Source organism: Symphodus melops (genome assembly GCF_947650265.1).
Source record: "Symphodus melops genome assembly, chromosome: 12".
In the NCBI taxonomy this organism is placed as follows: Eukaryota; Metazoa; Chordata; class Actinopteri; order Labriformes; family Labridae; genus Symphodus; species Symphodus melops.
The window spans coordinates 17,768,756-17,977,509 of NC_136702.1; the positions used below are offsets into that span (position 1 = coordinate 17,768,756).

Genomic DNA, 208,754 nt, shown 5'->3' on the forward strand with positions numbered 1-208,754 from the left:
GAAACTCACCAACTATAGAAGCAAAATCATTTTTATTAGATGGAGGATCTGGCACATAAGATAAAAGGGTTTTGAAGCTTTTGATGATTGCATTGGACTCCTGGTCCATTGCTCAAGCTCACTCAAGCTGCATTGTAAATATGGACATTGAGAGGGTTATTGTATGGAAACATTACATATTTCAAACTTCTGATAAAGGACAGTCCTTGGAGTAACAAGAAAGGACTCCTGTTTCACATTTACAGATTGAGAAAGTTAAGGTTTTGGATCTGAAGAAGTAAACTGTTAATAAATTCAGTATGTCAAATCTTGCAACCACTAAATTGTCATCAGTATGGCGTTGCTTTATTGAAAGCTTGTGCGTGAAATTGTGCGTTTTGTGTGAAATTGTCTGTTTTGCAAGACACTGGTGACAGCTTGACTATGTACTTTTTTGCATCAAAAGATAACCTAATTTTTCCCTTAAAATATAGGAGATATAACCACAATATCAGAACAGACATTGAGTTAACACTGATGTTGAAGAATTGTGAAAACACCAGTGCAACAGTATCAAATGAAACTATGGAATAGCATCTCTCAAATTACTATGCTATGACTTCCAGCAATTCTTCTCTAGATGCTTCTGTTACTAAATAATAGTAACACAAGCAAGAACAAGCATGAAGTTGTTATTTACGTGAACAGTACAAAATTGCGAAACAGACTAAAATGTGACAGAACACACACTAAATGTCACAGGGATTTTCTGCCAACCACCGATTAGTTTGGCAAGGGATAAAGGTGATACAGTAGACAATGCCAATGACAGCCTAAAGAATGATTTGCAGTTGAAGTAGTTGAGATTAAAATCAGTAATCATGCTTCAGGACCATAGACAAATAAAAGATCAAATGATGCTTTGTTTCAGTGCATATGTCATTGTTGTGGTGTATTATTTCTTCTTTAATGAACACATGTACCAAAACATGAAGGGCTTCTTTAAAATCACTTTAAAATCTAACTATTATTCACAGATAAAGCAGTCACATAGACCCATTTCCTCAACGGCAAGGGTTTTATTAGAACAAATTTGAGTTATTCAAGATGTGCTTTGCATTAGATTTTAATTTTACATGACTTTGATGTAGTACAGTAAAAAAAAATCTCTGTCTTTAAGACTACTGACAATTTGATCAATCCACCGTCTACTATAAACTATAAATTTGCTTTTACATTTGGCCATTACCATATATTTAATTACATAGATGTAATCATTTCTGAATAAATTGGACTCTTTTGGGGTTTTATACCTTTCCTTTGTTCAGTTTCTTGACATCATATCCATGCGCCGAAAGTGTGTTACTGATGTCATTCTTAATATGTTCCTCAGCATCTCTACCGCCATGTTCTATTAAGGTCACTGAGCCTTGTTTTAAGAGTGTAGCCCTCGTCTTTGTGTTCATGAGTTCTGTCTATATCAGTCATCATCATTTAAGGCATTGAATACTTGTCAGGGCTTATATTAGTGGTTTTCTGAGATCCCCTTAATGAGAAACTAGAGACTGCCTCAGCCATTGTTGGGAGATATTCATGCAGTGGGCTACAGTATCCATACTCACGGACCTTCTCAAACAGGATGGAGTCACACCAGGCATTCAGTGCTGTTCATTTCAAAGCAAAACATGCAGCAGTTATCTAAAACTGATTGAAGTATTTTTAAAGATACAATTCCACAGGTGCTTGAACCTGCTCCTCACCAAATTATTCATTGTTAGCCTTTTATCTTTTAATAAATAAAATTAAATGATCATTCTGGAGCCTACCTTTTTCTGAATTGTTGTTCTATCTTGTTTTTAGACACATAGAAGGAACCTTTTTTTCTCTGACCTTAAATTAAACTGATTTAAGTTCCTGATAAGTATACCTGAATATCTGCAACTGTGATCTTATAATCCATCCCTTCTTCTTCAAGATAGCTGTGTATCATCACTGTGATATTAAAGATTTTTGATGTGTGGCTGCAGTTTCAAAATGTGACATTTTGCTGCTGTGTTTACAATACATTTACCAATCCCAACCTGGTTTACAGGCCTTTTGGTTTTTGTTGCGACTAAACAGTTTAAAAATTCACAGACTTTACTGTAATTCGTTTATTAATGTAGACTTGCTGGTTCCAAGAAGCCTATTATCCTTTAATCTGCAGAACAGTGTCCATCCAGCAGCAAATAAATGATTTATCCAGCTTAAAATGAGCCATTGTGGAGTATTGTTTGAGAGAATTGTGTACCCTAGCTGCTTTGTGACAGAGTTTGATCTGTCTTGTTACATCAAAACACTGAAGATAGACAACTATGGCCCTATGGACTACGCCCTTGCATGAAATGTAAATAGTCATGTGACAATTAAGCTATCAGTGCTCCATATTGAAATCAGCTCTTTTCCACAAAAAACAAGATCAATTTTTATACAATCATGTGTCTGCTCAAATGGTCAGAAACAGACTCCATGAGGGTGGTATGAGGGCCCGACGTCCAGGTGGGGGTTGGGCTTCCAGCCCAACACCGTGCAAAATGTTTGCCATTTGCCGGAGAACACCAAGATTGGCAAAATGGCCACAGGTGCCCTGTTCTCTTCACAGATGAAAGCAAGTTCACTGAGCACATGTGACAGACATGACAGAGTCTGGAGATGCCGTGGAGAACATTCTGCTGCCTGCAACATCCTCCAGAATGACCGCTGTGGCGGTGGGTCAGTAATGGTGTGGGGTGGCATTTCTTTGGGAGAGATGAGATCCTTAGACCCCTTGTGAGACCATATGTTAGTGTGGTTGGCCCTGGGTTCCTCCTAATGTAAGACAATGCTAGACCTTATGCAGCTGGAGTGTGTCAGCAGTTCCTGCAAGATGAAGGCATTGATGCTATGGACTGGCCCACCCGTTCCCCAGACCTGAATCCAATTGAGCACATCTGGGACATCATGTCTCGCTCCATCCACCAACGCCACAATGCACCACAGACTGTCCAGGAGTTGGCAGATGCTTTAGTTCAGGTCTGGGAGGAGGTCCCTCAGGAGACCATCCACCACATCATCAGGAGCATGCCCAGACGTTGTAGGGAGGTCATACAGGCACGTGGAGGTCACACACACTACTGAGCCTCATTTTGACTTATTTGCAGGACAATACATCAAAGTTGGATATGCCTGTAGTGTGTTTTTCCACTTTTATTTTGAGTGTTACTCCAAATCTATACCTCCATTGGTTAATAAATTGTGTGATTTTGTTGTCAGCACATTCAACTATGTAAAGAACAAAGTATTTAATAAGAATACTTCACTCGTTCAGATCTAGGATGTGTTGTTTTAGCGTTCCCTTTATTTTTTTGAGCAGTGTATCTTTCTATTTCCTTTTTCTTCCTCAACTCTGCTTATCTGGTAAAATCCGTGAGGAGCAGCATATGTCAACAGATCTATCAATCATAAAATTGAATCTGCTCTTTTATGCATCAACTCCCTGGAAACGTGAAACATTTGACATACAGTGTAGTTCAAATTTTCACAAACAGCCACCCGAGGTGCAAATGTTTTTTCAGTGGTGGGTCATCAAGGCCAGCAAGGGTTTCTCTGTTGGCCATATTTTTAGAAATTTAACCATTTTTATTTTCAGTATAATATGTTTTATCACAAATGTTAACAATAGTTTATCTTTGTTTCATAACTGCTCTCTCCCTTAGTTTGCTGCGTCCAATGTAGCTTGTTTGTGTCACTCTGAACCATGAACAAGGAACCCAAATGCACAACTTTAACACTCGGAAGCAGCTGGTAAGTCCATTCATTCCAAAAAACAGGTCGGTACACAGTAATCCAAAAAGACAGGCAAAGGTATCCAAAAAAGGGTCAGGCAAAAGGCAGGTCAAAAAACAGAAACTGGTCAGATAATTTTAACAAGAAGAATATAGTGCTGGAATGAAAGTCAAAGGCAATACCAATTGGCAAAGAATGAGGGAAACACAGACACTATATACTGAAAGGGGGGTGGAGTTAACAAGACACGTGAGACACATCAGGTAATCAGCAGAGTGGGAAACACTGGGGTAAGGGCATGCAGCCAACAGACCTGAAACGAGACACAGGGTAAGTATCAAAGTAAAACACAAACATGAGACATGAAACATGAAGGTAAACAGATATAAAACAGAACACTTAACCCTGGGATGTGACAGTTTGAACTACTAGGAGATCAGATTTCACCCTTTCTGTCTCCAGGTAAAAAAAACAAAAAACAATTTGCCTTTAGAATTTCAAGTCAATTCCCTCTGCATTTTAAGTAAGTGAGGACAATATTGTTTTCATATTCTTTGATACATCATATTTACGCAACAGTTTGGCTGAAATGTTAAAATCTGTTTCTTGGGTTTTATAGAATGTTTCCCTGACTGTATTGTGACTTTATTCTTGTTACTATGGTAATGCCATTGATTTTGGCTGAAAGTGTTGTCTGTTTTTGACGCAGCATTATGTTGTGTTCACAGGTGATTAGCATGTTATTTCACTTTTCATCGATACAGTGTCATTATGGCCATTCTACTGTTAGCCAGAATGATATGAAATACCTGTGATGACATAAATATTGTCTGAGAAAAGTTAGTTTTGAAGTTTTCCCCTTGCTCCATCTGTTAAGATGAAGGAGCTGGGGTTTATGGCCTACGGCAGTCAGTCAGCAGAGAAAGCTCTAAATATTTTGGCTTCACTCACCGTCTTGGAACTTTGTTAAAATAATAATGGATGGTAATGGATGTAAGGTTCAACATATAAGAAATCATAACACTAGCTAATTTTATCTTCAGACATTAAGGAAACATGCTGTTAAAGTGTTGATTTCTATGTCAACAATTCAGTGGCCAATGTGTCCTCCTAAGTTTCGATTTCAATGCAGAATGGTTTGTTTTCATTTAGACAAAACTATTATTTTTCTATAAAGCTCCATGAACAGAGACGTGGTAAAAATGCAATAAATATTGAGGATTCTTTTAAAAAATGGAGATGGATTGGAATGCAAATAGGCTTTAAGATGCAGAGCTGACTAAACATGGAACCTTCCGTTTCTGTGACATACGGGGGTCAGGGGGGGCATGGGCCCCCCTTAAAATCTGATTTGCCACTGTTGTGTTCTGAAAGAATGTGTTGAGAGGAATGTGCGCCAACAGTAAAGAAAGATACAATGTAATCCTCTGTCCAGTAATTCTTCAGGTGTTTTACCACAAATACATAACAGCCAAGGCAGGTGCCAAAGACTGTGAACATTAATGGCCGAACCCTGAGTGACGTCAGCCATCTGTTACGGCAGAGGGTTCTGGAGGCTCATCTGCAGCAGCTGCCATGATGGACATGCTGTTTCACCATAACTTCAAGTCAACCTAACGACAGGCCAGGTGGAGCTGAGGTGGATATAGCGCCACATCTGTCAGTCATGTCATCTCCATGCCTAATTGGGGGAGCTGTTGGTAGAGTTGTCCTCTCTCAATGGGAAGGTGGAGGGTTCGATCCCCAGCTCCGGCGGACATGTCCTTGGGCAAGACACTTAACACCCCCACCCCCCCACCCCCCCAACCAGCTCAGGAGCACTTCCTCACTCTGAGTGTAAACACCTAATTTTCCTTCGGGAATAAACAAAGTAAATCTTCTTTTTCTTGTAATTATGAATAACATGGATCATTTCCAAATTCAAAATAGAGTCGTTTAAAAAAATTCATCCCTGTATAGTGTGTACCAGTGATGACATTAATCAGAACTGTAGTGTGTTTGGGACTTTTTGCTGGAGCCTAGCATAGCCCCGGAGTTTCTCCGGGGCTATGCCCCACTGTCTATTGTCCACAAAAACGACTTCATAACATTTTACAAAAAACAAATAAACTTTCAGAATCAGCTCTGGTTTATCGTGGCTTTGGCTGTCCGGCTACCAGCACTGTTGCCTGGCTTGAGTAGGCTACGGGACTGCCCCTGCCTCTGGATTTGTTAGGCCTGATGCAGCAGGCTCTCTATGGGTGAAGTGTCATTGTTTGATTGTGTTAAAGTGACTGACATCAAAATCCTGGTTGGAACACTTCAATCTCCAAGTTTATTGATGTTATGTCTTTTAACGCACTAACTTCATCTAAAATAAACGTTCTGTACCTAGCTCTCTCTTACTTTCTCCCATAAATAAACATCCACATTGCGCCCCTACAGGCCTGGAGCACTTCCATTTTTGGTGAACCTGCAGCCTGTTGTTGCTTCTTTGCTGTTGTTTTCTATATATGTGTTTTTGACTTAAGTTTTGTTTCTTTTGATGTAGTGTGTTTGATGTTTATGCAATTGTTTTGCCTGTTTGCAGCAAGTCTGTTCAGGGCGTTTTTGTTTTTGCATTTGTGTTGGGAGTTTGCATTTGCTTTTGAATGTGCAGTGTTTCTGAATATTCTGTGCGTCTCACCGAATTTTTGCAGTTATGCCGAGCGTTTGCCCCTACCGGCCACTGTAGATATGCACTCTCCAATGTTTTGAATATAGACTGCAGTAGCCATATTAAACACAAGAATGTCAGAGATCCTTTATGATTTAAGTACATCATGGAAAAACTGCTTTGTGTCCAATAAAGCAAACCACCACATATATTGCAAGTCATTGTGGATATCTATGCCTAAAAAAGCAATTCTTCAGTGAATATAGGCGTGGGACCAATAATTATGTGAAAGGTATATTTAGGTAGGCTAATGTTTGAATACAAATAATTCAAATAAATAAAAGTACCATCCACAAGTCAAACCACAAGCCACTTGAATTACGCAGTTTATTAAATATAAGGGTACTTTTTAAGATTATTATAATTAAGTATAACTCGTAGCTGTTGCAGCACGATTTTATTTGATATATTTTATTTGAAATGAGGCGAAGCTGGATGTTGTCCAAATTTCACGCATGCGCATTTGATATATTTTTTAGCCTGTTAAGCTACCAGCTTGCTAGACAGATGTAAGCTAGCAGCGATAAATATTAAACAAAGAAACCTGGGAAAGAGATTGTGTGGAAACGAGTTCAGAGTAACAGAGGGTGACAGGAGCGACTTTGGCACAAAGCTTTATGCGTTATTCGATATATATGGAAGAATGAAATTGAAAGGTACGCCGTCACCATATCTTTTCAAACTTTTTGTGAGCTGTCAGTGTTGAGATTAGCCTTAGTAGATGCTAGTTAGCCGCTGTTGTCTTCCCACTAGCTGAACGTACCAAACGTGAGCATTATTGCTAGCTTTGTTAGCATCTTGTCACAGGGAACAGCGAAGGCCCTTTGTTTTACACTGGGTAATGCAGGTTTGATACACCACGTTATATCTTTAACGTTTAATATCCTTAGGTAGTTTGGACGAGGAACGTAAATCTTTCAAATAAACGTGTTTACGTATCATGTAAACTGATTTGGCACCATGTAAATGCTAGCTGATATGTGTTAGCTTCATTTGCGGTCTAAGCCCTGAAGTTGTCATTATTGTGGCTCGTGAGAACAAATGTTAGCTTGAGTAAGCTAAATACGTATTGAAATTAAAATGGAAAGATTAGCGCAATCTAGTTGATCTTGTTTTAAATATCTGTCCTTGGTTCAAATATCTTGCATTTCAAATAACGAAGAGTACTTTTGAAGTAAAGTCGCACTGCGAGATTGTTGATAGTTTTGAAATTAAAAGTACATCACATTAGCTCGTTTCAACTAACGCTAACATTAAGCAGTTGATTGTTGGTGATTTGGTGTTTTTATCAGCGTGAAAGGAAGCTGAATCACACGCTCAAACCTAGAATAGCATACAGGCTAAATGAAGCTAAAGTTGTTTCACTTTTAACTTTCGTCTACTTCAAACCAGCAGTAAGCCGACATATAATGCATAATTCCTGATGAATATGTGGCAAGCTAACATGTCTCATCTAATGTGTTAGCCAGACAAAGTTGCTGGTGAAATCATTAATAGGCCGACCAATACGTTACAGATTCTACGACATGCATAATAAGATGAGTTTGTTTAATATGACTCCGGATTATAGGCCTACACCACCAGTGTTAGCTAACACTGAAATTACTTTTCTTACCTTTCTAGAGAAAAATGTTACTGATTAAGTTTATTGCGAGAATTGTAATGTTTTACTTTCAGATTTGATCAGAAAAATGTTCAATCCTTATGTCTTTCTTTTTTTTCTGTAGGATGGGACATGAAGATGGGGTCATGCTGTGATAACTTAGAAAACTGCATCATTGTTCTGTCAAACATTCAAGAGGTAATGAAAGTATTTTCTTGCTTGTGATTCAGGTTTAGCATTGATCTTTTAGAGCTCCAGGTGTCAGTTTTTTAAAAGGGCTAAAAACTCAAGCCCTTTCTGGTCCTGGTCCACTGCATTCAGGCCTGAGTGAGCCAAGCAAAGTGTGCAATTCCTATTCAAATCCGACACAGCACTGTTTGATATGTGCGCTCTTTGATGGGTATCAGGATTGAAAACAAACTGTTCAAATCAAATGTGAGCACTTGGAAACAAATACCTCTGCAAATCAGAAAGCAAAATACTTTATTAATCCTCAGGGGGAAATTCAGCATTGAAAAAAATAACCTTTTTATGAAGTTAAAAGCCTGCCATGTATTTGCTCCTGCACTACTTTTATATACAATGATATAGCAAAAAATACGAAATGCTGAGATTTAAATGAAAAATTGTAGGATGTCTAAGGGGCTCTTCTTGACCGATAATCAGGTTTATGAACATTCAATCATCAGTCCTAGCAAAACAATGTTTGGAGATGGCTTGTTGAAACAGAAGACGGGCTCAGAGGCGACAATGTAAATTTCCATTTAGAAATAAAGTAAGTTTTATATTGCTAAAAACTTTCAAAAAAGATGCGTACCCTGATTGTGAAGTGAGGAGGGAATAAATAGCACCTTCAAATACTGCTATATTCAGCAACATGCTCATTATGAGTTCCATATGAATATTTGCCTACAGTCTTAAGCACTTTATCTGCTTGGTGAAATGCAATGAGAATGTTTGTACTGGAATAGTTTAGTGCTGTTAAGACTGCATGAAGAGGTGTCTCAGTGCTGTTAAAGAACTTCCAAATTCACCTCCCTATTGTATTTTTATTGCCCTTATCGGATATCAATCAATGTACACTGCTTAATGTTAAAACTACAGAAACGTTTCACCTCATGTATTTTACCTCTTAACTACATAATTACATATTCTCTTGTTGTGTTTATTTCAGCATTTTGCCCCACTACTCTCTCCAACACTATTGTCTCATTTAGTGTGGTACATATTGTTCTTTGCTTCGTTTGTGTTTTCCGGTGAAGTTTAGTGTTATACTCTTGTAAATAGAGAGCACAGGTCACCAAATTGAAATTCTTTGTGTGTGTATTAAGCTTACCTGGCCAATACCGCTGATTGTGAATCTGATTGTAGTTGCTCAATAGTGTTACATGGTGACACATAAGCATGTTGGCCTATTGTGGGGACTTTCTTAAGCCTGGTTTACACTTTTGCATTAAATCTATACCGCTGTGGGCTACACCCTGAGCGATTTATGCTTACTCTGCCTACAAAGTCTAGTTGGATTTCTGTGTTTTATAAATAGTTGGTTTCCAGTTCCACCAAATTCTCTCCTTGTATATGGATAAGAAAAAGCACATTATTTAGGAGTTTGAGCTTACACACATGGAGCAGTAGTTGATTATACTGGCTTGAAGAGTTGCTCCTTCTGCACAGTTTTGAGATGCACATCAGGCCACGCATGTAGGCTTCTCCAAAGGGCTTTGCGAAGCTGTCCTCTGTGTGTGTAAGCTTGTTGACACAGAAGGATAAATTAGGCTTAACTGTCAACATGGCTATCACTTTGTACCCATTTTCCTACTTTATTTTCAATGTGTCATCAAGTCTTAAGAGAATCATTACTGAACCCCCTTTTTATTGTTTAGATGCCATTAACTCTAACGTCATAATAAACTTGACATACAATACTTAACTACTGTAAATTGCATGCAATATTGTATAAAGCTAATGTTAGCTAGATAGATTTAAAGTATAGTATAATGCTAAAAGGAATGTGTTTTACAATTATTGTGATGTACATTTTTATTCTATAACTATTTAACTTTTCACGATGAGCTGTATGTATAAACGTAGTCAAGTTTTTCTCATGCCAACCCCCTCGTATTTTTTTCACATGAACCCTGAATGAGCTGATGTGAGAATACAGCGAGGATATTTTCATTGGGAATTCACCTCGAGGGAAGGGGTTCGTGACATGTATTCCTTTGGATTAGTGCCCAACCATTGATTGTATGCGTGCAGTTTGTATGATCTCTGTGCACATAATTAAACTGCTGCATTATATTTTCTGTTGACCAGTACGTTCTTTTCTGCTCTTTGTTGTTTTGATTCAGCCAAAGTACAACAAGTGTTGATATGAGGCAGATATGCTGTTTATAACCTCATACAGTTGCACACTGCCATTTCTGCTGTATTCTTTTTTACGTCATGTCTTTTCTCAGGGGACCCCCTGCCCTCTCTTCCTTTAAATCAGGATAGTCTCCTGCATTGAGATGCATGTGTGAACAATCAGATCAGGAGGAACCTCCTAAAGTTCTGTAGAAACTTCATATGAGTGCATACACATGAGGACGAAATTATTAGCCCCCCTATGAAAATGTCATTATTTTTAAAGTATTTCCCAAGTGCTAATAAATAGAGCAAAGAATTTTTAACACAGGTTTTTCAAACATCCAAGTTTTAATTTGGACGCTTACATTATTTTACTTTGCACACAGAAATGAAATTATTTCAGAGAAACCAAAAACTACCAGGGTCAAAATTATTAGCCCCCCTGATGCTAATAGTCAATTGTGTATCCTTTTTGCTGGATAACAGCCTGCAGTCGTTTGCTGTAGTTTTCAACAAGTCTCTGACACGTCTCCTGAGCAATCCCAGCCCATTCTTCTTTGGCAAATCTCTCAAGCTCCTCCAGATTTGATGGCCTTCTGGCATGGACCTTGGTCTTCAGTTCACCCCACAGATTTTCAATGGGATTCAAGTCAGGGCTTTGTGCAGGCCAGTCAATAATGTTCACTTTGGTCTTCTGGAGGAAGTTCTTCACCAGGAGCGACATATGCTTTGGGTCGTCGTCGTGTTGGAAGACAAAGCGACGACCCAGACCCAGTTTTGCTGCTGACTGCTTGAGGTTTTCTTTCAAAATCTTCGCATATCCTTCTTTCTTCATGATTCCTTCCACTTTGACGAGATTCCCAGTTCCAGACGCACTGAAACATCCCAACAGCATAATACTCCCACCACCGTGTTTCACTGTGGGGATGGTGTTCTTTGGGTTATACGCCTCTCCCTTCTTTCTCCAAACATAGGCAATGTCTCTATGGCCAAAGAGCTCTAGATTGGTCTCCTCTGACCAAAGGACATGCTTCCAGTATGCATAATCTTTCTCCAGGTTGTCCTTAGCATACTTCAGTCTGGCTTGAAGGTGTCTCTTCTGCAGAAGTGGAGTTTTTCTTGGTCTGCAACCTCGCAGTCCATTCCTGTGCAGAGCTCTAGTGACTGTCTTCTTCGAGACTACAATTCCTGACCTGGCTAAGTCGTTCACTAGTGTCTTGGCAGTTGTTCTGGGGTCTTTAGACACATCTCTCACTAGTTTCCTCTCCAGAGTCTTTGAAATCTTTTGCTTCCTACCTCTGCCAGGCTTGTTCTGTACTGTGTTGCTCTCTTTGAATTTCTTGAGGATACCTCTCACCATAGATTTAGGTAGCCTGCCGCGAAACCGCTTTTTGCACGGCCTATTTAAAAAAAACACGGCCTTGAAATTATTGCACGGCTTGACCTAGGCCATGCAAATATCTACGTTTAATTGACGTGCTTACTACAAGGGTTTCTATACGGTGCGCTAAATATCTGATTAGGCTACATTCTAATTCTGGCAAAGAATATGTTTGCCGAATATCGGTACTGAAAAGCTTAAACCCGATCCCGTTTACGTTTCTACAGCCACCCGTGCCCTATTTGGTAGACGGCGTGTCAGCCGGATGACGGTAGCCGCTATGTAAATAGCGTCATATGATAGCATCTAACTGCTAACAGCTAACCGCTAACTAATAAATTCAACAAAGGAGAAAAACGTTACATAAACAAAACCAACGCTGGAAGACATCCAGCAGTTCATCCACTTTGTCATTGGCATGTGACTGTTTATTACAAGAACTCAATCAAGCTTTGTTTCAGAGAAGGCTGTGAGCGGCGAGGACAAATTCACGCGTAAACAATCAGCTGTGTATTACAGTCAATGCTTTAAACACGGCAGAGTTTTGTTTACCGACGTAACACGGGAAGTGACGATTTTTTCAACCAATCAACGGACTGCAGGGTTTAGCTCCACCTTTTCGGGTCAGCGCCACATTCGAATATGCTGACAGATGATTGACTTATCAAGGTCTAGGGATCTATTATTACTGGATGACACATGTAATATTCTGAATTTATTTGTTTGTTGTTGGTTTTTTAAAGAAAGTGCAGATAGAAGTAGTGGGCCAACAAAGGGGTTAGACAACATGAACCAAGTGAGTCAAATGATGAAGGGGTGTGTCAGGGCAGGGGCTGTACAGTAACTCAACATTATGAGAAAAAAAAAAGTGAAACTAAAAAGTGAAAACTAAAATGTATAACAATGCATCTTATTGAACAGAATGCACCATTTAGAGACTTATTCAGTTTTCTTCAAAACCAGTGTGTTAGGGAGCACATAACCTCCGCTCCGCCGTGCCGCGCTTTCGTGAGTGACACTGAAAAAAATTTGCACCCCCTGTATTTTTTTTTTTGCACCCCCTGTTTTCCCATTTCTGCCTAAATCACTGCCTCTCACTCCAGTTCTTGACACTTGGAATCGCTGTGATGACTTTGAATATCCTTCTTCTGCTTTGTGTGCATCAACAATTCTTTTTCTCAGGTCCAAACTGATTTCTTTTGTTTTTGCCATGATGCTTTCTCAAGTGACAGCTCAAACCCAACTTACCTTTTTATACTGTGTGTAAATTGGGAGATAATACTCAATTTTAACTTGATTTTACAAGTTTTGAGCATTACAAAGCTAATGCACATCATTGCACAACAGTGTTTTGTTCTATGGCTCATTTAAAAGGTCAGTTCTTAAGGGGGCCCAGGTAGTTTTTGGTTTTTGTGACATAATTTCATTTCTGTGTGCAAAGTGAAATAATGTAAGCATCCAAAATAAAACTAGGATGTTTAAAAAGGCTGTGTTAAAAATTCTTTGCTCTATTTAATAGAGCTGAAACGATTCCTCGAATAACTCGAATAACTCGATTACAAAAATTCATCGAGGAATTTTCGCTGCCTCGAGGCTTCGTTAAGTTTTTTTTTTTTTTTTGCGTCATCAAAACTTTGGTATGAGTATAAAACACGTTTAATGTAGCTGCAGCTACCTGCTCCTCTCTGACACACAGACACTTCAACACGCACACGCGCGCGCACATGCGAGCGAGGCGCGCCCCTTTTAACTTTTAGCCAGCACACAGTTGATCCGTGATCAATACGACCCAGTCGGGAACACGTGATCCGGTCAAACGGTCGGCCTTTCTCCGTTCACTCTCTCCGTGTTTGCAGCTAACATAACGATAGTAACGTCCTCACAGTCTCTGTCATAGACATACTGTATGTCTATGGTCTCTGTAGTCTGTGAGCGTGCTGAATGCACGCGCTGCAGGAGCAGACAGAGATACACTTTTAATAATGAACAGGCTGATTATATTAAATCTCTAATGTCTTCAAAGCTAAATCAAGACAGAACTTGTTTGTGGAATAATAATTTATCAAATATATATTTAAAGTTTCTCAATCTCCTGATCTGACATGATTGATTCTGTGATTGATTCAACAGAACTTAATGCTTTCTCAATTAAATACTGTAACAGATGTGTAGGCTACACAAAACAGTATTTGTTATTTCAGCCATTAAAACATGTTTGGCCTGTATTTTTAATTTACCTGCCGCCTTGACCAGTGAATCAAAAAGTTTATTTGGGACCCTGTCAGTAATATGGTGAGTGTCAGCAGTTGTAGAGCAGAGGTGGTTGGCTGTAACAAGCAGGCGCTACCACGGTAACTGCAAAGAAGCAGGTTTGTAGGGACAACCCAAGACGAGTTAAAACTTAATTAAGCAAAAGTATGATTTATTCGATTACTCGATTAATCGACAGGATATTCGATAGAATACTCGATTACTAAAATATTCGATAGCTGCAGCTCTACTATTTAATAGCATTTGGGAAATACTTAAAAAAAAATGAAATTTTCATGGGGGGGCTAATTTCGTCCTCATGTGTATGTGAAAATTGCTGATTGAATAATGTTACCAATTGTGACTATATATCTTGTAACAAGTTGTGCTTTAACGACAGGAGTAAGTGGTACCCCAAAGCCAATGATGTCCCGGGTACCCACCCCTCCTCCTCCTGGGGAGATGTCTAGTGGACCTGTGGCAGAGAGCTGGTGTTACACACAGGTAAGCTTATCACTGTATCCATTCAATTATCGTATACAGTAAAGTGAAACAGTGTTTTTGCTGCATTCCAAACTTGGCGGCAGCTGCCTCTGCCTGATTTCATACCACCGGCATTTGTCAAAGTCTGACAGCCGTTTACATGGAGGAAAAAAAAGAAACGACCAGTTCACCTGGTGCTGTAATTGAAAAACAATACAGCTATATGCCGATATAATGAAAGAGCTGTATGGTAATCAATCCAGTGTGCCAGAAAACAGCTATGAAATAACAAAAGAAAAGGAAGAATGAAAAAAGGATGAAATCAATGATTTAGTCATTCAATTTTAAACACCGACCTCTGAACGCGCCTTCAGCCTGTGACTATTAGAGACTCCTAAATGAAGCAGATTTCATAAACTTCACTGACTGCAGTTACATGTACAGAATTTCTTCAATCTGATTGAAATTATTCCACTTGGGCATTCCGATTTCACTGTCTACATGGACGCTAAATAACATGATCATATTATGCCGTGCGTGTTCATGCATTGGTATTTAACTAGAATAAAACCCTTGTGACATGCGCAGACTGGTCCTACCTGTCATATCTGCTGGAAACGTCAGAAGAAGTGACATCTCGGCCCGTGTTTGTAAACAATCATCACAAATGAGCCGTAAAAACGTTATACTCTGCTCTGTTTTACACCCTGAAATGGAAGATATATTTCCTCGCAGTTTAAAAATAATGTGAACTTTGTAATATATGCACCTTTCAGACATTTGAACCATTTCCAGCAGCGTTGTTTAACTTTTTAACTTGTTATAATGTAGTTCATGTTCTCAAGGTTGTGACTGTCTAAACATGATCATATTGGTTAGATCATTAAATTAAGTATTCTACTCACATTAATGATCAACTGTAAACATACATTAAATGTGAATGAGTTGCTGCCACTTTTCGACATTAGGCTACTTTAAAATCAAGCTGTATTAGTTCTGAGTTCACTTTTATTCTTCTTCAGTTTTAATGCTAGCGCGACAACGTTGATGTCATATGAATGAGCAGTTTACAATGAATCTGTTGATATCAGAGATGTTACTGTTGCTCGCTGGGAAAGACGCTAACTATCGCTCCAAAGTGGACTCTTTTTAACCGCAATGGATCGGCATAAACCACCCCTCTTGATCGGAATGAAATTTCTTTCGGAATGAGCCTGATCGGCTCAGTCTGTTCTGATTGACATGTTTACAGCGTTTTTATTCGGATCAGGCTTTCATTCCAATTATTTGTGTCCATGTAAACGCAGCCACTGATGGACCTGAGAGTCGCATAAAGTGACGTCATGGGCTGTTTTAGTTTTATGTCTGCACTTCTGTTTGTAAGCATATGCTCTCAGTCTCTATTTCTCTGTCGCCACAGTAAAATGAATATAAATATTGTTTGTTCAGTATTTGACATAGTCCAGTCTTGGGGACAACGTTGTTGTTTGTGATTAAAAAGGTTTGACGTGCTTATGTATTAAAGAAGTGTCATAGAAGGAAAACTGTGATAATAAATAGAATCACACTGACATTCATTTCCCACTCCATGTACCACAGTCCATCAGCACAGTATGTAGCATAGAGTATGATCTTCGTGCAGTCAATTATACTGCTGCATCACATATTCTGTTTGCCAGTATGTGCTTTGAACTGCTCTACGTTTGCTCCCACTCTAGTCAATTGTATTTCCACAGCGGGCTCTGTGGTCCGATTCTCCGTAGCGTGCCAGCAGTGCAAGAGCCGATAGTTCCTGATAGGAAGACACAGTATCCGCTCAATTTCAAAATAAAACACATTCTGCGGGACTCCTGATCATATATTCCCCATATCACTTTATTTATGTCAAAACAGTCACCAAATCAACCACAGTTGAAAAAGTAACATGTCACCTTGTAGTTCTCCTGTGATCTTTAGAACACGCGTTTACAGATGCAAAGCCATGGAATAAGCTAAACATTTTCAAAACTGTTTTCCAATCCTGGGAATGGTTTAAATAATGAAAAAAAGGCAAATGTTTGGAGTGAAGACAAACCCATCTCACTGCAGTAAAAAATATAGAAAGTGAATAGAGTTAAAACCTTGCTGATTTATCATTTTGTAAGGTGAGAATAAAACTTTAAACACCAGACTCCATGGTAATGCTTTAAATCTGCTAGAATGTAATATTTAATATATTTCATTCATGCAGGACAAGAAAAAAAAAATATTTGTAATTACAAATTAGGTTTTAATGAGACGTGTCCCTTCTTCAATAACACAATTAACATACAGTATGCTCATGTACAAAGGCAGGAAAGGTACCACGATTGCCTCATTTTGAGTCAGGATAAAACCTGTGAACAAACATATGTTTGAATAAGCTGTAAAAGTCACACCAAACTCACATTTCTTTTTCTCTCATTGTACACGATGATCCGTGTTTCTCCTACCTGTTATTTGAATTGGCGGCCCGCTTAAATGAAGCTCAGTTATAATTTTTTTCCCTTCCTGTGTCAGATCAAATGAAGTTTTTCTGTATTGTATCAATGTAATGTACATTTTACTGTAATTTAGGGGGGCTGTTTTCTTTACTGTATTTTAACATTGTATTGAAAAAAGCGATCCTCGTGTTTCTTCTTCTTGTTCCCAGGTCAAAGTTGTGAAGTTTTCCTACATGTGGACCATAAACAATTTTAGCTTTTGCCGAGAAGAAATGGGGGAGGTGCTAAAGAGCTCAACTTTCTCCTCTGGCCCAAACGACAAGATGAAATGGTTTGTACACAAGCGAAACCTTCTGTGGATAATCACATTTGAGCAAACTACCATGCATTTGCTTTTTGAATGTATCTTTCTATTCAGTTTCTCTCATAAAGTTCATGCCTTTGATTTTCCCAAAATACAGACATGGTAGCCATTAAAAAATCTTTATTTTATTTTTTATAAATACAGGAATTCTTTACATAAATGATAACTACACAGAGTGGCTCTTAGCAAAAGGGAATCACAAGACTGTAACAATATTTTGTTTACCGTAAATTCCGTACTATTGAGCGCACCTGGATATAAGCCGCACCGGCTAAAAATAAGTAAATAAATGTATTTGTACATATATAAGCCGCACTTGATTATAAGCCGCAGGTGTCCACGCTATAACAAGAGCTATTTACACAGACGTAGGCTACCGGTAACATCCGCAAATACTTTAGCGTCCGTACGGACGTTAAAGGACGACGAGAGCGTTCAAATAATAACTTTTAATAACGCGATCACTGTCGGCCGTGACCACGCCGTTTACAGCAGAGAGCAACACCATAACTTGCCGTAACAATCCAACTCTCTCACCCAGCGTTCTCTCATACAGCCACTCAACACGTTCTCGCTGGTGCATTCACTGACTCTCCACATAATCGGAATTATGAACACATTATCAACTACTGACTTTACAACATGAACCGTTACAATACGAAGCCTAGCCGACGGTGTCTGTAACACGGCTGATGAAAAAGATGACCGTAATATATTTCACAAGAAAAAGTCCATCCATTCACTGCCTCAGAATGACTTCATTACTCACTTCCTCAGTCTCTGTTGTCGCCGTCAGTGTCATCTTAACGTGCAGCAGCTCTGTTAGCTTCTTTGACAGCCAGCTCGATCGCCTTTAACTTGAAAGCTGCATCATATGTATTTCTCCGTGTGTTTTCCATCATGAGGGTGCGTGCATGAAGCGCAAAATGACTGATATTAAGATCCGACGTGACGAAGTCAAATGTTTTTGCGGCAGAAGCTCATTGTCCCCCATAAAAAATCCATGCATTAGCCGCACCGGAGTAGAAGCCGCAGTGCTCGAAGTGTGAGAAAAAAGTAGCGGCTTATAGTCCGGAATTTACGGTACTTTACTTGCTGATGTTCAGTGTTATCTTTTCTCCTGCCAGGTGTCTGCGAGTCAATCCAAAGGGACTTGATGACGAAAGCAAAGATTATTTGTCATTGTATTTACTTCTTGTTAGTTGTCCAAAAAGTGAAGTCAGAGCAAAGTTCAAGTTTTCTTTGTTGAATGCGAAAAGAGAGGAGACGAAAGCAATGGGTGAGTACACGCACAACACTGAGTTATACTTGGGTGTAAATTTGGTGTTCCTTTGACACCTCACCCTATTTTCTTTCTAACTTGCAAAGATATGAAGGAAATGTCAAAACTTCACACTTTTTTGTGTTACAGAAAGCCAAAGAGCATATAGATTTGTCCAAGGCAAAGACTGGGGCTTCAAGAAATTTATAAGGCGAGATTTCCTCCTTGATGAAGCCAATGGACTCTTACCCGATGATAAGCTCACGCTGTTCTGTGAGGTAATATCATTTCTTTCTTCAGCTTAACGTGTCTAAATACAGAGCAACTATGAATAGAATGGAATTAGGAATATCACTTCCATGAAGTTCAAACGCTGAAAGTTGTGAAAATGACATCATGGTGTCTCTTTTCATAACAGTTGGTGAAATACGGTCCTGTAACTTTTTTTTCCTTTCCATCTACAGTATGTATGTTCAATGGTGTTGGAGTATATTGAAGTTTGCATACCAAAAAATATTAGTTTAATATTATATACTTAGTATTATACGTTATATCTTGTGTCTTTATTGTTGACATGATAAGTCCAAGACTGCCACTTTATCTACTAACGTTTGGTTGGCTTTGTTTGAAATGAAATAAATAACTCCAAGGAGGGGATATACTTCCTCTAACAGACATTGTTAACAATGATCAGATTTGTTTGGAACAATTACGTATTTCATGAAGAATAACTGTCCCCAAAATGTTGCTGACCGCGACAAACCAACAAAGTGTTTGGAAAAAACTGGAAAAATAATACCACGAATAGACTGTGGATATTTTGGAAAACAGTCCCTGAAGATTTTTCAATTTCAGGCAAAATACCATTTTGACACAAAAAAACAATTACATTTAATTTTAATCTTTCTTGATATTTATATAGCAGATGAAAATGAAAGTGCTGAACCATGATTGGAAAAAAGACGATGCATAGTAACTGTATGGATTTAGAAATAGAGATTAATGCACATGAACTGCAAAAACATGTATGTAATTAAAACAGTAAAAAGATTTAGTTATAATAATAATAATAATCATCCAAAATAGCAAAAGCTAAATAGTTCAGATATAAAAAGGTCAGGGTAAAGGCACTCAAAATCGTGAGTAAAACAAGTAATTACATAATAAAAGATAAAGAGTTAAAGATGAGTAAAATGTTTAAAGAGCATTGAGATCCAAATACAACTTACCATTGATGAGGTTATAAAAGCCCGACTGAATAGACTGAACATTCTGAGTTTGTGTGTCTGAATTTGTGTGAAGGGTTTAGCCTTGATAAGACTACTTAACATGTCTCTTTCTCTGGTATTTCCAGGTAAGCGTGGTCCAAGACTCTGTAAACATTTCAGGCCAGTCCAACATGAACATGCTGAAGGTACCAGAGTGTCAGCTGTCAGATGACTTGGGGAACTTGTGGGAGTGTTCGCGCTTCACAGACTGCAGCCTCTATGTGGGAGGGCAGGAGTTCAAAGCACACAAATCTATCCTTGCAGGTAAGACTATTGAGGCCCAAAAGCATGTTTATCTAGCAAAAGCCAGGAGAAAAGCAGCAATATGGTTCTAGCAAGACATTTTTATATCTTGTCTTTAACTGAAAGTGAAGCTCCTTGGCTGTAAAGGTTTTGTAATCCTTGACTTGATTTTTAGCTGCTATGTACTGCAGTAGGCACTTACCCACCCTACTGCTTCTCCTTGGCCCTGTTTGACCCAGATGACTTGAGGATCCAAGAGATTGATAGGCTGACTCTCCTCCACAGCTTGTCTCCATTAGACTGTGGCAGCTGCAGGGGTCAGAGGGAAAAAGCTGACACCGTGGCACCTGTACTGTCATAGTTCAGTGATGATGTTTTGTGTCTCTGATGTGCTCACATGCTCATTTTCAATGTGTTTTTTTTTTTTTTTTTAACAGCAAGGTCTCCAGTTTTCAATGCAATGTTTGAACATGAAATGGAAGAGAGTAAAAAGGTAAGGATTGTCTGCTTCTTCTTGTCAGCCATATTGTTTTTTTGTCAATAGGACCATTATTCCATGGCACAGTGCCAAACTCTCTACTCAGTATAAAAAAGGGTTTGGGTTGATCAAATCAAACGGAAATCTCTTTTTTCCTTTCAGAACCGTGTTGACATCAGTGATGTAGACCCCGACGTCTTTAAGGAAATGATGGGCTTTATATATACAGGGAAGGCCCCAAACCTGGAGAAGATGGCAGACAATTTGCTGGCAGCTGCAGATAAAGTAAGTAACAAAATAATTGAAATTTAAATTTCAGTATTGTGTAGTCCTCGTTTATAAAGTTTGCCAATCTCCATTTGAAATTTGAAGCTGTGCATCAATAAGTTCTATAAGCGAAACTGTTTTATCGTTGGTATTATCTAACATGGTGTTATTATTTTCATTATTTTAATTTTAGGCTTTAAGTTAAGCAAGAGATATCATTTCTAGATAACAAGAGGTCCGGTCACTGAAACACTGAAAACTAAATCTTCAGACTGTTCTCTAATCTCATATAGACATGTATAGTTGATATGATGTTACAAAACTTAGGTCTCTAGTTAGTTAATTAGGGGCGGCTGTGGCTCAGTTGGTAGAGTCGTCGTCTGTCAAGCGGAAGTTTGATCCCCGGCTCCTGCAGCCACAGCTCATGTGGCCTTGGGCAAGACTTAACCCCGAGTGTGTATGAATGGGATCGGTTATTTCTGAAGATTTCTTCCCATACAGTAGCAACCACTGCCTTCAGTGTGTGAATGTGTAGATTTGACCTGAGGTGTAAAAGTGCTTTGAGTAGTTAGAAGACTAGAAGAGCGCTATACAACCTCAAGTCCTTTTACCATACATGTCTTGTAGCATTATTTTGCTGCCTGGATAAAGTTACTTTTATAAATGTAAATTTGTGAAGCAATATATATGTAGAGCCTGTGTAGGAAAATCCAACCCCATATTCATTAATATTACATTTAGTGCAGAGCAACGTTTTGGTACAGAGGAGCTTCTGGGTCCTTCAGACCCAGGAAAGCACACAAACTCTGGTCACACTTGTCCGTAAAGTGACGTCGCTGGTGCTACTGGTCCATCGGTTGTCATTAAATGTGACCTTTGTAGGCCCCTTTTTTCTTTTAAAGGAAACAACTGGCTGGCATCATGTAAGATGCATCTCTTATTTTTTTATGATTTCAATGTGAAGCAGTGGAGTGTTGTGCCTTATGCACTGACCTCAAGTCTGCAACAATATGGTTTACTCTCTCTTTTTGTTTAAGTGGTTTCAAATAATAAGATTTAAAATCGTCTCCCCTGATTCAGGAGACTCTACATGGGGACATTGAAAACATAGTTCATCATTAGTCATATAGAAACCTACTACACAACTGACAAATTATTTTAAGTGATGTATTTTATGATTACTCTAATTGTCTTTGGTCCTTAAAAGTAATGCAAACTTATTTTCTAATACCATTAGGTTAATCCTTTTTATTTGGTGTGATATTGGACTGTTCCAATTTTTTAAATATTGCAGGTGCATTAATTTCCCCCCAAAATGAGATGATCATTAAACCTCATATCATCACATCGGAATAGTTTCCACGAAATCTCAAAACCAAATAGACTCCACTTTGCATCAAGGTTGTAACCACAGTATTTTTCTTTGTTTTGTTTTCCACCCCCACCCCAGTACGCTCTGGAGCGTTTAAAGGTCATGTGTGAAGAGGCCCTGTGCAACAGCCTTTCAGTGGAGAATGTGGCAGACACCCTCATCCTAGCAGACTTGCACAGTGCTGAGCAGCTCAAAGCACAAGCCATAGATTTTATCAACAGGCAAGTATCGAGAGAAAAAAAAAAACCTCTGGTGATAAATTCCTGCTGCCATTTCTGTTTACCAGCCCTGAATGCTTACCTTTTTATCTCCTTGCCATAGGTGCAGTGTCCTGAGACAGCTGGGCTGTAAAGATGGAAAGAACTGGAATAGCAAGTATGTAATTAGCTGATATGTGTGACACAAGATTAATAACACACTCTTATCTCTTCCCCCTTCCAGATGCATTAGAATTCATTGTTTTAGCCCAGGCAGACAGAGGGTTATTTGCCTTTGAGTTTGAAGCTTCATATCTTTGTATCCAAGTTATTAATAGACTCATACCTGGATAAACCCTGGAAAAAATCAAAATATTTGTTGAATTTAAAACAAGGAAGGGAGTGGTCACTATTGTAAGATTACCCTCAGATGATTTGGAGTGTTGTTTTGGAGCGACTTTTTATGTCGACAACATTTCAACTTATTTTGTTTACTTCGTTTATTTTCAAAATGTGTAAATGCTTTAATCCTACGATAATTTTAACCTATGGACAGAAATCACTAATGGCCCTTTTCAGATTTATTTTGTAACTGGAAAATCCAGTTTCCCTTCTTTGCTTTGTCATTACAATCTCATTTGTGTTTATAGGTTTTTAATGTGCATATTCTCATGTCCTGACTGTAACCTCATTTTTACTGTGCTTACAGTCATGCTACAGACATAATGGAGACCGCAGGCTGGAAGTCAATGATCCAATCCCATCCTCACTTGGTAGCAGAGGCCTTCCGTGCCCTGGCTTCAGCACAATGCCCACCCTTTGGTCCTCCCAGAAAACGTCTAAAACAGTCCTGACTGTACACCAGAAATGTACTGGAGGTGTGAAGCATGGGTTTACAAAGGAAGGACTAGTGTGGGTACCACTCTTATTTCAACCAAAACTGAACACACTTGAATAAAAAGAGTGGGGCATTCTGGCCAAGTGTGGGGAGGCTGGCAAGTGGACGACTGACATCAGTGGATTGGGAAAAAATTGGTAAAATTGGTGTTGCTTGCTTGCTTTGCTGCCCTGCCCTGAATTCTGGTCAGCCCGGGTAGCAAGTCAAGCTATCTGCTACTGTCTTTTTCCTATATTTTGAAAATGGCCTTAATATATCTGCCATTGCTCTGGAGCTGCTCTAGAGTACTTTGTCTATTTTACTCTGTGCCTACCTTGTCACAAAGACCAGGCCACCTCCAGGTTGCACTAGTTCCCATGAATAGACATTTTGATATGGAGTTCTATAGGAACATAACAAAGGTTTAACTGAATGGGAAATATTATATATTTGTAATGTTTAGCCCATTTTGTGACTAGACATTAAAAGCATGAACACTTTCAGTGCAAGGTCAGTTCTTTACACTTTTTAAAAGATGTGTATGCCCCATATTGATGGCACCATTTCTATGTAAATGACAGTTGAACTATCAGTGGAAGACCAGTGTGCAAGAGAGTCTGTTCTATTGCATATTTGTGGGGAAAATTGTATTCTGCCATTATAAAGACCCAGTTTCAATCCTTATAATACATGTAAGAAGGAAAGTGTCCACACTTTTACCCTAACATATTAAAAAAAAAAACATTGGAAGTATATGGAAGTATTTAGTCTCCCATTTGAATGACATATTCCAGATCATACGTCTGTGAACCGTTATAGATACAATTTTGAGAACCTCTGTCCTTAGTATTGCCAACTTTCTAATAGTATATATTCTCAATATATTGTGGTTAACAAAAAGTGGAGAAGAGACTAATGCATGGTCATGTTATTGTCACTGAAAGTGTCCAAGTACAAATTTTTTGTGTTTAACTTTTTTTTCTGCAATTATCTGACATTTGTGCAGAATTAAATGAATTGAGTATGTGCAAAATTCCTCTAACATGCTTGGATATATTTTTAGGATGCTGAGCATCACTTCCACTGGCAATGTTATTCCGTGTTTGACTGGGGGGTTGTCATGTTATTCAGTCTGTCTCGTATGTAGTGTGGTGTGACCAACACTTCAGAGAATTTTGTAAATTAAAAATGAAGTAGTAATCATTTTTACATGATATTACTTATCATTCAGCGTGTTTGAAGCAAAAAAAATGAAGTTGTTGTCTGCAAGAATGCCTGCATTAACCCATTAAACCATTTTCCAGCTGTCTGAAGCAGCCTATGTTTGTTTTATTGATATTTTCCACACTGTTTCTTCTAAATGGTCATGTGAATTGACATGGATTTCAGTGAAGTGGTTTTCTTTTTTTCTCCAGTTTTTTTCTAAAGATAACGCTATTTAAGACAAAAGCACAACTATGAGCAGAAGAGAACTGCATTAGCATGGTAAAATGTTGAACCTTCTCCAGCTCGTGATATTTTCCCTCGCAGAAAGAGCTCTAACCAAAGTACGCTGGACTGGTCTTTGCAGCTACAAAAATGTCTTCGTCAGAGGCTTGCTGATCACCGTCTGCCTCTTTCAGCATAGATCCAATGAATGTACCTGACACCATCAATGCTTAAGGATGCCTCCGCAAGTCCTTATCTTTGTCTTTCCCTTCTCTCTACTTACTGTCATGCTTGGGGAAAAAAAGATGCCAATAGACGTATTGAGAGCATCAAAATTAGTCTGTCAATAATCATTGAGATTTTAAAAAGTGGAAGTACTCACAGATCTCCATATATACAGCCTTGGCTTTTTAAAACACATTTTCGGCTTTAGATTTTCAAATAACAAATTAAGGCTGTATTTCAATGTTTCCCATAATGCATTTTGACACTGAACTGTGTCAGGAACCTACAGTATATTTTATCTATGTGTATATAAGTTAGATAAAAGGCCTTGTTAGGTAACATATGTAACATGTCTTGTGGTTTGTTTGGATTTAACTAGTATTTCAGTATTTCCAATTTAATTAAAAAAAAAAAAAAAAGTTATTGAAAAAACATGTTTCTATTTGATGTAAAAAAAAAATATATATATATTCTGCTAAACTGAAATGTCACTTAACCTCATGGACGAAGGCCGATGGGTGAAGTGATGTGTTTCAGATCAAAATGTATAAAACACTGAATCATTGTCAATTTTTTGTTTTATAATGGGAAGCCTCTCCATTTAAAATCATGGTAAGTTTCAACATTTCTCACAGTTTGTCAATGATCTGGTGATGTGCAGCAGCAAACCTTAGGGACGTGACGCCTCTAGAGTGGGTACCTCACTCTGATCAGATAAGAGTAATGGAAGCGAAAGAAAAGACCCCTGTCACTGATGGCCACAGTAAATGGATGTGCTCCTTAAGGTGTACCTCTGGTATCCATGCCTGTGGACATAGATTTATTGCCCATTATAAAAGTATCTCTTGAAAAGTTCTTCATCCCATTGAGAAGTCCTTAAATGAAACAAACAAGATCACTGAGAGACTGGATGTGACTCACTGTGACAATATGCTTTGAGCCAGGTTTGAATTAAGTTTAATGCCATAAAAACCTAAACCGATCTTTACAATTTTATCTTAACAAAATAAACCCTAAATGTTGTAAAACATCCCAAAAATTCTTGCACTAAGGACACAGTTGCATTGATCTTTCTTTTTTAACAGGGATAACTTAGTTTATCAAGCAGAAAATCCAAATAAATCAAATCTGCATTGATTACAAATGTGTAAATTAAACATATCACCATAAGCAGTAAGTATGACATGTATTTACATGTTATCGCTTAACAAACACCAAAAATAAGATACAGTATACTTTGATATATAATTCTCTGGAAATTTGTGGATAAATTGACATTGTATACTCTGAAGTCATAAGTAAAAAGGTTAAGATTTAGAGTTACACGTTAACGCACAGCAATTGCACAAATGAGGAGAACTAAAACATCAACCTATATCACTTTGGATTGAATACGTTTCTTATCATACACCTTTTGATCAGTTTAATGTGATGGTCATTTATGATGGGATAAGACATGAGGTACAGTAATAAGGTAACAATGACAGAAGTGATTGGCACATGACACCACATTTGTGTCTTGATGGTTTTCATTTTAAAATATGATAGCCAAGTCAAATCACATTTAATTATTTACTACAAAACTGGATGTTTAACTTTTGCCACATTCAGTTAACTTTACTCTGCTGTGAACTCTTGAAATGTTTGCTACATTCAAAAGAAGTACTGCTTCCAATTAATACTCAAGACCAATTCTTTAGTCTTCTCCTTTTTTTCCTTTTTAATTTATTTGAATTTTTTGTACTTTTGTTTCCTTTACCCTTGCTCTAAGCTATATCATATTTCTGTGGGTTATTGAAGCCGATTTAAGGAAGGTAATGTTATCGCTGGTGGCAGGACCGTTACAAAGTGCTGATAATTGTCTTCCACACTTACTAAATCAAACTATCTTGCAATTATCACTGCCTCTCCTGACATATTAATCCACTCTAGTTCTGTTCAGCTGTCTGATGCCTCAAACTGCATCCTGCAAACACGAATTTGGATTTCCTACTGGTTAAGCATACCTGTCTTGTGATTGCAGCAAAAAAACAACAACAACACACATTTAAAGAGTAAAAAGACAGGAGTCGGGTTTCACATATTTTGTGTAATGATTTATGATCCCTTGCTGTTGGATTAGATGTGCTTTAGCAGTAATTTGTCATGGGCGTATAATCTATCAGCTCACCTCATTGACATCCCTATAAGAGATAGATAAGGAAAATATATTTTACAGCCATTTCTGTTCTGAAATATTTGGGGAGAAAAAAAAACATCAAACAGACTGATCTTCACAAAAACTCTCCTGCCTATATCTGTACAAATGGATGTTATTTCAAAAGTAATTAACATTATTTTTGCTGTATAAGTGGAAATGTAGCACATTTTCACTGGGTTATATATATATAATTTCAACACTATAGTAAACAATTGTAATGCATTTGTATTGAAATAATTGACATGATTTTAAGTCCTTTTTCCTATAAGTGGCTTTTAAATGAAATTGTTTGAAAAAGTAGGCTTCATTGCAACACTTACACAGAAGCCAATTATGTCCTCTTCCAATTGGTAGACAGCTTGCCTATGGTCTAGCCTTGGAGAAAACATCTGGACAACATGCTAATTACACCAGTGGTTTAAGGAGAACATGTGGTGTTGGGATGAGGAGGAGCAATCCTGGGTTGGTAGCAATCTCTGAATACCAAATCAACCCCTAAAACCAAGTCCCTCAACACCTAACTATCTCAAGTGTTAAATCTGTATACATTTATGTGTTGCGGACATGTTCAAAGGTTTGTTACAATGCATACAAATCTCTCCAGAGTATGTCTCACTTATTTAGGTGTTTCGGGACAAAGAAATTAAAGGTTGACAGTTATACTGTATATTTAAATCAAACTAAAAGTTGATGCACACTAACAACCACTAGATCATCCTGTGGAGGAGTAAGGTGTGTCACTATGGTAGTTGTAGTCAGGGCATACCTTCTGCACCAATTTATAGTCTACACTGTAAAAGGCTATATAGATGCATATGACTTTGAAGGGTTTTGAGCACAACCAGGACACATGACTCTGTGTCTGCTCCTGGTAGCACATCTTGGATTGGTCAAAGCTGCACATGGCAGTCTTCTTATTGCGGTCTGTCTTCTCATATTCAATGCGACAGTTGAATGATTTGGTGTCTTTTGTCTCCAGCGTGGACTGCTGGGCAATCTCAAACTCCACAACCTTTGATGGTGGCACCAGGCTGACTGACACATTCCCCAAGCCAGTGGAGTTGTGGCGAAAGTAAACGCTAAAAGTCCCATTTCCATGGTCCACTATCTTTCCTGTAATCAGCAGGTTGAGTTTTACAGTCTTGATGTTTGAGTGGAAGTCTCCCCACCCAAACATCTTTTTGAACTTGCCAGTCTTGACGATGGGCCTGCGTTTAGTTCTAGCCTGTGCACCCTGAACATCTGTCTGGTTAGATAACCAGTCCCAGAAGTCCTCCATGTTCTGTAAATATGTGATTTCCCTCATGTTGCTTTTGAACCCAGGGGAGCCCTTGGCAAACAAACGCAGAGGATTGAGGATTCGTGGACTGGCCCCTGTGGGAGAAATCTTCTGCACATTATCGCTGTCTCCCCACTCAATAAGCTCTGAGGCTCCTCCATGTGCTTTCCTGCATGTGACCTTTGGAGAAGGCAGAGGAAAGAAAACATTCAGTGAAATAAAACATTCCATATACCTTTATTATCCATAACCAAAATATTTTGGCATTATAATTTCTATGATTATAAGTTTTCTTTTAACATTAAGTGTCTGGTGGTTTTTTAGAGGGCAATAATGGACCAGTGAACTGAAAGTAATGCATGTAATACAGTATTTGTATACTTCTTTTATGAAGAAGGTGAAGTGCTATTTGTTTTAGATTAAGTAAAACATTTCAATTTTTTTGTGTATTCACAAAAACTAAACAGACATTCAGATGGAGAGAAACAATCAAACAGCTGAGGGAAACATTTTATGTAAAATGACAGAAAGGATTATCACGTCACTCCTTGACAAAATAGATTTTATTCAAGTAATCAATCCTTAGCTTTGATGTGACAAAAACGAAAAACCCTTTCAATCCTAACTGAAAACGGAGTTGTGAAATTGGGTTTTAAATGAAATATCCGTCACTCAGGCTCCTGACCACCAGTATCCAGAGACATGCAGATGCAGAAAAGTTATTACATGTAGTTAACTCAGTGGTCCCAAAAAACAGCACAACATAGCTATGACCCAAAACTGTAATGCAGTACAGAAATGCATACAGTAAATTAACACATAATCAGTTTCATGAAAAGGGAAAGACTTGGAGTGAAAGGAACATTTTTCCATAAAAAAATTTATATTTCAAATAGAAATGTGTTCTTTTAAGTCCTAATCCGATTTACAAAAATGTCTTTATAGCACACTGAAAACAATATAACTTGTATTCCGTTAAACCATGTTGTTTTAAATGTCAGCTTTTGTCTAGAGCTTCGATTTATTAATATTTTAAAGAATTCTATGTTTAATGACCAAGCGTTATTGCAGGCATGTCCAGTATTGTCTGGGCATAATATAAGAGCATCTAAACATGAGATAACTTGTGTAAGATGGTCAAAAGACACTAAATTAAGACACAACCTTTCGTGTAGTCTTTTATTCTATCATTATACTTTATGATAAGACTTGTGTCTCGACAAAAGTTGTATGTGCAGCTGTGGCCAGGAAACAGCAAACAAATCGTTTTAGATACACTTATCAGCTTAACTTACATTTGCATAAAATGCTTCTAATATTTTGAGAGGACTTGTCAGATTACATGACTATGTAAATCCCCTGTATTTAACATGTGATTTAGTTTCACATCGCAGTTTTATTCTCGAGTGCATCATGCATATGAAACTTAGCTTGAAATGGATCCCAATAATGAAACAGGTTTCTACTTAGAATTGTGCACTAAGTGGTGATCCAGACACAGCAATAAACTGTGATCCGCCCTAGAACCTCAAAGCCTTTAGCTTTAGGAATGATTCCTGGTCCATTTCAGATAAAGCTTTAATAATTCACGGCAATAAGCTAAGCTAGTTTTATTAGTAATTAGTAGTGCCGGCTTTCCTTAGGCCTGGTTACAGGGATCTCTGAGAGAAGCAGATGTTGTAAGCACTAAGCAGCGGCTGTTTGAATTCTCACTGAGCTGCAGTATTTCCAGATTAATTATAATTTCGCTTTAAGCCTAACTGAGGCACATGCGAACAAGACTAACAAACCAGGTCTGGCTGCTCCAATTTGTTTTTTCACAGTCATATTTCAATGAACCTTTCCATTACACATCTAAAAGTGCTGCATGTGTCGTCCCCTGTCAACTGAGAACTTTCAATTAAAGCTTCTCTTTACGACGCTGATTGAGTTCAAGGCAGTAGTTTTACCTAAACGTTTATCAAGATAAGGTCATGGCTTAGTTATATAGATATCATTGTAAATTCCACTGACAGTGCATCTGGCCCATTCATCAGCCATTAAAAAGCCCAACTAAGATTGTCACTCCCTGTTAATGTGGATGACTGAGACCACACTTTAAAAATGTCTTTCCATGTAGTACTTCACATCTACATTTATTTGATCCACCCAGTATTCCCTCAGTGATACTTCCACTTAATAATACCTCTTTGAGCTCAGCTGATTATTTGATTTGACTTTTACATTTCAATAACAGGGATGCTGAACATAAAATCTGTGGGACTGCAGGCTCCCAACAGTAACATTTGTCTCTGCTGTGAACAAAGGAGATGTGGCACTCACCTTCCCTACATCCTAGGTTGTTAAATCATGCTGCACAGCGACAGAGGTAAAACAAAATTTGGTATTTCTGTGTAACTCTCAGGTGAGCGTTGTACGGGATGATTATAATGGAAATGAGAGAGGAGTTTAAGTATGATGAGCAACTGGGGAAATTGCTGTGACAACAAGGGGATCAGCAGAGGGATATCTAATACTTAAATGCCCCAAGAGAGATGAAGCATTGGGAACTTGAAAGCTTGCACTGACACCAGATTTGGGTTTTTTCTCTCTCTCTGTCTCTCTGCGCACACAAGGCAGCAATATACACACACATACACACACTCCTTGTTCATACAGGCAGAAGTGGTGTCTCTTTAAACAGACTTAAGGAAGCTGAGTTTTTGTACACGAAGAAGCTGGAAAAAGAGGCAAGGTCTAATGAAGGAGAATCCACAAAAGCTTAATTAAGATTTCTTAATCTGTGCTGCTATGCTAGAGGCATTGCGGGGCAACTTGAAACAAGACATTATTATGATAATAACTGCAGAATTAACAGAGCGGAAAACACCAGACCTCATTTCCCTGGCATCAGGTAGAGTAGAATAGTACTAGGACAGGCAGTAAACATAAAGGTAGCGACTATAAACGCTGTCAGTAGTCTTAATAGTATAATCCACCACAGTAATAACAAACACAGTGAAGTTGGACAGACGCTAGCTTCTTATTGTTTGTAAAAATATATATGTTTAAGCTGTTTATTGTAAATGTTTTCTGTTAATTAACATGATCTTCAAATGCAATGTTTTAAACACAATTCTTTTTTATTTTTACCACCATTAAAATCTCAGCCATTCATTATAAATTTTCATTAGTTTACAATATATTAACTTTAGTAAATTACTGTTGCTTACACTCTAGAGTTGCACATCTGGGATTTTTACAACTCTTTTAACTTCTAAAGCAAAGGAAATCTAGATGAACCGTTGAATGAAAGAAAACATAGTTCTATGTTGAACAACTAGAAAGACATTAGAGAGACCAAATGTATTTGACTTAATTGTAAAATTCATTTTTTTTCATGAATGAAATATAAGATTAACACTTTGAAAAACAGTATTTGGTCCTGATCTAGTATTTGCATTTTAGATCAGGCCACAAATATTAGGTCTGTATGTGAGTAGTGTTGATGAACTGTCAGTTTTAGTTTGTCACAGATATATCGGTATCAGTGTTAATGTCTGCTATGTTTGAACTTGAAGCTCTAGTAAAGAAATGATTGGTTTCTAAACATTATCAGCTGCTGTATAATTGTACAATTTTTGCTCCTATTGGTTACATCTGTAATGGTTAAAGCAATAAGTTAAAAGAAACAAAAAGCTTTCTCAGCATTAGACTCACACTTAACCTCCTAATTTCAGAGAGAAAAATTCATTTGTTATTTTTGCCTGAGGGATAACTGGGTAAACAACATTCCCAGGCTTTTATCTTACTTAACAAGATGTCATTGCGCTACATTTTATTGTCACATTATTTAACTCTCTCTGTGCACCTTAACTAAAAAATATTGTTACTGCAAAGGTGCTTTCTTTACAAAGAAAGCACAAACTAGCTTGAAGAAAACCTAAAAGCTAAGAAAAAAATCTTACCCAGGCTTTCAAAATGAATTATTTAACTTATTTGATATTATCTTTATGTTTCCCCTTTGATGTACAACAATTTTCCTGTTGTTGTTGTTTTTTACTGAAAACTGTAATTTGTAAACTTTTAAGATTTGAAATTTTATAGTGATGGCATGTAATATTGCTAGTTCCCTTTTTTAAAGGACTATTTTGGCTAAATAAAGAACAAAGAAAAACTTAACAGTTTAATGACTATCTCTAAAGACTCCTTCTTTATGCCATCTATTCTGTAATTTGATTTGATGTGTGTCAATCAATGGTATCCTGAGAATTGAGCAGAAGCATTCCCTACTTTGAGTTAGGATCAGTCTTGACATCTATCTGTAATAAGCGCTACAGAGCTGGTTGGCTGCTTGTCCCGTGGGTAGACATATCTTTTAGAGGCCTGACGTATAGGTAATTGCCTGGGTGACCAGAACTAGCCTCCGGAAAGTTATTAAGAAGCAAGTGGCATCTGGCTTCTAGATCATCTGAAGAGATGCCGTAAAAGTGCATTCGTAGTTAGCAGCCAGAGACATTGTGCTCAGCCATGATGGGCTCCAAGCTTCAGGCAAGGCAAGAGTGTTTTTCTAATAGCAGCGAAGGAGTTTCTATCATCCTTTTCTTGAGAGTCTCTGGTGCCATCCTCATTAACATGTTTCCAGTATCAGTAGCTAAAATAATAGTTTTTTTTAGATTTCCACAGTTGATCCCCCCCCCCATACATAAGGTCAGAATATGGCTCTCCAGTAAATTGGATTCAGACCTTTCCCTCACAATAAACAAAATGGGCAATTAACCTGCTCATTAGTGCAAGCAGAGCAGTTCCAATGATGCACTATACTGTTTTTCATGGATTTATCTGTGCAAATTGACCCCACTTTGGTGGTGCAATTCATTTCTCTGCTAATTTTCTGTAACTGAAGCTTCATTAACTTGATGCGCTTCTGAGTACTAAAAATCTGGACAGCTAATGGAAATTACACAGGCTTGACCACAGCCTACTTTCTAGCATTATTGCAACACAGGACCAGACCATATTAGGGCTACTCAGCTAGTATGATTAGCAGTAAACCACAGAGCTGCTGTCGTGGAGCTTGATTGACTGCAGCCTCTTACTTTCAAGCATTCAACATGACAAGCGGCTTCACTCACATTCTTAGCCCGCAGTCCCTTGCCCCGCATCCTTCCCCAGCCATCTTCCTCCTGATGTTACAGGGCATATCATTTGTAATGATTCACACCCTGAACCGGTTCCAGGACAGAAGGCCCTTGAGGCGTTTAAGCAGCCCAGAGACAGAGTCTACACTCTGCTGAAAAATAGATTGGTGCTCTGATCGCTGGAACAGCCTCACGCTCCGGAGCCATCACTTTTAATCAGAGGCCGTCCAGGGAAACACATGGCAGGTGCTTCACAATGTGGTGGATCGTAACAGAAAATCCACACCAGAGGCCTTTTACCAATCACAGACAGCTACAGCTTATGTGTACGTGTGTGTGAGTGCGTGTGTGTTTGTGTGCATGTAGCATATCTACGCCGCTCCAGTATAATCCTTAAGGCCATTAACACCTGACCTCTGTGAAATGAAACAGCAGCCTCTAATATCTTAACACCCCTGCTTAAAAGAATCTGAGGCTTAATTCATAATACAATATACTGTACATACTTGGTCGAACTTGTGCTGATATTAAATGCAGCCAGTATTTAATGCCTGGTAAACGTGGTGCCCAGTAAAGGTATATACAGTTGGTCATATTAAACTACATGTTAAGATACAAATATCTTGTATATGCCAAAAAAAAGTTTTAAGTAGTCTTTTAATACTCATGTCAACATTAGCACGCTTTAAAACTCAAACGTTACATTTAGACCTGAACTGCCTTAGACTGCCTTGTAGATTTTGTACAGGTGTTGATGGTGAGAGACGAGGGAATGATACGTTTAAAGTGATGCAGATGACTTTAATCACAATTTTATCATCTTGTCTGCATCTTTGCAGGACATCACTTCTAAATGTTGACAGATAATGGAGAAATCTTGCATCACATCACCATAATGAGGTAGAATTTGTAACAAGGAGGCTAACACTATTAAATCACACAATTAGAAAAGTGGGAAGGCACCTATCAAAAATGCAATAATTGCAATGATACTTTAGCCCATTCAGCATAGACTGTCTGTCTGTCATAGATGGAACGGCAACAGGCTCAGCCGCGACGTATCTACCTCACTCTTCCTTTACACAATTCCTGTCTCTCTTCTGCTGTCTTTTCAATAAAGACAAAAAAAAAATTAAAGCAAAAAACACAGTGTTTTTTTTCCTTATAGAACTGCATACATAACTATGCCAATTACATGATATCAAACCATACAATGCCAAACCAAATACAACCTTGTGCTATTGTTCACTATCACAAACAACTTGTTTCATGTAAAAATCAAATGCCAAAAACAGACTTAATTAAGAAAATTTTGAAGCTGTTCTACTTAACTGTTGACATTGAAAGAGTAACTTAGGCTTGTGAATACACTTTAACTCAGAACTGTGTTGCAAATTAGATTTTTGCTATTATTCAATGGATCCATTGTCGTTGCTTTGAATTCTAAATTCTAGTATTTAAGAAAAAAATATGCATTTAAAGTTGCAATAAAATTACAATAATTATGATAGCAAAAACAATCTTAATTCCATACCACAGCTATCAATAAACATTTCCATTTTCGTTTAGTGTGCAAATCAGTTAATGTGCTCTTCTTGACCAGCAGTGACGACAATAAAATAACCAAACTTTATAGTTTTGGAATATTTACAGTGGTTTAAATGAATAGAAGAATTATAGAATATAATAAAAATTAAAATTATGTGATATAGCCATTTTATTAAAAGGCCCGTCTTGTGTATCAACAGCCAGAGATTTAATTTCCACCAACAACATTGTCGAGAGGGTTAAAGTGAGATGTTCGGAACTATGACTCAAATTTCATACAGCTGTAGTGTCAAGTATTCGGTGTTAGAGCCCACTAGGAAAGAAGGAGGAGAGCGAAGGGAGGCTCTGTGGCGAAAGCCTCCAGGTAATCGGCATACTTGTGTTATCTCAGCACCTGCCACAAGTGACAGCAAGCGAAGCCCTGAACACTTCACATTTAGGCAGGCGTTACCTTTCAACGCATCATCAGTTTCATAATCCCCTTACATGGTCAAAGTGCCAACTCCTGTGCCGGCTCCTGACACCTGCAACACACCTCCGTATGTGTGATAGCAGGGATTCAGGCGGATAATACCATGAAGCACATTGGACTGAGTGTAATTATCATTTTATTGACCACTTTTTGACACTTCTACCTTGTGCAACAGTACAAACAGGCTTGTAAAACTCTTTGACTTAAACGTGTTACTCTAAAATGAAATGTACGGGATGTGGTTTTAGTTTTTCCACCTGCGTCTCACAAAGACTTAATCTACTGTACATGTGTTTCTGAGGGAGCTTTTTTAGTGACAACTTCAATTTAGTCTTTTTCTTCGCTTCAAATTCATTCTGCAAGTGATACAGGTGTTTTATTTAAAAATGTTTTTGCTTGATTTTCTCAAAGGTACATCCACCAAATTTGACAGAACAACTGTTTCTATTTTCAAAGCAGATTGTGCTGAGGCTGATTTCACTAAAACAGCTCTCTTTGAAGAAAAAGCAAGAGCAGTAAAGACTTTGCTTCCTTTCTTTCTGAGTACCTCTGAAGACAGGTACTTCACAAGAAATATACAAAGACAGAGGGGCTCTGACAGTGCTTTGTTAGGGCAGGAAATGACAAGCTGAAAAGAAAGGCCTCAAAGCTCACAGGAAAATGAGAAAATGCAAAACTGAGAACAATCAGAAAGAAGATTTGGTGTGCTTGTTCTAAAGCTGTCACACATTGCCTTTAACAGAAAAGGAAGGCAGTTTTAATTAAAGAGGTCCATCATTTACCTAAGCTTTGGCATATTGTGATTGTCTTCTCCAAAGTACGAAGACAGGTGGCAATTAAGAACATCATGTGTCAGTGATCTGGAAATACACGTTCAAAGGAAGAAACTTTGCCAATTTGACAAACAGAATGTTGTTTTATGTTATGAGACATGAGTGTCCTGACATATGGAGAAATCACAGCTGTACAGCAAAAAAGACAACCATTCCAATTGTCTAAAAAGATAAAGACAGAAATCTGTCCTTTCACAAAACCACTCCAACTTTGTATTTTATTATGAAGCAGAACAGCAGCTTTGCTGACAGTATAAAAGACACTAAACAGTGAGGTTGTGCATCAGAGAGCGCTGGATGTTTCTGAACCTGCAGAGTGGTAATGAAAAAGCTATAGTGGAGCCTCCATGTTTAACATCGCCTTGGGCTACACATCACCAATAAAAATTCATAGCTATGGACCAAGATTAGGAAACTTAAAAGTACATCAAACTTAATGTTTCCTGCACCAAAGATGTCAAACTGGGTGCTCCTCAGAATTGTCACCTCATCCAAACATTACTTGTCTTAAATCTTAAAGGGTTCATGGGTAGCCAGGTTACGATTCCTTTCAATGAAAAGGGAATTTTATCCCACATATTACTTATCTTCAAATTATTTTTCCTCATTTAGAAAACTTAGCCCTTTATTAAATGCCTTCACACAGAATTATGATTGGAAAAGGAATAGGTTGCATGGCTTCACACTGTCAATACAACCTGTAGTGCTCCAAAATACATTTTAAGGATTTGACAGCCAGAAATGACAACCTTTTCTTCAGAGGTTCAAGACAACATATAGGCAGAGGACCGCAAATGTCACAGACAGTATTGTTTATGAGGGATTATCTAGTCAAGCCCTCTGGCTAGAAAGATTGCGGCCACTCTATGAGCAGAGATACACATCAGCACCATGTAAGCTCCAAAAAGATTCCTGCAGGCAGCACATATAAGGCCCCTTCACTCTGACAATGCATGTTTAATCAATCCCACATACATTTTTCTATGGCCTTCCTGACATTTTCTCCTATATTTTTCTTATTCTGCAACAAATTTCTGTGGTGGGTTTTTGAAGACTTAAGTTCCACTTTTTTTCTCTCTAATTCTAACATGGCAAATCCTGGAAGAGGTTGATGTGAAGACCAGGCACAGCAGGGATGTGAAGAATATAAACACAATTTTTTTATTGTCCAGAGGGAAAAGAGGGGTACAGGGGGTTGGGCGGTGGGGTCTGTAAAAGAGACGAGGACCTTATCACAGCCCAGCAGCTCTGTAATTCGCCACCATGATAAAGTGGCAGCGCGGAAAACCTTACAAGGCTGGCACAATCCAAAGACGGATTAGGTTTTTCTGACATAAGCTTCCTGAAAAACTAATCAATCAGCCCATGCAGCATTATCAGAAGCGTGAGATTAAAGAGCTGCTCCTAATCCTCCCACTGTACATTTTATTACACTTCCCAATGTTAGCTTCCTTTAAATATACAATAAATAAATAATAAAACCAAACCTAATTGAGCATGGGTAAGGGGAAATGGGTTAAAGAGCCCTTAGAGAGGGAATTTATGTGGAATTTGTGTTTTGTTATGAAGAAAGGGATAAAACTGTTGTCCTTGCCAGGACCCTTTTTGACTTTCATAGAGTTTTACTGTCTCACTCCAGCACTGCGAAGAAGAAATGCAAGCAGGAAAATTGCTCCAACAGATTTTTTAAAGAACACTGTTCTCAAAAACTGTATCACAGCTAATTTAACTCTTACTGTCTTACTCTAGTAATTGCATTCTTTTATCAGCGGATGAAGAGATAATTTACCAAGTGACTAGATGTTAATAAATTAATAAATAACTGTTGAAATGAATGTTAAATCCTTTGAGAAATGACTTGTAATCCCCTAAATCACAGCACATCACAGTTGTAGAGCTGAACTTCAAACATGAAACGGAACCAGAGGACAAGCTTACTGGTAAACAGCTAAGCTTTGTCTCTTTAATGCGTCACACCCATCTATCAACATGCTGGCTCCATCCCTGCTCAGTCCGACCTGTGGCGGCACTTACAGACACTAAAGAGGCAGCTATACATTTAACACAACATCTGACCCTTTTGGCATAGGCCGTTTAGATGACTTAATATACCCACTTAGAAATAGGAAGTAAAACCCTTCATTGACTTTGTCACTGTCTTCTCACGCTTGATTCCAAACAGTATACTGTATAAAAAACACACAAAAAAACACTCACTGCATGCAATCTGTAGAAGAGAAGCAGGACAGGACAAACAGGGAGCACGGCTCACAAGTATGTTTTATCTTCATCTACATTGTTCTGCTGTCATTGCAGAGAGGATAACTGCAGCAGATGTCATGGGTAAGAAATGGATTCTCCCAGGATGGCTTTGACCCTCTTATTTGTCCCTGGGGTATAGCACAGATGCTGGACTGGCGTTACACTGCTTGATTCATGTTCTGGGTAATTTCTATATGAATGTGTATAAAGGCGCAAAGTAAAGAAAAGCATTTCTTTTTAAGTTTGTTGAGTTGGATAATTTGGCTACAAATTAAGACAATAGAGAGAAACTGAAAAAAAAAAGTATGTGTTTCAGAATACAAGTAAATTTGCATGGCTCAGATGTCTAATGTTTTTCTGTAATATCATCTAATACAATCCTTGTAACTTTGCTTCATTTCATATATCCCTATCTTCATCAGACACGTCAACTAAATGTCATTTGTTGGAGCAACTTCTGGTGTGCGGTCTTTTCTCTATGCTGATGTTTTTTTGATCCAGTACCCAGCATTTAACCTTCTTGGATGTGCGTGCCTTTTTAAAAAATGTTGTATGTATCCCTATCTTTACAGTATTTCCCCATAGAAGAGTATTCTATAAAGTAGACACATTAAATAAATTAAAGACTTTGCAGTTCAATAAGTTATTTAGCATATTTCACGCTTTCAGTAATCGTTGTCCTAGTATTTAAGCATTTTTCACACTTGGGGTGTGGGGAGGGGAATATTGATAAGAGCTAATATGTCCCTGGTCAGACAGTGGTGAGTCTGCTTGGAGGGAAGCCACAAAGGCATAGCAAAAGGGCCTCTCTAGGGAGGCAGCCTCTCTCTCCTTCTCTCTCTCTGGAGGCAGAGCTCCCAAAAGGCTTAAGGATGATTACAACAGCAGCTGGAGCAGACAGCTCTTTGCTGCTGCATCTGCATAGTTCAGGGCTGTCTTTAAAGAAGCACCATGTGAGAACGGCACATATAAAGCTTCAATCGAATGGCATTTGCTCTTCATGTCTGATCACAAAAAGAGTTTGTGAAGCGAGAATGATCATGATAAAATATATTCTGTAGTGAACATCAGTAACTATTGAGAAAAGGCAGGAAAAGACCTTTAAATTTCCCTAAAGATTATGTTCTTTTGAGAGCTTATTCCTGCAATGAAAACAGAATTACTTTCAAATAAGATTACGCACAGAAGCTTAAGACAATCGGTAAATACTTGATAATTCCCTTTGTATTCACAGGGACTTGTGATTTCATAAAACTGTAAAAGTTATTAAGAAAGAGCAGCAAAGCCTTTGAATACATTCTGCAGTTTTTTTCCCTATTTTTCTCTATTTTCCTCTTTTTGAATCCTGGCCCATTTTGGGATACCAAAAAGACACTTCCAAGGGTCAAACATTTACAGCAATTTGTATCTACATAACCAAAGAAACATTGAACTAATATGTCAATATTATTATTATTGTGGCATACTGATAGATACTCATTGAGATCTAGTAAAAAATGAACTTCCAATTTAGAATTATATTTAACACACTTCTTAATGATTTAATTTTTTTTACAAGAATTCTAGTAATGTAAGCCTATTGTACATTTTGTCAAACATGTTCTGTATCCAAATCTTTCTGAGAAAAATGTCAATAAAAGGAAGGTTACTGGATGAGAAAACATTTGCATTCATTCATTATGGCAGATGACATATCCACAGTATTTTTTAAATAAATACAATCATTTGCTGATTATTTTCTTAATACACCTTATTTACGCAGAGAATTGAAATGTATCAGGGTAAAAGTTATTAGGCATCCTTTTAAAAAAAAGTTGAACCGCAATATCACATACATGTTGCCTATAATGTAATTTGGTAATTATCACAAAACAAGATTATCCAGACGAAACGAGTTCATGACGGCTAACAAGTGTGTTAATGATGACTGTGGCAAATGAAATTTTATGCACGGAAAATTATCATGATTGACATCATGTGGTGAATGATATGGCTGTATTTCTTGACTTATGGGTGATGTGGAAGTCATTAGTATACACACTAACATAACATATATATCTTTCCAAGATAAAATATATATATAATACAACTAAATGGAATAACAAAAAGAGACTGTCTGGTCATTGGACCAGCGAGATTAGAAACAGATATAAAGGCAGCTACAAACACTGTATCTAAATTTCCTTTGTAGCCTTTTGTATCCCTCTATGTAATCTATTATCTGTTCCCATTTAATAATCTCACACCTACCTGGTGCAGGACGAAAAGAAACAGGAATGTGTGCACAGCTCTCATCTTCAGTGACTTGTCGACTTATTCAAAAAGAGCAACGCTTAAATCCTCTCTGAAAGATTTGGAGAGGGACGGACGAAGATGCCGCTGAACCATTGCTGGGATCACCTGCAAAATAGTTGGTAATACGTATTTTAAGTCACTTGAATCCCCCTTGTTTAACCCGGTAGAACCCAAGTGAGCTACATTCAAATTGTATTTGATGTAGAGAGTGTTTCTTACCGCTTTTCAAATGTAATACCTCAGTTGGTCGGGTAAGGCGGTTGGAATCATCCTTGCTCAACCCACTTTGGAAAATCCTTTAAAAAAGATCCTCTCTAAGATCTTTTGGGATGTTGTGTGAATTCTCCCCGTCTAGATGGGACACTTTGGAGATCTTTGTAAACAATGTGAAACGGCTACATTCAGTGACTCCGTTAAAAAATAAAACAACAACACTTCTCTAAGTTGCAAATCAAACCAAACCGAAATGAAGTGATGACTATGTCCCCCTATTTAAACCTGAGCAGTTGTGTTAAAGCAATGACAATGTTCTCACACAGCGAAAGCAAATGAGCCTGTATCCCAGCGATGGAACCGCGGTCAGTCAGACAGCTTGCTCGCTGTGCGCTCTTTTCAGCTCTTGATTTTCAGTGCGCAAAATCCTCTGCTGCGTGCCTGGAGACTCCTGGGTCCATGCGCATCTTTGCTGAGAATCATACCGAAGATCTGTCTTTGGAGTCTTCCCCTATCTGTCTAGAGGACAAATAAAATGCTTGATGACACTGTTAGCAGTTTTTTTAATAGACTTACACGTCCACGTATTAACCCTTTCGACCTAGTTCCATTTGACCAATAAACAACGTTTCCAGTCTTTTTTTTTGGGGGGGGGGGGGGATTTGTAATAAAGCCCAAAGCCTCTCTTCAGTCACTTCAGACTAAACATTAAAATGGCAAATAAAGCTCTCGAAGGTTTCTTTTACATTATAAAACTTTTGCATTTTTTTTCATTATTTCAATCGACACAAAATTGACCTCCAACTTTGAAACACAACAGTTTGCAGAGGACAGTTTGAATCATGCCGGTTACAAACAAAACATGAGGGATGTTTCTTTATTTGAAGTATCAGTCATGTCCACACAGTGCAGACAGCAAAAGGTCAAACGTTGTGCTCATGACAACAACATTTACTCATGCATGTGACCCTGGCACCACCATGTGGTTACAGTTGCACATCTAATTTAGGAGTGTGCAGATCAAGTGTTTTGTCAGTTTATGCTTAAACCATTGTATCAGATTCTGAGATTATCCCTAGAAAACTTAATTGTATAATCTTTTATGGCTTTATGATACAGTCCAGCGATTTAAGACATTTTTAACATATAACTAGGACATCAAACTGTTTCTGTTTAAAATTAGATTATGCAAAACATGGACATACACATATGCTTTGTGTCCATCATCTTGGAGTTGGCAAAAAAATATGACATTATATTATTATTATTATTATTATTATTATTATTATTATTATTATTATTATTATCATCATCACACACATTAACATAATCACTTAATATTAAAGCTTTCATCCTTTGTTTTCAATGCAATATAGGGTCACTTGTAAGTGTGACCCAGACTCTTTTGTTTTGCAGAGTATATATTTATTTGAAGGCAGAACTACACATTGAAAGATCTGATTGTAACATTTCAGCAGGGGGGGACTCTAGTGGTAATCCAAATGATACTCCAAATAGGATTATCAGCAAAATATCCTTGTAAGCAACTTGCCCACATTTAATCTGATGTGTTCAAGTGTGTGAAAGGGATCTGAGAGAACGCACAGTCATGCTTATCATCACATTTCTACAACGTAGAATGTAGAGACCACACCTTTTGTAACTATACACACTATTCTTTTTCTCTCATCATAATTAGGCAAATATGTTTTATGGTGAAATGGGTCACATGACTAATGACTTACATTAGATTAACAATGAACTCTGATCACTTATATTGTGCTGCTGACAATTTAAGTGCACTTCACCTCTATAAAGATAAATGTGATTCTGTTGCTTGATAGCATTGTGTAACGGATTCATTTTGTTTGTCAATGGAGAACCTTTATACCATCAATCAGGGTTTTTGGTCATCTTAGACTTAATAAAATTACCCAAATAATTGAAATTCATTCAACTGGACTTTCTCTTCAAAATTTGAGATATAAAAAATTGTGGAAATTCCCATGCATGTTTTGGATAACACCATCAAATTGACAGAGAAAGACAATATCCATAATTTAACAGATCATAATATATGCTGGGGTCAGAGCTTAAATATGAAATGGTATACCTTCCTGTACAGAGAGATTAGCCTCAAGTTGGTTTTGGATGGCACAATAAACCAATAGAAAATACCCACATTCGGGGGCTTTTTTCACACATCCAGACTGGACAAACTGATCAGGCGGGCCGGCTCTGTGGTCGGCATAAAGCTGGATTCTCTGGTGACGGTGGCAGAGATGAAGACACTGGACAAACTGCTGGATATTATGGACAATGCCAGCCACCCTCTGCACACCGTCATCAGTAACTAGAGGAGCCGGTTCAGTGAGAGACTGTTCCTTCCCAAACGCAGGACCAACAGACTTAAGAACTCCTTTGTCCATCATGCTATCACGCTCTTCAACTCCTCACTTGGGGGAGGAGGACTAGAGTACATTGGACAGAGGGGTAGGAGTAGGAGCATCTTTCCTTCTACCCTCACTGTGCAATAACACATGGACAGTTTCACTTGTATGTGCAATAATCTCAACCAAGTGCAATAATCGCAATAATAATCATTGTCTATCGCCATTTTTTGTATATTGTTTTTGCTTCTTCCATGCATATTTTTTGTATATGTTTTACATTTTTTTCCAACGGAAGAGTGTTCTATTATTTATTCTATGTTATTCTTTATATTGTTACTTTTTTTGTTACCTGCTACATTTTATTGTATATGCTGCTGGAACCTACATTTCCTTGAGGGAGTCATCCCAAAAGGATCAATAAAGTTCAGTCTAAGTCTAAGTCTCTTTATGACTTTTGCACCACCATCACCATTTTTATAGTTTGCACAACAACAAAACTTCACTAACATTAGATACAGTATTTACATGGAAGGCTCTTTTTGATGTGTGTCTTAAAAGCAAGAAGTCAGATATGCCTCTTGTTTTAAAATTTTATTTGAAAATATGAAAATCTGTCTGAAATGGTGCAAAAATATCTAAATATCAATTTCCATTTACAGTATTTGAAGTTTGTGTTGTTTTTTGGTGGTGCTGATAACTTGGTGTGTTTGATTTGTCTATTTCATGGGATGACTTTGTCCCAGTATTGGAGTTGGTTGTCTCTGAACTGGGAGGTCAGGGGTTCGATCCCCAGCTCTCCAGCAAATAGGTTTGAGTAGACAGAAGACTAGAAAAGCACTATACAAACTACATTTACCAAGTCTATGACTGACTCACCCCATGCAGCTTTACTAAAAACTCACATTATTATGAGTAGCTTAAGTGTCAATATTTAAATATATATATATATATTTTAGTCCAATTATGCAGCACCATTTTCACTGTCCTCTCTAAAAGTAGCAGCCAACAATTCAGTCATTGTAAAGACCTTTCAGATATCATGATTGGGAAGCTCGTGTGGTGGGGGGTGGGGACAACCACAATCAATACTTTAATCATATCATAGTGTCACATGACAATGTGAAAAACTGTGTAAAAGGTCCACTTGTTCTGATGAACCAACAAAGAGTACTTGTAAGGTTCTGCAGACATTAGGAGCTGGATGTGGGTGTAACAGACAGGAGTATTCCGGTAATCAAGGCTCTGCAAGGCCCTGCAGTTTCTTTAGATAGTGGACAGGCATCTGGAATGATTTAGACGTTAAAGCTCAAGTTAAATTCCACAAAAGTGCCTTGTAACTCTGATGCTATCATTTCACAAGAGGAGGACTTGGGTGCCCTATTATGGCTTGCTTTGCATGCCACCAGTTTCCTTACAATTGTAATGTTGGTGTGTTATCAGACAGAGGGAGATAAAGGAGGTCAGAGGGAACACACGCAATAGACCCATTAATCTTGCATGTGACTGCCTTTCAACATCAAAAGTAAACAGGGAAGACGTTGCACCAATAAGTAAGCTACAAACATGAGTAACCAAATTTCAAAAGTCATACTGACCACTAGAGTTCATTGTTACAGATAGGGAATTCAGCTTGTTGCAGAATATAGGATTAACATGATTTTATGAAATGGAAAAAGAAAAACAGTTTTCTCTTTGTTTAATATTTGACTTTTTTATTTTTACAATTAAAATGGATAAACATACTGAATGGATATTGCTGTGACTATGTATGACTCATGAGAGTAAAACTAAACACTTGCATAGCTAATGTTGTCTTTTGTAATATATATGGAATGTAAATGAATACACTTAAATGTGGTAAAAATAAAGAAAAAAAGCTAAACTGAAGACAGTCTAAATTGTAGACTTCTCCACAAATCCCACTGGGAATCTCCACTCACTCCACTCCTGTGGTTACATAGTAGCCGGACAGCAAACGCAGTGACTTCCTAAAGAATTTACAAACACAGTCCCTCCCCCCATGCATACACATAAAGCTGCTCCTCTACAACCACGGCCACAAGCTAGTTTGCAGAACAACAAGGAAGAAATGAGAAGCGGGGTGTGGTTTCCTACTCTGGGTCTGCTGGCCTGGCTCTGCTGCCTCTGTCTGGGGCCTGTTCAGGGGGGAAAGGTGCTGGTTTTGCCTGTTGATGGAAGCCACTGGCTCAGCATGAAGATACTGGTGAAAGAGCTCAACCAGAGGGGGCATGAGGTGTTGGTGCTGGTGCCGGACAGCAGCCTGTTGATCCACAGCTCAGAGAGCTTCAAGACTGAGGTTTATCCAGTGTCCTTTACCAAAGCTGACCTGGATGGACGATTCGACCAGCTGAGGGAGGGACTATTTCTCAAGCCACCACAAATTACAGATATGTTTGTCAATGTACAGCGTTTGGTAAACTTTACAACATTACAGGGGGAGGCTTGTGAGAGTTTGCTGAACAACCAGCCTTTGATGAGCCGGCTAAGAGGAGGAGGCTTTGATGTTGTGCTTACTGACCCCTTTCTTCCCTGCGGCTCCATCCTGGCTCATCTCCTATCCATTCCAGCTGTTTATTTCCTGCGTGGACTTCCCTGTCAACTGGATACAAAGGCAAACCAATGCCCATCTCCTCCCTCCTACGTTCCTGTGTCCTTCTCTGGCAATTCAGACATCATGACGTTCCCACAAAGAGTTAAAAACATGTTCATGTATGGTTTGGAATCCTACATGTGCACAATAATGTACGCCCACTTTGACGATCTAGTCAGCAGGCATTTAGAAGAAAAGATGACCTACAAGGAACTTATAAGTCATGGTGCTATATGGCTTCTCAGATATGACTTTACGTTTGAATGGCCTAAACCTATCATGCCAAACATGGTTTTTATTGGAGGTATCAATTGTGCAAAGAAGGCTCCTCTGCCAGCGGTGAGTACTCTAAGAATGTAAACATCTGTGATCACTTCAGACAAATCACTCATTCTTACTCTGTGTTCAATGAGGATCAGAACATGTTCACACGCGTAGGACTTAGTAAGTTTTAACAGTCCAAAATTCTTTGTAATAGTAAGCAACCACCTTATGACCTGACCACCTGCTTTTTGTAAACATAACAATGAGCATGGTCTTGTTACCTGCCCTTTTGTTAATGTTAACAGACAAACAGTAAGGTCCTTTACCTGCTTTTGTAAAGTGTCTTGAGATAACGCCTGTTATGAATTGACGCTATATAAATAAAGATTGATTGATTGATTGATGACAACATTAGACCTTCTAGCTCATAATATGCTAATTTTTTGAGTTAATTCTCCAAGTTTAGAACCGAGGTAAAAAGAAAGTGAGTGTTCTTCGACAGTTATTTGGGTTTTGTAAATCATTGCCAACAATATGTTTGAAAACAAAATGTGTCAACAGTTTCACGACAGAAAGTGCAGTCATAGGTGAAACTTTAAAATATGCTTTTGTGTATTAGGCCACTCCATATCAAAAGCTGAGTTTTTATTTAAATGTTCTGTTTCCCATTCTCCCTGCAGGAATTAAAAGAGTTTGTGGATGGCTCTGGAGACGACGGGTTCATTGTGTTTACCTTAGGCTCAATGGTGTCCAACATGCCTGAGGCGACAGCTAATCAGTTCTTTGAAGCCTTCCAGCAACTGCCTCAAAGGGTAACAATAAACTAAAGAGACTCCATCACTTTTCATAGATTCAATCAAACAGCTTTAGTCAATGCAAACAGTTTACTACTATTTATGCTCTTCAAATAAAACACTCAAGGCAAACACAGATTGGCCAAAGTTTTTTCACACTCAGCATATCATTTAAAATCCTAATCAGTTTTAACTAAAGGACTTTGTTCCCTGTCCTACCTTGTCTGCAAAATTCCCCTTTCATTACAGTTTCCACATGTTAAAAATATAAAGTTATTATTAATATTATATTACATTATTCTTACAGTGACAGTTGTTGTTTATGTTTCAGGTTTTGTGGAGATACACTGGAGTCCCACCTAAGAATGTACCAAAGAATGTCAAACTTATGAAGTGGTTACCTCAGAATGACCTGCTAGGTATTTATCCAGGCAGCATACATACTGTACATCATACCATTCAGACTAAGTAAAATACATTCTAACACATGTACCTGCAATGCGCTTGTGATTGCATGGAGCTTTAATTGTGTCTACTCCTTTTCAGCCCATCCTAAAGCCAAAGTCTTCATCACTCACGGAGGAACCCATGGCATCTATGAAAGCATCTGTAATGCAGTACCCATGTTGATGTTTCCATTGTTCGGGGACCAGAGTGACAATGTAAACCACATGGTGGCGCACAATATTGCAGAGAGACTTGGTATTTATGACGTTACCACTGAAAAACTATTGGCTGCGCTAAAGAAGATCATTAATGACAAAAGGTAAGATAATAGAATGTTAATACACATAGCGTATTATTTTGTCCTGAGCTTTTCTGAAGCATATTGAGTATATTGAATTTCCATCCCCAGTTATTCAACAAACCATTATCTGTTAACAAGCCAGCAACCTTCCTCTCCCTCTAGTTTCTTATCATCATTTGAATAACAGAATCTGGTGACACAACTGCATGCACATATGCAGCCGGTATATGAAATGACCCCCAGTGTAGAAAAAATAGTTTTATAACAGCAGAAAAACTCAACATTAAACATTTAAGCATGAGAGACATTTATTAAACCCAATGAACCAACATTATTTGGACAAAAAATAACAATCTGATTTTTATATTTGATAGGTACTTTATTCATCTTGAAAATAATAAGACTTATCACGACTCTGTGATTGCAGTTAAACTGTGCTTGATTCACTTCATCAGTTTTATTATTTACACTCTCACAGCTGCCCTGTGAAATTTCAATCAAACAAAAGATGTTTACCTTCAGTGTCTTCCAAGACAATATTTTGTTTATTTTAAAGTTAAATAATGTTGCATCCTTTAGCATTTGCAAAATTGTTTTTATTAACACTGTGGTAATACCCTTGTGTGCTTCATCGGCTCACTTATTTATTCCTGTGTTGTTTTATTATTGCTTTGTTTGCTAACACGCTATAGCAGAGTAGCTTGAAACTATGCACATTTGATTTTCCTGTGAATGTGCACAGACAAAGCAGGGACTATTAACATATAGACCAATCGCACCTTTATTGTTTGAAACTACCCTTTTACTATAATGCACCTTACACCTTTATTAGGCTCAGTGGTTTTTGGAGTCTGGGTAACTCATATAACTTTTTCCCAAACTCTATCTATTGTTGTCTAATGAAATAAGTACACATTGTTTAAAATGGCCAATTTGATGTGCCTTTGTTTAATCTTTTTTTTTTCTTTTCTGAGTTTTTTTTAAGACTTCACTGTTTTAGTATTGTTGTGGTAAAACATGTTTCAGAACAACTTTTAATCAAAATATCCTCCTCTCCAGTTACAAAGAGAACATTGTGAAGATGTCTGAAATCCATCTGGACCGTCCTGTTCAGCCTCTGGAGCTTGCTGTTTTCTGGACTGAATTTGTCATGAGACACAAAGGAGCCTCACATCTAAGAGTTGCTGCACATGATTTGAACTGGATTCAATACCATAGTTTGGATGTTTTCGGCTTTTTAATTATGATTCTCTTCACTGTTCTTTGGGTAACACTCAAATGCTGCTCGTCCTGCTTTCGCAAGTGTTGCAGAAAGGACACTGCAAAGAAGAAGAAAGAGTAGTGGTTTTGTAATTCAACTTCACACTTTTTTTCCCTCATCTTTGAATGAAGCAAACAATGAATGTTAATGTTATGAGAACTTTCCAAACTGGTGTACTGTTTGAAGAGTTTATGTATAGAATAGTTTAAATGTGTCTATATGTGCATTGTACTTCTGCTTTTAAAATCACAGCCACAGTGCTTTTTTTCAGGTTGTCTATTGTACTCAGGGCCAAAAGCCATGAAAGGATGTTCAAACACACTTTTAAACATATACGATCAGAGTTTGAATTGTATTGGTGTGTCAGATTTGATTGAGATTTCTGTATCTTTATTTTCATATCAGTTGATGGTCTATGTATCCTACTTATTGTATTTAATTAGTTGGCTGTGTACAATAATCATTGTATTAATATGATGAATTATATATGATTTGAAAAATGTGGGAAATAAACCCTCAGTTGTTGCAAGCTGTGAAAAAATGCCCTTTTGTTGTTGTAGAGCCATGCAGATAATGTCTCAGATCAAAGTTATAATTGCCATCAAATCAAAGACTCTTTGCAAGATGAGTTATCTTTCCCGAACAGAGTCCAATGGCACATTATTAGGAAAGTGAGAAAACATCTGTTAGAAATGAAAGCAAAAACAGCTCAAGTAGTGCAAGCATGTTTTTTTCGAAGAGCAAAATATAGGAATGGAGCTTTAGCTGAACCCCTCCTGATTAAAAAAAATAAGTCCAAGCCCTGCAAAGGAAGCTGTTATAGCCAAGCATGTTTCAAGAGTCATTCTTTCGAGAAAATGGTAAAAAAGTCCATACAGCAGCTTTAATCGATGCCTTTAGATTTGTCGCCCTTACATTAATAAAGCCAATCATTTGTTTTATATTATAAAGAAGTTAACTAAACCAGGCTCTGCACATTTTAACATATCACAGTATGCCATTTTCTATATAAATCAACATAATTTAATTAACCCCTTACAGTTCTACAACATCTATTTTCTTTTTATTCATTTATTTGAAAGAGGATCCAACTTATTTCATTTTACACCAGTGTGACAGTTATCATAGGGGGCTTCCTAAGGTAAGGCAAGTTAAAACTGAGGGTAAAATTCCAGGGATTACATCATCTGTCTGATGTTATCGCCATCCTTCAAAAAGGGGCGTTGTTTAGGTGTGCCTTTGCACGCTACCTGTCTCTTTACAATGGTTGCTGGTTAACATGTAAGTGCAGAGTGAAAAGAAGGTGGAGAGGGGAAGAGCCAAAGTGTACAAAGAGCACTTTGCACTAATCAGCACGAAAGCAGAGTAAGCATGACTTGCAAGTCTTACCAAGTGTTTTCTGAAGGGGAAATTAGAGCACAAACATTAAAATAGGTGACAATAGGTAAATAAAAATGTAACATGTAAACTTAGTATGGAACAAAGTATGGAATAAAACTCTTAAGTGGAGCGGAATATGTAGTTGTCAAATTCTTTGGAACTCCCCACAAATTCCCCTGAAAATCACCCCAACACTGCCCCCTGCTGGTTACAAAATAGTTACATTACAAACAGCCATTCTCTACTGTTTAAAAACTTGCTATTCAGACAAACACACACTCAAGAGCCCGCTGTAAAAACAGTCACTTACAGCAAGCAGGCTGTCAGAACAATAAGATATAGTCAGCTTGTAGTAAGGAGACATTATGTGAATTGTATCCCTTCTATGGAGGAACAGTAATACTGTTTGCAACAACAACAAAAAAAAACTTGAATTTCCCTCGGGATCAATAAAGTATCTATCTATCTATCCATCCATCTATTAATCACTAGAAAATCAAACACTACAGATATGAGCAATGTGAATTCAAAAAAAAAAAAAAATGCTGATGCACTTTATTTTATCCACGCTAAGCTCAAAGTAAAATAATTCCTTTATATAAAGGAATATGTTTTTTTATCAGACTCTCATCCAAGCCTTACAGATATCTGGCCATTTGGAGCAATTTGAAGCTGAGAATCTTGTCCCACTGTTACGTTTAGAGATTCATCTGGTTTAATTGTTTCATTTTCTAAAATGGACTTTTAGCTCATTTGACCCATCTCATACATTACATCCTTTTCAATCCAATGGTAAATAATAAATGGACTTGAGCTTGAATAGTGCTTCATATATTGTTTTTTTCCTAAGTCTTCAATTTTCTATTCTTTTTTTAAACATTGAGAAACAATGGAACAAGAGATAGTATCATATCATGGGATTGCGTTATATCACTGTAGAAAGTCAAGAAAGTATTGCTCACAAAATCTTTCTCAGTTTGTCTCTTTTCAAAACAGAGAATACCAAATAGGCTTTCCTTTTTGAATGAAGAGACAATCAGCAAAGGTACAGAAAACTTACAAAGACAATTAAAGTGATCCAATGAACATATTACCTAACTCAAATACATGCAAACAGCACCAGTTAAAATGCTATCTGATTTGCAGGACATTTTTTACATTAAGTGTGTTTTACGAATATTAATACCTGCTTTTTGTCTGTCGTACATTTAGATTATTCATCATTGAAAAATGAACACTCACCAAAGGAATAACAAGCATCTCTTACGTGCTACAAAAAAGGTGTGATTTCCCACATTGGTTGATTTATGTTCCTGCCCACCCAGTTTCCTTTTAGCTACAATAGGTTGTAGGTAGAGTATCAAATAGCTCATCTTTTGTTCAGCAATCATGAAAATCACATACTGCTTTTTAAGTTTCTTTCAGCTGCTCTCTCTAACTGGTAAGATGAATTCACATTTATTTGGAAAGCATTGCATTAAAAGACAGGACAATATGTGTGTAGTTTTAAAAGGAGACATGGTTGTTATTATTCTATTTTCAAATAGATTCTGTAATTACTGTCTATGGTTTAGTTTGAAATAAACATCTGCAAATGGGGCTCTTGTCCTGAATAACAGTAATACTTGTTTATTTGTTGATAAATTGGGATTTTGTAATGTTTCAATATTAACCTCGTCTCCTCATGTTAGGGTCCTCTGAAAGTGGAATAGTGGGTGGTAGGGTTGCAAAACCTCATTCTAGACCCTACATGGTATCGCTCCAAATCGATAAACATCATATATGTGGTGGGACACTCATTCGGGAAGACTTTGTTCTAACTGCGGCACACTGCAAAAAGTGAGTTTACCTTGTGTTTACAAAGTATCATACATTTTCATGATTTTTGTGGTACACAAACTTCACATAACTGCTTTCATACCTTTTGTAAAGATCATTTTGGGAATTATTTTAAACAGCTTTTACCTAAACTAAAATATATTCATTCTAACCGGTTGTACATTTGATTTATCATGTTATATGTAAGTTGGTTATAGTCTGGAGATAGGGCGTTTCTTCATATTGTTCTTAATAATTCACATTTTTATAAAGACATTTAAAGGACATAAATTAATTGGATCTTTTTTGTCTGTATACTAGGTCCATTTCAAAGTGCTGAATGAAGTGTTATTCTTGTGTATATCTAAATATGTACATTTGTCTATGTATGTCAGATCGGATGACATGACAGTAGTGCTTGGAGCACATGATATAAGCAAAAGAGAGAGAAGTCAGCAACGGATTCAAGTGGCCGAGTTCTATCCACATCCGAGATTTACTGGAGAGTACGATTATGACATCATGTTACTTAAGGTAAACAAAAACAGTATTTTTTTTTTTAATTAAAACTTAGACAAAAATAACTGTAATTCATTTAATTTACTGTTAGTAGTTGGACAATGTATTTAAGGCTTTTGATTTTGCCCTTTCTGTTTTGTGTTCTGTGTCTTATGTAAAGCTAGAGCTGCAGGATGCAACACCTTTGCACTAAACCTGACCCACATGAGAGTGTGGAGATGAAAGGCTTTTTTTTTCTAAAGCCAATGAAAAGTTTGATGGCTCAGTTAGATCAGGAAATACTCTTTAAAAAAATCTGATGCAAGAATGTTCTGTAATTTCAGAAGGTCTCATTTCTCTTTTGCAGTTAAATAACAATGCCACTCTGAACAAGAACGTAGCAGTCATCAGACTACCCAAGAGAGACAAGGAAATCAGGGCCAACATTAACTGTGATGTTGCAGGATGGGGCATGACAAAAAATAAGGGACCTTCCTCAAACGTCCTAAAGGAGACCACTGAAAAGACGCAATTTAGCTTTGAGTGCAAATACCTTTGGGCTGAATACTTCAATGTTCAACACATGATATGCACTACATTCGACAAAAAGAAGGGAGGAGTTTGCCAGGTAATCAAACAATGTTTGTAAAGATCAGACATTTAGAATCCAACCATTAAATTTGACAAAATTCATCCAAACATTTTCCTCTTTATTCATGTCAAACAAGTTTATTTGCCGTATTTCTGACTAATCCAACAAGTATTTTCCTGTTGCCTTTTTCAGGGGGATTCAGGGGGACCACTTATCTGCAAGAGCAAACTGCAGGGTATAACAGCTTACACCCTGGAAAGTGATTGTAATAATCCCAAGTATCCCCATGTCTTTACCAAACTCTCATTTTTTATTCCCTGGATTGAGAAACGGATGACTGGATAGTTGAACTCTGCAAGAGCTTCTATTCTGAGGCTTAGAATATTGCCCTTTCTCGGTTATTAAAGGAGCAATAGGCAAGTGTGCAGCACGTAGTTTTGCTTTTAAACCTCTTTATTTCTCAGTTTTGCTTTTCTCCTGTCAATATGCTTAATGGATATGATTTAATGTACAACGTTCATTCTTAATATAGAAAGATTAAACATTTTTTAAAACTCTTGCATATACAATACATATCCGTTAGGAAACAATGTGTAGTATAATGGGAATTAGTTATGTCGGTAAATTAGTTCAGGTGTTAAAATGCATGTAGGTTAAAGTTCCAACCACAGACCACAGAGGTTAGTCATAATGCAAACTTTTGAAGTTGAACCGTTTCCTGTCTGTGAAACCCGTCATCTGTGGAGAAAGTGAAAGCAATGTGTTTAAAAGAACTGCTCAAGAGCCGAGTACGTGCAAGTAACAATGTCATGATGTTTTAAGTTAATATATCCATCCATCAAAAGATTGTTTTTGTTTTGTAAGTGAAATAAAGATCAGATGAAATACCCACCTGACTGGGATCTCTTGTGAAATATCTCTTTTCTATCACCTTTTAAGAGACAGGAGGGATTGTTTAAAGTACAACATTCATTTTCCATAAAGAGAAAGCTTTGTAAGATTAAAAAGACAAGCTGTTAAAAATTAAATATCCCCAGGTTATGAAGTAAACAGGAAATTACACAATTGTTTCAGTTCTGTTTGACACATACTGTCTTAATTTATTGTGCCAAAGAATTGCATTTACCATAGTGTCTTTTAATGATAAACATAAAACTTTAATTTTAACAATATGAAAAAGTAACGATCAAACCCCCCCCCCCCAAAAAAACCCCAAACATTTATTTTACCATTCCAATTTACTAAAAATGTCTTGGTAGAAGGAGGCTCATGTTACTAGTCTGCTATTCATTTGCATATTACTGCTTCCCTTAGTGGATTCAAACCAAAGAGTATAAGTAAATTCTAATGTAAAGTGTGTGTGGGGGGGTGATTGTTGCCTAACCAACCAGTCATTGTATATTTCCACAAACAGATTTTACTGAATCCCGTTTTTGTCATACTACAAGGCAACTGATTATGTTCAAACCACATACAGAGCCAGAAGTTATTACCTTGTCAAAGAACCTGCTCAGCTTCACAGCATTCGACGTTCCTGCAGCGAGGTATCTCGGGTTGGTGCAGTCCTGCACAAAGAAAACAGTACTTCAGCAACGTCAGTCAAATAAAGTGAGTCTTTATTCCACTTAAACCAAACAACTCCATGTGTTTATTTTGATTTGAGTTCATATCTGAGTTTTGATGCCGTGATCGGCCATGGTCTTTCTTGAATATCACCACAAGGGGTCATAAAAGAACATTCTGAAAAATACAGGGTTTTTTCTACATTTCTTCAGATTTTTTGTGTGCCAGATTATTAACAGATGTTTGATTGAATTTTAGCAAAACACTTTTTTAATGTATATTTTTTAAGATCAAGCAAATTCACAAGTTAAAAATATGTCCCAAGAATTTCATATACATCAAATTAAAACAACTTGATCCATCTGACATGATAGGAAAACATATCTCATGAGACTCTATTGTGTAAATTAACAAATTAGAAACACTATTTGATTTTGACTATTTTTGTCTGAAACATAAAATTGACGCTACATATTTTCATCTTAAAAATACCGTCGATGCTTTGTCATGCCACTTCTGCATTTATTTACCTCCTGATAACTATTGGACATGAATCCCTAATCAGAATTAGCACTTTACTATTTTTCACTACACCACCTGACTTCCCTTGACCTGGACTGCAGGAGAAGTGTTTATTTGATTTTTCAAAACATTTAAACCATTATGGACAGTGAAGACCTGTCCTTGATCATAGCTCCTCAAGTGTCCCGCTTCTCTGTAGAGACACAGGAACTTTAAGACCATAATAATACTGTGACATGATGTATAATACAAAGGTGCTGTTTCAGGATGGCATTAACTGGAAACCATGTTGCCTGTCTGATTGGAGCTATTGTGAAACAGTTTTGAGTTGACTTTATTGTTCTTGCACTTTTCTAAAAGTCCAACGACCAAAGTGGGTTTAACTAGAATGGACAAAACAGAAACATTATTGCCTGAAGAGAACATGTCCATTCAACCATGAAGATAATTCAATCATGGCAAACAAATCTGGACCATAATATATACACATTTCTAAGTTTGCTCTGTTCTATTATGTAGACAGTAGGTTTAGTACATTTGACCTGTCAAATACCAAAAACAAAAGTTGTCTTGGTTAAGATAAGTTAGAGATTATTTTTGAAAACTTAAGCAATGTTATGTTAACAGACAAATAAATGGATAAATAGATCAATTAAGAATGAGCATGTTGTCTTACAAGATTAATCTCCTCAGCATTGAAGTCTTCAGACAGGAAGGCGGTCCGAGTGAGAACGTCATTGCGTTTGGTCTCGGGGATCTGGTCAAACTTAGTGCCAATCAGCAGCAAAGGAACTGGGTTTTCAGCAAACTGTTCTCTATCATAGTCACTGCTAGGAGTAAAGATTATTACTGGTACTTTACCACTGAGAAGATAAAGATATACATTTCACACCGACAACTTTGTGGATGTACATCTTCTGCCCTTTCAAAACAAATAAAACTAATTTCAATGTATTCTATTTGAAGTGTTTTAACTTAGTTCCAGTACAGAGCATGACACTTATGTAGGGCCTTGTAGCTGTAATAACATACAGTAAGTACAGAAAGTATTCAGAACCCTTTAAATGAGTCACTTTAAATGTTTCATTGCAGCCATTTGCTAAAATCAAAAACATTAATTTGATTTCTCTTTAAATGTACACTCAGCACTCCATCTTGACAGAAAAAAAACTAAATGTAGAAGTTTCTGCAAATTTATTAGAAAAGAAAAACTGAAATATCACATGGTCATAAGTAGTCAAACCCTTTGCTCGGTATAGAGTAGAAGCACTCTTTTGAGCTCATACAGCCACAAGTCTTCTTATGAATGATGCAACAAGCTGATCACGCCTGGATTTGGATTTGGGGATCCTCTGCCAATTCTGTCAGGTTGGATGGCAAACGAGTCCTTCATTTGGTTTTTGGCAAACGCTATGCAGGCTTTCATATGTCTTGCACTGAGGAAAGGTTTCCGTCTGGCCACTCTGCCATAAAGTCCTGCCATAAAGTCCTGACTGTGGAGGGCTGCATTGATAGTTGACCTGTGGAACTTTCTCCCATCTCCCTACTGCATCTCTGGAGCTAAGCCACAAGGTGATCGTTGGGTTCTTCTTTACCTCTCTCATCAAGGCTCTTCTCCCATGATTGCTCAGTTTGGCTGGACGGTCATGTTTAGGAAGAGTTCTGGTCGTCCCAAACTTCTTCCATTTAAGGATTATGGAAGCCACTGTGCTCTTAGGAACCTTCCGTGCTGCAGAAATTCTTTCATAACCTTGGTCAGATCTGTGCCTTGCCACAATTCTGTCTCTGAGCTCCTTGGACAGTTCTTCAACCTCATGATTCTCATTTGCTCTGCCATGCACTGTGAGCTGTAAGGTCTTATAAAGACAGGTGTGTGCCTTTCCTAACCAAGTCCAATCAGTTTAATTAAACACAGCTGGACTCCAATAAAGAAGCAGAACCGTCTCAATGAGGATCAGAAGAAATAGATAGCATGTGAGTTAAATATGAGTGTCAGAGCAAAGGGTCTGAATACTTATGACCATGTGATATTTCAGTTTTTCTTTTTTAATTAATTAGCAAAACAATTCTACATTTCTGTTTTTTTCTGTCAAGATGGGTGCTGAGTGTACATTAATGAGAAATAAAATGAAGTTTTTTGATTTCAGCAAATGGCTGCAATGAAACAAAGAGTGAAAAATGTAAAAGGGTCTGAGTACGTTCCGTACCCACTGTATATTACATTCAGTAACATGATTTAAGATACAAAAAAAATATAAAACCCAAAACTATAAAGTTTACACCAATATACATTCAGAATACATCAAACTAAAAATGTGTGTAGCTCTTGTTTGCTTTATGCCAGGAATTAAACTTTGTTGTGAAGGATTTTATATCTGGAATTAATCATAAAACAACTTACCCATTTGACACAATGACTCCGGTTGGAGACAAATCCTTGTTTAATGCTTCCAGGGACCAACGGTAGAGATTCTGAGAGGATTTCTTATTGGTTAAATCATGTACCAACATTATTCCTGAAAAGAGACATTTTTTTTTACCGTATGTCAAAACTGAATAACAGCGATCTAAGTTTTTTATTTATTTATTTACCATTTACTGAATTGTAAAATACAGCTCTGGTGCTTTTGACACTGCTAGCAATACCAACAGATCCTCCAACATCCCAGAGTTCAATGTAGTAGGTCTTCTCCTCTGGGGTTCCCTCTTTATAGTCTTGAACCTGCAGGCAAAAAACATATTAACAGTTCTAATGATTTTAAAGCTCTAAGCATTTCAAACATGTGAGTGAGGAAGTGATTTATATATTCTAAAGTATGGTATGTATCAGAACAGCATTCATTTCAGAGGTACTTAAAACAACTTTACTTATTATAAGTAAGGTCCTTTACCTGCTTTTTGTAAACATAATGATGAGCATGGTCTTGTTACCTGCTCTTTTGTTAATGTTAACAGACAAACAGTAAGGTCCTTTACCTGCTTTTGTAAAGTGTCTCGAGATAACATCTGTTATGAATTGACGCTATACAAATAAAGATTGATTGATTATTGAAATATAGATTAGGGCAATCAAATGATTCACTGTTTGAATCAGCTTTAATCCCTGAACTTCAATTATTAATTGTGATCAAAATGTTCCTTTTTAAAATGTGTGTTTAGTAACTAATTACTTTAAGAAATACAAATGTTGGTTCTTGATTGAGAGGAAAGTTTCTGGTTACACAATTAATCCGATAACATGATTTACATGACCTTATGTTTATTGGAGGCAATTCTTCAGGATCACATCACATATTGTATCTCGGCTTGAAATAAAAACTAAAACGTATCATTAAAATCTGTAAGAAGGTGATGATACATTCAAACAGAATGCATATTGAGTGTACCCCAATCTATGACAGGCAGAATCATTTATAAAGATTGTATCTCTACTAAAAAATATTTTTTCCCCAGAAAAATGTGCCAATTTGGATCCTAATTGTAAAAAAGAAATAGCTAGACACCATTATCTTAGATTTGGTTTGAGGTAAAATAAAATAAAACAAAACAAAACAAAAACAAAAACCAAAAAAACAGTAATTGTCAAAAAACATGTATTGAGCCCCACAAAGGACGGCGGTCCCAGACCTCCTATTTTAAAAGATGACTATAAGGCGGCTAATGCCAGGTCATTGGCATACAGCAGGCAATGGGGTTCTCCAAGACACAGTAATCACTCAACTCTGCCCCCCTCTGGCTAAAATTGGAGATAACGTCCTTTATGAAACCATACTCCATGCCTCACTGGGTACATCCCAAGTGTCTTATTTGCAGTCTCCTCGGTCCTCGGTCCTCGGCCGAACCGGAAGTAGTTCCAAAGCCGCCATGTTGAGGATCGTCCCAAAGCTCTAATAGCGAACTGAGGAGAGAGGATCGAGGAGAGAGGAGGCTGATCCGAGGAGCGATGACCGAGGAGACACGAGAGCCGACTTCACGGAAGTCTTTTCACTGACAGACACGCCCCCTTCTTGTATATCACTCACTGATTGGACGCTGCACAGGATCAGACTTCAGTGAAACTTCTCAACATGAGCAGAGTTTAATACGGGAGAAAAGACGGACATTAAAAAGAGGCTAAACGGAGCGTCTGACATTTAAACATCTGATGAACGTCAGTGAGTTTGTAAAGAGTCGCTCTGTGATGAGCTGCGATTAAAAAGAGTCTGACGAAGAGGAGTCCGTTTTATATTCTCACTTATTTATCTTCTGAACGTTTCATCATTTAGATTCTAATCAATCATTTTCAGTATCCTGACACATAAATATCTGTTTATAAAATACCGAGTTCGTTGTCTAAATACAGGCTACGTTAAGTCAAAACTGTTTAATAATAATCAATAATTATAGACAATTCAAAATGAAATCTTTTAGTCAGTAGAAACTGTCATTTTGGTTTGAAACAGACTGCAGGTTGTTCTTCAGGTGTTTTATCAGGTAAAGACACTAAACACTGTAACTGTGTGTTTGATTAGAAATAATACAGTGTGTGTGTTTGATGAGAAATAATACAGTGCGTGTTTGTGTGGACATAAACAGCTGTTCGGCAAATTGACAGCTGAACGTGATCAGCTGATGTCGCGTCATGTGACGCTGTCAAGGAAACGACGTCTCATGTGTCTTAAAGCTGATTTCCTCTGTCCTCTCTCCTCGGCTTCGTTTCCTCCGTGCATCTCTGGTGGGCGGGACTAAGACGCAAGAGGAGGAGACAACTCGGAGGACACTCGGTGCAAATAAGGGAAATGAGATTGAGCCACTATCTTCCTTTTTTTTACGGCAACCTTTATTCTGTTATTAAATTAGTTAGTCAAAGTTTGTTTTTTTAATCACTGGCATTTCAATATACACCAGCCTGTCATAACCATGTCTCTACCCCAACGTGGCTCAGCAATACAACTGCTTTTTGATATGCCAAAGGGCTGAACTGCATACATGATTTTATTCAAATAAGATGTTTGCATTCTTTGGTTAATTTAGTTTAAAGTATAATCTACTTTCCTCCAATATTCTCAGAATACGCAACTTAAGCACTTTTTCATAGAAATACTAAACGGAAGAGGTTTCAAACTAGAAAAAAGACACAATATAATACTGATGCATCGTTATGACCTTAACAAGACAGAGAATTTCTGTTCTCATGTCCTCTAATTTGAGTAAAAGATTTGTTGACCCTGGTATTGTTCGTGAATTTCATCCAGAACGAACGTGTATCTTACAGCTGGTTGACTGAAGTGTGCTATTTTAAAGGATAATGGGATCACTTTATGGCTCCTCAAAATAAAATCTCTTTTATCTGCTCACCCGGACATCCACGGAGCAACCAACAGTCCATGAAGGATTTCCCAACACCTGGTTCTGACAGAGCAGGTGGACCAAGGAAGACTTGCCAACCCCTGCAAAAGACAAGACATGGGTCAATGATTGAATATTTGGGGGAAACTAAATTGTCAACAAGATGGTGTTTCACTTTGATATATGACATGAGGCACTAATGCAGTAATCTTAAACGTAAATGCATCACAGAAAGCTGGGTCCCAGTGTCCAATGTAAATGTTAATATCGAATAACAATGCCCTAATGATTTATACATAAGCAACGCTTAAAATTCCGATAAAGCTTTACAAATAAGCAGACATTAATTTCAGTAATTAAACAGTGCACTTAGCTCACCGGAGTCTCCCAAAACTAACACTTTCACCCTGTCAAGAGAAGCCATTTCATGGGCAGGAAGTATACCGGAAGTAAACAAAGAAAAGCCCGTCTTCCTACAATTTGTTTCGATGATGATTGGTTCGTAAAAATACCATTCAATTTAGGAAGCGGAACACAAAATTACAATCCATCAAACTATCTTTACAATTAGTAGCTTCTGAGTCGTGTCCACAGTTCAATTATTTTCTTTTAAAACCTTTGTATCTTAAAAGCCTGTGGGTGGCAGTAATGCAACTACTCAAATCATCATCGTAGAAGAAGAAAAATAACTCAGAAAATGAGAAATGTGGGATTTCATTTCAGTACCTTAGACCATAGATGTGTTTATATATATCTGTGCCTTAGACAAACTAAGTTGATTGAGAAGATTGAATACAGTGTTTAACAAATGTATTAAACCACCACTGACGCCGCAGCTGCCCTAAATTAACAGGACTGGTAACAGCTCTCTTGGTAATGACCAAAATCATTTATGTAATGGTTATACATCAATATGTAGAAGCTCGTAAACTGATGCTTTTTAATGCTAGAATATAATAATAATTATTATTATTATAAAAAATATATTTTTTAAACATACATTCCTAAACAGAAAAACGATGTTTTAGTGGTTCAATGTTATGCTCAATTAATTTCTGGCTTCTCATAGAAGCCCAGCTCAAAACTGTGTGTAAGGAGGGGCAGGGTCAGTTTGAAATTAGGTTCATATAGCAACAAGACAATGCCCACAAACAAACTTTAAAGCTGTGCAGAGACTATTTGACCAAGAAAAAGGAATCTGGAGTTCTGGCACTGATGGACTGGCCAAGTCAAAGTCCCAATTTATGTCCTATTGAACACATTTTGGATTTAGTAGATTCAAAGATTGATCCCACAAACGTTTTATCTAAATCTCTGTGGGAACAGCTGATTGAAGCTCCATAACAAAGGAGACTGTCGAAAAGTTTATTGAAACAATCCCAAGCTGTTATCAAGGCCAAATCAGGCCATTCAAAAGAAAACGTGTATTTGGTTATTATGTGGGCCAAAAGTACTATTGAGTTGTTTCAGGTTTTTATTTTTCCAATGAATAACAATCACATTTTAAGTTTTTGAAAGATGTTTTAAATATTAGTGTTTTATGAGTGGTCCAATACATGTGTTTAGCACTGTATATGTATTTTCTTTATTATTATTTAAAGAAAGTAGCACATATGAGATATTTTATCCACACTCCTCACCAGCAGGTGGCGGAAATGAGCCAATTTGTTATACCTTAGAGAAGAAGAAGGGAGGGGGGGGGGGAAGCAACAGGAAATAGAAGTCGTGAGGTTATGATTTATTTCCGGGGTTATAGTCTTAAAAGCGATGCAGTGTGCTAGTTACAAAGCAGGCAAAAGAAGCAGAAGTTTATAACGTCAAGGTAGATTTAGCTTTGATTCTTTAGGACACTAAAATGACATGAAAAAGCTTATTTTTCGTATCAGTGGAATATAAAGTTTAAAGTATCAGGTAAGTTGACGTTACCATGCTAACGAGTTTTCTGCAAACTTACGGGAACGATGACACTAAGTTTATCTGCTCCGTGAGGCTTCATTACTTCAGATGTGATATGTTAGAGCTGAAGATTACTCCAGACAGCAGCAACACTCACGGTACGGCTGCTGAGTTAAATAATTTAACGAGATGAACACTGCTGTATGATGATGTAGCACCAGGCTAAGAAGCTAATACAGCTACAAAGAGATTATAATGGTTAAACGGGTAACTTTATTTGTAAGTTCATTATATTTGTAGAGCCTAAAAACGGCACATTTTTAATGAGAAGGAGCAACACTTAGTGAACTCTGCCCACAGTTAACAAAACGCATAATTCGAATGATTAAAATGCATAATTCAAGTATTAATACAATACAGCAGCTCGCAGCCCACTCGTAGGTTCTTAGTAACAACACAAAAAACAATAAAAGCCTCATTAACATGTTTCATTATACTAAGTATAAAGGTTGAAAATGTATATTTAAAACCATTGATAACCCTGTAGCGTTAGTCCCTTACAATGTGTCTGGCCATTGTCTTGCTTTTTATGCCTGTGTTGTTTTCCTCTCTCTCCACAGCACACCATGATAGAACCAGAACTTCTGACTGAGGTCCCAGCAGCACTGAAGCGGCTAGCCAAGCAGGTTGTAAGGGGTTTCTATGGAGTTGAACACGCCTTGGCGCTTGATGTGCTTATCAGAAATCCCTGTGTACGAGAAGAAGACATGCTGGAGCTGCTCAAGTTTGATCGTAAACAGCTTCGCTCGGTACTGAATACCCTGAAGTCTGACAAATTTGTAAAGTGTCGGATGAGAGTGGAGACAGCACCAGATGGCAAGACAACAAGACACAACTACTACTTCATCAACTACAGGTCTTTTTCTGTTGAATTTAATGGCATACTCAATATATGTATCTTCACTAGTTTGTACACAACTGTGCTTTACAATGCTGATTTTTTATTTATTTATTTTTATTTTTAGGGTGCTGGTAAATGTGGTCAAGTATAAATTGGATCACATGCGACGGCGCATTGAGACGGATGAGCGGGACTCCACCAATCGTGCCTCCTTCAGATGCCCCTGCTGCCACTCCACCTTCACTGACCTCGAAGCCAACCAGCTGTTTGATCCCATTACTGGTAATTGTTGACCAAAATGATACGTAGCGCACTGGTAATGACTGCCTCTAACATGTCTGAATTTAACAACGAATCCTGGCATGATTGTTCAAATTTCAGCAAAGAATGTGCATTATATTTATCTCAGCAAGCAGACATCTGCGTCAAAATGCAGAATCTGTAGGCAACAGTGAGTTTTAGTATCCACATGGGATGTGCCGCTGGTCTGCGCCATTTATACTAGTCGATGAAACTGTTAATTGATTAAGGCCCACAGTGCATGTTAAATGATGCGTCGCCCAAGTAACACAACCACTTGGCACTAGCCACGGCTGTAGCTCAAAAATCTTGGCTGTAACTCTAAGAAATTGTTGTTGTTGGACTAAAGACAATCTAAACAAGTTACAACATAGTGTGATTTTTTTTATTTATCTAACTTTATTTCACTGACAATTTCACTGATTGAAATGAGATTTTGAATGACTTATTGTCCTCTTTGAAGAATTAGAAACGGCATAACTCCTGCCAATTAGTTAGGAATAGGATAGCAGGTAGGCTTTTAGAAAACAAGGCACCATAAGCTTGCAGCAGCTAGCCAGGACTTGATACAATAGCTAATCAAGTTTGGGTTTCTGTGGTGCTGATTGGCATTTTCAGTTTAATAAGCATTTTCCACAAATGACAAATATTCTCCATTTATTATACAAAATTCTCCCACTTAAATATATAATATGTAGAATTGTATAACAATGTTTACATTAAAATATGTAATTTAATTGAATTTGACTAAATCTGTGATATATTGTTTTTTCTGTTTCGTACTTTCTTTACCTCAAATATATCAAAGCCAGAGAACTCTGTAACAGTATAGTTGTAAGGGGACGTGTCCTGTCTGCCATGATGAGCCGCCATGACAGACACGAAAGCAGAGAGAATCCCTCCCATGATTCCCCACCAGCTTCGACATCATCTTTTGTAATTGTTTTGATTGAAAGCCCGCTGGCTGCAGATTTTATGTTCTGTGCATTTAAGAAAGAATCAACATATCTTTACATCTGACACACCGTGAGAAAGATTGAGGAACCCATGGCAGTGAACTGGTTAGCTATAACACCAGTAACTGTGGGGTTAGTGGAAAAGTTGCTAAAGAGTTGTTAAGAGCTAAAATAAGTTCAATAGAGCTAATGTAATTTGAATGGACAGTAATTTAAAAAAGCTGAACCTCTCTCTAATTGATCAATTCTTCTCTACAACCAACAGGTACATTTTGCTGCACATTCTGCCAGACAGAAGTAGAAGAGGATGAATCTGTTTGTCCTGATGCTAGGACACAAGTGGCACGCTTCAATGAACAGATTGAACCCATCTATGCACTACTACGTGAGACTGAAGACGTAAACTTGTCCCATGACTTGTTGGAGCCTGAGCCTTCTGAGATCCCTGCCCTCAAACAGAGGTGAGCTTCAGCTGACAACACTCCTCCTCCACAGTCAGCATCACATACAGCACAGCTTCCCCCGCTAAGATTGTGACGGAAATTATCTGTAAACAGTAGCAGTAATGGCCTGCGTGATATTGCATAGATATATTGTCTTTCTGTCAACAAAGTTATGTTTTTCTCTTTAGTTACAGGAGGAGTTTAAACTTTTAAGTAGATTATAAACAGTCATAATACTCTTTGAAACTTACACCTGCTGCTGCTGCTGATGATGATGATGATCTTTTGCGGCAAATGGTTTTGTCTTTCCACCAGTCGTGAACGTTCTGCGGCATCAAACTCTGCAAGTGGCCCACACCGCGAAGCCTGGTCAAACAAAGGCTCATCCTATGCTGATATGTACACCCAGAATGTGGTTATCAGCATGGAGGAGCAGGAGGAACTGCAGAAGCAGGCTAATGAGAGCAAGACTCCCAAAGAAAGGCCTGTTTGGTTAACTGAGAGCACTGTGCAGGGTGCTTACAGCGAGCCTGACATCCTCAAGAACCGTAAGTAAATGTTTCTTAAAAAGGTTTGCCAACAACCAAACATATTTTTTACAGCCGAAATAATCATTCTGTTTTTGTTTCAGTTGAATTGAATTAAGATGGTGTTATGTTCAGTTGGATCAGATTGCGGTTTAAAGTCCATGATCATTTATTCCGGGGTGGCTGTAGCTTCGTAGTGGAGTTGTCCTCTCTGAACCAAACGTTTGGGGGTTTCGGCTGCTTTGTCTGCTGCGTATGAATGTTTATGAATAGGATTACTTACTCTTGATGGCCTCACTACATAGCGACTAATGCCGTCAGTGGTCGCTAGTGAGAAAAAAATAAATAAATTGCTTATCCCATGATCACAACAGTGCTCTCAAGTCTGAGGTATTTCAAGCTGTTCACAAGCTCACACAACACTACTTATACTTCTCAGGGAAAGAAATGACCACAGAGCTTAAAGTAATGTGACATACCAGATTTTAGGCGTGAGTAAAAAAATAAAATAAATACACATGGGAATTTGTTGTGCATGTGCTTAATGAAGTTGCAGTTAACCAACCAATGTTCTGCGAGTAACGCAGCTCTCAGCTTCTCAAACGAACAAATGTTACTAGCCAATCAGAAACAGAAAAGTGCAGGTTTTGGCGACGCTCAAGCTGTGGGAGCTAGCGGTGGAGCACGTAATGCTAGTGTTTGAACAATGTACGTAAAACCATTTAACCGATGAGATCACAGCATCTGGACTTTAAAAAAAAACAAAAAAAACAGGAGTTTTGTTGCCTTGCATGGAGCCACGGCGTGTTCAGTAGTTTATTTTATTTATTTGAACAGGGGCAGTGTACAATATACATTAGCCTCAAAAAGGAGAGATGCATTGTACCAGGTTGTAGCACTTGTGCTATTTTCCACCTGCAGTCCCAGTAACCGTTGGCAGTTGTTTCCTTGCAGTGTACTCTATCATCACTCAGTGTGCGTGCAGACAGGTCCGAGTGTGTCTGTCAACTGAAAACTTTTAAAAAAAAAGATTAATCATAACTAAAATAAAACAAATTGGTTCTTAAAAACAGATTCAGAATGCAGTTAGGTGCTCAACCCAACCCAACCCCCACCGCCGCTGCCGAAATCTCACCCTGAACTCGGTTCAAAACTTTAGTGGTCTTTCACAAGCTAATGCTACCTAGCTAGGAAGTAGTCCATCAATTCATTTAAATTTTTGAATATTTATTGATATGTTTTTGTTTTGACAGGTGGAGACATAGTTAACAAATCCATGGATGGAGAGGCTGGTCATGGGATTGGTCAGACAGATGAAAATGAGGAAGTTATGCGTGCTTTGCTCATTCATGAGAAAAGGGGTGTGGCAGCAGCAGTCGGAGGTGGAGCAAGCGTTGCTACCAGGGGACTCACCTCCACCACAGGAAATGCTAGTGACTCTGACAGTGACACAAGCGAATCAGACGATGGCTCTCCCTCTGCTCCTCCCACCGCCACTCTTGCTTATAATCGGGCTGACGAGGAGGACGAAGAGGACGATGGTGAGTTCGAAGAGGTGGGGGATGAGCCGATGGTGACGGTGGGGGGCCGACCGTTCTCATACCGAGAGGTCAGCCAGAGGCCAGAGCTAGTGGAGCAGATGTCTGCGCAAGAGAAGGAGGCCTACATCGAAATGGGACGAAACCTCTTCCAGGATATGTACTTCTGAATACACGGACATACACAACAAAGTATATTTGATGAATTTCCTTTGAATTCACACGAGTGGACTTCTACTTTCCCTCTGTCATTGGTAATATCTGAGGACGTGTTTGTACACAGTACAGTGACAAAACATGCTGCTCAACATGTTTTTACAGTATACATGCTTTTCATTACAAAACCAAGGACATGCTGTGACAGTGTTCAACACCTGATCATACCTTTTTAAATGTTCTATCAGTATTTTTCCTTTTTGTCAACAGACCAAAAGTAGATGACGAGCTTTACTTTGTTGCTAAGTTGCTGCCTTTTTTTTTTTTCCAGCGGGCAGAAAACTGTTGTACTGTATAACTTTTGGCTTACAATGTAAGCGTTGACTTTGGTAATTTCTGAGTCTGTTCGCTGCTTAGTTACTGGATTATGGAGGACTAGTAGTTAAATGATTTTAGGTTAGAGAAACCTACAATTTGAGCGTGAATGTGAGCTGAGTGACTTAAAGATGTTAAAAAAAATACATTGTTCAAACACAGTTTAAAATAAAGATTCAAGATCTTAATAAAAAAAATCATAAATAAAGATGTTTAAAAATGAAAAATGTGTTTGAAATCTTTTATTTTATTTTTTTTTATTGCCAAATACATTTACACTTACAGTACAAGAAATTTGTCTTGGTCTATTGGTACAACGGTTAACAAGAACTTAACCCTTGTGTGGTGTTCGGGTCTGTGGGACTCGTTTTCATTTTTTATGAAAAAGAAAAATTATACAATTAATTTTTTAAACTGAGACTCACTGACTTTGGCTCGTTTTCTGTGAAGAACATATATCAGAATACATATTTAACACACACATTTCTATTACATATGAGATGTCCGGGTCCACTGGACCCGGGGCTAATAGAAGGGTGGAAATTGATGTTCTGTGTACCACACACAGAACATCAGAGGGTCAAATGTGCTAGAAAATGAGAGCAGACAGTGTTGACAAACAATGTTGCAACCTTGTGTGGGAACCGAAGGTGCAGAAACGCAAAACCTCATATGCTTGAAACCTACAAGTCTACACAGAGAAACCTGATGGAGGAGCCCCCGAGAAAAACCAAGGAATGAGAGTTGTCCTCGACATGTCTCAGGGACTCAGTGGACACAACATCACATGCGACAATTTTTTTTACCTCGCATTAAAAGCCACAAAATGCAACGGGTCCATCAGACCCACAAACACTGGCTGAGTAACAACAATATGAACATTACACAAGGGTTAAAATATAAGAAGCAATTATTAATATATTCAGTAGAATTTAGGAATGGGGACATTGCTCATGAGGCTGACAGCAGAGGGGAAGAAACTGTTTTTGCGGTGAGAGGTGTTGGTCCTTGAGGGGAGAGTCTCAAACAGTACATGTGCAGGGTGAGTGGGGTCAGCTACAATCTTACCTGCATGCCTCAGAGTCCTGGAGGTGTACAGGTCGTGGAGAGATGGTAGATATCAGCCTATCACCTTCTCTGCAGAGGGGATGAAACGCTGCAGCCTGCCCTTTTCCTTTGCTGTGGCAGCAGCGTACCAGACTGTAAAGGAGGAGAGGATTGACTCGATGACAGCTGAGTAGAAGTGCACCATCATGGTCTTTGGCAAGTTAAACTTCTTCAGCTGCCAAAGGAAGTACATTCTCTGCTGTCCTTTCTCAATGAGAGAGGTGATGTTCAGCTCCCACTTGAGGTCCTGGGTGATGGGGTTCCCCAGGAGACTGAAAGACATCACAGTAGACACTGTGGAGTCGCCAATGGTGAAGGGTCTGAGGAAAGCTGTGTTTCTTCTGAATTCCACGACCATCTCCACTGTCTTCAGAGCTTTAAGCTCTAGGTTGTTGTTGCTGCACTAGGTCACTAGATGGTCAGCCTCCACCCTGCAGGCAGACGGTCACTACAGATGAGTCCAATGAGGGTGGTGTCGTCTGTGGACTTGAGGAGCTTGACAGACTGGTGACTGGAGGTGCAGCTGTGAGTGCAGAGGAGAAAGAACGCAGCCTTGAGGGGAGCCAGTGATGATGGTCCTGCTGTCCGAGACATTCTTCTCCAGCTTCCTCCAGTTTCCTGTCAGACAGGAAGTCTGTGATCCACCTGCAGGTGGAGTCAGGCACGTTCATCTGAGAGAGCTTGTCCTGGAGCAGGGCTGGGATTATTGTATTGAAAGCAAAGCTGAAATTAACAAACAGGATCCAGGATCCTTCCTGATGTAGGTTCCTGCTCAGTCCAGATGCTTGAGGATGGAGGGCCAGGTTGACAGCATTGTCAACAGACCTGTTGGCTCTGTAGGCGAACTGTAGGGGGTCTGTGATGTTTCTGAGGTGGGAAAGCACAAGACTTCATCACCACAGAGGTCTGTAAAAAAATGTCTGTAAAGACTGGAGACAACTGATCAGCACAGTGCTTCAGGGTGGAGGGAGAGACAGAGTCTGGTTGTGCTGCTTCATGGTTTTTTTTTTCTTGAACATCTTATTTACATCTCTTCCAGTGACTGCGAGGTGTCGGGAAAAAGGGCTGCTGGGTTGAGAAACCTAAATCCTGCAGTGGTTTGATGGGAGAGGGAGCTGTTTTGCCCCCTGCTTTTTCTTCATTTGCCAATCACATCCATGCTAGATATTTGATAATGTGATTGACCATCTCAAATACTTTCTGAAGAATAGCCTTCTGCCTTTTTTTCCCTTATTAGAATACATTACTTCAGCATGTCGTTGTCAGGCTCAGTATTATTTACATCTCCTTGTCTGTAAAGCACACAAGACTACATGAGGAGTTACATGACTCCCTCAGTTATTAAAAAATGATAAAAGAAGTGACGTGCCATTATTTTCATATCCTCTTGTTTGTGCATATTTTATTGATATGAATCTTTTCCTAATGTGCTTTCTGCAACTATTTTAAACATTTCATGCCCAACTATTATTGCCATGTGCAAAATGAGCATCCTCTACCTACAACACTTGCTGTAATCTCAGTTGAAGGAAATGTTATCAAAACAAAGCCCAACAATATTATGGGTAAAAACCATTTATGGTCAAACATACAGTTGATATCTTTTGCAGTGAAAATACAAAAGAATAAAGGACTGAAATGTGCAACAAACTGATTTACCCTCAGATGAGTAATTTAGAGTTTCTGATTTCAGAACAGTTGATTCAATTTGTTCGATCAACTCTGAGTAGGGTTCACTTGGAGTTCAGCGAGTGCACCATGACTATAAAAAACCCTACATTCCTGCATCCCTGATACTACAATTCACCATGGCAACAAAGAGGTGCTCGTATTTTAGCCCTCTCGAACTATAGATCCTCTATATATCTTCATGCAGACATGTGGCGAGGATGAACATGTTTAAAAAAGAAAAAAGGCAAAGGAGAGAGAAGTGGCGTGGGAGAAAATTGCTGCTTGAATCAGCACACTTACAGTAGGCTATTACAGGTTAAAAATGTGGAATGGTGTTGAACATGCAATTTATTTTCATTCAGGTGCAAACCAGTGCATTAGCTTGATCTCAAACTTAATGTTGGTTTCAGTTATATCCTGTTTAGTTTCCTAATTAGACCTAATTAATTGAAGATCTCCTGACATAAATGTAATTCCTAAGTAATAATCCCACCCCTTCAAGGCTCCTCGACTAAAGGACACACCGTGTTGGACAAAAAAGAGTGTTTTATTTAATATGCCTAACAGACTAACACCAACCACATAAAACAACCTGGATTTTTATTCATACAAAAAACTCCACTAAATCGCACATTATACCAACTGAATGAATGAGGAAATGACACTGTGTTTCTGGCTTTGGAAGAGACAGGAGAGAACCACAACGTTCATTGAAGTAAACCTGCTCCTGAAGTTCACAGGTTATGTTCACATAGTTATTGTAGTTACAGACTTAAGTTGCATCTCTTCTGGAACGGGCTACAGCTACCCCTCATTTCAAGGTTTGCGTCTAAACCTGCTTTTTGAAAAGGGCCTCTCTTGAGTCCAGGCTGTGGGCACTTTGCTGCCCTTGTAGACGAGTCTGAAGATTTTCCAATATTCTGATAAAAGATTAAAGGTGCACTATGGAGTTTTGGTATAGAAATTTGAAAGTGGGTGCTATATGCCACAGAAAATGCTGCCAAGAAGTTATGGTTGGGGGCCTGAAACAATGAAACCGTAACTTTCCTTGTAGCTTTTTAGCTCCAAACATTGTCCAGGGACCCATTTTTTTCTTTGAAAAATGTGAGGCTGTGTTTTTAGTTCAGAAAATATAGCATAGAATTGTTTCACTTCTCCAACTTTCAAATGTTACCACCAAATCTACATAGTGCACCTTTAAATTAAATTGAAAATCTGGACACGTTTTATATAAGGGCCAGTTACTCATTGATGATAATATAGAGGGGGATTTTTTTCCCTGATCATGGGAATTTGCATGAGACCTTTATGAATACTTTAGCACAGTCACTACCATCAGCTGCAGACTGTGTCTTTTTCCTCGAACTGTGCATGGCTGTTAGAGCTAGTGTTTGTTTGAATTAGAAGCTTTTTGCAATTAAGACTGGCCAATTTTCCCCAAAATGAGCACAACAGCTGAGCCTCTCAGACACACAGAAGCAGTTTACGCTCTATTGCTGTTAGGCCTTTGTTTGTGTTTTCGACTTAGATGTGTCTATTTGACTGATTTACACAGGTTTAGTGGGTGTAAACACCAAGCAATCTTTAAGTGAATCAGGACCTAGGCTTTTACAAAGCACAATGTTTGGCTGCACTAGAGCTGACAGACACTTTTCAAACATTTATGTGCATCACTTGCGCCTTTTGGCAAATAGCATAAATATTGTATTTAAACCCTGATGTCTCAGGGAATGTCTCTACATCAAAGTGTGACACATTCCTCTGTGATAATATTTGCAGGGAGAGCTTTGATCGCGGAGAACGGAACTTTTTTTTGTCTCGTCGCAGGTGAACTAGATATTTATAGTGTGCTGTAGCAATGCTAACAACTCTATCATGCAGCGCTCTCATTTAATTACAACATGAAAATTCTTAATAAAGACTGACGCTTATATATTGTAGAGTGACAAGATGTTGAATATTAATGAAGTGGAGTAAAAGTGTAACTTCTTAAGATAAAATATCAATTCAAGGAATACCTCATTTAAGGACAAATATGTTTTTGATCAGTTTCCTTCTAATAAATGTACTGAAGTCATCAGTGCATCAACTATTCACTTGAAAAAAGAAATGATTTAAATGGTATCCTTTTAATTCTTCATCATTAAAACAGAAGGGTAGGCGATCTCATTTCTGGGATTTTTTAATTTTATTTTTAGTGTTTTTAAGATGCCAAAAAGCTCATTCAGTTTTGGCATAAAGTGGCGAAGAAATCATACAGGTCTCTTTTTTCCATATCACACAGACTCATGCTTCATCATATTTGAGTTTAATAAATGCACAGTTTTAATTAATTATCTAAGTAATTAACAACACTTTGTTCTTCTTGCAAAAATTGCACTTTACTATACAAACATGGCTGTCAGTTCATTTCCAGCAAGCTATCATTAGCTGTCAAATGAATGTTGGTAGTGCCTTTCAGACTTTGGCGGGAAATATACTGATATCATATTAAACATTTCCTGATAAAAAGAAAATATATCTTGCAGTCAAAGGCAGGACAACCATATCATTTTATGACATCAAACAAAGGGTTTCACACTCAGTAATTACAGTGCTATAGTTTTCCAAGTAAAACATGCTGCTTGCTGGCTATCAATTGCACTGAGTGGCGCTGTCACAAAAATACAAGGATACTTGATCAGCGGGCCCAGGCCCTCTCTGGATCTGCAATCACATGCTTATCAAACACAACCCACCATGATTAAGCACCATTAAGCACAAGCTAAAGATTGCCTAATGCTAGAGCTGCAATTGCATATGGTCTGCATTGTTGACTAATGTTAGCACACTTAAGTTAGCTCATAACTTCACGTTGCATGTAAATTCACTGGAATGTCCATGGTCTAAAAATGCATACTTAACATTCAAATAAGCAGAATATTAAGTCAATATAATAATAATAATAATAATAATAATAATAAGTCAGAATATTCTTCTTCTTCTCTCTAGTTCTTGACTTAAATAGTTTTAAGACACATGGGGAGGAGCAGGCCTCCAACGAAATCATGGCCAGTAGGACTCACACTTTTGACTCATTGTAGATTTTCATGACTTAGGATGCAGTCACACTAGTAATGCTGTATCACACTGGTTCTAGTACTAAATGGGCCTGATCACAGTTAGCTCTTGTATATAACCTCATAATACACCACACAAATAGTTTTACGCAATTATGAAGAGTGCTGAGTTTACAAGACAGGCAAACTGGAAAATAAAAAATTAAATGTGCGTCCGCGCATCAGAAAACAACACAAAGAAGATGAGGGCTCCTTTACTGACTTTGTGGCTTATGTTGAGGCATTACAGCCGTAACACTTAATAACGGGGTTTCTCAATAATGAAGGTGTGGTTTGGATCTTCATAAAGATCTTTTATACATTGGACCACTAAACATTATGCTTATCCTGATAAGAAGATAAAACAGGAATTACAATTTTGTCTTTTATGGCCTAAATAATCTCCTGGTCATGTTATATTCAGGTTAAAATGTCAAGCTCGGCAGAGTAGCTTGGTGTGACTGACAGCTATGGGGTAGCCATATAAGTACATACATTCCTTTTAAGTTAGAGGATGGACACCTGTAGGGCAGAGCCTTAAAGGTCAGAATGAAAACAGGACCTGGCCTCATTAAAACATCCCCCATGCTTCAGGATAGCTCAATTAAAAACCTAACCTCTTGCTGTGCCATTGATCTTCCATGGCAAGCCTGAGTATGGGGAGATAGGCTGGGTCACAGCAAGGGCGAACAGAACTCAGAAGGGACTCCACAAAGCTTTTAAAAAAATCATGGGACCTTAAAAACAGATATAGTGGGTGGAGTGATGTAGGTGGATATTGAAGTCTGAATACATCTGTGATGTCTTTATCACTATTTTTTATCTTCTATGTTTTAATCTCTATTTATTTGAAAAACAAACTATTCTTGCATTGTATTTGTGAAATAAAAAAAAAACATTATAAAAGTAAGAGAATTAAAGTTTACAGGAGCAAGCTGAATTGTACTGGGAAACAAATTAAAATATTTTTGGTATAGCTGTCAGCACATAGCTATGTGTGTGTGTATGTATGTATGTATCTGTGTGTGAGTACATGTGGGTGGAGTGTCAGAGGGGCAGGTTGTAATGACTGATGCCTAGCCTGAGAAGATTACATTATGGATTGATTACTTTGAGGTAGCACTGTCACTCTCTCCTCATTAAAGCCTGAAGATTAACAACTTAATGATTGATCCTGCTTGTCTGTCTGTCGTTCTGTCTGCAATTCTCTTTCATCACCTACTTTAACACGGGGGTGCTCGTTAGAAGCTAAACTGGATTTAATCTATCTCTTTTTTTAAAATGAATTAATGTGTTTTGGGAAAAATAAGACACATGTTGTTTTTTTAATTCCACGACAAAATGTGCCGGGCCCAGGCATATTGTCACTGGGTGGAAATCCCACAAATGTAATGAAGATATCTTGTAATATCAACTATGTTGATTTGATTTCAACATAGTTGATTTACGCTTCAGTCCAGTTTTGAATGTAGTCTGTACTATAGCTTTTGGTGTTGGTTTTTAGAGTCTAAACTATGTCAGGTTTGATTACATAATGTTGGAGGCACATATTATTACATATATAAAATGTTGGAGTTGAAGATGCAAGAAAAGATGGTGAAGTAGGTGAAACACATAAGTGAAATACTCAAGAAAAGAAGACAGGGAACTTAATGTTGTGTATGTTGAAATCAGACGCGAGATGCTACAGCTGTAACAGCTGTGTTGGCCTTTCAAAGTAAACGTGACAGCATTGCACACACTATTTTAAATCAGCAACCTTTATCAGCCTGTTCATGAGTCACCGCTCTTTTACAAAATCCAAGGATGTCATGATTCTCTGAGGAGGTGTTTCTGTGTCTTGCACACATTGCATGCCTTTTACATCTGCTAGTGCCATTTGTGAATATTTTCTATTTCAGCTAAATTTATATGTGATTTTCACTATTTTTACAACCTACCCAAGTAAAACATAACTAACTGCCCGGTTTACACCTGGTATCCACATAACATGTGCGTAGTTTCTATTAAACGTGCCTCTTCCATTTATGTACTTCATGTGTGCATCTCATTTTATTTTATTTGTACCTACATTTTGTCAATATCAATGAGGCACTATGTTTATTTGCAAAAAGGAAAGTGAGCTCCAATCACAGGTGGTGTCTTGAGATGCATTTGGAGTCATGTGACTTGTCCATATGCCAACAGTTGTGTTTAGAGTTGTCCACTTGTGATTGGATCAGCCAGTCCACTTTACTGATGCCATGTCTAACCAGGCTCTAGATGCCCGTATATGCTACATCAAAAACATCAATGAAGTCATTTATGAAATCACTACAATTGTATCGGCAAAGTAAGCCCCTGAGAGTTGATTTGAAAAGACTATTGACACAAAGACCAATAGCATGACCTGCCAGGGCCTTTGTTCATACCCTTTTCCATGGGGAACTATGACAGAGTCAGAAACTCTTACTGATTAGAATTTTTTAGAGCAATTGTCAACCCTTCTCAACTCTCAGGAAACCTTTAAATATTGTTTGTGATCCATTCTGCATTAGGATGTTTATTTGAATCTAATAAAATTACTTTAAAGTGTTGCAAAACAGTGTAGAAAACGTATAATGTAAGGAAAGCAGGGCATCATGTTTCCATAACTGTATTACATGGAACATATGTATTAAACCGATTCACGACTTTAATTAGCTTGGACCGAAAACAAAAAAACAAATTGCTGTTGAATCATATTGCTTATTTGTTTATTCGTTTTCAATGTGTATGCAAGTGACCATTCACATCGATATTGTAACATCGTATCAAATGTTTTGCGGTCTACTTTGGGTGTATTTTCCTCTGTTTTTTTAAAGCTTGTCAGGTGAGCATTTCAATTTAGCAATCAATGCAGTTCTTCATTCATACGGTCAGTAACAGATTAGCTGATATCTCTGAAACATTGAAATCAGTCTACACTCTCTAATCAGCAGGACACAACCTCTCACCTTGCCTGACACTTTCAGAAAGATAAGAGGGGGCACAAATAAAAGGGAAAAAGGGGCAATTTTCTTGTTCCCACAATCTCACACTGTTTTGAAGCAGAAGTAGTCAAAAAATGTTTGGCCATTAGCTGTTCAGTATAGTTTATTTTTTTGCTGACGAGAGCAACGTCAACTGCTTTCATCCTACACCAAGTCACATAGAATAAACCAGCTGTTTAATTAATTCTCTTTTTCTTCTTAATGAAGAAAAAAAGTGATTTCTCTTAGACCACTCTCATGCATATGCATTTGACAAAATCCTTCTGTTTTAGGCCTCCTACACAGTACATGTTTGAGTTAACCGAAACATGTATAGAAATAAATATTCATTGTGGATATATAGTAAAAATATACAAAATACAGTTGGGGGAAAAAGAATTTTCAACAAAAGTGTTTTTTTTTCATCATGAAACAAGAAAGAGAAGAGGATGTGATAGTGACCTTTTTTGTGTCTGCGCTAATATTATCACTTGAGTTGGTGGATACCACAATGAAATGGCTTAATATCCTTGGGCTTAATGTGACTTTCTTTACTCCCACCAAAGGTTTATCTTTGCTTGGGGGTGCTGAATAATAAAATAAGTTGTTATGTAAGAAATCATGTAAAGTGAGCTGGTTGTTAGCAGGGAAAGAAATCCTTCCAGGGTGAACAGGACCCTGATGCGTAGTGGAGGTTTCATTTTTTCTGCCTCGTCAGTGTCTGTTGGCATTTTCTTATCCTTTCACCATCTTTATACAGTGCTGTATCCCATTTAAAGCTTTATTATGTGTTTAATTCATGTGCTATCTCAAGTTTTGTAGGTTTCTCTGTCATAGCCTGCAGATTTTTAATCTTTTAAGCTTTTTCTCCACTGTAATTGTTTCTGTTCTCCTTTTCCTACAGTGAATGGCTAGACAGTCAAATTAACCGGACAGTAAATCCTCAAGAGTCTCTGATAAATCTTCATTCCTGGCAACTGTCAGCTCATTATAGTAGCACTTTGTTTTTCATAACAACAGTCTGCTATGGATGGTGTGGGGGTGCTGTAAAGCTTAGCACACCAAGTGTTTTTGCACTTTTACAAAATTAAGAAAAGAAACATCTTCTGGGATAACATTTGAATCATACTGTGAAAGTTCTAAGTTTTTAAACTTCACTTTCTAAACTGTAAATGACAAAGAAAGCAGATTGAGTTGTTGCTTAATTTTTCAACTGCTTCTGCCAGACTGAAGCAGAGTGCGAGAAAGACCATACACAGACGGTTCAGCAGAGAAGGTGCTGCCTCTTTGTAGCACATTTGAGAATACCCTCAAAATAATTTTTTTCTCAAAAATACTTTTATGTATTTATAATATTCATACAAAATGAGCACATGCATTCTTATTAAATTAAGAAATGTGTCACACATGCAGTGTGGTAGGCCTGTTAGTGGTGGCAACTTGAGTGTCTTGCAGATGGCAAGTACCCTGTCTACTTATTTCTATCCTCAAATACTTGTTTTTATTTTATTTTTTTCTAAAGTTGTATTTTTAGCTATTTATAAATGTTATAAAATCAAAGCCTTTTTTAAACTTAATTTCCATTTTCTCATTTTTGTATTGAATACTTTGAATTGAATACACATCTCCTGTTCTTTTTGAACCTGTGATTCAATTTTCAATGTTTAATGTTTTGATTTGGAGGCATGCCTCCAAATCAAAACACACAAAGTACTATCTTACATTTAATATCACACAGTAATGCGGGTGTTACAATAAACCTCATTTCCTGAAAGGATGCATCGGATCCATACTGCACAAAACCCGGAAGTTAGCATCCATGCTGAAATTTCAGTCTTCTGAGGTGGAACCTAAAGAGGAACACAAGGGTTCAGTCTACTGGAAAAAGGAAATGCCTTCCTGAAAAGTCTGTGCTCCATACTGAACTGTGGCTTTTCAGAAAGGGCCTCTGTATTCTTTTACCTTCTGTGTCACAGTATTGCCAGACGTTGGTTGTCAGTTGAAAGTTGTCCAATCTTGCTCATGCTCCTTTGAGTTTCCTCCTGGCTTACTTTTTTTGTTAGATTTGAATCTAGTATGTTTTTGTTGACCTTTTCATTTAATAAATAACTTTGCTTTTACATTCTAAACCCTGATCTCTGAGATCCCTGGCTCCTCCATTATGCATGTGCTAGTGTGGTATGTTAAACCCCAAATCATGGAGCCTTCCTCTAATTAATATTATTTGTTACATGTTGTGTAGGAAGCAATTAAAAGTCAAAACAACAAACAGGGTTGTATAGGTGGACTTATACCTCAACAGTCTAAATGCAAAATATATATTGTGTTTTTAAATACAATAATTTACTCCATGACCTAAAAGCCAATCACTGTTGAAGTAGTTTGCATTTAGCCACACCAGGATATTTAAACTCACGCATGGAGGTTAAGACATCAATAATTTAAACCCCCAGTCTGTGATCCATACGAAAAACAAAGGTCAACCCTTTGTACCATAACAATTCAAAATACAACACTAACCACTTTTTCACACTCAAAATGATTTACATACATTGTAATACATTATAAATGCTTAGGAACAGCTTAATGTTTGTTTAAATATAACCTAATAACCTATCATAAATCACTGGTGAGTTCTCTTTGGGGATCAACATCATGAAAAAGTACTTTAGTTAATTTTACTGGTGATTAAAGATAACAGATTTCTTAAAAAAAGGTAGGTAAAACACATTTTATTCTTCTACAGACAGCATATGAAAAAAAGTTGTATTTATAACTTGCATTTTATTTTTTACAAATTATCTTCAAAATATGAATGAAGCTCAACACTTCTGGAAGTCAGACTAATTTAACTTGACTCACTCATATAATGACAAATCAGGAAAAAAATATTAAATTGCATTTTCAGTGTGTTACATTTCATAGGGTTGACAACAGAGGAAAGTATGCTGGAGGGCTTTATGTGTGTATAATATGAGATATTGTTCTGTTTTGAATAAAACAAGATTAGATGCTCTTTTCTCAAAGATAGATCTTTTTTTTCACATTCCTCATCTTTTATATTAAACCCTAAGTGAACAATACCGTCATGACCCGGCTCGGGAGGTCACAACAAAATATAGGAGACACTCAGGGTTAAAGTGTAAATAATTTACCAAATTAGTCCAAACTCCTAATTTCCAAATGAAGACTAAAGTCAAACAAAAACCACAGGGTACCTGTGGAGAAGTTCAGATAGAGCAGGTAGAATGGACATTGTGAAAGGGCAGGTTAAGTAACTCAGCACACCAGGCCCAGGTGTGCTGAGTTACTCCAATTAGGGCTGCAACTTGATCACATGGTTAACACACCTCCAAGATAAGCACTACACAAGAAAACATTATACCCATTCACCCTACTGGGGCATCACAATATCATTTTTTGAGAATTGAATTGCTATTATGATGGGCAGACAGTTATTGTTGTTAACTGAATGTTTCTGCACCTACACTTTGGGTGTTATTAACTTACAGTAGATCAGCTTGTTGAAATGAACACACTTCTAAATTGTATCTGTTATCCCCATCTTTTTTTAAATGTCTAAAATGCATTAATGCACTCTTTTCTTCAATTTTATTTTTATAAAGGCATTATGATGATAATTATGATGACATTTTCTTTACTTTCTCTATCTTAATGGTTTTTTAAGCGGTGTATGCATGGATCCCATATCTGTTGATCTATTTGTTCATGACTTGATTTTATTTAAAAACTAATGCATTGTTGTTGCCGAAAATGGTTTTGCCTTAACATTGTTGGTATTATTTAAACAATGTAGCTTGTTTGGTTGTCAGTCAGTCAGTCAGTTGTTTGGTTGGTTTTGAAAGGATCTTCAAAGACTTAACCTCTGATTGTACACTTACAATCACACATTTCAAACCTGAAATGATGATAATGGCTGAGCGATATGGGTAGATTTGAGAGGGGATTTTTTATTATTTATTTTATTTTAAATTAAAGGAATATATCAATACCACACAATGTTACTCTATTAAAAAAAATCTATCCTCTGTAATTTTAAGTTACTTGAATAGCTCACATGTGATATGCAATGATGTGCTTCAACATATTTTCATTGTTCAGGTTACAACTTCTAACAGAGCATTAATAGGAGATCACTCTCTCATGTATCATCTTATGTTGATCTTGTTTGCAAATAATTACATCTGCACAGCAATTCACCTGTGTCTTTTCTTATAATTAAAGAAACAGGAGGAAGCTTTTCAAGCAGGGATTTTCATGATCTTCTCAACTAAATATGATTTTAGAGCTCCCCAACTGTAAAATAGCACTTCAACACTTTTATAAAAGTTTACCTTCTGTGTCACCTTCTGTGTCATCAATCTGCAGGAGCCCTTTTAAAGAAACCCAACGAGCCGAGCGAGCCGCCTTCAGACGAGTATCATCGTTCCATTAGATTTCTGCTTTCCTTTTTTTTCTTGTTTCCTTTATGATTATAAAGCCTGTTTCTCGTTTTGGTGCATATACAAAGGAAAATCTTGTTTAAGTGAATATGTGTATTATTCAGCATTAATAAAGAACCTAAAACAAATAAACGATATGTCTAAGTCATTTTTTTTTAACAGGTGTCATCTCATGAACCTCTCGATCGTGTTTTGTTACAGGAGCCCCATTCACCGCTGATTGATTAATTAATGTTAAAAGAATGTTTATTTTGTTATCGCTCCTGATTCTGTAACTTAAATTTGGAGCTTTCACGCAATTACTGATGAGGGAGGGCGAGAGAGAGAGAGAGAGAGAGAAAGAGAGAGAGAGCGAGAGAGAGCGGTGGGAGGGGGGCGGGACTAGCTGGGTATGGTTTTTCAGCACCGCGGACAGCTCCCGTCGACTGTCTATGGACTGCAGTGAAGCGACGCCACAACCCAGGTGGATGATAAAAAAAACGATTCAGCAAACCGTAGATGAAGTTCCGGCTAGTATTGCCAACGTACAGCTTCTTTTTTATTAATTGAATCACCTGTTTTTCTCGTTCTACGGCCTGACTGTGGAGTCCAACCGGGTTTAACTGCATTGCCTCTGCGTCTTGTGTTTTACTCTCCTTGTCTCCTCTACTGGCAACCATAGTGCTTTGAAAGTGTTTTTTTTTTTTGGGGGGGGGGGGGGCGGGGGGGGGTGTTGAGGGGTGGCTAGGGGTGGAGAAGGGTGGATTGAACTGTAAACATTATTTTTTTCAGACTTCTGCGCTGCAACTTATACCATAAAGCATCGGTGATCGCTTATGTCCGGTTATTTTAAGGCGATATGGATGTTCCGTTATGATGTCTAAGCAAAAAAGGAAGTTGAGTAGTTTCCCTGGGCTTCTTTTCATGTCCTGATACTAAAAAGACGACCTGCATATGCACCACTGGCTGCAATCCTTAGATCAGAGCTCCTAACACGTATTTTTACTTGTTTTGCCTGTTGTGGAAAACGGCAACGAGAAACATGAGATGTCTCTATGACTTTTCCAATCGCACCTGAGCGAGAGACACAGTGAGTGGACCATCTTACCCTGCTTCTACTGAAGGAAACGATTTTTCTTTCCTTCTTCTGAGCTTCATGAACGACTTTGGATCTTGCATTTTAAAGGACAGCGGGAACTCTGGATAAACTGAAAAGGAGAGTGGTCTTAATTCACTTTACCACTCACCAGGAAAAACACATTTAAAGACACGGTAGAAAATGAGGAAGTTTCGTAAAGTGTTGGACGGCTTGACTACCTCCTCCCCAGCATCGACTCTTGGGTCCACATCGTGCGGCAGCGGGGCCGGGACTCCCAACGCGGCGCCAACTCCTAAAGAAATCGATGTCCAAGAGACTCTACTGTCGGACAACTTTCAGCTTTGTAAGGTGGGTGGATAAAGAGCTTTGCTCAGCGTTCTATAGACAACGTCCTGGAATAAGGAGGTCTAGTCTGCAACGCTATTTAACTCTGACTTTCTAACATCATTGGGCTTGTTGACATAATTATTTGATTACGATTGTTAATAAAAATGAGCGGGCGTGTTATCAATGATGTATTCGAAAAAAAGACTGGAAAGTTTAATCTGCAGTGAGTTGAGGTACTGCGCTAGATTCGATGGCCTGCTGTATTCTGTTTGTGTTTAAAGTTCAGCACCATAGACAGCTCATCGTTTCCTCGCTGCTGAACACTGGGGGCTATTGAAGACGCAACAGCAGAGAGCAGCATTTGAAGTATACTGTATGTTGGTATGGTTTATCACGGCAGTGACTGCAATAAATCTTTATTATTAGAAAACCGCTGTTCATCTACATACGATTTACGTGCACGGCGAGAAGGACATGGAATGTATCATTGTCAGGACTATACTCCAGCTCCCACCACTTTATGTAGTGTAGCTGTGTAGGCTAACGCGCCTCGTCATCAGCTTGTTGTATTGGCTACAGTAGCCTAGCTTACACACATGTGATACAAACAACCCTAAGGAAGTCAATGGATAGCAGCCTCCTGGTTGCATCAGCAAGTAGTCGCGATTGGTGTAGGGGCGATGATATAACTGGTGTCCCTCCCATGCATAAAAGAGAGTGCACAATAAGCCAGCAAAGGGACCCTGCAGTAACCACTGTCCTAGCGTATGTGCTTCACGTAGAATGATTGAAGAATGTAGAAATGTGGAACAGGCATTTGGGGAATTTATCCTCCATCATTAAAGACGTGAATTTTGGATGATACTGTAGATGTTTCTTTAAGAATCATTCAGAAAGTAGTTTCCCTACTGTACATTTCTTGGTAGAGTGAAACTGGCGGTGGCGCTTCTGGGGGAGGTGGTAGTTGGGGTGGGGGTATGATTCAGAAGCGCAAAAGAATGCTGCAGAGCACCCTCGGCAGGCTGGCAGTCACGCAGGCAGCCAGGCAGGGAACTAAGGAGGGTGAAGGAAATGCTAGATAAGAACAAAATGCCTTCTACCACAGCCTTTTCTCTTATTGACTTAATGCATGGTTGTTATTGAAAACCCCTGCCACTCTTGCAAAGGCAGTTCCCATTGCTATCCCAATAAACTTCTCTAATCTAGGTCTGTGCAGCTCAGGTTATAGAATAAAGTCTGTATTTGAAGTGATGCAATGAGTATGAAAAAGAGTCTTCCCTGGTATTGTCTCTCATTCAAGTACTCTGTTTTACCTGTAATGTTGAACTGAATGTGAAGTAGACACATACTTGGATTTAAAGAACCTTTTGATATCTACACTGGACCATTTAAATTCTGGGTTTAAATTGTTATAAACTGTATTGTGTTCAGTTTTAGGTCAGGTTCAAAGAAAACATATGTAAATGAAACAAAAACTGGTCAGTTTTTTTTTCCAGAAACAAACATGTAGATATAATAACAGTACAGAGGAAAACATGACCTGTAATTATTTTTAGTGCCCCAAATATTGATTGGTCTTTCAAACGGGGACATAAATCTGATGGCACATGTATATGTGGGAGGCTTTGGCATCTTGGCTTACTTCTTAAAGTTAGTCATGACTTCTTTCCTCATCTTGCAGCGTGGGAGGATGCAACAACTTTGTTTTTATTATACATTATTTTTGTAGTAAAAAGTGCTGTACCATCCAAGAGATTGATGGCAGTTTAAGAAAATTTGTTGTGGATTGTTTGCATATTCTGGATAAGACAGCTAAAGAAAGAGAGGGAATGCTTAAGGAGAGAGTGGGGAATGACATGGAGCAGTGTCGAGGTCAGAGTCAAACCCATGGACACTTTGATGAGGAACATAGCACCTGTAGAAGTGGAGCAAGTTCTAACCACGATTCTTTCAGTGCCCTGGTACCCAAGAGATTCTAGTTTTATAAAAAAGCATGGCAGGGAGCGGTTCCCTCACAATTTTGTTTTAGTGGAAGGCATGGGAATTTTCCCCTTCATGATAGAAAAAGTTTTAGACACACTGTGAATGTAATGGTCTCAAGGCTAGAACAAAAGGCAGGATACTTGATGATGGTTAATATTAAGTATTTCGTATTCCTCTAGATTTATGTTTACAGATTTCAGGCTTTTTAAAAAACTGAGAGCTCTTCTATGTTTTAATACATGTTATAATAATACTAATTTGCCAAAAATTGTAGGGTGTAGTTTTGTCCTGTGAAATCCTAAAACATAAGTGGCCCAGACTCCAAAATCATCTAGATATTATTTCACATATGTTGTAATAATAAAACAGGGACAATTAAAAAAAAAAGAAAAGATAATAAACAACAAAAGCAGCACTTTTCCCTGTGGTTGCTATGTAAAACAACAACAACAACAACAACAACAAACAAATAAAGAGAGTAGAGCCAGAAGTGTCTTGAGATTATCAGTAGTGGGAAACAAATCATTTGAACTCAATATGAGATGAAACCCTGTTCAGTGCTGGTGGAATGGACAGACTTATTTAATCTGACAGAGAGGCCACAAATATTTGGTTTCCTGAGGATTTTGTTGGTAAATTAAGCAATAGCCAGGTTAATATTTATTGTTATTATGCTCAAAAAAGTCACATACAATTCTTATGTGACATGTTTAATAAGGATTTGGCATATTCATTTTAAACAATGAAAATATTCTAACTTGTGAATTGTGGTTGAGCAACCCAACTTTAATTCACCATGAGAAAAACATTAATCAAAATAAAGCAAGTAAGAGGGGAAACTTCATTTTAACCAGCAGACACCTTTAGCTGAACCCGACCTATTTGAAGAGCCACTGCGTTGGAAGAGGGTGATTCAGAAGACAGAGATGGAAAGAGACTAAAGGAACAACATCAACAATAGTTTATACAGATTTAACGATAAATTACCAATAATAATGATTCAAGTATGTGTAATATAAGCAGGGACCACATAGTAATGCTATAGACTGATCCTTAAAAAAATAAACAGCACAGTTTCGAATAGTGGTTGTGAGCATATTACAAAACATCCAGTTAGGAGAGTATTAACATTAAAAAATGATTTAAGGGCAATTATTATAATTTAAGTCACTAATTTGCTGAAAAGATAACTGATTTTGTTGTTTTATGCTTGCTTTTAGAGGTTAGGTGCATAGACTGTAAATATAAATGTACGAATCCTGACTGATGTCACCCATCTATTACTGTATAGAACATTGGAAGTCCCTGGGTGGTGGCCGCAGTGCTAGAAATTGTTTCTCAACCTAAAAGAGGCTAAGAGATGAGCTGAATATTTCTGATGCAAAAACTGACATTTTGAATGGAGTGTGTATGTGACTTTAGGGAATCTTGGAGCCAGCCTCAAGCGGGCACTTTGGGAACCGCAGTTTTGTCACTAACAAATTTGGCTTCCTTTGGAATTTTTCAAGGTTGACGCTTAGTTAAGAGATTGCAGTGTCCCCACCTCTTTTCTCTGGCAGAAGGATGAATGGGCTTTAAAAGATGACCTCATCTCCCTCCCTCAGCAGAGAGCCCACATGCTTTCTTTTGGTATGATGACTCAGTGGGTTTGCTTCCAGTTACTCTCACATTACCATGTGTCAACTGGCTGTCAAAAGCCACAGTGCGGGATCAATTAAGGGGGAGTTGATGTCAGGCTGACAAGCGATGGTGGGGGGAAAGTAATGGGAGATGAGAGTTGTTCAGTAAACTGCATACAAGTGAGGAAACAAAAAACATATTTCTAAGAAGTGGAGAGTGTACTGTGTGTCTGCCTTCATTGTGTAATATCAATTATAGAAAAAAAACACTTCACAAAGTATTACAGTTTGTTTAACAGTTATAATGATATCCAATTTAAGTAGGCTACATAAAGACACTGCATCGACAACAGAATCTATAACCAAATGTGATGTTAGGATGAATGTTTTGACTCTTTATATTAGTTAAATAGCCAACGTGTGTGCTCATGAAAGACAAATTGCCACCCCTTGATTTTGTGTGGGCTTACAAAATTCTTAGTCCATTCTGTCCGTAGGTGACAGCAGCACGCCTGCTCACCTCATGCTGTGGAAATATAATGGAGCAAGCTTAACAAACAGCCTTTCATTTGGCAAAAATGTCCATGACTTCACAGTCATAAAGTCTGTTTCAATCTTAAGATGCTTGTTGAAACACTGCAGTGATTTTCCTTTGTATTTGTGAGTGATAACGTTTTAGTTTTACTTGTAAAATCAACCGCCAAGTCTGTGTATTTTGCAATTTAAATGTTTACCACTCAATGCAAATTTCAAGGCCTTATCTATGATGCATACTTTGTTATTGCTTGTGTTTCCATGGCTACCATTGTTCGAGTCCAAGGAGAAACTAGACAGAAATCCATCATGTCAAATCAAGTGTTGACAGACAACAACAAAAGCATATGCATATGAAAGGAAATGTATGCTTAAAGAAATCTTATCAGCATATCTTATTATTCCAATGTGTAACTTCTGACCATCATATGGAAAGAGTTCAGAAATATCTACACACAGTTCCCAGTCTTTTTTTTCACGAGTACTCTGGTAAACATATGAACACTATAAAATTGCAATAATACAATGCAGTTAAAATGTTCAGTGCATGAATAAGAGTGCTAAATTTAACATGTTCAGGGGGAAAATCCAACAAACAGACACAAAGTTTCTTCTCTCCCTTTATGTGTGTTTCTTGGATCCATTTGCTGTTAAGCAGTGACACAAACCTTCTCTGCCTTATGTCTTTTAACCCTCCTTTGTCATTTGGATCAGTTAGACCTCATCCATTGTAGCCAACGGCTACATCGACACAGACCTTTTTTTATTTTTTGTTTCACATAAAACACTTTTTTTTATTAAATGGATGTTACTGGGTAACATGTTTTTATCTTAGCAACATCCTGTGTAAATCATTTTTGCATAGTATCAAGAAATATCAAGATTTATACTTGTTGGTTTCTGAGGATGATATTTACATATCTCTTATGCAAATAATCAAAAATCTTACCTGTGCTTTGTGCACCAAAAACAAATGATAGTCCATGACTTGAGGGAGGCGAAGGTTGATTTTCACATGCTAGGTTTTTGACCCCACGGCTGCATGAAAGCATATGACCCCCTCATGTATAATCAAAAGAAACAGCTCCTCCACAATCACACACACACAAAAGTAGGCTTTTCACTTACAGTATATGATTAAATTATGCATATGCGACTGTTAAGCCCACGCGTCAATCTGAAGAGACACATGCTTAACATTCTTCAAATTTGACCCCTAGAGGGTCGATAATAAATGCTCCCAAATGAGAAATGACTGTATAATGGACCTACTTGAGTAGTACTATACGTTGAAAAAGACACTGTATGTCTTGTCCAAAAAAACCCCAAACAAAAACAAAGATACAGTAAATATATCAACACAAATGCATAAGCAATCACAGAAACAACAAACAGACCCAGGTCTTGGTCGCTTTATGTGTTTAACTGTTAAGGTGGGGGTTATTTCTGTATTAAATGAAAAATGAGAACATTGTGAAACAGACTGTGGATCATCTTAGATTTATTTTGGTCAAACAACATAATATAATATACATCGCAGACATTTGCTCACACATGCTTTCCCAAGATCTCATAGTCGTTGGCCCATGCTTGACCAGGATCTTAAACTCACTGGCCCATGCTTGACCAGGATCTTATACTCACTGACCCATGCTGACCAGGATCTTACGATCACTGGCCTTTGCCTCTTCACAGTGTTGATTATATTCTACTCGGAAGTACAGCCCACACATTTTTTACTAGTTGTGTACTTCTACAATGGCTACAATGAAGAAATCACCTTGATTCATAAATGTCAGACATACATTTCTTCTTAGCAAATTTCCTCTTACAATAGAAACTTGGCACCAATCCCAATATAACTGTGCTACTGTGAGATATCTCTTACACATGTGTATTTCAGGTTTCCAAACCTAAAAAAGAATTTCTCTTAGAAGGTTGACACAATTAAAGATATATTCACAAAATGTTCACATATGTAAATCCCAGGACATGTTTTCTTGCAAAATTAAAAAATAAAAAAAAGTAATTCATAGCTACTTTATCTAAACATGCAATGCAATCCCCATTTCTCCCCATGCATTGAATTTGTTTAACTAAATAAAAACACACCAAAACAGCTTTTTTGATTCTAGCTGTATGAGAATTTGCCTTGGTTATTCAGTTATTCAGTTCAACATAATAATTTAGTCACAGCTCAGCATTTTTGGTGAAGCTGTGAAAAAACATCTGCAGACTAATGTACATCACCTGCCCAGAATCAAACTGCAGTTAATTTGATATAACAATGGCATATTACATTTGTTAGTGTTCCCGTCAACAAACAGAAGTGACTGTAAGAAACTTTGTAGTTTCTCAGTACAGTCAAATATCTCAAGCAGCCCTTAAAAACTATGTATGTCTTTTTATCATTGAAATTGAAAATGTTGTACTTGTTGTGATAGCAACATTTTACTGAACTGTCTTTGAACCTTGGGTAAAACCATTTGTTACCAAAACAAGAAATGATTAAACCCCTCCCACGCTTGCAGATTCACCTCTTTTTGTATTTTTTGGGCTGCTCCTGACTAGAAAGGAATTTTGGAGCAACCTTAAAATATCTTCCCTCAAACACTGGTGGGGGAGGCCTTCTGTGTCTTTGGCTGTCTGATGGAAAAAATGGAAAAGATGAATACGATGGGAATGTTCCACTTTTCTATACACTTCTAGCTGTCATACTGTTTGCCGGAGAGAAGAAGAACTATGTATGCAACACAGAGCACACATGAAGATAAACTGTCAATAAAATATGTTCAGGGAGTATTCAAAGTGGAAACACATTTCTTCATTCAAATAAACACATCTTAGTTAACCACCAAGCTGAAAGTGGCATTATGTACACATCTTCCACATTTTCGAGTAGTTAAAACATTGTACAGGGGAGGGCCCTTTGAACAGACTACTGGTGAACAAATGAATACTATTAGTGTGAGCAGCTACATTGGTAAAACATTAGTAATGACACTTAGTAGATTAAGCTTTAACAGATGACAGGTACAATTGTACCTTTCTGAAACACTGTCATTGAGTATTAAAATGGACGTCGAAAATGTAACACTGTTAACCATTAATCCTTTCATTACGTTGTTAATGGATTAATGGCTAACAGAGTTAAATGCTTCTTGTAGACCAACCACATCTAATAATGTCAAAACAACATTTTATTTAGATGCAATGTATTTGTTAATTACAATTACATGTTACTCTAATTTACAAGTTATAACACTATAATAATGAAAACAATCATAACATGTCAATTATACTGTAATGAACCAAAATGTATACATAGGAGGACAGCAGGACTTACTTTTTAATGCTGAATATTACTCATAGTTTAATAAATCCATCACATTTCTATCAAGTAGGTTTAAATAACCTAAAAACAAATATTATCTGAACTGAGCTGATATTTTGTGTAGTTAACCCTTTTTTATTTAAAGAAGGAAAGAGTGTCCTCTGTGAGCTATAGTTGTTAATAACATGTGATTTAGGGTGTTGGTAAAAAAATCACATTTAGACACACTTAAAAATGTAGAAACAGAAACATCTACATAGGAGAAGTTGCTGCAACCAGATGTGCTGCCATCTTCTATAGCTCCCACAGTGTTTTCAGTATATTTGACAATTTCCAAACTGCCAATTTGAGCATGGTGCTGCATATATGCACCACCAGTCTGATGTGCTCAGACATGCCTCAACACCATATGACCCAAAGACATTGATTATATAGGAGGAATAATGATGCAACAGCTGACCAGCAAGGCAGCGTGCAGTCTCTCACATCATATATTCTTCCTGTCCAATCATGTCCATGTATCCCCTGCTGCAACAAGTGTCTTGTGTTCTTCCAGCAAGACTTCATCAGGATGCTTCTTTCTTATCTATTCTACTACAGTACTGCTAGGAAGCAAGTAGGACAATTACATACTAGGCCTATAAGACATAATACTTGACAATTCCAGAAATGTTACAATAGCGTTGTCCTATATTCTTGTGAAATGTCTCAAGGATATAAAAATTAGATAAACAATCCAATCTATAATTTATCTAAAAATAGTATAAAAAAAAAAAAAAAAAAAAAAAACCCTTAACCTGACATTTGCAAAAACATTTATTAGATAATGACCACTCCCCTTTTAACATTAAAACCTTTGACACTATATATTAAGATGTGGGCGCTTTTAGCCAACAGGCATTTCCGATATTGTCAATATCTATCCACTGTCTTTCAATTTCAATTTCCTTCTTTTTTTTTGCTGTGTATACACATACTTCTCTAACTATGCATTATTCAACATGTGTGAGCGCTTTCCCCTCACAAATGGACTCTTCATCCATTACCCTATTTATTCTTGCTCTGTGTGAGCACAACCCTTTCCCGTGATATTGTTGTGTAGATAAATGTATCCAAGGACTATCAAGGTCAAACCTTTTTAGTAAGCTCAATGCATTACCATTTCCTCAGCCTAACAGTATCTACCGATCGCCTTTATTGGTGCAACCATGTGCCATATTGAAGGGCCACACCTGTTAAAAGTCTTTTCACAGATTGTTTACAGATAAACACATTTTTGCTGATATTCTCAGAGTCTTTGTTTGTTTGAACAAAAGAAATAATCAGCTGCAATTGTTCTTGGAAGATTTAAAATTTAGGTAAAAGATAAATGAGCTTCATTTACGTACAACAAATTGTCCTTGTATTTCCACCACTAAAATAGCATTTGCACAACTGCATATTACATTGAGAGGCTGCTTTAGCAAGCAGTCTACATACTGATCCAACATCCACACATATTTGTACAATGCTGGTTATGGGTTCAAGAGTAAGAGCTGGGCTTTACACTGCTGACCTTCTGTTTTGGGGACAACTAGTGGTGGGTGATATGACCTAACTAATTGGCATTTTTGTCCTTTTTACGGTAACAATATTATAGCAAGATACTGCAGTATTAAAAAAGGACTGCACATATGCATGCACATTTATGCACTACCCCTTTCTTCCCCGAAAACAAGCCTCCAGTGCAATACTCAACTTGTTTCTGTGAGAAAAAGAGAAAGATGTTTTTATATGTCACTGTCTTCAGATGACTCAATGTAGTTTCTCCCCTGCAGAGTTGTGTTAGGCTGCTGCTGAAAAATCCAACATTTCCTCAACATGGATTTAAGACAAGCGAGATGTCAGTTGAAACACACCTTTAAACAGATAGACCAGTTGTAAATGATAAATAGACTTGAGCTTGTATAGCACTTTTCAAGTGACTCTCAAAGACTGTTGCTTTGTCCTGTACTTCTGCATTTTTTTCCCCGTCACGTTTTACTTCAGGAGACTTACTGGGACAGTCTGCTGGTGTGATGTTATATGTTAAAAGAGTAAGGTCAGGAGAATCTTGAAATTATCTAGATATTTTCAGGTGTGCATATGGTAAAAGGCTTCCCAACTGAGTTTAACTGATCCACAAGTCACTTTTATTATAAACACTTGACACCCGCTCTAACACAAGGAGGAGGCAAACTACATAAGTATCAGCAAGAAAGACAAATCAACAATCATGAATTTAATGCAAAACACCTGTGTTAAATGTTTACTTTTTAGAGAGAGAAAAGGACTAATGTGCTCACATTATAGCAAATTGCATACAGGCGCAGGACGGGAAAAACATTTTAATGCAAAAAAAGAGAAAGGTCTGCATACTGTTCAGCTCCCTGTGAGCAACTTTATTTAATGTAAGCTTTTAAACATGTATGTTTAATTACATTTAACCATTACTTAAATTATCTAAGAAATTATTGAGATTAAATTGTTGAACCGTGTTTGGAGACACAGAAGCTAAATACACAATTTGCTTTTAGTGGTAGACATGGGTACTGCTTGCTATTTTTAGAATGAGGGGTCTACCAACTCTGCAGTTGAATGCTCATTGGAGTGAGAGCCTCCTTTGTGGAAAGAGGTGGTATTTGTCTTTGGGGGTTGGATATGTATGTGTGGCGTTATCTGAATGAACATCAGGCTTGTGTGTAGTTTTGTATTGGAGGAGGCATAACATCTCAACAAAGAAAGAGAGAAAAGAGGAGGATGGAGGATAAAGAGTGAAGTTGATGTCATGCAGCCTCTGGCAGCCATAGCGCAGGTACTTTGCAGCAGGTCACCAGTTGCTACATGGTTGACTGGGTTTCTGAGTGTACATTATGCTGCTTTGACATAATAAATCTACATTCAGTGATTCCTTTTGTGTTTGCTTGCAAGCTGGTTGTGACAGGGAACTAATCACAATACGTTAAAAAGGCTACTTAATCAGACTTAAAGGGACTGAAGGAACGATAACAAAAAGACAGACGGACAGACAGACAGACAGACAGACAAAAACATTGAAGACATACAGTATGGAGGAACCTCCTCACATGTATAAACATAGCCTACTCGGACAGGCATATTGAAAGAGGAAGAAACATTTCTTCTGCCCTCAAATATATATGAGCAGCATATTAAATTCACCAGTAAATGTGTTTCTCATACACTTCATGGATTCCTTGTATCTGTATGTGTGGAGCAGTTCTGCCGTATCCCAGCAACCGTGCACTACAGTTGTGCTACATAAGCTACAGGGTCATTGGTGCAAGTCCTGACCAAGTTCTTTCATATGCGTGTGCTTAACTAGTTCATATGAATGATTTTAAGAATGAACAGTACTTAATGTCAGAATCCTTTGCATTTGGATTAGTGAATTAAATCCCTTTTTTGAGCTGTAGTAGAAGTCAATGAAGTGAATAGGGTTTCAATTCTAAATATTTTTTTCAGTGTTTCAGGCCCTTTATGATACAAAGGTTAAGCATTTATTGCATACAAATTGAATGATAACTTGACCCTCCACTTTTTATTTTTAAGATATATGGGTGATGAGAAATGCAAGAGTTTTTTTTTTTTTAAAGGACATTGTTGTGAATCAGAAAATCTTCGGAACCAAGCGCACGACTCAGAGACAGAAGGACGTTTAACAAATAACAATTTATTAACACGTGACACGGGGTGAATAATTTGTGCAATACAATAATAAATGTGACTCTAGTGCAACCTAACAACCCTAAACCAAAACACGCGTGATGAGGAGCCAGATCGGACACACGAGACGAACAGGGGAAGACGGAGTCGCAGGAAGGACGGGAACGGGGACTACGGAGAAGGAGAAAATACAAGAGGTTAACAAACACGAGTAAATACAAATATCCAAGGAAGTACGAGAAGCAAGACCAAACACTGGAGAACAAACCCATGGAGATGAGACAATAATCTGGTGCTGGCTTCCTGCAAGGAGCCAGCTTAAATAGCCTGATGATGATGATGATTGGTTGACACCTGTGACCGCAGCTGAACCTGATTGAATAATTAGTGAGGGAAAGGGAGACACGAGGGAAAGACAGACAGAGAAACACAACAATACAACACGTGGAAAAACCCCAAACATGACAGACATATTGTCCCCTCTTCCAACTTTTCAAACAGTCCCTTGTGCTCTACTGTAAATGAAACTCCTGCTGTGCTTTGGTCAAAATATATAATGAATCAAGCACCAGAGGAGCTTTGTGACCTAGTAGAAAACCAGCTCTCTCAGAGTCCTCCGTTTTGGTGTGTGTGTCTCTTTAGATGCAATGTGCATCCCCTGAGTTTTCCTGGTAGACATCACTCCTCTGTAGCTAAATAAAAATGGTGGACCTGCGCAAAAGCTTTGCTTTATACAGGTGGTGGAGTCCATGGGTGAAGATACCAGGGGAGGGTATCTTTTTTTTTACCAGAATCCAACTTGTGATTTCACAAGTTCAGCAAATTTCAAACGGAGCGTTTTTCTGTGTTGTATGACTGATGCAGACCACAAACCATAGGACTGGATGGATTTACTTCACAGTTTGTGGGTTGGTAGACACTCAGGTTACCCTAATCAATTTTCAAAAACATTGTAAAAGTATAGAGGATTTTTCCAAATGTATCCTGAAGGATAAAAGTTGGTATTGAAGGATAAAAGTTGCTATTTCATCCTTTTCCTAAATGTTGTTAATATAAATCTGACTCCTCTAAATAATTACCTCAAATCTCTGCGCATTCTTTTGATGGGATGAGAGGAATGACTGGAGGCGTCGCTTTCAGGTTAACAGAGTTTATTAACCCGATGAATCAAGAATAGAAGTTACAGAGTCTCTGGGTTCAACACTACGTGTCCCTGACAACAGACAGACGCTGGATCAGTTCACGAAGTCTGAGCCCCGACTATCTTTCCCTGAACCCTTTTATACACTAGACAGAGAATATCTAACCAAATAATGCATTCAAGAATGTGCGGTTTCCTTCCTCCGATTGGGGCAACTTCCAAATTATGCGTCTTCGGATGAGTGGTTCCCCTTCTCTCATTGGTGCATCTACTCCCGAATCCTTTCACCATCTGTAGGGGAAGACACATCCTGCCTGGCCTGTTTCTTATCACAAGAAAGACATCTAGTCTAGTAACCAATTCCTTTTAAGGAGAAGACAATTTAGGTAATTAAGAATCAAGACTCACTCAACCTATATAAAAGTGGATGAGTAATTAACTGTTCAGGGCCTTAAACTAAACCTATGTTTGAGTTGGTGAGTGATTCAGTTTAAAGGGCCAAAAACACATGTTGGAATGTGCACTCACTTCTGCAAGCCCTCTTCACACAAACACCTTACTGAAAAGTATGGCAATTTTATTAACACACACAAACCTGGAATAAAACATGATAAAATAACTGGTATAATATAAATGTAAGCGAACATCATTCAAACTGTAAATATCAAATCTTTCCTTTGGATCGGGTGATGAAACTTTATTGCAGTAAACACTTTGATTATAAGCAGAAAAAGGCCTAATATTCTATCAATCCCCTTTAAAGACATGCTGAAAGCATTAGCCTCATTTTAATGAGCCTTATTTACCAACCATTTTTAGGACAAAATGTCTTCAATTCTTACATTGAGTTCAGTATTTTTTGATGGAGATTATGACGTTCAAATTTTCTTATCTCAAGTTGGTTATTAAGCTAAGATTTACTAACACTCAAGAGAATACTTGTGCACATTTGAGTGATGATATAAATGATTGGGTATGTTTTCTTCTTTTTGCACCTTGATATTATTAAACTGTATTAAACATAACATGCCTATTCTTTGCTGTCAAAATGTTTCCATGGAATTTTGCAGCAAGCCTCAAATGGAATCTTATGGAATTAAAGTTGCTGCTTCACATTTGATAAAAAAACAAAAAATTTCATTAACAAATAACATAACAATGGTATGTACCTAGTCATAATGACATATAACATTCAATTAACTTTTTTTTCTACATTTAAGATAACTATCTTCAAACTATGATATGTCACAATCTTTTATATGACTTGTATCCATTACTAAGATCTTCCTAACTTTATAGAAGTGAAATTTATCGGGACATTTAATAGAAAAATATTTATGGCCATACCAGTGAATATAAGAAACTCAATATAAGGAGATTTGGCTGGCAGTAGCTGCTCTGCGGCTTATAACTCTGACTCACTCCCTTTCTTTGTGGACATCACGACTGTCTGAGCCGAAACAGTTCAGAGAAGCAGCATTCATGCAAAGGCAAAGGTAGGCAGCATGTCCTTGGCATTAGAAGGCAATGTTTGTGTGTTAACTAGTGCAAGGGGAAACGACCTGAGTGCGATTAGTCCTGACAGAGGCTTTAGGGGATGAGTATGACATCTGTCTTATCCAAGTTATGAAATTGGAGCCAAAGCTGAATTTTGTTGAGAATGTTCTTTGGTCAAACTTTGTTTTGCGTCAACCCCAGGGACGTTGGTCACAGGAATTAAATATGACACAGGGAGTGGGTCAATAGAAGGCACTACAGCACATTAAGCCCAAGCATTCATAGTTTTACTCCCCTATACAGTGCTGCTACTTTTAACAGTTCACACCTTTTTTAGATATTCCTGTTTTATTTCAGATAAAACTTTCCATTGAAGTTTTAACTTGCCATGGTGTTTTACAAGAACACAATAACATCAGATGTGTAATTTTTTTTCATTACACATATTTTATTGTTATAAACATCAAAGCGTAAACTGCAATTGCACTTATTAAGTCTGAAAATTAGGTTTTAGTTCCCATGAAATGTAAAGAAATGAAAAATTTGCACTCAGGGCGTTTTAATATTTTTTTGACCACTTAAAATGCTTTGTTGAAACTAACATTTCAGTCAAATTCATTCTAACGTTTTGTACCACCTTATAGCTACCCTTTCAAACACATCATGAGACAGCAGTGAGATACTCTGGATTGTACTTTTTCTTAGGGGCACAGATGTTCTGTTGCATCTACTTGGAGATTAAGATATGCTGTTGCCAATGGAGATTGTCCCCAGACAATAGGGAGTTAAGGTCTCACTAAGAGTTCTGACTGTAATCATTTCATACATCAAGGAGTTTTCCATAAAATGTCGTACTTTTAAAAGCCACAACACCATCACTAGTTCAGATGTTCGTTTTTTTCCCTTTAGCCTGAATATTGCCAAAGTTACCATAAAGCTACTTTGTGCAGTCTTTTATTCACCCTGTCAATCTGTTTAGAAGTAGAATCAAACTAACAGCCTTTAAAACAATTCAAGAAATGTTCTTATTCTCAATATATGCATTAATGACCAAAGTTGTAAAGGGAACATGGTGGACAAGGATTAAATGAACACAGAGTGGAGAGAGGAGGTAAGGAGGAGATGGACCTGGACAATGTTGAGATGGAATGGAGGTGACTAAGGTGGAGGAGGGTCGCAGAAATCAAACTGAAGGGACAGACTCACTGTGAAAGAGGGAACAACAGCTGCATAATGATTGGTCTATAGAGGTCTTCGTAGAATCTGGTTTGTTCAGTACTTAAAGAGTTAATGCTTTAACTCTGCTGATCACTAGAGCAGGTAGACAACAGGGAGAGGAAGAGAGGGAGTGACATGAATGAATGATGACCAATGAATGTATGTATGAATAAGTATGAAACAACCTTCCTGCTGCTCCATACTCATTCTTGTACTTACACGGAGCATCATTAACCCTTTGATCCTAAAATGTTTTATTAAAATATTGTTATTACTTGTCCTTGCAGACTGTGCGTCATGGTTTCCCCAACCAACCCACAGCTTTGGCCTTTGACCCTGTGCAGAAGCTACTTGCCATTGGCTCCAGATCAGGAGGTGTAAGAATGTATCCTTTTTTATCTTATGTGTTCACTTCCCCCTTCACTTATCACATTTCCAAACATATGCCTTCATAAAAACTGTTGATTATTTGACATTTAAATAACACAAACATTATAAATCAACTTTCAATATATAGTGACATTATATTGTAAAAAAACAAAAAAAACAAAAAACATAATCGACATTTATTGTCATGGCATTAAAAGAATACTCAGGGAATTCCCCTTACACAAATAAAAACAAGTATTACTACTTAAAAATCAGATTTTAAACAATGACTAAAACTAGTATTCAGACTTGTGACAATATTGTTCTCAGGAACAGTGTGTTCCCTACATATCTCCTTCAATACAAACCTGTGAAAATGCTATAGTGTGTCTCCTGGCCAGGGGCTATCCTTTCTCCACCCCTCCCCCCTTAGCCACGAATCATCCCTCATTTTGCCCTGTCAATTTGTGTTGCTCCACTGTCATGTCGCAGACTCAGAACTGTCCATCCAACATCCCATCCCCTGGGTTACCCGGTCACAGGGATGAGAGACGACGTGTGAGTGCAACCAAGGTAGGAGATTACACTGCCATAAAGACCCACTGTTTCCAGTCTGCCTTAAGGGAACCCAGGCCAGAAGTGGCATATAATTATTGATGCTGCATCAGCTACATTGTTTGTCCAGTTGGGGCATTGGAAATCAGGTGTGATTTCTATGTTGAAAGAAAAAAAACAAGAAAGAACAGAGGGAGATGTGACGTTTAAATCTCTGAAAGCAAGGGAAATATAAGGCTAAATGTTGAAGAGGGGTAAACATTAGTGCATGACAGCACATATGTATCTCATAAAAAGAGACCTGATGTGACTTGATATCATAATTAGCAAAGGCAAGTTTGTAATACATTTTCTTCTAATACATTTCTCTAGTTACTTTATATCCTGCATTGTCGACTTTGCTGCAGAGCTCAGATTTCACTTGGATGGAAAACCCTCTAGTGTCTTAAACATTTGTATTGACATGCTTCACATACCTTTCTCTGCAATCTTGCAACCCCCATTGCTTTTCCCTCACTCTCCTCATTTCTGATTTATTGTATTCAATTTACCCTCACTCTGACTTTCGCAACCTTTTCTAATGTTTTTTTTATTTTCTTTGAAGAGCTTTTAAACATCTGGCAGACATCTTTTAAGTTGTCTGTTTTTTTTTTTTGCTTAAAGCTTATTTTTTCTTTATGTTTCCCTTTGTAGCTGTTTTACTTCGGTATTCAATGATAGCCTTTGAAAAAATGTCTGATACCTATTTACAATAGTAACCCCTGCCATTAGGGATCTGTCTGCATCTATACAAGTGTAAGTCCTGCAAACATGACCAATGGAGGCTAATTTACAGACCCAGCAGATTGTTTGTCATCATGAAAAAAATTGTTACTTTCTTGCCTGTGTATATCTAGATATTCTTCTGTCAAGAAATCGTTATCTATTTTCATTTAAAGACCATAAATGATTGCCTGTGTAGGATTGATATGTGATGCCTGTCACTAAAAGGTGCCAAGTGTGGTGTCAGCCTCCATGTCTTTCTGGGTCATAGTACAGTGTGTACATAAAGAACAGTGATCCATATATCCGAGTTTCCATGGAGTCTGGTTGCTTTGCAAGAACACATCTTGTTTGCCTCTGCACATGCATGTTACAGGAAGGCAAGAGTTGTATTTTATCCTCGGGCTGTATTTTTATAAGCATAATAACCTACATACCAGCTACATTTGAGGTACCTAAGGGATAAATACAGTATATATAGAGAGGGTATGCTAGACATAAACACTCGATTGATGTGATTTTCCCATAGAATATCTACAAACTGCATCCTTTCTGCTTTCCAAACTGACAAGTAAATAATCACATTCAAGGATATTTATATGTACTTCAAGGTCCATAAAGTGAGTGGTTGGGAAGTTGTCACAGTTTTGAGGTTCTTTTGTGTGAAAGTAAGACACAAGTATTAAAAGGTCAGTACAACACAAACGTTCATTACTACATGTCAAATCAATTTAAGTCAACTTTATTTATATAGCAAATTTATAACAGCCAAGGTGGACCAACGTTCTCTATATTAAGTTTAACAAAATCCATTTAATCCAATCATCATAAAGAAATGTAAAATCAAATTTTAAAATAAGTTAAAATGCTAAACAATAATAAAAGTCTAGTGGACAACGCTGGTGGGATAGAAAACTCAACTAGAGGTAAATGTCAAGGAAATAAAATGGGTTTTTATAAATTATATAAACTGTTCATTTTTGGGAGCAGATCTTATTTTAAAAGGTTGTTTATTCTAAAGTGTTGGAGCTGCCACAGAAAAGGCTCAATCACCCCAAGTTTTAAGCCTAGTTTTGGGCTAGTCCAGGAGCAGCTGGTTGGAGGACTAGTGCTCTGGATGGAGCATGAACATGAAGAAGTTCACTTAGGTAGTGAGGTGCTGACCCATTTAGAGATTTAAAAGCCAGAAGTAAAATTGTAAAATATATCCTGCAGCAAACAGGAAGCCAGTGTAGAGAACGGAGCAAAGGGGTTATGTGTTCCCTCTTTTTTATGCCTGTTAGCAGGCGAACAGCCACATTTTGGACAAACTGCAGGCTTTGGATGGATGACTGGTCCAAGTCCACATATAGTGAGTTGCAGTAGTCGGCGAGATGTTATGAATGCATGTGCTACTTTTTCTACATCATTTGAAGGGAGGTATGATTTAGGCTATAAGTCTGAGCTGTTAAAAACACAATCTCACAACAGTGGATATCTGTTTGCCAACATTAAAAACATTATCAAAGTACAAGACTCTTAACATTAACAGCAAGAGGAATAAACGTTTCTGCCACACCAGGTTCTCCAAACACTATGACCTCTGTCTTATGTGGATTTAGTTTGAGGAAGTTTAGGGTCATCAAGGTTTTGATAGATAGATAGATAGATAGATAGATAGATAGATAGATAGATAGATAGATAGATAGATAGATAGATAGATAGATAGATAGATAGATAGATAGATAGATAGATAGATAGATAGATAGATAGATAGATAGATAGATAGATAGATAGATAGATAGATAGATAGATAGATAGATAGATAGATAGATAGATAGATAGATAGATAGATAGATACTTTATTGATCCCGAGGGAAATTCAAGGCATCCAGTAGCAGTATACAGACAGGCAGGACACAAGACATTAGTTACAATACACACCCGCTGTCCCCCCTCCCCTCTGTATACAATAATCCCCCAAACAAGATTTAGCAGCCCCTATGTGACCAAGAGTAAACATAATTATATGTTAAACCTGTGCAGTTAGCATTAGCAATTAGACTTAAAACTTATATAGCATAATGTACATAACCTGTGAGGAGAGAAAAACATGTGTTGGTTAAAAGAGACCTGTAAACAGTTAAGGGACCTTAGAAACAAAGTGCTGGCCTTCTAGAAACTAGTTACATGTGCATGTACAGAGGTGTTTGAAATAGTGCCAGAGGTGTGAGTACAGTCGTTAAACAGTCAATGCAGGAATGTAAATTGGCTCACCAACATAAAGGAGCAGTGATTAGGGTGATTATCTTTAAAGTGACCAGTGCTCAGTAAGGTGACTATCAATATGCATTAAAGTGTCCAACTGGGAGCTGACTCTGAGGTCAGCAGTGCAGATGAGGAATGAGAAAAAGTGAAAAAAAGAGTCCAGGGTTCACCGTGTGCTTCTTCCCTGCTGTGACAGTGAAGTGTTGTACAATCTGATGGCCAGGGGGACAAAAGAGTTCTTGAGTCTGTCCGTGGAGCACGACTGTGACAGCAGTCTGTCACTGAACATGCTCCTCTGACCGGTGAAGGTGCTGTGCAGAGGGTGGTGTGTGTTGTCCATGATGGAGAGCATTTTGTCCAGAGACCTCCTCTCTACCACTGTCACCAGTGAGTCCAGCTCTGTGCCCATCACAGAGCCGGCCCTCCTCACCAGTCTGTCCAGGCGTGCTGCGTCCCTCTTCTTGCAGCTTCCTCCCCAGCACACCACTGCGTAGAAGAGGGCGCTGGACACCACAGACTGGTAGAACATCTGCAGCAGCTTTTGGCAGATGTTGAAGGACCCCAGCCTTCTCAGGAAGTACAGACGGCTCTGTCCCTTCCTGCAGGTAGTGTCCATGTTAGGCGACCAGTCCAGCTTGTCAACCAGCTGCAGCCCCAGGTACCCGTAGGTCCTGACCACCTCCACGTCGACCCCCCCGATGGAAACAGGTTCTAGATGTGGTTTGTTCCTTCGGAAGTCCACCACCATCTCCTTGGTCTTGGAGGTGTTTAGCTGCAGATGGTTGTCACTGCACCACGTCACAAAGTCCTCGATCAGGCTCCTGTACTCCTCCTCCTGTCCATCCCTGACACAAGCAACTATCGCAGTGTCGTCCGAGTATTTCTGCATGTGGCAGAGCTCAGAGTTATACTGGAAGTCGGAGGTGTACAGGGTGAACAGGACAGGGGAGAGCACGGTCCCCTGTGGTGCTCCAGTGCTGCTGACCACAGTGTCAGATGTGCAGTCCTTCAGTCTGACGTACTGTGGTCTCTCTGTGAGGTAGTCCGTGATCCACCTCACCAGGTGCGAGTCCACCCTCATCTCGGTCAGCTTGTCTCTCAGTAGGAGGGGATGGATGGTGTCGAAAGCGCTTGAGAAATCAAAAAACATGATTCTCATCACGCTGCTCCCTTTGTCCAGATGAGAGTAAGCCCTGTGTAGAAGATAGAGGATGGCATCGTCCACGCCCACCTTTGCCTGGTATGCAAACTGCAGGGGATCCTGTGCGTGTTGGACCTGGGGTCTGAGGTGTTGGAGCAGCAGCCGTTCGAAGGTCTTCATAACGTGGGATGTCAGAGCGATTGGTCTGAAGTCGCCTGGCTCACTGGGGTTTTTCTTCTTGGGGACAGGGGTGAGGCACGAGGTCTTCCAGAGCACAGGAACCTTCCCGAGCCGCAGGCTCATGTTGAAGATGTGCTGAAGTGGCTCCCCCAGCTCAGCAGAGCAGGCCTTTAGCATCCTGGGACACACCTTGTCCGGGCCTGCTGCCTTCCTGGGGCGGAGTCTCTTCAGCTCCTTGCTCACCTGGTCTCTGGTGATGGTGGGGGGGAGGGGGGATGGATTGTCACTGGAGGTTGTGTCTGTCCTGGTGGAGGTGTTGGGGGGAGTGAGAGGGGGGGAGGGGGTGTGTAGAGGGGTGCTGGGGGGACAGGCACTGGCTGCAGCGACGGGGCTGTCGAACCTGTTAAAAAACAAGTTGAGCTGGTTTGCTCTCTCAGGGTCCCCGTCTTCTGCGTTGTTATTTTTCTTTTTGCAGCCTGTGATGGTCTTCATGCCCTCCCAGACCTCCCTCATGTTGTTCTGCTGCAGCTTCTGTTCTACTTTCCTTCTGTACTCCTCCTTTGCCTCTCGGAGTCTGACCTTGAGTTCCCCCTGCACACGCTTCAGCTCTGCCTGGTCTCCCTCCTTGAATGCCCTTTTCTTCCTGTTAAGGATCTCCTTGACATCGCTGGTGATCCAGGGCTTGTTATTTGGGAAGCAGCGCACAGTTTTAGTGGGAACCACAACGTCCATACAGAAGTTCATGTAGTCAGTTGTGCAGTGTGTGACCCCCTCAATGTCATCACCATGGGTCTCTTGCAGGGCACTCCAGTCAGTGGTCTCAAAACAGTCTCTGAGCGCCTCCTATGCCTCAGGAGACCACTTTCTGAAGGTGCGAGTAGTAATCGGTTGTCTCTGGATCATAGTTTTGTACTGTGGCTTTAGTAGGACCAGGTTGTGGTCGGACTTACCCAGAGGTGGTAACGGGGTGGCAGTGTAGGCGTCCTTCACGTTTGCATACAGGAGGTCTATTGTCCTGTTCTTCCTGGTGGGACAGCTTACAAACTGGTGAAAGTCCAGTAGTGTGGAGTTCAATGTAACATGGTTAAAGTTCCCTGACATGGCGATGAAAGCATCAGGGTGCAGCGTTTGTAATCTTGAGGTGGTCGCATGGATGACGTCACACGCAGTCTCGGCGTGCGCACGGGGTGGAACGTAAACAGCAACCACGATCGCGTGAGAGAACTCCCTGGGCATGTAGTAAGGACGGAGACCCACCGCCAGCAGCTCGATGTCTTTGCTGCACGTTGTCTCCTTCACCGTAATATGTCCATGGTGGCACCATCTGTTGTTAATAAACAGCTCGAGTCCTCCTCCTTTCCGTTTGCCGCTGCGTTTCGTGTCTCTGTCCGCTCGCACTGTAGTAAAGCCCGGTAGAGCCACATTAGCGTCCGGGGTGTTTTGAGTCAGCCAGGTTTCTGTGAGGCACATTAAACTGCACTCTCTAAATGTCCGGTTGTTCCTCACGAGAGCAGCCAGCTCGTCTGTCTTGTTGGTTAGACAGTTTACGTTCCCCATTACTATCACCGGAACCGAGGGCTTGTACCTCCATCGCTTAGCCGCTAGCTTAGCCCTTACCAGAGCCCCGGCTCGACAGCCTCTGTACCGCCGCCTCAGCTCCTCTGGTATCGGGTGAACGATGCCGGCTTGTCCAGCTGACCGGAGCGAGAGCAGCGTTTCCCTTGAATAAGAAAGTTTTCCGCTGCTATTTCCACGAAAGCACGAAAAAGTATCCATAGGATACATAAAGTTATACACTGAAGGTGTACTATAAAAACTATATAGTATAGTACTATAAAAACTATAAAAGTAGAAGTTGGCACAGAGCCACAACAAACGAAAAACATATAAGACGAGTACGACAGGGACGGAGCTACTGAATGTGCGGCCACTCACGTCGGCGCACAGGTGAGAGTTTTAATGTCTTTAAGGCAGTCGAGTAAGGGTTTTGCTGAACCCTTGCATTTCAAAGGCATTTAGATGTACATCATCAACAAAAAAGTCAAAAGGTATATTGTACATTGCAAAAATTTATCCCAGTATAGCATAATAAGGAACAGGACGTGGGTCTGTTTCAGATGTATAGTCCCCTAGGTGGAAAAAGAAGGTCCTGACAGGTATGATTGAAACCACTTGAGTCCTGTGGGTTTTTTTTTATTTCTACAGAATTTTCAAATTGTTTTGAAAGAATTGTTTGATAGCCGAAATGGTTTTAAAAGCAGCTGATAAGTCTAAAAGTACTAAACAGTTTAAGGCTCATGACTTTAATAATATCTTAGGGGGCGGCAGTAGCTCAGTCTGTAGGGACTTGGGTTGGGAACCGGAGGGTCGCCGGTTCAAGTCCCGGCACGGACCAAGTCCGGAAACTGGTCTGGTAGCTGGAGAGGTGCCAGTCCATTTCCTGAGCACTGCCGAGGTGCCCCTGAGCAAGGCACCGAACCCCAAAACTGCTCTGGAGCGCTCGCTGTGGGCAGCCCCCTCACTCTGAGACCTCTCCATTAATGCATGTCACTAGAACCCTGTTTGTGCATGAGTGTGTATCTCGGCCTATGTGTGTGTTAGACAGAGTGTAAAAACCGAATTTCCCCTCGTGGGATTAATAAAGTGTAAATTATTATTATTATTATTATTATTATTCATTACTTGTATTACATTACATCCAATTAACAGAAATACCTAATTTCCATTCAGGGATCAATAAAATACATCTTTAAACATAACCCAGGGTCAGAGCTTTTGGTCTGCCAGTACTTGTGCAAATTATTTGTGTGAGTGCAAGTCATGTTTGTCAAACGGCAGGCCAAAAAGACATGACAAACAAGAAAATGTGAGATGTATTCTAAGCCTCTATCTTTTTTGGGGAGAGGACAGACAACTCCCCATGTTACTTTGTGTTGTGTCTGTTATTTTTGTTAAGAATATCCTCCTCTCACTCTCCTCTCTGTACGTGCATGCATGGCATACAAGTATATTTCCACTACAGGCTGAAGTGTACTAAATATGGGTCATTACACAATAACACCAGAAAATTTAGGTTTTTACCTCTGATTCTTACTGCTGTGGGTAGGTTAAGGAGACCCACTCTTTAATCCCACACATTATAAAAAGTGCTCCCCTTGTTCTTGGCCGGCAATATGGGTTATTGTATTAATTGTTACTTAATTGATATTATAATTGTTTTTATTTTCATTTATTTTAGTACTGGCAATAAATAAATAAAACATTTCGGGATCAAGAAAGAGTATCATTAACATTCTTTCAAGGGTTCAGGAATGTAATATCGATGTGTCTAGAGTGTTTAATATCACATATTTATTATCAAAAGCTGAGGCAACCAAAGGAGGACAGGCCTGCTCTGGTGAGTGGTGCATAGAGACGATGTCATCAGGGTTGGCGCAGTGGGTTGGCAATGAGGCTCTCTGCAGTGGGCCCCTGGGACACTTCTCTCAGTGCTTGAGGCGAGATTATCAGAATATGCTGAGATTTGGTTTATTGAGAGCAAATATAACAGAGAAAGAGCATGACTATTGTGTATATTTTTCTGTGTGCGTGTGTGTGTACACATCTGTTGTTGTTTTCTTTTGTGCCTTTGTCCTTCTTCGTGTGCATCACTGCCGCCTACCTGTGTATCAATATCAATATTTTGTGTGCCTCCAACAAGAAACATATTCACATGCTTGTTGGTTTGTGTGTCCATGAGTGAAGTAGTGGATGATATTTCAATTCAATTTCAAACGTGTTCAAGTAGTTGTACTGCCAAAAGACTGATTAGCAGTCACCTTTAATTATAGGCAATCTGATCAGAGAAAACAAGAACAAAAAAATTAAAAATTTAACATAGATCCAATCATATCTTTATTGCTCCTATACTGATATAAACATTAACATTACACTTGGTGCTGCGTTCAATATTTAAGAACCTAATTTGCATTTACTCTTGATCAGGTATCAACACTCATTCAGTAGACTTGGCAGATGCTGACATAACATGCCTTCCTTTATTGATTAAATGCACTGCTAGGACTTTAAGACTGGCGGCATGAATAGCATTACGAATAGCCAAGCAGTTATGTCACAATTCAATTCAATTCAATTCAAAAAACTTTATTTGTCCCCAGGTGGCAATTCAAAGGCACACATGTACAAAGGCACATGGCCCATGTAGAGGCTTTAGTCCTCATTGCAGTAACTGCGGGTTTAAATCTAACCTCTCTGCTCACAACATTTCCTGTTCGCCAATGTTTTCAATGGCCCTCTTTACCTTCCAGAATAATTCTCTAATCAGCTGTTCAATGACCAGCTGCTAGCTATATATCGTCTTATTCAGCCATTGGAGCCTGAGTGGACAATTGGAGTTGGTCACTCAGTGTTAACACATTACTTCCCATTATTTTTCATGAGTCATAAGGTGGGAATACACTGTGCAATGTTTTCGATCGTTTGAAAAATCTCAGACTCAAACTGCATGAGTAAATCACATGCGATGAAAAGCCAAAGCTCACGATTACTATGCGCTGAAGCATCTGTAAAGGCTGTACCGGCATGGCAGGAAGGCTAGTGGACACACAGACATCAGTGCGCACTTATTGCACGTTGGACCTGTTTGGACAGGGTGTGTTAATAGAGACTACAGTCTTGCGTGTAGATCCCACTATTCTGTGCTACACTGATTGGAAATGATGATGTTTCATATCTCTCCGCCTCTGTGCGTAAAGTTTCACGTCTCTCCACCTCAGTGCGTAATGGCACAATCACACTTATCTGTCAACTAAAATGTTAAAATCTCGGATAATATCTAGTTACTGCTCTGTCTGACAGGATAATACATCTTGCGTTTATTTGAATATGTTGAAAACTTCTCTGCGACACTTCAACGTGTGCGCACCAACATAAAAGCTCTGACCAGCTGGGAGTTGTAGGCCTATCACTCTGCAGAAATTATTAGTTGTAAGTTTACTTTTTTTCTTTTTTTAATAACCTCATTTAAATGTGCCTTGTTTGGGGAGTGCTGCCTACATCCAGTGTCCCTGCACAAACAACAATTTCATCATCAAACTCGCCACTCTTTTCAACAATTATTAATAGACACAGCAGCACAGACAAACAAACAAAACAACCATTTTGTTATAATTTATTATTATCTTTTGATTTGTACACGAGTTAGAACGAGTTAATGAGTTAAAGACAGACTAGTGAATCAATAGCAGCTAGAATCAGATCGCTCTCTTATCTTACAGTTATCATTTACTGTATCTATTTTAAAAACATGACATATAAAAGGGAATAATTGTCTTAGACATTGGCAAAAACGCTGAGCTTTTGTTGTGTACAAAACTTCCGTTTCGTGTGTCTCTATGTGACCTGATAGCATTCTGACCTCTCGCTCTGTCCCTCTTTTTTTTAAAATAGATTTAAAAATGCATACACGCAGAAAAACAAGAGATTTTCAGTTATTTAAATATAAAAAAGGAATGTCAGAACAGATTTTTTATTGTGCCAAATGTAATAAGAGATTTGGGCAATGACTAAGGGGTTGAATCCAAACAGGTGCCAGTCCCAATCTGGTAGGTTCTGGATTTTGTTTTCTGGCAGGATTTGGCACAAATAAAACTGCTCACCATGTCTTCAGTTCAGATCACACGCTGCAGCAGCACCGACATGACTACATGCTTCTTCTTTTTCTGGACGTGTTAATGTTTACATCTTTCATGCATGCGCATTGAGTGGAAAACCCACCGATCTCAGGGGAATCGGCTCATAGCTCTGCCTCAACTGTGCGATCAGCTCACAAGGGGTGACCAAAATATCAAATGGTCCTGCGACCAGATGATTGCTGGTCAAGTGCTGGTCTGGAGGGGTTTATCGGTGCTCGTTGCCCACTGTATACTACATGACTCACAGTTAAATTGAAATTCAGCCCGACTCCAAAAATTTGTGCGCGATTTAGAAATCAGCCTAAAACAAGGAAAATCGTACAGTGTATCCCCACCTAATGTGTTTGTAAAATAATATAATTAGATGGTCATGGATGCATTGTTCTCAAACTGTAGCACTGGCTTTGCAGAAAATGTAAGACCTGCAAAATACTGATTATTTTATTTTTTGCAGCTCAGCTGCAACAGAAGATGGTCGACATCATAATTTGCACAGCTAATTATGCTCTATTTACATCATTCCTGTCACCACAACTCTTGGCAGATGCATGCAACCCAATCAAAAGAAAACACAGACTTCCTGCTAAGCAAACCTGATCATGATTTGATTATGGGATTAGCAGCACAATATTAATCATTTACAATAATCTATTTTTTATTGATGCTGGTTAGGACAAAATCAGGTGTGTGGTCAGGTATGTTCCTATCTTGAGGATTGAGAAAAGGACAACTCCCAAGACTACCTCAAACATGGTTTAAATTTCGAAACCACTATTGTGCTTTATGTACCTGTTATTTAAAGGACACATTACAAAGATGGACATATGGGTTCCTAGGAGACTTCCAGTCTGCCAGTTAGATTAACAGATATGCACAGCAGCACTCTAACTAATTGGGTTGATATAATTTTGCCTTTACTGATACAGTCAAATTGAGCTTATATGTCAAAGATGAAGATGTATGTAAGAGAAAACATTAACTTCTACCTCTTTTATACCTGCTACACCTTGGAGAATCCTGCTCAAGTTGCACAGCACCAAGAACTCCTCCTGACCTTCACCAAGTTGTCCTTTTGTTCTCTCAACTGATGCCAATCTGTCTAATACATGCAGAGAACATACAGACGTACAAACACTTCAGCTACCATGCAACATAAGGTTACTTTTTTAATAATTAGTGACATATAACTTCAGTCCGCTATCAGTTCATGAAGTGTCCTGCGTGTCTTCTGTGGGGACAATAAAGTAACTAGCTAACTAACTTCAGATCAGGGTTGGAATTGTCTGCCTATACCTGCCAATGGGGCTGGTATATGAAAAAAATACCTGCCACTCTGCTAGCTGATAACATATAACCGGCAGCATAATGTAATAATGTTTAAAATTGTAATTAAGGCTGGTAATATTTAACTAATAGGCTATTTTATGAAGGGAAACATTTCAACCATTTCAGAAAATGATGACATGCTCTTTGTCGTATAATTAAAACGTTTTATTTTTGTTATTTTATTTTTTGGGTTTGGATAGAATATCCATTACAACTAGGTCCTCAAAAACGGATTAAATGCAGCTATAGCATCAAGGCATAATCAATGATCAATTTTCCATTTTGAAAATATCAGCTTATATGATGACAGTAATCACAATCATAAAATGTATGGCTGGGAGGTGTTTGTTTATTTTTCTCATCGACCTTAACCCCATGTTCCATGTTAATTCAGTACCCATTAATTCAGCTAGTTTATAGAATCTGTGGCAGGCAAAACACAGGAGAGTGTTGGCTACTCAAACTAAAGAACTGAAGCAAAAATCAGCAATTGAACAGGAGCCAAGATTTTTAGCACAGACTAAACAGACAAGACAATCTGATGACGAGTGAATCTCAGGCCAAAGTCTCTGTGCTACAGGTCTTGATTTGTGATGAGAGACACCTGTCTGTGTCTGCTGCAAGAAGCCACACCCACAACTGATTACACACGCCACTGCACAGAGGGGGAGAGACATGAGGATCAAACAGAAAAACAAACAAGAAACAATAGGAGAGGGTCTTCTATGAAACAAAAACTACGGTTTATTTGCTAATCAGCTAAATCTACTAACCGGCAGCTTTGGTGTTTAAGTGGTGAAATGGTTTTTTGGGTTACTCCCCATTTTAATAAGTCTTCTTCTCATTTCTGAGTTCCATTAACGCTGATATTGCTGTTTGGGCAGAAAGACCACTTATTGTTTACCTTCTACATAAAAAAAATCCCATCTCAAGTTTCATTCAAAAGGGGATGGAAGTACCCGATAACTAATGTTGGTCTGAAATGTGTTGGTCTTAGCCCCAATGGAAAGCTTTATCTGTTAGACCTTCTTTGTGCCAGAGTGTAAAAATGTCAACGTGTAAAAAAAAAAAAGGAAGCAAGTTTTTTTCAATTTAAATTTACCAGACCATCTTAGTACAGTTTCCCCAATGGCCATTTTTTTTTTTCTTAACATGCATGAATGTTGTACAAAGAGTAATTCCTAACCCTCAAATAAAGTTTTTTTTTTAAATTGAACATAAGGAGATTGCTCCGACGAGTTGGTCGCTCAAAGACTACTCTCCCAAATGCTTGAGATATACCAAGTCTGTGCATTGTTTAAAAAGAATTCAAACAGCTCAGATGGGACAGATTTTTTTGGGGGGGGATTTTTTCACATTTGCTACATTTATAATTTACAATGCACAATTTTGTCTTTGTGCATTGTATCTTGCTCTTTATTTTTTCATTGTATGTGTGGTGACTGTGAAAAGTTTAAAGTAAATGGTAAAATAATTAGTGTTGTCCATAGCTTACATCTCTTCATGTATTCACAAAATCTGGGGGGACCATTAATTCCTTGAAACTGTTTTCCTCCCTCTCTAAGATTATCATAAATGGTCAAGCAGGATGTGATCATGCTGAATTGCATCTCTCTCATACCTTACTGCGAAAACATAGAATCATTTCAGGTGACACAATTAGTTCATTAAACAATGGAAGAATAACGCAATGACATATCAGCATATGCTGCAGATGGTACATACAATGATATACCTGATATTAACCACAAGAAACTGGTAAAAGATATTTAACATAACTTTGTATGTCTTGAGGCACAAGTTTGAGGTAAAAGCCCCATAAAACACCATCTGACAAAACATTCAACACAAAGTGAGTCATTGTTTCATAAGTGAGTTGTGAGTCATATGTTTTATTAAATAACGATAAGGAGCATTGCAATGCATATGTGGTTAACTCTAGAGAATATTGCACGTAGGCATGATACCTACCTTTTGTCATCATCTACTTTAAATAAGCTGTTATTTGTGTTTGATATTAGATCTTGCTCTGGAAAATGTGTTCTTGTGAATTTACTGCCCTTTTGCCAAGAGTTAAAAAATTCTGTATCCTCTCACTATACAAATGTTTAAGTGATTGTTTACACGCAGCTCATCGTTGTCTCCATTTCTTCCCCATCCCCCTGGTTAGCAGTCTTTGCTCTTTGGTCCTATGCCCACTCTTGTAGAGATGGTGAGGTAGTTGAGGAAGGAAAGGTCAGCTGCCTATTTATAGCAGCACTGAGAAATGTTCAGGAGATGCCACTGGTATACATTCATACTCCATCAACAGCTCACTACATTACAAAGTGTAGACAATATACTTCAGCAACATTAAAGCCTTATTTTTCTGTGTTTTGAAATGCGATGCAAAGAACACGGGCTTTTAACACAATTTGTGGACATTATTCACAGACCTTTACCAATCATTCATGGAGCACAACTTTGTCAAAAACAAATTGTGTGTTTATTCTGAAGCACTTGAAAATCTATGATGTTCTACTACAAATGTTATTCTGGATATTGAATGATCCCTACTATTTTCAAAGCTCACTGTTCTCTTCAAAAATAGGTTTTATTGTGTTTTTCATTAAATCAAGTGGCCACTGACGTTTTTCAGAAGAAAGAAGAAAATATATAAAAACAGGGAACTGTAACCAATTGCATTATAACTAAAATTATTTATTTTAACAAAAGGAAACATAAAAGTACTTCATCAAATCCAAAAAGTCCAAAAGAAGAAAACAATCCACGAGGAAACTACACAGGAGTTTGATAAGGGGAACAACTGATAAGGGGAAAATGTAACAAAACCCACTAGAACATAGAAACCTCACAAACTTAAAACAGGAAACACTAGACTTCCACAAAACTAAACAAGGAAACATTAAGACAAACACACACAAGGGAAACAAGCAACACAAAGATAGATAGGAGAAATTAAAGCATGGAAATCTAAAATAGACAAAAATAAATAAATAATAAACAAGAGCAAATCATGACGCAAGGGGAAGCTGACCTTTTTTTTCTGATTACCATTTGCTTCTTTTCTTTGGCACACAAAGGTGACTATTAGCTTCTATGATTACTGTGCAGTTGAAATATGACAGTAAAAGGTCAGAAGAAGCACTGTATTTGGCAGAAAGCCAGATAAAGAGATAACTGATAGAATCACTGTCTTGCACTTGCTGTAAAATCCTCATAAAACAGCTAACAGAGATCTATTTGATATCCTACACACTTGTGTATTTTCTGGAAAAAAAAACCCAATACACCAGGGAGATGTGGCTATAACACTTATTTCACAAAGACAGAGTGGATCATGACAGCTGTGGGAGGTCTCACGCCTTCCACAGGCCAAAAACTCCAGCTGTGACTGACACTAAGCTCTCCATCATTTGTCCCTACTTCGCACTACTCCCAGTACAATAGAAAATAAAGCTACACAGTACATGTGCATGACTGCTCCGAGTCAGTTTCAGACACAGCTCACACCAACGAACAAGTCTAAAATCTAGAGATGATGAGGCTGACTTATTTTTATCAATTGGCATGAACAAAACAAAAGTAGAAGGTCTGCCATGAATAGACACAAAACATGATAAGTGAAGCCATGTTAAGCTTGTATAAGCAACAAGTCTACATCTGTAGTATGTTTCACAGGCATTAGAAGAGGCATGGCAACACTTCCAGGGGAGTTTTCAAAGTAAAAAGTGTGATTTCATTGATTAAAATTTACAGTTAAGGAAGGATCTTTCCAGAAATAATCCAACATTATGACATTTAAAAAGTTAAAATTAAATATTGTGATAGTATTTGTTCTGAATTGGAACTATATAGAACAAAAGATTGATTGATTGATTGATTGATTGACTGACATAATATCTTTTTCCAATTGGTGACTTTGTAGCATTTAAAGAAATTGTTTTGGGAATGAAAAAGTAAAACAAAAAGCATAAAAATAATAAACCAATCAGAGTCATCAACCTTTTTATATTTCTTTTCCAGCCAAATAAAAAGTAATTACAGACAAAAACAAACAAACATGTTCTTACATTTTTAAAGAACTATGTTTTGCTATTAATTGTGCTAAAGGATACCTCTTTAGTAATGTGGGCACTTCTAAGTTAATTATTTCTTTTTCATATATGAACGACAGTAAAAGTTATTCTAAAACATATTTAAAAGTCCCCTCAACACAACAACTTTGAGTTGTTTGCTCTTCTGAAACTTCGGGGGTTTTTTGCATTAACAATAGGTAGTTATTTTGCGATGTTTAGGCATGTGGACCTGTGTGAATAACAATGTATTATATTTCTGAGTACTGTATGAGTACAATTGAGTACTGTGTTACTTGACCACCCTCTGGCTGATGAGGCTCTGCGAACGCTCATGTACCCATATATAAACAAAAACAAAAGGAAAGGTTTACTGAAATTATCTTGAGAAATAGCACACTAGTGACTGAAAGTGTTTGAGAGGAACATGAAAAGGGTTATTCATGTCAAATGTGCCATCTTTTATCTTGTGCACCGGTACATAATTATATGTGAGCCTTAACTCTCCTAGTATAACAGGTGGGTGCCATACATAGAAACAGACTTTAACAGCGCTATGATAAAATCTGATGGTCAATGACATATAGCTCTTCCTTTGTCAAGGCAGCCAGTGTAAGACTTAACACAAGGTGTGACACAAATCAATGCTTTGCACCAGCAAGTAGAATTTTCCTCACCACGTTGTATGAATGCCTCCCCTTTCCAGTTGATTAAAACAGGCCTGAGATCCATCTGCAGTGGGTAATTGGAGTGAGGAGCATTGTCAAGATGCAATTATACACGCCAGAGCTACATTTGTGCTATCAGCACCAGACTGTTGCAACACATCAACACATACAGCTGTGCCCTTGTTCACATCCATTGATAGTGTCTTTAGAATTGTATTGAAAGAATTGGTGGGAGAAAGACACTTTGTAGACAATTATTTAATTCAATGAAAAAATGGTTCTACTGCTGCTTTGTACTCTGTCTATAAATGGAAAAAAAGAGAACTGTTGGGACAACAGTCTCTCTTGGTAGTCATTTGAAATGTAGCACTAGTTTGTACATGTTTTTTTAAGCCTCTCTACTTTCTGTCAAACATCTGTAGAGTACCCTGGATGTAATTTCTCTGCAATGGATGCGTCACACTTTTTTCCCCGTCAAATTCCATTCCTTGATTTATAAAATAGATACTGGCACAGTGTGATCAGATTCCTCTGCTGTCCACTCTGATTGTGTTCGATGAACCTTTTTTAATCCATTTAGACTCACACCAACAGTTAACTCTAAGGATTCAAATTCCTCATCAGCCTCAGTTTTAATTACCCAACAAAATATGTATTACATATCACTGTAGACTAAAATCCTGTTTTAGCAAAAATTGATTTTTATTATTTTAATTTGACAGACTTTAAGTTTGGTTTGTCTCTGTTTCACATTATCACTTTTATCACATGTTTAGTGGGAAGAATAAATTCAAAGCCTAGGTTTTACTAGATGGCAGTCATGCCCCAAAGAAATCCTTCAAATGCAATTAGCTCCACTGTTAGTGCAATGGTATATGTCATCTTTTTGTCTTTAATTAAAGCTGATTTGAATAATATGATTTGTCAGGTTGGGACTTGAGTTTTCTCACTGTGACAGTGAGGATGTGTTTGTATGCATGCATACAGATCATTCGCCACTTTGTTGCCAAAGGGAGAAACCTTACATAAAGCGTAGCACGCGTCATTTGAAGCAGGGAAAGCGTAAGGGGAGAACTACTGAAGAAGGAAAGGAATAAAAAGGTGTGGGTGTATTCCCCCAGGATATTACAGGGGGTTTACCACTTCATGTTCTGATTAATCTCATGATTGAAAGACAATAGAAATGTATTTTTTCGGATCAAATATATGTTTATGTCACTGAAAATGTTCTGATTTCTGATATATCAGTATAAACAAAAAAAAGCGATTAACATCAGCACCTTTTCAGTAGCATGAAATGAAACAAAAGATAAAGAGAGAGTAAAACAGAAATACCAGTAGAGACAGAGAGATAAAACACCCGGATTATAGATAACAGTTTTAGTCTCATTGTTGTAGTTGGGTTATTATAACTGAAAATATTTGCAGACTTTGTGAGTGACCAGACAGAAAACCCCATTCAAGTCAAATTATTATATGGCTCAAACCATGTAATAATGTTGCTTACTGCTGTAATGAGGAGAATACAAAATATGTATCCTTGAATGAGCACAGAAAAAGAGTTAAGATCATCATCACTCAAATAAAAGGTAAGATGTTGCTGTGTAGTCCCCCATATCTTATTAATTGAACACGTCTATCACCAAAGCAACAGACCCTAGCTAAAGGGCTTTACCAATGCAAGCTGCCGCCCATGTTAATTTGATTCACCTCATTGCCTGTGCCTTGAGCAGTCAGCTACTGCATATCCAGACATTTTGTCTAGACATCTGCAAGTAACTACAAAATGACTCTTGCTGTTGTTTTTCTGTTTTTTATTTTTTCTCTATTATACTATGTTAGTTGAGTGGGCAGCATTTGCTTGTGCTATCTGCTTCGTCTCAAGGTTTAATGCACAAAGCATAAAGCTCTATTGGTATTCAGGCACTGCAGTTTAAAATTGTTCTTGCTCTATACATTTTGCTTATGTTTTGCATCTGAATGTGGAGAGAAGCGGTTTACACCTTAACTCTACACAGCAGCGCAATCAGGCTGATGGAGGACTTTTGTCCACAAAGTGGACATAGGAGAGGAGGGCTAGACTTAAGTGGAATACAAGTCTACAGTTTGAAACAAAGCTTCCCTCTGACCAAGGAAGGAAATGTAAAAGAAATAAACAACACATTTTGGTCTTGCATAAGGACTCCAGACCTCTCCACACATGTGGATGAAGTGCTGAGTCCCTGACAGCAAAAAAAAAAAAAAGTTCCCCAAATGACAATTGCTCAGCATGCAAACAGCACCAGTGCATAGAGATGCTGTTTGTGCTACAGCACAGTTCAGGGTTCATTTACATTTACTTTGTGAATTAGATATTGGCATTTTGACTCATTTGCACAATTTTTACAACTTACAAAATGTCCCTGTGCAATACCTTTTGTGCATTAGACCCAGCGCTTATAGAAGCATCTTTGTTTAAACACTTTTTATTAGTGCTGTCAGGCGATTAAAAAGTATAATCTAATTCATTTCATTTTAATCTCACATCTGCTTAAGGTCCCCAAATAAAGAATTAACATTTCATGACATTACAAAATTGTAGTGCACAACTAGCTACTTAGCTAATGAATACACTAAGAAGAAAATATTTGAAATCCACATTATAATTAGTGATTGAATAAAAAGTTTATAATATGACATTTCAATTCATATGCCCTTTAATCTTATAATTATGACTCTTTTAATAAAATTGTTAAATTCTTATGAATTCTACGTTTTTAATGCATGATCATGATTCACTATCTCACAGCCTAATTCTGGTGATTTTTTATGATATAAAACGTTTTTTTTGTTGTTTTTTAAATTAATTAACGATGCCTTGTCTCGTTTCTTTCCTCAAATCATTCTTCTAGAACCTGGGTCTTTGCAGACACAGTGAACTGGTTCCCCGGTTTTTGTTTTGGTCCTGGCTGCGCGCTGTCTCCACCCTCTTGACTTTATAAATGAACCGAGCTCCGTCCTCCAGCGGAGTTTGCGCTGCTCGTGAGCTGCGGAATGGACGCAACATTTTCACCTCAGTCCTCTTTTGTTTGGTTTGGATAGCAAGGCATGTTTGAAGTGACGCGCCACTGACAAGTAGGGGTCCTTCAATGGGCCAAGTTTGAAATGGGTTACTTACTATCTTACTTACTATCTATAGTTCCTGGGTAAAACTTACATTGAATTTTTTTATTCAAGTGTGCTATAAATAATCTTGTTTCATTTTATATAACGCGTTAATTTGCGGTGTAATTAATTAATCTAATTAACACGTTAAAGTGACAGCTCTACTTTTTTGTTATTTAGTAGGTTTGACCGTGGTTATGTGTGGTTATGATGTTGGGATGCTCCTGAACCTAGCAAACATTTATTTTTTTTCTCAGTACATTTATCAAGACTATCTTTTATGTGAGGCATACAGTACATCTGTGGAGACTGAAGATAAACGAGATCATGTTGAGATTTGGATAATATATCAAGTGGTGCTCTGTGTAGTAGTTAGCTATTTGATCTGCTCCTCTGGCCGTGAAAGACAAGGAGAACTGATAAAACCAGACTCATGGACAGATAAGAAGATACTGCAGGGTTTGGCTGTGAATGAGGGAGATTTCGATAGAATATCAGAAGAGGTGAAGAGACAAACAGAGTTGCAGTTGGGACAGAATGTGTTGAAAAGCAAAATAATGAAGTTCAGTGGGTAGGTCTGAATTGTGTTATTAGCTGATTAGACGGGAGTCGATATGTGTGTGTTTATAGCTCAGGAGTAAAACAAAAACACACATGCACACATAAATAAGGTTTTCTTTCAGTTTGAAGCAATCATATTCCTGATTCTGGTCAAAGGTTTTTTTTTTTTAAATTTGAGCAGTATTCTGTGAATAAGAATATGGATTTTTGCTGTAAAAGTTAAACATTGAAAATAAATGTGTATTATCACAGAATTATAAACACTATACACAGTATTATATATTACATGTTTGCTTTAGAAATCAAACTGTAAAATGTGTTAGTGTTAGCAGAATATTTTAAGCAGTGGTGTGTTCATTTTATGGTCTAAAAAAACATGTGTCCTTCTTATAACGAGCAATTGTTGTCCTTGCAGCGGTTTTAAGTGTTCTGCTTTGTCTCACTTTGCCTTTTTCTCTTTAGACATTCCTATTCCCTTGTTTCCCTCACTTGAAATAGGATTTGGTCTATGGAAGTTCTAAACATGTAGTTTCTGGGGTAAATGAGTCATACCTCTGTGCAATAGCACTCTAATCTTTTCAGTTATACTGCCTACAGCTTTACAGAGACTGTAACACACAAACTGTTGAAAGCCTGCTGTGTTTATGTTGCTACAAAGCACACATTTCAAACATGCATTGTGCATACACTCTTTTTTTCCCCTGCAAGTGACATGAAAAGTGAGAAAGGGTTTGGAAGAGATGTTGTCGGCTCTTTTAATGCACGCCTCCAAGTGTAAACAGTCGATTGGTGTAGGTGTACGTGTGTGAACTCAAGGGTGAACGCAAAGATGCTGCAAGGAGAGGAGAGGAGAAAGCATGGAAAAGAGATGGTTCTTGGCAGTGTTGCAAAATTGAGCTGTTTGTATGTGACTCATCATTTACCAACCATACAGTTTGCATATCAAAGCAGTGACTCAAAACAAAGAGAAGAGGGGGGCAATAAAAATGCATTGAATAAATGTTCTTGTGTTTATAAAAGAATGTACAAAGTAGGGCATCAACTTTCGACTTTTAGGACTGTTGAAAGCAGAGTTAAAGAAAATATTGCTGAGTGAGCCAAAAACATTTTTTAGATCTGAAAATTATAAAAGTGTTATTTAGACGTTTCAACTCTGATTCTCTAAGCAAAAGTCATGGCATGTATATAAATGGATGTAGTCTCAGTGACATCACCAATTGGTATGTGAAGTAGACTTTTTAAGCCCATTAATTATCATATTGGAAGTGCTGAATAAAACATAATTTCGTCAACCTTGATAAAGACAAAGAGCTGGAGTTTAGGCAGGCCTTAATCCGCCTGACACACCTGAAGATATGCCAGATCAGTCATGCCCATCACTGTGAATAATACTTATCCTTCAAAAAATCTAAACTGATGACTTATATTAAAAAAAATCATCCGCTGTTCAGTGTGTGCTTATGAATAAATTAGCTATTCAGATGACATTCTTATTTTATCTAAGCTGTAAACATCTTTCTACTGTAAAAAGGAGAACTTCTAAATCTGTCTGTATGAGACTTCTGCAAGAGGATGCTGGAGGAACGTTTTTCATCACCGTAGGTCGTTTCTTGGTAGAAGCCAGTTTTTTAGCAAAATATGAAACATGGCGCTTTAATATGACATCTTGAGGTCAATTAATATAAAAGCAATAATAACTATCTTAACCAATTGTTAAATTGTACTTGTTTGGATATAGGTTATATGCTGCTCAAATTATAGTGAATACAGTGTATATACAGTTTGTGTGTGTGTGTGTGTGTGTGTGTGTGTGTGTGTGTGTGTGTGTGTGTGTGTGTGTGTATACTGTATATGGAATTGGCTCAGGAATTAGTTAAGATCTGTGAATGATGATCAATTGACATAATAATCAGTGAGTGAATGGTTAGGTGTGACCTGCAGTGTAAAAGCGCAGACTGGAGAAGCGCAGAACAACCTCAAGTCCGTTTACAATTTATCATATTTCATGATGAAGGATTTGAAATGATGATTGAACACTTAAACATAGTGAGTCTGCTTCTCTGTGTTTTAATATTGAACTGTTCACCCATGCATTTGGTGCTGCTGCTTTATATTTTAACATTAACATTTTAAAAATGGTAATAAGAAGCCCGTTAGCAGTTTTTTGTATGGTATTAAAGACGTGCATTAATTTTCTGCTTTTTGAACACTAAGGCAGAAAAGGGATTATGGATGTGTTACCCAATATTATGCTCAAAAACCTTGCAAAAGCTCTTGTAATACCTCAGCACATCACAAAAGTTTCTGCATGAAATGTTTGCACCATTTTTTTTTTTACACTGCTGTCTCTGCCTAGATGTGGAGGGACACGTGCAGTCAGACAGATAGGCTAAGAGGGGATACGGGGTGTAATAATGTTGCTGACTTCTAAAAAAAGCCTTTAGGCAGCTGAATCGATAAAGCTCTAGCTGTTGTCAAATTGCACCTTAGCTAGTGAGAGAGGAGCACTGTCTCTCAATTGAGTTCAATATGGCTGTTTTGGCTCTGCTGTAAGTGTCTTTCTTATGTGTGATTGCAGGTCTCTTCCAAGAGGCAGAACATTTACAGTAGGGCATTTTCAAATTCAAGTTGAAACTATAGTGTAGCTAATTTTAAGCATGTCTGACATTTTCTAGAAGGTGTTTCCAATGGTAAGAAGCATACATGGAAAAGGCTAACTTTTGATACATGGACACTTTCTGGAGTGATATAAGAAATGTATTAATGTGCTACACATGATGTTTTGATGTTGGTGAGTTCTCTAGCAGCAGCACTCTGGAGTACCTGCTGCTGTCTTATTGATTTTTTCCTAAACCCTGCATGTGTATACATTATTTCTGTGGTCAAGCTGGCTAAAACCCAAGCAAGATTGTTTCCCTTTTTGTTTAGACAAAATCATTGGGAGACTTTAAAAGCTGAGCCAATGTGGGTATATTGTCCATAAAGGAGAGATTATATAAAGGTACTGCCATCTATCTGTTTTCTTTCATTTAATGGTTTGTAAAGAAAACACAGTTTAGGGGCGGTAGTAGCTCAGTCCATCCAAGTCCTGATGTGGACCAAAAATATAGAAGTTGGTCTGGGAGCTGATGAGGTGCCAGATCACTTCTTGAGCACTGCCGAGCACTGTCCTTGAGCACGGCACCGAAACCCCACCAGCTCAGGGGGTGCTTCCAGTGGGGGATGCCACTGCACTCTGACATTATTGCATGTCCACAGGTCCTGCTTGTGCATTTGTGTGATTCAGGCATGTGAGATGTGTGCGAGAAGCATGTCTCTAAAATAAAGAGAAATTGAGTTTTTATAGGAAAGAGGGCTGAGAGAAGTCCTCGTTTATGCACGCTCTGCACATGCACACGCACACTCAAAAGCTCTCATGCAACGGAAAGTTAGATTTTATAATAATTTTTACAACTCTGAGTGCCATTGACATTAAAGCACATATATATTTATATACCCTACCCTAGTCTGCTTTTCATTAGTACAGCATGTTGCTCCATCACTGGTACACAAGTCCATGTTTGTGAATGCTTATATGCACCCTCACTTCCTCTTTTATGTAAACATCGTCATGGCTATAGAAATAATTAACAACAGGATAACCACTGACATCTGAGTACTGATAAACCCCATCCTAAAATGAATCGGCAACCCCTGTGGGGTTCTTAGTTTCAAAAGTAAGAAGGTAACACCACAGAGTAGATTTGCCACAAAATGAGATGACTTTCTAGAATTGTATGTTAATTGAAGAACTGGCTACGTCTTTATCTGCCAGTGCAAGGTCAGCAGGTAAATTTGCTTTATCCCAGACAAACAAGAAAGATTCTACTTGCGACCTTACCCACAGATATATAAAACTAAAAAAAACCTAACAGACACACAAATACAGACGGACAGTGCAGTGTCTCAGGCAGGTCCTGTAGTCTCCAGGGGCAGCAGGTTTTCTATGACGGTGAAAGTGTTGCATAGGCTAACAGTGTATAGACTTGATGGGAGAGTTAGTAGAACAAGATGAAAGAACTTGAAGAAAAATCTAAACTTGTTTGTGTACATTTTTACTCAAATTAGATATTAACATGTAAGCTGAATTTAGTCGAGGAAGTCAAGGAAAAATGTTGAATTAAAAAGAATGAAATTAAAAAAAATCAAGCAAATTGCATTAAATCAATAAAATAATCAAATTAAGTAATTTCAATCAAAACAGTAGTGAAACAAATTATGTAATTAAAATAAATGAAATCAACTGAATCAGTCAGTAAAATCCATGAAATTAATTTAACTAGTTGAACTCATTAAAATAAAAAGGTGAACTCATTGAAATGTATACAATCAATTAAATGAATAACTGATATATAACTTTATAACTTATATCAATGAAGGAAATAAAACAAATCAAATATGAAATTAATACACCGAAATATTCTATTTTATTAATCAAAGATGTATATTTAACAAAAACATGAAATGGAATGAGCATATAAGATCATTTAAACCAATGTAATTAAGTACCATTAAATTGTATCAATTAAATGACATAATCTAAAGAAATCAAATCAATAAATCAAATCAGTGAAATCAACGGAGTCATCAAATGGAGTCAATGAAATCAAGAAAATCAATAAATGAAAGCAATCAATAACATAAATCATAATACATAATCAATTAGATCATTTACGGAAACTACTGCGATCATTGAAATGCAATTCATATAATAAATTAAATTGATCAAACTAATCAATAAAAATCAATAAATGAGATCAGTGAAATCAACAAAATTAATTAAATCAATAAATTGTATAACTGTGATATCACTATGTGATTTCTGCGCCTGTCTGTACTGAGATGTTCATTGTGAAATCTAAATTGCCCAGCTGCAACCCTACTGTTCCACCACCTTTATTGAACATACACAAAACAGTTATTATACACCCACTACAGAAAGAGGGGGAGAGGGAAAGGGGAGAATGTGAGTAATTGTAATTCATACATGAGGTTCATGATTATTGTGGCTGCGGGATACAGAGACAGCACAACTATGATAAAGGGGCAGCAGTAACTCAGTCAGGGGCTTGGGTTTGGAACCAGAGGGTGCTGGTCTAAGTCCCAGTGAGGACCAAAATATGGGAGTTGATCTGGTTGGCGGAGAGGTGCCCTGGAGAGCTCTGGCGCTGTGCCTACATATCAATGTGTCACACCCTCACTCTGACATCTTCATTATCTTCATCTTATCTTCATCTTCATCATCTTCACGTATCTCTATGTAAATAAACAAGGAGTAATGTTCTATATTAATCACTCTTCTAACCTTATGTTGTAAAAGATTGCCAAAATTTTCTTATGTTAAATACAGATTAACAAAAAAGGTACAGCATCCACTGAGTCACATGCACGCACACACAAAGAGCACAAACTTTCACACTTAAACATTATTGATCGCTGCACATGGGAAATGATCATCACATGCTCCATGTGCCATTACACTAATCAAAGTGTCAAATTGGGCTTAAAACACTTTGCAAGCCATAATATCACAACACATCTGATGTTTAAACATGTAAAATAATTTTCTTAATAATTAATTATATATACATTGGTGTGATGTGGCAGGTACTCTTGGAAATAATTAATCTTAGTTGCAATATTACTGCTTTGAGTTATTGTAAATTAGCCTAATGTAAATTTTATAACCTCACGTTAAAACAAATCTTTCATTCACTTTGTTTTTAAATTGAGACATACACATTGTCAACACAGGAAGCACACACCTGGTTATAGTAAAGTCTAGTACAGTTTGTTATTCAACCATCAGAGACTGTGAGTAGACTTGACGACGGAAATTACGCTTGACTGACAACATGATTCAGGCACAATGCTCAAGCATTTTGTTTTTTAATAAAATGTCCTTTTGTTTGTCTGGTTCGTATTGACTCAAGATTATAAGGAAGTTAGTTTTCTGACCTTATCGCCCTAGCGACAGTTTTCTATCCAACTTCTGTCACTTGTGTCAAATGTCACCAGCAAGTCGTTGAGTCATTTTATATGACTCATTCAGTGCAACCACAGTAACTAAATAAGACAAGTAGGTGTTGAAGGGTCATTTTTATCCGCTTAATCATCATTATCAACGTCATCACATTTAGCTTTTGTATCTTGACAAGCATGTGAGCAGAGCTGTGGGCTTGAATATGTTTTTCTATTTTGGGAGGACTTTGTTATACAAGAAGAGAACATATTAATGTATTCACAACTGGGAAGGAATGGTCTAAATAACTTACTTAAAATTGTGGGTAAAAAAGCTAAACTTGATACAAAAATTAAATGAACAAAAGTTACTGCTTATAATGAATAAGAAAGGATTTTAAAGTGTAGCACTGAGTCTTTTTTTTTTTTTTTTTAAACTCTGAATCAACATTTGAAGGTCCCTCAAATGACAGCTGTTTAAGCAGATTAAGAAATGAAGAAACTATAGTTGTTTTGCAGTGCAGAGTTAGTTCTAGTATAGTTTGGTCCGTTTTTTTTCTGAACTTTTAAATATATGGCCCTATACTATTTGTTGTATGGAAATTACAGTGCACATACACTAAACCTGCAACTTATAAGACAGTGGATTTTTTTTGTAATTGAATACTAATTTTACTTTTTACTGAGGGTCCATTGAAAACAAGTATAGCTTTATAAACAGAACCCTAAACCACAAACCAAAGTACTATAGAAGAGAAAATCTCAGCAGAATAAAGAGTTTTGATAGTATAAAATAAATCCTTTTTTCCCCTAACTTCACATGTCCCTAAAATGGCTTTGTTGAACAATCATTACTGTTGAGCTGTCAGAACTGAAAGAGGTTTGATATTTAGCTTAGTGCAAAATAAATAGATAAAACAATGTGAGCTATCATAGCACAAAAGCGAGAAGTATCTGCCTATCTGCCTGTCTATAGGATGACAAAATAACATACAATTTTCACCCTTGGACAGAGCTTTTTCAGCATCATCAGCGACATAGATTCCTCTGGGAAATTAATGAATCAGTGACGCTTTCCAAACCAGCTGGACCAAACAGATCAGCACGCTCTGTTATAACCTTGGAACATGTTTAGAAGCATGTTTTTCCCAATTTTTAAATAATACAAAGATTTTTTGCATGCCTGTCACAGCAATGTTTTCAAGGTTTAAGACCAATTAGGCACTATGTTTGTTTCAAAAATATAGACAAAATCATCGTCCAATAAAAATCCGAACAAACATTGATTTTGATTCATGGGTGCTGTGAAACTCAGAATTCTTTCTATTCGTTTTTGTAATGTTCCATTACAATGTTCCAACTACATTCTGTGTGCAAGCATGTCAGACCTTTTTTTTTTTTTTTTTTTTACAAATATTTTTAAGTTAAAGAACAAGTTTATCATTTCCACTCTCTGCGTGGTAATGATCTACTGCACTCAACGCACACATCCAAGCACACCCACTGTTCATAAATTAGGGCCCACGCTTTTATTGTCAGGTTGATGAGCTGAGTGGAAACAGGTGTCCCTCATCTGCTGCTGTGGGAGAAGCCAGCCATACGACCTGCTGCACACATACCTGCAAGAGAAAGAGAACACAATGGGAAGGGGGAGAAGGAGAAAGAGTGAAAACAAACCTTCAACAAAACCAAAACAGTTTGTTTTTCATACTATGAATAGATAAAATAAAATTAGAACTGAAAAAACATGTATTTTGCTTTATGTTCATGTTTGCTATCTTTTCAAACCAATGTACCATGGGTGTTATCTCCCCTGCTTAAATAAAAACACACTCTAAATTGGAGCCTATTATTTGCAGGCAGCACTTAATAAGCTGGTGATAATTTACTAGATTTGTTGCGGTCATCTTAGCAAGTGAAGTATTCAGGTGTTGATATGAAACAGCTAACGCAAACAGTCCCAAACCTTTATAACATCTCAATAAACAGACGTACTGATCATGTTTTGGTTTGTGAGGAAACAAAGCCTTAGTTTTTTTATTTTTAATTCAAATTTCATTATATTCATTTCCTGTCTCATATTGTTTTTTATGCTAAAATAATCATATACAAAAGGCAGATCCAAACATTTATTTTGGGCATCTTCTCCTGGCAGCAAGACAGTGTTTTTCATGAATGTAAGTAGATGACTTCACCTTCACATCAGCTTTGTGTTTGCAGCATCTTATATGTTTTGATGTCGTTTAGAGTGTGATGTGAATTTCAATAGGATGGATACAAAGACTTGCCTGTCAGGGAAAGACAGATCATCACTGACAGAGAGATGATTTTTGCCTGTCACAGACCATTCTTTTTCACGTCAGCTCCTGAATGACACACATGCACAAACACAGACACACAAGCACATCTGTTTTCCCAGAGTGACTGGACACGAAGACAGTGATTACATTATAATAATTTCACCTCCCAGGTTATCAGTGGCCACAGGGCTGAATAACTAATCTTGGCCTTCCATAAACAATGAGTGTAAGAATTTAAATTATCAGACCTTTGAATACTATGCACAACAATCTCCAGAACAAGAGCTCAAACTAAAAAAACGTACAGAAAAAAAGATTTTTCCTTTAACTTTACTTGGTTATCAGAGGCCATGACATGTTTAATCTTGTCTAAATGGACATGAAAATTCACAAATAGGCTGCCACCTGATGTCCCCTTTAAAAGGAAACTTCCTGTGCCAAATATATTTCAATACAGAATTATCTGAATATTTTACCATCAAAATAACCATATTTTCTCTTCCTGTAACAGTTTCATCCTGCAGTCAGGGGGAATTTACTAATGTTTCAACCATTTTAAAAGCTTTGTGGAAGCTAACAAGCCAATCGAAATTCATCCCAATGCTATGTCCCAACGTGTATATTGGCGTGTATTTTTGCTCTGCTTTGGGTTTAAACAGTTGAATTAGGTTCAATTAATTAAGCGAAATGATGAGGGGAGCTTGTAAATTGTACAAAAATTGCATTGCATTGCAGCAACATGTGACTGTGCATGTGTTGTGTGCATAGGCTTTCAAACAAGCTATATAGCACTGATAATTCACCATATCTAGAACTCTTTCTTTAATAGAATTTATCAACAAGCTGGATTCATTTGAATGCTCAAGCTTCCCAAAGTAAACAATAAAGTGATCTTCATTCATTAAAACAAAACTGGCTGAAATGTTAACAACAGTAGTTTTTTATAACTGTTGTGTTGGCACATGCTGATGTAAGTGGGTGGTTCATTGCAGGCTATTTTTTTTTTTTTTACCCTTTACAGTATGTTTAGAAACAATGGGTGAATCATAATTCATATGTTTACATTCATGTTTTTAATACAAACCCATGATGTCACACAATAAATCCAAATTTTATGTTTTTAAGTTTGTCTTTGTTTTTCTTTCACCACATAGAAAGTATTGTTAAGTTAGCTCCATATTTCTCTATAAGTTTTTAACTTAAACCTTGTTCAAAAGAAACATCAACGATGAAAAAAATACACTTGTTCATTGGTTATTTACAGTATTTTTGAATCTATTTAATTCTTAATATTGTTTGGAATACTAACTTGTACTGGAGTCAGCAGTGTAAAAATATTTGGTGAACTGGTTTATCAATTGACTAAATCAGTTTTTATTTGTATAGTGCCAAGTCTCGGTCTTATCTCAAGACACTTCACAAAAATCAGGTAAAAGACCATACTCTTTGTTATTTAATATGACAAAAGAGCAGGTAAAAAGACCATGCTCATTATTATCAGGAAAGTTCTGTTCAGGCAAGCTGTCCACCAACGATCCCTGGAAACCCAAGAGCTCAGCAGCTCCCAGGAAAATATGTGGTTGCTAACTGAGATTTTTATAAGATAGCAACATGTAGTAATATGATGTGAATGCAGAGAGAGAGAGAGAGAGAGAGAGAGAGAGAGAGAGAGAGAGAGAGAGAGAGAGCTTGAGGTGCTGTTTCCCCCTGTAGTCCAACTGTCCAGCATAATGAGGAGCTGGTCTACGCAATTTTAAGTCTATTCTTAAAAGTACAGAGTGTGTTTGCCTCCTGGACCTGGGAGATGATTCCAGAGGAATTGAGCCTGATAGGCTGTAGGTACCACAAGCATGCCTGCACTCTGGCTTTTAATACAAGCTGAGCTTGACATCTTGACATCTTTTTATTTCATTCTCCTATTTATTGTATTTTTATTGTTTTTACAGTTTTTTATAGTGTGATTTATGCCTGTATAGCACTTTGGTCAACCAAGGTTGTTTTAAATAACCTATAGAAATAAACTTTGACAGATTGATTGATTCTGGGAGTATAATGTCCTTGAAGGACAGTACAATTAACTCTTTAAGATAAGATGGTGCCGAAAACAGTTCGAGCTTTGTAAGCGAGAAAAAGGATTTTACATGCATTTCAAACTCATTTTAAGAATGCTAGTTATCACTTAAAGGCACAGATGGGTTTGCCCCGTGAGTTCAACAATAACTGTTTAATCTAATTTAGGTCGATAGGAGAGTTTTTTTGTTGTTGTTTTTTACTTCTCCTTTGCGTTGTGATCCTGCAGCAGCTTAAACCATCTCTCTAACCTCCCACTCTCCACTATTACTCATTGTGTTGTTTTCCTTAAGCTGAATACACGTTTTGCTCTCTCTGATTCTTTTTCTGCACAAGTACTGCCATTCAGTTCAACACATTTGATTGCTCCGTGTAATGTAACACAATGAATGTGCCCCCAAGTTGTTTGTATGGTGTGGGCAGCATTGATGTTGACTGAGGTGTACAGAAATTCCTTCGGGGAGAAGGTGAAGGTAAAGGAACAACATCATAGGACATGTGTTCCAAAACAATTTAAATGCACAAAATGCAGCTGTAAATCAGAACATAGTCAAATAGTCTAGTAAATGAAATGATGCAAAATAGAAAATATTAGTAGAAGGAAGTAAAGCTTCATTACCCCAGATTGTTGAAGATAACAAAAAAAAATTGTGTGTTGCCAATACGTATTAATACAACTACAACGATAACAGGTCAATTTTTGCTATGAAATGATCAAGGATAATCTACTTAATCTGAGCTGGCTCTGTCACAAGACATGTTTTAAGAAACAGAACACTTTTTTTTTTAAAGATTTATTTTTGGCCTTTTTGCCTTTATTGATAGAGTCAGAGGACAGTGGATAGAGTCGGAAGGGGGGAGAGAGTGGGGAGAGACATGCGGGAAAGAGGCCACAGGCCGGACGCGAACCCGGGCCGCCCGCGCGAGGAGCAAAGCCTCGCAACATGGTACGCGCGCGCACGCTGCCGCTGCGCTATCGGCGCCCCCAGAACACTTTTTTAAGCTTGTGTATGTGGTGATGTGTTTTGTAAAACAAAAATAACACTGCAGGACTTGACATCTTTTTTTATTAAAGCCTACAAATGTCATCATGTTATTATTTTATTTAGCAGATGCTTATTCTCAATTAAGGGATCTACATCTTTTACAATGTTACAATTTCATTTCGCAAACATGTACAGTATGAACTCTACCTCTGACGTTTCTCTCTGAAAAGACTTCAAATGTTGACCTGCTGAAAGGGTTTGTTGGACAGCACTATCAGGGCTTCTGGTTGAAAATCTATCACAAACACAGTATTATCAGTTCTGTGAACAAGAATGCTATTTCTTTTTGTTGTTTCATATTCTGTTGACTTATAAAGCCCTGCATGATCCTTGCTCTGGATAGGTTATGTAAACTTGACTTACAGTAATAATTTGTTCTAAACCATTAGCTGCCAATAGATAGGAGATGACTAACTTAAACCAATGAAGTAATACAACTGTCTAAAAAAATGGCCCAAATTAATGTTAAAATTACAGTTTGAAGAATGGCATCAAAGACCTAGATGTATGAGTATAGCCTTTGCGCGAGTGAAGTAGAAAACAAGACATACACAAGTTGTGCCCCTCACCTGTGCTTGCACGAAGGCTTTCAAAACTTCCTGGAGGTTGGAGGAGTGGCACAGTAAGGGTTATGTCAGCAATCATCAAACATCACAAAGCACCTTTTTTTTTTTTTTTTTAAATCCAGTCATGCTCTATAACCGAATTTGACATTGGACCACCTGCGTGCTTATGTCCAGCCAGTGGCACAAATCACGGTTCTGCAATTTCATCTTTTGTGCCAATGCATTTGTTGCAAGGTACATCCTTCAATCAAGATTTATTCTTTTCAGTTTAATCAATTGAACTTATGACCACGACAAAACTCCAGATGTAGCAATTGTAGTAGGTGAAAGAACAAGCCTACAGTAATACTACACTCATTTGTCTGATAATATTGTTTCTGAAAAGGCTGGTGATAATAATAAGTCATTCTTTATCACAAGATCAATTTTTAATTATTATTACATCATTTTAAGCAGTGGATTTTTTTCTTACCAATTATTTTTATTGCCAATTGATGCTTTGTACCTGTTCTATTTTGTCTATGTTCATTTCTCAACTATACACAACTATACTACACTTCCTTGACTCTGTGATGTCATCAGACTGGGTCGTCCTGGGGTGGATTGCTACTGTCAACATGATAGTGGAGCAGCTGTTCTTCAGCTACAGTTCCTCATCAATGAGGTAAGCTAGATGTTTATACTGCTTATCGAAAGCTTCCTTGTCACAACTCGGCTTTAAATCCAGCGATCAACAACCAGTAACCAGTAATGCGTCCAATCCTGAATGCAATGCACACATTGGGGAGAATTTGTCATTCCTCCTTGCTCGTATCTTGATGAATGTCTTTTAACAACAGCATAAATAATATGCATTAGTGTTATTATGAACTGTTGTGTTGTGGGGAAATAAAGAGGAAACAGCGGTGACAATTACTTTTTTGTCACCGCTAATACATATCTGATAACAAATAACTTTCAAAATTTAAGAACTATCTCTTCTAATGAGTTAGGTCTTATTTTTAGCCTGTAATTGTATTTCCTCTTGTGCCACAGGTAGATAGGACAAAGAGAAGCAGCAGGAGTAGGACAGATGGAATAGCTGTTTCCACATCCAAGCAAGGGCACATCATTACCCTTTGACATGACCACAAATGGCTTGTGGTGGCTTAATTAGCTCACTGTAGCTGATGAACCAGCAGGAGGCTAATTATCTTAACTATGGCTTTGTTCCTTAAAGGAAAATTGCCTGTTTTTTCCAAGTGCTTTTTAAAACTCATTCTTTGAAACACACAGTATGAAATGTTCAGTCAAGATGATACTGCGCAACACAAAATACACTTTTATTAATTCAAAGATTTAAAAAAGGGAGGTTATCCATGCCACAGTATTTAAATAAAACATAAATGTCCCTCCAGACTTTTTCTAAATGTTTTTATGTGCAATTTCCTCAAGGCCCTGTTGACTGTCGTTTTACCCAAGCGGTGTAATGTGATTGCCTCAGGTTCCCTTGCCTTTGTTGCCATCAAGACATCAAGATAATTATACCATAATAGAGGTGTTGACCTGACTCTCACCCTGCCTGTGTCTCACTTTTTTTTCTTTGAGTCTGGTTTGATTTCTTCATTAGCTGCTGCCAGACCGTCTTTCACCCCTTTGGGTGATCGAAAAAAAACTCCAACTGCATAGAAATTAATCTTCAAAACCGTTCTTTGATAATTGTATACGGTGTAACGGATGATAAAAAAGATATGACCAATTATTGTGCAAGAGAGGATATGTAATACCAGTAATTATTTGTTGTATTATAGATATTATAAATATGATGAACTATAAATTAACTTTCTTTATACAGTCGGCTACTTTAGTGTGGAAAATATATCTCTTGCCCCACTGTAGCTGGCTCAGCAAGTCAGACCTCTGTGCATTAACATGAGTTATGAAGGGATTGTGGGGCTATCTCTCAAATGCACATCTGCACTTACTATCCTGAACAAAAGATTAAACAGGCAAAGCTCCAAATTCAATATCAGCTATTTCTCTTTCCTGTTTCACAAGAAGGTCGATCAAATAAGTCAGTGGCAGTGCAGATTCAAATTCTAAAAACTTGAGTGATTTCTTCAGATCAAAATTGCACGTACCTATTTGAACAATCATGCTATGATTGCATGTGCCATTTTGTTTCATTTGAGCAATTTTAGCTTTTACACATGTACTTTACTTGGAACAGTTTGCTTGAATTAATTTCTTTGATGCCTTACAGCGAGAATCTCCTGATAACTTGGGGCTCACAGTCTATTCATCAATGACTGTGGGTTAAATCTAAAAGGCAAGGTGTTCTTTACGTGTGTGAGTTTAGTACTGACAATGATTTAGTACTGACATTTATTTTTCGTCTTTAGGGGGCACTGGTCACCGCCTGCGCAGATGACACACTCCATTTATGGAATCTCCGTCAGAGGCGGCCAGCTATTCTTCATTCACTCAAATTCAACAGAGAGAGGTAAGAATACACGTCAGTAGTTAAAACAGATTCACACTTATCTGCTCTGTGAAAAGTACATTTGACAGCCCCATATATTTTGTTTTGCACATAAGATTTCTGAGGCTTGCCCAATACAAGTAAAATCCTAAAATTCTAAAGTAAAATTCTACTTCACACAATCTTTAGTGCACCAAGTCCCAGACCATCCAGCATTTGGCTGCTGGTCCACCTGTCAACTGCAATGTCAGCAGTAGTCAGAGTTCTCCCACCATGATTTTACAAAATCAATTCAATCTGGCAGAAAGTTAGCTGCCCTGTCCTTCTTCTGCCTTTGACCTTGTTACACACCTTTTAATTAACCCGAAAAGGAGGATCAGTTGCCAGTAAGCTCTCTCTTCTTCATCATCCTATAAACCCTTTTGCCTTGCGTGATACCCTTCAAATTTACCACTGCAGAGACATGAGTTTGCAGTCATTATTCAGCAGCTGACTGTTGAAGAACTGTTTCCATTGATATGTTGCCACCTTAACTTATGTGAGATATAAGGTTTATCATGGTTTCTAAAAAAGTTTTGAAGAGGTTCAACAAGAGTTTGCTAATGCAGCCCGAGATGCCTGGTCAGAAAGGTAAATGGTAAATGGGTTTGAACTTGTTTAGCACTTTGCCAGTCTTCTGACCACTCAAAACACTTTGCTAGTCTTCTGACCACTCAAAACACTTTTAAACCGCAGGTCACGCCATTCACACACTGAGGGCGGAGGTTGTTATGTAAAGTGACCATCAGAATTAACAAGTGCCATTTATACTGCCCATCGACACATCGAATATGTTGCTGCAAGAGCTTGGGATTGAACCCCGGTCTTCCAGTTGAGAGACAAACAAACTGGGCTGAAAAATAATAATAATAATACTTATCATTACAGCTCATATGGTACCAGGAGCCAAGTCATTGTTCACTTTATTGTTGGGTTTTATCAGATTTACCTGAGAGAAAATTAGGTACTTTCTGCCTCTCTGGTCTTCTGACCAATCAAAGCACTCCACATGTCATTTACACTTTGTCAACATACCACCACAATTGATTATGCAGGGTCATCATGTTCTTATTCTCATACACAATAGAAGACAATGATGTAGCCTTTGGTAGATTTTTTTGGGGTTCAATATTTCACCCAATGAGCAGGCTGAAGGAGTTATGGATAAAATACAAAATCTCTGGGTGGTGGATCTCCTGAGACAGCAGTATGTCAGAAAAGTCCTCTCTTGGAGCTCCCCTACTCGCAGCCTCTCCAATGGTTCAATCCTAAATCACTGAAGGGTACTTGAGGTCAAAGAAGAAGTTGTTGCGGCTATGTTGCTTTTTCCCTGATGGCTTCACCTTTGACACCATTTGATGCATTGGTACAATACATAAGGGCTCAATGGGGTGGTAAAAACATGACCACAGCAGGATGCTTATACCCACAAGTTATGTAAGAGGAGTGAGTGGGACTTCAGTTGAGGTTGAAAGGATCCAAAGTTTGTTACATTGTAGTTTTTGTCTAATTTGTTGATACATCTCTCATTTTCCCCATGAAACTGTTCACATTTTAAATCACGCCACCTCTGAATATGCTTGAAAGCAGACTTGAGTTCTTCCAAACTCCTGTTTCATCAGTGTTGATGACAATTGAGATGTGCATAAGTACTTAACAAATGTGGCAAACCTGCATTGCAGTTGCACCAATAATACTGTATGTGGTAACAACACACCCCTTTAACAGCCTCTTGATTAAATGTTCCGTAATAATGGACAAGAGAGCACATACAAAATGTTCTTCATAGCAGCTGAAATTGAAGTAGGTTGATGTTGATAAAAAAAAAGTCAAATATCAAAGTCAGTTACTCTTATGCAAAGTAAACCAGATAAATTATTTGTTTGTTCACTTAGTGGGGGAGTTACTGACAAACAAAACCTGCTGCATTGTAGAAGGTGAAAAATGCTGTAAATTCTGCTGTGTCAGGAGGAGAAACACTTTGAGAACTCAAGAGAAATGCATCTTATATTAAGCTTAGTGTGAGTCAGTGCACTCTGTTAAAATGCGTCCCCTGCACAGCACACAGTTTGCCAAATCTTCGGAGGCAAAATGAAGGTTTTTTGACAGAATGGAAATATATCAAATGCAGTAAGTGACCTGGAAGTGATTGAGTGAGGAGTCATTTTGTTTGTCATGATGGAAAGACTTGGCTGAATTGTCCATTTTTGGTACATTCCTTTTCAGTCAAGAATCTAAAGTTTCATTTCAGTTTCAGTTTCAGTACATTTCTTTGGGGGCTGTTAAAAGTATGTTGCCACTTGTAAATGCATCTCAGCACTTGTAAAAGTGTTTCACATCTTGTAAATTAGTTTTATAAAATTTAAATTCCCTTGGTAAAAGGGTTTTGGTTTTGTGTAACAAAAAATGTAGAAAAAAAAAACTTTTCTTAAAATGTAAATTTGTCTATAAGTATTTCTCGCTTTGTGAATTTGCACCTCCCAGCCACCATACTTTTAGTACAATGAGGTATACAATGTCAGAATTATTGCTATGTGTTTACATAGCTCTTTATTGATTTGACTTATTGGTCAGTGGTTAACATAGCCATGGTTAGAGACCAAATAATAATAAACCAATAATGCTGAACAACTGTAAAGATGAGACGTGCTGTTCCACACGTGTATTTAAGTAAAAGAACAGCCATGCTTGGCAGGGAATTTGTGTACAATGGAGAAGTATATTCAGAGACATTCACAGCAAATCACAAAATACATTACAATACATTTAAAAAGAAAAACAAGGATAATTGACAAATATGACAAACTGTAATGTGTGAGATGGAAAATATTGTGCATTGAATGAGCTTATGGAACATGTTCTCCCACCAAAGTGTTCTTTGAAGAAAAAAATATAACCTTTATAATTCAAGGCCCTTTGGTATACTGAGACAAAAACAGAAAAAGAATGATATACCCTCCATGCATGCTTTGGCAAAACAAAGAAGAAAGGAAAGCCTTTCACCTCAACATGAAAATGAATATATTTTATTGTAATGAGAACTTGGAATTTCTGGACTCTTCTCAATCATTCCAACTGTTTCAAAGGTACAGTATGTGGACTGAAATATTCAGTATTTTTCCATTATGCCAAACTTATAACTTTTGCCCCTGAGGAGTTTTGTGACAATGTATTTACATCGGCAAAATCTACATGTTACTCATTAAGAAAAGGTACATTTGATAAATGGTAGAGTTGATTGCATCTCAACTAGAAAGTCGAGCTGTCGAGCAGCTTCTTGAGCAAGACATTTAACCCCATGTTGCTTAAACGGTGTATGAATGTGAATGGATGGATTAGTTAATGCTGATTGACACTTCCTCTGCTATGTGTGAATGGGTAAGGTGAAACCTGCAGTGTAAAACTGCTTTGAGTATAATAAGAAGTCGAGAAAAAGCACTATACAAGCTCAAATCCATTTACCGTACTTTCTATAAAGGAAACATGGTTATTTGAAGTATTTTGGGTAAATTAATTGGAATAGATAAAAATTAAAAGTAGGAGAAAAAAACGTGTTACAACTGCTTTACTGCTGCCCCAGGTGAAGTTCAAAAGGAGTGAGAAAGGGAGAGCAGTCTTTAGGGATGTGGTGAAAGATAAAAAAAGACAATGATGCTTACTGCAACTTAAAGGGATACTTCACCCATTTACATGAAGCTTTGTATCATTAGAAACATGGTAGTAGTGTTGAATGGTCGTGAAAATGAAGTGATGCAAAAATTGTCATATTGCATCACATGAAGAAAACTTCCAGGCAAAGAAAAACATATTGTTCTCATCTCAGGGCAAAATGAGGGCTGGATTCACGACCATTCAACACTACTACCATGTTTCTAATGATACAAAGCTTCATGCAAATGGGTGAAGTATCCCTTTAATGTATATTGTTGTGAATTTATTGTTGCATGAGACATGTTGTCAAAGAGAGCATTAACAAATTCTGATGGAGTTTTGCAGTTAAGCGCTGCTAAATGTTTGCATAGAATGTGCTGAGCTGATTCAGGTTGCGTTAATATGACCTATATGTGTAGTTTGAATTTTTACTTATACAACAGAATACGGTATCAGCTGCGGCAATAGAACACTTGGCTCTCCTGAATATTGTTTTCTCCCCGAGCCACTTAAATCCTTATTGAATTATCTGTCATCTCATTTGTCTTCTATCTAATCATCCTGCTGCCTACTGTTTGTATGGGGAGAGCCCAATAATCCTGTCAAATCGATGTGGTAATTAGGATAGACAGGACTGACTTATTAGTTCTGATCTTTCCTCCCTGTTTTGGGTGATTATTAAAGTAATGCCAGATCAAATATTGTTTAAGCAGCTTGTATGCCTGGTAATCGACCTTTTCGAGATTTTTTTACACCTTGTCTCTTTCCTTATCTGGTAATAGCCATCGTGCAGCTAAGGGAACAACCCCCGCCTACAAAGCTTGACAAAGATACTGGCAAAATATTTAATTATTTATTCAAATCCAGTGTGCTACTTTTAAGTCAATCTACATTTCACTTTTATTGTCCTTTATGATGTTTTGGATGAAATGCATTCCGCTAAACTTACTATACAGCACTTTGGTGCGTCTTGGCTGTTATAAATGCACTATATAAATAAAGTTGACTTGACCTATGACGACTAGCTGGCCCTTGACGCTTGACCCTCACGGATTGCTGAGGTTGCCTACCTACAGCACCATGTAAATTTGGCAGTGGGCCACAGTTCCCTCTTGAGAAGTGCTTACAGCTTTACTGCACAAGCCAGTTAGTCTGTCTCTGTATGGTTTACTTTGCAATGGGTGAAGCTAAGAGAGGAAAGCCATGCATGGCCTGCTACGACCCAACCTCAGCAGGTCAAAAGTATGTGTGGACAACAGGAATGCAAGGAATACAAAGGAGAAATCCTGCCTGCATATTATCCCTTCTGCTCTTCTGTAATGTGTCTGGAGATAACAGTCGTTATGAACTGATGCTACACAAATAATGATTGATTGTTTGATGGATGTACCCTAGAAGAGAAAATGAAAGACTGATGTGTTCTACGTAGTATTTACAAAATAATACATGATAAATGAACCATACTATTTGGACTATAGAGGTTTCTAGTTTCTGGACATCTTGAAGTGCCCTACAATACATTTTACATTGACCATTCGACATACATACGCACACTGTTGGCAGAGGCTGCTAAAAAAAACTGCCAGGATGCCCTTCCACCCCAATCTAAGCATATCCGCATGCTCAGTGGTGATGCCATCTGGAGCCATGTTGGGTTCAGTGATTTGCCAAGAGCGTAACAACATGTAGACTGTAGGGCTTGAGGATCATACCACCAGTCTACAATTAGAGGATGACCTGCTTTACCACTAAGACTTGACCCTAAATCTCACTCGCTGGCAATTATTTTTTCTAAAGGCTGGCTTCTCTATATGATTTTGGAAAACTTTTTAGGCTGGCCTGCGATCCTCTCCCTCTGCACATTAAGTTGAGCCAATGGTTACTTTTCTCATGGCTACTTTCTTTTCTGGCACCAGCATCTGTAGCAATGCTGCAGCTTTTTTTTTTTTTTAAAAGGGATACACTTTGGAGGATATCTAGCAAGTGAACCTTGCACACGACCCCACCTCAGAAGTTCAAGAGAGTGTGTGGACGTAAAAAATGTTGTTTCAGTTCAGTGTGAAACTGAAAGTCAAATTGATGTACAATTGACTCCTCAAACTACCCAAATAGCAATGGTTTAACCACATTTACCTTGTGTAAGAAATAAAATAGTGTAAGTTTTGGTGCCAAAAGTACTTGGTTGGGTTTTGGAAAAGACTGGGTTAACAGTCACAAGTCCTATGATAAGAAAAGGTTTAAACACAGAACATGGAGAAAAAAAAACTTACAGTATCCAGAACTGTCTGTACTTCATAAACTCTTATTAATATGTTTTTGTTCTACTTTTTAAACATTTTCAAAGAGTAGTAGTGAATGTGTGGGGACTGGTAGACAGTTCTAGCCTTAAGGACATGTGAACAAGCCACTCTTTACTGTTACAGAACACGAAAAATGTTCAGGCTTCCACTGGTAGTTGTTCTGAAGAGCACTATAAAAACGTATTTATACCAGTTAAGAGCAAGCTTTACAGGCTTAGTGCAAAAGTTCTCATGAGAGATGCAGAGGTAGATCATAAAGGGCATAATGGTAAATTGCAGTTACAAAAGGTGCTGCTTTGCTGGGGAAAAAAACGTTTTACTTTCCTGCCCTGTACTTAATTAAACCCTGATTAAGAATGAGTCAGCTGCGATAACGGCAGCTTATCAGTTTCTGACTGCTTTACACACACACACACATACACACAAACACACACACACACACAAACACACACATACACACACACACACACACACACACACACACACACACACACACACACACGGCATGAGACATTTGAGAAAAAGGAAATATTAATGAGCGAAATTCTCTAAATTGTACCTAAATTCTACAAATGGATAATTTAGAAAAGAGTGAAATAGTAGGATGATAATCTGGTTGAACCATTTAAGACTGGAAGCTGAATCGAGGAAACAACTGATGAGGTCCCTCACAATATCACCTTCTGCCATGCAATGATTGTCCCTACTATAACTTTAAAGGTATTCCCTAACAATAAGACCGAGATCACAAATGCCCTGAAAACATCTCTGAATTAGAAGAAATCAGAAAAAATGACAAAATCCAAAATCAGAATAAATGAATTTAACAAACAAATAAAGCTTTTCCATGAAGGCAAATTCAGGAATAATGGAAGGAAGAAAACACTGGCTGGCTGGCCTACCACAACAACAATTCAGCAACAACTAATGTTGGGACAAAAGACTGTCAATTGTGTCAATTTTGCGCTGTTCCATTTAAACCTGCAGCTGCAGAATGAGAGCATACACAAAAAATAATACAACAAAAAAAAGCACCAGGACCTGATCAGATCTGTGGCAGTTTGCTGAATGCCTGCTGCAACCAGCTGACTGGTGTTTCCTTCAATCTCTTCAACCACTCCCTCTGGCAGAACACTCAGTCCCATCACACTAGAAATCAGTAATTGTTAGTCCAGTAGCCAACAAGAGCTATCCCACCTGTAACAATGACAAAAAACATGTGGCATTAACATTGTTGGTTAAGAAAGGCTTTGAGAAGCTTTTTCTTTCACAGCTCCACGAGGTGGTCAGTTAGCATCCCAACTCTCTTAACTTTGCATAAAATGCTACAGGGGTGTGGATAATGCTGTACTAACATTGCTGCACTAAACCAAGACACATCTTGAGAAGCCCAAGCAATTTACAGACTGGTCTTTGAGGACTTCTCTAGTGCATTTGACACAGTGCAAGTGGAAGTCAACTCTCAATCAGAAGGTTGGGGGTTTGATCCCCAGCCTCTGCAGCCACATATCTAATGTGTCCCTGGTGCTAAACACTTAACCCCACATTGCTCCTGCCGCTGTGTTAGCATGGGAATGTGTATGAATGGTATGGGATTAGTTAATACTGATGGACACTTTATATTGCGATGTGTGTACAAGCACTTTGAATAGTCAGACTGCTAGAAAAGCGGGATACAAGCTCAGATCCATTTTTATGTACCATTCCCAAGTATAATTACCAGTACTGTACACCCTGTAAACAAAAATACTGCATAAACACCAGTCGTACCAGTAAATACGCTCAGGCACTGTGAACATGGACACCACAAGCTCAGAGGGAGAGTTGCAGGCTGGTGGACATTTTTGCAGGGTTGTGCAGACACTCTTGACCTTTCCAACCCTACCAGGAGTAAGGAATTGGTTTTTGACTTCCGAAAAAGGACTTCCAGCATCCCCACCCTATTAGAAAACAACAACCAGAGAGTTTACTCACACAGATGCAGTCTCACATTCATAAGAATCGAATACAAGATCATGACAATAAAATAATCTGACTGGAGAAGGAACCACTGATCAACATTAAGAACAGAAGGCAACACTGAAGGAAACTACATACACTTTACAGTCAATATAACCCTCGACCCTAAAGCCACAGATACACATCACTCAACTTAATGACGAAGAGAACCATGTCAAGTTTCGTGCATTAGACTAGCATTCATTAGACTCAAGAATGGCTGATTGTTGAAGTTTTACAAGTTGACTTATGAATGGTTTTTAATTTTTTACCCATATTGGCATTTTTAGCTTTATTTACTACTTAAATGTGTCATGTATTACAAGCTTTACTCACTCAGCACTTTTGATTATGCTGCAATGGATGTTGTATGTGATATGTGTATGCATGTGGTTTGTTTTGTGCTGTTATACATTGACAGACTCAGATCTAGTGAAGAACATTCTTTAAACAAAAAGTAGCTGGGATCTCTTTAAGACTCTTTATAATCAAACTCCTTTTTCCTCCCCTGTGTCTTCTTTCCCCAGGATCACCTTTTGCCACCTGCCCTTTCAGAGTAAATGGCTGTACGTTGGAACAGAGCGTGGAAACACACACATCGTCAACATTGAGTCCTTCATTTTGTCTGGATATGTCATCATGTGGAACAAGGCCATAGAACTGTAAGTTCTCCATGCATACAAAATACTTGATTTGACCAACAAATTGCAAAAAATGATGAGTGATTATTTTTATTGTAACCATGGTGAAGCTAATTGAGTGCATGAGATATTTAACTGCTTGGTATAATTGAGTCCAAATTTACTGATTTCCTTGAATATGATTTGAAAATGAACTCATTGTTATATCATTCTGACGTCAGATTTATTGCTTTATGGCTTACCTATCCACAAAATAACTGAGTTGTTTTTGAGTCCATCTTGTCCAAAAATGTTATGGGGATAGTATAGATAAGGGACTACTATGAGGCATTTATGTTGGGCATATTCTCAACACTAGACAATGGTAAGCAGGGCCCATGTCTAGAGAAGCCTGGATACAGATGTATGGGCTACTAACCAATAAGGATTTTCTGATACCCAGGTGAAACATAAAAAAATATATATTGCATTTACTTAAAAAGATTTTTTTGGTGAAACGTTTTAGAATGGCTTTAGAGACTATGACAACAATTGATAAAATACTCACAATTCTTAGATATCTTATACCACCCACTAAAAAATAATGTTCAAATGTTTCATGTGGACTCACTGGTTATTCTTTGGCCATATATTATTGAACGAATAACAAAGCTATAACCTTACAATCACTTGCAGATAAGAACTCACTTGTTTACCACAAGGTTATCATGAGTATGTTTTTTTTATTCTGTTAATCAAGCAATATATGGTCATGGATTTTTTAAAAAGATTTTTGGGGAGCTTTGTTCCTTTATTTATATGCTGAACTACCGTATTTAAAAGCAATTTGAAAGCTTTTGGCATTAAGCATTCACAATGACATTAAAGGCCTAAAATGGTGATGCTTTACCATTCTGCCAAAAAGCTTTATTTGTTTGTCTAAATGTGCTTTTTGTTATCTCCAAGTGTTTACTCAGTGGCTGACATGCAGCAGATTGACAACTTAAAGTGCCATCAAACACACAAATGGCACTTGGCTGAATTGGAAACCTTGATTCTTTCGGATTCACCCACCCACATGCGCTTCTTCTGGTGTTACCCTGACAAGACCCCCGCTGTTGTGTCAGCCACAAGTCAGCCTCAAACCAGGCCATCTTGTTTCCATGTGTCAGCCAAGAGTATACTGTAGTGATGATCATAACACTGACATGTTTGTGTGGGAGGGCTGTCATTGCCAAAGTCTAAGAGGCTAAGACAGTGGATCAGAATTTAACAGGACTAGTAATTTTCTCATCTGAAAGGTTTCTTTTTGGAACGTACCAATTTTATATCCATATCTATATGAAAAGGTTTTTTTTTTCAACCTTTTAACTAAGATATGAATGACTTTAGGCATACGCCCCTCCATGCTTAAGTGTAAAATTACAGACTGAGCAGCCATATTTGACAATGTAGGTGAAGGAACATATGTGCTTGCATATGCTGTACACATGTACAGCAATGACTTGGAAAAGCCATGCAAAAATCCACTGTTGAGCGTAAGACTTATAAGATTCTGCATCTTTTAATATCAGGTGAGGATAACATGTAAAGTATATATAATAGGTCAATTACAGGTCATTAGATCATGTCAACAAAATACTATACTCTCCAAATTACTCTAGGTCTGGTTTAAGTGTACACTGTGGTATATCAGAATAGTTTCAATGTTTGGCTCCAGAGACTTCCGACTAAACATGAATAGTTATGATGCTTTTCCAGGAGTGGAATAATAAGCTTGGTATTGTGAGTTATACCGTATTCAGTGTGTGTTTGTGTGTGTGTGTGTGTGTGTGAGTGTGTGTGTGTGTGTCTGTGTACGTGTGCATGTGTGGGTGTAAAAGACGCAATCATTTAATACAAATGCTCTGTTGAAATGTGTCTGTTCTAGCTGTGACCCAAACATCCAAAACAGGGAAGGCTGGCCTCTCATTGAAATCTCATGCAAATGTGTTGGCAACATATTTAATGCACTTCATCTTCAGCGGATTCCTTCCAAAATGAGATATAAAAAATGAGATGCGTTTAGAATTGGAAAACACTGCAGCTCAGAATCTAATCTGATCCGCTTCATGGATTCCTGTGATGAACAGAATTGTGTCAACTCCTGGCATCATGTCAGCTGTAATCAACATTGGCATATCTATTTCTGTTACTTACATTTTAAAATAAGCTCTGAGCTGTTGTGGCCATTCTGGTCTAACATTTGTTTTGAGTATGTGCTCTTGAAAATGACAGTCTTGGATTGCTTTAATTTTTTAACATTATTTGATGCAAAGTGTTCCGCAAAGCAATTTCTGAAAAACTAATCCCACTCCTTTCTTTGAAGTCATTTATTTTTAAAACATTTTGACATTTTACTCAACCTAACTATATATGTTTCTGTTGTCACCCTACTGTGGAATAAGAGGTTGGCGATATGTCACTAGATTCATATCAAGGTTTTTTGTTGTTGCTTTCTGCAGCAATGGTATTATATCAGGGTATTACAGCATTATTAGGGATTGTAAATATGAACACTTATTCACACACTAAAACCCCCTTTCTACCCTTCAGAGAAGCCTGTTTGATATATTTCTGCAAGATTTAACAAATTGCAATCACAATGACAGAGTTATTACTGCGATGAGGACTATAGACTCTGTACATGGAGCACTGATGGCTAGCGATTTTATATTTTATTCTCAATTGATTTTATTAATATTTTAGTATTATTGTATGATGTATGTTTTAACTTTTTACTCTGTAAAGCACTTTCTGTCTTTTAGAAATGTTGGAGTTATGTTTTTTTTTTTAAATTCTTCTGTTGAGCCATAGATTTTCAGAATATACTGCTGTAGCCAACATTGTCAAACTCTTTTCATAAGTCTTTCATAATTCAAAACATTCCGATTCACTTTGTGTGGATTGATAAGACTGACGTTGTCAGCTGAAAAGAAAACTTTAACAGGTGTCACTAAGTCAGTCACCAACTTTCCTCTATGTAGGCAAATGTGGGTGTCTTTTTGTGGGTGTGTGTTTGTGTTTTACAGCTTATTTCAAGCAAATGAAATGGCCTTCTAATAACAAGCCTTTATTACTTTTTTTCGTTAATACTTTGTGTGTCTATTTATATTTTTGTGAGTTAGTATGTAGTGTGTTATTGCTAATTTAAAAAAGGTCAGAGAAAAAAAGTGTCACACTGATGTTATATAAGAAACTGTTTTACAGGTTTGTGTAAAACAACTGTGTACCACTTCAGTAATTAGTGTTGTGCATTATGGATTAGTGTATTAATAATTTGGTTTTGTTATTATTTCCTTATTATTTCCTTATAACACTGCTGAGTAAAAAGGGGTTCTGAGCTTTTTTGTTTCTTTTTATTGTGATTATTTCCCTCTGGCAGCAGGAATAAATGGGTTTACATGCAATGACTAACTTTGAGCAATGTTTAGCCTCTAAATATTGTGTGTGGATATGATTTTGGCCTGAATTTGAAACCTTCAACTGATGGCGTGTGTTTACTCTCTGAATCTCTCTTTTTACTCTGAATGCCTTCTTCTTCATCTTACTTTTCATCTTGTCACAGAGCAACTAAAACTCATCCAGGACCTGTGGTTCACTTGAGTGACAGCCCAAAAGATGAAGGCAAGGTGAGTAAACATATAAAAGAATTGGTAACAACTCCAGGTTCTTAGTCCCACTTTCAAAGCCACAACGATCTATAGAAGCCCTATCTTTTTACATTAGTCTTCACCTTCAGTCTTCAAATTATCCTCAAGTATATTTATTATTTCCATCATTTACATCAGAGTATTTACCTGCTTTTTCTCATTTCATACTCCCCAACCTGGCTTTCTTGCCAGCAGACAATAATAACCATTCACTCTACAGTAAACCTCTTCCATTGTTGCTCTCACATTCTGTGTTTTTCTATTGGGTTTTCATCTGAGCACACAGAAGAAAAGGTGTATGAGGGACTTGTAGGTAATATCTGATAAGGAGGGGCTTCAGAGTCCTACCTGCAGTCAAATTGGAAAGAAAAGTGTCAGCTTGAGTATAGCGGTAAAAGAGGAGAGTCAGGCAGTAACAAGGTCATTAAAGAGCATATTGATTTTCCAAATAGATTTGGCTTCCTCTGAAACCAAACTTGACAAGCTGTGAAGACATATAAACTTATGTCACACACTGCCATCACTAACTGCATAAAAAGGCTGAGTTAATGCTGTTTGCATGTTGCTTCCTTAGACAAATAGGAACTTCCCTTTTACGTTTTACTGGCCATTTTCTTTCATCCTATTTTATAATCCATGTTGTATTCATTAGTTAGCTCACAGCTCCAGCTTTCTGATCATGGAGAATCTGAAGACTGTGAATAAACATTATGAATTCATGAATTTCAATTATCATGCTCCCCAAAAAGTACATCAATCATTATCTTTTACGTAGTTAATATAATATAACTGTATAATCAAAATGCTACTCAGCCTTCCTAGATGTCATATCTATCCGTTAGTGCAGTTTATGTAGATAACGTTTTGAGACATGTTACTACATGACCTATGCATAATTTCTATACTAAAAACTGATTGGAGTGACCTTGCCCAAATCAATTATCTTAACACTTTAAACAGATAGAGCTCCACAGATACTTTTCGACATATTTAATATTTATTGGAAACTGAGACTGCAAAATGCTGTTTTGCTGCCAAATGTTCATTTGGCAGCAAAACAGCACACCGTATATGGTGTTCAACCAAGCCTTTATGCATGACATTCCCCTGCAAGATGCATATGTTGGGCAGATGAATGAAAACAGGGGAAATATGCCAGTTTGGGTCAAGACAGGCGTACTGTCTAAGGACTACAGGTTTAACATTGACAATATATCTGTAGGATAATTCACACATGGAAAAGCTAGTAGATGGTTGGTTGGTTTGCTTTTAGAGAGCATTTCCCTTTCACCCATTGATACATACCTTCATAGACTGATCGCGGAGGCTACTATGTAAAGTCTCCATTATCAACTAATTCAATTGGTAGCAATTCATGTGTCGCTGACTACTGTATGCTACCATAAGCAATGTCAGCTCCATTGTCTGAACCAAAGACACTTTGGACGACAAACTTTTGGATTGGGAAACAACTGACTCTACCTCTGCTCCACAGCCCCCTCACAATGTAAAAAAGTAAGATACATTCATCTATTAAATTAGTCAGTGAAAATGTGACCCCTATGCCCCACTCAAGAAGAGGGTGGTTATGAGTAGAAATTGTGATACAGATAAAGTGATCCACATTAGTTTTATAGCTCTACATAAAAGTCAGGAAACATCATGTTGTGTGGGTCTTGTAGAACTCTTGTTCTTAACCCATCTACTTGTTATGAAGTCAGAAAAAAAGCTTGAAATACAAAACACCATAGTTGACAGGGAGCCTGCAGCGACACTTTTTAATCAAAATGACCTTTGCCAGAATAGGAGGTGAGGCAAAATCCCCAATAGAGTTTAACATAAATATCCGATTATTTTTTTAAATCTAGTGTCCTTTATAAATACAAAGAAAGTTAAGCTCTTGTTTGATTGATCAATCAATCTTTATTTGTTTCAATTCATATAGATAGATAGATGCTTTATTGATCCCGAGGGAAATTCAATTTCATAACAGGTGTTATGAATTTGACAAGACACTTTACAAAAAGTAGGTAAAGGACCTTACACTGTCTGTTAATGTTAACAAAAGACCATGCTCATTGTTATGTTTACAAAAAGCAGGTAAAGGACCTTACTTATGGCTATATTACAAGAGCCCAGCTTAATCTGTCACAGCGTGGCAAGAAAAAAAACTTCCCTTTAACTGCCAGAAATCTTCAGCAGACCTGGGCTCATGATGGAACAGCCATCTGCTAAACTGCGCTGGGCATGAAATGGGATTGGGGAGATGGGATAAAATGCACTTCCATCTCCTTGTTGAAAAGTAGCTTTGTGTTTGTACCTGTTACATCTATATGAACAAGATTATCAAAGTGACAGAGTCAGTGAAACCAACCAATATTTGCTCTGCAGTGCAAGGGGAGTGGATGCTTTAGGTATAACTTTAGTGATTGTTAGCTTGCAAGGCAACACTGATTAATGGCTCCATCTGAATGACATTATTCTGAAAAGAGATTAATTTGTTTCAAGGTAACATTTAAATTGTCAAGCTGAACATACATTGTCTTTGGGATGTTTGCAATGTTTCATAGTTCATCTTGATAACAACAACTATTGCATGCTTTTGCTGCTTTATTGTGTGTCTGTGCTTTTCATTTATTATTATTATTTTCATTTCTGACATCCTATTAGTTACCAATTGTGCAGCTATTCCCTTTTAAATCTGTGTATGTGATTTGATAATTACTGATTCAAGTCAATAATAAGTAATAAGTAAGGTCCTTTACCTGCTTTTTGTAAACATAACGATGAGCATGGTCTTGTTACCTGCTCTTTTGTTAATGTTAACAGACAAAGAGTAAGGTCCTTCAACTGCTTTTTGTAAAGTTTCTCGAGATAACGCCTATTATGAATTGACGCTATATAAATAAAGATTGATTGATTGATTGAAGTCATTCAACAGCATAGTTATGTGCTGTTTTGCAACTGTGCTGTTCCTAACAGTACAGTACTAAATTAATAAAATTGGCTTTAAAACATCCTCTCAAGAATATCTGCCACTGTGAAAATGGTATAATTCCAAACTATATTTCATATAAATGCTAATGTCTGACGGCTCATATAAGAGAAACTTCTCTTCTTAAAAGAGTGAAGTTGCATTGTGTAATGTTTCTATTTATTTCGTTGACGCATACATATATGTATACCAATTCATTAGTACTAAGGACATTTTACTTGTATAACATTTTTGTCAACATCCTTGATTTTTAGTGATACTAATGTGACGCTTTGAGGTCGCAAATTTTATGAGGCGTCTTTGTTTTTCTTCCCTTCCATCTACCTCTTATCTTGTAATTCAAGATGTCACACTGTCTCCCCTCTCTGCCTGAGAGCTGTTTCGCACACTCCCTCTAGTCCTCCACAGCATCAAGACTGTGCTCCCCCACACATCACTTCCATCTCCTGTGATGTGTGACCAGATTGTGTACACGTTACTGAAATGTTGATCTGGAAGACGTGTGTGGCTTCTTATCTACAGTGTTTACATGTAAATGTGTCACCGACATTGGTGAGAAGACATGTTCAGGGTGTCTATGTGTATGCATGTGTGGGTGTGTGTGTGTTTGCATGTGTGCGTGTCAAAGAGGAAGGAGAGGTCGTGAAAGTTTTGTTTATGGGTGCCACAAATAAAATGACAACATTACAGCGAAGTGCAATTATGCAAATTACATTTTTACAGTTGTTTATGCTGGGCTCATCATCCCATTAAAATGACTAACAACGGGATTTATTATTTATTTTCCTTTTCACTGTTCTACACAGCTACTTATAGGGTTTGAGAGTGGGACAATCGTACAATGGGACCTCCGGGGCAAGAAGGCCGACTTCAGAATCTACTACGATGAGGTGAGCTCCTTCATGCACTCCTGCAAAAACCTAAAAAAAGAAGAAACTACAAAAACTGCTAGCAATGAAAACCAATAAAAAAAGTTCCCCCTTTGTGCCTGTAAGGGAAATGTTTCTGTGGCTATAGTTTTTCCTCAGGCATAATATTCCAATAAAAAAAGTTGGTTCGTTTGATGTCTGATTTAGGCTTCCTCTGTTGGGATATCCTTGGTATGGCAGCACAAAGTGAAAATACAAAATTCGATGAACACACACTTGTGAAACAAGTTATTTTTGCACAAATGTTGGTGATGTATCTTGAAGCAAGGAAAAACCCATAAACCTTTATAATATGGACAACTTATGAAATTGTTTGTTACCAATTCTAAGAAATTTTTACTGATGGATTTCTTTCAGGGCTGCGTGCCTGAAATGATCATGAATAAATTTTTACAAACTTTGATTGATGCAACAAAATGTAGTCACTTCAATGAGTATCTTCAGGAGATTTATGATTCAGTACAGAAAAGTGCTGATCAGTTCAGACAATAAAAGGACATTCTGCTACTGGAGCCTTAACATCCTCTAAAGGATCTTTTTGTCAATCATTCGCTTATCCATCATGTAGCCTGCATCTGAGATCCAAATGGAGGGCATTTCCTGTCCATGAACAATGTCAAATTTTCTTTTTATCAGCACTGCATATTTTTCATTGAGTGCTGTATCCCTATGCCTACCTGCCAAACCAATACTATTAAACATAATCTGAGTATTCAGGCATTTTTCTTGTAGTCAAAGTCGATCTGACAGCTCACATATCGCCAAAAACATGTTCACATTGTTGCACTTACCATCTGCAACAGGTACTGTACATCTCTCATCTCATCTCCCTTGAAGCGCAACATCCTGCTCACATACACTATGTAGTTTCATGTGCACTGATCCTTGCACAGCATGGTATTTCTGTCTCACACCTCTTCTGCAGGGAACAGTTGCAACAAAAACAACAGTAAAAACAATAGTACTCATCCACAGCATCTCCAACTCTTATTGTTTCAACACCAAGTAACATTTTGATGTGTTTTTGCTCTGTTAGAAAACAATTAAATTTTTCAAAAGCAATGCATCAAGTTGACATGAAAACCATGCCTACGTGAAACAAAGTTAATGTAAAAAAATCCCTTAATATCAATTGTATTAAATATTTTTTATTCTTGAAATTTTTAGCATTATATGTATAATTTTTTGTATCTTTTTTTGTTAATATCATCAAGCACAGTGACAACAAGCAGTCATAGACTTATTCGACCAATACCAGTGCACCAGTATAGGAAACAGGATCATCCGAGTATCATCAGCTGAATCATCAGTGCTGGCCAGCTAAGGCTAGAATGGAGGCAATGTAGTTAGCCAAAAGCATCTCAGGTATTTATTTTTTTTACATTGTAGGCTTACACACAACGGTTCCAGTCAACCACTGCTCATCTGACAAAAACCTCAGAGACAGGCATTAAGGGCCTCTGCCAAACCCTAGTTTCAGCCACAGCTACCCCAGGTAATCTGTCTGAAGGGATGGCCAGTGTAAAGACCATGAGCCAGCAGAGGGATTAGCAGCACAATTACACACCCCATTCACAACAACTGGCTTGACCTTGAAAAAATAGTTGGGACTTTACATCATCATCTGCAAGGTGTGCACAAATATCAACTGCATTGGTCCATCAAACAAACAAGAAACAAAACCAAATTAAATGAAAGGTTGGCGGTCGGATCCTAAGCTCCTGCTGCCACATTTGTCCTTGGGCAAGACACTTATCCCCAAATTGCTCCCTGCTCCTGCTACATCAGCGGCGTGTGCAAGTGGATGAATTGATTATTTAATACTAATTGACACATTATATCAGGCTCTGCCATCAGTATGCAAATGGGTGTGAATGAGCAGGTGTGACTTGTGATGGAAAAATGTGCTTTGAGGAATCATTATTATTACAATTATTATTATTTTTTAAATTGGTGGATCATTCCAGATGTGCATTGATTTAAGGAAGCTAAGTTTCATCATGAATTGAGGCCTAGACCATGCCCAAAAACAATGGTCTGTTGAAGAAAATCAGAGCAAACAGCAGGAGTCATGGTGGAAATACCATTCTACCGCCAGATGTCAAGACCGTCCTGTTATACTGAGAGTGATGTGCAGAGTCCTACAGAGTGTTTACAACTGCAGCTCAGCTAATCTTAGAGATGTGAGGACTTTTAGCATGTCCATCACCTACAGTATTACTGTTCCTTGGATGCATTCATAGTTGGCCTTGGGGATGTCCTGGCCAATGGGGACTATAAATACATGTAAATGTTTATCTCAGCCACAAAGTGCAGCCATGCAAAGGGGAGGTATCCCACTATATCTAAAGAAGGATTTGGCTATAAAGGGGTTTGAAAAAAACCCCAAACAAACTGCTTTCTCGTCTCATGTGGTATCAATCAGTCCACTCTCTTAGTTTCCACATCAAACAATGATTTTCTTTTCAGGCAGCTTCTAATTGGGAACCTCTGGGAGATTAAAGATGATGTGACATTGCTGCCTCATCACTGACTTTGGGCAGCAAACACACATACACATTAATATATTAAAATAGTGTCAAGTGCTTCTTTTAGAGCTGTATTTTGAAACAAGAATTCACCAAAACCATGCCTTTACCATTGTTTACAAATTGAAATGGAGACATCTGAAACATTTGCGACCAAAGAGCATTTTAAGATTTTGTATGTATGACATGTTTTTAAAATCCATTCCCTCCGGCTCATTGGTACAGGCTATCCATTCAGCAAGCTGGCACCATGAAGGAAAGCAGTTCATGTGCAGTCACTCAGATGGCAGCCTGACGTTGTGGAACCTCAGAAACACTACCAAGCCATTCCAGGTCACTTTCCCTCATGGTGAGATGCACACCTACAGTAAACCCTTCAACAATTACTCAACAAAATACATTACATCTCTTGCTATAGGTCCATCAATTCCAACCCTGCTGTGCTTCGATGGCTATAAAAGCCAATAGTACAAACAGGAGACTAGCAGGGAACCTCAATAACACAAACAAGACTTTCAGCTCTAAATGTGTCGGGTAAATCCAGTTGTCACCGTTGACTAAATGTTTCTACAACCTTCAATTTCTTTCTGAGTATTGACTTGCATTCACATGGTAAACAAGAAGTATAAACATCTTGGTGTTATTAAGGTGCCAACACTACCTTTGTGGGTGAAAGAACAGTAGTATAGAACATGGACTGCACAGGACAGCAAGAGCATTCTCCTGAACTCCTGGTTAACAATCTCTTTAAATAAACAAGCCCTTCAAGGTAACATTTAACCACAACTACAAAGCACAATAGCTCAAGGTAATTGCAGCAAACTAAGGTGTAATAGAGCAGAAAACGGAACCCCGACAGCATGAGTAGGACCCCTACGTGAAACAAATGGGTCTTTATTCAGCATAACAATCTGCTTGCTATACATTTTTCACACCACACGGCTACTGAATTAAAAATCAATGATTTGAACCAAATATTGATTTGGAAATGATTTCATTGATATAAAATGTTGGGGGGTTTTTTTCAAACAAAAAGTCAATTGGAATCTTTCTCCATCCATATCACTGTTAAAATAAGCTATCCTGTCTGTTAATGCTCACATTAAGCTTGACAATTGGAATTGGACACCACTGAGTCCCATGCCAAGTTCTATTATGTGTTAACTTTATGTTTATTTCTATGTCATAGCCTACAGGTTTTGTGTCTCTTAATGTCTGTTTACCACTTTTATTTGCCACCTTTCTCTTTCTCATGTAATTACAGACCAACAACAAGTTAACCAGACTTTTTTTCCCCTGTGTATTCATATAATTACAGTCTATAATAAGGATTTTTGATTTAAGTAATAAGAGTCTTTAAAGTCTGTAATTAGAGCTGCGCCCCTTGCAATCAACATTCCAAAGTAACATTTTTTATTCTTAACAACAGTGTAATATGGAGGGAGCCCATATTATTGCTATGTATAACTGTCCAATCAGAATCAAGTACTTAAAATCAATTTAAGAATGTAAAAATGTAAATGTAAAATACACACACCTGAGATTTACTTCAGAGATGTCACAACATTGTTTCATTTAGAGAATCATCCAACTTGTCTTAGACTCTTCTACTCTCCATAATCTCTTCCTCTGACAAGAGTGGGCCTTTGTAATTGCAGAGCATTCTCACCTTGTCAGAACTTTTTGTCAGCTTCCATCTCAGCAAAATTCATAAAGAAGAAACACATGAGGGAAGGACATGAACAATTATTGTTCAAGAGACAGCTGTTGGAATTCAGAAATTGGTTAAAATAGGTGTTAGAGATGGTGTAAGGAAGAGGAGGGAGAGGAGGATAGAAGATAAAACAAGATTTTCCATTGCATCTTTGTAAAGTGATATTTTTTTGCTTTTTTACTATTCTAAAGTTCAACGCAAAATTGCTCCCTTCCTTGTTGCAAATAAATCTTTATTCACAAAGACCAGTAATAATAAATTATATGCAATTATAATTCACATGTAATTCCCCAATGCAATTACCATCTAATTTACAAGGACCAGTGATAATACAATATATGCAATTATGGCCTAAATCATAAAGACCAGTGAACTAAGAACTAAGAACAGAAATTAATAACTAATGTTGTTCATTATGTTTTCTACATCCTCTTATTCAGGAAAGATACAAAAGGATGGGAGGAAGGAATCATGTAAACCTATACTCAAAGTGGAATACAAGACCACAAGGAACAGGTGTGCCATTTTTCACACAAAACATATGGTTAATAATTGTTTTATGATTAAGATTTCATTTATTCATAGATGAATTGTTTGTCTTTGTTTATGTCAGTACTAATAGTAGAGTGCTCATAATTCAATTGAAGTGAAGTTAAAGTTTAAAAAATTACTTACTAAATACTTTTTAGTTGTTTCATTAATTCCTAATTTATTTTATTTGTGGCTGATAAATGTCATTCTCCAGCATTCATACAAACTAAGTATTCCTAAAGTTGTGTTTACCTCCACAACAGCGAGCCCTTTGTTATCTTCTCCGGGGGTCTCTCATATGACAAAGCAGGACGGCGGCCAACATTAACTATCATGCACGGCAAGGCTATCACTGTCCTGGAGATGGATTATCCCATTGTAGAGTTCATGGCACTCTGTGAGACTCCTTACATCAACGGTGAGTACATACAGAGAAAATCAAAACAGGTTTATATCAACCAATCCTTATTTGTATAGTGTCAATTCATATGCGTTATCTCAAGACACTTTACAACCTTACTCTTTGTTTGTTAACATTACAAAAGAGCAGGTAACAAGACCATGCTCATCTTTATGTTTACAAAAAGCAGGTAAAAGACCTTACTTATTGTTATATTACAAGGGCTCAGCTTCATCTTTTATAGCGTGGCAAGAAAAAACTTCGCTTTAACAGGCAGAAATCTTCAGCAGACCCGGACTCATGACGGAACAGCCATCTGCTAAACTGCGCTGGGCTTGAAAATGGGATGGGGGAGATTGGATAAGATGCAGAAAAAAGTATAGGAAAGGAAGGGGGGGGGGGGGGTTGGTTGTTTTGGCAGGCCATCCTCACCAACAGTCCCTAGGAGCTCCCAGAGTAAGAAGTGGAATTTTAAGATGACATGCAGTAATATGATATGAAAGCAGACAGAGAGAGAGAGAGAGAGGTGTTCAAGGTGCCAGTTCCCCCGGTAGTCAAGCCATATAGCAGCATAACTATGAGCTGGTCTATACCTAAGCCAGCCCTAACTATAGGATTTATAAAAAAGAAATGTTTTAAGTCTATTCTTGACACACAGTTTGTCTGCCTCCTGGAGCCCACAAGCAAGCCTGCATTCTGGGAGCACAATTTTCTCAAGGGGTAGTACGGCAAAATTAATGGGGCCTAACCATTTAGAGCTTTGTAAGTGAGAAGAAGGATTTTAAATTCTATTCTAGATTTAATAGGGAGCCAGTGCAGAGAAGCCAATACAGGAGTAATGTGGTCCCTTTTCCTAGTTCTACTCAGTTCACGAGCTGCAACGTTTTGGACTAGCTGAAGGTTCTTTAGCAATTTACTAGAGCATCCCGATAAAAGAGAATTACAGTAATCCAACTAGTTGTTTTGCATCGTTTTGTGACAGGATCTGCCTGATGTTAGAGATATTACAAAGGTAAAAATAAATGGGAATTAAAGGACATATCTTTGTGACAGTGGTACTGGAGGTTACACTCATACCACCGTTATATTGTCAGAAAAAGTCTCTCTAAGTTCTTAGGTCCAAGCACAGACTTCAGTCTGGTCTGAGTTAAGCAATAAAAAGTTTCTAGTCATCCAATTCCTGATGTCCTTGAGGCAGGCTTCTAACTTGCATAACGGATTGGTGTCTTCTTGCTTCATCGATAATATAGCTGAGTATAATCTGCATAACAATCAACGTTTATGGAGTGTTTGCCTAGAGGAAGCATATAAAGAGAATCGGTCTAAGCACTGATCCTTGAGGCACTCCATGGCTAACTTTGGTGTGCATAGAGGACTCATCATTAACATGCACAAAAAAATCAGTCTGATAAACAGGATTTCAACCAACATAATTGCGTGGAAAGCGGCACTAAGATCGAGCAGGACGAGCACAGATAGAATACCCCTGTCTGAGGTTAATTGAATATGATCGTCATTTTATTTGTTTTGGGGATTTTGATTAAAGCCAATGAAGCAATTGGTTTTCTTATATAATCTATGAGTTTTCTTCTGTCATGGCGATTTAATTGTATTTGGTTGCTTTATTTACTGGACTAAAATTCTACAAAAGAATCAGGTCAAGAACATGAAATGTAGAAGGGTGTGAAATCAATCAGTATTTTCTGTGATTAGAGTTATCCCTATACTCTCATGCATCAATTACCAACCAGGTCACACATTTAACCTTGATTACTTGCAAACAAGCTATTTGTTTTAAGGCTCTTATCAAAATGGCGACTGTGGTAGAGTCAATTGTCTCTCAACCGGAAAGCTCATGTCCTTTGACAAGACACTTAGCCATAAATTACTCCCACTGCTTTGTCGGTAGTGTATGAATGGAATTAGTTACTTACTGACTTCTGTCACTTTACATAGCAGCCTCTGCCATCAGTATGTGAATGGTTGTGAAAGGGTAGGTATTTTCTGTGGTGTAAAAGCAAAGAGAAAAGCACTATCATTTAAGATAACAAGTAAAATACAGAAACAATTATTTGCCACTTTTGCTGCATAGTAGTTCAGCAACGCAATGCACAAGTCCATTTAACATTGACCATAAATTAAAAACAAAAACTTTTTTCTGTGGTGCAACAATATTACCTTGTGGTTTATATGTTTGTGTGACACTCAAAAAAAGTACAGTTTAAACCATCTTCAGTTTGGCTTTTTATTTCACAGAGGTCCAGGAGCCTTACGCAGTGGTGGTGCTTTTAGAGAAAGACTTAATCGTGGTGGATCTGACACAGAGCAGGTATGTGGTTTAGGTCAGGGGTTCCCAATCTTTTCAAGCCCACAACCCCCAATATAACAATGCTAGAGATTGGGGCCCACCATTGTCCCTTGGAGGTAGTTAAAATATCTGACATTATATCTGACATTATGCACAGCCACACACTATGGGCCCTCTGGGTGGAGGCCTATTAGGAGACCCCACTTTGGGAACCACTGGTTTAGGTAACTAAACAAACCCTGGCTTAACAACACCTTTACCTTTGTACATGAGCTGATATGATATGTTATTCCATTAAGGGAGAACACTAATTAGGGTGGTTGCCTGAAAGGCAAACCACACTACTACAATTGTTAATATTCTTATTATTATATCCTCAAATTTACGCACGCTACTCCTCCCACAGCGTTTGCGCCACACACACAAAAAAGGTATCAAAATGAGCGGCTCGGTCATGACATGGGTGCTATTACTTTGTGGAAACTTCGGACACACGGTTTGGACACAAATCGAGTTTAAACGACAAAAAATTGACCCATTGAAAATGAATGGCAAAAATTCAAATCCTAGAGTGTAACTGCCAAAAACTTAGGTTTTGGAAACATATTTGTAAATCGCCATCCTGAAGTCACTGTTGCTCGCATATATAAACAAAATACATCAAAAGAAAGCTCTGAGTGTCCTCTCACTCATAAAGCAAAAAATAAAACAATAACATGTTCCAGTCTCCCAGGGGAGACATTTGTTTGACAGTCACGCACCACATACACACACATTGGCCTCTCACTCTAACTCATGTCCAGAATTTCACAGTTTTCACTCATGTTTTAAAATTGCCACTGTAGTCAAAATCTGAATGTTAGATGAAAATAAAATATATCAAAACGTGCACTTATTTATGCTGTCGCTCACAGTCCAAACGGATCGGTGATATCTTGTTCAGTTTTCAAAATATTTGAGGTTTTGCGAGCCGTGGTAAGCCCATTCAAATACATTGATGGAATGTTCTGGCAGATGAAAGCTGAATGTCAACCAATCAGTGAGCAGGTTGTCAGAGTTAGTGTTTAGAGTGGGACAGAGTTCTGTCTTAGCTGTTAGATGGCACCATTCTTACTGCTGTACCACACATGCACGCACACACAGACACTCACGCACACACGGCAACCACCCTCACAATTTCTGCAGGAATTGTCTAGTTATGAAGTATTACCTTAATATGAGCCAAACACAGTCCATAAAACATATTGTTCCCTGTCTGACTGTTTAGCTATAGTGGCTTTAGCCATACATAGTTTATCATGAGCTTCTGTTTTTCAGCTTTCCTGTCTTTGAGAACCCTTACCCCATGGACATCCATGAGTCTCCAGTTACCTGCACAGCCTATTTTGCAGATTGTCCCCCAGATATTATCCCCATTCTCTACTCTATAGGAGCTAAACACAAGAAAACTGGTTACAGCCATAAGGTAGGAAACAAAGAGAAAATCAAAAGATGATTCAACCAAGTTGAAATAAATAATCACTTCTCTGTCTTTTCCTATATTAGGAGTGGCCAATCAGTGGCGGAACATGGACGTTAGGCTCCCACACGTACCCAGAGATCATTATCACGGGGTAAGCTGCATTCAAGGGGTTAAAAAAGAGATTTTAGCCTGGTCTGAATCATGTACATTGGGTGGTGTCTGCTTTTAGCCAACACTGAGATTGCAGCAGCACACTTAAAAGATTTTATATTTTTTGTCACAAGAGAGAATGCTAATGTCCAACTTAGCCACTCAACATGCATACTCCAAATTAAAGATTATCCAACTGACAATCCATCTATCCATCAATCCATTCATCTGTAGCCCAGAAAAAAAACATGGTTTAATTGAGTCAAAGCTTTTATGTTTGTAACAGTTGTCATCTTTTGATTAACATCTGTTACTTCCCTCAATGTCCTGTTCCATTAGTTTTGGCTATAAAGCACACTAAATCCCAGACTCAATTGAGACTTTTTTTTCTCTATGTTCAGTCATGCTGATGGTACAATAAAGTTTTGGGATGCATCGGCAAGTAAGTAACCTTGATGCCTTCTTCTTTTCGATTTTTTGGTTAATTGTGACTAAAACTACCAACTTATGTTACTAGTCACACTACAGATGTTGTATAAGCTGAAGACCTCCAAAGTGTTTGAAAAGCCAAAGCCAGGTGAGGGCCGGGCTGCAGATTTGGTAGAGGAAGACCCTTTTGCTGTTCAGATGGTCAGCTGGTGCCCCCAAAGTCGTATGTTCTGTGTGGTTGGCATCTCAGCCCACATCATCCTGTATCACTTCAGCAAGTATGAGGCCAACACTCAGATTGAGGTGAGTAAAATGACATCTTGGAGTGACATCTTGGTGATTTGATAGAAGGGCAAATATTTGTTGTCATCCATCTATACTTTTTCTACCACCTTTCCAGGGTGGTCATGTGTTGTGTAATTCTTACCACCATCTGCAGCTTTGTTGTGCAGAGAGGTCTTCTTTAAAGGGAGATAGAATGTGAACTCTTCCAATACTTTGTCTGTATCTGCACAACAATTTTACAGTTCAAACAGTTTACTGTATCAGTTACATTGACTCAAAAACAAAATATAGTGAATGTTACAAATTGACTGCTACAAATTATATATTTATCAATATTTAATTACCTGTGTCATCCTCAGTCACTGGAGGTTCGTCTACAATGTGAGTCTGAGGATGTCATCTCTCCATCGGAGAATGAGAACGATCCTTGCTTTTCAGAGTCAAGCTCACATTCACCCCAAGCCCACCACCAACAGTCAGTTAGCCCCATCAGTGGGACACCCGAGGGGAACAAACACAGCATCCCCTGCCTTAAGTAAGATTTTTTATTTAAAGTCTTACTTTGACATATGACAAAACACATGTTTTTTTTTATGAATCCCTTGTTGTGTGCCAGGAATTGCTTATGAACTCAATATTGTGTAGACAATAAATGGCATGTTGGTCAAGTGTTACCTTAGTGTTGTTTGTGACTGAACAGAATATTTGTTTTAATATATCCCTCTATATTAGTTCAGATCTTCCCAAAGACAGTTTGCAACAGCATCTCAAGCTGGCATTTAATTTAAAGTTTAAACGTAATAATTGAGTGCACACAAACATTTTTAGCATATTTTCCACTCAGTTGAAACTTCAACTTTAATTTCCATGTATACCTTGTTTATTACTTTCTGGTCATGTTTCCTTTCATTTTCAAATGGAAGGCAACATGTAAATTAAATTCTTTTAGTATCTATTTCTACTGCGTCTATATTATAAAGTGGTCTGTTTCAGGGTTAAAGACAGGATGGTTCGGGTCCCTCCTGGTTACCAGGCAGAGCTGGTCGTCCAGCTGCAGTGGATAGATGGAGAAAGTCCTCAGCAGATTACCAGCTTGGACATTAACTCCGCATATGGCCTGTAAGTCTCCAGATTCATGGCACTCAACAGTCTGACAGCTTGTCCTTCTTAATATTTGATTACTACTTATTTTTACATCTAGGAATATTGATAAGGCTTTTTGTTTAGCCTGTATCCTTTTTATTATGCTTTCATTGTAGCATTTTTGGAAGTAAAACAGAAAACTGGAGCGAGTTCACACCTGAGTGACCAGAATGTATTTTGGTCTGCAGATTCAGTGTATTTGCTGCTTTACAGCACAAAGTTAACTATAGATCTTCTTGTTAAAGTTGTAATGGAAGAATTATATGTTGGTGGTCTAAATGGTTGCAAGAGGGGACAGTTTGACAGATGTGCAAACCCCCTTAACCCTCCAGAATATCTTAAACAACAACAGTGAAGTGCGCACAACATGATTTCTGTATGCAGGTGGACTGTCTTTCAGTTTATTTTGAGTGCTTGGAGAATCATGGCACTGTGAACTTGAACATGTTTTTGAATAGTAAACTTAATGATCTAACTGTACGTTGATGAAACAAATTAAAACTGAAACTGAAATTACTAAAAACCAGTAAACAAAGAGAAAAAGTTACCACCATGTTCTTCCTGCCTTAAACACACCAGAACCCTTGTAGGCTAATGTCAGAATGGACAACTGATTTTCACTTTATTTCTTTATGAAATATCTATTAATAATATCATTAACACACACAAATGATTGAAAAGCCAGATGTGGTGCTTTATTATTATTTAGTGCATTTATCCTCACATGCACAGTGTAAGCATTGTTACTATGAAAGCTTACACTTAATAAAAAGGGTTACTAAGGGACAGATTTTCAGTGACAATATTTGCCAGCCAATCAAAATAAACCAAAAATTTTACTTAGTTTGTTAGTTGATTGTTTTAGTCAAACATGAAACCTCAGATGATGCCTGTGATGCCACTGCTTGTAATTCTATTGTCTGCATTGACTCCTCTGTTAGCTACATCAATTTTCATATAGGCTGTAAAAGTGATGATATATTTTTGCAGCCCAACCTGGAAGTAGCCTCACCATGGATTCTAACAAGAATTCGCCGATGGGATTGTTGCATTGGATTTTTAATTATTGTAGGAAGTAAGCTCTGTGACAAACACGTTTCTGATAGCCGTTTTGTTCAGCAGGGTTATCTTTACAGATGAACACCATTTAAATGAAGATTGAACAGTTAATGCTGCCGAGAGAAGTTAAAAGCTAATGTAATGGGGGTCTGGTGGTGCAGTGGCAGTGCGTGGGTAACCATTTATTGAGGCCATAGCCCTCACGCAGGCAGCCCGGGTTCACGTCTGGCCTGTGGCTTCCCCCCCCCCTGCACGTTGATCGCCACTCTCCCTCCCCAACCGCCCCCATCCACCGTCCTCCCTCAATAATAAAGGCAAAATGCCCAAAATAAATCTTTAAAAAAAAACAATAACTAATGTTATGCTATGGGTCTGCTACAAACAAACTACACCACGGTCGGTTGATTTTTACATCATGACCGCTATGCTTCATCAATCTATTCACCGTTAGCAAAAGTGTAGCTTAATAAGTTATTTATTAACCTAATATTTGCAAGAGCACTTAAAAATATGACTCGAGGCTATAAGGTGGACTAGTGAGAGAGTTTCTGGTGTGATGACGTTTAATGTTCCCAACAACCACTACAGTCTCATTTAGCCAATTCTTAGCAACAGCCGTTTTTAGTACCCGTAAAAACTTTGAAAATTCACAAGTTGGGTTCTTATCTAAGGTATCTCGTCTCATAAAATGCCAACATCTCTTAAGCCCAGAGCTTATTTCAAGCGTCTAACCACGAACCCATTCAAATTTGCACATTGTCTTTTAGAGTTTGGAACCCATGGCGCTAAAATGCTAGCTCAGTTCCGGGTTTTATGACTCATTCCTTTGGCTCTCTTTTCACTCTTTCAATATGGTGTAAGCAAATTATCTGTTTGTCCTTCAGAGAGGTCAATGCACTCAGGAACTGACAGCATTTGGCTTTGGCAAAAATCACTTGTCTGACATTATTTTGTAATGGTAATCAATGGTACGGTACGTTTTTTAAAAATTATCATTTGTAGAAGCAGGTCATCAATACCGGATAAACCCGTAGTGTTACTTGCATCAGGCTGACTAATTGAGAGAGAGATTCTGCTGGGGAACAAGCAGCTCAGCTCGCTTTCTTATCCGAAATCAAGGCTGTAAAACTAGGATTCATGGAATCTTGCAAACAATTGGCGGAATCAGGCACACACAAAGAAGAAGGGATCAAACGTTAGTTATTTGGCTGGCTATGTTTGAGATTCTGAGTGATCTTTTTTGCAATAGTCACATTTGTGGTATTGCAATTTTTGCAAGTCTAAAGTCAGGGATAAAATGGCCCTTTGGAATGCTTGGTAGAACTTTATAGGCACCGCTGTGGTTGCATTTGCCATCTGACTGTGGCATGTAAACAGAAGAGCAATGATAAGCAGCAACAAGGCTGAGTGCCATACAATATGTTTAACATATTTAATATCTGATTCATTGCTTAGGTGACATTAAAAAGTTTCCTTGATATGAATCTAGTTTCCCTTATTGTCTTTTTTTTTTTTTTTTTTTTTACGAGAGAGAGACATTTATTCAACTAGTTGCTCTTAATCATTTCAGTTAGAGGCTCCAGAGCAATTATATCTCTGCATGGTATTTATATTCTAGACAGCAGCAGTCACAGTGTGAGAAAAGTCAGGGTTTTGGCGACAGTAATTACACAGAAATGTCAAAGTTAATTTAGCTGTGTTTGATAGTGCTACATGTTCCACCTTTAATGTCATTGAGATTAACCTGGAGAAATAAATCTGCCAGTTGTGTCAACTGAAAAACTCTCTTTCTCCTGCAAATGTGTTTGTGTGTGTGTGTGTGTGTGTGTGTGTGTGTGTGTGTGTGTGTGTGTGTGTGTGTGTGTGTGTGTGTATTTGTGTGTCTTTGCATGTGCACATGCCTCTTGCTATCTTTTTGCTTGTCCAGTTTGGCGTTCGGGAACTGTAATGGCCTAGCGGTGGTGGACTACTTGCAGAAAACTGTCCTGTTGTGTATGTCGACACTGGATCTGTACGGAGCAGCCGACCCCTACCAGCGCCTCACCCGCTCCCCGCGCAGACACAGACAGTCCACCTCAGGTAGCACACATACACACACACCTCTTGGATCTTGCCACAGAACACACATGCAATTACACAACTATAGCAAAGCCACACAATAATCTGTCAGTACTGTGACCATTACGTCCAGCCTATCATCTTATTTCTATCTCCTGTCCTCTCAATCTGTAGCTCTCCTGTTCACTTCTTCCTATATTATACCTTTTCATATGTATATATATGAATATATATAGATAGATAGATAGATAGATAGATAGATAGATAGATAGATAGATAGATAGATAGATAGATAGATAGATAGATAGATAGATAGATAGATAGATAGATAGATAGATAGATAGATAGATAGATAGTTGCTTCTAGGAAGTTGTTGAACATGAATTATAATTGTGTTTACATGAAATATAAGTTATTTTCTTGTAATAGCCCTTAAAATGTAGAAACAAGCCTATTGCATATTGAGACAGTTTATGATCATTAAAACTATATTTTACTGTTATTATGCCAGTTGTAGCAATTTGCAGAAAGTTTAGTCCATTAGCAATTAAAATCCAAAACGTAGGTGTTGGACTGTAAAACATGATCAGTCGAACTTCCTTCTCTTCTCTCTTTGCTATTTATATCTTACACAATTACATAACAAAACCCTGTCCAACACCGTATGACTGTCACACATCTACACTTTGACATGACGTGCATGTTCACAGGCTGTATGTCATTCCATGTTTGCATTTTTATGCATGTTGTCACTTAAAATCTGTCCTTATCGATTTTTGGCCCTGCTTGAGCACTCATTTAAGGTCAATATCCACAGAGGTCTCCTATTTCCTGACTCCCTTTCTCAGCAACTGCTGGTGATGGTCTCTGAGAATGACTTTTAGACTTATATGACTTTTAGAAAAAACTTGCTTATTTCTTTCTACCATGATCTCTGGTTTGAATGCATAGTAGCTACAGGGGTTTAAACAATTAGATTAGATTAGAAGCTTTTGTTATTGTCTCTTGCCTAGGTGCTTTTATTGACCGCCACAGTACCTCCTGTACCAAACTTCATCTTTTGTTAAAGTCTTTCTATTCAGGGACTTTAAAATCAATTCAGAGGTGAAAGAATAAACAAAAACATCAGACTGGCCTTTCTCTCTACCCAGGAGGTGGTGTTAAGGACCTCGAGCAAGTTGCTGGAGTTAAAAGTGTAGACAAATCTCAAAAGACACTTTGAACAGAGCGAGCAAAATACAAAAGACCAGCTGCCCCCTGTGTAATATTCCAATATGTTTTAGAACCTATAGTCTTCTGTCCTTCCTTCAACATTTTTAGCTGTTGTCACCACACATATCTATGTGAATACTATATTTATGTCAGTCAAATGCTCACATCACAACATGATACAAAATTATTAGAGATTTTATTTCAGATACAATGTAAGGCTTTATTAATAATAGCCACAACATGCTAGGAAATTGCTAAATATATACAAGAAAAATGCTTTATAAATGAATAATTATATGTAAACTTTATTTGTTATTAATGATGTACGGCAGACTAACAAATCCGTTGACTTGACGGTATAACTTGATGTCCTTTTCTGAAATTAACACAGTTGCTGCTTGCTCTCACTTCTTTTTTTTCACCCTAAGCCTGTGTGTTCTTCTCTCCCCCATCCTCCCCTTCTGCTCCTCTCTCTTCCCCCTTCTTATTGCCTCATCACCCTGTTTCTCCTCTTTCACATTCAACTACTCTCCCTTTAACTTTCAACTGATTCATTTTTTCCTCATCTTATACTTTCTAATTTCTTCTTCTTCTTCTTCTGTGCCATGCCTTTGTACATACCTTTCTGCCACCTTTCTCTCTTTTAAACATTCCTTCCTCTCTCATGTCTCACTGCTCTACATCTGAACATACCCTTCTTTCGCTTTTATTCCTGGCCTCCATCATTTCCACCACTTCTGCTTTCACTCTCCTCCTCCTCTTCCTCCTCCCACCTTTTCGTGACTCTGTGGCTGCTGATGTGGGCATGTGGGCCTGCCTGACAGAGTTTTGCATGCGCGGCCTGTCTAACTTTTATTCAGATTCAAAGAAAAGGATCCGTACATCCTATCAGAGTAAGTCGGGCCCTCCTAAAGAGGTGTGTGGGTGGGGGAGGGGGAGGATGCAGTGTTTTGGTGAAAACACTGGGTTGGAAGAGATGGTTGCCATAGGGACTGGTAATAAATGATGTGGACTGAAAGCAAAGGGACACACCAAGGAGATGCTTTGAATAAAATGGGTGTTTTCATGTCTCTATTTCACGACCTGAACCAAACAACCCTATTCCAGTCATGTCCAATGGTATGTCCTTTGCAGACAGAGAGCCACTCCTTTGAGCCTTTTCGTAAGGGCAGTTATAAATATTATATGATCCATGTGATGTATATTTTAACGGAAGCAAAGTTAGTGGGGCCCTAATCATCTACTGAGCCTAGCAGAATAAAACATACATGCTGTTAATCAAAAATGACTAAGAGATGTTTTATGGTTTATAAAAATAAAATCTATTGTCTTTCATCACTTCGCTGTAATCATAGTAATTAAGGGGACATTTACATAAAATCATTTTGCTTGAATCATTTAGTGAAAATAAATGATTACATTTACAGATGGTTTTTTATGACTTCGAGGATGCAGTTGACCTGTTAATGCTGCCTTATCAACAGGATGACGCATTTTAGAGTTTGTGGTCAATATTAGAAGGGAAAAGGTCTGCTTTCTCGTTCTAGCCTGTGCTTGGTGCATGCAAACATTTGTGTTTTTTCTTATGTTGATTGTATCTGACCTGTCATCATGTGATGTGCACTTCTAAATTATAGTAATCAGGCTGGAATTGAAAAAAATTTCACACAATTCATTTATATATATAACTGACAGAAGTGCAGGCCGCAATAGGGATCAGCCACTCTTGCTCATGAGAGACGAATATATTCAGTGTTGCATTAATTTGGGAAAGTGGGAAAGCTTACTAATAGGGAATTGAATATGTAATTAGGAGACATATCATTGAAACCCAGGATTCTAAACTCTTTGTTGGGGCTTTGCGTGGCTGATGTCAACTGTGTTTATTTATTATCTGTATGACTGACAAGCTTTAAAAGATCTGAATAATCGTGTGTTCCCTTTTTTCCCCCTTCCTCTTTTGCTGCATTTGGCTGCGACAGGCCTTACTGAACTCTCTGACAACCAGCAATCAATTGACATGGAGAGAAGCAAGTCACCCACCTCAGGTAACCTCCTGACACACACAAACACTTACTGCTATGCTGACCTTTCCCAGTATGGAAAAGTATTTCCATATTTCCAGTTATTTGCATTGTGATGCCTTACTGCAATGCTGTTGTTTTTAAAAAAAAAAACTACAGAATTCAGCTCTTGAACACCAGAGCATCTTCACCTGATGGCACTGGCAGCTTTTTAAAATGGTAACTCATATTTAGTGTGGTCATATGGACATGCTACTTTCTTAAATATGTGCTGACTGCTCTTTCAGTGAAGCGACTATGTGATATATAGTTGTCAGAAGATTTGATTGGAGAGTACTGTGACATATCTGATGTCAGGTTTTCAGTTATGACAGTGTTGTTATAAAAAAGATAAACCAGAGAAAAGTCTTCTGTTTCCATGTTTTCTATCTCTTTCTTCATCCCTCCATGACTTGTTTGTTTTTCCAACATGGCTCATGTTTTGAAAGAAACAGAATGAAAGCTAAAGAAAGCATATTGATATAAAGGGAGTGTGCCCAAACACCTGCTTACTCTAAACCAATGTTTATACAACAGTTCGAAGATAATGACAATATGTTAAAATAACCGGTATCATTTGTTAATTTAAAGCTTAAAAAGGACACGTTGAGGGAATAGTTCCTACAGCTGGTGAAAGATTTATTTATGTCATTCATAATATATTATAATAAGCTCCAGTGCACAGCTGTTATTTGAAAATGCACACAAAATTGTGTTTGTGTGTAGCATTGCTTGACTTGTATTAGATGCTATTGAATTTGTAATAGGTAGTTAAAGACGGGTGATGAAGCACATGTGTTTTAAAGGTTATATTATTTTCATAATGTAATATACTGTAGGATTTGACTTTAGAGATACAGTATCATGGTAGATATGATGGAGGAAAGCTCAGTGAAAGAGATATGCTTAAATAAGACAGTACAATGACTCATGATGAATACTATGGATCACAGGATAATGTTAAAGGTGTGAGGGAAATGGGTAAAGGTCAGATATGGCGTACTATGGTTATACGATATTTTCAGTGTGTTGTGATGTATCGTTGAGTACAGGGCAGGCTAAAGAGGGTGAAACTGTGATTGCGAGAATGTGGGAGATTGTGGCCTGTGTGAAAATCACTTCCTCTCTGCAATTTCAGAAAATAAGGGTGAAATTGTTGAAGTTACCAGCTTGTCAATCTACGGAAGAGGTTTAGGGCCACTGAAAAAAAAGTGTTTTGAGTCAGAACCAAATATTTTTTTTCAGTGGCCCTAATCCTCTTCCTTATAGACCTTTTGGGTTTTGAAACTGAGGGAAGAAGAAGAGGTGTGGTCTAGGCTCTGTGTGATTTCCTTTTTTATCCAAATTTGTTTTGAACCAACTACTGATGATATTTCTTAAATATCACAAAAAGGATATAACATCAAATCTAGAATATAAGTCACACTGGTATATATGATGCAGTCTGTTCAGAGAGAAAAAAAAGGCTGAAACTGTTTTACTGTGTTAAGCAATGTCTGCGATCTCGCTATGATTTTGTTTTTATACAAAAAACCTGAAACTGACTTGACTATTAAATATTTCTATGAAATTGGGGTTTTGGCCATGTTGTAAGTCCTTGTTATTGGTAAATTGTAAATGGAATTTGGCTTGCATAGTCCTTTTCTTGTCTTTTGAATACTCAAAGCACTTTTGACATAGCAAGTCACCTACGTGTTCACACCCATTAAAATACTGATGGCAGAGGTTGCTGCGAATGTAAAGGGTCACATTCTATGCCACCAATGAAACAATGTTGGGTCAAGTGTCTTGCCCAAGGACATATCGACATGTGGTTTCAGGATCTGGGGATAGAACCCCCAATCTGATTGAGGGACGACCAACTCTACCACTAACCTCATCTGCTGCTATTGCTCCAGCTTTACTTTTTACTCTTCATGTGAGACATATTTTAATACCGGTTTTAATACCAATAACATGTTTTTTTTAAATAATTTGTCTTATTCATGTTTGTTTGTCTCAGCCCTTGTAAAAAAAAGCATATTTGCCGTCTTTTCAGGGAAGTCTTTCACTCTCAGTCTGTGGATGAGGTCTTGGTCAGGCTGTCCCATAACAAGCACGTCATGATTTGTCAATAGCTAGATGAAAACCAAAGGATACACAGCTCAACAGTGTTGTACACAAATGTCTGATGTACTTGAAGTTGATCATTTACCCAGACATGAGAGGCAGATTTTAGGATCTGTTACTATTATAGAGTGCATTGAGTTAATACTTGCCATTAAGATTTCAGTGTTAATGATTGACAACAGTGTGACCTAACAGAAATCATCTTAAAGGGTCTTCAATGTCTGAATGGTGGAAACTACATTTGAATTAGCTATGGCTAAAGCCAAAAAGAAGCAGCATAAGTGTGCTCTTTTGCTGTAGTTGTTTGTTTCCTCCTGCTAAACATCATCCACCATGACCATGTGGCAATTAGAGGCTGTGGAGCAACTCCTAGCACACCAGGTGCATTGTTCCTAGAAGGCCACATACAGACTGAAGACAGCTTATTAATGACGTCAGCCATCACCCTGATTCATCCTGGGTGTCAATAACTGCAGGTGTCTTTCTCCCCTCTATTTCCTGTGTTTTTCTTTTTTTCTCACAAGACCATTTAATTGGCCCTCTCCTTCATGAAAGCACATCGTTCCCATTGTCCTCTATTTTAAGTCACAGTCCATTATTTTTGGTTCGGGGTTACCTGCAGCATTTCCTCTCTCAGACGTATGCCACATAAACAGCACCAGTCATGACAACAGCATCAGTCACAAGATGGGCTAACAAGCTGTGATGCCAGTGCTTGGTGCCTGACCCAGTGGGTTATATTTAGCAAAGAGCAAGTCAGGAGAGAAAAGGAGGAATGATGGCTGAAACTTGAAACAATGGGCTAAACTAATGCTTCCTACTTAGCTCATGGCTGTTTTTGAAAAGCTGTCAATCCGCCTACCGACAGTATTTCAGTCAAGCCTGCCTCCTAAAAGTATCATGTATCACACAATAAAACCTATAAGCATACTTAATAAACCATTATAGCTAAATGTACTGCACTGGAAGTACTGGTACCTGGCCAGAGGTTCTTGGAATCATTCATGCAAACATTGGGTAAAAAGGAGAATTATTAGATATTTAATGATACATAACATTTGCCATCATATAAGCAATATATACAATTGAAGCCATTGCTAAGAATGATTGTACATATATTGCTATTCAATATTAGTATTCCATCCATCCCCCCATTTCTTATTCTTCTCTATGGATGTCTTACAGTGCCAGTGGACAAATTTAGTCAGTCCAGTATAGCATTTCAGAGCTGCTTGTATTTGTTGGCTGTCACTGCCCAAAGCTCATGAAAAAGGTTTGGTTCAAGGTGATGGATGACTAGCGAAAGCTTTGTTTTTCTCTTTGGCTTTATCTTCACCCTATTACACCGACCACTTGTGTTTGTGCCAACACAGCTTTCACTTTGGTTATACAGGGACCCTAATGGCTGTTTTTGAACAATCTTGTTTATTACCTCCAAACTGTTTCCCTTCATCTAAGTATATCTATTCGCCAGTTCATACACTGTGTTATGTGTCTCTCACCTGTTTACCTAAAAAAATATGTTCTGTTGGATCTCCTGTTCCAGTTCATTACCCAACCTCCTTTCACAATGACCCACGCATCCTGCCAGAGTCTGTGGCCAGTCTGAGAGCCAGCCACTGCAGTCCAGTCTTTTACTTACTGGACAATGGTAAGATGGGGGATGACTCATAAAACTCAGCCTCTTCATGGACATCTGCTTGTGGTTTGTTACTGTATTCCAATAATGCAACAACATAGGTAAATGGGATGACTGTCTTGGACAGGTGATTGGTTCAATGTTGCACCTGCATGCTAAATCTGCTTCTGCTCTGTGGGCAACACTAACAGGAGAACACCATACCTACATTTATACCTTTGCAAAGCAACAGAAATGGAGACCTTTTATTAGAGAATCAAATACATTTTACATACCTGGAGCTGACTATGACAGGCTACTCTTAATCGTTACCTTCCTTGTTTCTCAAAGTGTAATAAAGAGTAAAAAAAACGTGTCCACATAAGATCTTTATTAAAGCTTTTTAAACTTCTCTAATACATTTCCTTTAATTTGGCAGGCTGATTGAAAACCTAAATTAGGTGCAGGATTCATCTATTTGGCTTGATAAAAAAAAATGTAAATCAAAAACTGGCAAACATTGCGATGTGACAAGGGAAATTTAAAAAAGAGAACGTATTTGATTTCCATTCCTACAGTTTGTTAGAATTTAGCAATACACTTTAGTGCAAAGGGACTTAGGCATGCAACATACTGATGAAAGACGTGATAACTGTGATTGTGTTAGAATACAATGAAATGTATTTAACTTTTCTTATCAAAATGTTTATGTGGAGCTCACTACAAAGATAATATCCACCCCAGTCATCTATAATGAGGAAGAACAGAGTGACTCAACGAAGTTGCTTGCAGTGTAAACAAGTTGAGAGGGGCTGTGTTTGGAGGAGCAGTGTCTTTGTTGCGGCTTTGTCAATGTCTTCCATGCTTTTGTATGTGTTACTGCTATAGTGGTGGATTATCTCTCTGCCCCAGCTTCAGGTTGGTTGTCATTGGGGTGTTTGCTGTGTGTGCCAGAAGAGAGTTTTGGACTTGGTCCCCTCATCATTCTGCAATGTTGCAAAGAAGGAGAACTTTGGTTGAGAACATGACTCTAATCTAACCAAACTTCTCCTCCTAAGTGGTCACTGGCTCTAGTGCTTCATTTTACATTAACCGTTGTGTGCTTAAAAGGGCAACATGCTACTTTACTTTACTGTGAACCATGGATACGCGTCTTAGAAGGAGTCAATAAAACTGCGTCTCATTTTGTTTTAAGATAGGCATAATGTTCATTACTGTCTCATCTCTAACTAACTGCATGGTACTCACTGTGTGGTCTGCTGTAGTACTGACTGTATGTGACTTCAGCTTGCTCGGCACCAGTGCTGTGGACAGAAGCAACAGCCCCATTTGTTACCTCAAAACTGTGTTCTATAATTCACACACGGTTTTTAACCAGTAACCAGGGGGAGATTTTAACTTCGATACTTTTCCTACAATAGCTGTGGGTGTTAACATCAAACAGTGGACAACATTAAATTATTAACATACATTTAAAGAAAGCTGCTTACTTTTATTTCATACCTACTTCTATCAACACCATTGAGGTTGACATTTGTGGTTTACCTTTCGATTTAATTGAATTTATTTGATCTTAAAGGGATGGGCCAATTTAACATAGTATCAATATTAAAAAATTCAGCTTCAAATGTGTTTTCAAGAATCCACAGGTATCGATTGTTCACCATGTTTGCCAATGGAGAAACAAATCCATCCATCCATCCATTAATATATCACGTCTGGAGTCGCAAGGTCGTGAGCCCATCCCAGCTGTCAATGACAGAAGAGGACTGGTAGAAACAAACATAAATCCAAAATTATCCAATTAGTAAAGATTTGTTAAATCTTTTTATTTTTCAAAGTCTCCCTTCTTTTAACAAAAAAAACTCCACTCCTACTTGTTATGCTAGGTTGAGCCTTGGAAAACCATAAAAAGAATTGTATACAGAGAACAGTAGAGTGACACATTTCTTAAATGCTTTACAAATACATATGTCACAGTCAATTTCCTCAAGCATATCCAAAGCATGTCCAGCCCTGTCACAATAACTGTTTGAGACAAGAGCTCACTGTATTGTGCTGTCTGTGAATCTCACAACACTAAACTGTGTGTGCGCTGAAGGAATAGTATTCAAAACAAATCATTTACGACATGTGCCGCTCCATTAACAGCCTGGCTCACCTAAGCGCTAGTAACAGGAACACGCACACTGAGAGCCATTCAGGTAAATAAATGTCTATCTTTATAATCCAGCTGACTTGATCTAGTACAAAGAAGCAGCACTGTAAACTTCTTCACAGTGATGTGTCACGCAGACTCTGCTTACGCATCGGCCAGGTCCTATGGTGAGGATCAACACTGTTGTGAATTCTTTTTTTTTTTTTTTTGGATTAAACATAGCTGATAGTAGCAAGTTTTTGTTTAGAAATAATCATTAAAAAAGTGGCAGCATGACAAACTTAAATCCCCCTTAGGTCTGTAAAGGGAAGACGACAACCAAATCACAAAGTGAGATATGGAACACTTAAGGTAACAAATGGGGCTAGTTTGGCAGAAACTGTGGATATACTCGTGGTTCAATAAAGAAACATTTTCTTGGATCAAGAAAATGAAGCAACCACATGAGTTCAAGTAAATCATTTGTACGAAAGGATTAGTGTTGTCAGCTTTAACCCGTTATTGTAATGTAATTGAGGTCTGAAATTGATGCATTCATGTTTTAATTCTCGTCTCCCTGTATTCACAGTGATGAAAGGAACAACGCAGCTGCAAATGAGCAGCTCATTTCACTTAAAAAAAGGCTTTTCAGGCTGTTCAGGAAGTAAATCACAAAAAAGTCAGCGTGCATATTCTAATTAAGAGAAAACATGAAAAACTGCAAATAATGAATTTCAAACATCATATTAAAAATGTGTAAATATATTATTATTGACAGCCTTTATTAAAACCCAAAATTAAGGTGTTGCATAGCTTACAAAAGTTAGCATGTAGTTTAGTAAGCATGCAGATAGACAGGGACCGCAGATGCAAAAGAATGATCCACAGCATTGTTAATAGCATTGTTTGGTTCAATATGAAAATCCCTAATGAACCTCATATTCCCTCAATCTTTTTTTATATTATATGTGTGATAGATGCTGATGAAAAGCAGAGGAACTGAGTAACATCTGTGTGTTACAGGTTTATAATGAGAATATGTTTCTTGGCATTAACACTGCTCATGTTATGTGGTTGTGGCACCATCTGGTCCCCACTTATTACGACAAACATTATGTGTGCAAACACACTCACATGCACACACACAGTTCATAGATAATCTAATCTGCAATTTTTTTCAAATTATATTTTCTTTTATATTCTAGGGCTATTAAACCCTAACTTCTTGTTAAATTGAGTGCAAATGTTTTTTTGTTTTTTTTTCTAATGAAACGTGATGCTAGAATTTTGATAGTGGCACTAAATCTCAGTTTATATTAAACACTCCAGAAGGTCCTGTGTCCTTTGTCTTTAATGACAGTCTATTGGACAAGGATTTGCGCACAGGTCCATTTTTCTGAGAAACCATTTATGATTATTTTGCTGAATTATGAATACACATTGAACAGAGTGAAAATTCATTGTCACACTATTTTCCCTGAATTCAATCAAATCTCATGTAAACACCATCATGTTTCTTCATACAAAACAAAGAAACAATAAAATATTGCCTTCTTTTAAAGGGGAAACCAGAGTCATGACATCTCAAGTTTGACCTTTGCAGTTCTATACTTACTGCAAAATGCTTGCAAAATGTTTAAACACATTATTTTACGTTCTTTATATTCAATGTCCCACTGTGGAGTATATATACCGGCACCCTGTGTTATCTTGTTTGTCTGTGCTTCCATGTCAGCCCAGGCTGAGAAATACCTGATCTTAATGTGATATAATAGCAGAGCAAATCTAGTCCAAATCAGATTTCTTATCTGAATTTAGAAATGTGTGCTGCTGATATCTTGCTGCAACCCGATGACATTAAGCTTTAGTTGAGCGATATTGTATGCTCGCTACCTAGAAAGGCTTATTAATTAAATTGTGTGAATGTTTTTCCACACTGGTTCAGTATAAACTTAATTCAGTACCAACATAATTGAATGTTAAAAAGGGTTCTGGCCTGGGAAAACGATGGAGCATGCATTTTAGAGTGTGCCTGCCATGTGCAATTGCACCAAACTGCATGTTGTTGTTCTTTGTTAATTTAAGTAGCCTAATTTCCCTTTTTATTATTTATTTGCACCTTTTATCTGTGACTAAGACTGTCACATCTGCTAATTTCTCTATGATTTACCTTTTATTTATTTATGTTTTCTTTTGAAGGGATTAACTGGTGCTTTGTGTCCTATTCTTTTGTTTCAGTAAAGGGACCTGGCAGAAAGTTAAGTCTGCCGACAGATCTTAAGACTGATCTTGGTACGGTAGGCGAAAGCCAGCAGTTTTCACTTGATTTCCTTTGAGTCATTTAGTTCCTGCTTTTAAAATGTTTTCCAGGCTTTCAGTTGCTTATAGTAGTTTTACTCTCACTCAGACCTTCTTCGTTTAGTTTTCTTGTCACTCTCTCCTCCTGTTCTGCAAGCCCATGAGACTGTTGATGTAACGTTTTTGTCCATTTTGCCCCTTACTGTACTATTATATGATTTGAATCTTCCGTATTCGTTTCTCTTACATTTTGCAAGTGTTTAAAGGTGATTTCAAACTCATGCCCATATTTGAATTTGAGACTTTTGCTTTGTCTCGATTGGACCATCTTCTGATTTATACTCAACCTTTCCTCCATTGACAGCCTTTCTCTACAGTGATTAGATCACTTGCTCCGTCTCCAGTCTTTCTCCATTCTTTTCATCGACTGGAATTTGCGTTACGTATACTAAACCCTTCCCCATTCTCCACCAACTTACTGTATACATACACATCACAATCTCAGGTTTCCCTCAGCTCTGCTTGCATTGTCACATATTTTTTTCTCTTCAATCAAAAATGTGCTAGTGACCACTGTTTTCCTGACTTGCCTTTTCCATTTTACAGGTTTGAATGAATGCTTTTATTCTGTCAACTCTGCATATGTTCATGAAGGATTAGAAAATGTGAAGAAATGTATTGAAAGAAAAGACACATGATAATAATAATGTTGATGCCTCATCACATTTGTTACAATAATTAACAAATAAGGTTTTCAGTTGTATGGGGTTTAGACATGCCAATGAATACAAGGGGTAGAAGAGTCTTCAATAATATTTTACCTTGATAACTGATGTAAGAACTTCTTAGTTGTTGTTGGTGATGAAAATACCATATATATATAATATAACATCTATCTACTAACACAAGATAAAAACATATTTATCTGCCACCAGTGCGTGTGCATGGGTTTGTGTGTTTGTGTATATTTGTTATGTGAATGTACACCCTCAATGGATAAATGAGGTGATGTGTTCAAAGTCAGTTAAACCGAAGGTCTTTCTGCTTTTATCAGTTCCCTTCTGAATATTCAATTTAATTTAGATTTGCTGCCTCTCACGTTAAAATGAATGCATTTATTAAACAGAAAGATATACTTGGTGTTTTATACTGTGTGGCTCTGGGTTTGACTAGACCAATATCACCCAAGACCGGTCTGCCCAATACTTTGTACTTTAACATGTTTTGCACATGGCCATGGTGGAGGCCCCGAAGTTAATCACAGTCAATTCTAATCATTGTGCATCAACTATATGGAAGATTGACTGAGGTTGACTGAAGCAGTGAAAAATATAAAGAGGACAGGGACGAGGAAAACAAGATAATTCTGTCTGGGGTTACTTAACAGCACAATGTTAAAACACTTGTGAGTTTCTACGTTGGATTTTAAGAATGAACAATATAGGAAGCTTGGTTGAGATCCTAAAAAATCTTTAACTGCCATAGGTTAAAGAAAACCATTTTTTAAAAACTAATTCCATAAGAAAATGGAGAGTTGGAAGCTGTTTATTTTTAATTGACATTGGGACCTTATGTTAACAAGTTAATTAGTTTCTTTGAATGGTAAGCAGAGTGCTTGATCAATTTCTTTCAGTGGAAGGAAAGGATCTTGCATATGAAACAGCAATTAATAGAGCTACATGCTCAAAAAAATATTTTAACAACCCATTGTTTGAATGTTAGCTGTATCGTTGATCCTGTCTGCGAAGGACAAAGCATTTGTTATGAAACATTTTATGAAGAAGTCCTCAAGTGCAGAACCATTGCGAGTTTTGGAAGTTACAAACTATTACAATTTATAAGGAATACCTAAAAACAACTTTTGGCCACTTTTGGTCATGTAGCTAACTCATGTTACTGTCATGTGGTTATTAAGCAGCTCAAGTCATATGTGTAAAAATAAACTTTAACATCTTAATTGAGTTATAAATAAGGTAAGGTAAAAACAATAGGCTTTCAGTTGCAGTCTTTTAAACACAGTGGGAGCTCTAACACCTTACTGTGCCTGACCAATCAGAGCCATTCAGCTCTGCAGGGACTACATGCCCTTTTATCAAAAGTCCCTGGACCTTGAGAAAGTATATAACCCTTACCAGGGTCTTTTTAAGGCGTAAACCTTTAGCCCTGCAGAACTACATTTCTACCCTGGTAGATTTGGTGAAAATGCACGTAGTTCCTTAAAAAGTCCATAGATACTGTAGTTCTTGGGGATAGTTCTTCCGAAATGGGGCTCATCTGTCTCAACAATCTGTAGTTCACTTACTCTCTTGAAGTATGTTGTGATGAAAGAAAAGAAGTTCTCGGATTTGTCATTGTTTTTCTTTGATTGCCACCTTTAGTAATTTACCGTTATGTCATGAGGTCTGTGGTGGTTGACAAATCAAGTTTTGCAATAAGTACAGATGTCTAACTAAAAGGAAAAAAAATATTGAGGTAAGATGAATCCAGCATTTTTTTTTTCTTGGCACTGACTGAATAAAAGGTGTACTCATAAAGTCAGCCTCTGTTTTCTGTTTTCCCAGAATCTCTATCTCCTCCCTGCTGGTTTCTTACTCTGATCCCTCTCCAGACCTTTTTTTTTTTACTCACTCTTGCTTTCCCTTCTTCCTTGCTACCATTTTTCTTGTTGACAATCTAATTTCTAACACCAGCTTCATCTTATTACATATACATCCATCTTCACAGGTCATATAGTGTACTATACAAGAAAAAACACAACATCTGACTGAAGTCTGTATTGAGTCTTTATTTTTAAAGGTTACAATATTTTTGTTTATATCAGTTTGAGAAAAGTCATTATTTTATTGTATAAATTTGTTAAAAAGGACAATTTTCTTGTTTATAACAAGACCATGTGACTTTGGAAGATGGATAATCATATGTTTGAAATATTTTTTTCCCTCTTTCTATTGTTTGCTAATGCTTTGCCATTGTTACAGATCATGTCAATGGACATTGCACTAGCCCCACATCCCAGCCCTGCTCGGCGGGGAAGCCTCGAGCCCAGATGGGTCCCGAGGGGCCACGGCTTACACGCAGAGGCCCCGGCCGACCACCCTTCCGCAAGGCCCAGTCTGCTGCTTGCATGGAGATCTCTTTGCCTGTGTCCCACACTGAAGGTGTGTGCTTGTCTCCCTAACCCCCATTCCTTAACCTCTTTCATAATTAGATACCCTACCTACCAACATGTGCATGTCATCTCCTCATTCTCTGGGGTAAGTGAGCTGATTAAGGCCTTAAATGTGGTTAACAAAAGCAAGCGCATGATTCCACAAACTGACAGCAAATCACCTGCTTGCATGCTTCCGTTATCAGGACTGGCCCACAGAGAATGGTTTAAGAAAAAACAAAACATTATATCTAACTGTTCCATATACCCATTTTTCAAACGCTGCTAGAAAAATTAGAAGTTAGCTGCAAGATTTGGACACTGTCTGTCCGTCAAGCTTTAGATTTTACTTTAAAGCTTGACTTTCACTTAGATCTAACTCAACATAGACGAGGCAACATTTTCCAAGCAATTTTTGACAGTTGAGTAAACCTACTCAAAAGGAAAATGAATTTCAACAAAAGTCAAATCTGACAGCATATTAACAACACTTCACTACACAAAATAAGTAATATTAATAATTGAATGGAGGTACTAAATAAAGGTAATTTGACCAATTTTCCCTTTCTATGTTTTAGGTGTAACCTACTTAAAATAATTAGTTAGCATCCAGATATTAACAAAGAAGGAAAAAAGCATAAATAATACACTGTAGTTAAACCTTTTAGAGTATCTACATTCAAAACAGTTTTACTGTTCAAAAGTTTAAAGATTCAATAAATATTTTCTTAACTTAGCTTAAAAAAGAGAAGCTCACTGACAGACCTTCTGACCTTCACTAAGTATTACGTGCATTTCAATCAGAAATCATTTACAAGGGCATCTCTTCTTGTTCAAACTAAAACAGTTTTCAGCCTGTCCTCCACAAAAACGACTCCACTGGTCGTTTGTGCAAGCGTCAAATTACGACCCATATTTACATTTTAGATTCAAGCGACCTCTAGTGGACGTATAAATAACTTTGTTCCAGTGAATGTGTTTGTCATCGAATTTACATTTGACCCCTAACCCTAACACCACCCTCAAAAGAATACTTAATTACCATTTACCTTGGTAAGCGCATCAAGCAGTGTGACGGTGCAGGTTGATGATTTACTGGCATTTCTCCTCATTCGCCGGTAGGGGCGCTAATTTAGGAAACGCTCCTATGGGTGGTATTACGTGACAGACGACCTCTACGGTCGTATAGGTTGGAGGACTTGTTGACATTTTTACATTTCATAACTAACATACCAGAATGACCTGCAGCTTGACATCAAACCTGATGTTTGAAAGTGCTCCCAAAGTTTGGAAACTTTACAGACAATTCACATTCTCCTAACACCGACCTCCTGAAGAGTAACACTCATCAGGCTCAGAAACATCAAATGGCATTTCAAACAGGCAGCACTCAGGTGTTTGACTGGCCAGGCTTCTTGTTTGTAAGCTCATGAATTTGAAGTTTGTTGTTGCGTTAATGCCTAACGTCTTTAAAATGCCACGCCAAGAGTAGTCAGAATTGTTGAAGAAAGCTAAATTAAATAGGAGTTAAGTGATTTGTTTCAGATAGTGATTCAACATGACAACTTCAGTGAAGATAACACTTAAGAAGTGTCCAAATTCGGGATCACATTTTAAAGATTAAACACTCCTGATTTTGACTAAGTATTTTTTAACATATGTTGGGTAATGTTGAGTCATACAAGTTTTTATGCATGGAATAAAGTTGTGATTTTGGTCATTTTGGTCACTACTGCACACAAAGGATTATCTTATTGAGTACCTGAAAGATGCGTGCAGCTTCGGTCAGGTAGGTATATTGTTTCTTGAGTGAATCTGATGATGTAAACAAGAAGCTACACAAAGGAAAGAAACGTTAAAAGAAATTTTTCATTATTCTCCTAAATAACTTTTTTTTTTCTTTTTTTCCCAAAGTAGATATACATCTGCAGGATATTAGGCACAATGTATGTTTGCAGCAATAAAAAAATAACTGACCTGTGGACATGAGCTTCCCAGATGAGTCGATCATGCGCTACGTGTGGGTAGGCTCTCATGTTTACTTGCGATGAACGCTGTGAAATGGAATTCTTGTAATGTTTAACAAAATAAATTTAATGATAGAAAATTAATGTTCAAAAATGTAACAAAGAAGTTACAATAATAAAACATTTTTTTTGTATTGCAAACTTTAAAAAAAACACAGCGAAACAAAAATTTGTTTATTGGAAGATATCTGCTTTTTAAAATAAAAGTTTATAAATGCTTCATTGAAGGGCTTTTTTAAAAATGTAGATCAAATGACTGGTTGTTTGCAACCAATTATATCTGCCAGCAGCTATTGTTATTTTACCCAAAGTATTGTTATAGAAAATGACAACAAATATAGATAGACTATTAGCACTACTGCAAACAGTTTGCAACAACTACAAGTTATACTTCTTGACCGTTGGTTGCTTAGGCCTACTTCAAGCACATAACAGGGCAGACACTGGAAGAATGCAATATATATATATATATGTTTGAAATCCTAAATGCAGCAGTAAAATGTTTGCTATGAATGTCACAGTATGTTTTCCCAACCAGATAAAGTGCTCTGCACTTTGCAGTGCATACATGAAATGTATTTGGCCTGCTCAGTAATAGATTTAAAATGGATTAGGTATTTTTTTAAATGGGTAACAGAAAGCACAAGTAGCCCCTTGCCCATGTATTCACATTGAGAGAATATATGAATAAGTAATACAAGAAAACCATTCAAGTATGATGTGTCTCTGGCTCTTGGCATCTCCAATCTGACATTTATTTTCTTCCATTTGAACTCCTTCAAATCACACCACGCCATCTGAAATTGTATTAACTCACCAGACTGTGTTCTTGTGTGTACATGCTCCTTTGTGTCTGATAGACATATGTGTCTGTGGGAGCGTGGACAACAAGTGCTTTAGCTTGTGTACGCCTGCATAAAAAAAAAAAAAAAAAAAATAGACCAATGAGAGGAATCCATTAAGTTTCAATAAATAAATCTCTTTCCTTCAGACAAAAACAAGTCATACCACTCTGATTTATTTAACATGACTCCTAATATTCTCTTGTCATGTTAGACATTTTATTTCTTTCCCCCTGCACTTTAAGCAAGAAATGTTCAATCTGGGTGGAAAAGCCTCAGCCAAAACTTTCCAGTCATGTTTGCGAACTTAACTTTTAACTGAAATTCACTTGGCTGGGTGATGTTCTGAGGGAGATGGAAACAATATTAAGGATGGCAGGCGTACAGGCCTTACAGGCAAAAGTAGCTAATTGAATAAAAAGGGGTACAAATGATGATTGGCCCTGGAGGCTGAGAAGCTGATCAGCACTGCAGTGCTCTGATCCAAAATGTGGTGTGTGAAATACTTTGCCACCCCAGGTTGGTCTATTACTTTTTCCATATTCTGTCTGCATGATTATTAAATTACAGACTTCACTGTCAACCGAGCTGACTCACAAAACTACAAGCACTGCAACACCTTCATAAAGTGTGATTTATCATACAAATGTAAATATTTGTGCACAAGTAGAAATAGAACTTCAGAAATCCTTGGCTGTGTAGGTCTACTTCTCCTTGAAAAAATATCTGTACACTTACGATGATGGATTTTATGAACTATCATGGAGTGCTTGTGGGTCGTATTCCTCCTTCCAGGCATTGTCTGGCCCCCTTCCCTCCTCCCTGCAGGAAGGGTGCATTGAAAATGCACTCCACTGTCCCTAACTGAATCAATACCGAACGTTCATTTTTCTTTATTTTTGCACAGCCAAATTATAACATGTCCATAAACTATTCTCTTCATGCTTTGATGTAGTTGAACTATCGCACATGTGTGTAAACAATGCTTTAAAAAAAACAAAAAAAAAACGGGTGCGAACAGGCCTTTGTCAAAACAGGACAGGCAACTGTCTCTGTGGGAGAACTACTCTGGATCTGTTCTCAAAATGTCACAGTAACTGCATCACCCATGCACGCACATGCGACACACAGTTGTTCAGGTCTTTGCTGTCCAGATAAGAACATGTTCTTATATGACTTTCTCTTTGCATCTTAGTGACGCTAGTAAAAGTTAGACGTTATACACGTTTTAGTTTAGTTAACAGACATTTGTTAACGTATTGCCAGCTTATATATTTTTAATAATGCAGATGTGAAAAATTGATGCCAAATAACAAAACAAGGATGGTGCAGCTGTTGTGCTGCAGATGACCTTTTTACACCAATTCTGCAATTAGATTCATGCTGCCATCTCTATTACTCTCATTATACCACAGTGACCTGGAGTGAGAGGAAGGCAGGCTTTCATTAGCATAGACTTAATGTTTTATTAAAGCCGCTGCCTAGGCTACAGCTATACAACCTAACTCTTTTACACGGTTGATTTGATGCATTTATAGCCTCTGAGGTATCAATAAGAAACTGATTGACAGAAATCTTCAGCTATGTTTTTTTTTTTTTTTTTTTTTTGTATTTGGTCTACATGAATAAAAAGTTCAGAAGTATAATCTGATACCATAAGTACACCAGACCATAATAACAAGGACAAGTCAAATACATTTTTTTTAAAGACAAGTCAAAAAAGAGAATGATTGAAAGAAACATTTTTCCATGTTTACAAGGAGCAAAAGTTTAGAGAAAACACCTGTGTGAGAGAAGCATTTCATCATATGTTGAAAGGAGAATCATCTAATGTCTGTGTGTCTTATTGAGAGACAGTGCTTTCTTGCTGTCCAGTCTTGAACATACTGGAGAATTTTGCTCTGGCTGAAATTAAATTCAAAAAACGTTGTTTGTCTCCGGAGGCAATTCAAGTCATGCTGCAAGTTTGTTATCAGTTATGGTGGTGCAGTGGTTAGACGCTGTTGCCTCACAGAGAGGTGAATCCAGGTTTGAATCCCTGTCAGACAGGGCCTTTCTGTATGGAGTTGGCATGTTCTCTCTGTGCATGGGTGGATTCTCTCCGGTTACAATAGCTACCTCATGTAGTCTAAAAACATGCTCGTTAGGTTAATTAAGTTTAGGTTGACTTTAAATTGCCTGTCTCAGTCCTATGTCAACCCTGCCATTGACTGTCAACAAGTCCAGGCTGTACGCCACCTTTTGCCAAATGACAGCTGCGACCCAATGGGGAAGTTCCGTGTAGATAATGGATGGATGTTATCAAATGTTAGACCTTTTAAATCCTGGACATGTTTTTCACAGACATACTGCCATTTAATCCTGAGAGAAGACTGTCTTATCACTCATTTTTTATGTCAGTATCTTTTTGAATCTGGATACACAACACTCTTACCAAAATGCTATTACAAGAAACTTCCTTGAAAGTTCTCTAAGCTCACCAAACATCAGTCTTCTTTCTTCAGCAAACCTTTGCCCGTACTCTATCTGTCACCTTCCTTTTTGTTTATCAGTCGCATTGGGTTACCACAGTGAAAAGCCAGCAGGATCACTGGAATAATTAAAGGTCAACAAGCAGTGCGAGAGACGGGGCAGATGCTAATGAGGTCTGCATGCCAGGAAAAGAGTCAGGGGAGGCCAGACTCAATGCACAGTAAACATTACCATAACGCTCAACAGGATAGTCAGCACATCAATAAATATTAAAGACACAAGGAGGGAGACTGTTTGGTGTGCCTGCACATTTAATCAGAAAATTGGGAGTTTTTAGTCATGGCAAAATCCTCAAAATAGTCTTGGATGGTATGTGTCAGTGTGTTTATTAATTTAGACAGCTTCTATTTATGGAGCCCTTTATTAATTAAAAAAAACACAACATAAAAGAATAAAGTTAAATTGCACATTTCATAATCAAATGAAGCTATAAAAGAATATAATACTTGCAAGTCTGTACTTGCAGCCAAAGCGGAGTTTGCATTAATTTATTGATGAAAGATTTCTTGATTCTAAATCAAGTACACTAACAAACCCTAGAAAAGCATTGTGATACATCAATTTATGGGAAATCATTGTCCTGAAATCTTTTCACAGAGTTATTCGTGGTACATAAATACAGAGTTACATGAAGTTGCAATGTGTACATTAGGTCTATACACAACTCTGTTCGTCGCCTTGATTTGGGTTGCGTGTGTCCCTTATTCCTTTCCTCACACTGCTTCCCCAGCCCCTAGCTCTCTCTCAGGGCCTTCCGGGGGTCCATGTGTCCTGTCAGAGTACCACTGTGCCTGACTTTCATTAGCCAGAATCCCACAGGTTCTCTTACACTGCATAAACAGAACCGTGTCACACGGCAAAGTGATCGGCTGGTACCCAGACTCAAAGCAACACTACTTTGTCAATGTGAAATCCAAAAGCAATGTTTATGTCAGTAGGCTATGTTGTTATTTTTACAAGCAATAAAAAAAGCAGTGTCAAAATTATGACAATTGTCTTTTCGGTCTTGTGTTAGTTGTTGCAGTGCCTCTTTAATGCATTAAGTGAGGCTGTGTCTGGTTATTAATAAAAAGAGTGTAAACCTGCCACTGTTGCAAACAGAGTTTAGTCACATTTATGGTTTAAAAGGTACTTCAGAGAGAAGATGGACACGTGATTAGAGCTTGTGTGACCCCCTGAAACATAGAACAGCTGCCTTTTTTTTCAGTCTCCCTCTCCTTATTTTCTGTCTCTGCTTGTATTTGAAACAATCTCTCCACACTCAGGTGCATAATTCTCTTTTTCCCTCTCCGTCAATCTGTACGTCTCGTCTGTGTTTTGGCCGGGTGGCTGCACTCGTGTGTGTCTCTTTGGGCAATGGTGTGGTGTCTTATATGGGGTTCATGTTGTGGGGCACGAGTAGGGTATGCATCGAGGAGGGCAATGCTTCAGCAGTTACATGGAGTCACTATGTACTCCCATGATGAGCACCACACCACCGCCCCCTACTGCTGGAGTGAGAAAGGTAAGAGTGCTTCGGCCACAGACAAATCAACTGCTGTCCTTCTTGTTTGCGTTAGTCTGCACATCTGTCAGTCAGTATGTTAATCCGTCCTGTGGCCCTATTTCAGCAAGAACATGATTAGAAGTTCCTTCACTTGTCCAGAGGAATGGGATGGGGCGATGCACAGTATTAGCACGTTTCAGTGACAGCAAATGCCTTAAAATGAGGGAATTACATAGGACTTTACATTTATTTGTTTGATAAATGCATTGTAAATTGCATACATTCAACATCAGTCAGTTCATTTTACTCTGAAGTGAGTAAACTGGGCTGTCTACCCATCAGAGTGCACTGCACTCTTTTTTAACATTAGACTTGGAATGCAGCACTGCACATTGCCAGGCTCTAAATAATTAAAAAAGGCAGCAGTAGAGAAATACTTTTATGGTGGGGGTTTTGAGTACACAAAGGGGGACTTGAATGGGTAGCACTTTAACAGCGTTAAAGGAGTTTTATGATTTAATGCAACTGCAGGTGTGTGCATGTGTGTTTTTTGTGTCTACATGAGTGATTGTGTGTGTGCGTGTTTAAGATCACATGGCTAAGTACATGCAGTGTATCTGAGTATATATAACAAGGCCACTGGAAAGACTGTTTTCACTCTGTAAAACAACATGCACTCTCAATAACAAGACAGAAGGATTTTTGTATGTCAGTCCACTTTTCTCTTGTGTTAAGATGGATCATTTTGCATTTCAGAATTTAACATCTTTTCAGTGGAAATTTCCTTCTTGTTCCATGCAAGTTGTAGACCAACCACATCTGTACATGAGATCATTTGATTTCTGCTCTTCTTCCCTCTCCTTATGAGATACCTAATTCTTTTTTATGACTTGTTCTCTCATACACCAATACCTTTTGTCTGTCACATTGATGATGCCTTCCACAACTTCTGCAACTCTACCGTGTCTCTGCTGCTCTCCCTCTGGCTTTATCTTCTCTTTGGAATGCCTCATGTCTTACCTCTTTCAACATTTCTGCTTGTTCCGTGCTTCTGTGTTTGGCGGTGGCAGCTACAGAAAGCCGTGAAAACTCCTTCAGCCGTTCGCGCAGTTCCAGCGTGTCCAGCATAGACAGGGACACCAAAGAAGCTATCACCACACTACAGTTCGGGGAGTCGTACGGCCGAAAGAGTGATGCTATTACCACCCCATGTCTGTGGGTGGGCACCAGTCTTGGTATTGTCCTGGTCATCCCAATATCTATTCCTACCGACCAGGAGGAGAGGATGGAGGAACCTGTGACCTTTGGCCCTAGCGGTAAGCCCCTATGAGACCAGGTTACAGCAAAGACAGTATGAACCTAGCATAGGTTAGAGATCACGATGTTATTACAAAAGAATCTGAGAATATTACAGACGTCTCTGCTGTGTTCACGTTTATTTTTTACCCACCGAAGAAAGTGTTTTAAAGACTCATCTTCTGAGCAGTTTTCTACCAGAGTAATTTTGTCACCATATCTGAATCAGGTTTATTTACACATACAAGGAATTTGTCTCAGTGTACTGGTGCTAAAGGAAATAAAGCAGAACTAGCAAAAACGTAAACGTCCAATATTCTGCTTTTTCTGGTTTTATATGCTCTTTAATGTGTTTTCCAGGTGTCTTTATCATGTATAGGGACATCTATTTGCAAAAATTCAAAGTCCGCGTAAACACAGCTTTTCCTTCGTCCTCCTAGTAGCATTAGCCACATTAATGCTAAAGCGTTGTTCCAACTCAGAATGTGGAATGAAGTGCACTTAAATAACACCTCTGAAGACTAATGCTTATAGCATTAAAGCATTATTCAACCATTCATCAACACATTCATACACGTATGTTAGAGCCTGCTAGTAATTTGCCATGACAAGCTGCACACCCGGTTGTAATCCTACGCCATCTCCATAGCTACAACTGCACCTGTTGAGATGAGTACAAAATAGCTTGACTATGGTTTTAGACCGTTTAGTGTTTAATCCAAATGTCACCACATTTGACACAAAATGACCAACATGTTAACCATTCAAAGGCTACATGGAGGGTTGTGATTAGAGTGAACTGACTACTTGAACAGTTTTTTTCATTGTGACTGAAATCATTCTGATCACAGACTTTATATTCACTTTTTACATGTGTGTTATATGGTCTTGGTATTCAGATTTAATTGGAACAAGATAGAACATCCACTTCAGTAATGAATACATTGTGCATTAATTTTACCCACAGTGACCTTTAAGCGCCAAGCTTTTTTTATTGTCTTAATTTCAGTATTGTCATAAAATCTTTTAAAGGTGATAATAAGAAAACATTACTAATTAACCAATTTAAAGTCATGTGCTTGACTGGAGAAATGCAGAGACAATATTCAAAGGTGTGTCTCCTGTCTCCCTGAGGTACTGTACAGTGGATGTTAGAAGCAGCTGCTGCAGAGATAAACCTTGTTTGTGATAGATATCCTTTTGTAATAATTTACCACCCTGTCTTTCTGTTTTACTTTGATATGATCTCTTCATTTTACAATAATGACTTAGAGTACAGTCACTTTGAAAAGTCATGACACTTATGTGGGTATGTTATTACTCTATTTCTTACTTATATTTTGAAGGGCTCTGAATCTGAATTTTTGAAAATAATCTTTTTCTGTTTGCCCACCTATGAAAACATTGACACTCAAACAAGCAATTAAGAAACCCAGCTGTATGAGGAAAAGATCTCTAATTCAGAGAAAATACATCAATACACCCAGCAGTCTTTTCTGAGGCAGCAGTTTTGATCTTGAAACTGAATGTAAAAGAAGCATGCTTTCTGGAATGTCAGAAATCTCTTTGAAAGAAGATTTGGTGCTCCTAAGAACTTTTGAACTTCAATATCTGATCATGTCCTCTGTCCATTAAATGTTTTTAACAAAAATGTTAGCAAATTCTAGCTTTACTGGATGTACTGATATTTTCACACAATTGAACAAGCATACACAGATTGTCAGTCGTACTAATATATTGTGTTAGATTCTCACTATTGCAGAATCAGAACAAAATAAACCATCATAAATCCCTTCACACAAAGGTGATTGCATGGTGAATATGCTTTGTAGCGTTCGGTTTTTCATTCCTTTCCTTTTCCCTCTGTTAACTTTACCCCAAAAATCCTAGGAGCAGTCTTGATGCTGAAGGGCTCAGTGTTACGCTTGGGCTTCTTAGACTGCTCAGGCACCCTCATTCAGAGCCCCTATGAGGTTTGGCGGGACATCAATGCAGCTGAAGACCCTGACCGACCGCGGAAACGCAAGCTGGTCCACTTTTCCCCTTCATCCTCCCAGGAAAGCTACACAGACGGACACCTGGCAGTGGTTTGCTCGGAGAGGCAGGCCAAAGTATTCTTGATGCCCTCCCAGTCTTGCCTCTTTGTCCACAACATCACAGAGTCATCCTTTGTACTGCGAGCAGATGTGGTATCTGTGTGTAACAGCGTGTGCCTGGCTTGCTTCTGTGCTAACGGTCATGTCATGACCCTCAGGTAAAACTCCAAGCACTCATCTATTTGCAAAGGTTTCTTTATTTATTTGTCAGATGTTTATGTTCAAGTCTTTCACCCTCTTGGTTTCAGGTGTAAATGATCAAACTCCATTGTCATTGTTATCTTTGCTCAGGACAGAAAATCTGAAATTAACTGAAGTTTAAAATTGGTTTTCTATTCCTCTGACAGCCCTTTCATCTAAATTTTACATTTCCCTAGTCACACAAAATGTACATATTTATGGCAGGGAATGCTATGTAAAGTGCCCATCAGTAATGACAAACTCCATTTCAAACACATTTACACACCACTGGCTATGCCAACAGGAGCTATTTGGGGTTCAATGTATTGCAAACCTTTCAGTTGAGCGACAACTGCCTATACTACAGAGCCACAGCCACCCTGAGTTTATGATGCAGTGGGGCTTCACAATCAAAATCATACAGTAATTCTAGCGTGACAATTTTGGCCCAAAAGAAAAAAAGTTTGGACACCACTGAATTAGACCCACTTCAATTGACTGTTTGAATAGTGCTGTTGAATAATTTGTATTGAACACAATAACTAACTGGTCTCTGTTGCTTTAGAACAACTCTGGCAATGGAAAGATTTTTTCGATTCATCCATCTGTATTGAGTATAAATGAGCACCCTTGTTCTTGCTTTGATGCTAAAAGGGGACTTTGTTGGTTCATGTATATGTCTTTACTGTACGTGCACACTTAGATTTTGTGTTATATGTGCATTAGAGGATTTGAGGCACTTGTTTTGGAAAGTTCACAGTAGTGGAAAAACCTCGTCCTGATGTGTGGGGCTTTGGGTACTTTGCACTTTAACAACTGTTGCTGTTGTCTAACTTGTCTTCAATTGTCAATCCTTCTGTCTCTGCTCACAGTTTGCCCAGTCTGAGACCGTTGATGGATGTAAATTACCTGCCACTAACAGACATGCGCATTGCACGAACCTTTTGCTTCACAAACGGGGGGCAGGCACTATATCTAAGCTCCCCAACAGAGATCCAGAGAATAACATACAGCCAGGAGATGTGTGACAATCTTCAGGTTAGTCTATCTATCTACACATTAAGTCCTTTAGAAGAAATGGTTGATGCACTTAATAAGCAGGTGTCAGTATTCACACCCTTGGACTACTGGAGGTGATTGTCACACTTGTCATTTGTGATTTAATCACCACTAAGTCTGCTGAGTGCATATTTTTATAGTGTGTATCCAACTGTATGCAGGTTGTGTGCGTGTGTGCGCATATGTCAATAAGAGCATGTGTTTACAAGCTGTCACTGCACTCTGGTGTGAATTAAAAAAGTCTTCAGTGGAGCTTCTGTTTTGATGCTGCTAACATGCTACTTCCTGGCAACAGTAAATATGTAATTTAGTCAGGTTCTTCCAAGTTTTTGATGGAAACCTGTTAGTGTATTTTAGTATGTCGAACTGCATTAAGACCAACATTATCATACATTTTGCTGTGGTGGTCTTCCCAAATGTAAGAAAAAATTAAGTGAACTCGTCATTCTGACCCCACCCAATCAGTGATGACTGACAAATGATTCAATATCAAATATGCATCTTTGTATAGCAATAACAAAACTGCTGCTAATATTTGTTATCATTTACATTCATTTCAGGAGATGCTGGGAGAGCTATTTACACCTATAGAAACTCCAGAAGTCCAGAACAGAGGCTTTCTGAAGGGATTCTTTGGAGGAAATGCTGCAACCTTCGACAGAGAGGAGCTTTGTGTGTTTCTTTTCTTAATTTTTATTCTCAACATAATAGGTTTCATGTTATACTGTATGTTATAATTAAATGCAAAACATAATGAATGTCTGGGAGGCACTAAAGAAAAAAATATATATGAAAGTCACATAATTAACCCAGTTTTGATTAGTGTAATGTTTTTTTTATATATTTTCTGTCCTTTTTTTTGCGGATGTGGTTTGCAGTTGGTGAGGCAGCAGCTGGAAAAGCTTCTCGCAGTCTGGCCCAACACATCCCTGGTCAGGCAGGGATGGAGGGCATGAAGGTGGCAGCTGGTGGAGTGGTGGGAGAGCTGGCTCGGGCGCGAATTGCTCTGGATGAGAGAGGCCAAAGGCTCGGAGAGCTGGAGGAACGAACTGCCCTAATGATGACCAGTGCAGAATCGTTCTCAAAGCATGCTCACGAGGTAAAGGCAAAATAAGCATTAACGAATCACATTTGTTATAAAAAGGTTAGACCTAATGCTTGCGTAAAACACTATTTATTCAAATAAAAATGCATTAATGATTCCTGGAAATTCAAATATAAAATATGCATGAACTATTTTGCATTTTTACAGATATTACAGATATTTCAATCACTGAAGTTCTTCCAACCATTTCAGATTAAAATAGTGATTTAGTCAATTAAAAATATCAATTTATCTCTCAAGAGTTTAACGTTTATAATACAATAATGTTACTCATGCAAATGTTTTTTTTTACTATTAATATGAAGTGACTTTTTGTCTTAAAGGTGATGCTCAAGTGCAAGGACAAGAAGTGGTACCAGTTCTAATGGCCAGATAGAAGACTGAGGCGTTGCTTGGTCTGCTTTGGAAATATATGCCACAGTTTTCACTCTACAAATGAGAGCACTTGAAAGAGAGACTCAAGAGTGACTTTGTCTTTACGGCTTCTGGACTGACTTTGTGTTGGTACGGTCACCTTGCCATTGGACTTGGTCATGCGAGTTCCCTGTCCTGACATGTTGTGACAAGTAGAGAAACAGAATGGTGGTCGTAATAGGGCTGATGATAAAGGCAGAAATATCTGATTGGTTTGTTGGTTGTGTGTGTGTTTGTGTGTGTGTGTGTGTGTGTGTGTGTGTGTGTGTGTGTGTGTGTGTGTGTGTAGGTGTGTGTGTGTGCGTGTGTGTGTTTTGTTTTCTGGACCTCACTGTGTAGATAATCACAAGTAAAGAAATCAATAAGAAATGCATGAAACAAAGTGGATGACTATTAAAAATATTCAACTGCCATATCAAAAAGCAGCATGCTACTTTAACATGGATACAAACTAAACCCTTTTGTTTAATCTGTAAGCTTACAACAGAGACTATGAAAATATATTTATATTTTTTGAAATTTTGACAAAAAAAACTATATATGAAAAGGGAAATGTATAGCTGCATTGCTATTAAGCCAAAACGTGTTCCTTTGCCTTTTTTTTTAATTCATGCATATGGTTAACTTTTATTTCTTCTCGGTCTCAGTAAATATTCAATCTTACCATAGTATAGAATCAGTACACATATTAAGCTTTCTCTAATCACTTAGAATGATAACACTACTATGTTTTGACTAATGCTACTACATGGTTCTTACTAATTACTCTGGGCTGCACAGTGCAAACACAAATAAGTAGTTTAGAGACTTTTCTACACAGTCTAATCACTCTTATTTAATTTCCCTTATCGGCTGCTGCTACTTACAAAAGCATTAAATAATGAGAAATATCTTCCTTCCCAACAACAGCTGTAGGGAAACACCGTGCAGACTGTTGTCAAATGCATGTAAATGCAGACAGAGCTAAAAGAGTGTCTATATCCATAGAACAAACCTATGTACCATTTATGTGCCATAGAAAGAAGATGAGTCACTGCACTCCCTGCAAACTTACGAAGAGCTCATTTATTTTAATCATAATTTATTTTCCTTTTCATCCAAATGTATGATGCTGTAGGCTACTTGGAGCTGGCAATAGAGGCATTAAGAAAGTCAACGTTTGTCCTCTTAATTAAAAATATATGAGATTTCTTCCCCTGTTGTTTCTGGTTAACCATTTGAGTCAATGGCTACCTGTCACATTTGCAAGTTGATTGAGCTAATGGGTTGTAAATGTGTGCGAGAAAGGAGCGCCACAAATATTTAACCAGGCTATTTCTCTACCAAAGCAATCAAAATGAGCGATACACTCCCATCTCTTCCCACCTCTGTCTCAAAGGACTTCTGTTTTATGTGTTTTCACCTTTTGACCTGAATGGTCGTCTATTCATGATCACAAATAATGTAGTTTTTCACTGTTTGCATGTTGGGGAATACATAAGGGAGATGGAAGCACTTCCATTAAATTGCCAACAACTCCTCCAGTTTGAAGAGGAAAAAAATAAACAGTGTTTTCAGTGATGTTCTGTTAAGAGTCAGTGAAGAAACGATGTACATGTGCAACAATTTCAACTGAAAGCAAATGTGTTCCTTTTTGTTCAATATTGTTCTTGATGACTATGATCTCCTCTTGTCACAGTCCTTAATTGATGGTAACAGCCTCTTAACTGGTGGCTATTGTTTGTTAAAAAGCAAATGTTCCTTGATACATGGTTGTGTATCATATTGTGATTGTGTTTTACATGTCAATGGGTAGCCATGTGGCACTGGCAAACAGTCTTTACTGAGGAAGATATTTTGTACTTGTGCATTTGTCTGTATTAAGAATGAATCGCAGAATATTACTGATACGTATCCCTCAAAATCAGATGTGTACACGCACATTAGCGTGAACATATAGGAAGCAATTTGCCTTGACCATGCTGAAATCAATACCAATAACATATGGTCTGCAACGTGTACACTCAAAACCTTAAAAATGCCAAGTTGATGTTCTACATTGATAGTTATTTCTGCCTACTTCCCACATGGCATTCCTAATGCTTAAAGGTCTACTTAACCTTTTAACTTTCATCAAGATCACATCGTAAATAAAAGTGGTAACAGTTCAAGATTTAATTCAACAAGGTGTCTTAACATTTAAAAAAAAATCAATGCTGTACCGTCAATGACGTTTGTGTTCAGTGCAGTTATTTAAGTAAGAGAAAACAAAAGCAAGAAAATAAAGGAATAAAAAAATATACCAAAAGAAAAAGATAAAAAATCTGACTTCTACTTACAGGGTGTTTTGTTATTAAGTTTCTTGGTTTTAATGTTTTCGGTTTTTCTATTGGATGTACTGTTTAATCATGGGAGAAAGATGAAACAAAAAACGTCAAAAAGATGAAGACATACTTTGGACATTTTTCTCTGTATATGTTGTACCTGTTTCTGCTGGTACTGTATCTGGTATTATGGCTTTGTCTCAATCACTGGAACTCTGTAGTTCTTCACACTGTAGTATCCTGAAAAAAGCATTTTTCTGGTTTTCTCTCTGATGGCAGCAAAGTTTGTCTTATATAAATGGATTCTCTCACGTTCTGTTCTTATATATATTATAACAGTGTAATAGAATTTACTTGACGAAATAACTGAAAATATGTTGATGCAAAACTGAAATAAACATTGATTGATGTATAACAGATGTGAACATTTTTTGTTTGTCTTCTTACCCAAGTTAGTTGCTCATTTTTGGCTTATATGAAGTACAGGATCGTTTGCACATTATATCAACAGTTCTCCATTTCTCTGGCAGGCTTGACATTGTTCTACAGTTTTCATCTTAATAAGAAAATATCATGTTGTTTTTTTTCACACACTTGTTATAAGCAACTCAGACCACACACCATGAATAATAATACATTCTAAGCCTTAAGTTTCTGTGTCTTGGATTTTGCTTCATAAACCAATGATTAATGATTTTTCTTATTAATTTTTCTTCGTGTACTTGTATTTTTTTATTTTCATATTTTTGATATTGCACACCTAGATATTGAATGCTCAAGTTGTTTAGTATTTAAATGGTATCAATAAAGCTAATTTAAAAAAGCAAAAAATGAAACAGTAACATAGCTTTAACTTCCGCATTTCTGTGCAATCAAATTCAGATCAGATGAGGATTCGATCGCGCATTTAGCCAATCTAACCGCGAGTCAAGGAAGGGGTGACCAATCATATCGCTGTATCGCACGGGCTTGTCCCGCCCCCAGATTCATTCAGTGGGCAGTTTACTAAACTGTAGCTGAAGTACTTTAACGACATAACGGAAACTTGCAGATAACTTCAGACGTGACAATAAAACATTATTAGTCCAGAAAGAAGCTATTCACAATGCCGACGCTGAAAAATATTATTCTTACTAGGAACAGTAATAAGCAACGTTAAAACCTTCGTAACGTAAATTACCTCTTCTCATTGTTTTGACATTAGGGCATCTTCAAACCAACGATGAGGCGTTTAGACTGTGGACCTCTGTAAGTCACAGCTAACATTAAGGGACAGTCGGCGCTTGGGAAGGATGTCTCTTCGATTCGTTTTGTGGTTGCTGCTGAACTTCTGTCTGGATCTGCTCAGACATGAAGTCTCGGGGACTAAAGCAGCCTCAGTACCCAGTGCTGCAAAAACAATAGTATGGGGACCTGGACTAGAGACAAACATAGTCCTTCCTGCTCGATTTTTCTTTATACAGGCGGTGGACAGCTCGGGGAGAAAGTAAGTCTATTAGGCCTACTTCGATATTGTTTTAACAAAACTAACACGTTTTTTATCGAGCAAGAATCCGTGCAATGTATTTCGAAAGTAATGCTGCGTTCAAGTGCTCCACGTAGCGCCCTATTTGTGTGTTCCCAGTATGAATACGTTTGTGCAAAATAACTTGTGCAGTTTTTTTGGGGGTGATAAACAAAACATATTTGACAATTCAGTGATTTCGTTATGGCCATAACTTAATAGTTAACCGGTTGATTTAATCACTATTATCCAATTACGAGATGCATGGTCGGTGATGTTTATTTTTCTTTTAAAATGTATCTATTGTATTTGCTTCTTATAAAAATAACTGACAGAAATAGTAAGATTGTGTTGAGCCTGAAAGCCCAGATGTCTGGTTTCTTTGTTATTTTTTCAGGGATGATCTGTGGAAATGTAACAAAATCCCCTTTTAAATGAAATTGGTATAAAATAAATTCCTATTTGAGTCCTCGTGATTCTTCTTTTTTTTTCATTAAGAGTGAAAATTTACACGTTTTATCCTGAGTGTTTTTGAGGCAGGGAAATGTACTATTACCATTTTTTTGTCTTTTAGTACCGGATAGCTGTGTTAGTGCAGAGAAAGAACAATGTAGTGAAATTTTAAACTGGTATGAGCAGACATGAACGTTTGTGCCCCAGGGAGAAGAAGCAGACAACCTGAAATAACCCCTGACATCAAAAAGCTCCCATGGGCCCAATGGAGGCAACCCAGCCTACTCCAATGGGTGTCACTTTCACACGTTCTCAACAAAGATATCAGTTTCCGAACAAGAACATTCCTTATTGTTGTCTGCAAAACTAGTGATTTTTGGTTGGCAATGCACCCATGAATCTATGCTAAAAGTTCCTCTGAAGTCTAATTTCACTTGAGCAAATTAAATATTTCACACTTTTTTTTTGTTTATAAAACTAACAATCTTTTTGTTACTTTAATCAATGCAGTTAACTTGTAATATACCTGCGTTTTTCCAAAGTTGTACTGTTCTACATAAAAGCGTATTTATGTTTTTATTTTTCACAGTTTCACAAGTTCACCTGGTGAAAAGACCTTCGAGGTAAAGATGGTCTCTCCAGCAGAGCCGTTTGTCAGAATATGGATCCAGGTTCTGGATCGTAATGATGGCTCCTTCCTGGTGCGCTACAGAATGTATGCCACCTATTCAGACCTGCAGATCCAAATTCTGCTTAAGAACAAGCATGTTGCCAAGTCACCATTTATTCTAAAAGGTAAATCCCAACTAGAGGTGTTTTTTCTGTCTCTAGGAACTGATAAAAGTGGCACATATATATATATATAAAAAGATTTAAAGTGTGATTTGGGGTTTTTTCTTCACAGGCCGAAGCTACCACGAGGGCTGTGATTGTCCCCAGCCCAGTGGGTCTGCATGGGAAGCCCACATGCACTGCTCCCAGTCCTTTTCTCAGATAGACAGGGACCTGGTCCTCTTTGCAAGTGTCGACCCAGATCGCAATGCACAGGAGATCCCACAACGTTTTGGACAGAGACAAAGCCTCTGTCACTACACTGTCAAAGACAACAAGGTACCTCACACCAATGAAAAAACAAGTTTTCCAAAAACTATAGTACACAAGAAGATTTCAATCACATATGTATACACAAAAATGTAGATTCATGCCTCAACTAATATAACTACAAAGTGTTTTGATAGTAAAACAGTAAGCTATCTCCTCATTGACTGACTAAAGGCTGACACTTTTCGACCAAATTCCAGCACTACCCAAAGCTCACATAGTAATGAAGGGTAGTGTTTCTTGAGTTTGAAGAGTAACACGGGCCATGTGAAAATGTAAAGTGGGTCAGGACAGCCTGGAGCTATGTGACACACCTGTAAGAACAGTCTAGCATCCAGGTGTTCAAGGCTATGATCCTTTCTAAATAGCCCTCCAGACGCCAATCCAGGTTCCTGTAAGACTATATTGTTAAAGTGTTACCGTTCCCACGGCACATCCACGCAATGTATCTGTTCTCAATGATTCACACTTCATTGTAGTTTCCACATCATGTTTTAAGGCAAGTTGAGTGACCATATATCAGTAAGTTAAGTGCCATAATAATGTATCTCATTACAGTGAGCTACTGGTAAAAGTCACTAAGTAGCTTCATACAGCTTTTGACTTTATCACTTGGAGTTCATCAGTGAACTGAATTTGCAGTTAATGCTCATATTTTGATCCCTGAACTTCTGAATCCTGTTTTGACGCAGATCTTTTCTCTCTTCAGGTCTATGTTAAAACTTTTGGAGAGCATGTAGGATTCAGAATCTTCATGGATGCCATCCTCCTGTCGCTCACCAGAAAGGTAAGAGTAGAGAGTCACTGTGTCGAAACAGTTATTATCATTAAGGTAACATCTCAAGAACTTACCGATAGATAGATGTCTTTGTAAATAGTCTTTTCAAGTCTCTTCTAGTTTTCCAAATTACATAAACGTTATAAACAGGGGTTCAGAGCAGAGGCAAAGAGAAGATTGATGACACTGACAGCTGAGTCCGACCTTAACTGTAATTTCAGATATCACCATAGATGTTGACATCAAGGATGAAACCGAGATGTTCAAGAGTGTTACTTCATGATACTGGTAATAGGATGTCTTCCTCACAAAAGACACTGAAGGGCTGAATTATGAACTAGTAAGCAACAGTTGGCAGAAGTGCTACCTGTACCTTTAAATGGACAGCGACTGCATTTTAATACTCAAACTCCCTTGTCCACTGCTGTCCAGGTGAAGCTCCCTGACGTGGAGTTTTTTGTAAACCTGGGTGACTGGCCGCTTGAGAAGAGGAAATCCCCAGAGAATATTCATCCTATCTTTTCCTGGTGTGGCTCCAACAGTACCAAAGATATTGTCATGCCCACTTATGACCTGACTGAGTCAGTCCTTGAGACTATGGGAAGGTAAGGTGGTGAATCTGTAGCATAAACATGTTCGGCAACTTTGGATTAAGGAAAATATTTTCTTTAATTGTGCATGCTAAATGTTTCCAAGTGTGCACAGGCATCAGTAAGAAAATGTAATCTGTACAAGAGCTGACACCACAACCTAAAGCTAATACTCTGATTTTTTCTTAGTATGGACTTCTCACTTCCTGTAAGGTTAGATGACTGAAAAGTGTGTATGTTGTTTATTAGCAGAGGATGGGAGCTATAGTCAGCTTGGACATATGCAGTCCCGTTTTAGCAGGATTTGATTTCAGTGCACCGTGACACTGTCACTGTGCAGACTGAATAATGGGGACCGAAATAAACCTGTGTGAGGACGCTCATTATTTGCTCAGTTACCTCATGCATTTTTGTGCAGCGCAATAGCGATAGCTAATTGTGTGACGACGACAACAACACAAGTTTTGTAAGCAAATGCTTGTAAATGGAGCCAGAAAACATTCCTCGTTTCCACCTATCATTCACTTGTGTTCCCAGTCTTATCTTTAGATTCTGCTGGACAAAATTCAGTTTTATTCACTGCAACAGTGAACAGGTGATAAGACATCATATGTGATTGGGTTTACACTTCAGGAACTAAGACAAAACTAATTGTATTAAGTAAATTAGTTCCTGGACACAATATTTGCTTTCTAGCTGTCTAAATGAATCTTTGTCGGTCGATGATTTTGACAGAATTTGATCCTTCATTTGGATAAGGTTAAGCACAGGTTTAACCTGTAATTATGTTTATTCTTAGTCACATAGGGGCTGCTATATCTTGTTTGGGGGAGTATTGTATACAGAGGGGGGGGGGGGACAGCGGGTGTGTATTGTAACTAATGTCTTGTGTCCTGCCTGTCTGTATACTGCTACTGGATGCCTTGAATTTCCCTCGGGATCAATAAAGTATCTATCTATCTATCTATCTATCTATCTATCTATCTATCTATCTATCTATCTATCTATCTATCTATCTATCTATCTATCTATCTATCTATCTATCTATCTATCTATCTATCTATCTATCTATCTATCTATCTATCTATCTATCTATCTATCTATCTATCTATCTATCTATCTATCTATCTATCTAAATCCTTCAATCCTTTTATCCAATTTGACAACCTATTTCCCATCTAATCAACAGAGTAAGTTTGGACATGATGTCAGTTCAGTCCATTACTGGGCCACTGTGGCCAGAGAAGAATGTCACAGCTTTCTGGAGAGGCCGGGACAGTCGTCAGGAACGTCTGGAGCTGGTCAAGCTTTCCAGAGCTCACCCCGACATGATAGATGCCGCCTTTACCAACTTCTTCTTCTTCAAACATGACGAGAGCCTCTATGGGCCGCTGGTCAAACACGTTTCTTTCTTTGACTTTTTTAAGGTGAGCGTGCTTCAGCATGGCTGCTCTGTTATTGATTCATAAATACTCTGTGCATTGGACTCTGGTAGAGTCTGTTTTGCTAATAACTTTGAGACACGCATTAGCATGTGATTGTAAGTAGACTCCAGTACAACAACAACAACAAGGGAGACTTACAGACAGTACAGACAAGATCAGTGTACCCAACTTCTTTAGAACAAACCAACACACAGTCTTCAGTAGTTGTTTGAAATAAAAGTGACGACAAGGGTAATTTTCTAAGGAAATGATTGGCTCCCACAGTGCCTAATGTTTGTTAAAAGACATCACCAGTGAGGTGCCCCTGCAGCTATGTCTGCAGTGCGTCCGAAATGACAATTCTTTGCTAATCAATGACTCATAACCAGAGTATTTATAACTATTCTATGTCCATCACCAGTACAAGTACCAGATAAACATTGACGGCACAGTGGCGGCGTATCGACTGCCGTACCTTTTGGCTGGAGACAGCGTGGTCTTAAAGCAGGACTCCAGTTATTACGAGCACTTCTACAATGACCTTCGACCGTGGGAGCACTACATCCCAATCAAAGCAGACCTCAGCGACCTGCTGGAAAAGATCCAGTGGGCTCGTGAGCACGATGAAGAGGTGATGATGGTTGATGTTTGGAAACATTTCGTTGGTGTCATTCTGTTTAGTAGTTTATTATTGCTCAGTTACATATTTTACAAGTTCTCGTTGATGTGTCCCTGTGGGAAGAAGGAGGAAAAAAGGTTGCAATGATTCATGTTTTGACCTGCTCAAAATTTTCCTGTCGTTCAGGTGAAGAAAATTGCACTACTGGGTCAGCAGTTTGCGCGCCATCATCTAATGGGGGACAGTATATTTTGCTACTACTACAAACTTTTTAAGGTAATATTTGTACAGTTTTCACTGTATTGAAAAGCTCATTGTTATCTAAAATACTTAACAGTACTTACCCTTCTCCCTCCTTGGACTGGTGCTGGAGTCATGTACATTTGCCTTATTTTTGTCTCTGTATCAAATAGTTGCACATGAAATGTTTTTGTTGATTGAATCATTTGGCTTCAAGATGTCTCTCCCCCTGCCTGTGTTGGCTACTTTTGTAAGTTTAGTGCTCTTCTTTTAGGAGTATTCCAAACTTCAGGTCACAACTCCAAAGGTTCGAGAAGGCATGGAGCTAGTAGAGCAGCCCACTGATGACTTGTTCCCATGTTCCTGCCACAGGACGAGGGTAAGAGGCACCGTTGAGTTCCTGTTGCATCGTTTCACCTCCCCTCAGCTTACGGGCAAACGTCGCCAAAATGGACAACCCAGTTAGCTTTGAATCCTAAGCTGTCCTTTTGTGGGCCAAACATTTATAGCTTTGCTTTTTTGTTCCTAAATCACAAGGTGGCATTGTTTGCAAAGACACTGAACAGGACTTGAATGAATTGCTGCCTCGCCTAACAGCTATCCCTGTACAGTACAACATTTGTCAACCTCGGTCTGGTTAAATGTACAAGTGACAAAACGTTGTCCAGCAAAAGAGTTCATCATGTATCTATTCAAACTTACTGAGGACTTAGAATTTATCAATCTAGAATCTCTGAATGCAGTAAAAACAAACAAAAAAAGAACACATTTGCAGATCTGCACCTTCCATTTTTCTGTAATGATTTTTGACTTAAAAACCCCAGAAAGACCCCAGAGTTTGAGTTCTTAAAGTAGGACTTATTCTTTGCAATTTTCAAGATAGGAATTTAAAAAGTGTTTCATTTTTATTCATACTTCATGAAGGGCAAATTTGTTACGGAATATACCAGAAATCATATGTGTGAAGTACATTGTAGTAAATCTGTTTTTAGTGTTAATAATGTTTGTTTTTTTTTAAACTCAAAATGTTATGTCAATTCTTACTCTGCAGAGTGTGACTCCCTCTGGTGTGTGAATGGTGTCATCACAATTGCCATAATGAATTCAAGTTGAAGTTTACAGTTTCGTATTGTTAGCCTATTAAATTATACACAGGTGTTCATAATTAGTCTGGCTGGCAGTGTGTCTGGTAACAGTAAGGGAAGAAGATGCTCTGCTGGTACATGTTGTCACCAAACACTGTAGTAGTGCAGTATATACAACAGTCACAAAGTTTAACCAGAGGACTAATCAGACAAAATAAGTGAAAAAAAGTGGGAACTTATGTAGTTGGTTTTACCTATGTAATACAGAAATTGAACTGAAATTTACAGCTTGTACACAAGCCTGATTATGTTATTTATTATTTCAGTTTCTGATCGCAAACATTGCTTCCTAAATACTTACAACAAATTCTGCAAATCGTTTTTTCTTTTTTCCACGACTTGACACATTTTCTAGCGACACTTTTCACTTCTTCTGATACTAACATGAATCTTCTGTTTTGTTGTGTTTTCTTTTTCAGTCAAAGGATGAACTTTGATGACCCAACATCCAGTTACAGACGAATCCTTCACATCTCACATACTGCCAAATAATTTAAAAAGTGCTGAAAAAAAAAGTATGAATGTCATCAGTAGTGCATTATCATTTTTTTAAAGACATATTTCTTTATATTTGTGAAGTGTTTTTTTTTTTATATTTTAGAAGTAGCAAATACAAAACACAAAAAAGTTGTTTTGTACATATGCCAAACGGTTGCATCCTGAGAAAACAAATGAAGTCATTCAAGATTAGATTTCTGTTTTCTTGCTGTTTTGTCAACAAGCATCTCATCTGCTATATTCCCTGAAAGAGACAAACCTGCCAAGCTTCCAGGCTGCTGCCGAGCAGAGTCAAAAACATCATTTGTTCCTACAGTGGCCCAGCAATGTCTTTTTTTTTTTTTTTACTTGTTTTCTTCTCTTGGGGTATATTGGGGTAGCTTTTTGCAAAGCTGTAAAGTAGCTTCAAGGAGCTTGAGGTACCTCCTTGAGGATTTCATAAAGGAAAAGTACTTTCATGCACAAGTAAAGTATTCTGTAATAACACTGATAATAATGATGATCATCGATCAAATGAAAAGAGAGATGTTTTGTAAGGATGTCATTTATTGTTTTCATATACTTGTCAAGTGGTACCAGTATTCTGTGAATACCTGGTTCTTGTTGAACTCAAAGCTACTTGGTTAATTTGTTGCTATAGAAACTCAACCTGGCTTGTGAGACGATGTTAATCCAAATACCTGATCTGTAAAGATCTGTTTGATTTCAGAGCTGCTTGTTAAAGTTTCAATTATGTGGCTATCAAATGAACACTTCTTTCACTTTCTTTGTTGAGCACATTGATATAAAGACGAGCAAATTAAACAATAAAAGAGAATGATTGAAAAGAGGACAGAACTAAAACAAGAATTGAATTGTTTGTGTGACATAAGAGCTCTTAACTTTGGGTACTTTGAGTAAATGCAAACCAAATTAGTTGCTTTTCTCTAGAAAAATAGTCTTAGTTTGTCATACTATTTATTTAGTTTGAACCTTTTACTCTGTCTCAACTAAACAAATCTAAAGGTAAACAATTAGTGTTGTGGTTTGGGCAAAATAATATTACAATTGGTTTTGCTGAGGATACACATCTTGTATACCTTTTGCGATAGGCTACCTGAAAAGCAGGAAGTTCCAACGTGTGCCTTTTGGAAAGGACAGGAGCCAAACCTGGGTACAATGTGGTGTTTTGCATCGCAATGTGGTGTAGATATTTAAATAAATACTTTTTTGTGATGAAATTTATCAATGTGACAGGATTATTTAAAATACTATAAAGTAATCAGTAAATAGAGTGTAAAGAAATTAGCTAATAAAATACAGCAGGGGGCGGTAATGCACCAATTACGGACGCCAACCGCCATTAAAGCCCAATGAAGAAGAAGAAGGACTTCCGGTTTTCTATTATTATTGTAGTGTATACAGAACGCATGGCTGCAGAACTCTGGAACTCGGTGAAGGTCCCCTTTCCCAGTGCCGTTTCTAGTGTCCGTATACATTTCCGCTCAACCACAGGTATGTTTCATGCACTGCCGTAAATAAGCTCCATGTTGGCTCGTGATGTTTGGAGAAAATCTGTGTGTGTGTTGCCCACGTGTTAAATTGTATTCTCTAAAAAGTTAAGATTTTGTTTATCGCAAGTTCAGTTTAAGATTTTATCTAAAAGTGTTGCTTTTGTGACTTCAGATAAAAACATCAAAACGTTGTTGGTGGAAAACGAGAAAGTTCTCAAGCTGATTGGGAGTGAGATTCTTCAGACGGAGATACCTTCAGACGGAGATACGAGTCCTCTACGAGCTGCTGTTCGTTCTCAATAACAGTTTTAGAGGCAACAAGACGTACAAGGGCTTACAGCAGGTACGTACTGTGTGCTAGATGAAGAGAACCGGCATTTATTTACGTGTGTAAAAGCATGTAACAGGCTCATGTGTCTCAGGTGGAACAATGCATAAACAGACTGAAGAAGATGAATCTCTATGTTGCTCTTCAGGAGCTGAGAGAACTGTGTCCCAATAGAATTCAAAGGTAAGTGGAAAGGTTGGCATGTGAAATGTATTTTTTTTTTGGCACTTATAAGCCATCAACAAACATGCAAAGGTGACTATGATTAATTGCATGAAGGTAAACCAAACGAAACACTGGTGATTGATCATGCTACTTATAGAGAGCATAGAAAATAACTATAGCATTTCAAATGAACTCAAGCATCCCTGTTCCATATCAGGGATGTGTTCATCTTAGGGTTGTATACTATTTAAGGGTTTTGTATACAACTCAAAGATGAACACACACTTTCTTAAAAGCTCCTTTTATAATAACAAATATAGAAGACGTAGTTTTCATACAGAAAAATGCAGGGGAAAGTATAGTTAGTTATGGATATCGTGTTTGGGACTTAGTAGTAGAAGTGGTTGTCTCTTAAACAGAAGGAGTTTGAGGGTTTCATCCCCAGCTCCTGCAGCCACGTGCCGAAGTGTCATTGGGCAGGACACTAAATCCTGAGTTGCTCCCATTGCTGCATCAGCGATGTGAATGCTATACAACCAAGCCAATTGAACATTTCTCTACTACAGAGGCACTGTTGTGATCTTCATATTTGATATAATGAAATGTGTTTCTGAGTTTAGAAAACTTGGCATCAAAGTTGGTGAGTGTGAAGTTCCCAGTCAACCCATGCTGGAGTGGCTCTGCCTCAAAGTGCTAGGAGCTGCCAAGCTGATGAGTTGCACATTGAACCGCTGCAGCAGAGCTTTCTCGTATCCTTTTTCAGAAACACAAACTGTTAGATGACACAAATTCAACACATTCACTTTAAAACATTGGTGTCCATGTGTGGTCCTTAAGAAATATACCCTCCAGACTCTCAAAACAGCAGATGAAATGGGAGGAGTTTGTGCTCTTGAATGTTGTGATAACCAGCATGCTGAGTCGTCTCTGGTGAGTACTCTTCCATATTGCTACATCAAAACAAGCAAACGTAAACAGGATTAAAACTTCAAATAGTCAAAGTAAACCTCTCGTGCTGATACCCTCAAGTTGCAATATTCACAGAAATCTGCATTTGAAATAGTTTAATTGGTGTTTCTCTCGAAATAGCTTCTGCAGGATAAATCTGTCTGTTTTCTGCCTGAACAGGGTGATTTTCCGAGGGGTCCTGTGTTGCCTGTCTGCTGTCTATCAGCAGCTCCTGGAGCTCCTGAAAGAAGTAGCCAAAGCTCAGCCAATGCCCTTCCTCACTGACTTCTCACTGCCTGTCGATCTGGCTCTGTTCCTGGGTTCTTCGGATGCCTTTTTATTGACTAAGCGGTCGGCACATGATGCCAAAGTCAAAAAGCAGAAGAAGAAGATGCCTTCTGTTTTAGCCAATAGCCAGGGACAGACAAAGAAGGTTAAAGAAGACTTGGGCGTGGCTGTTGAAAGAGGTATGGATCTGTTTAATTGTTTTAGATTTTGTACAAAGCTTGTAACATAAGATAGGTAGTGTGACACACAAATTGAATTCATATTCTAGATTTTAAAAAACAAAACTCTTGTTTAGATTGAATGATCATTCAGTCCATCATTCAGGGGATTTTCCTATATACTAATAAATTCTTCACTGACATCTTGAGCCCCGTTTTGACCGGAGGAACTAACCCCCAGAACTATGGTCTTTTTGAGGAACTATGTGTGTTTCCACCAGATCTGCCAGGGTAGAGGTGTAGCCCTAAGAAAGACCCTGCTAAGGGTTATGTACGTTCAAAAGGTCCAGGGACTTTTGACATCAGGGCCTGCAGTCCCTGCAGTGCTGAATGGCTTTGATTGGTCAGTCACATCCGGGTGTTAGATCATAGACTGTTCTTAAAAGACAGCACCCTACCTTTATTTATAAACAAAGTTTGACTGTTACAATAATAAAAAGGTATAAAACACATCATTACAAATTAAATTTAGTATGACTTTAAGAACAAATTAAACTCAAAAAGCAAACAGAAGAGTCAGGGGTTTAATCTGGATTTAAACCTTTTTCATTTAGTTTAATCTGTTAAACTTGTTTAGTTTTTATTTAATTGTATCAACTCAGTCATGGAGATAAAACGACTTGGTTTAACTAATAGAGAAAGAATCTATATTTATGTTTACATTTTTTCTATAAAATATTGAGGGACTTGTGTACTTTTATTCTCCATTTAAAAAACAAAACACAATAACATCTTTAATCTCGAAAATGTATTCTGGTTTTGGTGACTAAAAATCTTTTTCAAAATGGTCCCTACATAGATCTTGTGCATTCACAATAAAAGTCAGATGTTTGAAATTTGAATTGTCATAATCACCAAAAATACTTGCATGTGTGTTCTAATTGGTAACTTGCCAAACAGCAGTTGTTTAGTTGGTGTAATGCTGGTGCTCAAGGCCAACATCTACTGCATCAATGGATTACTAATTCTTCCTTTAACTGATTTGGAAAAGAACTCTGCATTTTCTCACTAAATCGTTTTGCTGCAATATCATTTTGTGTTTCAGGTGCAGCTCTCGACACTGACATGAAGTCTTTTCTCAAGATTTATAGTAACTACACGAAGGTACGTGAGAACCAAGTAAAATACTCATAGAGTCAGTTACTATTTGTAGATTAAGTGTTGCTGTCAAATCATGGTATCTTTTGATCCAATCACGTTGTTTCTGCAGGGCAAGTCCTCTCGACAAAAAACGCAAAACACTGAAAGCATACAGAAGTTCAAGGAACAGGTGAGAGGAGCGACCACCTTCACAGACATGGAGAAGTGTCTCAAAGAAATGATGCAGTGGTGTAAATCCCAAAGGATGAAGAAGGAAAAATGCCGCTTAAGGTTCCTGAATTTAAAATGCAAAAGGATGAAATGCCTCGAAGCTGCAGGCTACAAGTAAGTACAACGCTACAGCTCATATAGTCAGTGGCTCCTTTGTTAGAAGCAGCTGTGCATTCAGTACAGTAATTCTGAATTTCCTCAGCAACTTTTCATCAGTATACAATGTGTGACGTATGTCACTCATCCAAGCTCGTTGGCTCGTTGTCGCAAGAGCAATCCCCTCTTGGACTGACTGTAGCATTCCTAATATGGTAAAAGGGGCGGGACCTATCTGGACACTTCTTTCGAACATTAGCGATTGTGAAAGTATTTTAGTATGCACATAAAATAGATATGTGAACCACAAAAAGGGTATAATATGGGACCTTTAAACGACCCATTGTATGCTCCTGTTGAAACAAAGCTCCTCAATAAGTGTCTGAAGCTGCTTGCAAAAAACTCAGGCTGTTTCTGTGGCCATAGCTTTTAGACGGATAGATAGATAGATAGATAGATAGATAGATAGATAGATAGATAGATAGATAGATAGATAGATACTTTATTGATCCCGAGGGAAATTCAAGTGCAAGTAATGCAAGTAAGCTGTGTGTGTGACTGGAGTCCATGTTTTCACCAAGCGGCCCGGTATCGATTAGTACAGTTTGGATCGGTAAAGACTGACCTGTTTACGTTTCCACAGCCAACCGTGACCTATTTGGTAGGCGGCAGCTACGTAATAGCGTGACACAGTGCACCCTGCTAATAAATTCAACAAAGAAAAATGTGACAGAGTAAACAAAGATCAACGATGGAAGACATCCAACAAATCCTCTACTGTCAGTGGCATATGGCTCTTTATAATAAAACTCAATCAAACTTTGTTTCAAAGAAGGCTGTGTGCCGTTTGGAGAAATACAGACTAATAAACAATCGACCATGTGGTTAAACACGACGGGGTTGTGTTTGCAGCTGTTTGACTGGAAGTGACGATTCTTTCGACAAATTAACAGACTGCAGTGTTTAGCTCCACCATTTCGGGTCGGATCGATATACTTGGCAACCCAACAGAAGGGTACCAAAAAGTACAACGGTATGGGTGGCTAATTTGGGAATCTGCCAGCTTTTTGTCAAGGGAAACTCCTCAAGATGCATGCTGTACCAAGATAAACCAAACTGAACCGCTTGGTGGAAACGGGGCTAAGCTCCTCTAGAGGGACTTTGGCTTTCTTGCACCTTGCCCAATTATTTACCATGAAAAGGGAGAATCAGAGGACATAACAAACACCGAGCTGTGGAAGTGTCCCCCACCTTGGGGAAGGGTTTCTTCCTATTTCTGATCATTGCGGTGAAAATCCTAAAACGCCATTTTGAGCCCATATTTTACCATTCTGAAAAGTATTGCAGGCGAAAGACAGGATGGACTTAATTCACAGTTTGTCGACAGGCAAGATTGTTGGTTTGTGCAAAATGTGACCGTTAAAGGTCAGCTGAACATCTTAAGGAACACATTTCATTATAACAAACGACAATTTTTACATCCCAGCAGCTGGTTGTGTTTGTTGATGTGGTTGGGCTCAACAGCTCTTTCTGTGTTATTATGTGTATTCTCTAAAGTTTCTATTTGAAAACCTTGATGTGCAATGATCTGCTGTGAATGAAAGTTTCAACCATCCTCATCCCTAGTGTCCAGAAAAGGTTCAAGACCTTCAGAAAGGAAGCTTGCTGGGCCTTCACACCTCAAGCGTCACTACCAAAGTGCCGTCGTTCGTCTGCTGAAATGTGGAGAAGCCCTCGTCTGAGGACTCGCTTTCATTTCCTAAGGAGTCGATTGAAGTTTGCAGCTGTAAGAACATGTATGAAAACAAAATGGACAAAGGGGAAAGAAAAAAGGACTGAGTCTGGACTTTCAGGGGACAATCAAGGGAGCGTGAAAACATATGAGCAGATATCTCATACCAAGGAACTTGAGCAAAATGATGACATAGATGATATATTTGCCTCTGTTGGGTTATGAGACTTTTGAATTTGCCACATTCAAAGAAATAAATCCTTTTAGCTGCTTAAGTCGTTATACTAATCATTTATTTGAAATGCAAATGTTTAGAACAAATATGACCGATGTATTTTTTGGGGGTTAAAAACAAATAAACTGGACAAAGATGGATTAAGGTTTGTAGTTATTTAACAGTTAATGAAGGTTTCATGAGTGTAATCGTGTTAGAAATGATCAACTTGGATAAGTTTAAAGATGAGGATCAGTATAACAACATCATTTCTTACAATGGAACACAAAAATGTTAATATCAAGATCAACCTAAATTAAATGTGCTCAGTGCTACATACTGTATCTTCCAGAAGTTTAGGTAGTTCTAGTTGATGAGAGATTAAGAAACTGAA

At 37.9% G+C, this 208,754-nt stretch overlaps 9 protein-coding genes across 25 annotated transcripts; 7 read left to right on the plus strand and 2 right to left on the minus strand.

Annotated features, from left to right (window-relative positions):
• The first annotated feature begins 6,928 nt into the window (after positions 1-6,928).
• LOC306832468 (speckle-type POZ protein-like A) lies at positions 6,929-24,642 on the plus strand. Of its 3 annotated transcripts, XM_079357172.1 has the most exons (13): positions 6,929-7,134; positions 8,206-8,279; positions 10,541-10,613; positions 14,459-14,565; positions 17,216-17,337; positions 18,498-18,649; positions 18,782-18,909; positions 19,986-20,163; positions 20,580-20,635; positions 20,783-20,905; positions 22,338-22,480; positions 22,581-22,634; positions 23,166-24,642. In XM_079357172.1, exons 4-13 carry the CDS (start codon positions 14,485-14,487, stop codon positions 23,308-23,310), a joined length of 1,182 nt encoding a protein of 393 aa, XP_079213298.1. In that variant the 5' UTR covers positions 6,929-7,134; positions 8,206-8,279; positions 10,541-10,613; positions 14,459-14,484; the 3' UTR covers positions 23,311-24,642. The 3 variants fall into 3 exon arrangements, with proteins under 3 accessions (XP_079213298.1, XP_079213297.1, XP_079213299.1); XM_079357171.1 differs by lacking the exon at positions 10,541-10,613 and having other exon boundaries at positions 14,462-14,565; XM_079357173.1 differs by lacking the exons at positions 6,929-7,134; positions 10,541-10,613 and adding an exon at positions 7,294-7,316 and having other exon boundaries at positions 14,462-14,565.
• Positions 24,643-25,926: 1,284 nt separating this feature from the next.
• LOC306832455 (neurexophilin-2-like) lies at positions 25,927-41,720 on the minus strand. Its single transcript, XM_079357142.1, has 3 exons — positions 41,215-41,720; positions 40,951-41,100; positions 25,927-28,645 (listed from the first exon to the last, which is right to left on the minus strand). Exons 2-3 carry the CDS (start codon positions 40,993-40,995, stop codon positions 27,899-27,901), a joined length of 792 nt encoding a protein of 263 aa, XP_079213268.1. The 5' UTR covers positions 40,996-41,100; positions 41,215-41,720; the 3' UTR covers positions 25,927-27,898.
• A 3,927-nt stretch (positions 41,721-45,647) lies between these two features.
• LOC306832464 (UDP-glucuronosyltransferase-like) lies at positions 45,648-49,808 on the plus strand. Its single transcript, XM_079357166.1, has 5 exons — positions 45,648-46,551; positions 47,157-47,288; positions 47,602-47,689; positions 47,817-48,036; positions 49,078-49,808. The coding sequence occupies exons 1-5, from the start codon at positions 45,691-45,693 to the stop codon at positions 49,358-49,360; spliced, it is 1,584 nt and encodes a 527-aa protein (XP_079213292.1). The 5' UTR covers positions 45,648-45,690; the 3' UTR covers positions 49,361-49,808.
• A 112-nt stretch (positions 49,809-49,920) lies between these two features.
• Positions 49,921-53,913, plus strand: LOC306832471 (granzyme B-like). Its single transcript, XM_079357177.1, has 4 exons — positions 49,921-52,100; positions 52,351-52,498; positions 52,873-53,011; positions 53,343-53,913. The coding sequence occupies exons 1-4, from the start codon at positions 52,049-52,051 to the stop codon at positions 53,622-53,624; spliced, it is 621 nt and encodes a 206-aa protein (XP_079213303.1). The 5' UTR covers positions 49,921-52,048; the 3' UTR covers positions 53,625-53,913.
• An 89-nt stretch (positions 53,914-54,002) lies between these two features.
• On the minus strand, positions 54,003-61,639 carry rabl3 (RAB, member of RAS oncogene family-like 3). Of its 2 annotated transcripts, none has more exons than XM_079357176.1 (8): positions 61,359-61,639; positions 60,990-61,081; positions 58,245-58,374; positions 58,054-58,168; positions 56,329-56,479; positions 55,061-55,132; positions 54,460-54,498; positions 54,003-54,305 (listed from the first exon to the last, which is right to left on the minus strand). In XM_079357176.1, the coding sequence occupies exons 1-8, from the start codon at positions 61,402-61,404 to the stop codon at positions 54,249-54,251; spliced, it is 702 nt and encodes a 233-aa protein (XP_079213302.1). In that variant the 5' UTR covers positions 61,405-61,639; the 3' UTR covers positions 54,003-54,248. The 2 variants fall into 2 exon arrangements, with proteins under 2 accessions (XP_079213302.1, XP_079213301.1); XM_079357175.1 differs by having other exon boundaries at positions 56,329-56,482.
• Positions 61,640-62,675: 1,036 nt separating this feature from the next.
• On the plus strand, positions 62,676-68,325 carry gtf2e1 (general transcription factor IIE, polypeptide 1, alpha). Its single transcript, XM_079358329.1, has 6 exons — positions 62,676-62,891; positions 63,497-63,792; positions 63,902-64,059; positions 65,299-65,494; positions 65,792-66,024; positions 67,257-68,325. Exons 2-6 carry the CDS (start codon positions 63,503-63,505, stop codon positions 67,709-67,711), a joined length of 1,332 nt encoding a protein of 443 aa, XP_079214455.1. The 5' UTR covers positions 62,676-62,891; positions 63,497-63,502; the 3' UTR covers positions 67,712-68,325.
• A 13,777-nt stretch (positions 68,326-82,102) lies between these two features.
• On the plus strand, positions 82,103-193,630 carry stxbp5l (syntaxin binding protein 5L). 12 transcript variants are annotated; one of them, XM_079357151.1, is made up of 30 exons: positions 82,103-82,827; positions 98,122-98,219; positions 131,121-131,202; positions 132,920-133,020; positions 141,515-141,649; positions 145,215-145,278; positions 149,101-149,184; positions 151,977-152,100; positions 153,906-153,981; positions 154,260-154,414; positions 156,653-156,725; positions 158,022-158,169; positions 158,250-158,317; positions 158,718-158,758; positions 158,834-159,048; positions 159,390-159,565; positions 160,024-160,149; positions 163,160-163,311; positions 165,327-165,395; positions 166,485-166,550; positions 170,221-170,325; positions 174,668-174,721; positions 177,706-177,885; positions 184,679-184,780; positions 185,833-186,078; positions 187,949-188,312; positions 189,207-189,372; positions 189,954-190,065; positions 190,272-190,492; positions 190,822-193,630. In XM_079357151.1, the coding sequence occupies exons 1-30, from the start codon at positions 82,660-82,662 to the stop codon at positions 190,861-190,863; spliced, it is 3,813 nt and encodes a 1,270-aa protein (XP_079213277.1). In that variant the 5' UTR covers positions 82,103-82,659; the 3' UTR covers positions 190,864-193,630. The 12 variants fall into 12 exon arrangements, with proteins under 12 accessions (XP_079213277.1, XP_079213283.1, XP_079213281.1 ...); XM_079357157.1 differs by lacking the exon at positions 184,679-184,780; XM_079357155.1 differs by lacking the exon at positions 174,668-174,721.
• Positions 193,631-194,143: 513 nt separating this feature from the next.
• poglut2 (protein O-glucosyltransferase 2) lies at positions 194,144-202,394 on the plus strand. 3 transcript variants are annotated; one of them, XM_079357167.1, is made up of 11 exons: positions 194,144-194,701; positions 195,762-195,967; positions 196,077-196,282; positions 196,983-197,060; positions 197,484-197,656; positions 198,831-199,068; positions 199,487-199,696; positions 199,871-199,960; positions 200,199-200,303; positions 200,976-201,045; positions 201,489-202,394. In XM_079357167.1, the coding sequence occupies exons 1-10, from the start codon at positions 194,508-194,510 to the stop codon at positions 200,997-200,999; spliced, it is 1,524 nt and encodes a 507-aa protein (XP_079213293.1). In that variant the 5' UTR covers positions 194,144-194,507; the 3' UTR covers positions 201,000-201,045; positions 201,489-202,394. The 3 variants fall into 3 exon arrangements, with proteins under 3 accessions (XP_079213293.1, XP_079213294.1, XP_079213295.1); XM_079357169.1 differs by lacking the exon at positions 194,144-194,701 and adding an exon at positions 195,128-195,461; XM_079357168.1 differs by lacking the exon at positions 200,976-201,045 and having other exon boundaries at positions 194,145-194,701.
• A 507-nt stretch (positions 202,395-202,901) lies between these two features.
• rmp64 (ribonuclease MRP subunit p64) lies at positions 202,902-208,521 on the plus strand. The gene is given in 10 exon segments (XM_079357170.1): positions 202,902-203,061; positions 203,233-203,312; positions 203,314-203,403; positions 203,483-203,571; positions 204,174-204,302; positions 204,406-204,483; positions 204,682-204,968; positions 206,053-206,111; positions 206,218-206,432; positions 208,041-208,521. Coding segments are annotated over 10 exon segments (1,500 nt in total). The 5' UTR covers positions 202,902-202,919; the 3' UTR covers positions 208,372-208,521.
• The last annotated feature ends 233 nt before the right edge of the window (positions 208,522-208,754 follow it).

Excerpts from the sequence above, each read along its gene's own strand:
- LOC306832468 (XM_079357172.1), top strand. The coding sequence starts at position 14,485 with ATGATGTCCCGGGTACCCACCCCTCCTCCTCCTGGGGAGATGTCTAGT. Across the intron at positions 18,650-18,781 it reads AGAGGAGACGAAAGCAATGG|AAAGCCAAAGAGCATATAGA; the intron begins GTGAGTACACGC and ends TTTGTGTTACAG. Across the intron at positions 20,164-20,579 it reads ACACAAATCTATCCTTGCAG|CAAGGTCTCCAGTTTTCAAT; the intron begins GTAAGACTATTG and ends TTTTTTTAACAG.
- LOC306832455 (XM_079357142.1), bottom strand. The coding sequence starts at position 40,995 with ATGAGAGCTGTGCACACATTCCTGTTTCTTTTCGTCCTGCACCAG. Across the intron at positions 28,646-40,950 it reads TTCTTTTCGTCCTGCACCAG|GTCACATGCAGGAAAGCACA; the intron begins GTAGGTGTGAGA and ends CCTTCTCCAAAG.
- LOC306832464 (XM_079357166.1), top strand. The coding sequence starts at position 45,691 with ATGAGAAGCGGGGTGTGGTTTCCTACTCTGGGTCTGCTGGCCTGGCTC. Across the intron at positions 47,690-47,816 it reads ACCTCAGAATGACCTGCTAG|CCCATCCTAAAGCCAAAGTC; the intron begins GTATTTATCCAG and ends ACTCCTTTTCAG. Across the intron at positions 48,037-49,077 it reads AAGATCATTAATGACAAAAG|TTACAAAGAGAACATTGTGA; the intron begins GTAAGATAATAG and ends CCTCCTCTCCAG.
- LOC306832471 (XM_079357177.1), top strand. The coding sequence starts at position 52,049 with ATGAAAATCACATACTGCTTTTTAAGTTTCTTTCAGCTGCTCTCTCTA. Across the intron at positions 52,499-52,872 it reads ACTGCGGCACACTGCAAAAA|ATCGGATGACATGACAGTAG; the intron begins GTGAGTTTACCT and ends TATGTATGTCAG. Across the intron at positions 53,012-53,342 it reads ATGACATCATGTTACTTAAG|TTAAATAACAATGCCACTCT; the intron begins GTAAACAAAAAC and ends TCTCTTTTGCAG.
- rabl3 (XM_079357175.1), bottom strand. The coding sequence starts at position 61,404 with ATGGCTTCTCTTGACAGGGTGAAAGTGTTAGTTTTGGGAGACTCCG. Across the intron at positions 56,483-58,053 it reads GGAGTCATTGTGTCAAATGG|CAGTGACTATGATAGAGAAC; the intron begins GTAAGTTGTTTT and ends CTTTACTCCTAG. Across the intron at positions 54,499-55,060 it reads TGAGCAGGTTCTTTGACAAG|GTGATAGAAAAGAGATATTT; the intron begins GTAATAACTTCT and ends GTCTCTTAAAAG.
- gtf2e1 (XM_079358329.1), top strand. The coding sequence starts at position 63,503 with ATGATAGAACCAGAACTTCTGACTGAGGTCCCAGCAGCACTGAAGCGG. Across the intron at positions 65,495-65,791 it reads ATCCCTGCCCTCAAACAGAG|TCGTGAACGTTCTGCGGCAT; the intron begins GTGAGCTTCAGC and ends TCTTTCCACCAG. Across the intron at positions 66,025-67,256 it reads GCCTGACATCCTCAAGAACC|GTGGAGACATAGTTAACAAA; the intron begins GTAAGTAAATGT and ends TTGTTTTGACAG.
- stxbp5l (XM_079357151.1), top strand. The coding sequence starts at position 82,660 with ATGAGGAAGTTTCGTAAAGTGTTGGACGGCTTGACTACCTCCTCCCCA. Across the intron at positions 153,982-154,259 it reads TACAAGACCACAAGGAACAG|CGAGCCCTTTGTTATCTTCT; the intron begins GTGTGCCATTTT and ends CCTCCACAACAG. Across the intron at positions 190,066-190,271 it reads CTTCGACAGAGAGGAGCTTT|TTGGTGAGGCAGCAGCTGGA; the intron begins GTGTGTTTCTTT and ends TGTGGTTTGCAG.
- poglut2 (XM_079357167.1), top strand. The coding sequence starts at position 194,508 with ATGTCTCTTCGATTCGTTTTGTGGTTGCTGCTGAACTTCTGTCTGGAT. Across the intron at positions 195,968-196,076 it reads GTCACCATTTATTCTAAAAG|GCCGAAGCTACCACGAGGGC; the intron begins GTAAATCCCAAC and ends TTTTCTTCACAG. Across the intron at positions 196,283-196,982 it reads ACACTGTCAAAGACAACAAG|GTCTATGTTAAAACTTTTGG; the intron begins GTACCTCACACC and ends TTCTCTCTTCAG.